This window comes from Centruroides vittatus, unplaced genomic scaffold (genome assembly GCF_030686945.1).
Source record: "Centruroides vittatus isolate TY-2023 unplaced genomic scaffold, ASM3068694v2 contig_766, whole genome shotgun sequence".
NCBI classification, from domain to species: Eukaryota; Metazoa; Arthropoda; class Arachnida; order Scorpiones; family Buthidae; genus Centruroides; species Centruroides vittatus.
The window spans coordinates 38,144-326,501 of NW_027122495.1; the positions used below are offsets into that span (position 1 = coordinate 38,144).

A 288,358-nucleotide genomic window follows, 5' to 3' on the forward strand; every position below is an offset into this window, starting at 1 on the left:
ACAGATACCCCTTACAGTGATTACAAAAGACAAGTGAACAAAAAGAGAAATTCTTGATTAAAAATGATATACAGGCAGTCCTCTACTTACGAACATTCGACTTACGAACTTTCGAAGTTACGAACAAAGCCGACAGATGGCGGGTTAACATGAGCGTGAGTAGAGTACCTAGATATCATAGTAGCGACACGCGAGTCATCGCCGCCGTGTTCTGTCAATCGACAGTCATCACGTGGTCTATGGGTTTACGTTAAGAAATAACGATTTTTTTAGTTTAATAAAACATTTTTACGAATAAAATGCTTTATTAAACTAAAAAAAATCGTCATTTCTTAATGTAAACCTATAGACCACGTGATGACAGTCGACAGAACATGGCGGCGATGACTCGTGTGTTGTTACTCTGATATCTAGGTACTCTAAGCATGAGAGATAGGTGAGAGGTTATTAATTGAGTTTGGACTGTAGTCGTGTGTCAATCGTGTGTGGTGTCATTTGTTTTCTGTTAAAGTGAAGTTGGTTATTTTTTTATGTACGGTCAAGTTTATTTTTGAAGTTTTACGTTAAAAACATTTACAGTACATACATATGTACTGTACATTTGTAGTTGTTTTAAATGGGTGATTTTAATAAATAATGTACAGTACATGTGATTGACTTGAATTTATACTTTCCTTTCACAATCTTAATTCAACATTATTCAAGTAGCCTAAACAGTACATAATTGTAAAAACAACGTTGTATTTGAGTTTTTGCGCCAAACATCGTCTTTTCGACTTGCGAACGACCGCTACGAACGGATTAAGTTCGTAAGTAGAGGACTGCCTGTAATATTTTGGTATTATTTCTTAATTCTCAATTTCATGAAAAAGTTACAAAAACTAAATAAATTAATGTTTTCTTTTAAAAATAAATATAGTTGAAGTTCTTTGACATTTTACTTAAATTTATAATATTTCATATTTGTGATATTTTGAAACCAAGAGCAAATTTTAAAATTTTATTTGTATATTCGTATTCAGTGACCCCATATTATTATAAAAACATAGCATTTATTTAAAAGGCACACAAAAAGTTCAATTTTGTAGACCAGTGTTATTATTATTATTATTATTTGGGTAAGTGAGTATACTCGGTTAACACCGGTGGCTGTGTACTATGCCGGACCAAAGTCAAGGCATAGTAACCAAAACAGAAATTAAAGAAGTGTATCAGTGTGTGTGTCTGTATTCAGGAATTTTCTCACAATATGACATGTATTCAATATAGTGGCCTTCTGTAGAGTGATGTATGTGTTTCTATTCAATTCTAATGTGCCCAGGCTTTTGTGTAGTGTGTGTGGTATGACACCTGTAGAGGAGAGAACGACAGGTACAATAAGCACCCTATCCATCCTCCACAGATGCCTTATTTCCTGGGCGAGTTCTGTGTACTTGCTAATTTTTTCAGTGCATGCGTTTTGTATATTGTGAGTGTTTGGAATGGATATGTCTATAATGTATGTGATTTTATTGTGTTTGTCAATGAGTGTGATGTCTGGTCTGTTGTGGTAAATTGTTTTATCTGTGATTATGGCTCTGTCGTAGTACATTTTGTGCGTGTTGTTTTCCAATACTGTCTGTGGAATGTATTTGTAGTATGGTTCGTGGATGTCTGCTAATTTGTGTTTCTTTGCAAGCTCTTGGTGTATTATATTTGCTACTTGGTTATGTCTGTGTAAATAATCTGTCTGTGCCAAGAGCTTGCAACCAGAGGTGATGTGTTGTATAGTTTCTGGCATGATGTGACATTTTCTGCATGTGTCATTTGTGAGTGTTGCATCTTTGAGTATGTGTTTTCTGTAGTTTTTAGTATTTATGACCTGATCCTGTATGGCAATCATGAATCCTTCCGTCTCCCCAAAGAGGCATCCCCGAGCTAACCAGCTGTTTGACGCAGTTTTGTCAACAAAATCCTGGGCCAGATCGTAAGGATGCCTGCCATGGAGTGCCTTTCGAGCCCACGATTGCTTAATGGTGTCTATGCTTTTTATATGTTGTGTTGTGTCCATATGATGTGAGTGTAAGTTTAATGGTGTGTTATTCGAGTCTGCTAGAGTTACTGCTTTATGTAATTGTGATGTTTCTTGTTTTTTGTAGAAAAACTCTCGCAGTGACTGTATTTGTTTGTAGTGAAGGTTAACTATGTCAATCAGGCCACGTCCGCCATCTTTACGTGGAAGGGTTAATCTTTCTGTGGCGGATTTAGGATGATGTTGTTTATGCTTAGTAAGTGTTGTTCTTGTTTTCCTTTGGAGTTGCTCAAGATCTGTGTGAGTCCAATGTATAACTCCAAAAGAATATGTGAGTACTGGGATGACATATGTGTTTATTGCTTTAACTGTGTGTTTTGCATTTAATTGTGTTCTGAGAATAGCATTTAACCTACTTTGGTATTCTTTAATTAATCTTTGCTTTATTTGTGTATGTTCTGTTAGTTTGGCCTGTTGGAATCCTAAATACTTGTAGAACTCGCCCTCTTCCATGGATTCAATAATGTCTCCATTTCCAAGTGCAAAATCTTCTTTCTTCAGGATTCCTTTTTCTATGTGAAGTGTTTTGCATTTATCTAGGCCAAATTCCATTTGTATGTCCTTGGTGTATGAATGTGTGATTTGTAGGAGTTGATGAAGTTGTTTTTGTGTGGATGCATAAAGTTTTATGTCATCCATGTACATGAGATGTGACAGTGTAAACTGTGTTGTTTTTTCGTGTCTGATATTGTAACCATATTGCGTGTTGTTTAACATGTTGGATAATGGGTTCAGGGCTAAGCAGAACCAGAGAGGACTCAAGGAATCTCCTTGAAAATATTCCTCGCCTAATAAAAATTTGGTTTGTTTGTATGGAAGTGTTACTAACCCTGAGATGTAGTGTTGTTCTCCAGTGCTGCATAGTGTTTTGAAAGAATGCAATGAGTGATGGATGTATTTTGTACATGTGTAGAATATGTAGCAGCCAACTGTGTGGAACACTGTCGAATGCTTTTCTGTAGTCTATATATGCCATGTGTATGTTTCTGTGTTGTCTGTGTGCTTGCCGTAGAATGACTGAATCTATGAGTAACTGTTCTTTGCATCCCCTGTGGTTTCTACGACAACCTTTTTGCTGTTCTGTTAGAATGTTGTGTTCTTCAACGTGTTTGTATATTTTGTTTGCGATACAGGATGTCAATAATTTGTAGAGTGTTGGAAGACATGTAATTGGTCTGTATTGTGTGGGGTCTGTGGTATTGTTGTTTTTAGGTTTCATGTAGGTGATGCCCTGGGTAAGAAAATTTGGCATGTCTTGTGGATTGATGATGATGTGTGTTAGATGTTTAGCTAGTTCCTGGTGCAGTGATGTAAACTTTTTGTACCAGAAATTGTGAATGTTGTCTACACCAGGTGTCTTCCAGTTGTGTGTTCTGTTAACAGTGTATTGGAAATCATGTATGTTTATTTCAGCACAGGGCATAGTTGGTATGTTGTGCAAGTTTCTGTTCTCCTCCTCAATCCAGCCTGCATCAGCATTATGCGTGACAGCACTGGACCAAAGAGAAGACCAATATGTTGTGAGTTCTTCTTCTGTTGGTGTGCCACTGTGCTGTGTAACAGTGTTTGCTTTGTTATTGATTTGTCTGTAAAAGAGTTTTTCATTGTTTGTAAATAATTTATTTTGTTGTTTTCGTAGTGTACATGTTTTGTATCGTTTGAGTCTACGTGCTTTGGCAGCAAGTTTTTGTTTTAGTGTATCAATGTATTCTGTAATGTGTGTGTTGTGATGTTCATGTTTTGTGTGTGTTTTTATTTTCTTGAAAATGTTTTTGAGCTGTTTCCTTAATTTGGGTGTTATGTTGTTTTTAGCGTATTGTGTCAGCTTGCCTAATTGCTGTCTAATGTCATTTATTTGTATTTCTATTCTTCTCTGCCAGGCAGGCTTGTGATAGAATTTTGTTTTCTGTGTGTTTGTCTGTGATTGTACTTTCAGCCCATGGTGTGTCACTACTGTGACTGCTCCAGCATAAACTAATGTATGAATGTCTGCGAGTGTAGAAATTGAATGAATGTAGTGTGGTAGTAAGTGAGTGTTTACGTAATTTAGTGTTTTTCCTACTTCCTTTGACGTGTTGATTTTTGGTATTCGTGGTCGTTGTGTGGGATCTGTGCCTGTATATTTAGTGAGTGTTTCCTGAAATATATGTGAGAGTGTATTAACTAAATCCATGTCTATGTTATCAGTGATGGATGAGGAAATGTCTGTAGTATCATTAGTGGTAATTGTTGTGTGTGTGTTATTATCAATGCTTGTTGCTGGATTATCCTGACAGGTTACATGATCTTCATTAATGTTAGATGTTTCTGTCTGTTGATGTATTTGATCAGCAACCTGTTGTTTGATAAGTTCAAGTGTTGTTTGTGGAATAAGGTTGTTGTGTATAATTGTTCTTTTTTGATCAACAACCCTTTGTTCGGTGACAGTGAGGTGAGGATACTGTTGTGTGAATCTATGGTGTAGTTGTTGTCTGTATGCTGTCATGTTTGTTTCGAGTTTTGTGATGGTGTAATAAGTACGGATGATAAACTCGTTCATTTCTACTGTCCATTTCATCCGTTGGCGTGGTTTTCCAGCCTTTGTGGTCTGTGGATGCATTGCCACAGAAACACCAAGGCTGGGTTGGTTCCTCACATCTGTTGAGGGCATTGCAGTAGCCATGCTTGGGCCGGTGCTGCTTTCGCCACCGGTAACCAAGGGAGACTGTGACCTATTTTTCGAACGTGAGCCTCTGCCTAACCCACGAACGCGGACCTTGTTAACCCGGGCGACGTCCGAGCCGGTATCACACTTTGATCTAGTTATTACCATGATGAATATCTCCACAGAATGTGGGCGTGGTCACTCTTAGCTTCATTTCTCCCCATAGACCTTACTGGCATGGGTGTCCCTACCAGGAGCTTATGCTCCAGCCTGCATTGCCCTATGGATCAGTAAAATTACTGGGCTCTCCCACCACGACCAGGTGGTGACCACGGGAGAGTTATTATTATTATTATTATTATTATTATTATTATCAACCCATCTCCATTATATATTATATTATAAAGGTAAATCTCTGTAAGAAGGGCCTCTAGGATTTCTACTTAGGTGAAACTTCCAGTATGTTTCCAGGATTTTGAGGTCTAAGGGAGCTAAGTTTGCCAGTACCTGGAGTGCGTTGGTAGGTGCTGTTCTGTTAGTGCTATAAGAGAAATTTACAAAATACATCTTTCGAATGAGGGGAATTGTCTTTGTGGCTGTAGGTGCTTTCGAGTCAAGATGATGTTACTGGCATATTAGAAACATTATGGTATGAATAAGTTTGTTAACGTAAAACATAATTAAGTTCAGATTCATAAAACAAAAGAAAATTAGCCTGTCTAAAAAACGTGTTGTGTTACCAAGAAAATCACTGGCAAACATTTGATATGTTGTTTCAATAAAAATGCCGTTAAAATATAAAGAAATGCATGAATATTTTAAGAAAGGCTAAAATCTAGCTTTTCATAAATTATTCCTGTTTTATCTCGGCTAGAAAATGGAAAAATTGCACTTATCAAGACGTTTAATTAATGCTAATTGAGAATGTTCGCAAAGAGAGTTAATCATATAGCAAATGGCGTTTGTGCCATCAATGAATCTTTTTCATGGCAACTACACTTAGGCGTAACAAACACCGAATAAGCAGATTAAATTAGAAGTCTGAGAAAATTTCATATATCTTGTTGGATGGAAAGTTCGATGAGAGAAACGAATGTTAGAAAGCTACCTTCATTTTAATTAAAGTAATGCATATGTTTTTTTTATAAATTTGATGCTACTAGTACATTTGAGAAAAGTCTAAACAAAAATGAAATATTATTGATAATAGGTAAAGCATCGGAAGTCGTTGAGATTCGTTTTTTGGATTAGTGATATTAAGTACTTTTGAATATGACTATTTTCGGTTATTTTAAATTACAATTTTATGTTAGGTGCAACAATTAATTTGATACATTGCTTGAAACGTATCATGAAGAAAAAATATATTGAATGGGTGATTTTAACTGAAGAATAGAAACTTTGAATGAGTTAAACTGAAAAGATGGTGTTTTTAAAATTTCTTAATTTGTTAAGAATTTAAATTAATTTGTGTCACATTGTACTTCTCTTCTTTCCCTTGGATATAGATTTAGTATAATGTCAAAAAAATTCAAAATTGAATTTATGCTTTCGTTAAAAAATTGTGTATATTTTTTGGCTGCAATTTGAAAAAGTTGCCAATAAATTTCTACTAACCGTACGCCTATCTGTCTTTCTCTCTTGTTTTAATCTCGAGAAAGCGGTTACATAGAAGAAAGTCGTCATCAGATATAAACTTAAGATCACGATTAATTATACAGTAACGTACGATGCATAGCGAAAATTACGTTATTTCATTGAAAACATTCTCCCGTGAAACGAGTTAGATAGATGATTGACATAACACTATTGCTAACAGAGAAAGCATGATGTACTGTACAGGGGCAACACACTACTAATTTGAGGTGAAGATCATATATTTTAAAATAAATAAATTTAAAAAGTATAGTTACAAATTACAGCGCGGCATTGTCACGATGTCACAATAAATAACTGCTCGTTACGCTTTGGTTTTATTACTATTCAAAATTTATGTGGTATTGTAGAATTAACGGCCTATCTCTCAAGGGAAAGTATCTCCCAGGAGTACTTTCTGTGCGAAACTTGCTCCTATTTATTTGTTACATATATGAACAAACACCAGAAAATAAATGTGACAAGTTGGTTGATGATGCCCAAAACCTCAATCAATTTCTCGGGTTTTAAGTGGTTATGAAATTAGTAGTTATTAAAAATATATTTCGAAACATACCGTAGTTAAATAACTGATAAAGTTTGGAATAATTTAATACATATTTTACATTAACGATTGTGGTTAATCTTTATAAATGGTGGAATTAATAGAGATTATTTTTCCGTTTATTGATAAAATATAACTGCTCATCACTGCTAGTTTGTTGTCAACTCGTATTTGAGTAACAGGTTGGCACGGGTAAATTGTTCAAGTTGTCTTCACGTGTTTAACACCAGACCAATTTGAAATAGGAAGTAGTTTTCGCAGAAGGCATCTCTGTTTGGAAAAATATCTTTGTGCTGCTGCGTTACCGAAGTTCCATCAATACTTTATATTTTAAGGAATTTTTCTAATGCAAATTAAGAAAAGTTTTTTGAAAACTAACATTCAATTTAGAAACAACAATGTTCATTCTTAAAATAAGTTATTTATATTATTAACGAAAATTTAATTTTATACTATCAGAATCGCAGTCAGCATCTTTATCCCGTGGGTTATTATTGGAACAATTCTTGAAACTCTGTGTAAATTTAATATTATTAATGCTTCTTGCAATAAAGGTATGATCGCAGTTAATGTAGAATTTCTTTATTATGGAAAATATTATTGTAATCCTTACTTTCATAATATTTCACAGAATTTTTAATGGTACAAATGACAAAACTTAAGTAGATAATTACGAAATTTCGATGAATTTCTTTAAAAACAGCATTAACTATTACGAAACATGTACAAAGACAATATGATTATTGTTAGATAGGCTAAACATTCACACCACATAGAGCTATTACACGACTTTTTAAGATTGTTTAATAGTGTAAATTATATACTGATTATTATTCTATACTGACAAGCCGTTAAATTCCTTGACAACAATCTCAACATTATTAACTTCAACTTATCAAGGCTGAAGACTTCTTCATGCAGAAATGTCTTCAAACTCGCAGTAATATTTTATAATATTTCACTATGTAATAATTAGGAGTTCTTCGTTTCAAATATACAATAGCTAAAATATCGTATAAAAATATCTATAACTCCTTATTAAGTTATATTAATATCTTAATTCACTTTACTTAATCGCTGATGTGTGTAATTGTTTAAGAGTAGAAAATTCGGAATTTTTCCTAAAAGACATAAATTTAATATTTTATTACTGACAAGTCCTTTGCATAATATGATTAAACATATATTTACTATAAGAAACGCGTAATACTCTAATTCAGAAAAGTAATATTATGAACATAAAATCATTTGAAATTATATTTATTTTCAGTTTCAGAAAATGTTTGTTTTTATTGCTATTTAGGGGACTATTTACACAGATTTGTTGCAGTTTCTTTACGTACTTCGACCCAAAAACTTTTTAGTACCGACTTCAATCAGAAGACAAGGTTCTTCTGTGGAATGAAATGTTTAGTTAACTGTTTGTCTGTATTAGTTCATATTGTGTTTTATTCTGGATTCATATATTCAATATTAGGTAAGTGAGAATAAGTTATTAAATTTGTGGATTCTTTCTAATATTAACATTAATGGCCCGAACCACTTTAATTTTTACATTTAGTTAATGGTGAATTTGATATCGTTAATATTGATAATATTGGCAGGGTTTCCTTTTTTTGTCTGTAGAAAAGTAGATAAGAATGGTGTGGCTGCTCCAGGTCCTTGACTGTTAATTTATTATTCAAAGAACGAGTAATAACTTTAGTGGTACTACTCGGTTTGGCGGAGTATTTGACTATATCAGAAAATAGGGGTAGGAAAGGGCTAGCTTGAGGTTTCTCCTTAGTGGCCCTTAGCTCGCGAATAACACCAATTACTTGGCTAAGCGAAGAAGAAAGCCGGTACGCGTTCTTCCTGATTTAGACTCTATCTTCCTTCTTAATTGTGTTGTAGGAATATTCAGAACTTATGTCCAGAATCATCCCGGGTTGGTCACAAGCCTTCTTTAAGAGCGATTCTTCCAAAGGCTCCACAAGGACTGAGGACCCAAAATCAGAAGCCATCAGCAACAAAACAGAGAAGGAACACAAACCAAAAAGTCGGTGCTGACATAATCAAAATAAACTGGAACTACATAGTGAAGGGCTTAATTAACAAACCACCCTATGGCAGAAGGAAAGAAGTATAGAAAAAGACTCAGGAAAATAAATAACAGAAAAAACGTAATATTCAGGACCGAGTGGAATTCCGCGGAAAATGGTCCGATCCTGAGAAACAGAATTGCTTGGAAAGGCCATGGTATGCCTTGTATATCCATACAATTCGTTGACGAACGAGAAAATTAACCAGTCTTTTTATCATATAACTAGGCAGACTCTGAAACATATTACTTGTTATGTAAAAATGTAAAACTACCTAAAGATTTTTAAAGAAAACCTCTTAAATTTGTGATCTCAAGGTACGTTTCGAACAATTGTAAATAAGGTTTTATATATGTACAGAAAGGTTTTTATGTTTTATATATTGTATATTTAATTTGTATGTATTATGTATTTTAGTAGGCTGAGGAGAGGCCTTAAGAATCCCGAAACTTGCACAAAACACAGGTGCATGTATCAACTGAAATAAACTTAAGATGAAGATTGCCAAGTGTCCGAGTGTCTGCACTTTATAATGTTTAGGAGACAACAATAAACAAAGGCCATTATATACGGAAAAAAATACGGTCGTGAAGACGCGAAAAATGGTCGTAAATAAGTGCAATTCTTAGATCGAAAGGGAAAAGCGGACCACTAAGAAAGGCTGAAAAGACAGATTGCTGTGAAGCGTAAGAGATCCATAAGATGGCCTGCAAGATCAAATTTAACGTTAGTGAAGAAAAAGTAATAAGAACAAAGAAAACAGAAATTACAGCGGCGTAGAAGATAAAAAGTCGAATAAAACGTTACAAAGCAATTATGTAACAAAACAACTTAACTTTGGCCAAACTTCAAAAAAAGCAGCCAAAATTCCGAAACAGCTAGCTCCGGAAAAATAGATCCGATCGGGAAAAGAGAAACGCCGTTTGAGAAAGGTCGACAAGACGAATCAGAAATATATATATATGTACAAGAATATAGATTTATCGTGAGAAAAAGCTTAGCGAAACGAAGAGCTGGAATTTTGGAAGACTCCTCATTCGAAAGTCTCAACCCCCTCTGCACTTGCCAACTTATCATTTATATGCAGTATTAGCAACCTGATTGCTTCATGTAGTTGCTAGTTATATAAAGTATAAAACGATTAAATACTTTCTTAGTCGTTAGAAAAATTTCCTTTATTCTTTAGAGAAAGTTGCATAAATATATTTAAATGTAAAGTTATTATTTTGAAAAATTTTTAAACTTATTTGTACATAAAAATTTATTTGTAGACATAGGCCTAATTGACTATTTTTGTGTTATGCAATGTACTGTACGTTTGTTGTACAGTACATGTACGTTAATGTATTCTAACAAATATCTATTATTATTTGGTTTCATACGTTACATGCATTTTAATTTTCCAGTTTATTATAAAATACCACAATGCCATATTGGAGTTAATTGATGTTTTAAATTTTAAAATAATATGAATTGTAAAAGACGTGTAAAATATTTTAACAAATTATTTATTCTTTATACACATACTTTAGAAAAATCGTTTAATATTGGAGATGTATCTGAAGATGTTTTTATAGAAGCTTCATATGAAGTATTTCCTTTAATTGAAACATTCTTTATTCTGAGGTGAGTACAATAATTTTTTGTTTATAATTTACTTTATACAATAGCAGTATTTCATAATAATTATTTTCTGGAATATTAATATAATAATATGTAAAAATAATAAATTCTGAATTCTGTTCACAACGGAGATTTTCTAATCTGGCAATCCAAATAAAAATGTTATTGTGTTAGAGTCTGCCTGATTTACTTCTGAAAAATTTCTGTTATGCAAAAACACAATATTTTTACATAACGTTCGTTTATTTACTTATACAATATAGAAATACTAGGAAATGAGCTCGACGTTGCCCGAGCAAAAAATAACAACAGCAAAGATTAAGATTATTAGATTATTTCGTACTTTCAACACTTCTACTGCATTATATTATTGCATTTGATTTATATTTACAAAGGTAATCTTACGTAAGAGTTTATCACACGGAGTGCCCAATCTAACACATTTTAAAAATTCTGTAAATTGTGTACAGTAGAGGAATGAAGAATTTTAAAAATGTGTTGGATTAGGCACTCGGTGTGATAATCCCTTATCCAAGATAACTTTTATAGTTATATAGCAGATGTCTTCACCAAGTGAAAAATTAGATACCCCTCTTCCTAGGCAATTGGAGAATTTTTAAATAGGTCTAAAAGTATATTCGATTTTCTGCAAAAACACAAAAAACCGCATCTAAAATAGTACAGTAGAAGCCGAGGTTTTTAGAATAATTCTTAATCCTCTCTCTCTTTCCTGCAGAAACAAATTTCGAAAAATCCCTTCTTAGTGTACATTCTGATGATGTAACACAACTGTGTAACAAATCTCGCTGTCAGATTCGTTCTGGAACACTAAGAAAATAAAAAATGGTGATCGTCTGATTTTTAGAGCGACTGTATCTTTTAATTGTATAAAAAAAATTATTATTATTATTAACCCATCTGGATTATATTATACGAAGATAGTGTGACGCAATACAGTAAACAACAAAAGAAATAGACGGATACAAAACGAATATAACCTAAATTAGAATTTGTACAAAAATTGTTATACCTTTTTATGCAGTTTGGGATGCAAGTGACATTGTCACTAATTTAATAATGAATTTGAGAGTTTTACGTATGTCACTATTTTGAATTATTTGTCGCGACTGAAGATGGCAGTTTACTACAAAAATACATCTTGTATTCACAAATAATTTGACAAATGAAATTTATTTTGGAAAAAATACATCGTTATTTATAAGTTGTCTGCTCGATCTGCACCAGTACTTTTTAGAAAACGGAAATAAATTTTAATCTAATCTGAGATCCGAACGCCTGGCTTTCTCCTTGTAGTGTTCCTCTATAACTGGTGTAATTCAACTTTAGAACACTTCTTCCAAAACCGCTAAAATGAACATCAGACCCGTTACCACATTGTGTTCTCGTACGTTAACTTTTTGTTTGTATAGCACTTGTCACAGTTTAATCTTATCATCTACTAGATAACATTATTCATATGAAAACGAGGATATTATTATTATTATTTTTTTTGTGGCATCTATTCTCTGCTACAACCAGATTTTTGCTTTATTTTCCGTTTGCTTCACGAGAAAAATATTCTGCTTTGCTCAGAGTTTTGCATTGCAATTAATCACTTTTTGCTTAACAATGTTTTTTTATATTTTCGTTTAACCAGTATGATCCCTCTAAAGTGTCATACTAAAGTCTACTACTATATATGCAATTCAGATTAGCCACCATGGCTAAATTAATCTGGACTATGAAATTCTGAGAAAAGAATGAAGAGAATGTCAGAAACCAGCTTATGTAACATGTACAGTACATTTAGCTAATCTAAAATTCCGCATCAAAAATAAGTGAGACGCTGCTTAGTAAAAACTGGCAAAATCAAGTTTTACTCAGCTGTGAGGAGCTCAGATGGAGGAATAAATATTTTCATGCTGAGCAGCAATGTTACAGATGCTTCAAAAATGGACATTTTTCGAAAGAAGAAACAGTAAAAAATATTAAGCAAGAAAAAAATGTTCTTCTTGCATTAAGGAATATTTTCCCTGAGTGCCCTATTTTCAGGGATGGACCAGTAATACAAAACTATGAAATAGAATGTTCTACTTGATCAAAGATATAACACATGTGACAGAACAAGTCAATTTATTAGCTATGCGAAAATATATTAATATCAAGAACTTGCTATGGACAGACTAAGAAAAACCTCATTAAGGTTCTGCAACTCAATTTTCAAAGGTTCATTCACGCTATCATTTATCTCTCAAGGATGATAATATGATTTTGGAACTAAAACTTTATCGCTTCCGTAATTTACCATCCTGCTGAATTACCAGCTTCCTTATTTCCTATCGTATTGAGAAATAACCTTGGAAAATTACTATATATTATCTCAAACAAGCCCCCTTAGTCGCCTATTACAAAAAGACTTTCTGAATGTGTGTGCCCACTAGTTAGCTCTACATCATAAGCAAGATTAACTTCTCGCCTACTTCACCTGTATCAGACGTAGGCTGATGGCGGGATACTTTTGCATTCATGGCTGCCCCAAATTAACACAAATTTTAGGATTGTCAACAAGTCAAATCACAGACTAATTTGGTCTGAAATGTTAACGTAGCACAAGTGAATATTTCAACGCTGAGCCAGACAATAGTTGTTGGTGCCTATCAGTGGCCAAACGGTTCCGTTCCCTGAACACTGGGAATTCGTCGTGGGTTCGCTCCTCGCTCGGATGGGCTGGCCACGTGGAGTTTTTCGGGTTTTTTCCACGTCCGAACTGCCTAAATAAAGGCCTGTTTTCCTTAAAACACCTACCCCTAGGCAGATCACCCCGAGTGTTGTGTTGTCTAAACAAACAATAGCTGCTGATTGTCATGTTTGCAGTTATGTGAGCTCAAACGGATAGATAGTAAAACGTTACGGTGTTGAAATACTTTGCACCAGTTCTGTCAAACACTAAGAACTTTTTCAGAATCGAATATATTTGCAATTTCTGCATATAAATTTCATCTTTAGCTGAAGTTACTTTTAAATAATTTGACAAACTGGAAACGCTAAGAATAGCATTTTTTTTTTTTTTTCATTTTCGAAAAATGCCATTGTTAGCGTTTTCACTTTTACAAGTATTATACAGTTTGTACTTTCGGAAGCTGTCAGCTCAAAACGACTGGGAGACATTATAAATAAGCTGGTAACTTACAAAAATATCGAGGAAGTTTACAAAAGAGCTTCTAATATTTACAACATACTGAGAAATAATAAAGACAAACTAAAGAAAGAAGAACAAGCTGAAGTATACAAAATACTTTATGAGTCCATATGTATATTTTTTAACTTTACTTTTATTTAATCCTGTGTGAACCGTCTTTGTAAGCCAAGTAATGATATTGGTAGACGCTCCATTAGCATCGGTTAGGGAAACATAGTTTATTTATTCATCTGCATTTCGGGTTGGTTTATTTCCCAACCCCTCTTCAGTGCTGTTAAGGAAATTACAAAAAACGTTGAGGTTTCCGACAGTATTTAGGAAAACGTAAATAATTTTTACGTGTTCCTAAATACTGTCGGAAACCTCAACGTTTTTTGTAATTTCCTTAACAGCACTGAAGAGGGGTTGGGAAATAAACCAACCCGAAATGCAGATGAATAAATAAACTATGTTTCCCTAACCGATGCTGTTGGAGCGTCTACCAATATCATTACTTGGCTTACAAAGACGGTTCACACAGGATTAATATTCACAGCATCCACACCTACTACGTTAAGAAGCTTACTTTTATTTATTGTTAACCTTATATTTTTTTATAAGTTATTCATTTAATTTGTTTCAATTTAAATTTGTGTTTATAATATTCCATAGGTTAAAATTTAAATGAAATGTTCTATTCTTGAAACAGTTTCTAAGAACGGTTTAACAAACCTGATGATGGCCTGTAAAACTAGGCTTAAAATCTTAGTTACTAAAAATTATTCTCTCCGCAAATGCATCGGTTTAATCCTAAATTTGCAGGTTTTAATGCATTCGTTATGACGTCTACCTGTAATAAGTAAAGCAAAAAATACATAAAGAAACAAATTTACTTTTTAAAATTAAAAATTTTATAAGCCTTGTACTTGATAAAAGTAGAAGTAATGAATTTCTTAAATTCATTTTAACAGCGGTTTTCTCACATATTATCTACGAAGAAACGATGAAAAACAGTCAATAATGTACTACTTCAACTTGCTCCTGAAGAGATACTTAAGGTTAAATATTTTTTCTTTATTTTCATTTCGTAAATTAAATGTTTATTAAATTGCTTTGTTAAATATTACTAAAATTTTACGTATTTTGTATTAAAGATTGACCTTTCCATTGCTCTGCTTGTTGGCTTTTTTCATCATTTTGCCACTTTGCGGAGAAGGACCACATTGGGATCTCGTAAATGAAGAAGCAAGAAAGGTTGAACAATACTGGTGGAGATATATTCTTCATATTAAGAATTTATACAACATGCCAGTAGATGTAATTTGCTGTATACTATTATCTTAAATTTTAAATTTTATGAAACTATAGTGAAAAAATTGTTTCTTGCAGTTTTTCATACATATATGGTTCGTTAATGCGTTAATGCAGTTAACTATAATTACAGTTCCTTTGTTATACATTCGTGACAGGTAAGAATAAAAGTATCCTTGTAATTGCTTTTTTTGTTCGTTCATCTTATATTTATTCTATCACTTAAGTAATTCTATAATAGGTAAGATATTTTAGGGTAAGATTCTCTAAGTGGACGATATCGACAATTTCGTACTGCATTTGTCAAGGTCCAATTAGTGTAGGCGGTAGAAAATCATTCATTTAAAATTACTAGCAAGTTGTTATTTATATGACTAATCAGGATGATTTAAGTAAGTAGACGTTTTTCTACGAAGAGCTCTAATGATTAACAAGGACTCACTACATTTATTATTACTATCTTTATTTACAAACAGTATTAATAAGAGGTCAGGGTCAATAAATGGTCTACAAATTTTTGACAAACAAAAATGCTTGTGGAAATTCGCTTTACAATGAAAAAGCGAAAATTAATTTCATGAAACATGACAGATTTTGGTACAATTTTTAATTTAGACTGTTATATATCCTATAGATGATGTCTTGCTTTTCATCTATATCCATAGTGATTGAAGTAGTTGTTGGTTGAGTATGTCGAAATTGGTGTCATTTACAAAATTTGGAGAGACATCACATGTTATGTAAAAATGCTCTTGTGATTCTTTACATTTTACCTAAAAGCATTTAGTCATATGTATTTTTAAGGATAATTTGAACTTATACAACTAAAATTCGTTTCGAAGACGTTTTCATTATTACCTAATTCTGGCGTTGAAATAGAGAAGAAAGGAAACTTTTCATCAGAAGCAAGGAACTATTTGCGATCACTTTGTTACTGACTTTATTACAACAAATACTTACACACTATATACTCAGCGTTACAAATTCAATTTTAAAAAATTAACAGCAGTTTTGTCTGCAAACAACTTCATTTTACGAGATCAGACTTATGTGAAGGTATGCCTATACCAGCAACGTTTTCATCTTGCTTCTATTAACTTTGTGAGTTCTATGACACCCTTTTTTACTGTTAGTCTTATTACACCATAATTAAAGCGCCAGAAAAATCACATTTTTATTCCGGTCATCGAGTCCCTTATCAACTCTCTGTGATGTAACTGTTCAGGAAATAATGTATACAAGTTAACATAAAATTCTGCTTTCTGTGCTTCTTATCACCATGTAAGTTAAAAATTTTTATAAACACAATTCTTAACTTACATGGTATAAAAAGCACAGAAATGGCTCATAAATTGAATACAAGACTAGACAAGAAACGTATAACAAAACTCGTTGTTTTTATTACTTTTGAAGTGACTGTGCTACTAGCAATTCCATTTTTTTATTTTTCCATGACAAAAGTAAAAATTCAAATTTGTGGCACTTGCCATATTTCTTGTGTCAGCATCTGAATGATATTACTAAATAACGAAAGTAAAACAGCACTTACGTATTTACGTGTTTTTAGGTTTCATGTAGGTGATGCCATGAGTAAGAAATTTTGGCATGTCTTGCGGATTGATGATGATGTGTGTTAGGTGTTTAGCTAGTTTCTGGTGCAGTGATGTAAATTTTTTGTACCAGAAATTGTGAATGTTGTCTACACCAGGAGTCTTGCAGCTGTGTGTTCTGTTAACAGAGTAGTGGATGTCGAGTACATTTATTTCAGCATTATTATTATTATGGGTTTTGTGAGTTATACTCTGTTGACACCCGTTACTATGCCGGACCGAAGTCAAGGCATAGTAACCAAAACAAGACAAAAATTAAAGAAGTGTACCAGTGTTTGTGTCCGTATTCAGGAATTTCCTCACAATATGACATGTATTCAATATAGTGGCCTTTTGTAGTGTGAATATGTGTTTCTATTCAATTGTAATGTGCCCAGGCTTTTGTGTAGTGTGTGTGGTATGACACATGCAGAGGAGAGAAAGACAGGTACAATAAGCACCCTAACCATCTTTCACAGATGCTTTATTTCCTGGGCAAGTTCAGTGTACTTGTTGATTTTTTTCAGTGAATGCGTTTTGTATATTCTGAGTGTTTGGAATGACTATGTCTACAATGTATGCGATTGTATTGTGTTTGTCAATGAGTGTGATGTCTGGTCTGTTGTGATAAATTGTTTTATCTGTGTTTATGGCTCTTATAGTACATTTTGTGCGTTGTTTTCCAATACTGTCTGTGGGACGTATTTGTAGTATGGTTCGTGGATGTCTAATAATATGTGTTTCTTTGCAAGCTCTTGGTGTATTATATTTGCTACTTGATTGTTTTTTGTTTTATCATCTCGATTATACATATAAATAATAATGTATACAAGTGAACCTGGATATATGAGGTTCTACTATAATAAGTTTTATTTATAAGCAATGTAGACAATATAAATATAAACACAAAACAGAAAAATATTAAGGTAGAAAGAGTTAATTGTTTATATAGACACGACCAACGATCGCCTGAATAATCGGGCTAGAATTTGGCAAATTAAATGATTAATATAAAGAAACTAGCAGGTAGGCCCGGCGTTGTTCAAGCAAAAGTAACCATAGCGAAGATTAAGATTATTACGTTATAGTTAACCTTACCCGTTTTCACAGAATGCAAGAATTGGATCCCTCTGTTTTCAGACTGATTAAAGAATTTTTAGATGGGTCGAAAAAAATGTTCGATATCCCGCAAAAATGAAAAAAAACTGCATCTGCGTCTTGCACGTCGCTTTCTCTTAACACTTCCATCAACAATGGAAGTGTTAAGAGAAAGCCTTAATCCTGTCCCTCTCCCCCGTGGGGAGGAATTTCAAAAAATCTCTTCTTAGTGTGCGTTCTCGTGACGTACTCTGTGTACCAAATTTCAACTCCTAACCGTTTGGGCTCTGCGCTGATTATTATTATTATCAACTCGTCTCGATTATCTATATAGATTTGTCACTTGATGGAGGTTTTAGGCGTCATCTCTTGATTAAATTAATAATAATAATTTATTAAATAATTTAGAACCTTCTGGAAGAAAAGAACTGACTCGACGCAGCGTTTTAACTTTCGTTTACCGTGCGGTGCTCTCGCCAGTTGCGCCATCCGGACCACGAACAAGACTTCACTTTCAGAGGTATTTAAATTTGGATATTACTCTGTTAATCACGGCACTGACTAGAGATGACTCTCACGCCCACATCTCAGCCAGCTAACGTTTTACCGAGTAAGGTTTTATCCAAATTTAAATACCTTTGAAAGCGTAAGCTTGCTCCGGGTCTGGGTGGCGCAACTGGCAAGCGTACTGCACAGCTAAGCAACCGAAAGTTGCGGGTTCAAGTTCCACTCCAAGTCAGTTCTTTTCTTCCAGAAGGTACTAAATTATAATTATTAATTTAATCAAGAGATGACGCCTAAGGCCTCCATCTAGTGACAAATTGCTTTATATTAATCATTTAATTAAGCAAGTTTTAGCCTGATTGTTCAGGCCATCGTTGGTTGTATCTACATATACTCATCGGGCATTAAGATGTCTATTATATGAAATTTTCTACTTTATGTTTGTAACTTTTTGGGGAGGCAAATTTAGTGGTTATGATAAACTCGTCCTTATAAATATTTAAAGCTATTTTCCATTTGTGTCGTGTTTTGTATTTAACTACACTATAATTTTTCTAAAATGTTCGATTACTTACTAATTTTTCCATAAAAGTTTCCTGACATTTTGTTTTTCATTTACAATGTGTTTACACCACTCAAGCGAATATAAATGTAAAAATGACGATTTCAGACAAATCCTTTATCATTATTATTCTAGAAAATGTTAATTCATAATGTTTTTATTACAGATGGCCAACATTTGGAACAGTAGTATTGTGTGTTTTCACAGTGGCAGGAATTATATCGCACATTTGTCAATTTCTAAGTACGAAGTTTATCGCCATCGTTGGATTGTCAATGAATATTGAGTATGTTTTATATTAAAAATATCTTTACTAAATATAATCCGATCTATGTTACTGCATGAAATACCGAAAATGACTTTTTCTCTGCTCTCCAGCGAATGATTTTTATGGATTTTTTAAAATTTAATGGTAACGACCGGTTTAAGAGAAACGAATAATGATACATAAAAAAATTTATCGTTCGAACTTGAAAGAAACTTTCTGAGCACAGTGTATAAATCGGACTGTGAAAATGACTGGGTGACTTGTTTATTGCCACGTTACAGAGAGTACATTAACATAAATGAAATGTAATTTTTTTATGCAAAGTTGAAAATTTTATGCCATAAAACCTCATTAGAATCGAATCCAGACTTTATTAATTATCCTGGGATTTGTGTGTTGGCAGGTCAATCCTCGTCGTTTAACTAAGCTAAACGAATCAGATCGAATCTATCCTATGTAAAATAGTCCGTATGTTCATATTTAATATAAAGAAATGATGATAGACATGTTATTTTTTATTTCAGTAAATTACATTAACTAAACCAATTAATGAATTAATGTAAAATTCGGCAACTACATTTGATGTACTGTACATTACATAACTGGTGTATTTTGTCTATACATTTATTTATATTTTTGTATATATGTCTGTTTTTTGTTTTCATCTTCATACACTCTTTACATAAAAGCAGCTTTATGTTTTGAATATCTTATAGAAACGTCGTGAATATGCTTCTGTACATCTATCAGAAACCCTACTTTACACATCTGAGTTCTTACTGCCTGGGCTTAATATTAGGATACGCATTTCTGAAAAAGAAACAATTCAAATTCCGAAAGGTATGTTATGAATATACTTTGCGTATTTCTGAACGTTAATTTTAAATATCCATTATTGTATAAAACATTAGTTCCGTAAATAAATTATTATAAGTAAGGAAAATGAAAACGTGATTGATTTTGAACAAAATTATAAAATCTCTGTTATTTGAAACACTAGATTTAATTAGTTATTTAAAAGTAAAGAAAATTCATTTTAACGTCCAAAATTATTTTAATTTTATCACTCCTTTCATATTTCATTTTATATTAATATATTAAATTTAATATTCACTGACTTTTTGTAAGAAGTTTGTTTTTCTCAATGTCCTGAACTAACACTTTGTTAATTTTATAAGATTATCAGCTGCTGTATATAATAATTTTAAGGTAATTAAATTTCACATTTACAAATTAAATAATCAGTATTTGTATTAGTAAAGACTAATACAAATAAAAAATTGACTTTTTTGTCATCCTTTTTATCATGTATTAGTTTTTACTATTTGTATTTTTTGCAATATGTATAAAAGTATATTGCGTTTAAAATCTCTTTTTTTAATAAATTTATTTACAACATAAAAATTTGTTTTTAATAATACTGTATATTATAACAGACGGCTCTTCGAAATCTTCTCGAAAAAGTTACGTATCTCAATGCTGGATTGTTTTAAAATTTATATTTATCATATTTTTCAGACGATTGTTATTTCATGTTGGATAACGGCAATTTTCCTGGCGGGATTGATACTCTTCGGTTTACACCAGTACAGAAATGATCCCTCTCCGAATGAATCAATAATTTTGGCACATCAGATTCTTTCTCCAATTGCAAGCATAGCGGTAACAGCTTGGATATGCGTAGCATGTTTATCGGGATATGGCGGTATGTTAATAGAGTTGGTAAGATAGTTTCTACATATAACTATAATTTAATTAATGTTGTAGGTGTAGCGAACAAATTCTTATCTCTCGACGTTTTCGTGGTAATGGATCGACTAACAACTTGGATTTACCTTCTGCACCCTATTTTTATTCTTTATCTATTTGGAGAATTCAGAAGACCCCTTCCATATACACAAATAAATCTGGTAAAAGAATTATCTTCAAATTCATAATGTCTGATATTCTTGAATCACATAGTTTTTTATTATTTCTTTAATATACTGCTATACTTTCAGAATGAAAGCGTAAATATTAAAAGTCGTAGATAAATAAACTTAAATAAGAGTTTCGTTAAATACAGGCTGTCATTTGTAGAATTTGTCAATATTAACTAAATCTCTTTTTAATGACGTAATTTATATTATTTTATTAATGTTTAGCATTAAATATCGTATAAATTTACGTTTACAGTATTTGTATATAGAGATATAATTTTTTAATCTCTATTTGTTGAAATATGTTTAATACAAATTCGTATATTTTTCTAGTATATGATGTATCTATTGGTGATGACACTGTCCATTATTACGTCTGTTTTCTATTACGCCTTCCTAGAAATTCCATTTTCGTATTTGCTTTCGAAAATATTATTGTCAGAAACTTCTAAGAAAAATTTTCCTGACGACAATGAAAATTACAAAATGCAAACATTAAAAAAGTGGAACTTACCAATTTTCTAGAGAAAAACGTTGCAAATTTCAGAAAGTAAAGGAGAAAGGATGGAAGAGTAATAAATATGGGGTCACAGTTCACTCCAACAAATATGCAAATAATATCAAGTAATTGATGAAACTTCAATTTTTATTAAACAAGAAAAACTTCATAAATATTTTTTGCATTGTGTTTACACTTTCGGTGTTCTGGGTTAATTTCCGGAAAAGGGAATTTATATATTTTTCTGCAACTTTGTCTGTCAATGTAATGCAGTGGCGTGTCGTGACATTTGATGATAGGGAAGCTGTGTTTCTGTAAGAAGCTGACTTCCAGGGGCAATCAATTAATTGCGCGTCAGTAATGGTTTAGGGTCCATTGGTATTCGTTTGTTGGATAAGCCGGTAAAAACCGTAGACTTCTCTAAATGTATTTTTAATAGATTATCTGACGTACTTAATAAATAAACAGGTTCAATATAATTACCTCTGTTATTAGATTCAATAGATTCCCTATGCCCTCTAAATGCCGATTCTTGCTTTGATAAAAAACATATAACATCTATTAATTGAGATTTAATAATATATCTATTAGCCGTAACTATCTTGTTGTAATTTTCAATATTTATTTTATATTTTTTACTAATGTTAAATTCTATTCTGTTTTGATTTCCAAATTGCTTCAATTTTACGAAAGAATCGATGTGACATTTACGATTTACGTGACTTTTGCCAGCTTTATCCAAATTCTTTAAATCGTCCAAGCCCTTCTTATTCCACACACTAATTTCATTTGAAAATGATAGGCCTGGCCGACAAAACAATTTTTGTATCCACAAAGCCATATTATGTCTTTAATCGTGAAAATGTCGAACAAATTTTTGATGCAGTATTTTTATTTAATTTAGGCATTGGTCTTTCTCTTTTACTAATGCTTTCTTTTTCGTTACATGGTCTTGAGTTCAAACTTTTTAAAATAAATTTTCAATATCACAATTACATTCTGAATCGCTAGCCATGATATAATGGCTAAAATAAAAAATAAAATTATAAAAACTTACTTGGTGAAATAAAATGTGCGACGGATATACCTAGTACAAAATATTCTTCAATGTATGAATATACTTTTAAGGAAAATTATAATTAAATATAGCTTTGTAAAGAAACGTACGTAAAAATAACATTGAACATTCTTTACTTTTTTAATCTTAAGTCTTAAATCTTAAAACTTAACTCCACTTAGTTCCACTTAGGATCCACTTAGTCAAGTAGCTCCATACGAGTGACTAATGATGGAATCAGAGATGGTCCTGTGGATGTGCAGTGCGTGCATGCAAGCAGGCGAGGGTGCCGATACTGGTCAATGTCAAATGCCTCTTTTGTCGCATCACTAGTATATCTCAAAGGACGCGACAGTGTTGTTGTAAATTTTAAACGTTTCTCACCATAGCTGTAAAAATCGAAATATGTTAATCTTAATAGATTGTCCGTTACTTGTTTCTAACTAATTCGTTTTAGGACCAGGTGTCCACGGAAATTTCCAAAATTTACTACTTTTCACTCACTCTCATTGAACTGGAAAAATTTCTGTCTTTATTACATCTAATATTACGAAGAAATCAGTACTCGGCTAGAAATTGGTTCAGTTAAGCTTTTAAGTAAAATTCCAACTCTTTCAGTAGGGTTTTATTTATGTCCCTAATTCCCTAATCTCTTGATTATTTTACTACTTAAGTAGAAATAAGTTTAAACCGGTTACTTTGTACTTGAATATCTGTAGTCTTGGGAAAAAAGTGGAAAGACTAATTTTTATGACAACGGATACATAAATCGTAAATTTAAGGAATATAAATTCTAGAGCTTTATTTGTACAGTACCTTGTGCATCTCCTTTATTAAATTTGGTTGTAAATGATGCTGCCAAAGTAACAGTTAATTTTTTAACATTGTACAAGAATTGTACACGTTTTTTTTTGCATCTCCTTATAGATGGGACACACTAAATAGTAATATCACTGGTTTAACATTGAAATCCGTAAGTAACATAAGATGGGAGAGCAGAATAAATATATCAATTATTTTAATGTATTTTTTAAAACTCCTGTCAACTATACAGAACTATCATAAAAACATACCTGTAAAGCGCATGCGCAAATGCCTATACTCTGGCTGCTTTACACCATTCAGTTATTTTCGCCGTGGAAGCTGACCCGGTTTCGACAATATAGTGCTTCCATTCCGCCACTGATATTCGAATATACAAGAACAATCTTATCGTTTTTTTCACATGTAGTATAGAAATTTGTAATAAGATACTTAATGCGGTTATAATAAAACATTAATTTTAATTAACTCAAAGTACGTTAAAATATGAATATAATCGCGCAATATGTATTTATTTTTTAGAAAATACAAGGGAAGCTTCCACCGCTTCCAAGGACAGCATGCCACTGGTGTAATGTAATTTTTTAAACTGTTGGAATGTAGTAATTTTATACATTATCAATAATTTTTAAAAATTTACTTGTCTTTAATGTATATTATACTTTCATCTTTATTAATAATTGTAATATTTTTAAAATTAAATATAATGTAATTTTATTAAATTTCTGTGAATGACTTATATATATATTTTCGTTTAAACTCTTTCTCGCCCGTGGGCACTAAGAGGGCCTCTTTTAAGTAAGCCCATTATGGGGCCGGCCAGGCTTACAAAGGGACCGCTGTTTGGTGAGGGACAGAGCCTGACATATTTGGAGCCATCCCCCTAAAATCTCCTGGGGATTTTTCGACCTGTCCAGTTTGATCCTGGGTCCTCCAGAGCGGTAGGATGCCACCATCCGGCCGTCAGTGATAGAAGGTATTGGTGGCAAGAGAACAATCACCAATATCTCTTGCTAGTAATCGCAAGGCAGTAGTGACAAGTACACTATGCAACCGTCACTGCTAAACTGGTCCCTAAGAAATGATATGATGGGCCACAAGCGACTGCCAGATCAAAAAAGGTAGAGACCACAGAGCACACGCCATTAGTGTACCTAAAGGACGATGAAGTGAGTAGCGACAGAACCCAGGAACTACTAAAGATGAACATTAGCCTGGTGAAGTAAGGCATTGGGATTAAAAATGTTTGCAGAGACTGAAACAACGACATCTTGATAGAGGAGTCAAAAAGCCAAGATGTCATGAGACTAAAACAGGAATTGATGGAAGGTCCACTAGCTCTAAAAGAGGTAGTTAATTCTCGAAATTTCTAAATCTCTCAGCCCCAAAAACACTGGTCACGGATTATTTTATTTGATGTCAGCCCTGACATTACTCACGAAAGTTTTGTGGAGACCATCAGAATTCAGAATAGCATCAAGCTGCAGTCTGACAAATTACAGCTTTGATATCCTTTAAAAGAAAAGGGAGGCCTTGTGAATTCGGTTCTTGAGGCCTTCCCCAATGGTCTATTGCACTCTTCTGAAGAAGGAGCGACTCCATGTGGAGTGGACTCGCAATCGGGTAAGGGAACATCTAGCTATTACCTGGTGCTACAAATACTACAGGTTCAATCACACAGCTTCACGTCAGCAGCTCAAGCATGTAGCAAATGCGATGCTCGATCACTCCTATAAGGATTGCAAGGCGATCGTGTCGAGATGTATTAACTGCACTAAGGCAAATAATAAGTTTGGCCTTCAGCTCGAAGCTGGCCACTTGATCCTGAATGTGAGTTGTCTGTGCTACCTTCGGGAACTGGAGAGATTAAAGGCCAGGTCAGTAGATAATGGGACCATACCTAACATGTTTAATCCTCTTATTACAAACTATCAGAAAGACGAAAAGACGTGACTGCAAGATCCTGCAGTTTAACGCTGAAAAGTTCTGACCTAGTACTGCCCAGCTTCAGGTAGAAATAGCCGAGCAGATCAATATCTTCCTGCTCCAAGAGTCATTCTTCGTACAGGTATATTTCGAGTTACGTCGTTTCGAGTTACGTCGTTCTCGATTATACGTCGTTTGTCAAAAATGTATATGAAAAAATAAAAATCAAGTTTAAGTCATTTTATTCAACTTGACATCTGTCCGCCACAAATATTGAAGTCGTAATATCACTAGAAAAGCGTTAAAAGCACGTAAAATCATATTAAAATATGTACATTTACAGTAAATGTTAATATAATCATCATAAATCCTAGAGAACGAAACATGAAAACATCTATGTTTCTGTGTTGTCGTCTTATTTAGCGGTCTTTAAGTGCTCATTATTGGCGTTTTCCACGGTAGTTCCAATGTCTACCATTTCGCATCGTTGTCAGCGCCACTCGATATTGGTAAATTTAACATAAATTAGTTTATTTTCTACTATCACAATATAATTTTAATAACTGTATTTGTTATTTAACCTTAAAAAATCATCTTATTTTATAATGTCTTAGAGAAACCACATTCACAAATAAAGAGTCTGCGATGTACTGTAAACATCACTAAATTGTAAACACGTACATTTACAAGTATGTACTATACGTACACATGTATTCGTAATTTTAGATTACTTTTTTCTGTACTATATTAAAAACTAAAATTTATTTGTTTGTAAGCTTAAAATAGATTCTTGTTATATTACTAAATAGATTATATTACTAAAAATGCATTTATAAATAAAATACAGAACTGGGAATGGTAATTTATGGTTTAGCCTAGTGACAAGTAAATTCGGAGACAAGTAAATTCGACTTACGCCGCCTCTCCTGGAACCAATTACCGACGTAAGGCGAGGTATATCTGTACAAGGAACAGTTAATCGGTTATCATTACAATGGAGCGTGTTTGCTGAAGAAGGTATCGAATGTCGTGTTGCTATTGTCTTGACACAGAGGAACATCGATTCAGATGCCATCACCAGGTCTCGCGACTCGTGGTGACCGCAAAAATACAGTCGCCCTCCCTTACATGGATTGCAGCCTCCGCTTATCACTCACTGTCATTTAACATCAGCAGTCTTTTGAGTGAAATCGAAAGGGTTGTCTTGCCTAACAATCGAGTGGTTTTGGCAGGCGACTTTAACGCAAAACACTCGTTGTGAAGATCTACAATAGACGATCCGGCCGGGTAAACGATGAAGAAAGTGGTGGAGGGATGGGGAATGCGCATTCTGAACGATTCGTTCGGGATTGCTACCTTTTCTTCATCTATGGGAGAGAACTGGATCGTTCTAACTACTGTGAATGGGGCTATACTGAGATTTACGTGTGCTTTTTGCTTGTTCTTCGGCATTATATGAAACTGTGTGAGTCAATGATTTCTGTGAATTACAAACAGTAACATCTACGAAACCATTGATCATATCTTCATTTCTGGAACCTCGATCATATCTTCATTTCTGGAATGTCATATTAAAAGAATAATTTTAGTAACGAAGTAGTTGTATTCTGTAAATACTTTACACAAAAATCGGGTGTTTCTGCATACAAGTATATCCTTATCAGTTTTTATATAACTTCGATTGATATACCAATAAACGTTTTCGCAATATATACTTTTTTCTCAGTTCTATTTCTACAAATAGTAGCAGGAAAATTTGATGAAGGAGTGGTTAGAGATGATTCTGTTATGCATTGAATTTCTTCATTCGTCAATACTTCTTTGGCAAGTTGCAATACAGCACATTTAAAGCGTTCCGGTAGTATCGCTAGAAATCTGATTTTTGGAGAAATACGATTCCATAATTGATCTCAGTTCTTTTCTCTATTGTTCTCAGCACAGTAATACACAGTTCTGAACAAGTCCGCTTCTACCATCCAAGGCCGCATAAAAACAGGTTTGACTGTATTTTCAGTGCAATTAATGCGATTTTATTTCTCAAACAGTTCTAGGCATTCCTTGTCAAAGCATTTCCAACATTCGTATTTTATTTTATTATCGGTTACCTTGAATGCAAAATCGTAAACACTAAATATGTTTTCATTATTTATTACTTATACGATGTATTCACTAAAGAAAATTTTAAACGTGTCATTCTAATTATTTTAATAAAACAGTATACGTGTTTCGCATTTTCTAGAGATGAAAATTCTGTTCTTCCTTCTTCTATAAATCTACGTAATGTAATATAAATAAAGCCTAATTACGATATGTATAAGGGTAAACTATTTACAATAATTGAAATACTCTTCATAACACATAAAATTAAAGACAGCCGTTTAACGAGACACGACTAACGTGTTAGCCTTTCACTCTGAGTGATCTTAAACGAAATTTCGGTAGTCAAAATCATGAGAAGACTTTTTCGGTTTTGTCAATTCACATATAATAAAGCCTTGTCTTTCAGCACGTAACCAATCAAACCATGAGCATAAACGCACACTCCGAGTGTAAAAGTGGTCCTCTTCGAGCCCCACAAAACAGAACAACAATATTCAGAAAAATATTTCAAATATTTAAAGTTTAAATGCACAAACTTATACCGCCACTTCACGAATTATTTCAACCGAAACAGAAAAATAAACTGTAAGACTTACAGCCTGTGGGTAATTTTAATAATTTCGATATCTCGTATTTATAATCAACTATCTCAATCCGTTCTCGAAATTTAAAAAGGGCCGACGACAGAGAAAATCTGTAAGCCTGAAATTTAGAAATTGCAGTCCAATAAAAAAAAAGAACTTTATTTTGAAATGTTAGTAAATTATTTATCAAAAATCACGTCACTGACTGACTATACAAGAATCAGAGTTGTCGGTTTTCGGAGGTCGATTTCTCCGCTCCCCAAACACCTGAAGTAATTCAGAATATCTCTTTCGAAAGAAAATTGTTTTGTTAAGCGGTGTGCAAAACTTCAAGATTTTCTATGAAACGATTGGCGAAATATCATTAATTGAAAAATGCAAAATTCGCCATTAAAGATGTATTTTCTTCTTTTTTTCATCCGGCACTACAAACGCTCGTAGAGTAAAAAAAAACTAAAATTAATTAGTTTTTCAATTTAGACTGTGTCTTCAATTGATTTACAAAAAATTACCATCCGACGAAATTATACAATTAAAATTAATTAATGTATACAAACGAAAATCACATGCCGATCAGTTGAAGGCGTCAGCCTCCTGCTCAGGATCGATTTTGAGCCAGAAACCCAAATATTTAAAGATCGGTCTATTTCGGATAATTAGGGCACGATCCGTTATTATTATTTTACCCTATTGCGATATTTTATTATATCAGCTTCATCGTGCTCATATTTAGAAATCATTGTTGGAATAAAAATATAAATAGGCTCAATCGGTAATCCAATTAATTCGAAAAACGACAATATTAATTATAATATTGTAAAATAATTTTACATTTGATAATCTTCAATGTTCTAATCTTGCTAAACTGTACGAACACAGGTATGATATTGAGGGTAAATTTTCAATTTATATATAAATCTTACAATGAGAAAACAAAAAACTAAAATTCTCCACAGTTCAGTTGAAATCAACGAAACCTAAAAACAAAGCAAATGGTAGCAGGAAGATTTGATGTAGACGTAGTTATTAATGATTCTGTTATGCCTTGAATTTCTTCATCTGTCAAAACTTCTCCTTTCACAAGTGGCAAAACAGCACGTTTAAAGCGTTTCGGTGGTATCGCTAGAAATCTGATTTTCGATAAGTACGGTTTCATAATTGTTCGCAGATTTGTTTCTTTAATTTCACTTTGAATCTTTACTTTGTGCTCAGCCCAGTAATAAACGGCATGGAACACGTCCACTTCATCCATCATTGTATATATAGGAGAGTTATGAGAGTCTTGATTGTCTATTCAGCACACTTATCTCAATTTGATCTTTCAAACACTTCCATACATTTGTCGTCGAACCATTTCCAACATTTGTATCTAATTTTGTAATCGAATCCCATGAAAAGTCGTAAATCTTAAATATGTTTCGCTTATTCATTATTGATAAAATATATTCACGGGTGAAATTTCTCAAATATTTCATTCTGTGCATTCTGCCGAAATAATACCGTGCATTTTCTACAGGCAAATTTTGTTGTTCCTTCTTCCATAAACCTAATCGAAGTGACAGAAAGAAAGTCTAATTACAACACCACAAACGATAACAGTTTGAAAAATAACTGTAAATAACTTCATAAAACATTAATTGCAAATAAAGACGATAGAGTGACCGAAACGTCGTCACAGTGTCAGCCTACCGGTCTGGGTGATTTTGGATCAAATCCCCGCAGTGAAGAACACTACAGTAAATTTTCGAGGGTAGTAAATCCAGATGGAGATATACAGAAGTGTGGGTGCGCCCGGGAGGTGGACGGAGTCGCACCTCCTTGTTCTCCTGGATAACAGGTCGGGAAGACCTGCCCAATGTCAAGATGGCGGGTCGGATTCGTTACGCGTCACGCGTTACGCGAGTGGAGGAAGTTGATGGGTCCGACGATAGAGCGGCGGCGGCGATACTCGAATAAAAGACATTAACAACGTATAAAAACAACAACAATTTATTAAGACTAAAGCTACAGTTACAATAGGGGCGAGCTACCGTCGCCTACGGTTTAGCCACGCGGAGGGAGAGTTTACACAAATTTGGGGAGTCATACCTCGTGGTCCGAATTGGTCTTGTTACAGGGTTGAGATATCCTCGGGTATCCTTTCGTTAGACGTCGGGACGCGCACACACTATCCAAGGGACACCACGTAACCGACCCCCTTTTATCGACTCTCGTCGCCCTTTTATCGTCTCGGTCACGTTTCTCGGTTTCACCAACCAGCATTATTCGAATGTTGTTCCTCATGATTCATGTTTTCTCCGTGGGAACCAAACAATAAAATATTTTATTATTAGCGTTTTGGTTCCGGCGGGTTCGAATTTTCACAGAAGGTTCTTCTATTTCCCATTCCGTTTTCGTTTTAAGCTTGTCGAAACACACGCGACATTGAAAACAATAGTCCTTTTTATTGCTGCACAGAACGGAAATACCCAAAAATACAAAATAATGTATATAGTTTGGAAAGCAAAAATTTACTTCACCACTTGACGCATTATTTCAACTGGAACAGAGAAATCAATTGCAGCAGTTTCAGTTTGTTGGTAATTCATCATCACAGATGCAAACAATTCACTGAAAGTAGTAAAATATGAATACAAAACTTTTACCCACCAGTTCCAACCCACCAGTTTAATTTGATTCATTGTTCAATTTTGTAGGATGTTATAACAAATGAAGGCGAACAATTGTTATGTTTCGCGCTATTGTTTTGCGATTGCTGAAATTATTTTGAAGTAAATTTAAAATATTGTACAGTAATTTTCTTTCCTGACGTAGCTCAAAGATGATGATTGCACAGTCTTATCACACCTTGTAGGTTAGGTTAAGTGATGAAACGGAGTCAGAAATCAACTTCAAAAGTACTTGCTTTATTAGTATCGGAAATGCATTTCGGACTCGTAGCCCCTTACTATGCAAATAGCAAGCGTAGATAACTATAAGCGGAATTTTTAGTATATATACATAATAACATGGTGAGCTTGCTCTCAACCGAATCGTTAACCGAAGACTGGATATTTACAAGAAATAATTATACAGTAGAACCTCGGTTATCCGGACTAATTGGGGATGAAGGTAGTCCGGATAAGGAAAAATCCGGATAATCGAAAAATAATACTGCACTGTATTTAAATCGTGATCAAATTTTCCAGAAACAAACGTTCGTTTTGAATTCGGACTACTACTGACCAGCACTAACACTGCCTATTGTTTAAAGGCCCTCTGGTGGCGCAAGAAGACGGATTTTATAAAATAAAAAGCAGTTGAAACTGTCAAATTTTTATTCATAAAAATGCAAACAATTTATCGTTTTATGACGAATAAAATTTTTTCGTCGCGTTCACGGCTTTTAAGTAATGCATGAACCTTCGAGGCGCGAGGCCCCTCGGACCGCGAGGCCGTAGGCGGTGGCCCACGTCGCCCATGCCTTACACCGCCCTTGGCCATAGAAATGATGTAATTTGAATATAAATTATTTATAAATATGTATGTTAAGTTATATTTTTATTACGACGCAAAATGTATTAAAAAGTTTAGGACCACTGTGCCGGGTGAGACGTTGTAGGGACAAAAAAGTTATGCATTCCATCACATACATAAACAGTGTCACAATCGCAAAGTGCAAATCAGCAAATTTGTAAAATTTTTGTTTATTTTGAACAATCCGAATAATCAAAAATCCGGATAATCGAGGTCCGGATAATCGAGGTTCTACTGTATTAAGGATGTCTAAATCCCTGGAAAAAACAAAGGAACTGAAAGAAGAGAAGGCAAATTCACAGTCTGACAATCTGAAGGCAAATTTACAATCAGAAGACAAATTCTGACAATCAAATTATTGGCAATCTGAAGGCAAATTCAGTCTTTGGTTAACTTTTTAACAGTGAGCGACGTATATATACGTCAAGGGCGATCGTGTAGCAGTAGTGAGCGACGTATATATTCGCAAAAAAATTCATATAAAATTCCTGGACCATTTCGTGAAGTCATAGAATTTTCACAAGTACAGTGGTGCCTCGTATAACGTACGCCTCGAATAACGGACGCTGCGAACAACGGACTTTCTGTTTGGCCGTTACGTGACTCGAGCAACGGACTGGCTGCGAACAACGGACTTTCCGGCATAATTGGTGACTGCTCCATGAGCAGTGCCGTAGCGTAGTGGGGCGGCCCGCCCCGGGCGGCACTTATAGGGGGCGGCAAAATTTCACAATAAATAATAATATCTTGTAAAAATACCTAAATAAGGGGGCGGCAAAATTTTCCTCCGCCCCGGGCGGCTGACACCCACGCTACGCCACTGTCCATGAGTACGTTCTTTAATAGCGGTCGCTCTGCGTCTCCGCTACTACGGGTGTGCGCTGTTTGTAGGCATTTAGGAACGACGGTGAAAGAAAGAAAGATTGCAGCGCCTGCACTATCGATAGTATCGTGATGAAGGAATCTATAATTCTAAAATATAAGCTTTTAAAGGCAAAAAAAGGGTCCCAATTGTAAAATTTAACCATAAAATGGATTATTTGTTGAAAGAGCATTCAAAATAGCCACGAAAAAAATTAGAATGCCGGCTACCATTCGAAAAAAATTCGAAAAGACACTTACATCACCACGTGCGCTAACTCGCGCTTTCACAATTTCTAAATTTTCATTCATAAAACCACATAATGGACCCGGAAACAAAACTATCTGAGCCATAGAGGACGCCATGTTGCTTTCCACCGTAAAGTACTGCTACAAGCGGCCGTTTTTGCCGTTCGACGGCGCGCACTTCCACCGGAATTTAGGAATGCGTTCCGCAGGAATTTTTAAACGGATGTCGCTCGCGCAGAGTTACGCCGAGGAATAAAAGAACGTACCCCATGTTCATTTTTTTTTTAATGATACAGTACGGTTATTTTATGCTGCGGGACGAATTAGATGTTTTAACATGTATTTCTATGGGAAAATGCGTTTCGTATAACGGACGTTTCACTTAACGGACGTGCATCTGGAACGGATTAAGTACGTTATATGAGGCACCACTGTAGTTGGATTCTCAAACTTTGTTTTGGAATATCCTTTAGTTCTCGAGAAATTACAATAAAAGAGAAAATTAAAATAAATATGAAATTTTAGACGGCCATCTATGGACATAAATCGAATTTAAACCTCCCGCCATCATCTGATTGGTTAAAAAAATTAATATTCCTAATTGGCTCGCGTCAGAAAAAAGTAGGTGTGACTTCTGTAAATCACGCTATTGCGAGAGCTCCAATGCAACCTCGAAAAGCGACAGCCTAGTCATCAGTCTAACGGTCCTTGTCTGACCTACTTTTTGTGAAATCAACATTTAGAGTAAAACTAGTAAGACGTAGTAATTTATAGTAAAACGGTCTTCTATAATATTCGTAGTAGTTTGTAAAACTTGAATTTCAATTTAAAAAGTATTATTTAGTTCGCAAACATTATAAATACATCATTAAGTAAGAGAATTACATAAAACTTTATTTTTTAGTATAATACAATTTACAAAATCAAAAGTTCGTATATCGTAATATTACGAAAAAACTAGATACAAAGTCAACTAATTTACTTAAATTCAGTTCATTATACAACTATCGATACACTTGCATTCCTCAGTTTTAGTCAAACAAAATTCAAAAACTTCAATTAATCCTGTAAATATTTAAGCGCCATTACTATTCGAATGATGTATTTTTATATCAAGACTGAATTTTACATAATTTGTAACTATGATTACAAATATAACTGAAAAATATTTTCGATATAAACACTAGACCATAATTTTCAAATCAAAATTCTTAAAGTATAAATTTTTCTAACATTTTCTGATCGAGTAATACGTAATAATAGTTTTATATGTTAGTCTTGCCATATTCTACTTTCTATATTCACATCCATTTAGTTTAATCTAATTACACTTAAAATGTAAAAAAATCTACCAACAAATTAATTTGTTAATAAATGGACTACTTGCTAATTGAACTTTGTATTCATCTTTGACGTAGTTCTACGTTTTAGCACTAAATTGGTAGACATGTCTAAATAACACGCTTATAAACACTAAAAAAATAAATGTTTCGAAACTAGAACCAGATAATTATATGCACAAATAAATTAGTAAACCTATAATGCATGCCTTCATTTATATCCAAACAAAGATCAGTTCTCGTTAATTGTCAAAAATAAATTATTTTTCGACCTTTCCGTAAAATAGCATATTCTGAAACAAGTTCTCCACCTTTTATCCATTAAAAACAACGCAAAATGCATGGATCCACGTAATATTCATATCCAAAGTATATTTGAGGTGATTTTTTATAAAGTAATGTAGCCTACCCCCTTGTAACAGGCGACTGCCTATTATGTTAATAAACTGATTATGATTATGATTATGATCCACGTAATAAAAATTTATCGCAGTGAACTTCGAAAAAACAAGACCGAAACACCAAACCACACTACAAAAATCTGCCGCCAACTGATTCATATAGGATGCTCCTATGAAAAATTTCATTACATGACGAAAAGTTTTTGAATAAACGCTAAAAGTTTTAAAAAATTCTTTCGTAAAACCCGATGAATTTAATTAATAAACAGTAACTAAATCTGTTTAATAAAGATGAATAATTTACCATTATAATTATGCAAATTAGATATAAAAAAGATCATTGCGCAAATTCTCCCGCGAACCATGGATGACTCTTACGTCACCTGGATTGAAGTTTTCCTGCAAAATACTAAAAATTTTATATAATTATTTTACTAATCCAGTCAAATTTAAATAATATAAAATCTCTACGTCTGTTTAACAAAGATTAGTAATGTATTATTGAAAATATGCAAATTAGATATGAGTAAGATCACCTCCAAGTTGATAAATATAGATCACCTGACACTTTTTGGATGAATTATTAGAAATTTGAAAAGAATTATAGAATGTTCTCGATAGTCATATTGCGTGATCGTCTGTTTCTTCTCGCTTATTTTGTTTTTCTAAGTGAAAATAAGATATCTTTTATAACTATTGTAATATAAACATTCTGTTTCTTTATATATTACCTTCAATTACAGTTGCTAACTTTAACACGTGGAGCATGTGACAAAGTGTTATATCGATTATTACATTTTTATGAATACACCTGAGACCCATGACAATATATATTAACCTACTTTAAGTATTATTATTTTATTCAGAAGTCATTTTAAACGTTATTATTACATCAAATTATGAAATGGAATGTTCCAAGTATAAGAGTAAGAGGGAGGGGAAAGAAGCCATGCGTGGGGGGAAAATGTGTTTTTATCTAAATTATAATAAAATTTACTTATATTTATGTGAAATGTCGACAAATTTTCTTCTGAAGAAATGTTTCTTGATAAAATTAATTATCTACATGAATAATGTATTATTATACATTAGTTACAAAGACTGACTATCCTTTATTATCCTTTCAGTAGTATGTCTTATTTATTAAACATAGTTTCCTAGATTATAGCATAATAATGTGTTTAAAAACTAAAAGTTCTGTTAATTTGTAAACGCAGACACTCCCACATAAAAAGCATACTGTATACAGTACCCTCTGTATATTTAACGTCAGTTATTCGCGATTGAATTTTTCTAAGTAAACCTGTTTAATCCATAATTTATTTGACAGAAAGAAATTGTTTATGGCCTGTATTTCATATATCTAATGTTTTTCTCGTGATATTATTTCAAATATCGAAAAAAATATACATTTCTAATATGGACATACATGAATACATTTGTGTGTGAATATTATATTTCGATACTTTTATGTTTTCTTCACTAAGAACATCTTAAAACATTAACTTTTTACCAACAAAAAACAGTCGAAGTAGAAACAGGCTGAAAATAACAACGAATTATAAGCTCTGTTCTGGGGATGTAAGCTTGTTTGTCCCATCTTTGATATAATTCGTTTTTTTCTGTATTTACACTCAATTTACGCAAAAGTTATTGTATTGTGCTGTTTATATTTAATAGCTTATCTTTGTTTCTGTTTACTAAATTGAATTTTACAGTAAAATACTCGGAAACTCTAAATAATGAAAGCCAAACACAGATTACATAGTTTAATTTTTACAATATCATCTTAAAATGGATAAAAGCATTATTAAATATTTATTGTTTAATAATTATTATTAATTTGTACAGAAAGATTAAATTTTAAACATATTTCTTCGTATTTCCTGGTGTTAGCTTTCGGTCAGGTTATCTATATTTATCAACTTGGCGGTGATCTTTCTCATATCTAATTTGCATATTTTCAATAATACATTACTAATCTTTATTAAACAGACGTAGACATTTTATATTATTTAAATTTGACTGGATTAATTAAATAATTATATAAAATTTTTTGTATTTAGCGAGAAAGCTTCAATGGCAGGTGACGTTGTAAGTTTTCCCATGACGTATAGTTGGCGGGAGAACTTGCGCAGTGATCATTTTTATATCTAATTTACATAATTATAATGGTAAATTATTAATCTTTATTAAACAGATTTAGTTACTGTTTATTAATTAAATTCATCGGGTTTCATGAAAGAATTTTTTAAAACTTTTAGCGTTTATTCAAAAACTTTTTGTCATGTGATGAAATTTTTCACAGGAGCATCCTATATGAATCAGTTGGCGGCAGATTTTTGTAGTGTGGTTTGGTGTTTCTGTCTTGTTTTTTCGAAGTTCACTGCGATAAATTTTTATTACGTGGATCCATACATTTTGCGTTGTTTTTAATGGATAAAAGGTAGAGAACTTGTTTCGGAATATGCTATTTTACGGAAAGAAAGGTCGACAATTAGCGAGAACTGATCTTTGTTTGGATATAAATGAAGGCATGTATTATAGGTTTACTAATTTATTTGTGCATATAATTATCTGGTTCTAGTTTCGAAACATTTATTTTTTTAGTGTTTATAAGCGTATTATTTAGACATGTCTACCAATTTAGTGCTAAAACGTAGAACTACGTCAACGACTGATTGGAGGATTTTAGAACTTTAACAATTTGTTTTAATTATTATAGGTAGTGTTTATGTGTATCGTTGTACTGTAACTTACTTTGTTTTACTATGTTAGAGAAAGTAAGTCACGCATTGGATTGCTGACGTAAAACTGTCGGCTTTTTCAGAGTGCAGTGGACCGTCTCAGTGAAGTGTGTTTTAGGGAAGTTATGCTTATTTTTCTGATGCATGCCAATGATGAATATTGTTTTTAAAATTAATTATCGGTCAATGACGATGACATACAGTATGTAATAAATGTGAAGATGAATATAAAAATATTTCTATATTTTCTTACTGTTTTGTTGTTACTTAAAATTTAATTTATGTATAATAAATGTAAATAAATAAAGTTTATTTACCAAATGCTAATATTTTAAACCGCTTTTATATTTGGGTTTAAATTTGAACAAGGAATTTTAAAATTAAATAAAAGATATACTGAAATTTTCTTTTATTTACAATGATTACGTCACTTCAACAGAAAGTAAAACACGAGACGACCTTCACCCACATTTCAGTCTGGGGGAAAGGCCGCCAGGCGTCGTAGTTGTAAACATAACAACCTTTACGTCATCTACCGTTGTGGATGAAATTCGTTAACTGTCGATTACATTTTCTTGAATTTGATTCACAGGTTGGAAAAATTCGTCATGACTTAAATGCCTAAAACTTTTAAATTTATTTTCAATTTTATATAATTTTTTAAACTTTTGAAAAAATCGTAATGGATGGAAAATCATAAAATTTACAAAATAAAAGAATTTAATATAAATTTGAAAAAACAGATTTTAGCCAGAAATTACCGCGAAAAAAATTCACATATAAAAAAATTATGTGACAATAAAAAAAGATTTTTTCTTCACTAGACGTAGCTGTTTTAAAAATTTTTTTCCAAAACGGAAACGAGAAAAACGCGTGGGAAAATTTTTAAGAATTTTCTCACGTTTCTTCTCCACAACTAAGTGGTAGCGCCACGTCTGACTATTCCACTGTAAAGAGGTTAACTATTCGGTTGAGAGAAAGATTATCATGTTATTTATATCAGTCGGTTATTATTATCAAAAGCAACTAGTCCCAAAACGCAATGTAAACATTGCAGCTATCAGTCGTAAGTGGATAAAAACCACAAAGTAGTAGTATATGGTCACTAGTTAGCACATCACGGACGACTGACCGCACGAAATTTTTCGGGTTTCCTTTCTTACTCTAACAGATAAATTGGCGTCAGTTTCCTATGTAGAGTTTTTTATTGGTTCGTCCTGAACCACAATGCGATTCTCGTTAATAACAAGATGAGAACACTTATTTGGTACATATCACTTTGCATAATATCCCTGGGTTTCACCACAAACATAATTATAAAAATCGAAATTACTTTTTATGACACGGCACAATACTGCAATCTTTAATCATGTTTTAATTTATAAAGTCATGTTACTTTCGGTATAGACATGGAGTTCATTACAGTAAATCTGGGCCTCTGACTCAGTGACTCCTAACTTTTCCATATATCGTTTCGGTTTTCTTGTCTAACGCAGTCATCGAGATTAAGGGAAGACAGAGAGCGGGAATCTTTAAGTCTGCAATTTAAAGGAATCCAGCAACGCGTTGCGTAACTTTCCTTGCTGTTTGAGATTTTATTTTATAAATAACATATAATTAATCGTAATAAATAAATTTATATGTGGCGCCATCTGTTATGAGATTTTGTTTTAAAAAACTTTTAATACTATTAATTATTGTATAATAGTGAAATGTTTAATTTTGAGAGTAATGACGAATTTCATAAAAAAATTCTAAATTCTTATAACAAGTGAAATGTTTATTAAGTACGACCCTCTCGAGATATGGCACCCAATCTCGAAAGCGGGTAGGGAGATAAAGTACCCAATATCTCCCTATACCCTCGACCTTTAAGTACAAAAATTTAATAGTATGAATGCTTCTTATACTCAATGTAACGTGCTAAATTTCGTTATTTAGGATGGAACTTTAAACTGGACAATCTCCCATTGATTGTCATAGTTTGACAGCCCGAATTATCGATTAAAAGCTCTTTAAATTAATTGATGTGATGACAAAATCTTCGATGCACGTTGAAACACTGTTGGGATGATTCAATTGAATGGCAAAAATGAAGGCCACCACACTCACACAAGATGGATGAAAACGTTTACTCAATTCAAATTGACCCCAGATTTACGGCAGAGTTTCCAAATGTTGAAGAAGATCTCGTTTTGTTGATGCTGGAAAAAGAACATGATTTATGGACCATGTAGGCTAATTAATCTAAGTTCACAGTGCATGAAACATGAAAAGTGTATCAAGAAATATCTTCGCGAATTTAAAGCCGAAACACAAATTGGAGATGATGGCTACCCCTTGTAGAGAAGATGAAAATCAGAAGATATAGGATTATCCACAACAATGGGAGCATAAACTAACAGTGAATATACTGGAAGAGAAGTGAACAACAAATGCATAATTCTTTACTCGTCTGTTTTCAAAACATACGCTATATCATTACTGCGACAGCAAAATCTCATAACAGATGGCGCCATATACAAAATCTCTGATCATACGTCAACTTGTCCAACGATATCAGGTGTTTATACTTTAATTGCTTTAACAAGGCTCAAAATTTAAATATTGATCAATTTCAGTAACAAAATGAATACATTTTTGTCAACCAATGTAAAATTTGACATCAGTAATATTTGTGTAACTGAATATATATGAGACATAAAATTATTTACAATTCTCCAAAAAAGCAGTCATCAAAAATATAAAATATTTTTAAATTTGTTATTAAATAATTTTAATAATTTATATAACAATATCGCATAATATAACAAAATTTTTCCCTTTCATTTGTTTCGTTCTTCAACAATAAGTCATATTAAACTTTAACTTAATTGTTATGATTACGCTCTTTTTGTCACTTGTATTAGGATCATGGAAGAAGAAAGAACAGAATTTTCGTTTTTAGAAGATGCAAAACAAGCGTATAATTTTAGTAAAATGCATAAAATTATACCTTTGAAAAATCTTTCGGCTAAATATATTCTATCGCTGACAAATAAGGAGAACGTATTTAGCGTTTACGATTTTGCATGCAAAGTAGTCGAGAACAATATTAAATATCAATGTTGGAAATGGTTCGACGAAGAATGTATGGATGTGTTCGAAAAATCAAATTGTTTGAACTGTACAGAAAATACAATCAGCACTCTCGTATCTCGTCCCATATATAAATGGATGGATGAAGCGGACGTGTTCCATATTGTTTATCACTGGGCTGAGGCGAACGTAACCAAATCAACAAATTTGAGATCAGTTATGAAACCGTACTTAACGAAAATCAGATTTCTCACAATACGACCGGAACGCTTTAAACGTGCTGTTTTGCCACTTGTGAAAGGAGAAGTTTTGACAGATGAAGAAATTCAAGGCATTACAGAATCATTCTCAACTATATCTGTATCAAATCTTCCTGTTACCGTTTGTACAAATAGAGAAGAGAGAAAAAGTATATATTATGAAACTTTGTTTTCGTATCAGAATCGTAGTTACATGAAAACTGAAAACGATATTCCTGTAACAAGTAACACCCGATTTTCGTGTGAAATAATTGCAAAACACAATTGCTTTGTTACTAACATTATTCTTCCAATAAGACATGACAGACACGAAAGTATTTCAGTTTTTCTGGATGTTGTTAATATTTTTACAAGACACTCATTTGGTCAAAAAGTTCTTTGTGATAGTGTAGGACGTTCAATAGACTCATTTTGTATATATTTAGATAAATATAAAACATACCAAATCACCGCTCGGATTAAAGAGAATCATATTCTTGAAGATAACAACATACGAGTGATAAAAAACAGCCGTTATTATCTTGTTTTCGAAAAAAATAAAACTACAAATGACAAGGACAAAGGGAATAGAAACAATAATCAAAATTTTTATTTTGAAGTAATACTTTACTTTTAGAACAGGAAATAGAAAATAAAATATACTATTTATAATCTGTTATCTTATTTGTTATTTGACATTTTACTCTTTCTATCCTGTGGCCTTTTGGAGCCATTCTGATCATACGTCAACTTGTCCAAACGAGGCGCAAACCCACAACCGAACTTCCAGTGTTCAGGGTACGAAGATCGCTTGGCTACTGGTGGGCCCAGTTGTCTCACTTTACCAGAAATATCGTTCAACTTTTAGAGGCTCTGAACAAATTCTACTTAAACTATCCGAATTAAACCCGCTTTAAATGCTTCTTTAATGATTTTAACTCTGGATGTGGAAAACTCCCAGAAAATTTTTATGGGCGGACAGTATCGTCATTTGTAATTGCTCGGTCGCAGCTTTGTTGTCCAGTCCGAATTCACAGTTGGCATGAAAAAAGGATCTTTTGTTTACTATAGGATAAAAATTGTAAATAATTTTAAATCTATTAGTTTATAAAGTTTTAAAGAAAATTAAACTTGTACTAATGCGAGATTCCATTTTTCCCATAAAAATTTTCAACTTAAAAATGAACTTTAAAATATTAACGAAGAATACAATTATGAGGATAATGAACCACATCAATTATCTGTATTATATTTTAAACTTTTTTAGATCATCAACCTCGTAGTTTTACTGATTGATAATCAATACAAAAATGTCATTAATCGTTCATTGTTCATTTTTATCAATTCGAATTTATTTTTCATTCATTTTAAGTGGAACGCCATATTTTTTAAATCTTTCTTCACTAAGGGCCTATTTTTAGTAAATCTCTTATAGATACGACCAGTGGTGATATTCAGCGGGTTCGCACAAATTCGGCCGAACCCGTTGTTAAAATTTTCAGTTTCCCGAACCTTGTTAAACACACGGAACATTTCTCAGTGGGTTTGTTTTTTTTTAAAAATATATCAAAATATACGTATTATACTCTGTAATACTACTTAACTAGGGCCTTATACCCCGTTCGCACCGAGCATTTCAATCTAGATTGTGAGCAAGGTCGGGGACTATGTCTTGGTGCGATCTCTCTCGACCGTTTCAATCTCGACCGAAACGAGGTTTAATCGCGATCGATTCAAGAGAGTTCTTGAAACTAGATCCAGTCATAAGAGAGATCCCACAATCTCACGCGCGCGAGATAATACAAGATGGCTGTGGAACACGTGTCGGGCTATGGACAGCGAAAGAAAAAGGATAATGTATCTGGAGAGATGATGACATCTGTCTATTACGAAGAGTTCCATTTTGGGGTGAAAAATTTCTCTGCCTAAAAAAAAAGAAAAGAAAAGAACGTCGACAGCACTAATATACTTTTGTTACCTGGTCTTCGTCCAGGGCTCGTTACGTTTCAAATACGCCGCTGATTATTAGATATATCGCAAGAAAAGGTATTGTATTTATTTCTAGCTAAAACTTCCATTTCGTTTGTCGGTGATTGTCAGGGAAAAATTTTCTGTTAGAGAACCTCTTGTTAAATATTTCGAATATCACCACTGGATACGACTAGGCCGGTGATAAGAAACGGGAACCGACTTATCTGAATCACACCGCTTTAAAAAATTCCTGGGATATTTCAGGCGGCTGCCATTATAACTACTCGGCCATCCGCGCTTATTAAATTAAAATTACGAAGTGAACAAATACTTAAAATTTCAATTTTATAATAATACTAATAAAAGAGAAGTTATTTATAAATTAAAAGTAGTTGAATTAAAAATAATTTTAATTCGATTTTTTTTTCCAAATCGAATAAAGAAAACTCAGGTAGCGCTTTATGCAACTTGAAGGATGAAGTTAAAAGGTACATCAGCTGTGATAAAGTGTGGAGTTTAACCCGGCAAAACGGTGAATTAATCCGAACAAAAGTGAGCCTATTATTTATATTAGTTCAGTAACTTATAGGGAATCGAGCCGTATGGCGACGTGACTTATAAATGAAGGAATTAAAAGGAGAAGGAAAAAATAATAATAATTAAAAGAAAAATGCAATCTTCGTAGGAAAATAATTATGGCTCTTGGTAAAAGTTTTCGCATTTATCATAAAATAAATCCACAGAATCCTCTGGCTTACAGCGTGATATTGGAACAGAGAAACAGAAATGAAACATTGCTGTTTGAATCTGAAGCTGTTGCTGTACTTTGTAAGTTAATTTATCTATTGATTAATATATATTTAATATAAATACACTTCAATGTCTTTGTATCTACATAAGACATAAATACAGACAATTATTTTTGATAATTCTTTCATTTAAAAGCACACATAAACCACAGCTTATGTTACACATGTAATTTCACACATGAATTCTAATTGTGTTTTACTTAATCAGAATCAATGTTCTTGAGCTTTTAATGTGTAATTCTGTATTCGAGAATTGTGCAGTTTCAGATGAAGAAAATGCCAATATTTCTTTGATTTTCAGGTATAAAAGAAGAAATGATTATAAATTAGATAAGGTTATATTATTAACTTTGTATACGGGCTATCAATCATGAAGATAATTGTTATTTGTTCAATTTTTGTAGATTTCGTACTATAAAAATTAAATTGTACATATATTATTTATGTATTTCTGTGTTATTTGGTTCTTGTAGTACTTTGTATTAGAAAAACAATTTTTTCTTCAGCTTTTTAAAATTTTACATGGAAAAACTTTGGAATAAACAAAAATCTGATGTTTGTTTACATAATATCCTCATTTACTTATGGTAAATCATTATTTTCTAATGAGAAATTTGGTATTAAGAACAAATGATTCATATATATTCTATTGAATTTTTTCTGTTCACCTTATTAAACGATAATTAAGTTTATTGCTATAAGTTTAACTTTCTAACAAATGAAATCATAATATTTATGCAGCTGTATTTAATTTATCTTATTGGCATGTTTTTGCTAGAAATTATTATGAAGAATATTTAAAAATTTATATTGCATGTGCCTATATCATTTGAAGATATTGCATAACAGTAAAAACAATATATTATTTTTGATTGTGTGTGTTGTGGCTGTTAATCATAAAATATTTGATTGCAATTATTTAATAATTAGCAAATGAGTGTTATAAAATAATTAAATTGTTAAAATATTTTATGAATTTCCTTCTGAAGTTTATTTCTGTTGATAATTGGTAAGATATGCGAATGAATGTTTATTTTTAAAGAGAATTAAGGTAATTGTTTTGACTAGAAGAATAAGACATTTGTAAGTTTTATGCAAGTCTGCATTGTTTTTAAACTTATAGTTTTTTAAATAAATTATTAAATTATCTGGAATAATTTTTACTATTTTTATAATAATTATCAGCATAGAAATTTTCTAATATTGATATAATAGCAGTTTTGGCTATTTTCCAAATGTAAAATATAAAAAAAAAACACCCACTTTCTCATTAAAACTTAATAAAGTAAATGAATTAATTTTAGAATGAATATAATGTGTAGTCTGATAGAAGCATAAAGGACTATTTTTTATTTTTAGGAAAAAAATAATAATTAAAATAAGTATTTTAATTAAGAAAATTCTGTAATTTAAATTCTTCTTATTGTTTATACAGTAGTCAAAATTGTATTCTGCACAGTTTAAAGTTTATTTTGAATGTTTTAGAATAAAATGTAGAAGACGAGGCACTGAAAGAAAATTGCCTTTATTTTATTCTAAAAATAATCATTACTTATTTGTTGTTGGAAATTTTTGATGTGTGACTTGAGAATGAATTAAGCAACTGAACTGTAAACTTGAATCGGACAACTTCATGGATGACGAGCAGTTGTTTTCTCCACCCTTACACAATTCTTACTGCCTTGAACTTTGATTATAACAGCACAAACTTGCAGATTCTAAATATTCATGTAAGTTAAATATTAATAAATGTATTAAAAATGCTCTAAAAGAATTTTTCCACAGTAAAGTTTTCTGAAGAAAATTGAACTTTTTAATTTTATTATGTAAATTTACATGCAGCAGTGGTTAGCTATTAGGCTTAATTGTATAATCAATCATTTATTCTTGTAATATAAATTTTATAAACTTTTTAACATGTTGAATTTATAAAAAAATTTAATTTCAATAAAATTTTTAAACTTTTTTTTTTTAATTTAAATTTTGTAACTTATTAATCTAACACTTTACAAGTCATAATTCTTTAAATTAATTATAATTTGTTAATTCATCTTGTGTAAGATGCATTGTCATAGTTCTCACAATAGGAATTACATTATCATGCAAATAATTTCTTGTAAAAGGGTCTTCTATACATTTAATCTTAAAATAAATATTTTAAAGAACTATAAAAACATTCCTAATTAAATAGTTGTGCAAATGACAAAGTGCACACCTCACAACAGACCTTTATTTGTAGGCTACTGCTGGAGTTAGTTCTAGCCTCCCTGTAGTTTATTTTGAATGTTTTAGAATAAAATGTAGAAGACGAGGCACTGAAAGAAAATTGCCTTTATTTTATTCTAAAAATAATCATTACTTATTTGTTGTTGGAAATTTTTGATGTGTGACTTCTCAAAACTGCCCATTAATTTACATAATAAATTTACAAAAACATCCTTACAATTTAACTTGTCTTCCGAAATTGGAAATAATTATTATAAATTATTTTTTATAATTAATTTTATTATTATAGCATTACAATTACTGCATTAGTTTTGTTAGATAAAATTCAAAGTTATATAGAGTGCTTTTTTTTTCTAAAAATAATTACTGCCAGTGCCTTCATATGGTGACTGAACATATAGAATTGCTTTTACTGAGTAACTGCTGATACCAAATACTGGCTACCAATATTTCATATACTATCTGCCAATACAGTGTATTGGTGTATTCTGACTGAATAAAGCCCTAAAAATGTACCTTTTATTCATACCCATTGAGAGTTTTTGGTTAGGCCCAAAATTAGTGCTAATCAGGTGGTAAGGGATGAGTCCCAACATATTTGGGACAGACTCCCAGAAAAATTCTTGGGCTTGATTTGATGAATTTACATGTATGCTAAACAAGGTATAGCTCAGCACCTCACATCATGGCAGGCATTGTTCCATTCTCAGACACTTTATATGCACTGCCCATTCTAATTTGGTGGAGAACAAAGGGCCTCTTATATGTTGTAGTGCAGGGCTACCACAAATCTAAATCGGTCTGTGGCCCTTTCCAACTTCAAAATCTTATTCCTTTTAAAAAGAACAAACCTATGCTTTATTATATTATTAACAAAATACAAATGTTTTTAAAGTAATTCTAAATACATTTTCTGGACTTTTTTTGTGTCTTGAATATTTATCAAATTTATGGAAATATTTTTTTTATATTCAGATATTGTTTTCTATTGAACATTAGTCAGTTATTATGACTTGCATATGAAAAAAAATTGTTGGTTTCTCTTAGGATGTGTATATTTCAACACACAATAGATGAATTTCTTTCATTTGTAAATTGCAAAGAAATATTAGAATTTTATTCAAATTTTGAATGATTCATTCAACAATTGAAATTTATATCAGGAAATTTGAGATGATATTCTAAACTTCCTGGATATGTAGATAAGAATATTTATTTATTCTCAACAGATTTATTTACATTAAGGCGTTAAGTGAGCTACCGAAATATATTTTACACTTCCAACAATTTGATGTTTCACTATATAAAAAAGTAAATCACTTGCAGATGAAATAATTATAAATGATTTTATTATAGTTGTAGATTGAGCTTGTAAAATAAATGAAGTAAATTGGGTGGTCTTTATGTAGTACTGTCTCAAATCTAGTATGAAATACTTAATATAACTTTAATCTGTTAAAAAGAGTAAAATGATTACTTATTTCATTGTGTTTAGATTAGTATTTTTTTTCAATACAAGCTTTCATTGTGAATTTTAGTTTAATAAGAATATTTTACTTGTAAATGAAGTTTGTTAGAAAGTCATTGTGTGATACATTGTAAGGTTATGTATCCAGCTACATAGTTCATTAAACATGATATATCAACATTAACATGTAGAAAAAGTGTCTTAATAACATCAAAAATCAGGAATCAAGATTAATTCCTGAAGGAGAGAAGAGAAGGAATGAAAGTTAGATCTGATCATGAGAATTTTGCTTTAATATATTAAATATATTATTAGCTCATTGAAGTTTTTGTTAAAACTGTGTACTACTGAATGTTCCAAACATGTTCTAGTATTGCTGCTTAACAAGGATGTGTCGTGAGAAATAAGTTCAGTTTAACAAGAGTCGCTTACTGTAGTATACCTAGACAAACCTTTGTGGTATAGTCTACTATTCATAGATTATATGTAACAATTGTAGCACAATGAGTAGGAATATTTATATGTCTAAGCATAACTAAACATTTCAGGTATATAAGAATTTTTCAGCTTCTTCATAATCTTACAGGATCTGTCATTACTAGGGATAAAAGTATTAATACCTGCCAATATTGAAACTGGAAATTGTGCCAGCTGTTGCTGTTCAGCCTGTCATGTTGCCTTCTCAGCAGTAAAAACAATTGGAAGATACATCTATCTATCTTTTTGTGTGTGGATACGTTTCAAAGAACACAGTGTGAGAAAATTGCATGAAGTACAGTATATACACTTCGTAGAAAAACACTCAATAGGATCCACAACTTTGATGGAATGAAAAACTAAGTAATTTACAAAAGAAACATGAGCTTTATTATTTTAACATCATTCATCATTAGCATTATTTGTATGTAAATATAGTAAACAAAAGATAGCTTAGAAAACATAAAATCAACATACAGCATTCTCTAATATACTGTGCATATAGTACTGTACTGTGTTTAAAGATGAAAAATTAATTTACCGAAATGGTCACATCTGTCATCAGGACAAACATGCCGTGTAGCTGAGACATTCCACAGGAAGGCCCCAACGCTGGTCCAAACTTGACTGAACATCCCGAAGGGAGACAGTCTAAAATTAACTATTAATTTCAACAATTTTAACAAAAAGTTAAATTTGAAAATTTTCAAATAAACTTTTTTCACTGTAAAAAATTGAACATGTAAGAAGAGGGATAGGTTTCCTGTTCTCATTACAATGAAGGTTGAATGGGACTCAGAGCAGCAATGCATATTTTATTACTTACTACAGGGAATTGAATCCTGGTTGTCTAGTTCTGAAGTCAGTGTGTCAGTCAGTATGTCAGTTTACACTTGTATGATTTCTTATGTGCACAAAAGAAGCCCCAGATCTACAGTCATGTTAATGGTCTCTGTGGGTACTACTATACATTGGATGGGTGGATAAGAAATAATTAGTGATGAGGTAGACAGTGTCTTTACATTGAAAGTTCTTTCTTGTGTTCAAATTTTACAAATGTCAGTACAAACAAGTATCCATATTGTTTCTCATTTTAAACACCACTAATGGTACAATTTGATTAATAAACAAAAGTACTGTGTAATGTTTAACTAAATATTTATAAATGGTCAGCAGAACTCTAAGCATATATAGATTTTGGAAATGAAATTTGACTTAATATATATGAGTTCTGGTCATTAATATTCTTAATATAAGTTTAACTTAACCAAAACGAGTGTAAAATTCTATTTCAGTTTCTAATTCAGCTGCAAAATCCGGTTTCAGTCAGACTGTACTTGTCTGTGAAAAATGTAACAATACCAGATCAGATATCTGAGAAAAAGTATAAATACCATATCAGTATCTGACCAAATCTATCAAGAACAAAAAGTATTTGGTAGAGATACTGACAATACTGATACAGTATCAGGATGTCCTAGTCATTAAGCTGTGTGCATGTACATCAGGGATGGCCGAACCTTATAAGAGTCATGTACTCTGTATCAGAAATACAAGAGAGCTATCTTTTCTATTGGAACAGTATTATATATATTATATACATAGTGTATAGATTACATAAGTTTACAGAGGTATTAAGGTCAGATCTCTATCAGTAAGTAATAAGAACTGCAATAAGGATCTAGAAGAGCCAAACATGAGGCTCACAAACTGCAGTTTGTCACCTTTGGTGTATATATAAACTAAAGACATACTAAGGAATAAGGGAAAAGCTTTTAATACCATACCATATTAATGTTTGTTCATTATTGTGTGTGTGCAATTGCTGAATAAAATCTTTGTATTTTAAATTAAGTATAAAAAAACAAAAATATGCATAATTTATAGTAAAATGTTTCTTGAAAGGATTACTTCTATATAAAAAAAATTATTCATTATTAATTTCTGTAAGTTAGAAGTGTCAAAATAACTCAAATTATACAAAGTAAGGCTAGCCTGTTTGTTTTTTGTAAATTAGAAATAATTTTTGCTATCATAAGTCTATTTATGTCTATAAATATACATTACTACTGCTGACAAAATATAAAACATTGCTTCAAATTCTACTGCATAAAATTTAATAGAATATAAATTAAAGAATTTTCAATTTTTTGAATGTAATGTGTGTGCTAAGGGCAATTAAAGTTGAAAGGACATTCAGAGTACTAATAGAAAAAACAATAAATTGGGAAATATTTTTAAGAATCTTTGCTATTTTCTTGCAATATACGTAAATAAAAAAAATTAGTAAAATGATTACCAATGAGTTTAGAATTAATTTAAAATTGACATTTGTTTTAGCAAAATCTTGTTTACCTTTTCACATTATTTGTGCATACAATTGTCATATATTTTCTTTTTCAGGAAGTATTGTAACCTGATTAATTTAAATGTCAGTTTAGAAGAAATAAACATTGTGCAATATTTGAAAATTATACATTATAATTTTAAAAAGTATTTTAAAGTTAGAATAGAAGAAACCCGTACTCGGACTCTTGCACATTAAAATTCACAATTAATACCATGGATCCATATTTGGTGTTTGTGAATTTTAATTTGTTTCTAAATGTCGTAAGTTAATGAAATCATTAACTTTTCCAGTGTTTAGTTTTGTGCATATTTAAGAATTAATATTGATTATTGTAAATCTTCATATAATTTTAAAATTTTCAATATTCAATTGAATATTACATCAGCAAGATACAAAATAAATAACTTTACAAGAATCATATATATATATATAAAATTGATTTGTAATATTTTATATTTGTGAGCATTATACAGAGTGATTGGAAAATCAAGCATGTGTGTGTATGCTATGAATCAACTTTATTTTGTGAGGTTAATAAGATGGTCACCAAAGAATTCTTTCAAGAATTAGAGAATCCATATATTTCTGATGAAACTTTTCTGCAACACATGGATTAGAGCAATTGGCAAAATAACAATGCAAAACAATAAAAAATCTGTAGTTCCTGAGAAAAACCATTTCCTCAATTAACAAAGTTATACCGCAGCTAATTTTATGACTTATACAAAAGTAAGAATTTCTGTAAATTGTCAAAAGTTAATATTTTGATATGCATGACTTTTTGATTACAAGGGTATTCTAGATGGGAGACAAATTTCCAACACAACTGTTTGTCTTGAAATTGGCTACTTCACCTTGCAACATTTGGATATGAGCATTTTCATTATAAGTAGTGTATGAATTGGTGTGAATTTTGGTTGTCCTTCTTGAGTCACATGTGCATAGATCTTAACTTTTTGAGAGTTAGGTATTTTTAAATTTAAATACAAACTTTATGTGGTAAAACTAATTGCTCTAAGACAACTGTTTTTAGTGAGTAGTGATAAGGGTATGCCTTATTGTGGTGAAAAATCCAATATGCATCAGATTTGTCTTCATATTTATGAAGAAAATTGATTAAAATGCAGCACACACATTCAATAAACGACTAAACACATACATAATATGCGTGACATTAGGTTTGAATCTTGTTTCTACTGAAACAAGAATTTCTGAAGTTATTTATTCCTGAAATTTTATTTAAAAAATAAAAAAGGTCTATACTTGTTTTGACCATGTAAAACATCCATTAAGAAACTAAAACACACAATCCATATAATGTGAAATAGTAGAGAATAGTAAAAGTTGCCTTATTACTAGAAAATGCCCTTATAATGGTATGTCTGTAGTGCTCCGCTACTATATTTATTATATTCTGTAAATGTTTCGTTTATTTGTATCGGGGTTTGTCATTTTCTTTGTAATATTGTGGCGCCATCATCATGTACAGCCTTTTAGGCTGGTACGCATTGATTGGCCAATAGGAATCACGTGTTGACTATGTGCTCGGATGGAGGGAAATTATAAAAGGACACGTCTTTGTGTGAAAAAGGACTTTTTCCTCGTGGGTTCTTGGAGTGTTCGTCGTTCGGACTAGAGAAGGAAGTGGTCTCCCAGGTGAGGACAAAGGGGAGGCGAGAGAGACAGAGGGACGACGTGGGAATAAGAAAGACAGGAAGGATAGAAGTAAAAAAAAAAAGGCGAGTCAATTATAACACGTGTTTCTTGTTCTTTGTGAAAAGTGATAACCCCTATTGTAAAGTTTATCATATATTGTCGTATAAAAGGGGTTCTTCTGTAAATAATTGTATTTTATAACCTTACCTTAGTTAAGTTAGCAGTTAAGTTTAAGTTTTTTGTATCCTCTTATGTTAAGCCTTAGATTTATTAAAATAAGTTTGTGTTAAATTGTGAAGTCCTCAATCATTTTCTTATCCCAACTCTATTCGGGATTTCGTTTCGGCAATTCTCGACACTACATGTCAGTCCTCTTGTGAAGAACTTCGGATCATCACAGTTCCATTATTGAATTATGTTGATATAAAGGTATAATGCTCATTGATGAGTTACCACAATGAAGATAGTAGAGAACAATTAGTAATATTACAAATATTACTAATTGTTTCCATAATACATGCAGAATATCTCACTTTGTACCTAAATAAGTTTAAAATAAATATAAGGCTGCCACCTGGCACCAAGTGCATGCGGCTGAAGGGAGACTGTATTGAGAAGGTGGACCTATTACTGAGTTGTATAAAGTGATAAATTAATATGATATGCCCTCGTAAATATAATTTCTGTTAATGTTTTTCAGTTATATTAATGTGTCTATATAACTTACAGCTAATCCTTAAACAAATATGAAAATATAACATAATAATGTGCCTTTTTAAATCTTCTTTTAGCCTCTCAAGAAACTGAAAGTGTCAAAAGACAATACTCAACATTATTGGATGCCAATGGATGTTTGGGTGTCCTACAGGTTACAGCTGGTAAGTTGAAGACCCTATTTTACATTTCACTGAAACTGTGATTATTGTATACAGTTTTATAGTAAATAAATTTAATATACACTGTTTGTACAATTTGACTAAAACAATTTAAAATATTCTCTAGTTTAGCTCTTTTTGCAAAACAAACTTGAGACCAAATTTCAATACATAGTCCATGTGAGAGGGAGTAGATCTGGGGCCGTATTCTTGTCTCTCATCTCTCATAAGCCGGTTGGCTAATCCAAATGATTAGCCTATCAGTGACCGGCTTGTGAGAGACCAGAGATGGTGACCAGAATACAGCCCCTGATCACTGGAGGTAACAATCAAACCTAGAAAACAGTAGTTAGAAAAATACTATGTGCTTGGAGATTAATAAACTAAAGTCAATGGATTATTTAATAAATACAGATTTTTACTAAATGAATGCAATACAATAATTAAGCAATATACTAATTTAGTAAATCAACAACACAACTGGTAAAGCGATGTGAGTTGTCACCTCATTTACACATTTATACATTATTCAATTTGCATGCATTTATCTTCCCTGCTGGGAGTAATCTCTAATGGTCAGGCTATTTTGTTACTTGTTATTAAGCCAAGTAATTATCGCTTAACTTTGTTTTTTTGCCAGCTTCTGGTTATCCTGGAATGGTTTTGTCAATAGTGGAAGCCAGTAATCTCCAGAAGCCAGTAATTGTAAGATGGTTTTCTAGACCTTTGTTTTCAGTTGGGAGTGTCAAGCAATTTCCCTTAAATAAATAAATTATCAAGAAGAAACTAAAGTCCGATTTGTCACACATTTGTGAAATTGAAAGTTCAATTTATTTCGCACTTCATTAATCTTGTAGTTTATGGCTATATTGGTCAAAGCAAGAAATGCTGCATATCTTGCTTTGACAAACATTTATGACAAACAATTCTGAATGTCAGAAGTTATTGTTACATAAGATACAGTAAAATATACAACAAAATGTGGAAAAAATATATATTTCAGCAAAGTTTGTCATAATTTTTTGTTTATTACACTGGCTTGTATGTTTTGTTAAAATCGCACGTTTCTTAATTGTTTTGACCAGTGTACCTGTACATCTTGATGTAGATGTTAGTCAAAACCCATTTTTAGTTAGAACTAGTTTTAACTAGTTGAAACTAGTTTATTCTGGATGTCTTTGTTAAAACCTGTTTTGTCTAGTTAAAACTAGTTTTAACTCAAATTCATTTTTGACTAGCAGTAAATTCTAGTTTTTACTAGACAAAACCTATTTTGTCTAGTTAATTTACTGCTGTACATGTTTTGTGTTTAGATAAAACTAGTTTTAACTTTTAATATTAGTTAAAACTAACTTTAGGTACATAAATATGTTTGGGGGAAATAAAGTTGTGTGTAGTGTTTTGGGGAAGATGCCTAACATTTGGCTTATGAAGGAAATTATTGCAATAATTTGGGTTTTGGAGGCCTCTAACGAAAATATCATATTCTTGAGCATGGTTTTCAAATAAAACTTTGGAGTATATGAAAAATAATTGTATATTGTGTTCGCAATGACAACTTTTTTTACTGTCTGGCATTTTAGGCATCTCACCCCAAGTATCCGGGTGAGATGCCAAATGTCATTAGGGTATGATGATAAATATAATTGCATAAAATTAATTTTTGAATATCTTAACCAAATTTAATTTATTGCATATGTAGACAAAGTACTTCATAGTAAGTATTACAGCGCAGTATAAGTATTGTTAAGTTTCCACCATTTCTTACATGCTCTATAGCTAGCTGAAAGCTTTCAGTCCAAAAACCTGTTTGAGAAGTCCTTATATAATTTCTATGCATATCCTGCAATAAAACAAGAAAACAAAAATTTATTAAAAATAGGCGCTATTGGAATTCAATTAACAAAAAAATAGGCATGTTACCCCAAGAAAAATGTGGCATCTTTCCCATTTGTCGGGGTAAGATGCCTAGTGGAGTCACATGTTCCATCATGTCCGATCGGGATTGGCGGTAGCTCACAATGGAAACTTTAGAACCTTAACTACATCACACATTAATTGTTTTTCACAATTTTTTATAAATTTTATTTTAACTTTTAGTTTTAAAATGATTCTAGAAACATTTTACAACAAAAACTTTGTTCTTATCTTGCTTTTATTCTTCTCAGTTATAGAAAATGAGGTAACTGTAGCCAACTACAGCTTTCCGCACTCAATATTGGCCCAACGATTCATCATACAAACACGACAATATCTGATGTCACTGTTTGAAAATATTAAAAAGTAGGCATCTTCCCCGAATCACTCTATATGTTGCAGTCTAAACCAGCTTTTAGTTAGGATGAGTTTTAACTAGTTGAAACTAGTTTATACTGGTTGTCTTTGTTAAAACCCGTTTTGTCTAGTTAAAACTAGAATTTACTGCTAGTCAAAAATGAATTTGAGTTAAAAACGGGTTTTAACAAAGACATCCAGTATAAACTAGTTACAACTAGTTAAAATGCATTCTAACTAAAAACGAGTTTTGACAGTAACATAGACATCATAATCACAATTATAATCAGTAGTTACAGCAGTTCCTTAGAACTTCTATCTTATTTTGAATGAATTATTATTATTAGTTTCTCAATCATTAGTAGTATATTCTATAAATTCAGTATGATTTACATTAAGCTGAATCAGTTTTATGTTTCAATAAAATTTTCTGTTAGAAAGAATAATTTTTGCCTTTTATAGGTGAAACACCAGTACTCTATCTTGTTCTAATTACCGGATGTTTATCGATTGGAAAATTAGGAACTTCAGAAATATTTCGAATTACGGACACGACTTTTATTTCGCTCCGTAACAATCCTCAAGATCTTGAACGCATTCAAGAAGTGAAAAAAGTACTCAATTCCGGCACTTTCTACTTTTCCTGGACATCTACTTCTCAAGAACCTCTCGATCTTACTCTCTGCGCACAGAGAGCTGTGCATACAAAGGAAACAGATAATCGTTTCTTTTGGCAAGTGTTTTATGTAACAATTAAAGCTATTATAAGTATTAATATAATATATCTGTAATCAAACAAATTTTACATTTAAAATATGAATTTCAGGAATCGAATGCTGCATATTCATCTTCTTAGATTTGGAATCGATTGCTCTCAATGGTTAGTGAAAGCGATGTGTGGTGGAGTTGAAATGAGAACGATTTACATAGGACAATATCAAGCTAGAGCTTGCGTAATATCACGTTTAAGTTGTGAAAGAGCAGGAACTCGTTTTAACGTTCGTGGGACTAATGACGATGGCCACGTTGCAAATTTTGTAGAAACGGAACAGGTCTCTTCATGTTTTTAAATATTTTCATTCTTACATTTTTGAGAATAGAAAAATAAAATTTGTATTCAACAGGTGATATTTCTTGGGGATAAAATAGCTTCTCATGTACAGACAAGAGGATCCGTACCATTATTTTGGGAACAACCAGGAGTACAAGTAAATTATTATTCATTTTTTTCAGTTTTTCGATTATGTTGTCTCGAAAATAACAGTGATCTTTAATAGGTGGGATCACATAAAGTCAAAATGTCTCGAGGCAGCGAAGCTTCTGCTCCGGCTTTTGAGAGGTTAATATTTTACGTATAAGAATACTGACTAATTTAGCTGTTTAATAATTAGTTTATCTAATTAATGAAACATTTTATAGGCATTTGACATCGATAAAACAAAGATACGGGGATCAAGTGATAATAAATTTATTAGGTTGTAAAGAAGGTGAAATGATGCTTAGTAAAATGTTCCAGGTGTGTATATTTACATAAAGTTTTTTTATTAATTTATGAAAATGTAATAACAACTACTTTAAACAGAATCATCATAAAGTATCCAGACATAATGACATTCCGTATATTACATTTGATTACCATTTGATGTGCAAAGGCGGAAAGCAAGATAATCTTGTTGTACTTAAGAAGAAAATTTCTTCGCAGCTTCAAGATTTTGGATTATTTTATTCCGAGGGATCTGATGTTATTGTGTGAGAAATTATTTATATTAACTTTAAATATTATTATATACAAATTATTTTTAGTCTTTACTTTTTACAAGGCTGCAAGTTCAGCTAGGACCACAATGAGATGGCAAAATGTTGAGGAACAGTGCTAGACATGTGCCAACAAAAACAAAATTCCCAGCATCTTTGCCTACACAGATTTATTTCCAGGTTATCTGAGCAGTAGCATAATGCCTTAACTATCTTGGTGTTTAGGCTAACAATATTTGACCTAGAAAAGTAATTAAGAGTTTATTCTGGTGGCCAAAAGATTTAGCTGGTGGCTACATAGTTTCTTTTATATTAAGTTACCAATAATGATTATAGTTTAATGGAATTTATATGGATATAAAATAGGAGGAAAAACTGAAAATAGAGTTATATAATTTTAAGATTTAAAGTCTGTTGGCTAAGAAGTGCATATTTTTGAGTGTTTACATGATTTGTTTCTACAAAATGTTACAATTATCATTACTGTGGTTACTTTGCTATTACATTGCAAGTATAAAAACAGTTCAAGATATTGGATGTGTAATAAAATACCATTTATTTGGTATTGTTTCTAAATTTTTTGTGCAAAAAAGATTTATACAGAAAAATTTACAAAATTATTGATTACATTGGTTATAAAGTAATAGATCTTGATTTCTAAGCTTCGGATAAACTATAATTATGAGAATTTACTCAAACTACTAAATGCAACAAAACTAGACAAAATAATAAATGATTTGCACTGTTTTTCAATAAAAGAAATCTGCTTTCAATGATCATATTCTTAAGAGGAAAGTCTTTATTTCCTTTAAGAAGCCATATTATTTTTTCAAAATTTTTGATAAGTTTGCAGTTTAGTGTGGACTTGGCCATATTTCCCCCCCTCAACATGATAAGTTGCCAGCCTATCTCTCTATAGGACCTAGGATCAAATTGGGGCAGTCAAATCTGGAAATTTTTTATATTCTGGACATGTTGGGAATCTCCATTCTTTATAGCCTGGTTCCTTCATTGTGAATCTTGTCAAACTCACAATGGGCATGAGAAAAAAGGTGTCCTTAGTGCTCACTGGACGTAATGAATTAAAATGGGAAAAAGTGGTTATATATTGATTTTTAAAGCTTATATGAATTATTAAAAAATTGAGTTATTATTTATGAATTTTTCATATCCATCAAATGAAACTTTTTGATAGAAGAATTTTAATTGAAATCCAATATTTATTTCATAAACTCAAAAATATCAAATGGTAGAAGTATGACGAAGGGATGAATTTGGGGGAAAAATAAAATGCTATCCTTTGCAAAATTTACTAAAGATCATACTGTTTTGTCACTCTTTTGAATGTTGTACAATTAATACATTATTACTAATAAGTTTGTAATTCAATAATTTTTGTTGAGTTGGTTAGAAAAAATAAACAAAATACTTTCATAATCATGTACACTTCCACTTTTAAACTATTGACTTAACTAAAACAAGTAAACATCCTTCATTATATAAAAATATTTATTTTTCAAAGGTTATTGCAATGTATTAAATGCATATTATTGACAATCTTGTGTTTTTAGAAGTTTTCTGAAGAGGTATTTTCCAATAATCATGTAATTTAAATTATTAAACATATGTTATATTATAAATAATTAATATATATGTATACAAGTATAATCAGAGTTTGAAGACTAAGCAGATTGTGAACAAATTCATTTATTGAGCAAATTATTACATTCCTTTTCAAATTAATGTTCCTTGGCCATGATGCACCACTGCCAGCATTAATAAAACTTTAGTAAACACTCTCAATGCATTTTCTGGAATTGCACATAAGGCCTTTTGTGATGCTGTGATGACCTCCACTGATGATGGAACCACTGTCCATGAAGTTATTGTTTTGTACGGCCAAAAGAGAAATAATTGCATGCTGCCAGATCAAGTGAATATGCGGGATGTGACAAAACTGCCATTTATGTTTTTGCTACTCAGTTTGCATCAGAAGTGAGCAATGTGCAGATACATTGTTTTGTACGGCCAAAAGAGAAATAATTGCATGCTGCCAGATCAAGTGAATATGCGGGATGTGACAAAACTGCCATTTATGTTTTTGCTACTCAGTTTGCATCAGAAGTGAGCAATGTGCAGATACATTGTCATGCAAGAGAAACCAATTGTTGTTAACATTCCATCACAACTCGGGCCACACACATTCTGCATTGTCCATGTGAATCAATTGGTTTCTCCTGCACATAATTCTTTTCTGGTGAAAACTGAGCTGGTGAAAACATACATGTGTGAGAACTGAAGGGGGGTTAGCTGTGGGCTAAACCTCATTTATCGGCGGCTCAGGTCAGAGAATGGCTGTAGGAGGGCAAATTGTGGAGTGGGGAGGCCATGAGCAAGTTGGCAAGGTGTCCATACTCAAGGAAGAGACAGGTTTAACTTAAACATAACTATTTAATATCTCTAAACTAGGGTACAGGAGGTTACAAAGTTAAGGCCTAATATAGATATGCGTGATAAACAATACAAGATATAAATCGCACAACAATCTAATAGATCTGAGTCTATTTGGCGCGGTCTTTGGATGAACATTACTACTTATAAACTATTTGGCAGAGAGAGAGAGAGTTTATAATAATCATTTCATTCTAAATGAATATCTCTTGACCTTCATAGCTCCTAGATTATGCAGTGAATCAGAGAATTTTTAGGACTGTTAGGAGGGACTGTTTACCCATAACCACTGATTGAGGAGTCAGAAGGTTAAGTTCTGTAAAGTCGGATTAACTAGAAACAATTGTTACACAAGTTTGTAAAACTTGTGTAACAATTGTTTCTAGTTAATCCGACTTTTAATTGACTCATCGATATAGTCATCAAGTAAGACATGTGTCATTCCTGACCTATCTGACCTTTTTAAAATAAGTGAAAAGTAATTAACTCCCCAAATTATGGGATTTTCACACATGACAGTCCAGTCTTATCTCATCCTGCATATACACCTAATCTGACAACATGCAATTGTTTCATATGGCCAGAAAGGAAATAACTTCATAAACAGTGGTTCCAATCATTGCAGAGGTCATCACAGTAAGCTTTACACATGATTCTAGAAAATGCTTTACAGGAGTGCTTCCTGCAGTTGTATTTATGTTGACAGTGGTACATTGTGGCCAAGATACATTACTTCAAAACTGGATGTGTGCAAAAATAAATTGCTTAATAAATGTATTTGTTTACAATCTGCTCAACCTTCAAACTTTTTGACTGTATTGCTTGTGTATGTAATTAAAGAATGTTACCATCTTAAATTATTGTAGCTAAGTTAATTATTACCAGAAATATACAACATATATCAGTCACATAGAATAAATGTCAGTTTAATCTGCCATGGCATACATGGACTTTATTTAAACCAATAATTTCCACAAACCACAACCAGTCCTGAACAATAAAAATAAACTTTAATTCTATTAACAACCAAAATAATAATGGGGTAATTGACCCGAACAAAAGTTATCTAATTGTAAAGTAATAACCAAATCAATAAGCAGAATCTTGTACGTCTTTCTAATAATACAGAAAACGTTTTATCTCTTACTCAAACTATAAATAGTGTATAGCCAAACGATACAATCTCCTCGAGCTTATCACCCACAACGTTTACCACCCTGGTCACCTGAAGCTCTCTCTCCTCTTGGTCCTGGCTGTTCCGCTTTTAATTGTTCATCCAGTGTAGCTCCGCACTGTCTAATTTACATAGGATGATGTTCCAGGATCGGGCACCGATGTAAACTAAGTTAAAAATTTTCGTTTTTTTGTTCTTTTGGTCATTGGTGCTTGGGAGTTTGTCCGTAACAACAAAAAAAAAGGAACCAAGAAAAATAAATGTATTTGTTTACAATCTGCTCAACCTTCAAACTTTTTGACTGTATTGCTTGTGTATGTAATTAAAGAATGTTACCATCTTAAATTATTGTAGCTAAGTTAATTATTACCAGAAATATACAACATATATCAGTCAATAGAATAAATGTCAGTTTAATCTGCCATCTGCATACAAATGTCTTTTTGTCTACTGTCATAAACAAAAATGGTGACTCCACAACAGAGAAAGTATTTTGTTCTGTAGTTTGCAAAATTTGGAATTGGTCATGGGATCACTTCAAAATTCTCATTCGCAGACAATTTCAAAAGGAATGTCTGTATATGCTGCCTCTGAATTTGTACAAGGTATACGTGATACACAATGATCAGCAATTTCGACTTCGAAGACTACAGAACACAAAATGCTTTCTATTGTGGTGATGCCATTTTTGTTTATTGCACTTTCTAGAGGCAATAGACAAAGGCATTTGGATATATATGGCAGATATACTAGAGTAAATGTTCTAGTTTTTATGTTGCATACTTTTCAGGTAACAATTTAACATACAGTAATTTAAAATGGTAGTATTTTTTTTTTTTTTTTTTGAAGACCCTGTAAAAATTTTTTTACTATTTAACCAATGTCTTTTTGAAGTTTGACTTCATTCATCTTTAATGAAACAATTATTATATTGACATTGCATTAAAATTTATTTGCTAATAGAGTATTTTCTACTGTTTTTACAGGCAGCAAACTGGCACATTCAGAGCAAATTGTTTGGATTGTCTTGATAGAACAAACTGCGTTCAGTCTTTTATTGGACTACATGTAAGTGATGTAGCAAAATTTGATTTAAACAAGATTGAAGTTTTGATACTCATATAAACAAAAAAATTAAATTTATTTAAAGATACTCTACAAACAACTAGAATATTTGGGATTATCCGACAAAGCTCAAATTGTATCAAGGTTCGAAGAACTTTACCGTCAGATGTGGGTACTGAATGGCGATCAGGTCAGCAAAATATATGCCGGAACTGGTGCTCTCGAAGGAAAATCAAAGGTTAGTTCATTTAATTCAAATATAAAATTTTGTGTTTTTAAATACTGCTGCCTTGAAGAAAATAAATTCTAAAATTTTTCCAGTTAAAAGATGGTTCCCGATCAGTTGTAAGAACAATCCAGAACAACTTACTGGATAGTAGCAAACAGGAAGCAATAGACGTTTTGTTACTGGGAAGTGCTCTGAGTACTGAATTGGCAGACAGAGCTCGAGCTCTTCTTCCTACTTATATGCTTCACGGTAGGCACGTTAAAAATATTATTTTATCAAACATTACAGTCAATTCTAAAAAGTGTCCTCCTTAGTTCCAGCAAGTATTTTGAGGGCAATGTGCAATCGTCATAAAGAATATACTATGCCAATGATGCTCCGAATCGGTGTTGCTACATGGAATGTAAATGGGGGCAAACATTTTAATAGCGTGGTCTTCAAGCATCAGTCGATGGCAGAGTGGTTGTTAGATAATCGAAAAATTTGTAAAGCTCAAGGTAATTAAATGTGACTGTCAAATTTTTACTTGCAAATGCTTTCCCCTAACTTCTATTTTTATTTAGCTCTTGTTGACTTTTCCTTTGAGGAAGATAGCACTCCTGTTGACATATATGCTATTGGATTTGAAGAAATAGTTGATTTAAATGCAAGCAATATTGTAGCTGCTAGGTACAGTACTCTTATTCAAAAAATAAAATTTGATGTAAATATTTCTCTCTAAATAAAAAGAAAATATGAATAACACTTGCAGCACAGTCAATCAGAAAGAATGGATGGGAGAATTACAGAAAACAATTTCTCGAGATAATAAATATATATTAATAACATCGACACAGCTAGTTGGTGTCTGTCTCTTCTTGTTCGTTAGACCTCATCTTGCTCCTTTCATAAAGTAAGTTTAAATTTCAATTTTTGAATTGTAAATACTTGGGTATGCACGTGTCTCAAAAGTATTAAAAATGTTGATTTTTAGAAAAGTAGTTTCTCATTATTTTATTTAACATAAAATTCTAAATATACTCAGCTTTTTTAAAATATATTTTTATTTCTTAGGGATGTTGCTGTTGATATGGTTAAAACTGGTTTAGGAGGAGCAACCGGCAATAAAGGTGGTGTGGCAATTCGTCTTCTCATTCACAGCACATCAATGTGTTTTGTTTGTGCACATTTTGCTGCAGGACAGTCTCAGTTTAATGAAAGAAATGCCGATTATAACGAAATTACAAGGAAGATATTATTTCCCATGGTAAGCTAGTTCAAAATACTAAATATATGTAATATCACATAATTAATTTTGAATTTGGGTAACAAATTTAAGGGGAGAACTTTAAACTCTCACGATTACGTATTCTGGTGTGGCGATTTCAATTATCGTATTGATATGACTAATGAGGAGGTTAAAGAATTGATTCGTCATAGAGACTGGCCAGCTTTACTTCAGAAAGATCAATTAACAGTTCAACAAAAAGAAGGAAAGGTAACCTACTTTTTAATTCAAAAGCAATATTTGTATGTGTAATAATGTATATAATATATCAGTGGCGTGCCGTGACATTTGATGATAGGGAAGCTGTGTTTCAGTTCTAAAACTCAGGAGTGACTAAAACAACACTAATTATACATCTTGTGTATAATTTGTAACAGGTACATTATACAATAATTCTTTATTTACAAATGAAGTGACCATATTTGAATGTTTTTTCTTGAAAAACTGCCATTTTTTTTTACTGATTAAGATATTTCATCCAAGTATTTCTTTTTTTAAAATTTGAATTCAAAGTAGCCATTATTTAAGTTAAAATGTCAATCATTAATAATTTAGACTCCAACTAAATGCCGAATTCTATTGGGCTAAATATGACTAAATACTAAATAAATTAAGCAACCAATTTGGCACTAGAGGGAAGTGTTAGGCACCATCTCTTTATAATATTTAATCAATTAAATTTAATAAATTGGTTGGAGTCTAGCTTATAGTATATTGGGTCTAGCAATGTTATTTATATACATCAGATTATTTTTTAGCTATAAAATTATTAATTATTATAAATTTAATTCTTGTTATTTTTGTTAAAGGTATTTAAGAACTTCATTGAAAAAGAAATTAATTTTCCACCTACTTACAAATACGATCTATTTTCGGATGACTACGACACAAGTGAAAGGAACAGAATACCTGCCTGGACGGACAGAGTTTTGTTTCGGAGAAGACGTCTACTGAGCGAAACGGGTAATTTTCTGATTTTGAAGTATACTCAAAACAACTTATGCTTATGGATTAAATGTCTTACATTATTATATGTAGGAAAACTGTTATAAATTCTTGTTTCTGTATTTTCAGAAGATCCATTGTGGTCTCCAGGAAAGATTGTGCACTATGGCAGAGCTGAATTGAAAACATCTGATCATAGGTATTTATAAATAATCACTGTAGATCTTATAATTTTCTTTAAGTTAAATGGTGTCTGCTGTAATCTTATTATTTATGGAAGTTTATTATAGTTGAATTATTATGATAGTTTTTTGGAAAATACTGTGACTACATAGGCAAAGTAATTTAAATTGTCATTTTCTCAATTGGTGACACTTTCTTTCATTCAGTTTCGGCTTGTAAGGACAATAATTAATATTCAATTAATTATATTGGGAGCACTTCAGGCGTTCAATCATGTTGGCACGAATTTTAAGTGAGCTTATCTTGAGAAAGAAAGATTATTTAATGATGATTTTGTGGCAGTTTCAGGCATATTTATTAATTACATGGGTTTTACTTATGGCTGAAATTGAGCAAAATCCAGGTCCTTCATTGCATTATTCATCGAAGAGAGGACGGCCTCCATCAACCAGAAGTAGTAATGCAGTTAAGATTTCTAAATCAGCCAATGTGGAAACTATGTTCTGTAAACAACCTGCGACTTCTAAGGATATGGAGAGGAGTGAAAAAGTATAAGAAGAAGAGAGGGAAAATAATTTTGAATCTACACTAATGGATTGTTTCGAGTTGATGGAGAAGGATGATAGCCTGACCGCAGCCAGCTTACAACAGTTGTCAAAACTAATTCAAGCCCCACATAGTTAACAAATTTTGGAAGTGAAAACAGAAATTAGTTTGATACATTGGGACATTAAGGATTTTAAGACCAAGCTTGGTTCATTGGAACAGAAGGTCAACAAATTAGAAACAGTATTACCTGACTCAGACAGGAAATTGGAAGTTCAACAGTATATGGCAAAAATTTAAAAATAACCAATCAACTTAATCTGATGTTATTTGGCTATCTGATGAATGATAATATGAATATTAGAGAAAGCCTAATAAATTTCTTTAGGGAGATACTGAAATTGACAGAATTTAAAATGGAAGAAATTATAGGTTCTTATATTATAAGAAAAGAAGGACCCATGATCCAAAAAATTACATTAAGTACTTTCAAAGAAAAAAATCAAATATTATCAGTCTTTTCTGACTACAAAGCATAACATATAACAGCAAAGCATACAAAGCAATTTCTAACTACAAATACATATTATCCTGTGATGAGATGTATAGTAATTTGACTATTTCCTGGTCTCAGTCACTGTGTGGTAAGCATAAATTAGTTACTATATAAAGTTCCAGCTTCTATGGTGTTTTCATTTTTAATTATTATCCATTTGAATCCAGCAGAATAAATTATTGGAGATATTAAAAATGTAAAGAATTTGTCTGTAAATATTGCTTTTGTAACTTTGTTAAAATTAAATTTTGTGTTTGTATTTTTAGGCCTGTTATTGCAGAAATTGATGTTGAAGTATTACAAGTAGATGAAAGAAAACGAGAAGCAATTTTCCAGGAGGTGATAGATTCTCAGGGACCACCAGATGGAACTGTAATAATAACCATTCCAGAATGTGATGAGAATACCGACATATACAGCTTGTTTGATGAAGAATTTATCAAAGAACTATGCCAATTGTTTTCCACAACAGGAGAAGTTATTTTAATAAGGTAAGCATTAAATCATAAGTATATTTTTTAATATAGAACAGGCCATGAGATTCTATGTTTTGACAGATTTGGGGAAGAGGCTTTGCTAGTTACTTTCAGAGAAGGTCAGAGTGCACTAGCAGCATTGAAATATTCTGGAACAAAGGTACAAACTTTACAATTGTATTCAAAACAAAAATTAAAGTTGGAATTGCTGACTAATACAACTCTAAATCTGTCTTAGGTTCGAGGATATGATATAATCATTAACTTAAAAACACCAGAATGGAAAGATGCTGTCGAACGAGAATTACAGCTGTGTAGAAATAACACTATACCTTTGTGTGATGTAGTGCAGGTATCTGTGCCTGAACCCAAAGATTTTCCTACACCCGAAATAGAATATGATCTTTCTGGTATTTACAGCTTTATTTTCTAAGAGTTTTAACTAATATGTATACATTAGGTTTCTGTATATGTTAAAGTGTAGATAACTGCCCTACAGTGATTAAATGATTTAATTCAAAGATAAATGTCTTTGTCACAGCTTACTGTATTGATAATGAAGATGCACCATCCCAGTCATCTTCGGCACGCACGTCTCCAACTAGTATGGTGGAGGCGGGTTTTGAAGATGTCGAATGTAATCCTTCTGTTCCTGGTCGATCAACACTGGTCAGGCCACCACCGCCACGTCCTCCTCCACCCACTCGACCTCCACCACCACCTCGACCCAAATTACCTCAGAGGAATGCAGAGAGTAATTCTGAGGTAATAGTTCTTGCAGTTTAAAAACAGTGTTATTTTGATAGTGTGGATAAATAAACAATTAATGTTTGTAGGTTACAACAGAGAAATCGCTTCCACCTGTGCACCGTCCTCCAAGACCTACGACAGTATCTGTATCCAGTTGTAAAAGGAATGATACTAATACAGAAGTGAAAATTGACAATGAATGTAAAATATCAAAAGAAAGTGAAATCAGAGACATGCCTATTCTAGATGTAATAAAACCTTCAGAGGAATCATTAGAATGGAATCATCCACCCGATATGCCGCCTCCTCCACCACCGCCACGTGTCGACTCTTTTTGTAACAGCCACCCTCAGACCAGCAATCCACCGCCACTGTCTCCTTGGGAAACCTTACCTCCGGCACCTCCACCTCCCATAGAAGAGGAGGAAAATGTTCCTCCACCGTCAAGCCAACCCCCTCCACCTCCCATTCCTTCGCGGCCGAAGGCTCTGGCCGAAACTGCACCTAATCCCCCGCCCATTCCAGCCAGAACCAATGTCGGAAATGCATCCGCACCACCAATTGCACCACGCCAGTCTCTAAATCGAAACTAATCGTGAGACATTCCAGAAAGATTATTTTAAGTAAATAATTTATAAGGTGATGACAAAAATATTTGTGTCGTGTGATCATTTGGCAATTATTTAAACAGCTTTCACATCTGTGGTAATGTAAATATATGTACGAACACAAGCTAAATCCAAAGAATCAAACGGTAAATTATTTTCTAGTCAAGAACATAAAAATGCTCATATGTAAATGGCAATGTTGAAATCTTAATTTTTGAAAAACAAAAATTTAAATCTTCAAGAACGAGCATCAAAATCATGTGATTTTAATTGTATGAAAATCAAAAAATAAGTAATTGGCGTTACATCCGTGAGCTTAGATCATGTCTAGAGACTTAATACTAGAGAAATTAACAGGAAAAATGAATGTCTAGCTTCTACATAGTTTCTTTTCGATGTTCAAAATTGCTAAATGTGCCTACTCGTCAACCACATACAGTAGTTGCCAAACTGTAAAGTGTAACCGTACATGTAAAATCCATAAATTTCTGTAATTAGTGATAAGAAAAATTAATTTATATAAAATTAATATGTTGCTGTACACATTCCATGTTGCCACTTGACATGGGGGAAATGATTTTGAGAGATGTAAATTTGTTTTGTTTGTAGAAATATATATATACACACAATTACATATACTATATATATATATATATTATGATTAAAGTTCAGATTTTTTTGTTGACTTTTTTCATTGTCATTTTTTTCAATGCAAGAAATAAGAAATCCTTTGAGAAATGGCAGGAAAAAGAAATTTGTCCCCTTCATTTATTTTCAAGTACTATACACATATTCTTCAATATATTAAAGTGATAAATTGTCATTCCTTATAATGCTGATACACCTTTTTATATGATTGAATTACAAGGACTTTGCTCCATCTAGAGCCAAGTCCTTGTGATTTAGTCATATGAAAGGAAAGAATGAATTGCATGGAGAGGTTGACAATAACAGGCTATCTACCCCCAATAACCTACTTATCTTCACCTTCTCCCTGCTCCTTTACATTGTCTTCATGCTATCTTTTCATCATAATGATCTTTGGCCACTTGGTACTTAATTTGCTATATGTCTATCCTCTGCCCTTGTTACATTCCTACTGCACCTTAATCTTTGAATTTTGATGATTTATAAGATGTTTTTTCCTTATTTGAGTTAGCAGCTGTTGATCATTGATCAATCTCACTATCTTAGAAAAATATATGGACTGAGGACAGAAATTAAGTTTTGCATTTATAGTTGAATAGGAGCATAAGTCTTTTCCAAAATTAGTTTTGAGCATATGATTATGAGGAAATTAAAATCTGAATTTCCACTTTGGACTCTTGTCATTTTAGCCATTAGTATATATGCAAAAGATTGAATTATAGGAATTTTTAACATGTACAACACTAACAAGACCACCTGCACCTCTCATAGATCCAGCTTGGCCAACAATGGTGGTGGCCAGATGGTTAACAGTCAGGGTTCAACATATTTGGGAGGGGGAGAGTATATAATAATGATGCCTTTACAGCCTCTCTAACATCCAACCATCCATTTTTAAGAATTAATTTCAGTTTTTTATTAGACAATGTTAATGTGTTTTTAATGTCATACTTTGTTCTGACGTGAATTCAGAATGAATGAGAATGTTCTTTGGACATAACTGCACATCATATAAAGCATTAAGACAGATGTGTTTCATCACTTCTATCTTTTAGAAGGGGAAGTGATTTATCAGAATATGTGAAAAATGAACACTATAAACAGCCAACGTTTCGTTCCTGTTTGAATATCGAAAACAATGGAAAATTAACACATCTAAAAGCCTTAATTATTAATTAATATCGATGGTCCTGAATGTTCTGTTTCAGCTTTATAAATGGAATTGTTTAAAGCCTAAAACAAGTATTAAGCTTAACTTATAAGATGATCAGACACTAGTTTTAGGATTATATTCTAACAAAATTCTCATCATATCCTCTGACTGAAATCCTCACTTATTAACAATTTGAAATTACATGAAAGATTAAACTAGATACGAGCAAATGATGGAGACCAGTTTTAAAAGATCGAATTGCAAAATTTGACAGAAAAATCAACCCAAAATCGAAATTATAGAACAGGAAGTAATTGATAAAACGTTTATATACGTCATTGATTTTATTTTCAAGCGTATCGAGAACTGTAAACAATCTTTGAAGCATCTCCTGAAACATTCACTCATCCCCGAAATTGTACCGTCTGACCTAGTTTCGAGCGCGTCTTGTTCTCTAGATAAGTGAAAATAATGCTGTTTTCTGCGTCTAAACCCCCTCTAAAACATTAAAAAAAATTAATATTTGCCATTATTTTTCAATTTATACGATTATTATTAAATATTTTTCATTATTTGCAAGCGAGCGCACGCACTTCTCTAATTAGAAATCCTGTTTACAATAAGAGGTACAGTACTTCAGGATTTTTTTATTATAATTTTATTTTTCAATTGTTCAACTACTCGAACTAGTTACTTTGAATTATTATCCATTAGTTCCACGCGAATAAATACGTAGAAATCTTCCTCTGCTCAGAATTCCATAAATCATCACCACATCAACATGTACCAGAGTTTATTTCTTTCTCTTTGCTGCATTCTTACGATCAGCCGAGCCGAAGGTAATTGGCAAAATTTTGAAATTAGGACCCGCTACAATAACTTAATTCAATTGTTTATCCTTCAGATGCGTGCGATCTCCGTCTCGATCCGGGATTCTGCAGGGCATCCATGGAAAGATACTACTACGAGAAGAGCAATGGAAGTTGCTTGATGTTCATGTATGGAGGATGCGGCGGAAACAAGAACAATTTTAAAACTAAAGAAGAGTGTTTACAGATGTGCAAAGGTAAAAACAATTTAGAAAATGGTTTAAAATTATGACGTAGTTAATACTTTTTTAAAAAAAATTGCTTCCTTGTTTTAGATGGAAAGAATTTCGTGAAGGAAAAATCGTCGTATAAAGTTGTGTAGTTGTAACTTAAATTATTCTTTTCCTTTAATAAATTATTTTCCTATAATTTTATACGTGTAAGCAAGCATTGTCTACTAATCCTACAGAGTTTTTGAGTTATCAGGAGCAACGAGTAATCGGAGGTACCATAGTTATCAGAATTTCATCCAGACCTACCAATTAATGATTTAATGGAGTAAGATCTATATAATTGCTCATGAACATTATTCGGAAGGTTCAATGGACTAAATTTGACCCTAATTTTTTTTAAATTTAAGCTCAGTTGAGCACGAAGCATCGGTTAGGATCGTAGGTATCGGAATGGATACCTACGATCGTAAAAAGTAAGAAATTTCTTCGTGTCGAATGGGGAATTCGAACTTCTTAAAACGTTAATTCGAATTAAATCGCGTTAAAACGAGTTAATCATGCGCGCAATGACCTTCGGCATGCGAAATACACATTAAAACTAGGTTTTGTTTCGTGTGTCGATAAATTCGAGTTTTCAATAAGGATAGTCCCAAATTTAGTTGATTTTTTTTTTCATTCCGATAATCGGTTTTCATTCGAAACAAAAATCCGGTAACGTGTTGCTTAACTTTCTCGGCAACATTTGATGGCGCCATCTGTTACTATATTTTATTAAAAAGAACTTTTTAAATATTTTTAATATTATAAAATCGTAAAATGCTTAATTTTGAGGGTAAGAATGGGTCTTATAAAAAATTGTAAATGCTAATAACGAGTAAAATCGTCAAGTCAGGCCCTAATCGAGATACTACTCGCCTTTTTGCATTTCTCGATATTTCAAGGTCCGAAGTCCACAAAAGTAAAACTCTTGGAGTAAAAGTAAAATTTTTTGACCGATCGCCATACTTTCCCTCTGTTATATATAACAGCTGGGAAAATGATTGATTAACTTCTGTTTAGAGCACAACGTCAAATCGAAGGTTTTAATGATAAATATGGAATTAAATCGCTATTTACTTCATCAATAATCTATATGTGATCATCAGATAACCGGATGCCAAGTTGATAAAAGCATCAATACTCTTGGAAATCTGAGTCTGGATCAATCCAAATTTTCACAAGAAAATTGCTCCAGGTATTTCTCTTTTGCCACCTGGCTATGTTCCTATTACGGGCCATATCCAAACCCAAACAGGCATAAAGATATCCTAGTATCCATGGTATAGCGGTTTAAAGGGTCAAATAAATGTAGAGTTACATTACTTGAAAAATAAGATACATCAAAAATGAATTACAGTTAAAGGTAACTACCAAAACACAAATTTCATATGTACTGTTTGATAGTTGAGGCAGTTAAGACACTGGCCTGGTGCTCAGGAAAAGCACTCCAGAAATTTTTCATGGGTGTTCAGTCCAAAATGCCCCATGCCTCATAAAAGGCCTTAATACAACAGAGTGGAGAGTTTAACAATAAAATGATATTTTATTGTTAACGTTTCAGCTGGAAGAGTTTAACAATTATTTCCATTTCATGCAGTACTCTGACTTAATAATAGCATACACATTAAATACAAAGATAATGTGAAAAAGAAAAAACAACTACAATTAAAATACATGATTCCTCTTGTATTCAATAAATAAATAAAATTCTAAAAATTCTTAGAATATTTTAAAAATAACATTGGATGAATTTTATAAAATTCTTAATTTTTCTGACAAATGTTTATCCATGAGTGCAAAGAACACACACACATTTCAAATTCTTCTTTTAGATTATTAAAAAAAACACATTTTCAGTTAGAACTGGTAGAAAAAGTGTATATAGTCAACAGCCCAAAAATATAAATTAATTTATTGAACTACACGAACGTGCGTTCAAGAGACAAGGCGTCCAAAGTATTTAGATCTCGGATATTTTTCGAACAGTTGAGGCCACTGCACCAGAAAGTGGTCAGCAAAGTAGTAGAGTATCCTTCCCGACAAGGACAGGGTCCTCACCCTGCAGATACTCTCCACGTACACTATTGTAATCTTCTTAATGGCAGAAACCTGTAAAAAAATTGTTTGTTAAAATGAAGCATTTAATAAACTGCAATCTCTACACCAGCATTAATATAAGTATTAATAATACTTACACTATTTAAAAAAGCAACTGCACAGATTGGTATGCAAGTACCTGGCCCATTACAAATTATCTAAAATGTAAATGGATCAATAATCATGAATAAATAATTATAATAAATTTTTATAATTCAAAATTTACTCACCAAGTCGGGCTGATGTTTTAACACCAGAGGTATACTGTATATAATAGCATATAATGTGGTGGCCACACTAGAGAGCCATGACTGATGGAGCTCTCTGCTTCTCGGAATCTTCTCTATCAGGTACGAGCTCTCACCTTGTTTTACCTTTAAAAATTAAACAAAAAATTACTTAATATGTGTGCCAAATAATTATTTACTGGCATGATTTGAAATTGCAAAAACCTTTCACTTTAATACAAGCATTCATCTACGTCCAATAAAAAATTAAAGCTAATTAAATGGATCATCAGATAATTACATTTTAATAATGAAATGTTAATTAAGAATTTTTTTGTCACTTACAAAATGCAATTAAAATGTTACAAATTTTGTTGTGACTGCTGCCATCCAAATAATGATTAGACATTATATTAAGCGTATTAACTTTAATTGTATATTTTTGTCAGTAGCATCCTTGAAAATTTTAGAATTTGTGGATGCAATAGAAATAGTCAACAGAAAGAAATACTTTACAGTACTTCATTCTACAGCAAATTATTGTATTTCAAAGAGATAAACTATAATTTATTAAATATTCCAGGTAAAACACTGCAATTTACAACTTCAATCTAGTTAGATTGATCGTATTCTGTAAACATGACAATAAGTTAGTGCCTAGTCACTAACACTTGGCTTGTTGGAATGAGAAAACGCATGATGAAAGCACATCTGGAAAATTCAGATTCAAATCTGGATCAGCTCAGAATTTACCTGAGTGTGTTGTTCTGGTTTTATCACATTCTATTCACCATCACATACCACAAATGTTGTGTGTCTGATCGAATGCTGTTGGCTGTATACAACAGAGTTAGCCATACAGAAATCATACTTAAAATACAATGAAAGTATTTTAAATGTGAACAAATAACAATGTCAAAGAACTGCTAATTATCATTCCTAAATACATATTTAGGATTCAAAATTTAAAAACATTGCAAAAAATTTCTAGAAGAGAGCATTACCTACATAATAAATAGCCGACATGCATTATCAATAAAACCATACAAATAATAAGAATAAATAAGAAATTTAATATTTACAATCATTTTACAAGTCTCCAATTCGTGGACCTTCTTTTCGCTGTTTACATCGGTCTCGGCAATTATATATACAACAGGAGTGTATTTTTCATTTAACCTTGAGATTAATTGTACCATTTCGTACGTGTGTCCGCCTGTAAATTAGATTATTATAAAAAACAAAACATCAACATTGTGGAAAAAAATCTTCGATTTAAATTACTAACCCGATCCCATAACCACCATCAATTTGCAATCGGTTCTTCTTATGTTCTTTGGACCTTTTTTACTTGGATTATGTATCCTCATCATTACGATCACAAACCTAACGATAAATAATGCTAGAAGAGAGAAGAAAGCATGGATAAAAATATCACTCGTGAAGGCTGCCATCTTGAAATTCAAATAGCACTCGGCGCTCTCTGGTGTTGAAAATTGGAATGTAAATAAATTTTTATGAAAATTTTTTAAAAAATATTTGATTACTTTTACGTTTATAATTTTAATATTATTATATTTTAGTAGTAAAGAAATAAAATAGTTTAAAATTGACAAAAAGTCATATAATACAGCTCTATATTCTATATTATCTGCACAATTCATTTTTTTTAAACTCTTTCCGCCCTGTGGGCACTAAGAGGGCCTTTTTTAGTAGGCCCATTATGGGTTCGGCCAGGCCCACAATGGGGCGACCGGGTGGTGAGGGACGGGGCCCGACATATCCGAACGGACCACCCCCGAAAAATTCCTGGGGATTATTCGACCCGTTCGGATTCGATCCCGGGTCCCCCAGAGCGGTAAGCTGCCACCTTGACCGCGCGGCCATCCGGCCGCCTCTGCACAATTCATTGATCCGGGTTCGAATTCGGACGAGTCGATAAATTTCCAGGAATTTGTCGGGAGGTGGTCCGTCCGGATACGTCGGGCCCCGTCCCTCACCATCCGATTGCCCAATTGTGGACCTGGCCCAACCCATAGTAGGCTTGTTAAAAGAGGCCCTTTTAGTGCTCACAAGGCAGAAAGAATTAAAAAAAAAAAATGGTTGATAGGATGAAAACTGCTTGTATTGACCCCGCTGTCACCAATTTTATTTCGTCGGTTTAATTTCTTGTTTCCCCGTATATACAGTATTTTCTCGCATTGTTATTTACACGTATATAAATATTGTGATGATCCTTTCAACTTTCTACTTTGTTTTTGAATGAAATTAAAAAATTTCGAGAAATTAATTAAATACTGTATTTAATAAGTACAACTAAGACGATACCAAACGAACAGCCTAATTCCTTTATCGGGCTACAATAATTACTATGCAATTTGACTAGAAACTTCTTTAAAACATCTTAAATAGATGGCCAAAAATTGCATAAATTCCAGAAAACCACAAAAAATTTCGCATTCTGGCTGTCTTGGCTCAATCTAGCATTTTTTAAAAATGCCATAATGCAAAATTCGTGTCGTGATTAAGAAAATGATCGCGACGTATTCCAGCATTAACAATATACCACGCCGTGCAGTTGCAGAAACAATACGGAGGTAATTTTGTCACATGCATACAATCTTCCATCTTAACTTAATCGTTCAGGAAGAAGAGTGATGCCCAATCTAGAATCAACTCAATGTATCATTTCAGATCTGACGTCACTTCAGCAAACACAAGCATCAGCTCGGCCGAGTAAGCTTGCATCACCATTGCCAAAATAGTAGCAAAACAAACTGAAGAATGGAAATGCTTCTTCTAGTGGGGAATGATAGGAGGAATGTGAGAAAGTGACACTCACGGGTTTGTAGTGTGTGACTAATTTGTTTATGCTATTTGTGGAGAATTCAGGAAAGGTGGCAAGAGTTTTGGACAGAAAGTCACTGTTGCAACCCGTGCGTAAGGAAGAATCGAATTAATACTGTGAGAGGAGGTGCAAAATTTGATCAGGAACAACCATCTTAAAAATAATCACTCTCTCTTTCTCCTACTCAAGCTAATACAGTTAATATTTGAGACAAAGGTCGTGGTCTTCATCATTCCGGCACCAAGGAAGGCCTACTTGAGCAACCCCATACTTGCAACAAACTTATAATTGCTGTTAGCAATTATAAACATACACGACATACTTCAAGTTTGCCATTTCTTTGGCCAGTCTCAAGTATAACATATGGAAGTAAATAGGGCTTTTGTAAGCTACAATTATAAGAGAGAAAAAAGCAAATGTCATTCAGTATTAATGTATTGTAAGTGTCATTCTAACAATTCCTGAAAAAATAAATGAATTTTACCATTGTTCTTAATTGTTTATTTAGTTATGTATTTACTACAACAGAATAAATAGGAAACAACCATGATGTGGCATGGTAGAATGGTGGAATGGTGGAAAGCACTGGTGTCTTTCTTTTTAGTCATGACACGACGCATTGTGGTTCCTTATAAGAAGCCAAGATGCAAATTTCTTGTCGTGGTTGCTTCTGTAACGTCACGTCATGTTCTGGTAGTTGATATTAGTTCATTAATAATCATTCACGAATAATGTTAAATTGTTGTAAATCTTTAATGTAAATATGGTTGTCTCCTGAACACTGCAAATTAATTGTTTATGCTAGTTATAACATTGTTTATCAGCTCTATCGAGAGCAAAATCAATTCTTGATCAAGAATATATCGAATATACTCCCAGTATATTCTTGATGATGATGAGATGTAGTGGCGTGCCGTGACGTTTGATGATAGGGAAGCTGTGTTTCTGTAAGAAGTCGACTTCCAGGGGCAATCAGTTAATTGCGCGTCAGTGATGGTGTGTAGCATCCACCGGCTAACCCACCAAAGGTTGGTGCTCTGTAAAGCGCGTGGCCAATGCCTGTAAATAGTCTGCTTTACATTATTCAAATATTTTCGTCCTGGAAGCTGACAATACAGCACTTCCATTGGGAATATGCATACACGAATTTAGATTCGAATATACAATAGCGATCTTATCGTTGTTTTTCACATATTTTATTACAGATATTTTATTATTATTATTATTATTATTATACCGCATTATGTATTTTATTACAGATTTTATGTAGAAGTCTGTAATAAAATACATAATACGGTTATAATAAAATATTAATTTTAAGCAATTCAAAGAACGTTCAGATATGAAAATAATCGCGCAATATGTATTTATATTTTAGAAAATACAAGGGAAGCAGCGCTTCCATCGCTTCCAATAACGGCACGTCATTGATGAGATGCAATGAACATCCCACACAGATTCTATGAGATTTAAGTCTATCTTGCTGGTCATTCCATGCAAAGGGCAACTCTACAGGAATGAGCATTATGGTCCACATAAATTAAATATTCACCCACAGAAGTATCTTAGGGTTCCAAAACATATGCACTCCATTTTCGCAGTAATGACACCCTTTACAAAGATACGGAGCTTAGTGCAGCCATTAACTGTAGTGCTACTTCAGAACATACCATTACATCCAAGCTAGGTCTCTTTCCATGAGGTTCACAAAACTGTTAGTGATTCTGATCGGTATCTTGCACACTGCCACTAGATACACCCAAATGCCACAATACTGCATTATTATTCATTGACTGTTCAACAACACCTATGGTATCATCTTGAACGGCCTGTGAAATTTTTGCTTTGTCCCAGTTTGTGTCCTCAAATGGATTGAACTCCTAGATGTGCAGTTTCCTTTAACGCATTAAGCACCATGTGATGCAAATATGCAACATACCCAGGTCATGTTGCAGAAATGTAACACATGTCATACATTGAAATCTGCATTGTGTTACTTCAGAGAAATACATTAGCCATATAAACATAATGGAAACAATTAGAGCATGGCCTATGGAAATGGAAATTGCACTTGGCTGTTTTATGATAGAAAACTAATAAAAATTAAATTTCTTTTCCCAATAAAACATGAAAAATTTGCCTTCCCTAATGTTTTTCTTACACAATAAACATGAATAAGTGTAATATCACGAAAATACAAAGCACAGATTCGAGAAATAATCTTTATTTTCTTTTAGTGAACAAAAACAGTAGGTATATAATTTTAGTGACTATTCTATTTTTCGTGTATTTGTATTGCTCCATTTATGCATTTATGTGGTAGAAATTCCATTGAATTTAAAATTTGATGAGCATACAAGATGGTATAATGTGATCAGAAAAAGTGCCATGTTAAGTGTCAAGCCATGTTGCAATTACGCAACATGCTTAAAAATTGAGAAAGAAGTTTTTCAACAACAAAGAAAAAAATTACATTAAATGGCCATAATTTCGGTGCTATTTTGTCCATAAAAGAGAGCATGGCCTGGTGTGATATTTTATGCCTTTCTATTGTGGTTTAATCAAATTTGCAGAGTAAATGGTTCTCACCATAAATTCTTTGTAAATGCAAAATTCCTGAAGTGCTTTGTATTTTTCTCTAGGACTCCTCCTCCAACCTTGCATTGTTGAAAAAGGATGACTCAGCTATCTTTAGCAATTCTGATGGTCCACCACAATTGCTCTGTATAGCAATGTGTCAACATTTAGTGGTTTCTTAAACTACCCTTATTGTGATTCCCATACATTTTAAATTAATCATAATTAAATACTGTATGGAAAAGCATATCTATTGTATGAAATAGTTTTGGTAGAGAATGCAGCACTTGTTTTCCCAATAGGCAAAATAGGTTTGGCCAGCTAACATACAGGGTGCCCAAATTAAACTTGACATTTTGCAGCAGGCTACAGCAGAAACTCCATCAGAAATTCATGAAAGTTTGGGGATGCCTTAATGAGATGGGAATTTTTTCTAGAGAAATAAAACTATTAGTTCCAAAAACTACAACTAGAGAGCACTTTCAAGCTGAAATGGTGGCGTATTGGCACACAATATCCCAACTTGAATCCATGTGATTTTTGGCTCTGGGACTATTTCAGAGACTTGTTCTACCGTGATCCCACAGCATCACTGTCAGACCTTAAGGATAGCATAGCATGCAATGTGCATAACATTCTAAGGCATACACTGCATGCAACCATCGAACATGCTGTTTTATGCTTTCGACAGTAGCGATCACGTTTTTTTCACATTAGACAGAACTTGTGTAGCTCACTGTTATGTTCTGTATAAAGCTATAATACACCCTCTACTGGTAGTTATTTTTGCTTTAGAAAATTCCCATCAACTCATTAAGGCATTACCAAACTTTCAAAACTTACATAGTTTTTTCCATAGCCAGCTGGAAAATGATGTTTAATTTGGGATATCTTGTATTTAAAACTTACAAAAATATTGAAAATGCACTCTGGGATCATCATCTTTAATTTCTTTTATCAGGCTATAATAATCTCTGCCTTCTCTTTTTTGAATTAACTAACTATATATATATATATATACTCATTTTTTTTAAGAATTTCACAACTCACGTTTTCAAAGCATGCTTTCATTGTAGCTGAGGAACCCTATTTTAAATTGCTGGTATCAAAAATAACAAGTGCATCTCTTGTTTTGACATAATGCTTATGGGAGAGGAACACCAGAAAAGAAGCAGCACATTTTTACTTATCTTCACTCTCAAAGTATGAACTGACCTTAAGTGTTTAATTTTCTAATTAAACACTTAAGGGTAAATACATTAAAAAGGGGTAGCCTGAAAAGGGTGGCAAACCTGTGGCATGTAAGAGAAAATCATCTGGCACAACATATTGTATGATTTTGATTTGTCATCTGTCTTTTCCAATCATCCTTTCGATTTATTATCTGATCGTCCTTTTTTTTCAATCAGCTTTTTACATTTATTCTAAAGCGTATTTGTTTAATTTCTTTAAATATCATTATCCAAAATCTAAACCTTTGGCATGAATAAACATCTTTAGAGGTAAGTATGCTTACCTCATAGCATGCAGGCTAAAACATGTTTGCCATCCTTGGCCTATGATATGCAGATAAAAATATAAATTTTTTAAAAATAAATCTATATTGGTTATTTTTTGTTGTTAAGGTTGTTTGGAAAGTGGGTACTACTTTCCAAATAACCTTATGTCTTTCATTATTCCTTTATGAGAAGCTTTAATAAATAAATGTTTGCAAATCTACAGAATGAGATGTGTAAAATTTTGTAATTGGTATGCAGAAGATTGAATATCGTGCAATGATGTAAATGAATAAAACAACACCGTTATAAAAAAAGTGACCTATTTAATGTTGATAGTAATACAGTGAAAAACAAATTTTACAACTTAAATATTTACAGAAACAACTTTATGGACGTTTATGTTAAGTATTGAATTATCAAAATATTTACACGAGATGCGGCTGCTTAATCCAGACAACTTGGATCTGCAGGTTTTGCAACCAAAATAAAATCTGTCACCTCAGTGACTTTTTTACATCTTCTTTTATCTTCCACAGCATCAATTCCATGCATGCTAGGGCATCTTCTTGACTGTCATGTCCATCAACTAAAATGAATAATTTATTTAGATGATTGTATTGTGCAATGATCTAAACATTAAAAAAAACAACCATTTACCACTATTTTGAATTATCTTATTCAAATATTCTGCCATTAGGGTGCGCAGTGCTCTCTTGTAGGGAGGACCCATTTTGTGAGGAAATACAACTGACGTATCTACTACAGTGCTATGAATTAGCTAAAACATTATTTCTGCATTAGTATAAAATTTCAATAATCATGAATTTACAAAACTACAAAACAACTTACTTTTAATGCTTTGAAGTCACTTTCTAAAGAGTGACCAATAAGAATGGTGTTACTATTAAATAAACTAAGTAGAACAGCTTGAACATCTTCTATAGTTGTTGACACCTTATCTAGATCACCTTCGTTAATGCCACTAAATCTGTAAGAGATGCATTTGTTTAAGTATTATACAAAATACTATAACAAATAAAATTTCAGTGTCAAATTCCCAAATTTTTGTTAGTAAAGTTATGTTTCAATGATACAGGATTCAGCATACTGCTCCACAGATTAGGGTTCCAGCCTAGAATGGAGTCTTAAGTTTTTGTACATGGTTTGATCCAGATGTGTTGGGCTGTCACAAAATCTAGCTGTATCAACAAACTAAAGATCTAGTCAATTCATGACAGATATGAAAAAAATAAATTTTTTAATGCTTTTGCATTACATAAGTGACAAAAACATGCTTTAAATTATAAAATTCAAAGCTAAGGCAGTATCCTGTTGTAAACTTTTAGGAAAGAAAAATAATTTTTCTACTTTATGAAGTGACTAAAGCAAACTGGAAACAGGACAACTCGAGTAGTATCATATCTGATTTCAAGGTTAATATATCTGAAATGTTTAGAATCCTGAATTCCTTTGAAGTATTCCTTGTATCTTGTTCTTGATACTTTGGCTATTAAACTCTGTGAATATTCCAATTTTTGAAAAACTTGTTAAATTAGACCTGAGGAAATATAAAGCAATTAGCCTTGCTTTTCAACATCAATTATTGTATCAACAAGACAATGAAAGACGAATCTAATATATGCAAGATCATTTTTCATCAAGCCTCCGCTGAGAAACTCTTGAGAAAGCCTAATTGCAGAAGCATCATTAGATTCAAAGGTGTCCACAACATGCTTTATTTCATCAAAATTCTCTTCACGTGAAACACTGCCGCAACCCTGACTCCAATATGAGAAAAATTCAAGGAAGTAGAAGCAATCTGGGATAAGTCATTTGAACTGTTAAACTCAATTAGACATCTTCAAAAATACTTTAATGTTTGCTACAACTAATCTACACTTGAATACTAGTCCCATACAGTTTCTTGCATAGTGTAAATCAGTATTACGGCTCAAATTAATGCCCCTGGCCAAATCTGCCCAAGACATATTAGACACATCATTTAAAATGATAATAGGTGTACTTTTTGTATGTACTGTGTATGAAATATGCAAACTATTCTGTAGCCTGTCTACTTATAACTTGTGAACAATGTGGCATGTCAAACAAACCACTGGTTAGACCAGAAGATGGACAAGGTACAGTACAAAAGCTTTGAGATTATGAGATTTTCAAACAGCTTTGAGGTTATGAGATTTTCAAACCTTCTGCAACCTTCGGCAGCATCACTGACAAACTTCTAAAACGTCCATAGTCAAAAGGAATGTACAAAAACATTGTCAGGTGACAAACACAGTTACTATGTACTCTTCCACCAATCAATTATTCAACAATGATTAATCTGATGTTTCATTAAGTGATATTGAATACAATTATACTAATTATTGAATATACAGTGGAACCTTGGTATAAGACTGCTTTAGAATAAGTCCAATTCAGAATCGCCCTGTTTGGACAAAACAAATTTTGCTCGGTATACAACTTAATTCAATTATATGCACCATCTATGAACAAGTAGTACTATCGGTGTACTAGACCAGACTAGACGTTCATGGTCCCACAGTTTATAACTTTGTTACATTTCTTCTGATTTTAATTTGTAAGTAAAATTTTATTATTTTTATTAATCATGAATTGCAAAAAGGCAAATGAAAAGCAACAGAAAACTAAAAAAAATGACTAGAATCACAATGGAGCTGAAAAAAGAGATTGTTGAGAAATATGAAGATGGCATGTGTGTTCGAGATTTAAATGTTGCATACCATATTCCAAGAATGACGATATTGACAATCGTGAAAAATAGACATTATTAAATCTGCTAACGTTGCGAAAGGGGTTTAATCAATTTCTAAACAGATTATTAGTATTAAGGTGAGTTTGATTTGATTCTGATTTAACGATTTAAATAATATAATACAATATATGGTAATAACTTTAAAAATCTATAATAAAATTTATTTTTTTATTAATGTGCTCAAACAGTGTTTAAATTATTTTACTACCCCATTAATATATCATATCAAGAGGAGTTTTTTTATATGAGAACGGATTAATCATTTTTACATTACTTCTTATGGGAAAGGTTGGTTTGGTATATGTCCTATTCGGTATAAGTCCAACCATCAGGAATGGATTACGGTCGTATACCGAGGTTCCACTATATATATAATTGTTCTGCATCTTGTTCCATATTTTTTTGAGAGTTTTGTTGTAACAAAAAAAAAATGTAGTTCTTTTACAATTTAGATTCATCAAAAATGATTTTTCCATAGTATTTCTCCAGAAAATTTTTGACCATTGGGTTCTTCAATTTTCAAAGAATAATTAATATCTCCTGATATTATTGGAAAACATAAATGGAATTAAATTCTGTCAAGGTTTGCCTTCTTTTTTAATTCTATAATTTCAGCTGTAGCTATCTGTGTCTAAATACTAGATAATTTGAAATCTTTTATCAGGAGAAACAGTTCTTGCACACAAACTACACAGTATAAGACTCTTCCACCAGTTTTAAAAATACCAACGGCAATAGAAGTTTTTTCTTAATGCATGTTTATTCAGATTAAAATGTAAAAACATAAGCTACCGTCAATGAATTATTATATGTGAGATTATTCATGCACAGTCCTGCAAAAGGATAAAAGATTTATTGCATCCTCCATTCAATATTTTAATGACCAAAAATTTTAGTAAATATAAATGAAACCTCTGTCAAGTGTAATAGTTACTCTATTTTTTCTGACAACTGTTTTTGTGTAACACTCCAGACATTACTTATTATTATAAAGAAATTAATTAACTGTACCCAACACTTTCTTATAACTGGATAATAATACCAATAAAGAACATTGAAAATTTGCAAATGTTAATGACTGAATTAACACAAAAATATTCAAAGCAAACATCGAACATTTGAGTAAGTTTTAAATATAAATAATCATCAATCAAAAAGAGAAATGGGATTTATAAATTTAAATAAATCATTTCTAAAAACTTTTCTGCCTATTCATACTGAACACATTGAAACATCAAACAAAAAATTTACTTGTGAGGAATAGAGTTGGTGATATAATAACTTGGTCATGCTTGTTACTATCCTGCTTCAGAAGAAACATTTAAATCTCAAATACTTAGAAGCTCTGCAAGCAGTGATCAGGTCTATTTCTTAACTTATCTAAACATTTTGTACTTGATAAGTTAATTCATCACTTAGTTACAGAATGTGATATTGGTTTTTCAACTACACATATTTTTTAGATTTTCACTTATACAAGTCTAAGTAATTTTCTCATTAAAGAGAATTTAATATAAAAACTAAAATTTAAAATTTCTGTTATATCTGTCCTGCAACCAATTTCAAACAATAAATGGCATACCAAAACCCACTTTATGAAAAATATTGAGTTCATAATATAAAAACAAAAACTGGAACTGGTTTCTGGAACAAAAATATTCTTGATGTGGCTGATGTATTAAAATGAAATTAATTTATCAATAGTAAAAAAAATATGTTATTAAAAATTTATAACAGAGGTGACCAAACCTTATCACAATAAGAGATATACATTGCTTATAATAAAAATACACAAGAGCACATTATTATAACAGTATTGTATATTATATACAATTCTGGTATAATACAAGAGCCATCAGTAATGTTCTAGAAGAGTCACTTGTAGCTTGCAAGTGGCAGTTTGGCCACTTTATGAATAAAAATTGTATATCCATCGAATGTGTAAAACAAACTCATTGATATGATATTTGTTTTTGACCAATCTAATTAAAAAAAATTTAGCAACAAATTGTGTAACTTTCCTTGAAAACATTTAAAATTGCTTGTGGCACCATCTGTTTTAATATTTTATAAAAAATCTTTATATATATGTAGTTAATTATTATAAAATTGCAAAAAGCTTAATTTTGAGGCTAGAGAAGCATTTTATAAAAAAAAATTGTAAACTCCAATAACAAGTGTAAAAATCTTCATTAGGTTTAACCCCATCTGAGGTATGACAAGGGCAGATAGAGGGAGGTCACAAGCCCTCCTTTAACCACCGAAATTTAATAGCATCAATGTCCCTAATACACAAATCTCCCTGCATAATTTCAAAACTTTCAACAAACGATGCAGGAGTTAAGCTTCAAAGTGGATGACAAAACCTTGCTCCCTCACACACATACTAACATCCCATACATTAAAATAACCCAAAATACTTTGCATTTCTCAACATTTCAAGATTTTGAGTCCAAAAATGTAAAAATATTGGGAGTCATTTTTGACCAATTGTCATAATTTCCCTCTGTTGTATATAATAGCCAGGAATCCTATAAAATTTTAATTATTATTAGTGATGTAACGAATATTCGGTTACTACTCGGTATTTGGCCTAGTCGACCTATTTTTTGCTATTTGGCCAAATACAGAATATTTAAATCACTATTCGGCTGAATACCGAATACCTAAAAACAGGAGTAAGAAATAACAAAAACACAGTAAATTAATCATTTTGGTAACTTTTATTAATGCTGAACATTAAATTATAATTATTAAAGTTAATAAGAAATAGCATCTAACTCTAGTATTAAATTATTTCGTAATTAAATATTATTATAGCCTTTAACTAGCCCGATATCCTATGGATTGATGGCATGTAGGTTAGAATTTATCGGGCATTAATGCTATTGTTTATTAATCATGTTATATTCGTATTCGAGTATATTTTAATATTTTTTATGATATTTTAAAATGATTTATGAAACGTTTTATTGAAACTTATCGTATTTAATGAAAGAATTATTTATCTATTTCTAGAAGATGAGTGACTAATATATAATTTATTTTATATATAAAGAAAAGAATGAGCATTTCTCATTAATATTTAAAATCATGTTAATTTTAAAAATATTGACAAAAAACAATAGCAACAAAATATCACAAAACTTCACAAATAGAAACCCCCAATAATATATTTGAACTGTTCCACAACTGGGGTGAAACTAGACCTTATGTCCCCACTAAAGTATATCCTTAGGGTACTATTCAGTCTACAAATACGTAGTAAAAACAAAATTTTAGCGTTTAAAGAGTTAAAAAGATTGATTGCAAATAAAATAACATAACTTACATCTAAATACCAACAACTGCTGAATCATATCGGGCTATTTACAGCTATTACATAAATTATAAACCAATTTGACACTAGAGGTAGACGTTAAGTGCCATCTCATATTAACTTTAATAATTATAATTTAATTACCATATATCTCGACAGATAAGACGATAGTTGAATCAAAAAAAGGCCCCAAAAATCCGGGGTCGTCTTATAGGACAGATACAAAAAATTTGATTTAAATTTATATAAATTAAAACCATTATAAAAAAAAACGGACAAATCGTAATTATTTACTAATAGAGAGTAGGGTATGTGCACAAAATAGAATAGCCCATATGACGTTTTTGTGAATAGTCAAGATCATTACCCAAATGCCGAATCAGTGTGAATGCTTGCAACAATCTAAGGCAGTGCTGCCAGATGCAAGAAAATAAATTTGTTCATTTAAAAAATTATAAATAGGACATAACTCTGTATACGCTATACAGTATTATTATTCACTGATGATCACTGATCTAAACTAAATTCATAGGCCGTTGATAGTTTGGGGTCGTCTTATAGGACAGATATAAGCTAAAACTATAAAACTTCAATGAAAATTTATACCTCGTCTTATCCACCGAGATTTATGGTAATTAATTTAAATAATTTAGACCTACTGGAAGAAAAAATCGTAGTGACAGCAGGCCAATAGAGAGCAGGGTGTGCAATCCTTGTCATTATGTGGTTTGTGCGCCAATTTTTGTACGTGCGTTAATCAAGCCGAATAGTTTGGCAGAATATTCAGTATTCGGCCTCAGGCCGAATATACTATTCGTTACATCACTAATTATTATACAAATTAATTATATAGCTAAAAATATGTTTCATATTTTATCTATATAAATAAGTACAGGGTGTCACAAAAATTTGTAAACAAAAAAAAAAAAAAAAAAAAAAAAAAAATCACATAAAATCAACAAATTGGCACATTATGGTGAGGTTTGCATGGAGGCATATTTTTTTTATCATAAGAAAAAAATTTTTAGTTCAAATTTTCATTGATAGAAGGAACTGTACAGCTTGCATCACAAAAAATATACAAACAAATCCTTCAAAAAAATGAATAACTGTATATAATCAGTAGCTGGCGCAAATCAAGTTATTGCATACATTAAATGCAATGCTAAAATTGGTGGACAAGACACTTCTGATGAAACTGTTTAAAGCAGTGAATCAGTCATAGAAGCCATACAAAAGTTTCTAATGAAAAAAAAAAAAAAAAAAAAAAATGTAAAATGAAATAAAAGCCCAAATGCAAATGAGTAAATGTTAAATCATCTTGACTTCTTTTTTCCACACTGTTTACCATGTTCCATGATAATATGATGCTGCCCTCTAACAGTAAAAATTTGAAGTAAAATTTTTTCTTACAGCAAAAAATACACCTCCACAACAACTTTTTTGGTGTAAACCCCACTGTAATACACCAATTTGTTGATTTTATATAATTTTTTAAAAGTCATGAACTTTTGGCACAAACTATTTTAAAATTATATTCTGCTTAACTACAGCATTTTGAATTTACAATGATAATAATTGAAAAACGTCCATTTTCTTTGATTTCAGAAAACTAAGCAATTGTTATTATAAAGAATTTGAATTTTTGAAAAAAAAAAATTTTTTTACTTTTATAGAAAACCATCAAATGAAAACATTTACTTGCAAAAACTTTAATACAGATTTGTGTTTTTATTTTTCTATCAAACTAATATGTTTCTTCTGAGTTTAATGCAAACATATCATCATCAAGAATAAATTTTCCAATTTTAAAAATCTATACAACAATATCCTTCCATCTTAATATGATATTTTCATATTTATATTCTATGAAAATTTAATATTAATTATAAAAGGATTAAAATTATTTTACTTATATTTATGCAGTTTGAATAGATTTATCTGGAACTAAAAAAAGCAACAATTAATCTTGAATAATTGAAAATATAATGATACATGACATAACTTTTCAGAAAATATAAAATATTATTTACCGAGTATTTAAGTCCAAAATCTCATGTTCTGGTTTAACTAATGTTTCATATACAGGTTTCAGATCTGGACCAATTACTGTAATCCTTGTCAACTCTACACCAGCTGTACTATAACACTAAAAAAATTGAAATTTGTAAATTATTTAAATGGTGTAACACCATTTAAATAATTTCTTAACAATGAACTAATCATATTCTATATTTTATAGGAATTACTTAATTTTACAATAAAATGATAATAACAACTTAATTCTTACCATTTCACAATCCAATGCATAGCTTCCATAATTGTCATCAGGTGGAGGAGACTTAATCAATGTTTTCACATAACCAGACAAATTTTCTGTTTCATTGTTTTCAAACACATGGCCCTTTTAAGTAATTATAATAATGAATGTTCTATACAAGTCATAATATACAATTAGTAAAAACTATTTTCATCAAAGTACAGTGGAACCTCACTTAACAAGCATAATTCGTTCTAGAGTCTTACTCATAATGCAAAACAATTTTTCCCATAGAAATTAATGTAAAATATGATAATGTATTCCATGCCAAAAAAATGCTCAAATATTTTATGTATAACGTTTATTCAAAAAAAAATTTGTACAATATACACTGTTAAGGAGCATGAATCATCATCATCATCATTTCTTCTAGCACAAAATGAACCAGCCTGGAATGAGAATTCGATTTGCAGAAACAAAACGAAAAAAAAAAAAAATCACAGCTAATATGTTTGATAAACACTTCAAACAATATGCCAAATTATTGAGTTATGTAAAGGTTATAATTAAATATTAGAAATTAATTAATTTGACTAGAGATAGGCAGTTATGTTTCCATCTGGTATTAAATTTAATCCTTTTGCGACCGGGGTCCTGATCTATCGTAAGCCTAAATGTTAAGCAAAAAGGCCAGGGTACCAATTGATCGTTACCCTGCTAAAAATCGATTTTTATAAAATTTAACAACAACAGATGATAGCACTTGACAGCAGTGTCTTGTTTATTGTCTGTCTCACATATTTTTGTCCAGGTGGTGTTTTATTGACTTAAAAAATTTTAATTATCGCTTGTTTTTTCTCAATTTTTACTTTCTGATAATTTTTTATTTCATGTTTAGCATATTCATGCAATAATATTACTATAATAAGTTCATTCATGCTATAATAAGTTTATTCAGTTATAATATGTCAACTAGTTATAAATATTCAAGTTATGACCTTCAGTTCTGATACATATTTTTTTAATTTTTAATTTTTATTTTAATCGAAAACATCAGCAAAAGTTACATGTTGCTTCTGGTAATCATATGTTTATTACAAAAATATATAATCTCGTTCGATATGAAGTGAATAAACTAAAATAGTTCATTATATTAGTTGATAGCAGAATAAAGTTTTGATTTCAAACGAATGTTTGATATAATGTGCGATAATTTCACAACGAATAAACGTACATGCATAAGTGTTATATCGAATCGTACAGAACAATACTCTACATTGTTCTGGCTCAGAGCCAATAAGAATGAAGTAACCAGACAATGTTAATTTTGACAAAAAGTAAGAAATTTTCAAGTTTGAATGTCAATTATGATATATTTTTTTTCCTCATAAATTTCTCTAATAAAATTTATTAAAAAATATTGTATTTAAAACTAAAGATATTAGTAAATGTATGTGATTTTTTTTTCATATGAATATAATAATAATTTGATTTTTTATGAATTTTTAGATTTTTATTGCCTGACTGACCTTAACTGACTATATTGCCCTCAGTACGTTTACAAAGTAAACGTAAACAGGGGGGTGGACAAACAGGGGCAAAAGGATTAATAATTATAAATAGTTAATTTTTAATTCAAACGTTTCTAAAATTTAATTTGAAATCGGTCATTAAATTTAATGACCCAAGAATTTGGCATATCGTTTGGTGTGTTTATTATATAACGGGTTTTGGTTGTTGTTGTTTATAAGTAATATGTGTGAACACAAGTTTGGAAAAATATGTGATCGCAAGTAACACTAAGATGCTAGTGGAAGGAGTGCTAAACACAGACTGATGGAGCATGTTGCATGTGCACAATTTGGGACTTCCCCTCTCCTCACCACTCATTATGCAAAATATCGCTCGTTAAGCAAGGCAAATTTTTACAATTTGTTTTGCTTGTTATGCGAAATACTTGTTGTATGAGGTGCTCGTTAAGCAAGGTTCCACTGTAATTAATTAAAGATTTATATCAACATCCCAAAGTCTGATGTATTAATTGTGACAATTGTTTGGCTTAATTAAAGATAATTTAATTGTTAGATTAAGATATAATGAACATCATAAATAAAATAATAAAACTACTATAAAATTAATTTACACTTACAGAATTCAAATTGTTTTGAGGGGAAAAAAATATTCTTTATATAATAGAATCTAATAGTATGAAGAATGTAACAATGTTGAGATAAGATATTTACTCTTGAAATAGCATTTATAAACAGCTAAAATGATTCTCATGAAAACTTCACATGTTGGGAAGGCCTTTGATAGGGCTCATAGCTTAATATTTTCCTGTTCTTCGTTAATTTAAACTAGTTAAGTAACGCTGTATCAGCGTGTAGTCAGAACAAAGCTGCTCGCACCTTTATTTTCTAGATCAGTGGTTCTTAACCTTCTTATACTTGTGGCCCATCAAATATTTCATAATTTTTTTTGTTACTCCCATTTTTTTAATATTAATTTATATTTGTTAAATTATCTATAATAAATTGATTTTTTTATTATTACTTTATTTTTTATATAATAAATGTAAATCGTAACTTTATTATTTCATTATCTATTTAAATAACATTCAAACTTCACAGTAAAACACAAAAACTCATTAATTTTTAACAAAAAATAAGAAACATGTCGATAAATCGATCCAAAGTCGATGCTAAAACTAAAACTAAAACACCCACAACTTGTAAAGATTTTGCATATCTTTTGCAAAAATATTTAAATTTTTAAAGCCTACTATTAAGCCTACTATTTTTCCTAATTATTTTTAAAATTCCAAGCATTAATAGTTTCTTAAACTGCTTTGGAATAATAGAAGTAAATACTGCGGTGTAAGTAGAATATTTGCATTTATTTCTTCTGTACTAACAAAGTTGTATGTAGGAAGAAATAAGAAATAAATAAAAATAACTAAATAGGAAAACTTTATCTTATTTCATTTTTAAATACGATATTCGGTTATACATCAATTTTCTTTTTATTATAGTCTGAAGGAAATTTTGCATAATTTGGCGGCCCCCTGGCAAACTTCTTATGGACTCCCAGGGGGCCGCGGCTCCCCTGTTAAGAATGACTGTCTAGATTATGAAGAAAAAAAGAAACAAAGAATCATTCGTTCTCAACAATATATTTGATTTCTATTGGATCACTTAAAGGTACATAGATAAGGTCAGAATAAGCCATTAATTAATTGCTATGCCAACGTCTCATGAAACTATCACTATGGGCCTTGGGCTTACAGATTGACTCGTAGCGATCTTTATTGTAACTCTTTAAAAATATGTCAGTTATTTTTTTCACTCAACTCAATGTAACACAGGTAAGCTGTTTTTTTCCCCCTATATCTATTTTGATATTTGGAAGAGTTAATCCCTGTGATTTATGTATAGTCATCGAGTATGCTAAGGTAAGGGGAAACTGTCTACCAGATGGCAATATGCTGTCATCGTTCGAAGAGCGTGTTATGGGGATTATTGGAAACAGATTACCATAGATGAAAGGTCCCTGATAGCTATCGAATTCCACTAAAATAAACAGAGGAAGAGCTGGAGGGCAAGCATTAGGAGCATGTATAATGTAGCGTATAGTTCCTAGTGAACCATTGACAAGACCTCCTTGCACCCATAAGTTGACTCTCGGCATAATTCTGGCATTAACTGAGAGATTCAAATACTTGGAGAGACCAAGAGTTGAGTCATCTTTGGACGAAAGCAGGGCAATATGTGGAGTGTTTTCAGATGCTATATAAGCAAGAGGGCATCCAGTTGACTGCAAGCAGTCTTCGTTGCTTTGTTTAACTTGCTCGTTTGTTGGATATAGCTCTACTGCTATTTGGAACTGATCAACTTTATCTCTGGATAAATAGCTTGATTTCTTGTCGTCAGAATGTTCAGATCTGTATCAGAGAAATCACCCGAAGCTAGATGTTGTAAGACATCTGTGAAGGAACTGTCAGTAATTCTGATAGACAAAATAGCACAAAGTTCAATGAACTTCTCAAAAGAATCAAATGCGAATGTAATGTAATGTCCCACCTTGTTGGAACATTACATTGTAAAAAACACTCAAGGAGAGAGGAGTATCTTTAACAGGAGGAAGTTGACAAAAATCACCAAAAAAATAAAGAATCCACGAAACGGCTCATCTTTCTCAAGGTTCATCTCCCTCAATCTTCTCTCGATCACGTAAAGCATTCTTGCACCAATCATTGACATTTCATCGACGATGATGAATTTGAGCAACTTCATCTCAATCTGGAATCTCTGTGCAGCTTCTCCATTTAGAGAACGAAATTTTGTACTAACGATAGGAAGACGAAGGAAAGAATGGATCGTAAAGCCATCAATATTGATTTCTTTTTAAAACGTGGAGCAGCAGCAAACTTTTTCAAACTTACTATTCTATAAAGATTCTTTATATTTGTTATGTATCTAGTTAGTGATAACATTTACCTTTCAAAATTATCGTTTTAATGCTTGTCATATTTTCCGACCACTAGATGACGTTTCTACATGTGCGTGCAGGAAGCGACTAACACTTGACTTCATGCATTCCTTGTCAACATTATAACTCTAAAATGAATTGTCCGATCTTGATGAAATTTTCTGGGACGACTCATCATCACTCAAGGATGAACTGATTAAAATTTCAACTCTCAAAAATGATCCATTTTTGTAGAACTGGAGATAGGGGTCGAAATGAAGATCGCATTTTTCTTCAGTATGGATCATTTTTGAGAGTTGAAATTTTAATCAGTTCATCCTTGAATGATGATGAGTCGTCCCAGAAAATTTCATCAAGATCGGACAACTCATTCTAGAGTTATAATGTTGACAAGGAATGCATAAAGCCAAGTATTAGTCGTCACTTCGTTCCGACAATAATAATATGATTACTATATTTACTCACATATAAGTTAATCTTGCATATAGGACGAGGTGCGACTTTAAAGATCAAAATAAAAAAGATTAGATTTATTAATACAATTCTAATTTTATTTCGTTTAATCACAAGTTAAATATCAAATGAATGTAAATGCACACATTGTCCTGCCGAAATTACCAGCATTTTAAACTTTAAGGAAAAATCTCATAAAATCGACATAATTTGTTCACGTAAAACTGGACAATTGGAAAACTTTTTTTTGCCAATTCTTAACAGTTGAATACACTTATGAGTTTCTCTAAATCCTGATTTCCGAATAATCATCTGTTTTCATGTGGGAATGGATTAAAACTTATATCGAGCTCCCATGTGATTTTGGAATTTCAATCTGGAATTCAATTCAAAAACTTTGCTTTTCTTATTGCTATTCATCTTTACTCCTGACAATACACAAGAACAATTCAAATGACCCAGATAAAATACTTTTGTTTTTAAACACTATCTAGTGAAAAATAAAATACAGTTCACAAAAATTATTGCAAAAATGCAAAGAATCCTTGGCTCACACATTTAGAACGACCTAGGTTTTTGAAGCAGTGAAAAATGAATAAAAACCTTGTCTTATATACGAGTAAATATAGTATATTAAATCAAAATTGTTCGTATTGTCTTTGTCAATTATTTACAACTCTGATATTGTTTCTTTTTAAATAATAATAATAATAATAATAATTATTTAAAAAGAAATAAGTATAAGAAATAATAATAATAATAATAATAACTCTCCCATGGTCACCACCTGGTCGTGGTGGGAGAGCCCAGTAATATTACTGATCCATAGGGCAATGCAGGCTGGAGCACAAGCTCCTGGTAGGGACACCCATGCCAGTAATGTCTATGGGAAGAAATGAAGCTAAGAGTGACCACACACCCACATTCTGTAGAGATATGTATCATGGTAGTAACCAGATCTAATGTGATACCGGCTCGGACGTCGCCCGGGTTAACAAGGTCCGCGTTCGTGAGTTAGGCAGAGGCTCACGTTCGAAAAATAGGCTACAGTCTCCCTTGGTTACCGGTGGCGAAAGCAGCACCGGCCCAAGCATGGCTACTGCAATGCCCTCAACAGATGTGAGGAACAAACCCAGCCTTGGTGTTTCTGTGGCAATGCATCCACAGACCACAAAGACTGGAAAACCACGCCAACGGATGAAATGGACGGTAGAAATGAACGAGTTTATCATCCGTACTTACTACACCATCACAAAACTCGAAACAAACATGACAGCATACAGACAACAACTACACCATAGATTCACACAACAGTATCATCACCTCACTGTCACCGAACAAAGGGTTGTTGATCAAAAAAGAACAATTATACACAACAACCTTATTCCACAAACAACACTTGAACTTATCAAACAACAGGTTGCTGATCAAATACATCAACAGACAGAAACATCTAACATTAATGAAGATCATGTAACCTGTCAGGATAATCCAGTAACAAGCATTGATAATAACACACATACAACAATTAGCACTAATGATACTACAGACACTTCCTTATCCATCACTGATAACATAGACATAGATTTAGTTAATACGCTCTCACTTATATTTCAGGAAACACTCACTAAATATACAGGTACAGATCCCACACAAAGACGACGAATACCAAAAATCAACACGTCGAAGGAAGTAGGAAAAACACTAAATTATGTAAACACTCACTTACTACCACACTACATTCATTCAATTTCTACACTCGCAGACATTCATACATTAGTTTATGCTGGGGCAGTCACAGTAGTGACACACCATGGACTGAAAGTACAATCACAGACAAATACACAGAAAACACAATTCTATCACAAGCCTGCCTGGCAGAGAAGAATAGAAACACAAATAAATGACATTAGACAGCAATTAGGCAGGCTGACACAATACACTAAAAACAACATAACACCCAAATTAAGGAAACAGCTCAAAAACATTTTCAAGAAAATAAAAACACACACAAAACATGAACATCACAACACACGCATTACAGAATACATTGATACACTAAAACAAAAACTTGCTGCCAAAGCACGTAGACTCAAACGATACAAAACATGTACACTACGAAAACAACAAAATAAATTATTTACAAACAATGAAAAACTCTTTTACAGACAAATTAATAACAAAGCAAACACTGATACACAGCACAGTGGCACACCAACAGAAGAAGAACTCACAACATATTGGTCTTCTCTTTGGTCCAGTGCTGTCACGCACAATGCTGAAGCAGGCTGGATCGAGGAGGAGAACAAAAACTTACACAACATACCAACTATGCCCTGTGTTGAAATAAGCATACGTGATTTCCAATACACTGTTAACAGAACACACAACTGGAAGACACCTGGTGTAGACAACATTCACAATTTCTGGTACAAAAAGTTTACATCACTGCACCAGGAACTAGCTAAACACCTAACACACATCATCATCAATCCACAAAACATGCCAAATTTTCTTACTCAGGGCATCACCTACATGAAACCTAAAAACAACAATACCACAGACCCCACACAATACAGACCAATTACATGTCTTCCAACACTCTACAAATTATTGACATCCTGTATTGCAAACAAAATATACAAACATGTTGAAGAACACGACATTCTAACAGAACAACAAAAAGGTTGCCGTAGAAATCACAAGGGATGCAAAGAACAGTTACTCATAGATTCAGTCATTCTACGGCAAGCACACAAACAACACAGAAACATACACATGGCATATATAGACTACAGAAAAGCATTCGACAGTGTTCCACACAGTTGGCTGCTACATATTCTACACATGTACAAAATACATCCATCACTCATTGCATTCTTTCAAAACACTATGCAGCACTGGAGAACAACACTACATCTCAGGGTTAGTAACACTTCCATACAAACAAACCAAATTTTTATTAGGCGAGGAATTTTTCAAGGAGATTCCTTGAGTCCTCTCTGGTTCTGCTTAGCCCTGAACCCATTATCCAACATGTTAAACAACACGCAATATGGTTACAATATCAGGCATGAAAAAACAACACAGTATACACTGTCACATCTCATGTACATGGATGACATAAAACTTTATGCATCCACACAAAAACAACTTCATCAACTCCTACAAATCACACATTCATACACCAAGGACATACAAATGGAATTTGGCCTAGATAAATGCAAAACACTTCACATAGAAAAAGGAATCCTGAAGAAAGAAGATTTTGCACTTGGAAATGGAGACGTTATTGAATCCATGGAAGAGGGCGAGTTCTACAAGTATTTAGGATTCCAACAGGCCAAACTAACAGAACATGCACAAATAAAGCAAAGATTAATTAAAGAATACCAAAGTAGGTTAAATGCTATTCTCAGAACACAGTTAAATGCAAAACACACAGTTAAAGCAATAAACACATATGTCATCCCAGTACTCACATATTCTTTTGGAGTTATACATTGGACTCACACAGATCTTGAGCAACTCCAAAGGAAAACAAGAACAACACTTACTAAGCATAAACAACATCATCCTAAATCCGCCACAGAAAGATTAATCCTTCCACGTAAAGATGGCGGGCGTGGCCTGATTGACATAGTTAACCTTCACTACAAACAAATACAGTTACTGCGAGAGTTTTTTTTATGAAAAACAAGAAATATCACAATTACATAAAGCAGTAACTCTAGCAGACTCGAATAACACACCATTAAACTTACACTCACATAATATGGACACAACACAACATATAAAAAGCATAGACACCATTAAGCAATCGTGGGCTCGAAAGGCACTCCATGGCAGGCATCCTTATGATCTGGCCCATGATTTTGTTGACAAAACTGCGTCAAACAGCTGGTTAGCTCGGGGATGCCTCTTTGGGGAGACGAAAGGATTCATGATTGCCATACAGGATCAGGTCATAAATACTAAAAACTACAGAAAACACATACTCAAAGATGCAACACTCACAAATGACACATGCAGAAAATGTCACATCATGTCAGAAACTATACAACACATCACCTCTGGTTGCAAGGTCTTGGCACAGACAGATTATTTACACAGACATAATCAAGTAGCAAATATAATACACCAAGAGCTTGCAAGGAAACACAAATTAGTAGACATCCACGAACCATATTACAAATACATTCCACAGACAGTATTGGAAAACAACACGCACAAAATGTACTACGACAGAGCCATAATCACAGATAAAACAATTTACCACAACAGACCAGACATCACACTCATTGACAAACACAATAAAATCACATACATTATAGACATATCCATTCCAAACACTCACAATATACAAAACGCATGCACTGAAAAAATTAGCAAGTACACAGAACTTGCCCAGGAAATAAGGCATCTGTGGAGGATGGATAGGGTGCTTATTGTACCTGTTGTTCTCTCCTCTACAGGTATCATACCACACACACTACACAAAAGCCTGGGCACATTACAATTGAATAGAAACACATACATCACACTACAAAAGGCCACTATATTGAATACATGTCATATTGGGAGAAAATTCCTGAATACAGACACACACACTGATACACTTCTTTAATTTCTGTTTTGGTTACTATGCCTTGACTTTGGTCCGGCATATTACACAGCCACCGGTGTTAACCGAGTATATCTCACTTAACCCAACATAATAATAATAATTATTATTATGAAAAATTTACCCTACTTACCTACCTTAGCAACACAGCATCCATCTGATAGAGAATCACCTTGACAACAGGAATATCTACTTTCAATAGCTCCTGCAACTAAATTTGACAATAATAAATTCCTCACATTAGCAATATAAATTAGGAAAAGCCTAACATTACATCTACAAAGTTAAAAATTTACATTCTATGGTTCACAAAATAAAGATAATCCAGATTAACCTTTTGCATTCCAAAAATTTATTATGAGCAACCCACAACCCTAAAAAAATTTTCTGGATCCAAGTACCCAAACTTACACTATGACACTTTCAGTATTTTTTGGATAAAAAAAATTACACAATGATTAGCACTCGTGATTTTACACACAATATTGTCATATTAACACATGTAGCTATGATGTAAATATTTGTCATTGCAGTATGTATGCTTGTATTCACAATTTAAATGTATAGCCACTGTAGAGCCCAAGGAATTGTGATACATACTGTGCAAGTTGTTGCAGAAGCAAATGTGTACTTTTGGTGTATACTATGGATGCTGCTACAAATTTTTAGCTATGGTGTGATACAAGCTCCATTCTTATTCTGGGAAATACTAATAGTGCATATGTTACTGTGAAAGACCGAAATTAGAGAATGTTGATATTATCTGGTGAATGTCTACATATACAAAATATGTTGGTGAAAGACCAAATATTTGGTTATATTATACATTCAAACAATCGCTGGTGTATGTCGACAAGCACGGATAAGCTTTGGTGGAGGTCGAAATGACACCTAAGGAGCCAATGTTGACAGAGAGGTGACAGTCCGTCGCCAAATCCTTTGTGGGTAGCCGGAGGTAGGACAAAATTGTACCTCTTTTCCCAGCAACAGTTTGGTGGAAACCGCCCACTTTGTCACTGGATGACATTTTTGTTCTTTTGATCCTGTAAGGTGGGGATTGGTTTGTCAGCTTTATACCTGTAATCAGTTTGTAATTTGTAAAGAAAAGTTACTTTCCATAGATGAAATTTCTTCTCAAGAAATATTGCTGAGAGCAGTAGCTGCAGCTAATTCAAAAAGTGGAGGGCAAGGCTATACAAGCTGTCATTGCAAAAAAAAGTGTTCCACAAATAAATGTAGTTGTAAAAGCAAGGGACTCTTATACAATTCAAAGTGCTATAACAGTTGAAGTTGTTGCAATAAATAAAATTGTATAACATTAATCACATAATTTATGTATAAGTTTATTATTATATTATTTTCTTTAATGATTTAGAATGTACAGTTTGTTTTAGGTTCAATAGTTTATTTACATGTGCTATTACTTAAGCTTTCTCCTATTTTGACATTAAAAAGTTGCATTTTTGTCTTAATGTAATAAAAATATTTTTATTCAACATTCACCATCGGGTGCATGCTGAATGTCGACATTTGCCGGTGTAAGTAAGAAATAATGATACTTAGCAAATATTTCATACATACACGAAATGACTGTGTGAATGTTGACTCTCACCGGAGAATGTCGACATTTGCCAGATATCGGTCATTCACAGTAACATATATAAATAATGTCATGTCATGATCAACAAAATCTTTTTCATTTGTGCAATTTCAGATGTATAAATTAATCCATGATTACATGTACTTATTTTTGAACATACTTATAGGCAAAAGCAAGTGATTCCCTGCTGATTTTCATGCATTATTATGCTGTATGTAATTGCAATTCCTCAAATTTGACAAGTCTGAAATATCCTATAATGTATCTTTGTCTTCTCCATACATACCAAATTTCATCATCATATGTTGTTTAGTTTACAAGATATTGTTTTGTTCAGAGAACAATGTTCTTCAAACTTTCTGATAGCATTCACTAATGTGTATGGAGAATAAATAATAAAGTCTAATGTTAAACAAGTTCAGCTGAGGTTTCTCAGCTGAACTTCTTTAACATTAAAGAGAATAATTTAAGAATTGTTAATTTTGTAATTTTAATTCTCTAATTATTACAAAGTTAAAAAAAATAATTTAAGAGAACTACTCAAAATGATCTTCACAAACATGGACATACAATTGTATACAAAAAAAAAAAAAAAAAAACCAGTGACTTGTGCACATGGTCTAACATGTATTCAAAAGAACAGTTTTCAATATTTAAAATAAAGAGCTTTAGTTTGTATGTACTGATAATAAAGGAGCAGTGTTATCTTAAAATTGGTTCATGATATGATTTTTGACCTTGGCCGTTTTACAAAATAAGGGGGCGTGGCAAACGGCAGGCTAAGGGTTAAACTTATTTTTGACATTAGAATCTATCCCTAAAATATTGGCATTTAATTCAGTTACACCCTGTATATTTTTTGAAATAAATACAAAATTTCTTCACAATGTGTACAATAGTATACAATTTTCTATTGAGCATATCTGAGGCAAGTTTAACAGAATGATTTAACATCCTAAAAAGTCCATAATACAATTTATTTCATTACATTCTGTAGAAAACTGCTTAAAATCTAAAGTGTAAATTGCATATAACAACAATTACAGATATACCTCGAATTACGTTGTTCTCGATTATAAGTCGTTTGTCAAAAAAGCATATGGAAAAATAAAAATCAAGTTTAAGTCATTTTATTCGACTTGACATCTGTCCGCCACAAATATTGAAGTCGTAATATCACTAGAAAAGTGTTAAAAGCATGCAAAATCATATTAAAATATGTACATTTACAGTAAATGTTAATATAATCATCATAAATCCTAGAAAACGAAACATGAAAACATCTGTGTTTCTGTGTCATCTTACTTAGCAGTCTGTAAGTGCTCATTATTGGCGTTTTCCACTGTAGTTTAACTTACGTCGTAACTATACAAGTAAATTCGACTTACGCCGTTTTTCAACTTATGTCACCTCTCCTAGAACCAATTACCGACGTAAGGCGAGGTATACCTGTACAATAGTGTGCATAAAGTGTATGTAGACTGACCTGATATTTTATGTAATGAGAATTTAAAATTTTTTAATCTAATTTTATAAATTACTCAATAAAAAAAAAATTATCTTTTAAGATTTCCAATATCTGTACTTTTAATTTCTATTTAATTTTAATTAATGCATTGTTATCAAAAGTTTTATATTTTACGTTTTTTATAAAATAAAATTTCATTAACTTACTTCTCCGTTTCCATAGACGACCCCAATGATAAATACATTCTTCTTCTTTAACATATTTTCCTTTCACTGTTACTCTGTATTTTGTTTGACAACGACAGCAGGTTCTTTCTAAAGCTAAAAGAAAAATTCAAAGAAAATACAGATACAAAAATTATTTCACAAAGTATAAAATTTTTAAAAAATAATTAAAACTATCAGTCTCACAGCAATAGATAAATATGGAACAAAAACTATATAACTCATATAATTCTCAACTACTTAATAACAAAATGTATAGTGAATACCATATGTAATTTACAACATTAAGACACAATTAATATAATTTCTGGAAAAATTTCTTTTTTGATATTTGTTATATATTGTAGAAATAAAATCATTTAAATCTTGTACTGAGGAGATTGATGATAAAACTTATTTTGCTGTTCTAAGGCCGCGACTCCACTAGCCGTAAAAGGGCCGTAAAACCCCTCACCGTAAAAGCTTTTAATCATGTGACCATGATATTTTACGCCTGAGCAGGTCGTAAAAGCGAGTTGAACACTGCTCAACTCGCTTTTACGTTGGTTTTACGACCTGCTCGGGCGTAAAAGCTTTTACGGTGAGGGGTTTTACGGCCCTTTTACGGCTAGTGGAGTCGCAGCCTAAGTCTTTGCATGAAGTAACTTTGTAAAAATAACCCTATTTGCAGTCCCACAAAATTTAATTAAATGAGAAAGGCAATAAACTACATTTTTAAAACTCTTGCTGTAACAATAATATTTCTTTTTGTTTCACTAAATATTATTACTGTAGAGGAGTTTGACTGTTTAGTAATACACAGAAGAGAAACTTCATATTTGCAGAGTTACTTTCTGAAAAATTGCTATGAATATAGAAATCAAAAATATGGAAAGGAATACATTGAAAAAACACAGATTGATTAAAATTAAAAGTGCATTTTCACATCAAGAAATTTCATTCATTTTATTTCAAATTAAAAGTTAATAAATAGTTATCACTGGAATATACTTATTCTTAAAAAACTTGTGATTTTTTTTTTTTTTTTTTTTTTTTTTTTGAAAATTAAACAACCATTTTGAGTAACATAATATACATTCTTCAATTCTTTTCTTAAATTTAAGATGTCTTCCCATAGGAAGTATTCACTAAACATTTCATTAAATCTCCTGAGGGCTTAACATTCTGTTAAAACTTTTTCAGAATTAGTAAGTTTTCTGAAAAATTTTAACCTTGATAAAATCAAAGGATTAACAGAATGTTCATTTCACAAATCTATATTTTATGGTAAATCATTTATGATGAAAACAGGAACAACCACAGCTACTGATTTTCCTTCCAGACAAAATAAAAATGCTAGATTGCAAACAAACAGTCTACCATTTTAACTTTGTCTTTAAGCGACATCATTTCCTTTGATCTTTTTGGTATTTTGCCTATAGAAGTTTTTAGTTTAAACAACACTGCTGATTTGTAAAAATAGAAGAAAAAATTAACTAAAATTACAATGCAGATTACATTAATATAAAAAAACAACATTTACTATTTGTGAATGAGTGCACACTAAAATAAAGTGAGAAATTATGAAACATCATCCAATAGCATTATCTAATGTTTCACAATACAAATTGCATTAGAATATATTTAAAATAATAGTATTAAAAATCTTTTAATCTGCTACAATTGTTAATCATTTAGCAAATAACAAATCTAAATTTTGCTTATTTAGTAAATAAGTAAAATTTAGATTTGTGAATATGAATTTGAGTATAGGTTGAAACAATTTCATATCATATATCAGAAAATACAGATTTAACAAAAATGATGTAAAATTTCAAATAAAATAAATTTAAACTTACGATTATTGCAAACTGGCTTTTTCTGGTAAGAATTTGTAATGATTGCTTTTCCTGGATTAGCTGGATCCAAGCGTGGAAAACCATTTTCCTCTAACTGCTTCTCAGTCATAATATAAGGTTTCAATAAATTATATAGTTTTTTGCCTAGATTTTATTAAAAAATAATTTATATTGATTTTGTAAATATATTATTGATATTTGTAGTACAGTAGAGCGTTGTTAATAGGAACATTGGTAATAGGAATGGCCGGTAATCGGAACAATTTTCAGTCGGAGTGTGTCGTACTGAATCAAACATTTTTGATACTAGATTTACTTCTAAATTATAATTTTCATGTTTTTTATATTCTTCAATATATTTATTTTGTTTGTACAAAATGAAGAAATAATTTTTAACGATACGATAGCCTTGATTATTATTATAAAAATTTTCGTTAGGCTTAAAATCGACGAAAATTCAACACGAAGCGACACGCAACGGAGAAAAATTCAACACGAAGCGACACGCAACGGAGAAAAGTTTGAACATTGGACAGGTTAATATATTTTTTCGTACAAAGTCGGTAATCAGAACAAATGACTAATCGGAACAACCCCAGTCCCCAATTGATTCCGATTTTCGACGCTCTACTGTATATAAAGTAACAATTACCCTTTATGTCCTCATCAATTTTTACTACTTTTCTTCTTTCAATACTAAAACTGGTTTTTGCAGCTTTTGGTCCACCCAAAACATATTCATGTGAAATAGTCTTATTTAAATTGCTATCAATTAATTTTGATTTCTTACTTTTCATATTATCTTCAGAATTAATATCTATTATTGGTCTTTTATTTCTAAGTCTTTTAAGTGTATTCACTGCAACATTTAAGTAAACAGTTTTATTTGAACTTCTGTTATACGCATTCTTTTCTTCTTCAAGAGCCTGAAAATAAATACAAATATACAATATTTCTTGAATTATTTTCATTCAAATAAAATAATAACTTTGTAAAATCTAACTGATTAAGCTAGTGATTTTATAATATATTATGAAATTAAAGATGATATTAATTTTTCTGGCATAATTAGTAATTGAATTTTATAATGTATGATGATGATTTGTTGTGTAAAATTCTTTTTATTATTTTACAACAATAACAACTAGTTGTAATAGAGATTGAACTCGTGATTTGCTTATATATTAACAACAGTGCAATTCTTATTTACTCATTATGTATAAAAAGTTAATTATATTAAATTTTTATATATAATGAGTATTTGTAAATAAGGAAATAACTTGCAGTTGTTTCCTTTTATGTATCTTTCCATTTATGAGACGAATTACGATTTACGAATACAATAAATGTTGCAAAATATTTGATAAAAAATATTCCAATCACAAGTGTGATGAGATTGAAATTTCTACATGCTCTGATTAGATGGATCTTAGACCCCATTCTCCATTTTCTTTGTTTCATTCACTACAGTGATATTTTTCAAACTCTTTCCAACTTATGGGCACTAAGAGGCCTTTTAGCAAGCCCATTAAAACCCATATCTTTTGGCAAGACCCACAATGGGGGGTGACAAGGCAGTGAGAGATGAGCCAAAATATCTGGACAGACCACTTCTGAAAAAAATTCCTGGAGTTTTTCCATCCAGATTCAATACCAAGTCTCCAAGATAGGAAGCTGCCATCTTCCATATATTCATTTGAGTTAGTAAGCATTCTAATGCAGTTGGGCAAATTGTTAAACTCTCTTTATATTGCAAAAATCGGTGGTTACAACTTCATTAATTAAAAACAAATTTTATTTTACAATAGTCTTGTTTTCTACTTGCTTACTGTCATAATTATTGTTTTCCTACCATTAAATAAAAAACAGTCTAATAACTTATATCTACTTTTATTTTGTATTAGTTCCTTTTTACATCAGTGAGTAACCCAAACAACATTTTAATGTTTTTTGAGAAACATGTATAAGGTTGTGCCAGAACTTAAAAATTTTGATTAAATAATAATGGAAAGGCTTAATATATTTTATTTATTTTATTACAATATATTATATTTTAAAACATTTATTTTTTAATTCTTTCATTTTTTTTTCTAATAACTTTTTCATTTTAACATATAAATTTCTAAAATTATCAAGTAATTTTAATTCTGTACTTACAACTTGAAATGCTTGCTCTTCATTTTCACAAAATTTCAAACATTCATCAATAAAGTTTTCCAGATACCGCTGCCGAATATTACAAGGCACTTTACTTCCATATTCAGCAGGGATGACAGGTCTTTTACTTTTAAGCTAAGATTAAAAAATAATAATTTTAAATATAAATGTTTGCAAATTTTAGAAATTTGCTTATGGTTAATTTTGTGTAGTAATTTTAGATATATAAAATATTTGTGTAATGAAACTAGATACATGTTTGAATGTAAATGGGATCATATTTGAATAAAAAAAAAAAAACATTTGTAATTTCTTGAAAGGTGATTTCCTGTACTAATTTGTTAACTGTTGCTTTTACTCTACATGGTGCCCTTTTTTAAAAAAATGTAATTTAAGGAAAAGCTTCCTGCACTAAAAGTTACTGACTTTGTAGCATAGAGTCTAAATATGTTAACATTTTTGTTAGGTTCTATTTGAAATTTTGCAGTTGACCCTGTGTTCATCTCCACAAGGACATGGAAGTTCTTTAGCTGATTTAATAGCACCTTTTCCTAACTTAATTTTTTTTGGTTAGTCTTTATTTTTAATCATCAATTGAATAACACGATACTGAAGTATAACACTTTTATTTGAGCCACTCTGAATAAACAGCGTGTTCCATGAGGAAGTGGCAATATTTTTACGGTGCATTCTAGAGGCCTAGGAGATTCAAAAATGCCTTATAAACATAGCTCTTTAAATTCATTATTCGAATGCTAGAAGGAATTAAGTCCACATTAGTTACGTTTATAGGACATTTTTAACCTACAGACCTACAGAATCCAAAAATTCCTCTAGATTTCTAGAACACACTGTAAAAGTATCATCACTTCCTCATAGAATCATTGTAAAAAAATCAAAATTGATTCGCCAAACAATCTAATTTAAAAATTTTGGCCAATTAATTTAGGTTAAAAATTATTCATTTTTTATATTAATAATTAAAAGATTAAAATAAAATTTTTTTTTATTTAGATAAATAATAAAATTCTTACCATTACGGGAACATGAGCTATCCTTCTTTCTCCCTTAGCTACAGTCGTTGCTGTAGTTGCACTAGCAGAAGCAGTAACAGTGAGAGTTTTATTCAATAACTTTTGTCTCTCAGCAGCTGCTACCAAAAGAGATGCATTTGGAACATGAGCAATTCTTTTCTTACCAACTTCAAACTGTGTTAGTCGGCTTAAAAATGCACTATTTGCCTAGAATATTAATATTTATTAATTATTATTATAAGTAATTAGCAAAATATAATTGAGCAAGGTTTATACCTTCTTTTCTTCGGTCTTTTCTGCATTACGATACATCTCTTGTAATTTAGAATACCTATTATGTAGAACTTGGCCTGGTGACAAACGTGTAGTAGTTACATTTGAAACAGTCTGAAACAATTAACATAATTAAGATGTAAGATTTTACTGTTATTACACAAAGTAATTTTTAACTGTCCATAAAAACAACAAAATCATATGGATAATTATCAATGGATTTCCAAAGTTATTATTCAAAATATTATTTTTCTTGCTATAAAATTGTTCTACAAAATCATTTAGTATTTTTTACATTAAGCATAAAATACTACTGTAATTTTGGAATTTTATTTACTTATGTTTTTATTTATCATTATGACTTACTGTTACGTAAATCAGTTGCTTCACATCTCTACTATTAAAACAATTGTAAGTAATGATGTTTGTCACCACCTGGATATGTTCATAATGTAGACATTCTAAAAGTGGAGATCATTTTTGCACCAATGATCATTGTCTATTTTAAATTATATCATACTAGTGGGTGGGCCTGGCATTTCTCGAGCAAAATTAATGATAGTGAAGATTAAGATTATTACATTATAGTCAACCTTACCTGTTTTAACAGAATGCAAGAATTGGGACCCCTGTTTCCAGACTAATTAGAGAATTTTTAGATAGGTCTAAAAATATATTCGATTACCCGCAAAAACAAAAAAAACTGCATCTGCGTCTTGCACGTCGCTTTCTCTTAACAATTCCATTGTTACGTAACACTTTTATTGTTATTTAATATTTCCATTGTTGATGGAAGTGTTAAGCCTCAATCCTGCCCCCCTCCCCCATGGGGAGGAATTTCGAAAAATCCCTTCTTAGTGTGCATTCTCGTAACGTACCCTAACTGTGTACCAAATTTCAACTTTCAACTCCTAACCGTTTGGGTTCTGCACTGATTATTATAATTATTATCATCATCAACTCGTCTCAATTATATATATAGATATACTTTTACAATTTGTTTAATTTTATAAAATATACTATCTTTATTGATGTAAAACATTTTGTTATTTGATTATTGTTTTGACTTGGCATAGCATGCATAACTTTCTAAAAACTGCTTCATTTGCTCTGTAACCATTTCCCAAAGATAGCATTTTTTTACATTGAAAAAACTTGTCTATAAAAATTGTTATTGATTTGTTTTATGAAACCGTGTCTTGTTCTATAATTTAGACTTGATAAACACTAATGTTGTGTGTTTATTCTTCAAAGACACTTGGCAAGTTTTCTATCAGATATCTTTATTCATTCTCGTTGATATGGTACTCTGTCTGTACACGTTTCGGGCCCTGCCCCTCCTCAGTGATCGGCCCAAAACTTGCCGAACTGATTATGATAAATATTGATAACATAATATATAATATACCAGGCGTAAAATTTTACAAAAGATACGTTGATGACATTTTAATAATATACAACGAAACAGAAATTAATATAGAAGAAATTAACAAGCAAGTAAATGATATACACAACGCAATAAAATTTAAAATAGAAAACGAAGATATAACAAGACAAACAATAAATTACCTAGATATCACAATAACAAACTAAAACAACATCTAGAATATAGAATATTCAAAAAACCGAGTTCTAACCAAGAAACAATTAGATACCACTCAAAAATGCCATTATACGTCAAGTACAATATATATAAAACGGAATATGACAAAATAAAAAACCGGACAAGCCAAGAAGTACACATATATGAAGACCTCATGGAATTAAGAACGAAATTTCTCCTAGCAGGATTCCCGCAAAGACTGTTAAACCGATGGGAAACCAGACTTAATAACCCACAAACGCTAAACCAAAATAAACAAGTAACTAAAACAAAATATATTAAATTTCCTTATATCAAAGGCCTATATGAACAAATCAATACAGAAATAAAAAGAATAAACTACAAATTAGCACCAACATATCAAAAAATGGAAAGCAAGCTGTTAACCTCGAACCCGTTAAAAAACCAACAAATACCGACCGAAGCTCAAAGTGCAGTATATAAAATTCCATGTACCTGCAAAAATAAAAAATATTACATAGGAGAAACAAAAAGAAAAGTAAAAATTAGACTGAAAGAACATATAGCAGATCTAGAATACAATAGAATAAATTCTGCATTATACAAACACTGTACTCTAAATAACTGCAACATAGACAAAGATAACGTCAAAATACTGCATAAAGAAAAATTAACGTACAACCGGAAGTTTAAAGAAACCATAGAAATTATAAAAAGTAAAGACAATATAAATAAAAACCTAAGCCTTAAAATAAACGACAACTGGCTTAATATATTATAAATTAAAATATTTTGGGAAAAAACAATTTCTTTTGGAAAAAATGAGCCTGCAAAAAAGTTTTGGTAAATGACCACAAGGCGGCAAACGCCATACGTGGCAACACTAGCCGTACCAACATAAACGTCAAAAAAGAGGTGGAAAGGAAAAAGGGGGCGAAAACAGTTTAAAAATCTTTTATATTTGCATTATATTTTTATGTCTTTTAAAGTTATAATGCACTTTTTATAGTCGATGAACTTCTTACAACCGTAATGTATACAGTTAACAAGATTTTACATTTTTTTTAAAAAAGATAATCAACAGTTGACTGAGGAGGGGCAGGGCCCGAAACGTGTACAGACAGAGTACCGTATCAACGAGAATGAATAAAGATATCTGATAGAAAACTTGTCAAGTATCTTTGAAGAAAAAACACACATTAGTGTTTATCAAGTCTAAAAAATTTTTATGTTTTAATTTAACAGCAGTAAACTGAGTTTGTTGACTTAACATATTATAGTGGGGCACACTTTAGTAATATTGTGATAACAGGAAAATTCAACACTTTTAAAATCAATTTTTTGGACGTCATGCAATTAAAAGTTTTCTATTTTGTGTTTCCACATTATTTTTATGCAGTACTTTTCTGAAATTAAGACCATAGCTTAAAATTTTTTTAGGTTATGGGGAATTATCATGTATTGTGTTAAATGTATAATAAAAATTTGAATAATAAAGAAATGAGGATAAAGTTTCTAATAGATCAATATCTTCTAATATCAATTTTAATACAATTTATAAAATCAAAGAATTAGTCACAAAAAATTAAGAAATTAAACACAAAAAAATATATATAAAAATTATTTAATTTAAATTTACTCTTGCAAGAGTTGGTTGATGTGCAACACGTTTTTTTCCTAATATGACTATTTCTTCATCTTTCACCTTAGATTCTTCTATTTGACGAATCTATTAAAAAAAATAACAACAAGTTACAATTAACATATTTCAAATAATATAAAACTACAGTAGAACATTTTCAATCACAAACAAAACCTTTTTAATCAGTAATTGAACTTTAACATAACTTCCTTACATTAAAGTTCAATTACTAATTGAAAAGGTTTTGTTTGTGATTGTTTATTTACTCACTCCAGTAGTTTTGAGAAGAAGACTGTTATAGAATATTTTTCCCATTATTTTAATCATATAAAGTAAAAAATGTAATATACACTATATCATCATCATCCCTCACTTAAACGTCTCTTCATTGTTTTATATCAAAATTTTTATTCTGTTACAAGATAAGCAATGAAATACAGGTATACTTCGCCTTACGTCGATAATTGGTTCCAGAAGAGGCGACGTAAGTCGAAACTACAGTGGAAAACGCCAATAATGAGCACTTAAAGACCGCTAAATAAGACAACAACACAAACACAGATGTTTTCATGTTTTGTTCTCTAGGATTTATGATGATTATATTAACATTTACTGTAAATGTACATATTTTAATATGATTTTATGTGCTTTTAATGCTTTTCTAGTGATATTACGACTTCAATATTTGTGGCGGATGGATGTAAAGTCGAATAAAATGACTTAAACTTGATTTTTATTTTTCCATATACTTTTTTGACAAACGACGTATAATCGAAATGACGTAACTCGAGGTATACCTGTAGATTATTTACATTACTTTGAGTTTTAACTATAAATTCATTCTGAAACTTTTCTTATTTAATGTGCAGTGGAACCTCATACTTCAAACAGTTCTAACTTTGAATGTCCCAGAGTTCAAATGCTAAATTTGAGAGAAATTCAATCCAGAGTTCAAATGATGCTTCTACATTTGAACCACATGTACAGTACAGTAAAAAAATGCATTCACTGCATAAATGCAATCTGTCATGCACCTTAGTCTTCTCTCTTTCCCAACCTGAAAGCATCTCTTGCATCATACTTGTATGTTTTCAGTACCTTTTCAATTTATTTTTGTTGCTTATATATACAAACCTCTACTTATTAACAATCCAACTTATATATACAAACCCCTACTTATTAACAATCCAAGTAGTGTGTGGAAGCAATAAAGCCTACAAGGAAGGTTACAGTATTACTGAGATAAAAAAAAATTTATTGCAAAGCATAAAAGTAGCATGCATGGTGGATCTGACAACCATGTTTAAATAACTGAAACTGACAGCAGGCAACCAGTAAATGCAATGTTCATCTTATTGTACGGTATTTATGTATTTTATTTATTGTTTTCATGTTTTAATTTATTAATACAAGGCTAAAATTAAGTTAGCAATATTTGCAAGATATAATCAGTCACTTTTATAATCACTTAAAAGGAATGTTTGGATAAATGAACCAAAATTTGTGAATGTTGGATTCGAAGGACATAACATTTTGGTTTATTCATCTGAAAAGCCCCTTTTAAGTGGTTATAAAAGTTTTAATTTATTATTTAGGGCATTTTATTGTATTACTAAGATCCAAAGGCCCCTTTCATAAGTGTCAAGTTTCATAAGAACCATGGTTTTGGTTTTGTCTGCTCTGACAAGTGACATTGTTTAGTTGCATCCATCACACAGTCAGATCCACAACATCTGAAGACTCCTTGGAATTCTTGATTCTCAATGTGGCCATCCAGCAAGTACTATTGCTGGATGGCCACATTGAGAATCAAGAATTCCAAGGAGTCTTCAGATGTTGTGGATCTGACTGTGTGATGGATGCAACTAAATATTGTATTACTTTTACTTTAAATTATGCATAGTTGCTGTTTAAGTTTAATTGAAGTGAGTATCATTTAGGGACTCAAAATGGATTAATTCCCTTTCTATTATTTCTAATGATAAAAGCTGATTTGGACTTCGAACAATTCAGAGTTCAAATGGCTCTGGAATAAATTAAACTCAAAGTATGAGGCCACTGTAACTTAAAATTCATATTTTGTTTCCTAAAAATATATTTCTTTTTATAATATTTGTTTTAATAGTGTAACTTTAATAATTTATTATCAAATAATTTAAATTTATCTTTAATATTAATTATTTAAATAATATAAAATAAATTAATATATATTTTACTTTATTTAAATTAGCTTCTTCCGATAGAGGATCTTTCTTTTCATTCTCTTCATTAAATATCTTCCAGCATTCTTCATATGTATCATGTTCATCTAAATCACTATCAAGATCTATTGCAACATCAGAGATATCAAAATTAGTATTAGAAAAATTGCAGCTGTCAACTTCATTTTCATTTTCCTTTTTATCAATCTTAGACATATCTTTTGACTTAGATTTTTTATGTGATGCTTCAATTTTTTCACTAGTTTTAGACTTTCCTGCATGTTTCGAGAATTTACTTTCTTCTAATTTTTTCTTTGAATTTTTCTCAACTTTTATTTCTTTTCCTTTGTTTTCAGATTTGGAAGCTTTGCTATTTTCTTTTGCTTCCTTTCCTTTACTTTCAGTTTCAGATTTAGAAATTTTAGTGCTTCCTTCTGTTATTTTCTTTGAATTTTTCTCAGTTTTTGTTTCTTTTATTTTTGTATCATCTGATACGTCGTTACTTGATATACTTACAGACCTATCTCTCCTTGGACTTTTATGATTTAAAGCATCTTTTCTAGTTTTTGAGTCTTCAGCATGTTTTTTATTGCTAGATTTTGCAACTGAATTTACTTCAGAGTCCTTCAAAGATGAATGAGATTTAGTTTTTTCTTTATGCTTTGCTTCTGTGACAGGAAGTTTTTGTACTTTATCAGTTTTTAATTTAACTGTTTTCTCGACATGTTTATCAGATTTCTTTTCTTTATTCAATTTACTATCAGAATGATTTTTTTTCTGCAGAGACTCATCAGTTTCTGATTTTTTCTTTATTAATGTTTTAGATTTAATATCAGTTTCATCATGTCTTTCTGTTTTATGTTTTACTTTATTGAGATTATGACTTTTTTCATTATGTATTTTACTGTTGTTTATAATTTTGTCACTCTTGTCAATACTTAATTTACTAGACAAAATTATATCTGTTTTATTTTTTGAATTATTAATAATTTCTTCACATTTTTTACTTTCTAACAATATTTTATCTACTAAACTGAACTCATTTATTGCTTCATTTACAGGAGATTTTTCTTCTGTTTGACTATTTAACTTATTATTAGTTTGTATATCTGATACCAATAATCTATTTTGCACATCAACTGATTTATTGCTCTCACTTATATTTGGTATATCGTCTTTCTCACCATCGCTATCATTAGCACTAAACTCTGCCGTTATATCTTGATCATCATCACTTTCAGAAAATTTGCAAATTTCTTTTTGTATATCTACTTCTTTATTTTCACTTAAATTAATTTTTTTTGGTATGTAACCATCATCTTCCTCAGATGATTCTTTACCACTTATTATATATTTAGCTTCAGAAATTTTATATTCACCATGTTTCTTTCTTTTTACAGGTTGCACTGGTGTTGAAAAATTATTTACTGGATCATACTGTTTTTGCAATTTCTTCAATTTTGAAATAGGTGTAGGATGGTATTGAGGAATCGAAGAGCTCTTTGAAATCTTTGGTTCGACATGGGATACAGATCTAGACGTAGGAACAGATGACTTTGGAGTTGGAATATAGATAACCGGGGCAGCACTTTCATATTGCTTGCTACTTAATGCACTGGTAGCCTCAAGTACAGCTTTATTTCGTTCTACGTCACGCTCTGCTTGTTTAATAGCATTATCCACCATTTCAAGTATATCTGGCTCTCTTCCATCTTCTCTAGCATTTCGAATAAGAGATTCATCGATTAATGTATTAAATGTTGCTTTTCCAAATGTCTCTAAAAATATATTAAAGACTTAATTACAATTTATGATATTAAGAAATTGACTTATTATTATATTTTATATTATTAAAAACACTACATTAATTTAAGGTTTCTCAAAACAACAATATATATTTTTAATTTATCTTTCAATAAATATATACTACATCTTCATTATCATCATGTATACACTGTATAAACAAAATTTATAATCAAAATAGCCACTTCAGGATTTTTGGATTAAAATGAAAATTCAACTTCATCTTTCTCCTTAAACTGGAATAAACAACATCAAACTATAAACAAAGGACTAAATATACTTGGACTTCACCCATCTTTCTTTGGAATCATTTACATTTTGAAAACGTTTTAAACATGAGAGAACATTCAAATGGCAATTCAAACAGTAAGACACAGATCATTGACGGCAAACTAACCTGTGCAATGATTACAAAATACTTACATTGTATGTTCAGAAAGTGTCCTTTTATAAATAATAAAAACAAATATTTAATAAATTTCAAAACTGCATGTGTAGTCCTAAAACTGTCATAGAAAGTCTTAAAACTAATTATAAATCTTATCAAATAAATAACAACTTTCCCATTTAATAAAATATTTGTTTCCATTATAACCACATTACAAATTTTCATTAGCGTCTGTCTGTCAGTTCTTGAGATTAAGGAAGGAGAGACAAAGATATGTGTCAAGACCAGATATGGAAAGCTTAGAGCAGGAGGCACTATATGAACCACTAGTCTGAAGCATGATTTACATGATTTCAATTCAAAAATTCTCCAGATAGATGATGGTATGACTATTGTTATCAGGAAAAGTATGATGTACAGGGGCAACATACTATTAAAATCCAGAGCATGTATTTTAAATTAAATAAATTAAAAATATGATTAAAAATTGCAGCTTGACATTATGACAATATCACAATAATTTTGTCCATTTTTTTCTTTTCACTCATGTAGAGTTTTTTGTTATTTTTTTTAATTATTCATATTAAATAGTTGACCAATGATTTGGAATTACTAAATTTTGAATTCAATGATATAGACTCTGAAAATAGATGAGTTCTTACTCCTTTTTTCAGTTTGGTATTATTGACTTCAGTTTAAATAGAAAGGTAAGTGTGAGTTTTGATATTATAAAATTAGTTAATATGATGAAAATACATTACGTGTTGCAATTTAAAATCTGAATAATAAACAGAATTAATCACAAGATTCTTCCCAACATAACAAATTTCTTTTTGTTGATAATAGTAGTAACTTAGCATTACAGCTAAATTTAACAACAGAAATACCATGATTTAATTTACAGTATTTCTCATAGAAAAATAAGTCATTATTAGCATTGTAACAGTAAACTAAGAATAAAAAAATATGTTGGGTGTTGTTATTTAATATTAGACATGTTGCAAATCAGTGATGAATAACCTATGGCCTGCACAAGACCCTAATACACTAAGACTTTGAAATGAATTTAATTTTCTTGTTTTCTTTCTCAAGTCATTATACAACTATATTTGACTCTACTGGAGATACATATGACCCCTTTATCTCCCCACTCCTTGACCTATAACCACCAAAATTTAATAGCATCAATGCAAGCCATCATGCCAAATTTCGTTACTTAATGTTTACTGCATCCTGAGATACTAAGCGAAATAGATGCCAATACAAGCAAAATTTTTTTCACTTTTTTATATTCAGGCAGTTTCAAAAATGTAAAGATGTGCAAAAATTTCAGAGAATCAAATTTGACACAATTCCAATACTTTCCCTTGTTATATATACATAACAGCCAAGAAAGTAAAATGAACATATCAGTTGTTTTAAAACAATCATCATCTAGTTTTTACAAAAAATTCAAAATTTATCATACACAAATGAATGCTAAGTTTAAATTCTTTAAAATGCCATTTGACTGTATGCTGCATAGTTGATGTATCCAAAGTTAATGCAACATTATCGGATTTTGTACAAGGCTCTTCAGGTCATAGGGTATCGTTATCCCTAAAGCTAGAGATTTTCAAATTTAAATAAAATTTAGGGATAATCTTGTCTACAGCCTGGAAAGCTGATAACATTACATAAACTTTGTATAGGTCAACTATACAATGCCCAATCAGACAGCATTTTAAATTTAAACTTGGCATTCAGTTACATGTGTCATATTCAAAGTTTTTGTAAAAACTCAAAGATGATTTTTAAAACAACAAAATACATTTGTTTTATTTAGATAGTAAAAGTTAGTGTTATAAACTATTGGATTTTTGTTATATATTTTGTCTATGAGGTCTTAGCCTATTAACAGGATGTATTGCACTAGTGTTTTGGCTTCAGCAATGATTGTATGCTGCTGCAAGGCATAGCTCTGTATTGTGATATTTAGATAAGAATTTTTTCTGTGTATTCATTTACATATCGATGGAAAAACTGTTTTATAACATAGTGATAGGAATTCTTTTGTGTATTTACTTATGTATCAAAGTAATTAACAATAAGGAAATTCACTATGTTTTTGCTGAGGAGGGACCTGAAGATCTGAAATACAAAGAAAGTGTGTAAAGTGTGTACAGGTATAATACATGGTAATCGATACAGATTGTTTGTTTTCTCTGAATAAGTTTTTCCTCGATTGCTAAAGCCAAAACACCAGTGCAATACATCCTATTAATAGGCTAAACCCTTGTAGACAAAATATATAACAAATAGAAAATAAGGACATAGAGAGACACAAATTTATTGGATCTTTGGTTTTTTGAGTATATTTATTAAAAACAATTTTTAAAGAATAAATCAATTTCTAAAAATACACAAGGAAAGAAAAAACATTTTTCAAAATTTAGAAATTTATTAAATGTTTCTCTGAAAAGATGTAAAACAGCATTATCACATTAGAAGTTTGCAAAGGAAAGTAGGCCTAACAGTAATTTAAAAAAAGTACTATAAATATTATATTTAATCTAAAATCAATTAATCATGAATCATATTAATTACTGTCAATTACTTCTTTTGAAAATAAAACAGTGAAGTAAAATGATTCACTTTGATGTTTAAAGCAATTATGTTAACTTTGATTCAGTTTCAATTTCATTAGCTACTAAAATTTTTTCAGTTTTGATATATTTTATTAATTACAATGGAACTCTTATACAGTAAACAGGCAAGGGACTACTAGTTTTTGTTCATTGTATCCAAAGTTCATTATAACCATGTATTAAAAGAACAATTAAAATGCATTGAAAGATGCAATAATACACTCAATATTTAGTAGAACTGCACTTATGAATCACTTTTATTGACCTTTATGACTAATTTTGTATAACTTTGAAAAGATTTATAATTGATTTTTGTTTGTAATTATTTATAAGATTTTCATTTAGTACTTTCTCCAATTGACAAACATTGTTTAAGAATATATCTGCATCTGATTCTTCTTGTTGGCAAGTCTCCACATTCATATTATTTCCAGTGCCTTCTAGGCCTCTTCAGTAATCAGAATAAGAACGATTGCTTCACACTCACTTTCTTCTTATTCCTCCTCTTCATCTTCTTCCATTTTTTCTTCATTTGTAATGACTCCTTCCGTAGCAAGATCATTATCAAAGCTGTGAATGCGATTCATTGGTTATGTTAATGTCTGTAACTAATATTATACTGTACTTTTTAATAAACAAATGTTTACTGGGTAAAGGAACAGCACATGGTTTACCAGGTGTTTTGGAGTTCACTGGAGGCAGTTCATGGCAAACGAGGCCTCTCAAATAGAAGTTCAGAATAATTTAACTGAGTTTTCGTTATAACCATGTTCACTATAGCCCAGGGGTTGCCAAAGTGGTCAATATAACATTATTGGGAGGAAGGGGGTTGATGCAGCTAGGAGGTCGACTGAAAAATTGAAACTAAAATTCACAAATATAACTATTCACATTATTATGTTTTTGATTATTATTTCAATGAATTTAATAGTACAGCAACCCGTCAATGTATAAAATGGCTACCGATCAAGTTGCACAGGACAGACGGAAATTGCCAAGTCAGTGTTCTGGTTCTTATTTACATAGTACATGTAAAGCATTCGCAAGCTTGTACCTGATTCACAGTATGCTGACGTTATTAGCACTGCCATAGCCATTTTTATGCCAATGATTGTTTAATTTTAGTATTTCACATACATACAATAAATGTAGAAAATGTAAAATTAAAAGAAATGTATTAAAATAGTAAGAGCTTTTTTGCTTGTAACAAATTTTTTGGCAGGGGTTTCGAAAAGTTGTAGGGGGCCAACGATCAAAAAAGTTTGGTGACCCTTGCTACAACCAATGAAAAATGCTAGTAGATTTGCTAGGACTAGACTGTTTGTTTCAATAAAACCAAGGTTACATTATATCAGAGTTCCAATGCATATTTAAATATAAAATATTATTGATAGTCACTTTCAAATAATCTATTTTAAGTTGAAATTCTTTCCATTCATTTTTGTTATTTAACAGTAAAAGAAAATTATAGAATTTAGAATAAAATATTAAAAATTATATTGAAAATTATTTGACTTCCTTAATTTACGTAAATTTTATTATAAAAATTTAAAACTATTAATTTTCATTTCCTCAATATCAAAGGAAAATTATAAAATGACCTGTGACCTGTAACAACACACACATTTTTTTATATATATTATACTTCAGAAAAAAAGCATGCCTACTCTGTTTTCATTAAACCATTACATTTTCTACCTCATACATCTACTTTAAAAATAAATTATTAATTTGTATGTTTCTAATTACACTTGCATAACAGTAATTAATAAAAAAACTTTTTTTTAAATTTGTGTTATTTGACTATCTATAAATATCAATGTACTATATTAGATATTTTATATTAAAATATTAATTTTAAGCAACATCATTTAGAATTAACATAAAATATTCATCATAATTTCATTTGTTCTTAGCCATATTATTTATAAACAAGTTTGTAAACAAGTTTTTATGTGAGAAATTGTTCCATAATACTATTATTTAAAATTCTTATAAAGTAATATTTTACACACATTCAACTTAAAAAATGTTCTATTAATTAGAACAACTTGTAATGGAGGACTTAACGCCTGGATGTCAATTTTTCTTGTCTCTTGCTTAATTAGAACAACATTTAAAAATTATATTTTGTGCCATTACTGGTTTTAGAAAATTCTTTCAATGGTATTTTATATTGTAAAGCCATTTCTTTCAATACAGAATTTCGTATAATATAATATTAATCATTAGATTTAAAATCAAAATTAATGCATGAATATTATGCATTTATTCCATGTCACAATAACTGGGTACTCAGTGTTAACTAAACAGAATAAATCAACTGTTTAGGAATATCACAAAAAATAATATTAAAACAATCAGAAATTTTTGGACAAGTTACTCATTGTTTACAATGATAAAAATAGAATAATAATAATAATAATAATAATAATAATAATAACTCTCCCGTGGTCACCACCTGGTCGTGGTGGGAGAGCCCAGTAATTTTACTGATCCATAGGGCAATGCAGGCTGGAGCATAAGCTCCTGGTAGGGACACCCATGCCAGTAAGGTCTATGGGGAGAAATGAAGCTAAGAGTGACCACGCCCACATTCTGTGGAGATATTCATCATGGTAATAACTAGATCAAAGTGTGATACCGGCTCGGACGTCGCCCGGGTTAACAAGGTCCGCGTTCGTGGGTTAGGCAGAGGCTCACGTTCGAAAAATAGGTCACAGTCTCCCTTGGTTACCGGTGGCGAAAGCAGCACCGGCCCAAGCATGGCTACTGCAATGCCCTCAACAGATGTGAGGAACCAACCCAGCCTTGGTGTTTCTGTGGCAATGCATCCACAGACCACAAAGGCTGGAAAACCACGCCAACGGATGAAATGGACAGTAGAAATGAACGAGTTTATCATCCGTACTTATTACACCATCACAAAACTTGAAACAAACATGACAGCATACAGACAACAACTACACCATAGATTCACACAACAGTATCCTCATCTCACTGTCACCGAACAAAGGGTTGTTGATCAAAAAAGAACAATTATACACAACAACCTTATTCCACAAACAACACTTGAACTTATCAAACAACAGGTTGCTGATCAAATACATCAACAGACAGAAACATCTAACATTAATGAAGATCATGTAACCTGTCAGGATAATCCAGCAACAAGCATTGATAATAACACACATACAACAATTACCACTAATGATACTACAGACACTTCCTCATCCATCACTGATAACATAGACTTGGATTTAGTTAATACGCTCTCACTTATATTTCAGGAAACACTCACTAAATATACAGGTACAGATCCCACACAACGACCACGAATACCAAAAATCAACACGTCAAAGAAAGTAGGAAAAACACTAAATTATGTAAACACTCACTTACTACCACACTACATTCATTCAATTTCTACACTCGCAGACATTCATACATTAGTTTATGCTGGGGCAGTCACAGTAGTGACACACCATGGACTGAAAGTACAATCACAGACAAATACACAGAAAACACAATTCTATCACAAGCCTGCCTGGCAGAGAAGAATAGAAACACAAATAAATGACATTAGACAGCAATTAGGCAGGCTAACACAATACACTAAAAACAACATAACATCCAAATTAAGGAAACAGCTCAAAAACATTTTCAAGAAAATAAAAACACACACAAAACATGAACATCACAACACACACATTACAGAATACATTGATACACTAAAACAAAAACTTGCTGCCAAAGCACGTAGACTCAAACGATACAAAACATGTACACTACGAAAACAACAAAATAAATTATTTACAAACAATGAAAAACTCTTTTACAGACAAATTAATAACAAAGCAAACACTGATACACAGCACAGTGGCACACCAACAGAAGAAGAACTCACAACATATTGGTCTTCTCTTTGGTCCAGTGCTGTCACGCACAATGCTGAAGCAGGCTGGATTGAGGAGGAGAACAAAAACTTACACAACATACGAACTATGCCCTGTGTTGAAATAAGCATACATGATTTCCAATACACTGTTAACAGAACACACAACTGGAAGACACCTGGTGTAGACAACATTCACAATTTCTGGTACAAAAAGTTTACATCACTGCACCAGGAGCTAGCTAAACACCTAACACACATCATCATCAATCCACAAGACATGCCAAATTTTCTTACTCAGGGCATCACCTACATGAAACCTAAAAACAACAATACCACAGACCCCACACAATACAGACCAATTACATGTCTCCCAACACTCTACAAAGTATTGACATCCTGTATCGCAAACAAAATATACAAACATGTTGAAGAACACGACATTCTAACAGAACAACAAAAAGGTTGCCGTAGAAATCACAAGGGATGCAAAGAACAGTTACTCATAGATTCAGTCATTCTACGGCAAGCACACAAACAACACAGAAACATACACATGGCATATATAGACTACAGAAAAGCATTTGACAGTGTTCCACACAGTTGGCTGCTACATATTCTACACATGTACAAAATACATCCATCACTCATTACATTCTTCCAAAACACTATGCAGCACTGGAGAACAACACTACATCTCAGGGTTCATAACACTTCCATACAAACAAACCAAATCTTTATTAGGCGAGGAATTTTTCAAGGAGATTCCTTGAGTCCTCTCTGGTTCTGCCTAGCCTTGAATCCATTATCCAACATGTTAAACAACACACAATATGGCTACAATATCAGGCATGAAAAAACAACACAGTTTACACTGTCACATCTCATGTACATGGATGACATAAAACTTTATGCATCCACACAAAAACAACTTCATCAACTCCTACAAATCACACATTCATACACCAAGGACATACAAATGGAATTTGGCCTAGATAAATGCAAAACAGTTCACATAGAAAAAGGAATCCTGAAGAAAGAAGATTTTGCACTTGGAAATGGAGACATTATTGAATCCATGGAAGAGGGCGAGTTCTACAAGTATTTAGGATTCCAACAGGCCAAACTAACAGAACATACACAAATAAAGCAAAGATTAATTAAAGAATACCAAAGTAGGTTAAATGCTATTCTCAGAACACAATTAAATGCAAAACACACAGTTAAAGCAATAAACACATATGTCATCCCAGTACTCACATATTCTTTTGGAGTTATACATTGGACTCACACTGATCTTGAGCAACTCCAAAGGAAAACAAGAACAGCACTTACTAAGCATAAACAACATCATCCTAAATCTGCCACAGAAAGATTAACTCTTCCACGTAAAGATGGCGGGCGTGGCCTGATTGACATAGTTAACCTTCACTACAAACAAATACAGTCACTGCGAGAGTTTTTCTACAAAAAACAAGAAACATCACAATTACATAAAGCAGTAACTCTAGCAGACTCGAATAACACACCATTAAACTTACACTCACATCATATGGACACAACACAACATATAAAAAGCATAGACACCATTAAGCAATCGTGGGCTCGAAAGGCACTCCATGGCAGGCATCCTTACGATCTGGCCCAGGATTTTGTTGACAAAACTGCGTCAAACAGCTGGTTAGCACGGGGATGCCTCTTTGGGGAGACGGAAGGATTCATGATTGCCATACAGGATCAGGTCATAAATACTAAAAACTACAGAAAACACATACTCAAAGATGCAACACTCACGAATGACACGTGCAGAAAATGTCACATCATGCCAGAAACTATACAACACATCACTTCTGGTTGCAAGCTCTTGGCACAGACAGATTATTTACATAGACATAATCAAGTAGCAAATATAATACACCAAGAGCTTGCAAAGAAACACAAATTAGTAGACATCCACGAACCATACTACAAATACATTCCACAGACAGTATTGGAAAACAACACGCACAAAATGTACTACGACAGAGCCATAATCACAGATAAAACAATTTACCACAACAGACCAGACATCACACTCATTGACAAACACAATAAAATCACATACATTATAGACATATCCATTCCAAACACTCACAATATACAAAACGCATGCACTGAAAAAATTAGCAAGTACACAGAACTCGCCCAGGAAATAAGGCATCTGTGGAGGATGGATAGGGTGCTTATTGTACCTGTTGTTCTCTCCTCTACAGGTGTCATACCACACACACTACACAAAAGCCTGGGCACATTAGAATTGAATAGAAACACATACATCACACTACAGAAGGCCACTATATTGAATACATGTCATATTGTGAGAAAATTCCTGAATACAGACACACACACTGATACACTTCTTTAATTTCTGTTTTGGTTACTATGCCTTGACTTTGGTCCGGCATAGTACACAGCCACCGGTGTTAACCGAGTATATCTCACTTAACCCAACATAATAATAATAATAAGACGGAAGGATTCATGATTGCCATACAGGATCAGGTCATAAATACTAAAAACTACAGAAAACACATACTCAAAGATGCAACACTCACAAATGACACATGCAGAAAATGTCACATCATGCCAGAAACTATACAACACATCACCTCTGGTTGCAAGCTCTTGGCACAGACAGATTATCTACACAGACATAATCAAGTAGCAAATATAATACACCAAGAGCTTGCAAGGAAACACAAATTAGTAGACATCCACGAACCATACTACAAATACATTCTGCAGACAGTATTGGAAAACAACACACACAAAATGTACTACGACAGAGCCATAATCACAGATAAAACAATTTACCACAACAGACCAGACATCACATTCATTGACAAACACAATAAAATCACATACATTATAGACATATCCATTCCAAACACTCACAATATACAAAACGCACGCACTGAAAAAATTAGCAAGTACACAGAACTTGCCCAGGAAATAAGGCATCTGTGGAGGATGGATAGGGTGCTTATTGTACCTGTTGTTCTCTCTTCTACAGGTGTCATACCACACACACTACACAAAAGCCTGGGCACATTACAATTGAGTAGAAACACATACATCACACTACAGAAGGCCACTATATTGAATACATGTCATATTGTGAGAAAATTCCTGAATACAGACACACACACTGATACACTTCTTTAATTTCTGTTTTGGTTACTATGCCTTGACTTTGGTCCGGCATAGTACACAGCCACCGGTGTTAACCGAGTATCTCTCACTTAACCCAACATAATAATAATAATAATACCAAGGTAATGAGTATTATATATTACAAAAAAAATTAATTAATTATTTTGTATATATAAAGAAATTATAGTGATAAAATGATGTAACGTACTGTAATGAGAGTACAGTATCTACTGTGTTATGGCATTAAAAACAACTTTTTATTCAAAATTAAATAAAAACTTCTTTTAAACACTAAGACCATAAGTATATTACATCATAACTATTTTGGCATAAAGTAAAATTAATTTTGTTGTAGTGATGATATTATATTTACAACTTCAGAAATGATTAACAATAACTTTGTTATTGTTAGTCATTTCTGAATATATCAAGCATAATTTAATGTAAAAGTTTCACAGAAAATAAATTCTCTTTTTGCTTTAACATATAAAAGTTCTCAAAAATTCTATAATAAAGCAGATGTATTGTTTCATATTTAATAATAAATTTAGATTCAGATAGAAAATAAAATACATAAAATTTTTTAGAATGAAACTAACAGTCAAATTTCTAAAAATCATATAAAAATTTAAATTAAATTCATAAAATAAAGTAAATAAAAAATGACAAATTTAATAATCTATTGAAATTAATTACAAACACTTAATTGCTATAGCATAAATAGCAGTAATAAATATTATTGTAAACAGTATAAATTTACAAATAAACATCTCTCAAAACTGGATTCATTAGTATAAAGTCAACTGCTATAGAGAGTTTTCTTCCAGAATATTCTAAAAATTATTTAATTATAATTATTAAATTTAATACAAGATCATACCTAATGCCTCCCTGGAGGCAAAATTAATTAGTAATTAAAATTATAATTGCCGAAAAATAGTCCAATCTTATACAGCAGTTGGTTTGGTTTTACAGTATAAATTTGAAAATAAGTCAACCAGATCTTGACATTTATGTTGGTTTAATAAAAATTATACATATAATATCATAGAAGTTTTATAACTCTTGGCACCATCTCTGTAAATAAGTAAATTACTGCTAATTTCAGGAAGCCTTTAACTTTTAATTAATAAAAGTTAGCTTCCTAAAATTAGTAGAGATTCATCTGCTTTTTTATGTATTTTTGAAATGCTATTTTCTAAATTAGGAATCTCAAACTCAAATGCAGCAAAAGAATGTATATCAGATGTGGGACATATTCAATATTATTCAGTAAATGAAAACATATTGTAATTAAAAAAAAAGCTCTAACAAAGGCTGTTTTGTTGCCATGCCTTTACAATTTATGTAAACAGTTAGAAGTGTAAACGTTTTCTGTTTTAATCCCTACAAGATATTAGAAACATTGATTTTTAAAAAATAAATTACCAATGAGCAGGCCGGAAATATGAAGCCTTACTGAGCCATATTGGACCGCAGGCCACCAGTTTGTGACCCCTGTTCTGAACTGTACATCAGTAAGCATCACAATTTCAGTAGCTGCCATAGGATGCAGAATATAAAGTGGAATGATATGCATAGGTCTATTTCTGTTTTAACAATTTTCTGTGGGGAACACACCACTGGGGGTTATCTGTGCGAAATTACAATACAGTCAAACCTTGGTTTTCAAATGGCTCGATTTCAAACAAATCAGTTCATGAACAGAATTTTTAACTCATAATTGCACCAGTTGCCATATGATAACTTGGTTGCCAAACAAGCTTCTTGGCAAGAGCCAGCCACAGATTAGAGACAAAGATGGTCAACTCCTTATACTTTCTATGTTAAATAAACAAGATGACAGGGCTACCAATTCAGAAGTTAGTGGCACCAAGATCACCTCATATCATTAGATGTCTTGACATGAATCTTCAATATTGCTATTTAAATTATATTTCAATGCACATTTAGGAAAGATGCTAATTCCATTTTTGGTACTTGCTACAGTTGAATTTAAATCAAATTAATTAATAAAAACTGCATTAACTGACATTCCCATAATATAAATGGCATACAAGAACTCGTGTTTAATGGTGCTTAAGTCAAATTAAATAACAAAAAATATATTTAATAATTTTATTATTTTTCTTTAGTACACAATTGGCATTCAGCATTATATTTAACAGTATTTATTACATTTTATGCAAGAACTTTTAATAAACATCTTTTAGAAAGGTAATAAATACAGCTGAAAAAAAAGGCTTTATTTTGCAGATCAGGAATGGATTAATCCATTTTATATTGTTTCTTATGAAAAAATTTGTTTCAGTGTTAGAACAACCTTTAGAAACAAATTATATCCAAAAACTGAGGTTTGACTTTATTCCCATTATCTATACACATTGGATTGAATGTGTAAAAAAGGATATGCTGAACTGTAGGGTGGATAAAGAAGTAATTAGGGATAGATCAACGTCGCGTGAATTGATATTCCGGGCCAACCCCAAATAATTTGGGATATGGCCAAGACGAAGATCTATACACATTAATATTCTGATTTAAAAATTAAAACAAAAAAAATTAAGAATTAAATAATATTAAATTTATAATTTCTTTAACTCTAGAAATTATACTGTTTATTATTTGACATGTAAAACTAGAAGAAATAAAAATTAAACCTTTTTTAATTATATTTTTTAAGACAAAAACCAAAACAATAGAATTACAAAATTAAACTTAAAAATTCTGTTCAGATCTGCTTAAAACAAATGAAACTAATCAATGAAAAATTTTACAGGCAATCTGTTTCATTAAAACATTTACATCACAGTTTTATTAATTTTAATTTAAATAAATTAATGTCTTCAAAATGCTTTTCTTTGTATGAAATATTCAATGAACTAAATAGACATTTTGAAGAATAAATATTTATTATAAGAAATATTAAGATAGAGTTTTAAATAATTATCAAAATAAGAAGTTTAATAAATACAGTCATACAGAGCATAGTTTTTTAATTAAATACTGAATATAAACATTTCATTATATCTGATACACTTTCTAGTTATTTATTTTTAGATCTCAACAAAATACAATTATATAATGTTAATTAAACATACAAAAAAATTTTATAAACTAATTTTTTTTAAATTAAAATTTGTATAATTAAGAGGATAGCAAATAAGGAAATTTTTTGTAAAATCTCAAAAAGGAACTAATCAGTACCTCCTAGCACAAAAAGTAAGTTGCAGTTTAATTCCTACATAAATATTTTTAGTACCATACAAAAAAGTAATTTTTAATTCTTACTTTTTTAATATTATCACTTCTCAATTATAATAAACATTTTAACAATTTTACTCAATTTTCAATTAGATCAAGAAAAAAAAATCAAATTACTGTACATATTATTTAGGAACAATTTAAACTTTATGCAAATGCTCCATAGAATAACAGGAAACTAACTTAAAAAAGATGATAATAAATTTACTGTTTTAAATACTGAATTTAAATGAGTCAATTAAAATTACAATGAATTATTTGGGCTACAATAATTAAGAAAAAACTTAACTTCATGCTTTTTGTTCCTTGAATAATTAATATAAGTAAATAATAATCCTTTATACAATGATGATAGGTTTAATAATATTTATTAACATAAATGAAGGAATTTGGAATGTTTTGAAGTCAATAAAACATTTACCATTCAAATGTTTCTTTTTTCTTTTATAGTCTAAAACATGAACCATTAAACATTGCATATACAAATAAATATAAAAGAGAAATGCATTTTCACTTAAACAGTTTTCTATGTTCACTTTAAGATTTCATATGATCATATCTTAGGAAGTACTCAAATATCTCAAGTTATATTTAGCTTGTTTGTTCTTATCCTATCAATTCTTTTCAACGGATATTTTTTGAAGTTTAACAAAATTAATTAAACTATAATAAGAACAAAATATAACTATATAAATAAATTATTATATTATATAAAATTAATAACAAAATTAAAAAGTTAAATTTTCCACATTGATATATAATTTCTGCAAACATCTTCCATGAACCATATTCAAAATCAAAATATATTTTAGCTAATCAAGATTTATTCATTCATCATCTATTGCCGATCTATTAACACCTACAAATCAATGATCAATTATTTTTGATTGTTGACCAAATCTAAATGACAATTATACATTTGATCTATATAAAAAACTATCAAGGAACATATCATAGTACAGAAAAAATAGTGTTTGCTTAAATAAATGAAAAAATATTCCAAGTTTTAGATTTTTCCGTTAATAAACATATAAATGTAGAGCAAAATAATTGACTTACCTTTAACCGTAATACGAATTCTCACTTAGAAATCAAATGTTTTCTAAGTGAGAATTTGTATTATGCAGCGATTAAAGGTTCACGTAAGTCAATTATTTGGTTATACACCCTGCTGTGTGGATTGACTTTATAAATGTTGAGAACAAACATTTTCAGATATAACTATTTTAGCATAATGAAAAACTTTTAATTAAAACTTAACACACACAGTTTGTCAATTGCGGTTAATTATATTTAAGCAAACACTATTATACATAATACCATTTGCTTAAATATAATTAACTATTAATATAAATATCATAGTCAAAAAATAAATATCGAAATCAATAAATTATACCTTACTAGTTCGAGCAACACACTCTAGCACATTTTGGAGGATTCTCATTAGAAAAGTATCAAACGAAGAACATAGTGCTGTACAATTACAAACAATGGCTATGTTCAGCAGACAACAGTTCCAGAACCATCAAGTATTTTTATGCCAAACGCCCTGTATAGTAGCGCTCTTTTGAAACACATTTAGTAGCGTCTTTCATTTGCACAACCTATTGCTACCCGAAACCAATCAACGAGGCTTTTTGTTCAAACGCATACACCACTCATCATTCAGCAGATCCAGGTTGCTACGTAACAGCTACCAGTTTGCTCAGTTATGACTGTTGAGTCTGCCAAACACAGTCAACGTATTCTATACTTTCATTGGAATACATTTTTTTACATTATCATACATTTCTAACTTTCATCATTGGCCATGTGACTGAATCAAGCAAAGAATTGTCATATATAGAAACAGAGAAATATAAAATCATTTAAGATCAACTTATTACATAAAAAGGAAGGTATATATATATATATGTTAATTTCATTCAGTAAATATGGTACATATAAATGAAAATAAAAGCACTTTTGTTCTTATAAAGTGCATGCATGAGTAAATTTTACACACAATATATATATATGTATATATAATGTAATTTATAATGTCAATAAATATTTAATTAAGCTTCCATAATTATTATAACTTTTTAAAATTCAATGTTACTTTTATTAGTAATGTGATTCAATCATTTGATAAACATTTAAAAATGTCTATTTACATCCTTTGAAAATAATATACAATTACGCATGCGCAACATGTGTCGGAAGGAGAATAAAGAGCAGTTAGGAAAATTCAAAAATAAAATACATTTTGTCGGTTTTACGAATTGAAAAATAAAATGCCAATCGACAGCTTACCTTTTTTGACGTGTCTGAAGTGACAATGAGGCCTTTCGCACAATCCACTGTTAAAAAACGGACAAATAACGCTTTGAAAGTAACCGGACGACGGTAGCATGTCGTCTGGCAAAGTTAAAAAAAAAAAAAAAAACCGGGGCTTATATAAACGACTTTATCTCGATTACTTAAGAGTCAACCCATTTCTAAACGGTCCCATCCTATTTATATATAAATAAACTACGTTTTTCTCGAAATATTAACGATTATTTCACACTAAATAAGCCATTAACGCGGCAGACATGTTTGAAATCTCGAACTCAATGAATTCTACTCCCATCGTAACGAAAAGACTACGCTACGTAATCTATCATTGGATGATTATACGTTTCAATTTTACCATTCGACCAATAAAAATTTCCGAGAAGATAAAAAATTAGTTATCGATCTCTATTAATAAAATTTATTAATTTTATGTAAAACTCTTTATTTTTACGGTATAATTATTAATAACATTTTAAAAGAAAATAATACACCAACATTTTGTTTTATAAAGTTTATTTTTTGTGTTGTTGTTTTTTTAATGTCGTTTGGAGTTGTTGTCAAAATGGCGGCCTGAGTTTCGTTTTGAGTAGAATAGGAACTAATGAGTGATGTTTATATAATTTATATTTTAATATATACATTCTACGCAATACATGTTTGTCATCACTTAGTAAGTAGAATCGTTATTAAATTATAATTAAATTTAACATCAATCTTGTTAAAAATGGCTGACAGAAGATAAGATAATTTTAGATTCTAGTTATGTTTTTCAAGTATTTGACATGCTCTTATGTAATTAAGCAGTTACAGCAACTGATTTAAGGTTAAACTGTAATATTCTAAGGATTTTATGGCATTTAAAATCATTTTATCCATCGAAAATTCTGTTTACTCATGTAATTTTTTACTCTTTGAATGTGTATTTATACTAAATCTGAAATATCTGCATTATATTTGTATATGTATTTTACTCAATGCTTGCTTATAAAGGTAAGATGTGAACCCTGAATGAGTGATTTCTCACCCCGTACAAGCAAAAAAGTCAAAGGAACCATACCTGTATGTGCGATCCTTCACTAGATATTTGCTTCCAGAGGTCAGTTGTTATTGTGAACCGGTATACTCCGTGTTCTGCATCAGTCGACTATGCTATCAGTCAACTGATGCTATGTAAGTAGTCATGCACTTCGGTGCGACAGTGAGCACCGAAGTGCCCGTGTGGGGACTCCGCTATCCCCCTAAAATTGTATAATGTTGAGTACTTGGCAAACGGTTGAGTGGCTACTTAAAGCTGGCATAGTTGCGTGGGCTAAATAGTTAAACGTGATTGTCATAGTGGAATGATGCAACTCCCAATCATGGCCCACCAGTGAGTGGCCAATCAGTTTCGTTCCCTGAACACTGGGAGTTTGGTCTTGGGTTTGCGCCTCATCAGGATGGGCTGGCTACATGGAGTTTGCTGGGTTTTCTCCATCTCTGTAATGTCTGAATAGAGGCCAGTTACTCTTAAAAAGACCTCCTGAAAGGCATTCCCCTAGGCAGATTGCCCAAGTGTTGTGTTGCCATAACTTAATAAAACAAACAAACAAACTCCCAATCATGTGCAGCCTGGAAGTAGACTATCTTTCCAAGTTTCATATGTATTGTTCCTTTGAATATTTTGCTCTTGTGGGTATGATCTGATAAGGTCCCAACAGTCTCATTCAGAGGTGTAATTATACTGAATATTGGAATATGACTTTTCTTTTTAGAACTTATGTTTGCTTTTCAGCCTGCAACTTAAACTAGAACGAGATTTTGAAAGGTTGTCTGACATAGATTGGTAAGATAGGGGCCTTTTTATACTCTTTTTGAGTGGTAAAGGGCCTTAAACCACAAATAAAAAAAAAAAAAGATTGGTAAGATCAGAACTTGTATTTGCAACATCCTTATAATATAAGACACTAAAAATCAATTACTTATAATCTAGCACTTGGTTTCTAAAGTGAATGTATTGCTAGTTGCATTAGTAATTACTTTATTGGGCATTGTTTAATAAATGGCTATTTCACTAATATTTTGAGAATATGTTTGTTAACATAAATGCACGTCATTACTTTTCTTAATTTTTCATATTTGTATAGTTGAGAGAATGTTTGTTTTAAATTTCAGCTGGTTAAATAACGTAAAGTAATATCATTTTAAATCGGAATAATGTTCTATGAGGATTTTTTTTTGATAGAGAATTTGTTACATTTTTGGCAAACTTTAAAAAACTAAGGAGTAATTAAGTATAATATTTGTTTAAATAAGATTTTTCATTTTTATACGCATTATTAGTTATGGAAAAATTAAAATAACAGCTATGTTAGTATTTTCAGCATTGTATTAATGTCTTTTTCAGGTAATGTAGAATGTATGGTATGTATAGAACATACCATTTAAATCATAATTGTATAAAGAAGAAACAGGAAACCTTTATTCAGATCCAGCAATAAAACTTTTACTAATGTTTTCAAGTTATTTTATAACCCTTTTTCAGGAATAACCCTACTTTACTGCTAAATCTGAATAAAGGATGGTTTTTTTCCTTTTTTTTTTTTTAGTAGACAGTAAATCAGATGAATAAAGCTGAAACTGTTATTTTAACAAACTCAACACATCCATGCATTTCCAGCAATCACATTTATTACTCATATATATGAATAGCGTACTTGCCAAACTTTAGAATGGGGAATAGCTGGGACTTTGGTAGAAAAATGCTCCTTTTTGAATAAAAGTGCTAACAGCATAAAATGCAAGAAAATTCTTTATTAACATTGATATTGTACAATGCTTATATTAAATACCTTTAATAAACAAAATTAATTTTATGTCTGCATATGATACCATGTAAAGCTATTTCCATAAACACTATCAAGAGTACAGCATTAGTTTTATACCAGCATACATATATAAAAATATCAATCTTTGTTCTTTCCCAATTGAACAAATCTGAGAATGTCTTTTGTGGTTTGTTTCAGTTGTTCGTAATAAAATACTATACATACATTGTCTTTGGCATATATCAGGCATCCCATGCATTTTGCAGAATTGCGGCTCCCATGCATTTTGCAAAACCTACATTTCGGCTCCCACTGAACTCTTGCTTGCCCACCCCTGGCATATATATTACTATTAGACTTGTTAAATAAAGTGTTTATATGACAAAAGGGAATATTTTGAAAATGCTGACAAAAGAAAAGTGGCCTCTCCACTGACGGATCATACAAAATGCAGATAATTGGTAACTATCGAATATAGATGTTTCTATGTGAAAATATGAACATATTGGGCATTCTGTATTTTTAAATTTTATAAAAAAATATCATTTTATGAGTAATATTCAATTTCAAATAAAGCTATATGTAAACCTGATGTAGGCTTATGAAATAAACCAAAAACATTTGTTTGTAATAAATATGGTTGCTGGAAGTGCATGGATACTATAAACACATCCAGCAATGAGTTTAATATATTAAAAACATTTTTGACCTGTTCATAGGTTTTTTTAAAATTAGGAAACATACAGAATTCAAATAAATTAATGGATCATACACATAACCAACTTAAAAAATTTTAAAGTTTTAACTTAAACCAATAAAAAAAAATAATATGTAAAACAATGTATCAGAGGTGTTGAGTTCATTATAATATGAAGATAAAATATACAGGTATCCCTGATATAATATGATAGTTACATTCCAAAAAAGGTCTGTGTTATTCAAATCTATGCTGTATGAAACAAAGGACTTGTGCAAAACAGGATTAGGTTCCAAAAGTTAACAAAAGTATACTATTGTTTATCATTACACTAAGAGAAATATGTTTATTAAAGCAATCAATAATTAACTAATAATCACAGTTAAGTTCTGTATTACACATTAATATTAAGTTTAGTTAAACCAGGGAGTTTTCTTTTTACTAATACAAATACAATTTTTGAACTTAATTGAACGATTTAAATTTTGAATGTCCAATTTCCTCAGCATATCCATTCACATGCTATGTTTACAAATGTTCTAAATAATGATTCACGTGCAAAAATGGATTTTAGATCACAATTCAGAATTTTTAAAAATGCACAATGTTTGAGATCTTATAATCATAACTTGTTTGTGTTCTCGCAACATCTGTAAATAATTCTATAACATTCACTTTCATTGTATAGTATAGATTTCAAGGCCAATGAAAGACATATTTCATCCCTTGAATTAATGCAGGAGGATGTCTTGTATGCTTTAAAAATTTCAATTGCTTCCAACCATTTCAAATGGTTGGAAGCAATTGTGGGGTGGTGACTATTAGTTTTGCTCCTGTGAAGTCTGGTACAATATCAGGATCCATGGCATATGTGGAGAGCGATGTGGTACATCTGTTGTGTTGTGTATCCGATTTATGTTCTTTTATCCTGACTTCCATTGACTGTTTGGTTGATCCTATATACACCATATCTCTATTAAACCTGTTGTCCCTCATAGGGACTCTATAGATGCCTGGCATTTTGTTTGGGTTAGAGGGGTCTTTTCCATTGCGTATTAAATCGAAAATAGTGGGGCATCTATATGCAATGTTGGCACTATGTTTCTTTGCAATGCCAGTGTATACAGATTTCAAGAAGGGATTGTAAGTTATAGGTATCCTCTCCTTCTCCACCCTCTGCTTATCGCTCTGATTTACCATCGGAATATTGGAGGTCTCTATTGCCTGTTTGTGGCATTTAGAGATTCTTTGTATTAGATTGTAGAACCCATGTGTTTTGGCTATCCCATCTATGCGGTTTAACTCTTCATTGAGTGCTATTACGTTTGATTTCTAATTGTGAATCATATTATGCAGCAGTTAAAGGTTCCAGTGTGTTGATTATTGTATTTCTTTTTACTAAGTATTGTTATCTTCTGAGCTGTTTTGTTGATCTTGATCAGAAATATCGACAACATTTTTGTTTTTATTTATTTTTATCATAAAAAATTTTATGGATGACAAAATAAAAATATATTATTAATCAAAAATTTGTTCTAGTGGATCATGTTTGTTCAGTTGAGTATTGAAGGATTTTTTTTTTCCAGAATTTGTGTTTGAATACTGAATTGTTCAAGTTAGAGACAGTTTGAGTACCAAGATATTGCTGTATTTTGCTTGTCAGTTTTACAAATGATTACATACTTATGGTTAAAAAAAATTTAATAACACTTACTTAAAATTGTTTAAATAAAGTTTACTAAATATGAAAATTAATCTATAAAAACAAAATACACGACAGTCTTAAAGGCTAGTCTGAAAGCAATGGCAACAACATCTGGTTGATAGGAAAACTAGGACAAGGAAGAAAAAATTGCACTATCAGTTTTCATTAAAGTAAACCTGACAAAAGGCACAAACAAATTGAAAATTTTAATATTTTAAAATCCTTTGGCAAATTTGAAACAACACACATACTTGAATAAAAAAAAAATATATCGAATAATGAGTTTTGCACTTAAAAATTATGAAGTTTTATACAGAGGATTTCCCAAACTTTCAAACCAATACTGAGGGATTTCCCTCTGTTAGAGTGAAATCGTGTTGTATGAGGGATACCTGTATTTTAAAAAACTACTTTATTTTCAACATAATTTTTGAATCATTCATCTCTAGGTACTTAGAGACTGAATAAATCAGATTTTTTTGATACTGTGTTATAAAAATTATTGGAAAAGAACAAGGAAATTTTTGCTGTAATATTTAAACTCTAATACAATAAAAACTGGTCTGAATTTGAAGAATACATGTCAAATTCTGCTATTATAATACCTTTAAAGTGTTAAATTAATTTGCTAATAATAATCTAATGATAACATTAACTGATGTAACAAAACTTCAGTGATTATAGTAATACTGGTATGAGAAACAGATGTAACAAAATAAAACATAAAAGGTTTTTTTAAAGCTGATTATTTGTAATTTACCGTAACATTATCTAATTAAATACATGGATATTTTGCTATTTCTAATTTTATTGACAGTAAATAAAAGATGAAATTATGAAACTTTCCTTTAATTAACAATTTACTCAATTGAAAGAGGGCAGTAAAGGTTCCAACATTTACTATTTGCATTTATTTCAATTTAAAAGTAGTTAATGTTTACTGAAAAGCACTTTGATTATCATAAATTGTAGTAACAACTTTAATTTCCAATGTTTTGACTGTATTTTTTATCAACTTTCCTCAGGAATATTACAAATCAAATTCCAGTTTCAGTTCAATAGAAATAATGTTTATGTAGAAAAATTTAATATACAGTGGGTGATCGGTTAATGAACAAATCGGATAACAAATACTTTCATGAAAGATTTTTATGTTCAGATAACGAACATCTCACAGAACAAACACAAGAAGAAGCGATGTAAAATAATGAATACCAATTGGTCTTCCCTTGTCTTCAGACAACAATTCAGAACTTTTTGGAGTGCGAGAGACGTCGACATTGACACTCAACCCAGTATATACTGATTGGATAGTATTCCTCTGAACTTTGAAACTCTCCCTTATAATTCCAGCCTTTTATTTTTCTGACAGAAATGATTCTTTTATAGTATTCGCAAGACCATCAGGCGGCACTCGTTATGTTTTGCGTCGGGTTTTATTTTCAAACAGTAGGAGTATAATAGCAAAGGTAGAGAGGGGGCAGAAAATGTCTGTTGTTGCTGGGCAGTATGGCTTGAACAGACCTACAGTAAGCCACAGTTCAATCTTATCTAAGAAAGATACAGTATAATCAAGAAGACTCAAGAGTAACAAAAATTACATCTGAGAAATAAGAACATTGAAGAGCTTATAATGGAACCTGAAACTGATCTGACAACAAAAGAATGCCAAGAACTCTTGAATAAAGAACACCAAGAAACTCAGCGAGATATGTTTTCTTCTGTTTCTAGTTGATATCTGTTTAACAGATATCGGCATTAATCCTCTTAATTATTAAACATCTTTTGAATAAGTGGGACAATGTCAGAACAACAGTCTTAGAATGGCATCCAAACCAGGTTGAGGTTAATAGGCTTAGGGATCTCTACAATTACAACTCTATTAATTACTTCTGAAAAATCCTGAAGAAGAGAGAAAAGCAATCGACATTAGACAGATTCTTTAACCCCCAAAAACGGAAAAAACATGACTAATAAAAATGCAGGACTGTGTATATATACTTTTATTATTACATATAAATAAATGTAGTAAGAAAGTATATATTTTTTATTTTGGTGTCTCCAGAACAAATTAATTAGGGCCTAAATTTTCATAAAACCTATAGTAAATTGATAATCGGTTAACAAACAATTTGGATAGCGAACAAAGTCTTGGAACGGATTGTGTTTGTTAACCAATCGTCCACTGTATTGTCTAAGCTATATTTTAATTATAATGCCTTACTTTGTGACATTTAACAGATACTGAATTTATCATTTGATTAGTAAGTGATTAATAATCGGACTATAAAAAAACAATGTTGTTATCTTGTATTTTTCAAATTTGAATTTAATCAGTTTGATGATATCATGAAAAAAAAATGATAGCTATTATATGAATACATAAAATTTTATTATGAAAAAATTATCACCATACAGGCATTAGATTATAAACAAATGTCGCTAAATTCACAAGCGCTTTTGACGAGATTATTTTCGTCTTTGTCAGGTTGATACAGATGGTTAATATCTTTTTTCAAATACAAATATCGAATAATTGTAACGGTATGAACTTTACCTCTTGGTACTGCAGGTTGAGGCTGTTATGCTTGCTAATACTTTACTCGTCAAGAAGGCCTTTATAGCACAACAGGTTTTAGAGTTACACGAGGCTCTGCTTTTTATTGCTGAAAATAATTATTTTCGGTTCAATATATCTACAGAAGCAAGGGATTCCAGTGGGCTCACCACTATCAGCGGTTTTAGGGGAGTTGCTCATGAGGCATATTGAGCTCAGGGTTTTTAGCTTTCCCCTCACGATAGCGTACCCATTGTTATATCTCAGGTACGTGGATGATATTCTTATAGTTTGGCAAGACACGGAGAAGAATTTCCTCATACTCAAAAGTTCTCTTACAAACGTTTATTCTACAATCAACCTTACCTGAGAAAAAGAAAACGAAGGAGAAATCGCATTTTTAGATCTAAAAATCTCTAAATCCCAGGATGCTATAGTGTACTCTGTGTTCCATAAATTCAGCAGTGTACCTCCCTTAATCCCTGCCACAGCATACCAACCGCAACATTACATCAATGCAGCAATTGCTCCTTTAATTAGAAGGGCCTGTCTGTTGTCTTCCAATCAAACTGCTATCAACACCAAGCTTGATGCCATTCGTTCAACGATAAATGCAGTGGGCTATACTAGTGCCAAGTATATGTACTGTACATCTTAAATACGGTAAAAAGATCACTTTTTCCTGCCACTACTTTACATGTCTCAAAAGAATGCATGATAGTCCATCCTGCAGTACCGTTTTGTGGCCATATCACTGTTCGCGTTTGCCATATTTTTAGGCAGCATGTGCTTTTTCTACCAGTCTCTCCGCGGCGGAGCATCGTCTATCGTGAAATTTTCGATCGTTTTTCTCTGGATTTTCGACGAACACAAAAAGATGTTATATACCATTTTAAAGATCTTGACGAAAGGAACACGTAAGGGTAATTTTTGTTAAAATCGGCTGCTTTTTAGCCGAGTTACGGGCTTCAGAAATTTTTGTCTTTGTCCGGTTGCATCGGCCCCCCTTTGGTGTTATCGGAATTTTTATAAACGTGTTTGGAGAGCCATTTATATGTATTTTATGCGATATAAATTTGGTGATTTAAAACTGGATAGTTTATAAGCTATCGGCGCTTGTATTCGTACCGTTAACAAAGGACTCTCTCAGCCACGTGCTCTCGGTGGGTCTAGCCGATCGGCGTGCTCTCCAGCCGAACGGCGTAGTGGTTATCGCGGCTAGAAATATTATTGCTCCGACTTGTTTTCTTAGGAGGCGACCTTCCGTCAGCCTCTTCTCTATCGTGGAATTTATTTATCCGGTTTTTAAGCAAACGGTTACTCTTCCCGGCGGGCCGCTGAACGGCTTAGCCGAATGGCGTTTTACTGTTTTATCGTCATTTACTGTACAAACCTTGTAGGTTTTCTCTCATTTGGATTTGGTTGGAGAGATAATCTCCGCACCTAGTTGTATTTTTAAACTTAATTGACTATCTTGACGGTTTCTGCTGTACCGCCGATCGGCACCGAAGGGCGTTTCTCAACAAGTGGAAGTGTAATCTGTATAGTGCAGCGATTTCTCTTCAACATGGCTCAAGCGGAAAAGGTTATGCTTCAAACAATATCAGCAAGTCTGGACATAATACTACAGGCTCTTCCGGCTAATTCACATAGCTCGGTTCCTGTTAAAAGTAGAAAATTGGTGAGACAGGCAGCGCTGGATATGCATGTGGCTGCCAACTCAATTTATGGTATGGTGTTGGCACTCAGAGAAGGTGAGAAAAAGGATGAAACTAGTTACGCGGTCGTAGTGAAATGTGGAGGGATAGGTGGAAGTCAGACTACACGCATGATCACGGAGATGCTGGCTAATAGTCCGGAAAAGAATGATTCACAGGAAATTATCCTGGAACCAGTAACCAACGAGGAAGGAGAGACAGCCTGCCCGGAGGAAGTCATGGAGACGATCCGGGAAAAAATAGACCCATCCAGTCTACACATAGGAATGAAAAATATATCGACATTACCAAAGGGTGGAATAAAATTCAGAATAAAAACAGGAAAAGAGGCAGAAAGCTTTAAAAAAGCAATAAAGGAATTACCAGAAATAAACGAAAAAGTGAGGATCTCGGAACCGAAGAGGCAAAAACCGAGAATAATAATCCTAAATGTACCCAACGAAGAGAGAAGGGGGAGCTCATAAGAAAAATTCATTAACAAAACAGCGAGTTAAATGAGAAGCTGTCATTGGAGGCGTTCAAGCATGAGACCAAAATTACACATGCTATTCCATCAAAAAGAAAAGAAGAATGTAGACATGTTGTGATGTCAGTTACCCCTGCCGTACGTAACTTACTGATAGCGGCTAAAAGAGTCTGCTACGAGTGGGGCAGCTTAATAGTGGATGATTATATCCCTGTTATTCGCTGTTTCCGCTGCACCGGATACGGGCACATGGCGGCAAATTGCGATCATAAGGAGAGGTGCAGTCACTGCACCAAAAAACATAAGTACAGGGATTGCCCCAATCAGGAGGACAGTCCAAGATGCATTAATTGTGTCAAAGCTAATAAAGATCAACCAAACTCTAGACAGTGCAAAATAGACCACAATGCTTTCTCCCCATCCTGCCCGATACTCAGAAACTATAAAAGATTATTAGTTAGACAAACAACATATGAGTAATAATGGCCTTACTACCTCTCAAGTATTACCATCCTCAACCTCATAATGGCTAAGTATGAATTCAAAATACTGCAAATAAACGCACAAAAAAGCCAAGCTGCCTCCTCCCTTATAATGAAGATGGCGAATGACCTGGATGTTGACATTATTCTCATCCAGGAACCATATACCGTAAAGAATCGCATAGTCAGATTTGGAACCTGGCAAGTGTCTTATCACTATGATGACAATGAGAGGCCCAAGTGTTATTGTATTATTATTGTAAGAAACAAAAATATTGGTTTAGCCCTCGTCCCCAAATTAAGTTCTAATAGAATAACTACTGCAGCAATACACAACGGCCCAGTGAACTTTATTATCTGTGTTTACTTCTCACCCTTCGATAGGGATGATGAATGCATCAAAGAGATCAGCAGACTGCTCAGAGAACTTAGAGGGAATACCTACATAGTTGCGGGAGACTGCAATGCCAAATCCCCCCTCTGGTTTCATGAGGAGGAGGATTACAGAGGCAGATTAATACAGGACCTACTGAGTGAGAAGATGGGATTTCCCTCAATACTTCAGATCTTCCCACCTTTTTTACCCCTAGAGCTAAGGGCTGGACCGATGTTTGTTTGGCCCCCACAAGTGTGGGCAACCTTATAAAAGACTGTAAAACATTACTTCTAGATTCAGCTAGCGATCACCGCTATATTTTAACAACTTTCAAGAATAATCAGATCACCCACAGCAAAAAAACATACATTATGGACAACGCACTAACTGGGACCAGTTCAAAGCTTATTTTGCTGAGAACTGGAGGAGGTATAACTTTGACAACCTCAATAGTAAAGAAAATGTTAAAAATTATGTAAATCATATCACTACAGCTCTAAAAATGGCATCAGACTCTCTCCACGTATATAAAAGAAAATAGAAACGTCACTCACTGGTGGGACGACAAACTAGAGGAGGAAAAACGTAGGATTAGAAAAATGAGGAGAAAATGGTTAAGAGAACAGAATGAGGAGAGAAGAACACAAAAAGGCAGAGACTACGCGGTCGCCTTGAAGAGTTATAAGAAAAATATCAACCGCGCAAGAACCATGGCCTGGAGGAAGTTCTGCAGATGACCGGACCTTGATCCATGGGGAAAACCCTACAAGATTGCATTTCAGAAAAGTAGAACAGCGACTCTGCCAAACATACTCAGTACCTCAACAGGCAATAATGTAAATAAAATAGAAGAGAATGTCGATAAACTTTTGAATTACCACTTCCCGAATGACGATATAGGTAGTGACCAACCGTATCACCGGAAAATAAGAACCGATCTTAAGGACATTTACTCCACACCGGACGATAGTTGGTTCTCCTTTGGCGAAATAAAGAATGCAATCAACTCGCTTGCCAGCAAGAAGGCTCCGGGCCACGACGGAATAACGGCCGAAATGGTGAAAAATGCCTTCGCTGAAATTCCGATCGCTTTTGTGGTTCTGTTTAACGGATGTCTACAAAATGCTTACTTCCCCAAGGAATGGAAGATAGGAAACATAAAATTTATACAAAAAACAGAAAAACCAAATGAGGAAAAGGACTATAGGCCCATTAGTTTACTTCCTGTCCTGGGGAAGATTCTGGACGGGCTCCTCATAGGACGGATTAATTGGCACTTGGCTAAGAATAACCTACAAAACAACAACCAACATGGTTTTAAGAAGGGGCATTCTACAGTGACGGCAATACAGAAAGTGACCAATTTCATAAATGAGGCCTGGGAACAGGATAAACATGCTCTGATTGTCAGCATTGATTTTAAAAAAGCATTTGACCACCTCTGGTGGCCAGCGATAAAGCATAAATTAAGAGAAGTCAAGTGCCCCAAAAACATAACCCTTTTAATGGATGATTATCTCACGGACCGGAAGGCGGGCTACCTCTCCAATGGGTTGTCCATTATCAAAGACATCAACCGGGGCTGCTCCCAAGGCTCCCAATGCGGGCTGGGACTTTGGACACTAACGTACAACGACCTTCTCAACTCGATACCAGACGAAGAAGACATTAAAATCCAGGGATACGCAGATGATACGGTGCTGATGCTAAGGCATCAAAACAGCGGCATCTTGCAAAGAAATGGGAACCATATTTTAGACAAGATAAGAGAGTGGAGCGACAACAACAAGCTCCCCATCAATTATACAAAGTGCGAAGCTCTTATTTGCACAAAGAAATCACGTAGGAAACAACTACAACGGCCGCTCTGCCTTTACATTGGAGGCCAAAAAATCAGGATAACCTCGCACCTAAAATATTTGGGGGTCCTAATTGACCCAACTCTAAACTGGAAGACGCATATTGAGGAGGTCTGCAAAAAGGTTAGTCAAAAAGCCAATATGCTGCATTACGTGGCAAGGAACACCTGGGGTTTTGGCCCAAAACAGTGCAAACTGATCTACAAAGGGGCAATCGAACCCTCTCTCCTCTACGCGGCCCAGATTTGGGGTCATAGAGCAGATCTAGCTCATAATAAAAGAAAGTTATTATCTGTCCAAAGGAGTTTTGCCATTCGGATCTGTAGGGCGTACCGTACTGCGCCCACGGACGCTCTGCTTGTCCTGGCGAAGCTTACCCCCATCGACATAAAAATTAAAACTTTAATATGGAAAGAGAATCTGAAAAACATCGAGCAGCGGACAGATACGGGCACGGAAGTAACAACTAGATTATCAACTAACTCAGTACCTCCAGAAAGCCAAGAACTTATAAATGAAATAAGAAAGTATGGTATTGACAAATATTGCAAAGGACTTGAAATAGACCGTCACCCTGCTGAAGAAGGCAGCAGCTTAATCAACATCAACAGCATGCACCTACCGACTTCAGTGAATTGGAACTTTTACACAGACGGTGCCAGTAATGAGGAGGGCACAGGAGCGGCTTTTGTGGTCTATAATGCGATCACAAATGACACGGTACATGAAGAGTATTACAAGTTGGGAGAACTCTGTACCAACAATCAAGCCGAACTGTGGGCGATGGTTAAAGCCCTCAGCTACGCCGCGGCAAACATTAAACGACTCAAGGGTACCATCAATTTCCTCACGGACAGCCGCTATGTACTAAATATTATAAATAACACTAAAACTACAACTGTAACTGGAACAAAGATCAAACATCTTGCTTGTAACCTGAATAAAAGGAGAACCATTGGATTCTACTGGGTTCCTGGGCATAGTGGCATAAAAGGAAACGAAAGAGCCGATTCTCTGGCAAGAAAGGCAGCCTGCTCCCAGAACCCACCATCTTTTCAGAAGATACCACTCAGCTATATTAGTGCTTTTGTCAATCAAAAATCACTAGACCTTTGGCAAGCGGACTGGGACGCCTCCTCCACGGGTAGAACCACCTATTCTTTCCTGCCTTTCATCAAGGACCGCATGAAAATGCATTATCTCCAGCCTGCCTATAGTCTAACCCAGTTCTTTACTGGGCACGGGAATCTCCTGAGTTACCTCCACAGATTTAAAAAACGTGACCATGGACATTGTGAGTGCGATGGGCGCTCACACGGAGATGTCATTCACTTTCTAACCGACTGTACCAAATTTGACTTCGAACAGCGTGAACTCATTATACGCTGCCTCGCCAACGGCCAGATCTGGCCACCAACGACTCTGGACTTCCTTTGTGCATCGAAGGACACTTTTCAAAAACTAAAAAACTTCATAGACAACTGTAATATTTTCAATTAAGCCGCCATCAGTGGTTCAGTGTATTAAACTCAACAAGGAATCATCCAGCCAAACTGGCATTGCTTCGATGTAAATATTGTAAATATTTAATTTTTAAATTTTCTTTATTATATGGGTGGTACTACTAAGCCGCCAACAGCGGTCATGTGTGTATGCTCAATAAAGATTCGTCCAGCCAACTAGCATTGCTTCAATGTATATATTGTAAATATTTATTTGTCTCTTCATAATACGAGTGGTACTACCGAGCCGACAAGCAGTGGTCATGTGTGTTAAACTCAATAAGGAATCGCCAGCCAACTGGCATCGCTTCAATGTATATATTGTAAATATTTAATTGTTTCTTTTATTATACAAGTGGTATTAATAAGCCGCCAACAGCGGCCAAAGCTCAACAAGGAATCGTCCAGCCAAACTGGCATTGCTTCAATGTTTAAATTGTAAATATTTAATTGTTTCTTATTTATAGGAGTGGTATTACTAAGCCGCCAACGGCGGTCATGTGTGTTAAGCTCAACAAGGAATCGTCCAGCCAAACAGGCATAGCCTTACTGTATATATTGTAAATATTTAAATTGTTCTTTAAATTATGAGATGTATTAACTAAGCCGCGAACTGCGGCCTGCTGTATAATATTCTACAAGGAATCAACCAGCCAAATTGGCATCTGCTTCAATGTATATATTATGTAAATTCTTTGCTTATCTTAATTAATGCGATGTAAGATGCGAAAGAGATCCCATTCCCTCCCTCTTCCTTCACACTGTTACTATCAAACTTCAACCTCTCTCCCCCCCTCCTCTTCTCTCCCTTTTAACTTCCTAAAGGCTAAGTCACTGACAGCCTTCTAACTTTAATCCCAGTAATCCCAGTCTCTCCGTGGCTAAATCTTAGGAGGTTGCTATGCAATGACAGAGATGCTATTTCCACACTAGAAAGCTCTGGGGTTTATTCTATCCCATTGGAAAATGCAGCGTCTGGTGTTCGCACCCACTATGTTGGTGCGACAACCAGAATGTTGTCTTATTGCATTTCCGAACATCAACATTCTATCAGGGCAGGCAAGGGTGATACTGTGCTAACTAGATTGGTGTTGCAACACCCATTGTGGGGCCAGGTGGTGATGCTCAGGCATTGCGATAACAAAAGTCTTGTGTATGTTTGGGAGGCTCTCCTTACCGGCCTGCTAAATCCGTGCAACACCCCCACACTCGATTTGCTGCATATGTGGGTTAACTTATATAACAGTTTAAGACATCGTATTTAGCTCCACATTTCAGCAACTTATAGCACATGTGCATTACAACCACACATGTTTTATTTACATTTTCGTATGTTCCGTTCCATCTTTGAGTCTATTCCAAAGCGTTAATACTATTGGAATTATTCGATATTTGAAGCGTGCAATGCCATAATGTTGTAAATGCCAAAAAACAAACTTTTCAGGAGAGAGAAAAAACACTTTTTCTAATGAACAAACTTTAATCAAATGCTATAAAAATTATTTTAACAATTTACACTTTGAAATAAAACATTGGATTTAATTTCAAACACCTAAGCATAATAGTAGGGAAACAAAAAATTATTTAAAAACAGGGTTAGAGCCATAACGTTGTAAATGCCAAAATTGTGCAAGTGCATAAAGTTGTAAATGCCAAAAACAATTGCAATCATAAAATTAATGTTTCTACAGCTGAAAAACAGTTTTAAATACCAGAAACTTACATTTAAATTATTAAACACAATTTACAAATTCAATATCAATTTTAACATTAAAAACTGGCAATAATCTATTAGTGACTGCTTCCTGGCTTCAACAATGTTGGGCCCACAGTTTTGGTACTTGAACTGGGCTGTAATCTTTATCAATTGTAATATGATTATGATAAATAAAGGAAAATATAAACAATAAGGTATTAATTTAGTATAATAAAAGTTAAAATGTATTTAAAAACTTCAAATCTGAAAGATTAATGGAAGTCCGAATATCATTTTGAAATATCAAATAATAAGGTGATACAGGTTAACTATTAATAAACTGGCATTCAGTTATCCGGTTCTGCATAAAAAACTTACTGCATTACAAATTGGAATAACAAAATGATGTAAATGTAAATTGTAACATTTTACATGCCAAAAGTCACGTGGCTTGCACTTTGGCACTTAAAACGTTATGGCTTGCACATAAATTCATCTTCAAAATATAGCCACTTAGAGCGTCACTATCGCCACAATATTTTTTTGTAGGAAAAAACATTGCATTTAAAATTCATTTCTTCAATAAAATGTATTTTGAGAAAAATGGCATTTACAACCTTATGGCATTGCACGCTTCATTTGTATTTGAAAAAGGATATTAACCATCTGTATCAAGCTAATGAAGATGAAAATAATCTCGTCAAAAGCGCTTGTGAATATAGCAACATTTGTTTGTAATCTAACGCTTGTATGATGATAATTTTTTCGTATTAAATGATCGGCATGCTGTCCAATCCTGGTTTAAAATTTTATTAAATTGCGTATGAAGTTAATTAAGATAACTAAATTTGTTTAGTTACAAAAGAAGTAAAATAATTTTTTTAATACAAAATTGCATTTTAATTTTTTGTTGTAACATTTACACAAAAACTGTATTCCATTTTGTTAAATATGATTAACTGTATGAAAATTATTAGACTTATTCATAGCAAATATGACGAGACAATAATAATGTCTTATTATAACAGTAAAAGTGCTCAGCAAGTAAACCACTATAATACAACACCTTAATTTTGCTGAGAATTAGATATTTTAATCACAAACGCTTTCAACCAGATTAACAGGCCATCTTCAGGTCTACAAAAAACGATAATGGAACAGAAATCTGTTGAAAAGATTGTTTCTGTTCCATTATCGTTTTTTGTAGACCTGAAGATGGCCTGTTAATCTGGTTGAAAGCGTTTGTGATTAAAATATCTAATTCTCAGCAAAATTAAGGTGTTGTATTATAGTAGTAATGTCTTATTATTCCAACTTTAACTTCTATGAAGTGTATTACCAATACGAAATTTTTGATATGTTAGTTTTAACTGCGCAGAGCTGCATGCTGATCCAAGTAATGCATTTATTGCATAGGTTAAGAATGTCTGGTACACTAGAGCAAAACTGTCTACTGAGTATCAGTTTAATCCATGAGGCATGATCTATATTTTGGAAATCATAAATTTAACATCAGACTCTAGCAAACCAGAAGTGTTGCCATTATTTCTTTCTTGCTTCCAAGATTTAATTGACAATTTCAAGTATTTAAAGCATATTTTTATTTAAAAGTTTGTTGTTACCTCTATTTATTTTGATTGTAGTTATATATTTATTAAATACTTTCCCAATTAATTTCATGTTTATGCTTATTTGAGACAAAAATGATTCTTATTCTGCTGGACAACAATAATTGCAATGCATCCAGTTTCATTATGGTGCAATTGTATTTTATCTTTTGAAATTTACTTTCTTAGTTTTTTAAGGTAATTTTTTTTAATTAACATTTTTATAATGTAAAAATTCCTAAATTCTTCCTAAATATTCATCTCGCACCTGAGACCAGATATGGAAACTTGGGGAGGAGGCCTCAATTAACTATGTAGGAACTTCTGATGCAAACCAGAAGTCACATTATTTCAATTTCAAAACTTTTCCCCTCAAAGCAGTTAACAGATGACCAGCACAATGCTATGTTAAAGGAAAAATATGATATACAGGGGCAGCCACTACTAATTTAAGGTGGAGAGCATATATTTTAAATTAAATAAATGAAAAATATGATTAAAAATTGCAGCCCGGCATTGTGACAATGTCACAATAAATAATTGCTTGTTTAAAATAATTTGTTTTAAAATAAAATGTTTTATTTATATATACTGGTTCCTAAATTAATTCACTATATATAAAATATTAATACAGGTAGACCTCCTACAATGCGGTAGATACATTCCTTGAAAATACCGCATTGTGGGAAATCGCATTATAGGAGACACCAACTTAATACAAAACTTGGGATTCAGTTCTAAAAAGAGAAAAACTGCCTTTTATGGTGTAACATTTTCATCATTTTTTAAATTTATATACATAAAAAGCTTAAATAAAATTCAACATCATATAAAAACTAAAAAGATTATGATTTCAAGTCAAAATCAAAAGGAAACATAATGTTATGTTTGCAAATTCAGTCCTCATTGTCACTTATTGTAGTTGTTTAAGAATGTTTGACTGGTCTTATTTCAAGATCTGAGCTTGTTTCATCAAGTTCCACTGCACTTATGTGATCCATTGCGATTTTTCTGTTATGTGAAAGATAATTTGTTTTTAAATACCCTAAACCGTGTTGTAAAAGTAGGCCTACCACATTGTAAGAAAATTTCCATGTTTTTCCAACCACATTGGAGCGAAAATGCGTTGTAGGAGGCCTACCTGCAGTTGCTTAATTAAAATTGTCAGGTGAGAAATATAGAAACAATAGTAGTGGGAATTGATAAATCATTACAAAATTTTTATTATAAATAGTCTTTATTGGGAATAAAAAGACAAAACCAGTAAAGTTGGAATCAATGGGAATAGAGTGGGAATCAATGAATCACAAAATTTTTTTTTAACAAATGGGTGGCAAAGTTACATGTTATCCTTACAAATACATATGTAACTGTAACAAAAACAAATACAGACTATATATTATGTATATATTTGTGGCATGATTGTGCCACATGCCATCTAGTTTATAATACAGAGATTATGATGTTCTAGGACAGGCCTGGCTACCCTGTGGCTCGCGGGCTGCATGAAGCCCGTCATGTTAAATTGTGTGCTCCTTTATATATCTATTAAAACTTTTGTTTCCCGTTATGTGTATACCAAAACAATTAAATAAATGAAAATTTGCATGTGGCATTGTTATAATGCACAAGTACGAGTACGAACTCTTGGTATAACAATAAAATCTTATTCATTTTGTATTTTTTTTACTTTTTTAAAAGCATGTTTGCCTAAATTGTGGCTCACCATAATGTTACGCATGATCAAAGTGGCCCGCGAAACAATTTGGGTTGACCAGGCCTATTCTAGGAGAACATATAATCTTCAGAGAAATCTTTAAATAAAACTAATTTTTGAGTGTCTAGCTAAACAAGAAAAGATGTAAGAAAAACTTTGGAGCAGGTTATTGTGAAAAGGCTCGTCCTGGATGTCGTGATTTATTTTAAATTTTTTGTTAAGATAGGAATGAGCTATAACTCCAGCAAGAGCCATTTGTATCTAGCAGATAAAATCTTACCTTATAAATTTAACTTGGCATTTCTTTTCTCTTCAGTTTTTTTTATATATTCAAATACAGTAAAATTTATCTAACTCAAATATTTCTTTAACTTAAAGAAATTGAAGCAATTGGTCAGTCTCAATGGAATAACAGAGATTTAACATTTCCAAATTGAATTTTCTTCAGTCAAAGGTTTTCATGGTCCCCTGACACTGATTTATGTTACCTTCAACTTCCCTTATTCAAATTTTAATATTTATTCTATCCAAATTGATCCTAATTATCATATTTTTATGAAATTTTCAGACAGTTGTATCTACTGTCTAACACCCATTTGCAGAGAATGTTCCAGTTCAATGTGAAAGATTTCCTGCTTTATCTCAACAAGATGTATCTGCAGAACTGTTTGATTCCATTAGTTACATTGAATATTTTGCTGAAAGGCTGAAAGTATTTGAACTTTTGCTTTTCAGCTAAATGTTAAATGTAACTAATGTAATTCAATCTTTGATACTTTTTGTTTGAAACAGGCTGTTTAAAACAAAAAACTATCAAAGATTCTTCACATAATGCAAGAGGGGTAAAAATACAAATTATTTAGAATTGGCATTTTTCATTTATTTTTCTCTAACTTGAAGTTTTTTCCTACCCCTTGGAGCTTCAAGTTAGTGAAGTTTTACTATATTCTTCTTATTTTCTTACATAATTGCTATTTATATTATTCTAATTGATAAAAATAATTTATCTGATTATAATTTTCAAAGATTAAATTGCAGAATAAAGCTTAATTTTTATTAACTGTAAGCAGAAAATAATATAACAATACTGTTTAAGATATTGTTTACTTAATTTATTTTCCATAAATATTAGTAAAAATATTACAGGAAAAATTAAAAATGATTAACTAAATAAATACCATATATTTCTGCAGATAAGATGATTTTCAGATAAGACAAGGTATAAATTTTCGTCAACATTTTATAGTTTTAGCATATATCTGTCCTATAAGACGACCCCCAAACTATCAATGGCCTATGAATTTAGTTTAGATCTGCGATCATCATCTGGATAATAATACTGTATAGCGTATATGGAATTATGTCCTATTTGTAATTTTTCAAATGAACAAATTTTATTTTCTGCCTTGCTATTGTTGTAAACGTTTGCACTGATTCGGACATTCGGGTAATGACCTTGACTATTCATAAAAACGTTGTATGGGCTATTCTATTTTGTGGACATGCCTTACTCTCTACTAGTAAATAATTATGGTTTGTCTGTTTTTTTTATAATGGTTTTAATTTATATAAATTTCAATTTAATTTTTTTGTATCTGTCCTCTAAATTGACCTCGGATTTTTGGGGCCTTTTTTTATGATTCAACTATCATCTTATCTGCAGAAATATACGGTAAATTCATTTTTAATGCACTGCATCAAAAATGAATTTATTTATTTTTCTAGTTCATGCTTAGATTTTCTAGATTTATACTATGATTTATTTCAAAGATTCATATTAGCAAAAATTTATTTTGTATACTAGTACTTTCTATATATTAACAGGACTTATTATACTGGAAATTATGGATGCAGATATTTAGTCTTACAGATCAAAAATAATGTTCTTTATTTAGTTCACCTAGGTGAACTAATATAAAGAACATTATTTTTGATCTGTAAGACTAAATATCTGCATCCATAATTTCCAGTATAATAAGTCCTGTTAATATATAGAAAGTACTAGTATACAAAATAAATTTTAAATAGAGTTAAAAAGGACACAAAGGCATAATAATTAATTCATATTAGCAAAATGCCAGTTTGATTAAAATATGAAAAATATGTTAATTTAATTTTGTTAAAATATAGTGGTGACAACAAGTGAAATAAATTTACATCTTTCACAGGTCCAGCAGAACATTTAATTCTATAATAAAAATGTTTTTGATCCCTTTGAGAGATCATTTTCAAAGAACTGGCCTTGTACCCATCATTAAATTACTGCCTTGTTTCTGTGAACTGAAGGATTTTTTTTTTTCAAAAACATCAAGAATCCATCAAAGTATCATAAGCACATATTAGAGTTGGCTCACTTGATTTGCCATACGTCGTTCTTTGGCTTTGAAGGAACGACATACTTGCAGGAACGTGGGGTTCCAATGGGTAGCTCTACATCAGCTTTAATATGTGAGCTTGTGTTGCGTAAATTGGAAAACGATATCCTACCCCTCTTCTGGGAAGATATTTTGGTTTACACAAGGTATGTCGATGACATCTTCATTTTGTGGAGGAATAAGCAGAGTACAAACTGCTTTATGAACTTGGTCAACAGGAACCCTTATGGCCTTACATTGGAGCTAGAACAGGAAAGTGAAAATCAAGTTAATTTCCTTGACTTAAAGATTATATGTAAGGATGGTCAAATCATAACTAGTATTTACTGTAAGCCGGTGTATCAGCCTTACATCATTCCTAGAATTTCATCAGATCCAGAACACATAAAGTTAGCGGCTTTTAGGTCATGGATAAAAAGGGCTTACACGCACTGCACCAGCATATATGATACATATAGAGAGTTAGATTATATACAGGACATTGCACTACAGCAAGGTTACAGAAGGCGCACAGTGGATACCCTTATTAAAGCCTTCCAAAAGCATAGCCGACGAATGGAAGAATCCGAGCATTATGAGAGTATTATCTGCATTATGTCATATCTTGAATGGAGTCAGACATAATGCAGATAATACTCATTATTAGCGTTTACAATTTTTTTTAATATATATATAACTCATCTCTACTGTAAAAATTAAGCTTCTTGCCATTTTTTGATGATAATATAATAAGTTGTTTTAATAAAATCTGATAATAGATGGTATTATATAGCCTACAATTTTAAACATTTTTGCTGGGAAAGTTACACAACTTGCTGCTAGATTTTTATGGTTTTATGAATTTTTATGAATGTATTTTTTTCTGGTGTATTGAAAATTGAAGGTTTTTTACTATTTTATAATATTGAATTTATATATTTATGAAATATTTCATTATTTAATAGAAAAATATAAATAATAAAAAAATACAAATAAATTTCTCTAATGAAATAATTTAAGAAATTAATTTTATTTGTAAATTTATTAATAATATAAATATATTGATTTTAAACAGTGATGTTTTCGGATGAAAATCAATGTCAAAAAATTGAAAATCACCTTAAATCTCTGTTATTGATGGGCTCAAAAACTACCGATTCAAGTTTAGCGAGAGAGACAACTGTATATGAAAACAGTTATTATCCACATGAAAATGAAAGATCGGGTTTCAGAGCAGAAAGAAGGAATAACACTGTATTTAGAAATGATCATATACAAAATATACAAAGAACTGAAAATAAGAAACAAAGAAGAAAATTTCAAAGTGACTTTGTAGATCTTCAAGATAGAAGATCTAATGCAGAAACTAGAAGATTGTTCTCTGGAGGACAGAATGCATTTACTGGGGAACAAAAGCATGAACATTTTAATTCGAATCACAACAATAAACGGCATCATCAAAGAAACCATCGAAAACGAAGTAATGTGAAAAGTGAACACAACCAATGTAATTCGTTCTATTCAACTGAATTTCTGTCCAGGGTTTCGGACAAAGATGTTCACACCTTAGCAGAGAATGATGTTGATTTTGAACCGGAACTATTTTATCCAAAATATAGCCCAAAAAGCAAAGAAAGTAATAAGAAATCTAGGAATTATTTTAAAAGTGATAATGTTCCTAGAACATTTGTTCCACAGAAATCTCAACCCGCTAGTTTTAAAGATAATAGTGATCAAGGTGTTCGAACTGATTCTGTAAATCTTGTTAAGGAAAGGCGAACTCAAGCTAATATATTTAGAAATGCTTTAGTGAAAACCCGTTGTAACGAAACAAGTAAGTATTTTAAAACGAATAGTTTTATAATTATGCAGTTTGTAAATTAATACATTATTATTTGAAATTTACTTTTTATGTTGATTAATCATAAGTAGAGACCAACTTTTTATATTGAATAGTATAGAATCTTCAAAAATAATGTAACTATTTTAAATTACTATACCTAAGTTAATTATTATCCGAGAAGTACGTGATGTAGATAGAGTAATTGATAGAGTAAGCTTCTGAGTTTCATTTCCCATCTGCATTCAAACATCTTGTCGTCTACTACCTCTGGGAAGCACCATAAAGGAAAATAATGACTCTGCAACAGAGAAAGCCTTTTATCTTCTCCATCTTGCAAAGTCTGAATCTTTCATAATTATGCAACATGAGTAATCTGACTGCCATGGAGAGGTGATGATGGATATACTGTAGTGTGCATAGGAGGAATTTGGGTATTGGTTATGTATGTGTGTGTCATGTGATTCAAGGTGCACATGTTGAGAAATTATAATGGGAAAATGTGAAATTTAGACAGTTTTCTGATCTTTCAATGTATATTATGATATTCTCAGATAATATTCTCAGATAATAATTAAAATAAGTACAATATTTTAAAATGGTAGCATTTTTTTGGAAGATTCTGTATAATAAATGCCAATATGAGCACAGCTTGATTTCAAATAACAGGATTTAAACACATGCATATTTTAGAAGGAAGTATATAGATTCAACTGTTGCAGTTTTATAATATTGGAAAAACCAAGAAATTCTTATGGTATTTCCATAGCCTGTTGTATAAATTCTATACAACACAGGTGTCAGGGAAAAGGGTTTAAGATGCAGAAAATACAAGATACCTTATTGAAAATTTTACTAATTAATAAACATTGAATAAGCCATACTTCTGACATTTGTATTGTTTGCTGTTGTTTACCTTTGATATGTAGCATGTTAATTAATCAAACTATAATATTTATTTCCATATAAACAATAGCAAACTGTTACATTTCAAACTTTATTCCATGCATTTATCAAACATTATTTTTTTAATCTATTTTTAATTTTGCAAATTCAATCAAAATATATTCCAATTCTAATCTATTTTCTGTCAATTTAAACAGCTTGTGATGATTTCTGTTGATTACCTAATGCAAACATTTTTCATTTTTTGTTTTCCTTACTCTGTTCTGATTCGAAACTTTTCTTGATAGTAATATAGTTTTCATTTTATTGCTGTTATTACTTTGTGCTTGGGCAGTGTATTGCTTATCTGCTATTATATTATAAATAGTTTCATCAACAAGAAATGTTAATATATAAATTAGTGTGGTGCTTAAAATAGAGAAAAAATGAATTGCTTACTTTTTTGTGGTCCTACCCTCTAGAACTATTCCAACTGGTCTCAAATTACTACAGAAGAAATTTAAACTTGATATATTAATATTTAGAGGCAATTCAATGACCACAAAGTTTATAAAAAGAGTGATTTATGACAAATGAAAACATACAAGACCTGTTTTGATAAACCGGACTTGTTTCACTTTTTTGGACAATTGCAGACTAATTAAATAGTCATGTAGACTACAATATTCAAAAACTTGATGAATTACAAACCAAAAATGCAACAAAAAAGTTTTTAAATGTCACAATTCACAAAAAATAATTGTTTTAGTAACTATCATTTGTTAAATATTTTTAGAATGTTTTGGTATTTAAATCTATCACTATCAAAATATTGCCTAAACTCTTTGGTTAATATTCAAGTTTTTGATATTTTTCTCATATCATTAAATATGAATTGAGTCATTATTTAACTTAGCAAATTTTATATGTTTAAAACCCAAATGGCACAATTCTGGGTTTTGAGAGGGGTGGGTCTACAATTTGGGGGTTTCTGCCCCCTCAGACCACCCTAGAATTGTACCACCCAAATAATCGTATAAATTACCTAAATTATTTATTTATATAAGAAATAATATACAAACGCACGTGCTTTAAATTTGACTGTTCGTTTTGTACCAAATAGTTTATGGTAGGCTTAACTACAAGTACAAACAAACTTTACTCACCTGTCAAATTAAGATGCTCCGCAATCAACTTCCACCGATTTTCTTTCAATCGACATCTTTGTATCTCTGATCTATTTTTATGTATAAAAATGGAGCAGCCTCCATTTATTCTAAAAGTTGTTCTATATTTACTTTACACCAAGAAGAAGCTTGTGTCGCCATCTTGAAAACAACAAGAACCATGTGACAACTAGAGAGAATCTGATTGGTGGCGAAATTTATTCTCTAGCGAAAAAGTTTGACAGTTCCAAACTTTGAAGCGATTTGTGAAATAGTAAAATTCGCCAGAAACGACGTCATGTCTGACATGTTATTCGCTGTTTTTTGCTTTTGCCAGTGAATTGCGCTCAGTGTGAACTAAGCTTTAGTGTCAGGAGTGTTCATCAAATCAATTGTGAACTTGGGTATGCCAAACTATGTTCATGATGGGTCCCAAAGCAGCTCACAATTGAACAAAAAGCATCAAGGAAAACCATTGCATCAGAACTCTAGCAACGCTATGAGTCCAATGGTGACAAGTTCTTGGTTTGCATTGTTCACTGGATATGAAATATGGGTGCACTATTTTGAACTTAGAACAAAGTGACAATCTCTGGAATGGCACCATCCACATTAACCATAGAAGGAAAAAAACAAAAGTGTTCTGTCAGCAGAAAAGATTATAATCACTGTGTTTTGGGACATTCATGGTGTCATTTTGGTGGATGTCATGCCTAAAGGATCCACCATTAACTCAGAGGCTTATGTCACCATGCTGAAAAGGCTGAAGAAGCCTTATCAATGAGAAGAACCCATGTGACTTGCTTCTTCAGTATGACAATGTGAGGTCTCACACAAGTTTGGAGACTTATGAGGAGTTCACAAAACTAGATTTTACAGTATTGCCACATCCATTGTACAGTCCTGATTTAGCATCGTCAGATATTTACCTCTGCTCTGCACACATGTTCAACAATCTCACGTTGTTTCAGAAGTTTGGGATCAGTTTGCCTGGTGATGCTTGTTCAACACAAGCAAAAACATTTGCATTTTTTATAAAAACAGCTGAAATATAGATTTTGGTGTTATTAATTCAAATATAACCAGTTTTTAAGTGGCAGTATTTTGAAAAATGCTTTTCGTGGGATAAAGATTCAGTCAGATGAAGATAATGTCAGTGCTGTGAGGAAGTGGTTGCGTGTATAGGATCAGGACTGGTATCAAGCAGGCATACATGCCCTCCCTCAATGCTGGCCATATGCGAATGCTGAGGGAGGGCATTATGCAGGCTCAGAGACGTGGATGGGGACTTTGTAGAAAAATAACATAAATAGCTGAAGATAACAGCTAGGAGATGCTCAAGTTTCACAGTTGTATGTTTCATACTAGCAGCAAAATAAATTCTGGTGCATTCTTTTCTGAACAAATCTTGTAAATAAAAAGGTAGGTCAGAATTGTTTCTTTGAAATTCTTTTCTTAAACAACTCAGCAATAAATATTTGATTAGTTTTTTAAATAATTTAATAACATTTATTAGTAGTTGATAAATTCACACATTTTAAAATTTAATTTAAACTTAAATTTACACATTTAATTATCAACATTTTTAATGTAATATTTTTGTTACTTCATTGCTTTTTAATCAGTTTACTGATTACTTACATAATTCAAAGAGTATATTTAGATTTTCATATTGAAAATTTAAATGTAATATAATGAATGAATTTATTAAGCCAAATGATTTTGCCAAAATTATCGAAGCCAATAATTTTGGCAAGGTCATTTAGCTTAATCATTAAAATCAGGTTTTGAGTTGTTTACAAATCAAAATTTTTAAATAAGAAATTTCTAAGACTTTAATTGCATCTGAACCATACACTAATATAACTAATAACTGTTATTTTGTATATTCTATATGCATAACATTTCAGTTATGTTGATATATGTGCAGCATTCATCTTTGTAACTTTATCTATTTAATTTAGTTATTTTCAAGTTCAGAACTGTTTGTATATTGTTTATAAATATTATTTCAATATTTTATTTAAAATTTATTCTTTTTTAATAATAAGTAGAATCTAATATTTATCCATTTCAATTACAGAAAAAGAAGATGAATTACAAATATTGCCAGTTAATTCAAAAGACAGTTTAACAGAAAATGCTATTCCCTGTAAAGTATGTATCTTTTTTATTATTTTAAACTAAGAAATAATTGAGGATAATATCCAAAATATTTTTTAATAGGAATCATTAAAACTTTATAAATATTATTAATGTATGGTACATTGTATAAAACAAATCATATTACTAAACAGTTCCTGATTTAATATGTTTTTGTAATTTTTAAAATATTTTTTTATCTGCTAATTATTATATACAATTAAAATTTTAAAATATAATATAAAAAATGAACCTTTTAATTCTGTGATATATTATAGAACTGATCAGGGCTGGCTCAACAGATGAGATGATGAAGCAACTGCCTCAAGTGGCAAAATGCCTTAAAACAAAATAAATAATAAGCCAAAGACTCCATAAAGTGAAGTTTCATAAATTGACTTTAAAGTTGTTTAAAAATACTTTATATGAAAGTGCTAGCACTATAAATGATCTTTATTAGCAATCATTCTGGAAACAAGGGTGGCAAAAATCAGTTTTATCTTTGGTGAAAGTTAGCATTGAATTAGTAAGAAACGAGAAAATTAACATCCAGGTGTTAAGTGTTTACGAATATCGCTATAATCACTAGCGCTTTCGACGAAATTATTTTCGTCTTCCTCAGGTGGATAAAAACGGTTAAAGTGGTGAGCCAGCAGTGGTACTAACAGACAATTTTTTTTTTAATTATGTAACTTTGAATAAAAAAACTATTCTCTCACATGGAAAGTAAGAATAGTTATGTTAATAAGAAATAGTTGTCATTTGTAAATCTGTATGCTTATTGCCTTTTATCTTTCAAGTGTAAATGCTTTAGTCATGAAACTTACTTTTATGAGCCAAATTCATCATTTTAATTTATCAAATAATTACTTATATAACAAAATTAAATCAAAATTTATTTATAATAATTGTGTGATTAATAATTAATATAATTGACAAACTCCTAAATGAATAAATATGTTATCTAGCAGTGAAGACTGTAACATTTTAATTTTCTGTAATAACAGTTATATTAGTTTTAATATCGCTGATGATGTTGAAAAGTTTAATTTGTGTAATATCAGTTGTCTTTATAATTTTTCTGAAAAATTAATGTTTTTTATATTCAAATATTAAAACTATGAGGAATTATGACATGCATTTATAAATTGTCAAATAGATTAATTTAACATTGAAATTAATTTAAAATGGAATAAGCTAACTATTATAATGCAAAATTAATGGCTTTTAAAACATATCAAAATAGACAATGACCAAAACTTTTAATATTTCAGAATGATTTACCTTCTGAGATTAATACAGTTACTGCTGATGATCAAGCATCCTGTTCACCAACAAAAACCAGTTCACCCAAAGTTATATCAGATGCACAATGTAAAAATGAGACAACCAATCAGTCTGCTAAAATGCCAGATTTATCAGGTAAAATCACATTTAAAAATTTTTATGACCTTTAATTTTTTTATACAAGTTAAATATTTTAATCAAATCTTTTCAATAGTAAAGGGGAAATTAGATTTACCTTCACCAAATTTCTTAAAGGTAAAAGCAAAATATGAAGCACTCAAAGCAAATCCCCAAGACAATTTTATTACTTCATGCACTAAGGTAAAATATTATGAAATATTTGCAGAGTTAAAAAATAATATATAATTTAACACTATTTTTATAATAATTTTGTAGCCAAACTGCAATTGTTCAGCTAATGTTATTTATTGCACATTGTGTGATTTCCATATAGAAAATGAGAAAGAATTGATAAAGCATAAAAAGAATGTCAGTCACCAGTTACGAAGAGAGGTAAATTAATTGATTATAATTAAAGCATATATAAGTTTAAAAAAAAAACTTTTTCAGTTTATGAAATGTGATTTTTAGGATTTCTATCGAGTACAATATTTAAAAGAATTACCACCACCCACAGAAACTCAGTTCCAGAAAATGGAAGAACTGTTTGATAAAATATATAAACACTATTCTCAAGAATATGAAGATGTGAATATACGTTTTTCTGTTGTAGATAAATTAAAATTTGTATTAAAAGATGTGACTAAAGGTAATGTAAAAAGTATTTTCAAAATTATATATTTTAAAGTTTAAACTGTTTCCCAATATTTTATTTTTGTCGTTTATAATTTTTATAGACTCTTAAAATAAATGGCAAAGTGCAATTGCTTATCATGCAATTCTGTAAAAAAATAATAAATAAATTTTTAAAACTAAGATAAATCCAATAAACAACTTTGATATTGAGGCAACATACAAGAAGTACTTCATCCATACTATATAACATGTTTAATTTATTTAAAACAACATCTAAGTGCATACCTTACTCATTTTTTTATTTTGTATAAAATACACTAGGTATACCAAATGAACAGCCAGATACAAGGTATAAGGTAAAATAATTTATAAGCAGTTTATAGCAGAAGGCAGGCCACCTGACTGCCTTATGCCAATATAATAAATTTATTTATTTTAAATTCAATTTATTATATTTAATAAGAGATGACAGCAAGCCTCCTGCCAAATTGCTTAGTAATTATCTAGTCTTATAGTCTGGTAAAAAATCTGATTGTTTGTTTGGTATTTGAGATAACTGTTTGGTTAGCTGTATTTATTGTATATACTAATAATTTATTTTACATACTAATAAAAGAATTTATAATGGTAAAATTATGACAAAAATGTTTACAAGTATTTTTAATAAACTTACAATTTTATGTTTTGCATTGACTGAAGTTGATAAAAAGTACTTATGAAATAAATATTTTTATGCTGCGTATCTAAGTTTGTTTTCAGTAACTGCAATAGAATGACTTCATTACTTTTAAGTGAGCAAATCAGATAAAATAACACAAAAACATTTTTTTAAATATTAGAACAAATAACAATTTTAAAAATTTTATAATTCTGCAGTTCGGAAATGGTTAAAACACATTGAAACACACAGTAAAGTAAAGCAGATATTTAGTTGAACCATGTAATAGGGAACTGTTATGTCATTTTTATATAATTTTTATGAGCTGCCTTTATAGTTCTAGTATTGAAAGTTCTTTTGGTTTTGAAACAATTTATATCTCAAAATATATATTATTTTAGATTATTTAATGTTTATAATTTAAAACTTTACATTTTTTGTCATGAGTCATTCATTTTGAGTTGTTTATTCTTAGATTAATTGGTACTATTTGAATATTGGATCTCTCTCTCTCATTTAATTTCCATCATATTTCTAATCAAATATAACAAAAAGTACAATGTTTAGTATTTTGAATGTTACTGAGACATGTCTAATTGATTATGAGATGAGCAGAAAATAACCAAGTAAGACAATCTGTTTTGTTTGTAGAAAAGAAAGATATCAGAAGATGAAATCTTGTATATGATATAAGAATCTAGTTAGTTAGTGCAGAATAGCTAATTTTCTGATGGACAACAAAAATAAAAAGAATTTCCATATAGAAAGGCGATATGCTAACATAAATTTAAATTATTTTTGTTATAAATATATTTTGAAATTAAAAGAACGGTTAATGTGAGCCTAGGTATACAAAATGGCGGCGCTTCCGGTAACCTCGATGGCAAGTGTTTTTAGAAAAGATGTCGCTGATAGTAACGATGCCTTCGTATGCAAATATCCATCAAAAAATTCCGTTCAGGAAACATGAGGAATAATGTGAATTTCGAATTTTGGTTACGATGTAGACGGATTATGCACGTTGTTAATTTTTTTTAAAGTGTCTGTGTTTTTTTAGTTAGTACAATTTACTCAAAGTCTAAAGTTTTCGAGGAGGAAAGTTTGTCAATGGTAATTAACATGTTAAACGTGTCCTTAATGTGTTTAATGTGTGTTAAATGTCATAAAAGCATATTAAAGGTGTGTTAACATTGTATAAGTGAGGTAAAAATTTTGTAAAGGGTTTATATGTGGTTCAAATGTGTGTTTAAAGTGTTTAAATGTGTGTTAAACGTGTTAAATTTGTCATAACCAAGGATATGTAATAGTGATTTCCGACCCGAAAGACTACGTGAATGACACATGGAAGGCTAGGTGGCCGTGGATCGCAGGTGCCGCCCTCTATTGAGATGCTGCCTATCGTAGATAAAAAGGCGAGAGATGTGAATCATAAGACTGCAGTTCTTAAGAGGAGTAAAATCTATGTACAATACAGGCAAATTTTGTTCGAACCACTGATGTATAGAATCTCATAATTCACTTCGTCCATGCATCGATTGAATTTATAGGTAGTATGATGACTTTTTTATTTTTCGTTTCTGGTCCAAGAGTAGGAAAAGTAACCAAAAGCAGGAGAAAAAGTAAGTAGCAAATTTACGTTTTAAAAATGTTTTAGTTTTAAAAAAGTTTAAATATAGGCGCGTTTAGGTTATTGTCGACGGTCGCCATTTTGTATACCTAGGCTCACATTAACCAAAAGAACTAAGACACCTATTATTTTATTCTTTAGTCTTTATGATAAAATCTATATGAACTAAAGATCATCACTCCAACTAAACAAATTCTCACTTAAAGTACAAACAAACAATAGAAATAACAAAACAATAAAACCTTGAAAATACAGAATAAAAAATGAGTAAAGAAAATAAATAAAAATTAAATGTATAAAATTTAAAAATTTTAATAAATTACTATAATTGCAGTAGCCAAACTGCAGCTCTTCTAGACACTTATTGTAGCTTCCATGTAGTTATATAATATTGCATGTGTAAGTAGCCTGTCAAATTTATAAAAGATATTGTATAACTACAGGAGCCATAATAAGAGTCTAGAAGAACTGCATGTGATGTGCAAGTTTCCATGGTACTATATCAATAAATAGCAAAAAAAAAAAAAGCAATATAAGACTTATAATACACAAAATAAGAATTATGATTAATTAAGAAGCATCAGACAGATGTTTGCATTTTTCTACCAGTAAAATGTTAAGCAGATGATGTCCACATGATAGATTTTATTTTTATACTGTATTTTATTTTGGAATCTCTTGAAAAAGATTACTGAATTTGTCTTTAAAAAGTTTAGTAATATATAAATTTATATAATAATTGAATTACATTAACTTAAGTAAAATATTAATTTATGTTATATATTTGGTCAAAGAAGAATCGTTAAATTTATTCAGTATTGATAATAGTACTAAATAGTTAATATTTTCTGAAATAATATTTCAATTATTTATTTAAAATTAAGTTTTTCTGCAGAATGTGAAATTCATTTGTTTGGTTCCTCTGTTAATGGGTTCGGTCTCAAAGACAGTAACTTAAACATTGATCTTGCCGTCCCTCAAGGAATTTCTCCATCCAGTGTTCTCCTTAATACATATGACATAATTAAGGAACGAGGTAATAATTTTTATTTTGTAAACATAAAGAATATTAACAATGTACAGTACCTTGAACCTGTTAGCGGTGTGAGTTATACGATGGATAAAATACATCACAAACGTTTTTGAATAGCTTAAAATTCTTCTTCAGATGATACACAGATTAACTGATGGAACATGGAGTAAATAGAACATGAAGATTTGACAATTCATGTCTCGTGAAATCATTATGTTGGACATTTGTGTGGGTAGCCAGTACATCATATGCATTAATCATAAGGAAGAGCTGAATTTGTCAGTTGCTTGACAGGTCCTGATGGACACCAATCTTTAATTTGCCAGTACTGGCTACCCACACGAATGAGACATGGATTCAATCTAATTTTCAAATCTTCATGTTTTATTTACTCTGTGTTCCATCAGTTAATCTGTGTATCGTCTGAAGAAGAACTATATCCATCGTATAACTCACCTCGGTGTCGTTTAGATGTAGATGTTTACCATAAAGAATATTAGCTTGATATGTTTGCCAAAATATAAAGTATTGAAATTTCTTATTACAGAAGATAAATATATAAATGTATGGAAAGATTTTACTGCAGTTGTTCCGAAGATAACATTTTTAGATAGACAAACAAACTTGACATGCGAAATAACGCTAAATAATGAATTTTCTGGGAAAACCAGTCGTTTATTTGCTCATTATGCCTATTGTGATGAGAGAGTTCGTAAATTAGGAATAATATTTAGGTTTTGGGCAAAGGTAAGCTTTTTTTGCAAGTAAAATTATTGATTAAATGCTAATTTATTATTAATTCATATATAATTTTAATTAGGTCTGTGAAATAGATCAGCAGCAAATATGTTCACTGCCATCTTACTGTTATCCATTAATGGTGATATTTTTTCTACAACAACATGATCCACCTGTTATTCCTGTTTTACATGAAGTATGGGTTTCCTGTTTATATATGTATAATTTATCTTTATCTTTTCGGAGTAATTGAATATTTTGTTAATATTTAAAACAATTATAAGTTATTTTAAAATTTAGAAAATAAAAATCAGTACTTTCAGTTTTTTAGTACATCTCTCAAAATTTTCTGATGATAAAGAAATTATTAATTAAATTAAACATTTAAACAGTGTTCAAGTGCTAAGAATTTATTAATTTTTTTAATTTAAAGTTTTAGCATGAGAATAATTGTTTTTAGTTGAACAGTTATTATGTTTCTATTTTGATGATAAATACAATCTAAGCTCATAAATATCATGTTTTTCTGGTTTTTCAATTTTCCATGCACACTATTGTAGTTCAATTTAATTCATTTTTAAATCAAACTATAACTTTAGTTAACTTAGATTTTCCTTGACTCATTTTTTTCCTGTTCTACTGGGGTTCTACTGTATCTGTATTTTGATACAGATACAGTAGAACACCAATTATCCAAGTAATTCAAATTGATTCTACCTCGAGCAAAATGGATGGCCACAGCCATCTCAGAATAAAAATTACAGATATAAAAAGTAATACAGTATATCACTTTAAGCCTCTTTTTATACCTTAGTGAATTTAATTATATATATTGTACATTTATTTTAATGTAATTTATTATACAGCTTATAAGTAAAATAGTCTTAATAATAAAAAAGTGTGTTGTTGCAGTTACACTTTAATATGAATGATTTATCTCATATTAAAATTAATTGATAAAAGGTAACAAGTAGTGATGGGACGATACCAAAATTTCTTCCAATTCTAATTCTGCCAAAAACTCCCAATTCTGATTCTTTTAAATACTTTCTAAAGTTTATGCTAGTTTGGAAAAATTAACAATTTACATTCATTAATTAATAAACATCAAGCTTAAGAATGATTCTGGATTTCCCGATTATTTTCCAATCTTTTGAAAGAAACTTGAAAATTTTCCATTTATATGTGGATATTCATGCTTTTATTGTATACTGTGAAATGAATTTATAATCTTATTTTAGATAAAGTTAATATTGTAACACTACCCCAAAGAAATTGCAGCTAATTTCCTTTTACTCAATGAACTATCCCATTATGTCATATAAGGTCACCATCTTTGGAAACTGCTTCGTTGGTTGACGCGATGATGGGGAAAGGAAAGTAAATGAAAAATTGCACTTTTTTCACACTTTCTGTAATGAGCATGTCACGTAAATGATTTAACTTTATCATATTTAATACTAAATGTAGTTTGGCAAATGATGTAACAAGTGAAACAAATATCATTACAAGTTAACTGATTTTCGAATTCATTTACAGAGAAAACAAAACTTTTATTTTTCACCTGGTTTTTCAGGTGAAAAACCAGGTGAAAAATAAAGATTTTGTGTTCTCTGAATAAGACTTCCTCTATTTGCAAAAACTGATACAACACCTGTATAATAAGTCCTATTAATATACTAAGTCCGATGTAGACAAAGATATAATTAAAATTGAATACTGTAAGGAGAAGATAAATAATTTAATTGCAAGTTAGGATGCAAGATAAATTATCCTAACTGGTGTCAGGACCTTGAAAAAGATTTTTTAGATCTTTCTTTTATATTACTTTTCCATTCTGTATGTGGAATGAGGTTGACCCAGAGTCCCTGCTTTTCACATTAGTAACAGCTAAATAAGGGCTAGTTTCCCGTAAGTCTTTTTAAGAGCATTTCTCTTAGCAGTTCATTCATGTGTTGTTGTAAACAAATAAAACAAGAAGCTTAGCAATCTTTTCTGATTCCATGGATGACCAGTTATCAAGGTTCTATTGTATTTACTTTGGAAATTTGTTATTGTTTTTATAACTGAAAGTACATTTTTGTATTTAAAAAGTTGTTAATTGTAACAGTTTATTTAATAAAGTTTATTTTCAATGTGATTTTACAGTTGACAGATTTTGATGGTGCTGATTCTGGAAATGTGGTAAGTGTTATATTTTAAATGATTAATAAAATTGAATTAGATTTAATTAATTTTTTTACATAAATCTTGTTCTTATCAAACATTTGTGAATATCAGAATAAATTTATGAAACATTAACTGATGTATGTGAAAGTTAAATATTGTTCTAATAAAGAACTAAAAAAATAATGTAAAGTAAATTTTATCAATATTGTAATTTATATTATATGTTTTTATACATCTTTTAGTACTATTTGGATTAAAGTTAAAAAAATATTAATATTTTATATAAATTTAGCTAAATTTTCAAATACAGCAAGGGTAGATTTATTCAAGTTAATGATTCAGAAATAATATATGACACCAAGTTAACTTTCAGCCTTAACATAAATAAAGTGATTAAAGGCTAGTTAATGCAATGTGTGTCTCATGCAGTATCTACCAATGACATTCTGTCATTTGGAAACACAATGCACATGGATTTGCCTCTTGAAGAAACTCATTTCAGAAAATCTAATCTCTCAGATATTTTGCTTATTGCTGCATTGTCAAGCCAATCAGTGAAGATTGAAATCACTTGTTAGATTGCATTCTCACCATTCTCAAGAGAAATGAATGCTCCTTTATATATTCAGAACAACTTGCAAGTCATATCCCAGCAGTTTCAAAATTCAAAGTTTCAAAAAACCTTAGAGTATCACATTTTTAATGGACTTATCATACAGGAAATGTTAGAGATTATAAAGTTTATTACCATGTATGTTTAAGAAAAATTCTGGTTGTTTTAGGAATAATACAACTAAAAGTCTTTAAAAAATACAGGTACTGAAGAGATAAGAACTGATAAGGGGGTATGACACCTAAAAATCTTGTAACTAATATCAATAAAGTCTAAATTCATTCCTGTAGTTGCCAATGTTTTCTATATGATAAGCCCCTACAAAAAAGCATTACTCTAAGCTTTGAATTTTAAAACAGAAATTATAACAGAACAAGCTAGAATAACATATCCCAGCAAATTGTTTAAACATCTGAATTGCTGACAAATCATATTTGCGTGGAAACTTTTGGATACAACAAAATATCTACAATATTGTATAAACCAATTTAAAGATCTGTGTTTTTACAGAGGCCTTTTATGGTGACATTTTGCTGAAACATTTCTAACAAAAATGCCTTCATACACAATACAAAATTCTTATCTGATGCATCACAAAGTATATCATCAAATGAACACCACAACAAAAAGGCTATTGTAGAAACCACAGGGAGTGTGCAAAGAACAATTACTCATGGATTCAGTCATTCTATAAGCAGACAACACAAACTTGCCTAGCAAACATAGATTACAGGAAAATAGCAGTATCCCATATTCATGGTTATTACCATGAATATATCTATACAAAATATATCCAACACATAATATTTCTAGAAAACACTATCCAACATTTAACACTATTCCCGATGAAGTCTGAAGCTCATGAGACACATATATTAAGCGAAATGAAACACATCAAGCAAAGTATTTTTTTAAGGTGTTTCATCAAATCCACTCTGGTTTTCTTTCCTTAAACCTACTGTTTAATAGGTTAAACAACATAAATTATGGATATAACGTCAAAGATAACAAAATAGTATAATCCATTTTATGTCATATTGAAAAAGGAATTCTGAAGAAGGAAGACTTTACACATGAAAATGGAGACATCATCCTCACTCATGGATTTATTATTTACAGATATTTAGGATTTCAACAGGCAAAACTCACAGAGTATGCCTAAATCAGAGACAAATAAAAGAATACAACAACAGATTAAACTTGGTACTAACAACACAGCTGCATGTATTTAAAACATTCAACAATTCTGTTGTCCCAGTACTCACATATTTGTTTGGAGTTATACACAGAACTAGAAACATTAACAAAACATAACAAACAACATTCTAAGTCATCCAAAGAAGGACCGTGTCTTTCTAATAAAGAAGGAGGATGAGACCACACAGATGTATTAAATCCACACTACAAATGAATATAGTCTCTGCAAAAACTATTCTATAAAAAACAAGAAACATAGCAATTTCACAAATCTATAACTCAGACAAAAACAGTTTACTGTTAAACTTGTGCAACACTGACTTGGATCTTAATAAAGTATACATGAGACACACATCATGAAGCATTCTTGAATCTAGAAAGAGCTCAACAGTAGGTATCTTAATCTCAATTAGCATTGACAGAACTCTGTTAAACTGTTGGGTGATTTGTGGATGCTTTTACGAAGACCCAACACTCACTGATGACACTTGTAGGAAATGCCATACCATGCATGAAACTATAGAACAGATCACATTGATTTGCAAACTTTTATCAGGCTCACAACTTACATCAACATAATCAAATAACAATCATAATACAAGGTGCATCTGAAAAGTTTGGTGAATGGTCCCATAGTTGAATAACCGTGCTGGTTAGGATGCTGCGCTCACACAGACATAGTGAGAGACTTGCCAACTAGTGCCCCCTAGCATCGAAATTACAACAGTTAAACAGAAGTGCACACAGCAAACAATGCAACGCAGTCAGTGTGAGAAGGAGTGTCACTGCAAAATGGAGCAACGCGTGAACATTACGGCACTTCCTCACTACACACCAGGTGACAGTTCTTCAACACTCCATATTCTCTAGATCTGGCGCCTGTAGATTTCTTCTTGTTCCCCGCCTGAAAGGCCTACGCTTTTCTGACATTGCGCAGATCCAACAACGTGTGACAACGGTGCTTCATACAATACCGAAAGAAGTGCTTGCTCACAGCTTCCAGCAGCTGTACAACTAATGTCAAATGTGTGTTGTCGCTAATGGCAATTACTTTGAATGCCAGTAAAAGTATTTTGTTTGTATCTCTTGTTTCCTTTATTTTATGAGACCATTCACTGAACTTTTCAGACACACCTTGTATATCAAAACCTTGCACACTCAGGAACTATACTACAAATACAAAAACAGTTGTCGAAAACAGTGCACAAATTATATTATGACTGAACCATAATCACGTACAAAACAATCTATTACAGGGGACCAGACATTGCATTTATTGATAAATAAAACAAGATCACACACATCAAAGACATAGCTATACCAAACATTTATAACATTCAAAATACACATACTGAAAAAAATTAGTAAATATTCAGAACTTGGCACAAAATAAAATGCTTGTGGAGAATGTGTAATTGTACCTGTAGTATTTTCTTGTATAGGTGTCATACCACAAACACCACACAAAAGTCTAGAAATATTAGGGCTTCACAACAGCACATAAAGTTATTCATAGCAAATTATTAATTTTAATTTTTTATTATATAACATATTTTACAAAAAATTTGATAAAATATTAATTATTTGAAATATAAAGTTTCAGAAGACACCTTGGAAATCTGTAAATAATCAAAGTGTGGCTCAATTATGGATGGAATTGCTTAAATTTTATGGTACAAAATTTCTGTTTAAGCATCATGTAATTTCAATCTGTCAGTCAAAACCTTTATTATGTACTGAGAAAAAGTGGACAACACGTATGATGTGTATAGAAGGTTTGTAAATATATTTTTAAGTCCTTTTCTTTTTCATGCTTAATTTCCTAATAACAGTATAATATTGTTGAAGAATGGAGAAAATAAAATAATAAACTTGGGTAGTGTTTTTAATATTACATACATGTATACAATTTTTAGAGTAAACTATATTCTTTGATGATATCACATTATCTCTGCTTTCTTTTCCACTTTTCTAATCACTTCAACCTTCATTCAGACATCATAAAAATGTAACTAAACAACCCTGCAATGCAGATTTAATTATTAAAACTGTGAAACATAATTTATAATTTTGCTCCAAGTTAGGAGTTCATAATATAAATAAATTGACTAAATGCTGTTTGCTCTTTCTCACTTTTACACTTGAAACATGAGAAATAGTTTTGAATTATCCAAATTTATACTAAAAAAATTTGAAATAACTTTCTTTTGACACCAACTTTAATACAAATTTCAAAGGAAATAATAACAGGTTTAAATAATCCAATTAATTTGTTGTTTAATATTTGTACTAGTTGTAAAATGTTTTATTTTAGAAAATTTTAAAACATATAAATGCTAAAAAAAATTTTAAATAGTGATTCATTTAAGTAAACAAATAATTTTCTGTTTAGATCCTTATCATAAAAAAAGAAATGTTGCACGATCCATTGCAAATCATCAGTGGTTTCATTATATTGTTGAATGTATAAGAAGCACTTATGAATATTTCATTACTTGTCGATCACCTTCTGGTAAGTGTTATATTATCAGTCTATGTGATAGTTTATGCTTAATTTTTTCAGATATATCAATTTCCAATATATTATTTAAGTGTAGAAATTAAATAATTGCACACTTAATTATCTATAATTATATATTATTGTTAATACATAAAAATACTAATTACAACTATATCTATTTTAAAATAAGCATTATAACTTATAAAAATGAATAGGTTCAATCATACACATCTACATACATTTATTTATTTTATTTTCATTTTCAACAGTTTAATTTAAATTTTTGAATAAAAGATAAATATTTTGGATTATTTCATTGAATGTTTTTATATTAGAAATTAATAAATACAATTGAATACGTTAATCTGGTACTTTAAAAGTAGCCAATAATCCAGACCTGTCTGGTAATAATCATTAAGCTAGTGTTCCACAAATTGGAATTTATTTGGATATTGGTGCACTAAAGACTCTGGGCCATAACATGTTTATTAACATTTTTGTAGGTTTTTCTATCAAACTTAACACAGTCTAGTCATGCACTAGTACAAAATGTACAGTAATGCCTACAGGTTGCTCATAACCTATCAAATTTTGTAAAAATACAAAAAATGTCTCATGATAGCTTATTTTCAGTAATCTGGCACTGTTGTGATTTTGTGTATGCTGGACTAACAAACTTCTACCTCAGATGTAAAACAAGTTAAATAATCAATAGATTGCCACACAATGTTTGTATATGTAGAATTATGAAAATCCAAAAAATGCAAGAAGTAACAGTTTAAACAGTGTTAACATCTTCAATAATTACCATAAAACATTTATGGAATAACTACAAAAATTGCTTTGAAGTAACTAGGTACCATGTCTTAAAAATTCAATAATTTGAAAGTGGATATAAGTACAGTAGAGCGTCGATAAGTGGAACGTCGGTAAGTGGAATGGTCGGAAAGTGGAACGATTTTCAGTCGGACTGTGTCGTGCTGAATGGAATGTTTTTGATACTAAATTTACTTCTAAAGTATAATTTTCATGTTTTTTATATTCTTTAATATATTTATTTTGTTTGTACAAAATGCAGAAATAATTTTTAACGATACGATAGCCTCGATGATTATTATAAAAATTTTCGTTAGGCTTAAAATCGACGAAAATTCAACACGAAGCGACACGCAACGGAGAAAAATTCAACAGGAAGCGATACGCGACGGAGAAAAATTTGAACATCGGACAGGTTAATGTATTTTTTCGTACAAAGTCGCAAACTGGAACAAATCATTAACTGGAAGGACCCCAGTCCCCAATTGGTTCCACTTATCGACGCTCTACTGTAATTAGTTTTATTGTTACTAAGGAAAAATATTTTACAGATTATAATGCATTTGTATTATGTAATGCAATATTTTTTATGCTTATTAAACATTTATTATGAAAATAATTGGTGGTAAACAATTAGTTTCAGTACTGATCATTATTACTGTTGTAAGTACAATGCTTGAAAATACAAACTACCAGTAATTCAATATTAATTTTAAAAAATAATAAAAGAATGCTACCATTGTAATTATGTTACTGTTTGAGAACATTGTAATGTACTGTACATTTAAACATTGGAAAGCAATCCAAGTTTTACATTTGCTCATTACAATTTCTCAACATGTACATCTCACATTGCACACATCTAATCAATACCCAAATTATTCCTATGCTCACTATGGCATATCTATTGTCACTCCTCCATTAGTGGCTTCAATTTTACAGCTCCTGCAACTGGTATGTATGTTGATATTGTGATCTGTTCTCTTATAAAATAGCGGCATTCAGAGCATTAGCAGAAAGAGCGTATACTCATTCTTCCACCACCCAAACCTTACACCAAGGATTTTCTTACATTACAAACATTGCTAAGGAACATGGTTACGGCAACATTATAAATAAATTATATAATCAGCACCTTCGTCTGCAAAGTACTACGGAGGATGAGAAGGAAGTGCAAAAAGTTAGTAATGAAGAAAGCATAGAGAAAATCCCAGTAATGTACAACCCGTAGCTAAAAGCAGTATATAACATACTAGCAAAGAAAAGAGAGATTAAGATCATATATGGAAGGGAGGCCCTTCCATATACAGTTTATTAAAGAATGGAAAGACAACCCTAACCTGAACAGACTTCTGGGAGTATACAGCATTCCATTAAAGGATGACAGATGGGATAGACAATAAATTTACATCGGTTCCACCAAGTGTTCATTAGCCACTAGTATAAAGAGCATAAGTCTGACGTCACCCATAACAAATGTACGACAGCCTTGTCTATATATGTGACAAACCCGGACATAACACCAATTTTTAAAGAAACGGATGTTATCTGCACCACCCAGCATCAAGAGTAACTAAGAACTTTGGAAGCAATTGAAATTTTTAAGACCAATGGCAAATCCACGTGCATTAATTTTAAGGATGAAATGAATCTCTCTACGGCATGGCAATTCTTATTAGATAATAAATCTTAAATTAATTAATAATATATTCATAATTAAGTGATAAATTTAATTATTATAATGTGCACATATCGTATTCCCATTGGTCGAAAAATTATTCGAAACAGCTCGTGGATTCCTTCCATATTTGGAATTTCGGAAGCAGGACATGTTCCAAATTTTAAAAACCTTTGAATAAAGAATCCAGTTCCAACGGAAGAAACAAATTAAGCCTGATGAAGAGCCCAGGAGGGGCATTCAAAATGTTTGCCATTTTTGGATATTTCACACCAGTTTTTGGTTATTGGTTATTGGTTGTGAGTATTATATTTACACAGCTCGATGTGGTGAGAAAGTACATTATGAGTTTTATTTTTCAGTTTAAAATATAATAATAGTTGTTGATAATAAATCTGAAAATTATTAATGTATTTTCTGATTTTATTTTTTACATGAAAATTGTTATGTGAAGATCAAAGTTTGATTGAAAATGAAGTTTTTGAAGATGACGAAGATGAGGATGATGAGGATGACGACGAAGATATAGATTTTGTATCTTCAGATGATATTTGTGAAAAGTTTGAAGAAGAACAAGATAATGCTTTAAATACTGATACTGTAAAAACTATACTAAGCAGACTAAATTTAGGAAATAATGCTGAGGATGCTCTCAAGTATCGCAATCATGGAAGTTCAGATTTGCATGATAATTCTAATTTACATACTTTAAATACAAGTGAAAATAATCAATCAACATTTTTATATAAATTTGATGTATCTAATTTTATAACACTTAAGGTAAGCAATGTTTTTTATTGTTTTATTCTTTTTTTGTATTTAATTATTAGAATAATCTTTTTCTTTCAAACTAACTTCACTTTCAAATACATTTACATAATTTATAGAAATTTGATTTTTTTATTGAAATAATTTAACTAAAGTTAGAAATTAATGAGTTTAGGAATCTGAAAATGACAGAAATTTATAATTTATATGAACTTGTAATTATTCTGCTTTACAGTTTGTACAAGGTCTTCCAGAAAGAATGCTGAGAATTTTAAATTACTGTAATTATGTTAATTATTACCTGAGAAGCATGGAATGTTGCAATGTACAGTACATCACTCGATAAAGTAAATGTTTGAGTTTCATCTGTCATCTGCATATAAACATCTTTTTGTATGCTGCTTCTGGGAAGTGCCATGAACAAAAATGTCAACTATGCAACAGAGAAAGCACTTTGTGTTTTGCAGTTCACAAAGTTGGAATCAGTTGTATTGGATCACTTTGAAATTATCATTTGCAGACAATTTCAAAGTAATCCATCTTGTAAGGCAAACATTCTTGTTGCACAATGATGACTGAATCTAAATATGTGGATGCAGAACACAAAAAACCTTTTCTGTTGCAGTCACCATTTTCATTCACAGTGCTTCCTAGAGGCAGTAGGTGACAAAATGTTTGTATGCAGATGGTAGATGAAATTTAGACATTTATTCTATTGACAAATGTATGTCACATACTTCTCAGGTAATAATTAGCATTGCTACCATTTTATATAACTGTAATTTTATTTTTGGAAGGTCCTTTATTCTAGTTTTAACAGTTATGGTAATGTAAGCTGTCTGCTAAATCAGTGGTTCTTAAAATATGATCTGCAGACTGACCTAGTTATTTTTCTAAGATTCAATTAATTCTATGCCATTTAGTCAGTTGAAAGAACATTTTTATACATCAGATATCTCTTATATTAGGTTATTGGATAACAAAATATTTTGGCACACAGTTAAGACCTTATTTACAAGATAGGAAGTGAACGGGGGCAGAGGTTGTTTATGGATCATTTGTGATTTGGTTTTATCAGTCTGTTGATCAAATAACTTTGAAAATCATTGCATTAAGCACTAAGATAAGCTAGCCACTTTGCTGAATTTATAAATTATTTTGATATACTTTTTCTTATGTTGTTGTTAAGCTAGATTTTGAAAAAACTTATTGGTTTAATATTAATATTTTTTCAAGAATATTGTTTGTTTTTGTAAAATAACAAAATTTTATACTTTAACTATAGACTCTATCATCTACTTAATTTAAAAGATCTATACAACTCATTGATTCTTTGAGTTATATGGCAATCTTTGAATTAAAAAATATCTTTTCCTAGAAAAACTGAATTTTATTTGAAGAAATAATATAATTATATTTGTTATATTTAATGTTTTTATATTAATTTTACATGTTAATGCTGTATATTATGTAATAATGTACAGCATATATTAATGGAAATTTATGTAGGACTGAATTGATTATTATTAGTGTATTAGCTTTTTCCTTGTTTTTTTTTTTTTTTATTATTATTATTATTTTCACTCTGAAGACACTAAAGAGGATCTTTTAATAATATGGGGTCAGATGGTGAGAACCAAAGCCTGACATATCCAAGACAGATTATCTCAGAGAAACTTCTGGGTTTGCTTGCTCCAATTTGATTTTGGGTTCTCAGAGCAATGGACTGATGCCTTAATCGTACAGTGGCAGATATTTTATTTATTGATTTGCCATTTGAGTATAAACCATCAATTTGATCTTTTTCAAAGCCTATAATGCTTTTCATTGAGGCATAGTTAAAAATGTACTTAAAGTTTAAGCTGCAACTTACACTTTGCTTTTTAAGTAAAGAAAAATGAAGTATCCTTCAGCATTATGCATTAAAAATTTGTATATTCTTACCGTAGTAATCTATTTGTACAAATCTGGCATATAATTTTAGACCACTGTGAAATGACTAATTTTGCATAACTTATGTTTGGATTAATCTATCAGGATGATATTTGTTGTGTATCATTAGAAGATGGTGATAAAAAGATATGTAAAATTTTGTCCATTCACTCTAAATAATTCAAAAGATTTTAAAAAAAATTACACTGGTGTATAATTCTGCTCTGCACTGTATATTTGACAAGTGGCTTTCTTGAAGGATTGGTTGACACTTCTAGTAGGCCTTCAAAACAAATGCTTATAACTCTGCTGGGGCATACTAGAGAGTTTCTTTTTTGGTCATGATTGCCTCTTACATCTTTCTAATACAGCAAAATTAAAAAGAAATGAGAAAGGTTATGCTGCATACATTTTTAAAATGGCAGATTGTCATAGGTGCATGTGTATGTATTATTGTCATGTTTTTTGATAGAAATACAAATCACCACCAGTCAAAAGAGACTTTCATAAACAGTGGGTGTTTGCAAGTAGTTTATGAACTACAAAATATTGAATTTAAGTACCTCAATAATTATTGAATATTCTTTACAGATGATATGCTTTTTGATTGATCAACATAAAATTATAATTAACACATTTAGTTCTATGTTAATAAAGTATCATGTCTATTCAAAAAGTCATCAAGCAGCATTCAAAGTGGGCAGAATGCAGAACTAGCCTGCATTACTGTTTCCAAGTTACAGGGTCTACAGGGTCAGGGACCGACAGGACCTTTGTTCATCCAAATTATCATTAACTGCCTCAGACATCAAACTAATATTTTTAAAATTGTTTTATTAATATAGATAATTTGTATTAACTTAATGTTAATTTTTTTCTGTAAACAAAATTTCCATGTATTATGGCATATAAGATGTAACTTTTGTCCAAAAAAAAAAAAACTTAAAAATTTACCCTACTTCTTATTTTAATTGTGAATGACTTCTTTTAAATCTTTTCACTCAATGAATAATAGTAAGAATTCTAATTTTATTTTTTTAACTAGAAAATGGTAAAGAGAAATTGCTGTTGAGTGCCAAAAGGTGCAGAATGGCTTTAAATACACTAAATATTTTTTCCCTGAATATTTTGTGTCGAAACAGAGGTGCACCTTGTATGTCATAAAATATGGTATAAAACAAAATTTCCACAAAATTCATTTATAACTTTTTGAAATTCATACTGCAAAACCTACAACTATATATAATTTACACAACTATTTTCAAAAATTTATTGTATTGATATAATAATAAAAATTTGGTAACAAAAATCAGATGGTAGTCCAACATCCAAAAGAATGTTGCAAAAATCAAGAAAGTGTTTTCTCATATCCATCACTTGTTCCACAAAAAGAACATTCAGAGTTACCTAAGACATCAATTATTTTACCATTTAGGTTTATCGAGAACCTATTTAATCTAAATTGTGCATCAAATGACTTTATAACTCAAATTAGACAATAAATAAGGCACTAGACTCTACATCCATTAAGAAAAATTTCACTGTTCCAACCTCTTTTACTCAAATAATGAACATCTTTTAACCAATATATGTCTCTTAGTTGTTAATCACAGTTCAGAAAGAACAAACTTTCACTTAAATACATATAACTGAAGGACAGTCCAATATTATTTAGTAATTCTTCAGCAATAGCAGGCCATGGATTAAAAAAAGAATTAACATTTATTTTTGAAAGTCTTGTGTATATTAATTTCCAGTAGTCATCTTCTGGTAGGTCAATAAATTTTCTCCAAAATCTAAGCAATTTTTTTGACAATCCAATAGCAAGGGGAGGTCTTCCCAATTCCATTCTCACTGAAGATCCTGAAACAGTTCTATTAATATGGAACACCTGCTTAAAGTAGAATAACTAAATTTGTCTACTAAAAGACTGCCCAAAACCGGAAAAGCATAAAACATACTTGGTCCAATCAAAGAATCAAATAATTTAAAATAATTATTTAATGAAGATGCTTTAATTTTAATAAGTAACTTGATGAGATTGGAGATTTTGGATTTTGCAGCAAGTAATCCTTTACTTAAATGATAGGAGAATGTGCCACATGAAGAAAAATAAATACTTGTTGAGTTTCATCTTTAGGCAATTTTTATTTAATCAAAGAAGACACAGTCTGTCTAAAATATTTTTGAAACCCTCTTTATTTCATATCATGTGTTTCAGAACACCCTTTGACGACCAGACCTTTCCTTTGAGGTTACTAGACTGTCAGGTAAAAATCATTCCTTTAAAAAGCACATAAAAAACATCCAATTAAAATAATAAAATTAAAAATCAGACTGGCAGGTCTTACAGACATCTTCAGGTTCTATCCTATCCAGTAGGGGACTTTCACACCCTTATATCCATGTGAGGAGCACTGTTTAATGTAGATTTCAGTGATAACCCTCTGGTGACGAATTAACGTATAAATTTTTTAATTGTTGAGTTTTGTCTTTAGGCAATTTTTATTTAATCAAAGAAGACACAGTCTGTCCAAAGTATTTTTGAAACCCGCTTTATTTCATATCACGTGAAAACATACAAAAACATCCAATCCTTTAAAAAACACACAAAAAAATCTAATTAAAATAATAAAATTAAAAATCGGACTGGCATGTCTTACAGATAAAAATAAATACCTAGATATTTAAGATTTGAAACAATTTCCAGTTTATGATTTTCTAAACTGAAAATTGTCCATTTTTTTAAGTTTTCCACCTCTACGAAAAATCATAAGCTTTGTCATTTCCAAATTAATTGTCAATCAATTATCTTTACACTATCTCCAAGTAAGATTAAGTCTTTCCCTAAGCAAAGAAACTGAATTATCCATGAGAAGAATATCATCAGCATAAAGAAGACAGTCAATTTTAACATGAGAAGACAATGCTATCATAGATCTTTGACTTCTCAGAAGGCTAGGAAGATTGTTCAAAAACAGAATAAAAAGGATAGGACTCAGTGATTTTCCTTGAGGTAGCCCTCTATTGGACTCGACATAATCATTATAAAATGAAAAAGTTTCTATAAGATATCTAGTATTAGAAAACAGACTTAAGTAAGTTTACAAAAAATGCAGAAAGACCAATGCTCCTAAGCTTATACCATAACAAATCATGATCGACTGTATTGAAAGCCTTCTTGAGATCAATAAAAGCAAGTATATAGTTTCCCTCATTTCCTCGAAAGTGATATTTGAATAAGACCAGTCAAAATAAACAAACTGTATTCTACACCTCTATTTTTAACAAATGCTCCTTGGATAGTCATAACAATATTAAACTCATTCATCCAATTCCAGAGACAATTTGCCAAAATAGTTGAAAAAACCTTTCTAAATACACTAATTAAAGCAATTGGTCTATAATTAGTTGGCATCTGCCTACTTCCCCTCTTATAAATCATTCTTACAGCAATTTGTTTCCAAGATAAAAGAAAAGAGCAACTAGACCAAAAGGAGTTAAACATATTCAATATATCTAGTAGTATTTCTGTAGAGAGGTATTTTATCATTTTGTTCCTTATATTATCAAGACCTGGGGCCTCAGATGATTTTAATTTTCTGATTACAGTTTCCAATTCACTCAAAGTGATAAAGTCATCCAAAAAAGGAACATTATTACCAAGACTTAAATCAGTATAAATTACTGTATTTGGTCCAGTGAAATACTCTTGCAAATAATTCAACCAATCCGAGGGAGATATAGCATTTTCACATGGTTTCTTAATTCAAAATTTATTAACTAGTGACCAAAAATCTCTAGTATTTTTTGTCTTCAATAATAATGAGTTTATTTTTCCAAAAATAACTTTTTATTCACCTTACATAGCGACTTGTAACTTTTATTTAATTTACAGTATTTATCCAATAGATTTCTAGTTTTGTTTCTTTGAAACATTCGTAGTATTCGGTTTTTTGTTTTCTTTAAATGTAGACACTGAGGATCAAACCATTGCTTCTTAAATGATGATAAAGAAATATTTTCCTTAACCATTCCACATCATAAAGCCGAAGTGAACAAAGTCTAATAATTCATCATAGTAACTCTGCACATCCAGCAGAAAGGTCTCTTTAACCGAGGTATATAGCAAGCTGATCAAAGACAGATAGTGATTCGATCTTTCTTGTTTCCATATGTAGTGAATTTTTGGGAGTTTCAGAGTCAATAGATTATCTGTCGTAAATTAAATGATATTGAAATTGGAAAATGATCAGAATTGAAAATATCAAAAACTCTAAAATCCGGTAATCTGTCTAGTAAATTTACATTTACTGTTATTAGATCTATAACAGATAGACTGACTGTCAAAAGAAAAGTAAATTTAGCTGGATTGTCTGAGTCACATTGACCATTTAAAATATACAATTTGTGCAACTTAATCAATTGTAAAAGGCTTTTTCTTCTTTGGTTCAATATTAAATCATTAGATCTTTGGGAATTTAAAACATTAATATTACTCCCAGTATAAAAATTATCTAGTTCCTCGTCTATTTTAGCATTCATGTCTCCCAAAATAACTATATCATCCTCAGAGAAATTCTTCCATTTTTTACAACAAGTCTTCCGTATAAACCACACTCGTACCCAGCAGAATTCAATATACAAAAAACTTAAACAAACACCTTAATGTTCGCTGAGAAATTTATTAATTTAACTAACGTTTTCGGCTTATTCAATAAGCCATCTTCAGGTTTTTAACTTTCGAACAAAAAACAATATCGTTCTATTAAAAGAATACCATAGTTTGAAAAAATTCAAATCATTAGTAACGGTCAAAAAATAAAACAAAGAGGATGAACATGGTAATAAAAATAAATAAATATACATAAATAAATAAAAATGGTAATATAAATAAATAAGTATACAAAAATATATAAAAACAAAAAAAGAAAAAAAGAAAAAAAAAAAAGGAAGAACGTGGTAATATAAATAAATATACAATAAAATACAACAAATGTAAGGTAAAAACGTTTTACTCGTGCCCATATATACTACTATCTATCCTAACCAGAAATACTTCCCCATAGAACTCACGTGTCTCTTATAAATTTTTAACTGCATATTTCCAAGCTGAAGGAAGACCTTCTGCGTCCCTTGCGTTAATACATTTATCTCTTAGTTTGCTTCTGTAAATTTCTATCTTTTCAGCCGCTCTTGCCAAAGTTGGGGAGTGTACCTGCTTTATGATTTTCGCCTCATTCCAATGTACTAAGGATCCCTCCGTCTGCCCCATCTGGGCTAATACCGTCGTGTTGGAACCTTTTCTAATATCATATTTATGTTCCTTGATCCTTATTCCTAGGTTTCTAGTAGTAACCCCTACATAATCTTTATTAATACCTAATAGCTGGTTCTCGTAGGGAATCTTATACACACCCGCCTTATCTTCTTTTTTAACTAACCCTTTATCGTTTCTAAGTATTTTATACAAATTCGGAGCTCTTTTCAAGATCACCCTTGTATCCTTAGTTCTTGCTATTTCTTTCATAATCCCTCCCAGATACTTATTGTATGTAAATTTCGTGTATCTGTAAGGCCCGTGCCTGGTGTTCTTATCATTACTGGCCTCAAATTTTCTAATAATTCCCTCAATGACTTTCCTCCTATAACCTAATGTTCCTGCTATCTGTATAATTCTTTCTATCTCTGTATCCCGGTCTATCACATTTTCACAGTATATAAAGGCCCTTCTAACCAATGCTCTAAATGCTGCTAACTTATATTTATAAGGGTCATTAGAGCTTGCAGGGATATATAGTGGGCTATGTGTAGGTTTAATGAAAACGCCGGTGGATATATGCCCTTTGTTAAATATAACATTAATGTCTAAGAAATGTACTATCCTGGAGCTTTTCTGCTCTAGCTTCAGGTTAAGGCCCTCTTCGTTCTCGTTAATTCTATCTACAAAGTTAGCAATTACTCGATTGTTCCTCCATATTATAAAAACGTCGTCTACATATCTCTTGTAGAATACTATATCCCTTTCGAAGCCCCGCAATACCTTTTCTTCTACTTTACTAACCACAAGCTCGCAGAGGAGCCCCGAAATTGGGCTTCCCATCGGTACTCCCCTTTTTTGCTTATATACTTGTTCTTCGTACCCGAAGAAGGATTCGCAACATACTAGGTTAGCCATTTCTATAACCTCATCTCTGTGTTGTGTTAACGTTGGGTTATCTCTGAACAAGAACTCCATAAGTGCTTCTACACAGGACTCAATCTTAATAGACGGGTACAAACTTTCGTAATCTAACACAGTTCCCACTTCTTCATCCTTCAAAGCGATGCTTTGTAGCTCTTTAACTACCATAACAGGATCCTTTACCACTAATTTATTATTTTCCATCCGTGAGGAGAGGTACTCTTGTAATCTTTTTTCCAGGAAAAATGTAGGTGCTCTTCGTTTTTCCACAATAGGCCTTATTTCTTTTCCCTCTTATGTTTTCTGGCAACAAAGAGTCAAGAGTACCTCTCCTCACGGATGGAAAATAATAAATTAGTGGTAAAGGATCCTGTTATGGTAGTTAAAGAGCTACAAAGCATCGCTTTGAAGGATGAAGAAGTGGGAACTGTGTTAGATTACGAAAGTTTGTACCCGTCTATTAAGATTGAGTCCTGTGTAGAAGCACTTATGGAGTTCTTGTTCAGAGATAACCCAACGTTAACACAACACAGAGATGAGGTTAAGAAGTGGGAACTGTGTTAGATTACGAAAGTTTGTACCGTCTATTAAGATTGAGTCCTGTGTAGAAGCACTTATGGAGTTCTTGTTCAGAGATAACCCAACGTTAACACAACACAGAGATGAGGTTATAGAAATGGCTAACCTAGTATGTTGCGAATCCTTCTTCGGGTACGAAGAACAAGTATATAAGCAAAAAAGGGGAGTACCGATGGGAAGCCCAATTTCGGGGCTCCTCTGCGAGCTTGTGGTTAGTAAAGTAGAAGAAAAGGTATTGCGGGGCTTCGAAAGGGATATAGTATTCTACAAGAGATATGTAGACGACGTTTTTATAATATGGAGGAACAATCGAGTAATTGCTAACTTTGTAGATAGAATTAACGAGAACGAAGAGGGCCTTAACCTGAAGCTAGAGCAGAAAAGCTCCAGGATAGTACATTTCTTAGACATTAATGTTATATTTAACAAAGGGCATATATCCACCGGCGTTTTCATTAAACCTACACATAGCCCACTATATATCCCTGCAAGCTCTAATGACCCTTATAAATATAAGTTAGCAGCATTTAGAGCATTGGTTAGAAGGGCCTTTATATACTGTGAAAATGTGATAGACCGGGATACAGAGATAGAAAGAATTATACAGATAGCAGGAACATTAGGTTATAGGAGGAAAGTCATTGAGGGAATTATTAGAAAATTTGAGGCCAGTAATGATAAGAACACCAGGCACGGGCCTTACAGATACACGAAATTTACATACAATAAGTATCTGGGAGGGATTATGAAAGAAATAGCAAGAACTAAGGATACAAGGGTGATCTTGAAAAGAGCTCCGAATTTGTATAAAATACTTAGAAACGATAAAGGGTTAGTTAAAAAAGAAGATAAGGCGGGTGTGTATAAGATTCCCTACGAGAACCAGCTATTAGGTATTAATAAAGATTATGTAGGGGTTACTACTAGAAACCTAGGAATAAGGATCAAGGAACATAAATATGATATTAGAAAAGGTTCCAACACGACGGTATTAGCCCAGATGGGGCAGACGGAGGGATCCTTAGTACATTGGAATGAGGCGAAAATCATAAAGCAGGTACACTCCCCAACTTTGGCAAGAGCGGCTGAAAAGATAGAAATTTACAGAAGCAAACTAAGAGATAAATGTATTAACGCAAGGGACGCAGAAGGTCTTCCTTCAGCTTGGAAATATGCAGTTAAAAATTTATAAGAGACACGTGAGTTCTATGGGGAAGTATTTCTGGTTAGGATAGATGGTAGTATATATGGGCACGAGTAAAACGTTTTTACCTTACATTTGTTGTATTTTATTGTATATTTATTTATATTACCACGTTCTTCCTTTTTTTTTTTTTTCTTTTTTTCTTTTTTTGTTTTTATATATTTTTGTATACTTATTTATTTATATTACCATTTTTATTTATTTATGTATATTTATTTATTTTTATTACCATGTTCATCCTCTTTGTTTTATTTTTTGACCGTTACTAATGATTTGAATTTTTTCAAACTATGGTATTCTTTTAATAGAACGATATTGTTTTTTGTTCGAAAGTTAAAAACCTGAAGATGGCTTATTGAATAAGCCGAAAACGTTAGTTAAATTAATAAATTTCTCAGCGAACATTAAGGTGTTTGTTTAAGTTTTTTGTATAACAAGTCTTCCATTTTTTTTAACAGTACATCATAAAGATCTATTCTCAAATAAATAAGAGCAATTATTAAACTTTGACTAAGTGAACGGAAATTTCTCCTATAATTAAATCTAATTACTATTAGATTGTCTGAGTTAAATAACATTTCTGAAGAACTTAATTTTTGGGAAACTGCGAGAATGAGACTGCCATATGGATGACTGGGACCAATTGGTTTCCTAGCGAGTTGTTCATATAAAAACAAATCTGGATTCGACAAAGAAAGAACCAGTTTAGTTAACCAAGTCTAAGTAAAAGCAACTAAATCATAATTTTGCAATAAGTGTATAAACCCTTGGTCATTCACTGTCAAGTCCAGCTTTCCTTGACAATTCCAAGACAATATTTTCATTTCCAAAGTTTTGTTTCTCTCTTTAGCAATTGTTTCACTTAACTCTTTTGGATGGATTGTCTAAAAAAGTATTAATCTTCTATAATTCATTCATTTCCAAATTGAAGGCGAATTTGTCACCATCAATTGTCAGGCAATCGGCTTTCAGAAATACTTTTTTATTCAAAGTTTTAGCTTCCACAAAAAAAGGCAACAATTTTCTATGCCTTAATCTTGATCTGTATGGCAAATCGTCAAAGACTCTAATGTGCAAGTATGACAGCAACGCCTGAATTTTCTTTAAATTTCTAAAAATAACTTTTATCATCTTGAGTATAGAGCTTAAACAATATAAGTCGAGTTTCCGATATTTGATAACTATTAATAAAAGGAATAGACTCTCCACTTTGATTTTACATAATTCAATAAAACAATTGGCATTATTAACTATTTCTTCGTCATCACCACTCAAACTGGAAATGATAATATTATCTTTCTTCGAATCATTGTATACAGAATTTATATAATAATTCTGAAGAGAAAATTTATCCATACATACAGTTTTAAAAAACAAAAGTTTGGTAATTTCTCCTTTCAGGCAAGATAGATGTTTATCGTATTCCTTATTTAAATTAGACTGCCAGTCAAATTTCGATGACATTCATCCAGTTTCAATAGAATAGTATCAAAATGTTCCTCAAGAAAACACAGAATTTTCTGAGGTAGTTGAGAAGGAATATCCTGTGATACAAAATAGTTGTCCAGTTGAGATGATTTCAATGTTGGTTTGCTTGGAGATCTACAACATTTACCAGCAGAAGTCAAAGCTGTATTGCAAAGTGAAGAAAGTGGTGTATGAGACATTGGACCTGGGTTAAGTTCAACTCCTCCAATAACAAGCAAAAATAACAAAATTAAAAAAGAAAGTCTCACAGTGGAAAAAGACATCTTCAATAAAGTCAATTAATGGCAAACAATTAAATTGTAGTTTGTAACAGTAAGTCGTAGAAAAACTGCACCAACAGCTAGCACTGTCAAAAGCCTTCCTGCCCATTAATGTTTAATAACTAGTTCAAAATGGCAGCATTTATTGGAATGTGGTCAAATATCAAGATTCAAAGCACAATGAGATATTTGCAAAGCAGCTATCATGAACATTGTCAATAGTTTCAAGGATTTATCTAAATTAAAATTATTATTGATATTGTTGGACAGTATTAAATAAACTTAAGAATAAATTTACAAATTTATTTGATGGTCACAAATTGGAACATCATTTGCCATTAAACTATAAGGGTGGACTGATTAATAAATAACCAGCTGGGTCAACTAATTATGCTGTTACTTTTGGTTGGTTATTTATCGATCCACCTTCATGCAAAATAATAAAATTACATACACATACTTATATTTTACAGTTTAATGTGTTGATATAGGTTTCATTTACTGTTTGTAATGGAAGCTTTAAAATATGATTTAATTAATACATGCAGAAAGAAAATGATTTGTTTTAGTTTTCTAATTTATTACTTTATTTATCATAGTAAAATATAGAAATATGTTTCATAATCATTTCAAAAATCAACAGATTATATCAAAACCATTTTTATAATCAAAAAGAATATTAAACTTTGTTAAATTATCGCAATAGTTTAGAAAAGTTTTATTGCAATCTTGCTGTAAACTGGGAGAAAATGTTTTTATTTAGATGGGTAATAAATTATAAGTTTTGGTTAAATTAACTTATTAAAGATAAAAATTTACTGATAATCTTTTGAAATTATCTTGTTTCAGAAACCGACGTTATATTGTCGACAATGTCAGAAAACCGGACATTACAAACAAGTAGGATTTTTATTTTGTTTAGTAATTTAAAATTTTTAAGTAATTAATAATAATATAGTTTTAAAATAAGTAAAAAATTTGATGATAATTTATACAAAATTACATAAATTCTTATTTTATAATTTGTGAACAAAGTTAAAAAAATTTTATTATTATTATTATTTTTTCATTCTTCATTCTGTGAGCACTAAAAGGGCCTCTAGCCAGCCCATCACAGATTAAGCAGGCCCACAGTGGAGCAGGTGGCAGCAAGAGACTGGGCCCAATTTATTCAGAAAAATTACCCCTAAAAATTTCAATCTATTCAGATTCAATCCTAGATTCCCAGAGGGTAGGGTGTGACTTTAACTGCATGGCCATCTATTTGTTGTGTCAGAGTTATTAAGAAGCTTCTCAAATATTCAAAAATTGGAAATGAAATTTTGGAAAACAGTACAGGTAGCCCTCAGTTTATGCTGATTCACAATAACACTGCTGCGCAATTTGCCATTTTGCTGCATAATTCTACAATTTTTCTTATGCTAAATTTGACTAGATTTTGTCCAGATTTGACCAATCCTAGTGAGACACGAGTCCACTATGACACCTGTGTGCATACCTCATGTGCCATCTTTAATTGTTTACATTTTTGTTTTCTTTCATTAAGAATTTCAGAATATGGTTGAATGGATGCGATGATGATCCTTTTTACATTTGCACTTCACTCCCAATCATTTTTAACTCACAAAGTTCATCCGTCAAACTTTCCATAGTTGAAAGGATACGCTTTAGATCGGCCGTTTTCATAACTCTTGGAGTTTCTTTTTTGTTTTCTTCCTTCTCTGACTGTTCACAATCTAATTCTCTGTATAATTCTTCTAAGTCTTTAACTGTTTTGTCTGAAGTGTCGTGGCAAAATCGTGGCTCATTGGGATTGATCAGATCTAGACCAATATAGAACATTCCATGAACCGTTAGATTTGAATGAGCTGCAGATTCAACATAGAGCTACAGTAGAGTGGAGATGCGGATTGGTCAAGCGTCGGCCTGTCGTAGCACATATGTAGATCAGTTTCAGCAGGAAAGTTTCAGTTTACTTTGGTCTCACTAAGAAGAAGTCATTTCATCTTGCCAAAGGAAAGTGGATATTATCTGGCTTAAGAAGGCATCATTTGGCCAAGGAGGAGTGGATTCATCTCGACATCGACAAGTCGTGATTTCTAGAAGTGCCATCTCATCGTAAGGTGTTTTACTGAATGGACTTTTACGGGATAAGAACATTAGTAAGCATAGGCATTCTGGGTTTGGATGCCATTTATTGGACATCAATTAATTTTCAACTTGACTCCATATATACAAGAATAAAGGAGGGTTATTAAGTCAGATAAAAGAAGTGCACCAGAGTTAACTAAACATGTTAAGAAGACACGGCAATCAATCTCCTTAGAAACAAAAATGGAAGTTATTAGACGAATGGAAAATGGACAAACATGCCCTAATGTCTGTAGATCTTTGAACTTACCTCCATCGACTGTTACTACCATTATGAAAAATACAGATAAAATTAAACAAACACTCTGCTCAACAGTCTACAGCAGTAAATGTAAAACATGTAAGTTACAATAGAGGTAAAATTTTTGAAAAAATGGAAAAATTGTTATCATTATGGGTGGATGATGCAAATCAAAAATACATTCCCTTGACTCCAAGCTGCTACAACTGAAAAAGCAAAATCAATTTTTGATAATATTAAGGAGACAGATGGAGGTGAAGAAACTTTTTTTTGGGAAGCAAGGGTTGGTTTATGAGATTTAAATCTCGAAGTAACTCATAGTGTAAAATTATGTGGTGAAGCAGCAAGTGCAGATGTTGCGGCGGCGGCTGCTTTTCCTAAGGAATTTCTGGTTTATGTAGAACAAGGCAACTATTCTCCAGACCTGATCATCAACGTTGATGAGAGTGGGCTTTATTGGAAAAAGTTACCAGCACAAACTTTTATTTCTCATGAAGAACGTTCCGTTCCAGGTTTTAAAGTTGCAAAAGATAGATTAACTCTTTTGTTGGAAACCAATGTTTCAGGAACTTTGAAACTTAAACCGATGTTAGTGTATCATTCACAGACACCATGTGCTTTAAAGGGTTTAAATAAAGATATGCTTCCAGTTTATTGGAAATGGAACAAGAAAGTTTGGGTCACATAAGATGTTTTCACAGATTGGTACACAAATTATTTTTGCCCTACTGTGCTTCGCTTGTAAAGTACTTAATTTTTTTAGTAGCTTAGGAAACCGACTATAATTACGGTCGGTGAAACTTTCGTTAACCTAACGGGTACTTTACGTGGATTCGAGATTAGTTTGCCAGGCCTGGGCTTTTAAGCGTGCACCGAAAGATTAGTAATAATAACGATAAATACCAAGTCAAATCAAAAGTTCAAATATATTTAATTAATAACTAGAACGTACTATGTACAAATGTCAATAATTCCAAACAAAATTTATTAACGAAAATCAACAAGTCAACCCGACAATAAACTTAGCTACTTAGCTTAACTTAATAGTAATTCCCCTTGAAATTCGACAATCAATACTTAGAAACTATGAACAATATCTCTTACTAATTAAACGTCTATCCGTCACCTCACTATACGAAGAAAACTATTTCCTCAATCCTTTCGATATCGTCAAATCGTCAATCGAACTCCTCTTTAACATCTTGGATCGTCCAATTATCAATCTGGACTTCTATCAGAAAATACTTCACTTTCGAATTAACCTCGCTCTCACAGTCGCCTCGATTAGGAATTCACCTCGATTTGGAAATCACCTCTGTTTGGAAATCACCTCTCTTTCTTCGGTTAACGTATGGGTTTTATACTGTGAGGTGACGTCACACTTGAGCTGGGTTACTCCTCTTATTTACATACTTAGTTGCTAACATTAACTTTCTGTTCTGGCAGCTTTAAGTTTCCGACAAAGCTTATAAACCGTTTACAAAATATTTATCATAATTTTCTGGGATGTTTAAGACGGTTTATCAAGTATTTCTCTACTAGTGATTGTGGGGACTCCCCCCTCCATTTTTTTTCTGCGGACTGTTACTTCCGCTGGGCAGCGCAAGTGCGCAAGATGTTTCCTATGGCGCTTATTTCTCCGTGAGTTGTTTTATCTTCATTTTTCATTACTAACAAGAGAGTGGTGGGGAACCTTCGTCCTAAATAAACATAAACTCCAAACAAAAGATAATAAAACGGAAATAATAATAAAATAAAAATAACGTTCGGACTCAGTTCCTTACACGCTTTTGTGAAGAAAATAAATTACCACCCAAGGCACTTCTTCTCTTGGACAGTGCTCTAGGACATCCTCAAAACCTTGATGAAATAAGAACACCAAGTTGTTTACATGCTTCCCAATACAACATCTCTTTTGCAACCAATGGATTGGGGGTTATTGCAACCTTCAAAGCTTATTATCTCCGTAATACATTCATGGAAATGATGAGAGTTTTAGACACTTCAGACAAAACAGTTAAAGACTTAGAAGAATTATACAGAGAATTAGATTGTGAACAGTCAGAGAAGGAAGAAAACAAAAAAGAAACTCCAAGAGTTATGAAAACGGCCGATCTAAAGCGTATCCTTTCAACTATGGAAAGTTTGACGGATGAACTTTGTGAGTTAAAAATGATTGGGAGTGAAGTGCAAATGTAAAAAGGATCATCATCGCATCCATTCAACCATATTCTGAAATTCTTAATGAAAGAAAACAAAAATGTAAACAATTAAAGATGGCACATGAGGTATGCACACAGGTGTCATAGTGGACTCGTGTCTCACTAGGATTGGTCAAATCTGGACAAAATCTAGTCAAATTTAGCACCTAATGCCTACCTCATGTACCAAATTTATTTATAATCTTTAATCGTATATATCCAATAATTAAAGATGGATACTTTTTCTGAAAAATGTAAGAGATCTGAAACTAAAATTTTTTCATAAAAGCATTTCACTTTATTTTATGATAAAATACATTTTAAAAATTAAATTTATAATATATGTATTTCGTATTATATTGTATTAATAAACAAAATTATTTGCTTATTTTTCACTTACGTAGAACCTAACCCTATACCTCACTGTAAATATGGGTTCATTTTACGCCAATTCGATTTGCGCCGGCTTTTGTAGGAATGGAACTGTGGCGTAAACTGAGGGCTATCTGTATTTAAAAATAATTTATGAAAGAAAACTTCACAAAGATTATGAATTTTACTTCTTAAAATATGACGTGAGATAATTATATTGAAGCTCATTTCATATGCTACATTGTAACCTTATTTAAAACTTGTTATAATTAATTTATTTAATTAGGTAATTGTTTTGTTTATTAAATTTTGTTTATGTTTTGCATCTGATTTTGAAAGCCAGATGCAAAACAAATGTTTGATTGCAGATTTTCAATCATAATTTTTTATTGTCATAAATTTTCTCTTTTTCAAATAAATTTTAAATTATAGGATATATTTCTAAAAATAGTATTTTTTGAAATAACAGCTTGATTATTAAGACCTAAGTAAATCAAATTGTTGGAAAAAGTGGACACATGGACATATCTTAGTGTTTTTTAAACTTAATTACCGTATTTTACGGACTATAAGACGCACTTTTTTCTTCGAAAAATTGCCTCCAAAATTCAGGAGTGTCTTATAGTCCGTAGCCTCCTACAGGTATTTTTTTAAAAAATTGCTTAAAAATTAAGGTGCGTCTTATAGTCCATAAAATACGGTAATCTTTTATCACTAAATTTAATGGTATGCTATAATTGACAATTATCAAACTTCCTCTCCAATACACTTAACACTCTTGTTCGAGTGCTGGGAGAGTCATGTAAGACCACTCACTAGTTTTTATGTGTATCTTTTACCATAGAATTATTTATTTGAATTTTTAAATGTAATTTTATTCAATGAAAACAACTTTATTTGAAAAATTTCAAACATGCCCAGTAAGAATTTGTACCCTAAGTTGGCATCTACTTTAAACAAACATCTTTTAGGTTGCTAGAAATATTCAGCTGGTTTCATTAGTACTATTGTCCAACCAGCAGTCTAGAGTTGATTGCCCTCCAGACAACTAGCAAATATTTTTAATTTTCAACCTTGTTTAAAATGTTTTTAAAGTAATCACTTGTCAGTTGAAAATAATCCAAGATCGAGAAGATTGTCGACATTCACTTCTAATGACAAAAAGGAAGAAATTGGAACCTCAGTGAGGTCTTTTTATTTTATTTATTTATTTTTTTTTTTAAATGTTATACTGGCTACACACCTACTGGTATACTTGAATAGATGGAAAAAAAAGCTGACAGTTCTGTCATCCGCACATTCAAGCTGATAGTTTATTCAACCACATTAGTACATGTGTACCTAGCTTAAAGATGTATTTTCCTATTTTAACTTATGAATATAGTTTCCTTATTTTTTGATCAAACATATTATTGATGATAAACTTAATTAAATTAGTAAGAATAAATTATTTTGTTTTCTTATTAATAATTTAATATTTTTCAGAACTGTACGATCGATCGAGAATCTTCCCGAATTAAGGCCATTGCCAAAAATGGATGAACAACATAAATTGTTGCTTACAGAAGTCTGTGAAGTTATATTTAGTAAGTATTTGCAACATTATGAATGTGGTAAATTTTAAATTAAATCTTTTTCTTTCCTTAGATTTTACAACTTAACAACATAATTTAAAATGCTTTAACAGTATTTTCTGATTTTGAAAAATAATTATTAATGTTTTATATTGGAATCTTTACATTTGAAATATAACATATTTTAATAATAATAATTGTGCTTTATATATGACTTGCATGGATCATGCATATAATATAAATAACACAAGTATCTATAACAACTTCTTACAAGAAGTAGCACAAGGTGATTGCTTGATGATATTGCTAGCCAAAACTTTATAATGATGTGAGCTGGCTATACTTTAGCACAGTTGTTTTACAGATTTACAAAGTCTGACTCACAACATTGCCAAACTACTTTGCATACTACCACTTACCAGGGCTGCAGAATATTTTCAGGATCCAAAATTTTTCCATAAAATATAAAAAATTTCCTCATAAATTATTACATGCTAGCATGCAAAATAAGACAAAGATTTATGTGAAAGTTATACCAGAAATGTTCCCAATAATTATTATTTCATGTAGGACCCACTTAATAATTATTATTTCATGGGTTGGAAAATTTAAATTAACTCCTACAAATAATTAAATAGGTTAACGTATAATTTGCTACACAAGACAAAACTGATAAATTAAAAGAATGTTTTAATTTAAGCACTTGTCATAGAACAGTATATACAAAGCAGATTGAATAAATAATGTTAGTAGTAAGTTAATCAAACTTGAAGGTTGGAGGTCATGCCGATCTTTTTACTAAAATAATAAACAAACTTTCACAAAAATGGCATTAAATACATTTAAAATAACATTTTTACGTAAAAATGTATAAAGAGGGCTGGCCATTAAGGCCACTAGTTAACAGAAGGTCCCATCCTATGTACTATCTTGAAAAGGCACTTGCCAAGCTTCTAAGTGGGCTTCTTTCCCCTTCCCCCTTGTGACACCTTCCTCCATCACAGCCAAAGCAACTCTATCAGCTATGCTAGAAGAATTATCTTCTAATAGGTACAGTCTCTCTAAAATGGATGTTGTTGCTCTCTGTACCTCAATTTGAGGCTGTTATGCTTGCCAACACTCTACTTATCAAGGAGTGCTTTTCTGCATAACAAGTTTTAGAGATACGAGAAGCTTTAATCTTTGTTACAAACCTAAACCTTTACTCTCTACCAAACATTACTTTCGTTTCAATGGAAAAGTATATCTACAAAAACAAGGGGTTTCAATGGGCTCACCATTGTCTGCTATACTAGCGGATTAGTCATGAGGCATGTTGAGCGAAAGATTTTTAATTTTCCCCTCACATTAGCATATCCACTAATATAGTGAGAGAAATTGCATTTTTAGACTTAAGCATCTCGAAGTCCCAGGGAGATTTAATGTTCTCTGTGTTCCACAAATTTGATAACATATCCCCTTTAATCCCAGCCACGATTTACCAACCACAGCAGTACATAAATACAGCTATAGCTCCTTTAATTAGAAGGTCTTTTTTATTGCCATCCACTCATACTGCTACCAGCATCAAGCTAGCTGCCATTTGCTCAGCAGTGACTGTGGCGGGATATAGCAGTTCCAAATATAAACGTGTCTTGAGCAAGGATAAAGATCTCTTTTTCCTGTCACCACCTTACTCAAACCAAAAGACTACACAATAGTCTGTCCATCACTACTGTTCTGTGGCTGCATCACTGCCCGGATTTGCCGTGTTTTCAGACAACACACATTACTTTTACCAGTTACCCCATGTCCAAGTCTCAGACTTCTATGCAATGACAGAGATGCTATTTCCATCCTAGAGAAGTCAGGCATATACTCTATCCATTAGAAAATACAATAACAGGTATATCCACCCACTACCTAGGAGCAACAACTAAAATGTTATCTTGCTGCATTTCTGAACACCGACATTCCATCATGGTAGGAAGGTGTGACACTGAGCTATTGAGGATGGTGTTACATCAACACACCCCACTGTGGGACCGGGTGTTGATGCTCAGGTATTGTGATCAGATGAGCATGGTGTATGTTTGGGAGGTCCTTCTCACCATATTACTAAAACCATGCAACTCCCCCACACTTGAGTTGCCTGCAATGTGGGTCAGTTAAATAAAAGACTGAAACATCACTTTTAGATCCACTCTCAGCACCTAAGCATGCGTGTAGTCACCATACACACTTTAATTTAAATTCTTTGTTTGCTTATTTAAATGTAATTTGTTCTAAACAGTTATTGCCATTAACTTTTCATTTAAAAAGCTTCTTTGAAAGATTTATTCAAATTTATATCTGCCTGAGGACAATGCCTTAGAATACATTGAAAGTGCTAACAGCAATAAAATGTTATTTTAAACGTATTTAATGCCTTTTTGTAACAGTTTGTTTATTATTTTAATGTTAGTAGTGCTGTAAAAAGTAATAATATTGCAAACAAGGTTGAGACTAATAATATTGAAAGAGTATACAGTAGCAATAGTCAGCCCTATCAGGTAGCATTTGTGTCTACTATGCTGTTTACTAAATGGTGTTGCCCATATTAAACAGCAACAGAATCAAGCAGCAATCTTATTCAATTTTTGACAGCCAAACACATTAGAGCTAGTTAGGTCCATCACATGATGTATGAATGCACAATATTGAGAGTCATAAGTGTTGCTACAGAAGACTTGGGTTCAAAAGTCTATGCAGCTCATCGTCTGTTTGTTTGGCCTTTCTTGTCACTGCAAAAAGCTTGTGGGTTCAAAAACCCATTTGCAAGCTTTAGTAATTGTTTATATATGCATGTTTCTTCTTATTGTACTGTGCATACATCCTGCTGTTGGATCTCACTAAATCTCACTAACTTGTAAGTACATTTGGCAGTTAAAAATTGAATAACAGCTCATTGTTCAATTCTGGTGCAATTTGATATGGGCGACACCATTTTGTAAATTACATGGTGGGTGCAAATTCCATCTGGCAGGAATGATTATTGATTATAGGACTGCATTACTGTATTTTTTTTTTCAATATTTTTAATGTAAACCTTGTACTCTACATTATTTTTTTAGCAGTACTACTAACCTTATTTATTGAATCTGCCTTGTACAATTATAAATTTGATGTAATATGTTGATTAAAAGAAATAAAATTGAAGTCATTGCTGACACTACAAATTATCTACTTTTAGCAAAGGGCATTAGTTAGCACAGTTTTTGATGTCTAAAAATACAAAATTTATTTGCAACAACAATGACATTAAAAATAATTTTTTAGAAAAAACTGTACAATCTGCACTGAGTTTTTTTGCAAAAAGATACTTTTTTAGAATTTTTGACTGACTTTTTCATTATTTTTATTTTATTTTGAAAACACAACTATATTTTTATGTTGTTTTAAAATATATTTTGACATTAATATTTTTATTTTATAATAAATATATGAAAAATAAAGAAAAATAATGTGTATATAATGACAATGAAACTTCTATTTAACTATTTAATCGACGCAGTTCAGGAAATGTTTATAAATACAGTTTATTCGTTTGCAAATCTTCCTTGCTGAGAACAAGTGAACATTTCATTTTAATTCAAGCTAATATGAAATTTTGCCCATTAAATAGTGTCAAAAAGAGTTTTGAAAGAAAAACAGATTTTCTTCTTTGGTTCTTTTAAATCCCTGTTTTGGTTTTGGTTTTTGTAAAAATCAACCAAAACCAAAACCACAGTTTGATAACTGAAGCTGACTTGTCCTTACTGCAAGTACATAACTGTATAAGTAGGCCATCACATAAGAAATGACTGAATTGATTAGAAATAAAGTAAATAAATATTTCGATTTCACTTTAATTCTTTAAACATGAAGTCGGCCTAAATCAGCTTAATTCGTTTAAGACGAAGTTGGCCGAACGAAAAGTTGTTTTACTGGTTTTGCTTTACAAATCCTTTACATTTCCTCTACTCCCTTCTGACTTGGTTGAGTTCATTTTGATTTAAGAGTGATATCGAATGTCAGTTATGTTTACAAAATCTTTGTTGTTTTGTATATGCTGTATATTTTTTATGTAAATTAAATATTATTGTATTGTTGAATGAAATGTTATTTACACTTTTTTCTGACTTCTTTTCGTTTATTATATTTATATTAATCTTGTTTTATAATATTATTTATTGTTATAATTCAGATTACTTTATATTGTTAATCATGTTACATGCTATCAAAGTCGTAAGATATTGGGCTATATATAATATTATTTATTTAAGAAATAATTATTTAAAATTATTCTAAATTATTTAAAATTAATTAATTAAATTATAAATATTAAAGTTAATAAGAAATAGCATCTAACTCTAGTACCAAATTATTTCGTAAATAAATAATAATATAGCCTTTATCTAGCCTGATATCTTATGGCATTGATGATGTGTAGGTTAGAATGTATTTGGTATTAATGTTATATTCGTTTTCACGTATATTTTAATATTTTTTACGATATTTTAAAATGATTTACGAAACATTATATTAAAACTTATTGGTATTTAATGAAAGGATTATTTATTTATTTCTAGAAGATGAGTAACTAATATATCATTTATTTTATATACAAAGCAAAAAAAGGGGCATTTCTCATTATATACAAAAGATAACATTTAAAATCATGTTACATAAAAATATTGACAAAAACAATAACAACAAAATATCACAAAACTTCACAAATAGAAACCCCCCAATAATATAGTTGAACTGTTCCACAACTGGGGAGAAACTATACCATATGTCTCCACTAAAGTATATCCTTGGGTAAAAACTATTCAGTCTACAGATGCATAGTAAAAACAAAAATTTCAGTGCTTAAAGAGTTAAAACACAGGTCCTTGCATTTTGGTGAATTTTCTGAATAAATGTCATATATACTTAGCCGAGACATTACTCTATGTTACTTAATGTAAATTTTTGCAGCTATTGCTGTAATATTTTTTATACTGTAAGTTTCTCGGGACTGCTATAATTTTCCACAAATCTTGTTTATGTGATTGAACATATTCTACACTCCTGCTACTCACAAGTTATACCTTCATTTGATCACTATATATATATTACATACAGAAATATATATTAATGTTTTTTTTTTTTTTATTTTTTTACTGTAGTTAACATTATACAATGAATTATTCTATTTTAGATTTATGGAAATTGTCTCCGAAAGTTCAGGAAGAAAATAAAACTCTGTTATATAATCTGCAAAAACACATCCAATGTAGATTTTTAGGTATTTTAATAATTTTGATATTTATATATAGGTTATAATAATAATATCGTTAATTCACTATTTTATTCAGTTATTATAAAAATATAATATTTAACATGAAAATATTTAAACTTTTTAATTAGTAATTGTATATATGTTACGGCCAAAGCCCGAAGTTCAGCCAGTTTCTGAACTGGCTGGCCATTTCGCACTCTGGCCGAGAGGAGTGGCCAATGTCCAATGTATTTGAAATGACCACTGTATATGCTACTTTGGCCAACCATTTCACAAAGAGAGAGGAAATTTCTGGCCAAAATTCAATGTGCTGATGCAAGACTGTCCGGTAGGCAGTACATCTTTCACTTCCAATGTGATTGTGCCATGCACGTGCTACCAAGGAAGCTGTTATGTTGTGACAATAATATTCCGTATGTCTGCTGCTTTTCAGAGAAGGTCCTGCCTCTGTGACTTGTTCTTAGTATGCTGACATAATATTGTGAGTACTGTATTCCTTGTATTTCTATAGTATTCTATATGAATACTTTGCGTTCAAAATTTAAGTCGTAGGTCACGTATAATGTGTGTTGTGGAGTACGTGTGATGATACACATTGCTGGAAGGAGCATATAGTAATTATGCTGAGGTTAATAAAGGATTGCTTGCTACAACTTGTCTTCCTTTAATGGAACATATTAAATTAGCAACAGAAAACAGTTTACTGGGGCTGTATCCCATGTAATGATATTACAATTTCAAATATTTATAATTATTATTCCATAGGTAGTCCCATGGCTACTTCTGATGGAACAAATATGCTGAGTGAAATTGGACTACATGTAAATGCAGAAACAACATTTGATAAAAAAAAAAAAATCAGGTTGTCAGATACTTTTGAATATGTTGCTGCAAGTTAAAACAAATAATAGTGGGATCTTCATCAGAGACAAATACAGCACTTTTATAGAGGACATTAAACAGGCAAAAGCAAAGCAAAAAAATGACTGTTGACTATCAACAACTAAGAAAATATGATGTTATTGAAGTTGACAGCAAAGAAACACTTATTGTGCCAATAACAGGACACAATAGCAATATTTTGTACTATGTGCATACAGAAGAATTTTTCTACATATTGCATGATACCCACTTGAAAATTGGACATGGCGGTTGCATACAGATGGAAAAAGAGCTACAAACTAAGTAGAAAAATGTCACTAAAGAAGTCATTACATTATACCTCCGCTTATGCAACCATGTCAGACCAAATTGTCAAATTCTAAGAAAGGTCTAATTTTTAAATCTTTGATGTTTATGAAATTTAACTCAAGATGCCAAGTAGATCTTACATACATACATGCAAAGTAAACCTGACGGCAAGTACAAGTTTATAGTCAATTATCGGGATCATTTAATAAGTTTATATTATTGTGACCTCTGAAAAGCAAAAGAGCAGAAGGTGCATACCAACTTCTTGATATCTTCACCACTATAGGTGTTTCAAATGGGCATCAATTAAATAATGGGAGAAAATTTGCAAACCAAGTTATAAATGAACTAAAGAACATATAACCTCCACTGAAACTAGTACGTGGAAAACCGAGGCATAACCAAAGATAAGATTCCATTGATCGTGCCAACCAGGATGTTCAGAACATGATGATGTCATGGATGCAAACAAATAAATCAACACATTGGGCTAAGGATCTCTGATTTATTTAATTCATGAAAAACCGTTTTTTTTACCAAGGCATTTAGCAGTCACTCTATGAGGCCATGTTTGACTGCAAAGCAAAAGTGGGGCTGAGAACTTCAAATCTGTTCAGAAAGGTTGTATATAACTTACTTATAAATGACTATGCCTTTTTTCTTCTGACTTTGGCTGATTGCTCCAGACCATTTTGCAAACTAGCCAGCCAAATCCCAAAAATCAAGAAAAAATCAGACATTGGCCAGTCACTTTACAGTGACATTGGCCATTTTCCGATTTGGCTGGACACTTCCTGCTTTGCCAATTTCAGGCTTTGGCTGTAACATATATATACTGAACATTTTCCAGATGGTTCTAAATTATTTAATAAATTATTAAAAATTATAACTATTAATTCAGTTAAAAGATGGCACCTAATGTCTATCTCTAATACCAAATTACTTGGTATCTAAACATTAATAATAATGGATTTATAGCCCAATTGATTATGGTTGTTTGTAATTGTAATATTTGAATTTTTAATGTAATATTTAAAGATAAAATTATCATTATAGATGCAAAGCTAGAACTTTTTGGTTCCTCATGTAATGGTTTTGGATTCATAGACAGTGATCTTGACATCTGTTTAACTTTTGAAAACAATTCTGGAGAGGTAATTATTTAATTGTAATAATTTTGGAATATTCTTATCACTTAGATCTTAGATTTTATTAAAATAACTCTTAAATTGTTATTCACATTTTTATATGGTAAGGTGTTAGTCTATTACTGTTGGGGATTAAAGTTTGAATCTGGTCCAGACCCAATAATCTATTATGATAGTACAACTATACTTCTTCCTGTAGACTGGATGAAACTTAATTCTTTCTTACACGAAAAACCTTGACGATCCAGTGTTTTTATATACAACTGCTAACGTTTTCAACCCCTTCGGGGTCTTCATCAGGCACAGCACAAAGGTAGTTTCAAATGCCCGTGAATGGAACCAAGAAACCAAAGCGAGTTCTATTCCAATTTTTGAAATCAAAGAAATTGGAAGATAAAAATGGAACATTATGCACGAGCTATTATCTATTATCTACGCCTGCGTACTATTTACGTTCACCGCTCTTTAAATTTAAAACAATTAATGCAATATTAAGTTATTTGTGGGTGTGGGATTCCCTCATAGCAAAATTTCCATGCTTGCGAGATGTTGATTGCATCCTTGTAGTTGATGCACGTGTTGTGCAAACCCGCTTTATATATCTCTAGGGTCTCCAGCGTTCTGAGTTGGTCCGTGTGTTGTGACATTCTGATTATACGGGCGTTTTTGAGGTCGGCAGTGATTCCCTGCTGTGTGGCATACGTTGCCAGTGTGGTAGATAGTTTATTATTGGCAATGTCGTACCTGTGCTCTCGGAGTCGCTGATGGAGGGAGCGTTTGGTCGAACCCACGTAGACCAGACTTCTATTAAATCTGTCATCCCACAGGGGAACCTCATATACGCCCGGTGCGTGTTTCATGTCCAAATTGTCCTTCCCATTTCGAAGTAAGCTGTAAACTGATCGCGGTCTCCTGTAAGTTATTTTATTTCGGGTGCTGGATGCGATTTCTCTGTATATCGCATCTAAATGGTGGTTGTACTCAACTATTTTTCTTGCACTAATATCTGCGGATCTTACCCCGGCTTGTAGGTTGTTACGAGTATTTCCCCGTGCGTACTTGCGTGCCATGTTGTACACTATTTTTCTATCATAACCGTGTTGAGATGCCACTTCCTGGATACGGCCTAGCTCGGCCACTGTGTCTTCATACTTCGAGTTGTGCGTGAATGCGCGCTTAATTAGTGCCCTAAAAGCCGCTATCTTATACGAATATGGATCCTCCGAGGAAGCTGGGATGAACAGAGGTACATGGCATTGTTTGTAAAATACTTTATGAGTGATTTTATTATCTCTTATTTGAATGTCCAAGTCGAGGAAATGTGCGGAGGTGTTGCTTTTTTGTTCCAATTTAACGCTTAGCCCATACCCGTTGGTGTTCATTGCATTGATAAACTCATTTATGTCTGGTTCTGCCTTCCATATGATAAGGATGTCATCTACATACCTCCTGTAGAGGAGGATGTTGGTAAGGAATGACGGGATTATTTGTTGTTCAAGTCTCCTGATCACTAGCTCGCATAAGTCACCCGATAGTGGGCTACCCATGGGGACACCTCGTTTTTGTACGTATGTTTTGTTATTAAACCGGAAAAAGGATGAGTAACAGAGGATATGCGCCAATTCTAGTATCTGTTTGCGGTGTGTATAGGCGTGTGGTCGGGCGAGTAATATATCCCTGAGCTCGCAAAAGCACGGCTGTATTTTAATGGATGGGAACAGTGATACAAAATCAAGAACGGTGATACACGTTGATTCTGTAGTGGTAAGAACCCTCAATGACTCCACCAGTTCGATCGGATTCCTGATAGCCCAAGGGTACGCCCTCATTTGGTCACACACAAGTTTGTGTATGGCCGATTCTAAAGCCCTGGTGGGGGATCTGGCCTTGTCTAGGACTGGTCTGAGAGAGGGTAGGTCCTTATGAGTTTTGGCAAAGGCGAACAGCCTTGGCACGTCAGGGGACGCCACAACCGCCCTACGCAAGCCCCACTCTCCAGCTAACTTGGTTTGTGTGAAACGTTTCACCCTTGCCTGTAACCTTTGGAGGTATCCATCTTCCGCGTTTTCACAGTCAGTGTCATTGATGTATCTTTGCATCATAGCCTCGTATGTGCATCTCTTCATTAGTACCAGGGACTTGCTTTTGTCAGCTCTGAGGATAACATTGTTTTGTTGCCTTAACCATTTCCTGGATGCATGTATAAGGCTCCAGAACCCGTCATCTTGCCTCCTCTTGTTGTTTTCGCTTATCTTGCTCACCACTTTCCACCTGTAATATTCCTTTTGGACCTCCGGAAGCCCGGTAATCAGGTGTTCCACGTCAGGCATAACTTTTTCTGGTTGTATGATATGATCCCCAGGTGCATACAGCGGTCCGTGTTTTAGTGCACGAGTAAGGTACGTAGGGGGGGAAATATTGTCCCAGCAGACCAGCGAGAGATTCTGTGACGTCTTCTTAGGCTTCTGTTTACCAATAATCCACCTCAATTTCTTTCGATATCGTTCATAAAGGCTTCTTTGTAGAATTTCTTGATACAGCGCTACCTTCCTGTTTAGCTCGATTAACATTGCAGGATTTTGTCTATGCATAATATTCTCTAGGTTAATCAGAGTTTTGAGTTTGGAGAAAACATTTTTTCTTACTGATCTTATGGCTTTTCTCAAGCATAATTCACGTAGCTTCGGTAACAGCGATTCACATCCCATCGGGAGTCTGATTCGGAACATCGACATAGGGTATACGTTTCTGTTCCTGCACTCTATAAGAAACTCCAATTTGCCCTTAGCTCTAGTTAGGGCTAACACCAATTTTTTGTATGATTTAGCCAGCATAGCTTGATATAACAACTATACTTCTTCCTGTAGACTGGATGAAACTTAATTCTTTCTTACACGAAAAACCTTGACGATCCAGTGTTTTTATATACAACTGCTAACGTTTTCAACCCCTTCGGGGTCTTCATCAGGCACAGCACAAAGGTAGTTTCAAATGCCCGTGAATGGAACCAAGAAACCAAAGCGAGTTCTATTCCAATTTTTGAAATCAAAGAAATTGGAAGATAAAAACGGAACATTATGCACGAGCTATTATCTATTATCTACGCCTGCGTACTATTTACGTTCACCGCTCTTTAAATTTAAAACAATTAATGCAATATTAAGTTATTTGTGGGTGTGGGATTCCCTCATAGCAAAATTTCCATGCTTGCGAGATGTTGATTGCATCCTTGTAGTTGATGCACGTGTTGTGCAAACCCGCTTTATATATCTCTAGGGTCTCCAGCGTTCTGAGTTGGTCCGTGTGTTGTGACATTCTGATTATACGGGCGTTTTTGAGGTCGGCAGTGATTCCCTGCTGTGTGGCATACGTTGCCAGTGTGGTAGATAGTTTATTATTGGCAATGTCGTACCTGTGCTCTCGGAGTCGCTGATGGAGGGAGCGTTTGGTCGAACCCACGTAGACCAGACTTCTATTAGAAGGTACGACATTGCCAATAATAAACTATCTACCACACTGGCAACGTATGCCACACAGCAGGGAATCACTGCCGACCTCAAAAACGCCCGTATAATCAGAATGTCACAACACACGGACCAACTCAGAACGCTGGAGACCCTAGAGATATATAAAGCGGGTTTGCACAACACGTGCATCAACTACAAGGATGCGATCAACATCTCGCAAGCATGGAAATTTTGCTTGAGGGAATCCCACACCCACAAATAACTTAATATTGCATTAATTGTTTGAAATTTAAAGAGCGGTGAACGTAAATAGTACGCAGGCGTAGATAATAGATAATAGCTCGTGCATAATGTTCCGTTTTTATCTTCCAATTTCTTTGATTTCAAAAATTGGAATAGAACTCGCTTTGGTTTCTTGGTTCCATTCACGGGCATTTGAAACTACCTTTGTGCTGTGCCTGATGAAGACCCCGAAGGGGTTGAAAACGTTAGCAGTTGTATATAAAAACACTGGATCGTCAAGGTTTTTCGTGTAAGAAAGAATTATGATAGTACACTTTGGAACTTTTGGAACAGATTGGAACTTTATTCCACACCCCTCATATATGCCAGTTAACCCATTAACCCACAATGGGCATAATTATGAGCAGCCATATGACCTACAACGTTTTAGTGTCTTGGACTAATCAATCAGTCAACACTTAAATTGAAAAACAGTAGTGTCTTGATTATTCAAGGCAATGTGGACTTAGGTTACTTTGGATAATCAAAAATTGGGAAAGTGACTGACAAAATACAAGAATATAGTTATAAAAATCAAAACTTTATGATAATTACAATTAAAATTTGTATTGCGAGAAGTTATCTTAGTAAATTCTTTTTGAAACTTCTAGAGCTTCTTTCAAGTACCTTGCATCATGCAATGAACTTTGTTAACAAAGTACTTGTCCAGAATTCATCTTGGATGATGCACTCAGTTAAACATGTCTCAATTAATTAGAGCTCTACTGTACAGTGTCAATTAATTGAGACCTGTTGTTTATTAGTAATTATCTATTTTAGACTTTTAAACAATTATCAAATTAATTATAATAATAAAATTCTTCTACTATAAAAACTGAAACATTTACATTTTATAAAGTATAAGTTTTAATAAATATATTCATATTAAAATAAATAAAACAATGGGATCGGTTATTAGAATCAATAAAAATTAAAATGTTTAAAATACTTAAACACAGCGAGTCAAAATACTCAATTTTCCTCAACTTAGAAGTAGTTGACACAAGACAATCAGAAATACTCAAAGACGACAATACCTTTTATTAAACAATTATCACCATATGCATTACGCTACAAATAGCTTCCTCAGTGGTTACTCTGTTTAACAATATTCGTGCTTTTATATTCAACAAATACATCCCAACATGCATCAGTGCTTACTCCTGTATTCAAATTAATTGTATTTGCATAGCTACCAATACAATAATGTTCTACAAACTGTCTTATAAATAAAGATACTTTATAAAATAGATAATGTATGTTATTACGATCAATAGTACACATATTATTATTACAATGCTGGTACCATGGAGATTCTATTCTTTTGAGACGTACCACCACCTCATGCTCCTTCAATTGTACACCAAGTTTTCTACCCGTTTCACCAACATAAATGTTTCTGTCTGAACATGTGCATTGTATTGGGTTGTTCAGAAAGTAATTTCGTTTTTTCCATAAAAAAATAAATGCAATATTCTTATAATAAATAAATATTTTATTGAATTATATATTGACTATTTTAGTCAAATACCTGTTGTCATTGTTTCTGGTAGTAGCATGATTTCACATTCATAAAAGTTTTGATTGTTGTTTACAAAAAACTGATCCAAGTGATTTTTGACATTGTCATTTCAACTAAATGTCTTACAGTTAAAAAAAATTGTATAGATGGGAACAAATAATAATCTGAGTGTGCCCGATCTGGCGAATATGGTTGGTGTGATAACACATCCCATCTAAGCTATAACAGTTTCTGACGAGTTACCAAACTTGTGTGAAATTTGGAATTATCATGATAGAACACTACACTTTGTTTGTTGATCAATTCTGGCCTTTTCTGTTTGATGATGTTACTCAATTTGTTTACTCGATGGCAGTACACTTTTGAATCAATTGTTAAATTGTCTGGTAAAAGCTTAAAAAAAAATTTCTTTAAAATCCAACCATCGAGAGCATCTCTCGTTAATAACATGTGGAACCCATATATCGAGCTTTGAAATGAAACCAATTCATTTTAAGTAATAATAAACGATTCAGTTTAACAGATTTAATCTCTTAGTGATTTCACATGTTGTTATATGGCAGATTGCTTCAATCAGTACCTTTATTTTGTTTTCATTGACTTCAAATGGCCATCCAGAATGGGGTGTATCTTCGATATTAAAATTGCCAGAATGCAATTTTGTAAACCAGTTTTGGCACTGTTTTTCTCTCAACACATCTTCTCTAAACATGTACCACAATTTTTTTCTAGTTTGAACAGCATTTTGATTTTTTAGTTATAAAAAAGCAAAATATGCTGAAAATGATGCTTTTGATTTTCCATATTTGATGGGTCACTGAAAAAAAAACAATTGTACAGAATCAAACAAAATTTTTTACAAATAAGCCTTAAAATGTCAGCTGTCGAAGTATATAATGAAAATGTGGTTTAAAATAAAATTGGCTGGTAAAAATACATCTAATTCCTCTAGTAATAAAAAAATGAAATTACTTTCCAAACAACCCAATAGTTTGTAGACGACACCAGCACTCTCCAAGGGATTCTTTGTTGTTGTAATGCTTCCTTTATTAATTAAATAAATAAATTTTATCAAATTGATTACATTGTTTTCCTATTAATTCTATTGGATAATTATATAATAAACATTTATATTTTTCATACAGATTTCTAATATATGGTATATCGATGAACACTTCATCTATTTTTTTATCTTCAACATTATATCTAGTATTCATATAAACAAAATGCCATTTTTGTATAAGTTGTCGTGGGTAGTCATTTAACAAATATTTTTTGTAAACATTTTCAAGTTCCATATCTATATATTTTTGTAAGGTAGTTCTACTATATATTTTTTGTAATTCCATAACAAATACATTACGTTTTATTTTTTTTTGGACAATACAATTTATAATTTATTACTTTATTAATATTACATGTTTTCTCATACTTACGAAATAACAGTTTTTCTTCCTCTCTCGTTATTATCACATCCAAATATGTTATCTCATTATGTATCTCTTCCTCACAGGTAAACTTAATATTATCATTCAATGTATTCACATAACTTTCAATTTTTCCTGCTGTAGTAATGTCAGAATCATATAGTATTAGTATATCATCGACATACCTTGCATAAAAGACTATACCTTTTAATTGAAAAATTGTTTCATCAATCAGGATCATACAAATTTCTGCCAACTTCAGGCCGACAACTGAACCCATTGCTATGCCATCCTTCTGGCGATAATATTTCATTGAGACTGCAAGATAGTTGTTTTTAAAAATAAAGGTTATAAATTCCAAAATACAATGCGGTAAATTAAGTCTATTCAAATTTTCAATTATAAACTCCAAATGTATAGAGGGATAGGTAGACTTAACATTTAAACTTACTAACCTGTAAGAGTCTTTAACATGACCACGTGCTAATCTTGAAATTAATTGATCAGTGTTTTTAACACTAAATTTAGAGTATGATATACATTGCAAATACTTTTTAATATATTGTTCTAAATTATATAGTACTGTATGTCTAAAATCAACCAGTGGTCTGTAATGCTTTCCTGTTTTATGAGTTTTTAATCTAATATTGAGTTGAGGTGTTCGAACATTATTAAAATTACCTATGTTTTTAAATTCTTGATTTGAAATATCATGTTTATATAACTTTATCAACTCACTTAATTTCTTTTTTATTTCTTCCAAAGGATCACCAGGTAATAACTCGTATTCATTCGTAGAAACTATTCTTTTCTCCTCTGATTGCGACTCAGAATTATCAATAATTATAAGTGTATGAGACTTATCCGCTTTAATTATAGATATATTTTTACCTTTAAAATATTTAATTAATTGATTCATTTTGTTATTAAGGGTACTTGTAATATATTCATAATTTTTTTTCATATAAATGATTATTGATAATGTGAATTATTAATAGCAAAATTATTAGCAAAGATTTTATAGTTTATAAAAATTTACTATCACATTTTTATAGGCATTAAACCAGCAACACATTATAGAAAATCTGACTGCTGAATTGAAAAAGTATAAGAAAATACAAGACATTCTTCCAATACCAACTGCTAAAGTTCCCATAATTAAATTCTCTTTCAAACATACAAATAAAGAAGGCGATATAAGTGTCTATAACACATTGGTTAGTAAATATTTTTTAATTCAATAAATTTTGTGTTGTTTTTCCTGTTTTAACATCTTTTTTGTTGTTGCCTTATAGGGTCAGCATAACACTCGCCTCTTGTTAACTTATAGTAAAATTGATCCCCGAGTTCAGAAACTAGGTTATGTACTAAAATTTTTTGCTAAGGTAAGAATAAATTTTTTCTTGAATTATATTTTATTTAATTGATACTAAAATAGATTAAATATTTATATTTCAGATCTGTGATATATGTGATGCGTCTCGTGGAAGTTTGTCTTCGTATGCATACATATTAATGGTCTTGTATTTTTTACAACAAAGAGATCCTCCGGTTATTCCTGTTTTGCAAGAAGTATGTTAATAATTTTATTAATTTTAATATTTACTAACTGGTTTGCATGTAAATTGATACAAAAATTAAACTTCATTCTTGTTATTCAAGCTTACTTTTACACATTTCTATTTATTGGAATATTCATCTTATTGTTCTCTATAAATTCAAACATACATCAAATGAAACTCAATATCATAAGCACCAACAACTGCCATAATGATCAGGCTAAATTTTGGATAAATGATTATAGATTAGAAATAAATTTGGCACTAGGGTTAGGCATTAGGCACCATCTCTTATTAAAATTAATAATTATAATATTTAATTAATTTAGATTAAACTGGAAGAAAAGAATCGGCCCAAAGTGGGACTCGAACCCGCAACTCTCACTTACCAGTCAGATGCATTGCCAGTGATGCTACCCGGATAAGAGATGGTGCCTAACTCTAGTGCCAAATTTATTTCTAATCTATAATCATTTATCCAAAATTTAGCCCGATCATTTATGGCAGTTGTTGGTGTATTTTCTCTATAAATTCTAATAGTATCTTCTTATCAAAACTTGTAAAAAATTTTATGCCCTCAATTGCTAAGATAGCTAACTTACTAACAAAACAAACTTCTTGTATTCTGATCTCTTTGTAAATCATTTCATTTCTTACAAAATTCTCTGACTCAACAAGCGAATGGGCTAAGTTAGCATTAAAATCTGTAGAATATGAGAATTGGTTTACAGTCTAATAACAGCAGAGTTCACAGAGTTTCCTCTGCATTTGCTGTCTTCCACTTTTTTAGACATTAAACTGTAGGTGCACACTTCTGATCTAGTGACACACATTTAATGCCAACACCTTGCTGTGCTGAGTTACAGTTTGATTATTAACCAGATGATGATCTCATCAACTCCAGCAACAGCTAGCAACCTTGAAATTTCACACTGCCATTGGACTGTAAACCAGTTTTGACACAAAATATAAGTCAAAGACATGACTAAAATCAGTTGAATCTCAGATCACGAGACTTTTTTGAAGAATATGGCAACCTCTATTTCCTCTGATGTTTTAAATCAATAATTAAATTGCCAATAAATACAGTTAAATCTAGAATTGATGGACAGTGAATATTGAGTTCAACTGACTTTGCAATTTAAATCTTACTTTAGGTTTAATTTGAGATGACAAAATCATACATTAATTTTGTGAATTCACATTAAACTTATAAGCAAATTCTTTGTCCTAGAAATTAAGTTTAGTAACAAGAGAAAGCTATGTTATTTTTTCAATTTAAACCTTAAAATATTATTAAATTAATTAATATAAATTGGATAATATTAATTTTTTCTTTTAGCTGTATGATACCTCCAAGCCAAAGCCAGTTAGAAATGTAGATGGATGTAATACGTGGTTTTTTGAAGATATTCATAATTTAGTAAGTTTCTTTATAAAATAATTGATATTAATCAATTAAACTTTATTATATATCAAAGTTAATTGTACACAATTAATTTTAGGAAGATGTATGGCCTCAAAGTAAGAAAAATACAGAGACTCTTGGTGAATTATGGTTGGGTCTTTTGAGATTTTACACTGAAAAATTTAGAGTGAATGAATTGGTCATATGTATCCGTCAGAAGGCTCCATTAACTAGATTTGAGAAACTTTGGAATACAAAGAGTATAGCGATTGAGGGTAAGGTCTTTATAGAATTTTTGATATTGCTAATTTACTAAGGATTAGTATTATTTGACTCTTAAAAATATTAATTAACATTCATTTGCACAAAAATATATTCGATAAAGTTATGAGTACAATGATCCATATTGTTGATAATTATTTTGGGATAAATATTAGACAGCTGGTGCAATTTGATAAATAATATTAGAGTTTTTGATTAAATTATTAGTAAAATTTATTATTAATTGATACTTGATAGTTAAATTTGTAATTTTATTGATATTATTGTAGTAGAATTCACTTACTATAATCATGGATACTGTTATCAGAATTAACATGTTCCAAAATTAGAGACAGGAGAATACTATCTGCAAATATTTGATTACTAGAAAGTATTGAGATCTCAAATATAATGGCAATAAAAAATAAATTTGAACACTACGTAGGTCATACTGAAAGTCATGGACAATAACTTTTTATAAATCACAATCTATTAATTACAAAAAACTAAAAACATTGTCATAATCCATGACTATAGACAGTGCCATGAGCAGGTTGTAATGTAATTAGCTTTCATCACATGACCAGAGATGGCTGATACAAAATGGCAGCAACTGATGTTTTGTTTTGCCAGCATGCTGTGATTGAATTTCTGATTAAAGAGGGAATCTTCACTGCAGAAATTCACCAGAGACTTCAGCATGCATATGACATTGTATGCATGGGTGCTAGCAGTGTTAGAAGATGGGTAAAACATTTTAAAGATGGAAACACAAGCATCGAAGATCAGCCATCTGTGGACTACCACTAACAAATGGAACAAGGAAAGAGTGGATAAGATCATTAAGAAAGACCAAAATGTAACTGTGGAAGATATTGCAGCAAATCTTGGAAGAGGGCACAGCATAGTTCAGGAGATGATCAAGAGTTTAGGATATCGGAAAGTATGTGCCCTTATTCCTCATTTATTGACTTGCAACAACAAAATTAAGAGAAAAACCATCACTCAAGAACTTCTTAAGAGATATGGAAATGAAGGAGATGATTTTTTGCTGAGTATTGTGATAGGTGATGAAAGCTGGTTTCACCATTACGTACCTGAAACAAAACAGCAGGGTACAGAATGGCTCCACCTCCATTCCCCAACAAAAAAAAAAAATGCCAAAGACAGTACTATCAGTTATAAGCTTTGTTCTCTGTAATGCAGATGGAGTGATTCTGGTGGAATTTCTTAAACCTGGGCAAACCATTAAACATGAGGAAAAAACCAGTAAACTCCTTCTGACTGGCCCATTTGTCAGATGCAATCCCACAACCAATTGTCAGTTTTTGTGGTCTCATTCTCTCAGTGATACATTTAACACAATGGCATTAAGATTACATAATAATTAAAAGGGATTTAACATTGTGTTAAGACACTAGTTTTGTTAGTATTGTTACACAAATCATCAATTAAAATTAAGAAATTATCACCAATATTTTGTCTTAATAGCCAAATATACTTTGACAGTATCTTGTTTTTTCCATAAAACTATATTTAATAAAATTATTAATTTGCTATTAATCTAAAATATTTATATTATCTCTTTAATTTTAGATCCTTTTGATCACAATCATAATCTAGGAGCAGGTGTTTCGAGAAAGAGTGAGTTGCAAAATTGATAGATTTTTACAGAATGAAATCATAAATTTTAACAAATGTTCATTTAATTATTTTTTTTCTAGTGAATGCATTCATATTTGCTGCTTTCAGAAGAGGTCGCGAACATTTTGGTAGGACTCCGCCCAACAGGAGGGATTTACCGAATATTCTTGTAAGTCTGTAATATTATTTTAAAACCACTGATACTTAAATTATAGGGTGTTAACTTTCAAATGTCTCTAGTTTTAAACTGGTCTGTAAAATCTATTTGTTCAGACACAAATAAAGTGAGTTAGAGAATATTGGTCAATACTTCAAGTTTCATGCGTGTATGCTTGAAAGCACTGCTGCACAATGGCAATCTGGACTCTGTTGCCACAAGGTGTAGATTGCTGGGGCTTGATTTCGTGGTTTGCCCCATAACTCAAATTTGAACATTTTTCTTTGTGGGCATGTCAAGAATTCTGTGTATGATACAAAAGTGCTAGACATGGGAGCTTCATGTATAAGAATCACAGATGACATTAATAGCATGGTCCCTAATGTGCCGACTCAGATTTGAGCCAAAATCAAGTACAGACAAGATATCATATTTGCCAAATTAGGAATATGTGGAAATATACTGATTTAATGTTGTAACTTAGATGCAATTTCTTTTACCATTGTCTTCAGTATTACACTCACATCTCTTTTCCCAAAACTAATCTACAAAACTATGGATGTTCAAGAACACTGTATTATCTAAACACACTGAATGAAATATTTTAAATTCAGAAAGTGCTATTCTTTAATCAGATTTAATATAATTAATATATGTCATAAGAATACTCAAGAGTCTAACACTTAAATATTTCAAAAATCTTTATGTTCTTTTTGAACAAATTATATTTTAGAACATATTAAACAAAAGAAGCAAAAATTACATGTTCAAAAACTTACCCTTTGTATAAAAATATCCAATTAATTAATTAATTAATTTTTATTTGTATTTAATTAATTAGTCAATTTATATAATTACTCTGTGATATTTTTATCCAATAGGATTATTTTTTCAATGGGAAACTGTTCACGGACGGTAAAAATCCTCCAAATGAAAGGGGATGCCGAATATGTAACAAAATTGGCCATAAAATGAAAGATTGCCCTCTTAAAAGAACGGACAGATTTAGGCACAAGCAATTTTTTGGCAGCAAAAGAAAAACAAATAGCGAAAATCAAGGGCAAAAATTGCAAGAGAAGAACTTTTCATATAACGGTACAAAATATATTTAATTAGTTAATGTTTATTAAATGAATTTAAGAATTAATTACATATTGTAAACATTTACAGAGAGAAATATGAACAAATCCATCCATAAAGATGCTCATTGGAATAATACGAACTTCCAGCAATCGAAAGGATTCAGCCAAAATTCTGCCATGGGGAGTAATCTCCCGCAGAATTTTCAACAGTTCAAACCCACAAATGTAAGACAGGATACAAGAATAGTATCAAGATTTCAACAGAGAGACTTTAACAAATGATAGTAGTGAAAGTGGAAAAGAATGCATACAGTATATACAAATATATATAAAAACAAAAAAGGAAAATGAAAACCATTAAAAAAATAATTACAAAATGAAAAGGACAATTCTTAAAAGATATGTCTCAAGACACTTTTTACAAATTATGTAAAAAATTATTTTCTGTATTATAATTTTTAGCGTCGTTTTGATCTTATAGATTTTTCATTATCGTAGTGGTCAGAAGACATGTATATATATACATATATATATATATGTGTGTGTGTGTATAGATTTATTTCTTTTTTTTGGAGAAAATCATTAATTTTGGGAAGTCAAGAATTTTAACAAATTCTTTTAATATGTTCATTGTTACTGTTTGGTTTTCATCTTTCATTTTTTAAAAAAACGACAACAAAAATTTGTTATTTTTAGTAATAAATTCTTATCGTGAATATTTTCACCACAGTGCATTTGCTCTGTAATATAAAACAAAAATGCTTGAAAATCAGCAGGGATACTGTAACAATTTATGTACTGCATCAAAAACTATTAAAAAATGAAAATATTTGAAATTGTTTTTATTTGTAATTTTAGAATTTAAAATATTTTGTGAACTGTTTGTATATTTTACAGTATAATTCTTATTTATTTATTTTTTTCTTAAATTCCTTTCTTAATGAGAAACATTTAAAAGTGATGTTTTTATATTAAATCATCATAAAAAAATTTTTAATTAAATCTACTTCAAATGCTTTACAGATTATAAATTCGTCCACACTATATTCGGTTTGCCAAAATTTTTCTTTAATTTTTTATCTCTTGACCTCATTTCCATATTTTATTTTATTAGAACAGGTCTTATTTGTCATTAAAACTATGGTACAAATCAAATGTGGATAATGAAAATCTTGAAACTGTATTTTTAAATGTTTAATAAGCCTGAACACAAGGAAATTCTTGTTGCAAATAACAATATAATAATTAAATTGAGAGCATTGTTGTTTACTTGTCAAAAGCTGTTTGTAACTTGTTACAGTAGCTGTGGCAGTTTTTTAAAAGACATTCTGTTCAAATTTGCATCCAAAGATGAAGATGATGCAAATTCAAATGGAATGTAATTATATGGATATTTGAAATTTCTCATTATTGCAAGGTAAATAAGACTTTTATTAGTTTATTTATCTTTCTTGCTCTATTATATTTGTGTATATCATCAAGGAGTTGGAATATGTCTCGGTTTTTAATGTGCCACAAAACTTGAAAATGTTTGATGTTCATAAGTATCATTAATTGGACTCAGTTTGTTGTGATATAAAATAGAGGTGCCTAACTTTGATTTATATGTTTTTAAAATATACATGAATAAAAAAACTTTTTAAATATTCAAATTTTAATGATTAGCATGTGATATGAGTGTGGTGTAATCCAGAAACAAAAGGTTTTCATACTATAATAGCTAAATTCTGTAAATATTCTCCACTTTATTATATAATTTTGTAATTGTCTTCTTTTAACATGACGACTGATTCTGAATTAGCAAACTTTAGAACACAAAAACACCTCTCTTGCTAAATTATCATTTTTGTTTACGGTACTTAATAGAGGCATCAAACAAATAGACATTTGGTGTATGAAACTTGGACACTTCACTATCGATCGGTGTACGTCACATGCTTCTCAGATAATAATCAACATAATTACAGTAATTTAAAATGTTGGCATTCTTTTCGAAGACCCCATATGACATTAAAAAATACTTGCTACTATTGCATACTATATTGCTACTATTAAGAATGCATACGAAATGTTAGATTGCGAGGACAAGGTTTCTGTTTTCAAACATATTCGATGTAGCCGAGTTATATCGAAACACTTAAAATTAATGTTGAAGAAAAATGAGGGTAAATTTTGAAATTGTTTCAATCTTTAGACGTGTATAAAAGAAAATTTACTGCTTTTTCAATAATTAAGATGTGGCATGAATATAACAGACAGTGACAATTATAATTAACAGAATTACAATGGCACAGTAACTTAAACTGAAAAAATAATACCTAGTATATATTTATTGAAATAAGAATATGAATTAGATTTTGGAGACAGTTTGTTAGATGGGATATCTGAAAAGTTACTGTGCAGAGAGAGATTTTACAGTTACACGTATGGTACTGTAACTTTAATGTCTATAAGTTGTATATGGACAACTTATAGGTCTTGTATGCAATACCATACGTATAATTATATTGTCATTGCAAATTTCTCACTGCACAGTAACTTTTGGACACCCTGTATTAGTTAAAAATAAATTGTCATATTTCTAATTGTGATAAAGAAAAATAATTAAAGTATACAAAATTATAATCTGCATTAACAAAGAAATTGAGGAAGGGGATTTCTTAGATTAAGATTCTGTAGAACAAGGTATATTACAGAAAACAATGAGCAAAACAATCTGCTTTTGAAACAAAGGAAAGATATAAAACCAAATTCTATAAGCACAGAAATGTGGAACCAGAGAGACAATTCTTTTTTAAATATACTAGGAAATGTCCTGTAGACAAAAGATTTCCTTCCCCCAATAACAAACCCTAAACATAAAACAAAGTCAAGAATAATATGAAGCATTACACATTACGATCTCTGACTTGTTACGGACGATTTGGTATTCCGTTTGTGTCGAAAATCACTGATACTAATGTTTAATTTTTTTTAATTTAATGATATAAATTTTAAAAACATTATATTATATACTTAAAATTTTTGTTTTTTACAAATATTATAAACTTTGAATCTCATATCACATAAAAATTAAATAATGATGATGATGATTTTCATATATATTATACAGTATTATGATCTTTTAGAAGGAAACTTTATAAAATTATGTTATTGTTATTATATTTTATGCTCAAATATTTAAATGATTATAAAATATTTTGTATTATAATTTAGAATTTAATAAGATTAAGTCTATATGAACATAATATGAGATGATAATTTAAAAAAAAATTACTCTAAAGAATAAAAATGATATTTTAAACATTTTATAAATAGATTTATCATCTTTCTATAAGTTTATAAAATTTGTAAAACTAAATAAAATATTTTTTAAAGTTAAAAGTTTATAAAAATATATTATGTAGTGTATTTGCGTCATTATTTTGTGCTAAATTATTTATATTTTCCATATTTTATGATAAGTAATGTACTGTATTTGGCATGTAAAACACACCCCATTTTCCAAAATCATTTTTTAAAGGAAAAAAACATTTATATATTTTTAGGTGTATAAAACTCCTCTTATTTTCCAGAAAAAAAGTATATTTTACATTCTAACAAATACAGTAATTTTAAATATGTAAAAACAAAAAAAAGAACAAATATCTTAATTCTGGAAGGAATATATGTTTAGCTGCAGCAGTCGAAGATGTCATGAACTAAATACTGTTTACTAGTCATAACGTCTTAAAGTTTCTATTTCGCTTGTTCTTTGCTTTATTTTATTCAAGCGAAATAGGAACACAAAAACAAGAAGAAGAAGAAATAATTAAAATGTTTATTTTAAATGATTACCCAAAATGTATAATAAAAAAATGGCTTGAAAAACTAGATAATGACAAACAACCAAATTCAATAGATAGAGAAAAAATTTATTAAATTAAGATATGTTCCAAAATTATTTGAAAGAATTAAAAACGTAATAAAAAGTAGAATCAACTTAATACCGGAAAAAATAAATTCAACTAAAAAACAATTATGTTACAGAAAAGAAGAAAAATATGATATAACAGATGAGAAAGGAATAGTATATTCATTTGATTGTAATTGTAATCCAAAGAAAACATATATAGGAGAAACTAAAAGAAAATTAAAAATAAGATTAAGTGAACATATCAGAGCAATCAGAGGAAACTATGCAAATTCAGCAGTAGCTGACCACTGTAATACAGAAGGTTGTGCAATTGATCTAAATACGGTAAAAATCGGGAAAAAGGAAAAAAACAATTATAAAAGACAACTGTATGAGCATTTAAATATAATTAGGCAAACTAATAAAATGAATAACAACAATGGTACAGAGATCCACCAATCATGGTTAAGCATTATAAAAGGGGGGAGGAAGAGGTATAAAAGAAGTGATAGGAACAAATTAGAACAAAAATTAAGTAGAAAAGAATAAACAAAAAGGAAGTAAGTCAATTGAAATGATGATATTTTAGATAATAATTAAATTTATCGTTTTAAACTGATTTTAATGTATAAAAATTAGGAATGTGTCAAATTGTATGGTTGCTGTGGATTGTGCGTTTAATTGGAAATGTAAAGGAGTTCGGAAGTACAGAATTTGTAAGAATTTTTAATTTATTGTCGGGAAATGTTTGTGTTTTTAACTAATTTTAGTTATAATTGTACCAAAGAAATGTTTTTTTTATTGTTAATTGTAGAAAGTGTCGTTTGAAGGCCTGCTGAGGAGAGATGAACAAGTCCGAAACACAAGTTTAAAGTGTGTGTGTTCAGGTGAACTAAATAAAAAACATTATTTTTGATCTGTAAGACTAAATATCTGCATCCATATTTTCCAGTATAATAAGTCCTGTTAATATAAAAAATGTACTAGTATACAAATTAAATTTAAGTTTTTTGTTATTGATACACAGTTACATTATTGTATAACATAATTAAAATTTAGAATTCAATACAGGTATATCTATGTAATGCAGGGCCGGCCATCGGGGGGGTGCGGCGGATGCTACGCACCGGGGCCCCGCGATTGAGGGGGCCCCAACATTATCAAGAATGCAGTATTTTTAGTAATTTTTCTGAAGTAATTAATGTATTAGCAAGAACAAAATCACGCTTTAAATAAACATGCATTAATATATGTTCGTGTTTGTAAATTTTTTTATTTTAGAAAAACATTTGGGCCCAAATAGTTTCTTGCACCCGGGCCCCTTTATCGAGAAGGCCGGCCCTGATGTAATGTTTCAATGATGGATCACATTTACAAGCTGCCTATACTTTTTCTTTGTTTAGATACATTCTGTTACGGAAAGTTTATGTAAGTGGTAGACTATGCCATATAGATTTGTCTACGTTAGCTCCGATGATTGCCGAATCCCCGAATACTTCTCGGATCATAACCCCGTCGTTAAGTGGTGCATGCTCCGTATTTTAGATATTATGTTTATATATTGTGTTTTATCATATGTATATTTTTATGTGAAGAATGTTGACTAAAAACATTCTTTGACTAAATAATGTTTGATCTGAAATATCATATTAGTAAAGTTCATATTCCAGGTTACATTAGCATTCCATTTTGGAACTTGGTTGTTTCCAAGAAAAGCTCCCTTGGAAGCCAAAAACATTTGAACTGATTGGGTTTAAGCTTATTGAAATGTTTATAAAATGCTCAATATATAATATATTTTAAAAGAATAATAAGTGTATTGTTTAAACTATAGATTTGAATATAGTTTTTGAAGTAGTAAATAAAAAATTATTCTAATATAATAATCAGATTTTTGCTTTCTTTTAAAACATTTTGTGTGCTAAAAATTAGTGATGTAACGAATATTCGGTTACTACCCGCTATTCGGCCGAATACCGAATACCTGAAAACAGGAGTAAGAAATAACAAAAACACAGTAAATTAATCATTTTGGTAACTTTTATTAATGCTGAACATTAAATTATAATTATTAAAGTTAATAAGAAATGGCATCTAACTCTAGTATTAAATTATTTCGTAGTTAAATAATAATATAGCCTTTATCTAGCCCGATATCTTATGGCATTGATGGCGTGTAGGTTAGAATGTATCGGGCATTAATGATGTTGTTTAGTTAATTATGTCATATTCGTATTCGCGTATATTTTAATATTTCTACGATATTTTAAAATGAGTTACGAAACATTTTATTGAAACTTATCGTATTTAATGAAAGAATTATTTATCTATTTCTAGAAGATGAGTAACTAATATATAATTTATTTTATATATAAAGCAAAGAATGAGCATTTTTCATTATATACAAAAGATAACATTTGAAATCATGTTAATTTTTAAAATATTGACAAAAACAATAGCAACAAAATATCACAAAACTTCACAAATAGAAACTCCCCAATAATATATTTGAACTGTTCCACAACTAGGGAGAAACTATTATAGACCATATTATGTCACCACTAAAGTATATCCTTAGGGTACTATTCAGTCTACAAATACGTAGTAAAAACAAAATTTTAGTGTTTAATTAAAGAGTTAAAATGACCGATTGCAAATAAAATAACTTATAAGTTATAACTTACATCTAAATACGTGATGCCGAATCATAGCGGGCTCTTTACGGCTATTACATAAATTATAAACCAATTTGGCACTAGAGGTAGACGTTAGGCTCCATCTCATATTAACGTTAATTAATTTAAATAATTTAGACCTAATGGAAGAAAAAATCGTAGTGACAACGGGCCAATAGAGAGCACGGTGCGCGATCTTTGCCATAATGCGGTTTGCGCGCCAATTTTCGTTCGTGCGTTAATCAAGCCGAATAGTTTGGCCGAATATTCGGCCATTCGGCAACGCTCTTGGCCGAATATTCGGCCATTCGGCAACGCTCCTGGCCGAATATTCGGTATTCGGCCACGCTCCTAGCCGAATATTCGGTATTCGGTTGAGGCCGAATATACTATTCGTTACATCACTAGCCGAATATATTATTCGTTACATCACTACTAAAAATAAGAGTGGAGCATTCTAAAATATTTTAGATAAACAAAAATTGTGTAACCAGAGTAAATTATATCTTAAACTTCTAGTGATTTTTTTTTTTTTTTAATATCACAAAATGTGTGAAATAACTGTGCGGAAAAACATTATTTTATCTTTGTTGACAAAGTGCTCTTTCTCTATTTATCTTGGATAAGCAGAATTGTGGTTAATTGAGCCTCTGCTGTATATTCATTCTGCATTCAGTGCATGTATTTTAATTTTTCTTATCATTAACCTGTTTTCTTTATTTTCATGTCAAATAATTTTTTATAATATAAAGGGTCTTCCAAAAAGAATGCTACCATTTTAGACTACTATAATTATGTTAATTATTACCCAAGAACATATACTAATAAATTGAGTAACTGCCCAAGTTTCATCTCTTGTATGAATTCAAATGTCTTGTATTTACTGCCTCTATGAAGTGACTGTGCAATAGTGAAGACTTTTTGCATTCTCAGTTCACAAAGAATCACTTGTCATTGTGAAACACAAGAAATCTGTAGTGAGTGCATTGTGTTCAACTAGTTTTTTTGTGTTGTCTCTCTTGTTTCTTTGTAGTTATTGGGTTCTGTTTTGTCTATCTTCCATTGCTCTTCATGTTATCTTTAGTCTTATATGTATATTTTAAAAAAATTGGCATATTGCTCATAGGTCTTTTGTCATTGCATGCTCTATCTTGGTTGTTGTCCTTATCAGTATTTTTTTGTAATAAGTTAACTTTAAATTAGTAATAAGTTAGATTTAAGATAGCTGTAAGTTAAATTTAAGTTAGTTACTAGTATATTTGCTGTTTCTCCTAGTTTGTTTCAGTTATGTTATTCTGCTTCTTATATAGCTTGATAGCTTAGTTTCTGTATTATTTTAGTATTAGTTTTAAGCATTAAACTTTACTCTGTCTAGCTAATTTGTAGCTGCACTTCTTATTGGTGTGCACTACAACTCAGGTTTTCTTTAGACACATGGCCTCAGTCTAAAAATTGCATGCCAACATTAATAGTTAGAGGGAGTATTACCTTATGTACACTGCATGGAGGGATCCTTCCTTTGTCTATCTCCTCACCCTCCTTCCCTCCCCTTCTTTCACTGGCTAAAAACTTTGTGAACAGTCATTATCTTTTGTTAAATAAAAAAATACAATCTGCAGTGAGCCACAGAATTATGGGTGCCATGGAAGGAGTGATAACAGATGGGTGAAAGCTAGCGTAAGAAGAATTTGAGTATCAGTCAGATATATATGCTTTGTAATGCAAGGTGCACACATTGAAAAACTGTAATGGACAAATGTGAAACTTGAACATTTTTCCAATGTTTTAATGTACCTTGCAATATTCTTAGATAATAGTTAATACAACTGATATTTTTTGAGCAGCAATTTGAAAAATTTATAGACGAATTCCCACTGACATCCCTCTGCTGTTTGTTATTCCTTAATCTTGAAAACAGAGTTAGGTAGATGAAAGTTGAGACCAGATATGGAAAGTTTAAAGGCAGGAGGCCCTGATTAACTGTTGATATATACGAATTTCAGTTTTATTTGAATTTAAAAATTTCCCCTAAAAGGAGTTAGATAAGTGACTGGCATGACTTCATTGTTACCAGGAAAAGTGTGATGTACAGGGGCAAGACACTACTAATTTGGGTTTAAGTTCAAGTCCAATATTATTATATTTTGTGTAAATTTACATAAAATTTAATGTTGGACTTTATTCCAACTGACAAATGTGTGCCATAGTGAGTAACTACTTTGATATAGTTTTAAAGCAATTAATTATAATTTACTTATTAGTTTCATGCGTCTTATCATGCTAGTTTCATGCATTGAATGAATTATAAAATTTTATCATTTAAAATACATAATTTTTATATGAAGATAAATTATTGATTTCTTTTTATTAATGACAAAAGATTAATAACAGCTTATACGAATTTATTTGCTATTTTAAAAAGAAACTTTTATTATGACAAAGGAAAATAATGTTACATTTTTGCATGAAACTTTTGTAATGGCAAAATCAATAAATGAATTCTTAGAAAACAAAATTGTCTAGAGTGCTCGCAAAGTCCATTATTCATGAGATTATATCACTTATGTCCTGGCTTTCCCAGTTAGCAAATATCTCAGCAATAAATTTAATGAATCACAATCTGGACAGGTTTTGTTGTAGTTCAGCATCTTTAAAAATCCAGATTTGATCATAAAAGTTTTCTTTGGGTATTGTGAAAAAGAAAATTTCTCAAGTCTAGAGGTTAACTTGCTTATTTGGCTCACCAGTGGCCAAGCAGTTCTATTCCCTGAACATGGAGTTCGATCGTGGGTTTGCGCCTTGCCAGGACGGTCTGGCCACATGAAGTTTTCCGGTTTTATCCATGTCTGGAACACCTGAATAGGGGTCAAGAAGGCGTTTTCCCTAGACAGATCACCCAAGTGTTGCATTGGAGTACCTTAACAAAACAAATAAACAAACTTGATTGTTTAAATGTATTCGTTTTTACATTCATTTTACTGTTCCCATAAAAGTGAAGGAAATAGGCATATTTCTTTGTAAAAAGCTGAATGCTACCATTCCTTGATATAGCCTTATGATGCCAGTGGATAAACATTTCTCAACAAATTCATGTTTCTCATACTGATTTATCTTATCTCCTCAGTACCCTGTTGACACTTCTCATTCCTTTCTTCAGCCTAGTTCTTTTAGTAAGCTCTATCTATATACAGTCAAAGAGAAGAAAAGATCCAAAACATGGGGAAAAGGCACAAGTGCAGCTCTGAATGAGGCGATTGTCAGATCTATGGATCATGTCCACAGGAGTAAAAACATCAAATGGTCTTCTCTGAGACCCTTCACTAAATAGTGTAGTATACAGATAAACTACAGAAATAGTTGGTGCAATAGTGTGTTTGCCATTGTATACGGGCAAAAGTCAAAGTGGCCCTTAGGAAGATATATTAACTTCGGTTTCGTTAGAAGGTCGTGTGGGAGAGTCGGAATCCCATCATTCACCTGCTTCAGCCATCTGTGGAAAGTTATAAAGTAATTGTTTAATTATCGAAGAAGAGGCAACAGATAAGCTTGAATGAGCAGCTGTTTTCATGGGCTTCTCGATCCACTTCTTGAAGAAGCTCGGGACATTCATAAAGTTGATGGGCGCAAGGAACTCTTAGCATTAAGGCTAATTGCTCTACCACTAAACCACGGATGTGTGACGTGAAAATTCGGGCTCGACATTGAGCACAAGCGATATGGCCATTGGTGCACTGGTATACCGAAGGTCGGATTAAATCATAACATTGGGCAACTCAAAAGGGTTGCCAATGCTGAATCAGCTGAAGCGTATGACATCGTTACTGGAGTCAGGGCATTTGGAAAAGAGAGAGATGTTCGACGATGAAAAAAATTGTTTTATTATTGAGCAAATTAAGTTTATCTAATGTGAGAACTCACGGTGAGGAGATGGAAAATATCCATACTCCTGACACCAGAATGTGAGATCAAGGTCGTGAAGCCCGCTCATGTGGTCTAGGATTTGACAGTATTTGAACATGACATATAAATGTATTTATCTACGTCCCTATACGAATAACGAAGAAGAGAGAGTTTACAACATGATTTTCATATAATACCGCTAATCGCTCAATCCGTTCCTTTTTATTGTCGAACATCGGCTCTGATTCTTCACGGTATTAGCAGACTAAAATTTTTCTGACACAAAATAAATGAGCCGGAGGAGTACTTTTACTAGAAAACTGAAGAGCGAACCTTGGCGAGAGAGATAGACCCGAGAAACGGGGTGTTCTCTTTTTTTGTCTCCGAATCTCCTCCAATCAGAGGTCAATATGACATACCATGTGACGAGATCCAAGGGGTGAGTCGCGCCATACAATGTGAGATTAGATTATTTCCCGTGATGATGTTAGTTATCTTGGCAAAACAGAAGAAAGTTATATTTCTCTCTTTTACCAAATTTGAAAATAAAATTTAATGGCTTTTTCTAATCATATAATTTTTCAAATAATATCTTTTAATAATTAAAGCGACTACTAAATAATCTGCCAAGTTGTGAAGGTTCTCATATTACGTCTCTAGGTTTTCACACTAGTTGTCGGAACGTAGTGACGACTAATACTTGACTTCGTGCATCCCTTGTCAACAAAATAACTCTGGAATGAGTTGACCGATCTTGATGAAATTTTCTTGGACGACTCATCATCACTCAAGGACGAACTGATTAACATTTCAACTTTCAAAAATAATCCGTTTTTGTAGAACTGGAGATAAGGGTTTTTCTTCAGTATAGATCATTTTTGAGAGTTGAAATTTTAATCAGTTCGTCCTTGAGTGATGATGAGTCGTCCTAGAAAATGTCATCAAGATCGGACAACTCATTCTAGAGTTATAATGTTGATAAGGAATGCATGAAGTCAAGTGTTAGTCGCTTCCTGCACGCACGTGTAGAAGCGTCATCTAGTGGTCGGAAAATATGACAAGCATTAAAACAGTAAGTTTGAAAGGTAAATGTTATCGCTAACTAGATACACAACAGATATTATTCTATAAAGATTCTTTATAAGTTAAAAAAAGTATTCTTTTTTTAACTTATTATTCTATAACATGGAGTAGCAGTGATCAATATTGATGGCTTTACGAGTCATTCTCTCCTTCGTCTTCCTATCGTTAGTATAAAATTTCGATCTCTAAATGAAGAAGCTGCACAGAAATTCCAGATTGAGATGAAGTCGCTCAAGTTCATCATCATCATGAAATGTCAATGATTGGTGCAAGAATGCTTTACATGATCGAGAAAAGATTGAGGGAGATAAACCTCAAGGAAGATGAGCCGTTTGGTGGATTCTTTATCTATTTGTTTGGTGATTTTCGTCAGCTTCCTCCTGTTAAAGATACTCCTCTCTACTCGAGTGTTTTTTACAATGTAATGTCCCAACAAGGTAGGGACCCTGTTGGGACATTACATTACATTTGATTCCTATGAGAAGTTCATTGAACTTAGTAATTCTCATAGACAAAACAGCACAGATAGTTCCTTCACAGATGTCTTACAACATCTAGCTTCGGGTGATTTCTCTGATACAGATCTGAACTCTCTGACGACAAAAAATCGAGCCTATTTATCCAGAGATGAACTCGATCAGTTTCAAACGGCAGTAGAGCTATATCCAACAAACGAGCAAGTTAAACAAAGCAACGAAGACTACTTGCAATCAACTAGATGCCCTCTTGCTTATATAGCATCTGAAAACACTCCAGATATTGCCCCTCCTTCGTCCAAAGATGACTCGGCTCTTGGTCTCTCCAAGTATTTGTATCTCTCCGTTAATGCCAGAATCATACTGAGAGTCAACTTATGGGTACAAGGAGGTCTCGTCAATGGTTCACTAGGAACTATACGCTACATTATATTTGCTCCTAATGCTCGCCCTCCAGCTCTTCCTCTGTTTATTTTAGTGGAATTCGATAGCTATCAGGGACCTTTCATCTATGGTAATCTGTTTCCAATAATCCCCATAATACGCTCTTCGAACGATGGCAGTATATTGCCATCTCGTAGACAGTTTCCCCTTACCTTAGCATACTCGATGACTATAGATAAATCACAGGGATTAACTCTTCCAAATATCAAAATAGATATAGGGGAAAAAGAAACAGCTATCGGTCTTACCTATGTTACATTGAGTCAAGTGAAAAAAATAACTGACATATTTTTTAAAGAGTTACAATAAAGATCGCTATGAGTCAATCTGTTAGCCCAAGGCCCATAGTGATAAACAGAATTTCGTGAAACGTTGGCATAGCAATTAATTAATGGCTTATTCCGACCTTATATCTGTACCTTTAAATGATCCAATAGAAATCAAATATATTGTTGAGAACGAATGATTCTTTTATTTTTTCCTCATAATCTAGAAAATAAAGGTGCGAGCAGCTTCGTTCCGACTACACGCTGATGCAGCGTTACTTAACTAGTATACTACTACACTTAGTTAATAGCGAGGCTGTGGCCGAAGTTTTAAACGCGAAAACGTGTACGTCGGACGTTCAGCGCCGCTTTCCTGTAAGCCTAGAAGTTTGACAATGTCGAGCATGATTCCACTGACTTTTCAAACACCATTGTCAAACTTCTAGGCTTACAGGAAAGCGGCGCTGAACGTCCGACGTACACGTTTTCGCGTTTAAAACTTCGGCCTCAACTTCGCTAATAAGTTGTAAATTAGGTTTACTTATTTCTTTCAATCATAGTTAATTAATAGACATCTGGTTAGATCCTGGTTAGATCATCAAAATGTAATGACATGCAGGATTGACGATTTCTAGATAACGCAATAATAGGATAAGAATTATTATAATACAAATGCCTTTATAGTCGGATAATATACAGGTAATCTTATGATTTCATAGATATCGAAATACCCTGTAGGTGGGATGAGGGGTATTTTATCAAAAATGCGAAGTAGTGGTGGTAATGTCACTGCGGTAATAGAGGTCTATTGATAATATTTAAACATAAATTTTATCCGTGGCGTTTCCAAGAAGGAATATCCCTCCGGTAGGTGAAGCTGTATCTTCTTGAGAGTATTCAGTAATACATCTTTTGGAAGGAAGTAGATGCTGAGTCGACTTTGTTCTAAGGTTTCGATAACGTTGCGAATTTCATTTATTAGGGTTCGAAACTTTCTAATAGGAAATTCGGTAGATCTGACCGCCGATTCAAAAGCCAAATTGTACTGATACACTAGAGATTCTTCTATAAGAGTTTTTTTTTTTTTTAAGGAGTGAATTTGTTGTTGGTTGGTTTTTACAACTCGTAGGGTATCGTTTAGTAAGGTAGCTTGTGATTGGAGGAGATGAACAAATTCTTCATTAGTTTCGGATAGTTCAGATATTTTATCGTTGAGAATTTCGATGTCTTCAGTAGTAGTTGTTCCAAATAGGTATTTTAAAATCTTTCCTCCGGCGTTTTCTTCGGGTATTTTTGAGAATGACCAAAGTAGCATTCGTTATATTCTGATTCGTATTCATCTAGCGTGGCCTTTAAAAAGCTAAGTTCGTTGGTGGATAAAGTCCACCGAGATGTTGAAGGTTTAGTTTGATTCTTTTTTTCGTATTTGTCGTTGTACTAAGGTGGTTAGAAGTTGAATATGTCGTTTTAGAAGATGTAACTGTTCATCATGGGGATTAAAGGATACATTCAGAATAAGAACCCAATAATTCGTGGTCGTGAAAAAATTTCTTTGATGAACGAAGACAACGCCTTTGTGTAAATTACTAACTTCTTTCTTCAGTTCCAAATAAAGAACGTTGAGATGAGAAGAGAATTATTAGAGGATTTGAATTGCATAATTGTTAAGTCTTGACTGATGAAGAACACTGGATAAAGGAAGGAGAATTTGTTAGATGCGGAAGCTGATAAAACATATAGTCTGATAAAAAGGTGATTCTCGGAGAAGAAAAAGTTTATACCTTTAATTAAGGTTAGGTTAGGGCATTAATATAATCTTCCTAGACTTAGTTATTAAATGTTCTTTTTCCTCCTTCCTTATCAATTCAAGGCCTCTTACAAATCAAAAGAGGAAAAGATTTCATTCTCTACATTTGAAGGTCAACTAGTTTAACTAGAGACAAATTTCAAGTTGCAAATTTGTTATCGGTTCGCCAGGTATATTTCTTGTTCCGTATCGGGGAGTATACATGGATTCACGGGGTCTCTGGTCCCGAGCCTCGCTCTACCGAAAGATGGTTCGTTATGACCTCCGGAGTCGCCGCCTAATCTTCCTCGGGGCAAATATTGTCTTCTCCGATCCGGGTATTCCGGAGAACTCCAAAATGGCAAGGTTCTACGTCTAGATTCGTTTCGCCTATCTTCGCTGGTTTTTTAATTGTTCCTGAACCTTCGCCCAGGTTATTTCTAGCTGATTATTAGTGTTGTTTTCCGGTGGGTCGTCGCTGGGATTATTTACCATTCTTATAATTGTTCGGGATTTTCCCGTTAGCTGATCTATCGTTTCGCTGATCGCCGTTCGCACCGCCCTATCAAAGGTATCAGGTTCTCTCGACATCGCCTGTCACTTTATTTTGTCGTTTAGGCCACTTAAAAATTGTACTCGCAGTCGTTCGTCCCTTTCTTTTTTCTGGCATCTCTTAACAATTTCTGCTTTACGGGGGCATCGTCATTAGTTTGTTCGATAATAGTTTCGAACAAACATAGTTCGAACTCATCATACGTTTCTACCGTATCACTCTACCTCTTTCATCCGCGTATCTTTCTACGCCAAAATCCTTGGCTATACCTGTCAGTTTTAATTTGGCAACTTCCAAACACTGCACCTTTGCCCACCTAGTTAGTTTAGCTATCTTATCTATCAACTCAAAATAATCGGTGACTTTAAGCCCTGTTGGGTCTCCCAAAAATGAAAGTATCAAGGAAATAATGTCCCATATTCCGCCTACTGCGAGTGCACCTCCAGCTGTCTCCTCGTGAGCATCCCGGAGGATTCGTTTCTCTTCTCGCCTCTATCCTATAATGGGTTTCTTAAGTTTAAATTTAGTTCATAAACTCAACTCTGCTCTAATACCAGTGACCGAATGGTCGGCACCACGTCGTGGATGCCTACGTCAGGACTGACACCACTACGTCCTTAGGGACACAGAAACCACTACGGCCATTAGATTTTTTTGACGCGAGTGGTCGGTGATTCGGGATGGAGGAGCTCCGAGAGACAGCGCAATAGAAAGAAATGCACCCAACTTTAGTTTTAACTAAAGTTACTAAACTAAACACTCGTTTAATTATTATGCCTTTGTGTCCTTTCTATCTTAATTTAAATTTAATTTGTATACTAGTACTTTTTATATATTAACAGGACTTATTATACTGGAAAATATGGATGCAGAATTTAGTCTTACACATCAAAAATAATGTTTTTTATTTAGTTCACCTGGTGAACTAAATAAAAAACATTATTTTTGATGTGTAAGACTAAATTCTGCATCCATATTTTCCAGTATAATAAGTCCTGTTAATATATAAAAAGTACTAGTATACAAATTAAATTTAAATTAAACACTCGTTTGTTTACATATATATAGGAGGTTAATAAGAATTTACAATATTGAGACATTAGGACTATCATATCAGATCCCTAACCGCGAGAGAGAGATTCGGTCGCGGTTAGATAAATATTTGGAGTCGTCGAGTTCTCGATTGCTTGTCGGGAGAAAACGGATGACGTCGTTGATACCTGGCGAATAGGTAGATTTGGAGGACGTCCGGTTCATTGGATGTCAGGTAGCTTGGACGTCAGGTAGGTTGAGGTGGATCTCTCAGGTAATAGATTGGCTGATCGGTCTAGGTAGTCGGACGGCTGGTTCAAGTTGTAGTCGGTCTAGGAGGTGATCGCTTGAATAGGCAGTGTGTGTGAATTCTCTGAAACCTAAAGATGAGTAACCAACCAACTCTAGAGGACAGCGAACTGCTCTGTCGTCATCGATTTTTCCTTTTCTTTGGGGGTCTTCCCCTTAAATTCTTATGCCCGTCTTTGGTAATGTTAAGTTCTATGTCCAATAGACGATTTTTTGTTGTTAGGTTCCTGATGAACTCATTCCGAAGATGTGTCACGTTTTGAAAGGAAGTGAATCCGGGGAAAGATAAACTCTCATCCGTTAATCTTTATTAAGTGTTGGGGAGAAAAATAAAATCTTTTAAACATTATATATAAATTTTAGATGTTATTTAAAAAGTTTTCGAAAAAAAAATTTTTTTTCTAGTCTGGGCTTTCACAATAGCGTTTTTCGTGTTTTACGAGCTTTTAGTCATCCCTAGGAAAATGGAAAACAGTTTATTTTTTGCATCGTTTTGAGAAACAGTCAGATTTTTTCACTTTTATATTTTATCCCATCTTTGAGGGTCTTCAAAATTACAGATGGGCCAATTTCGGAAGGATATATTCTTAAAGAATCACATTTAGACTATAGGTTCCTTTGACTTTTTTTTTTTTTTTATTTTCACTAGTATTGCGTACAGCTCTGATAAGACCCCAACCATCTCGTTCAAAGCTGCATTTGTACCAAAAAAGATAAAAATCAGTGTAAATAATGAAGAGAAGTATGCAGATAACTTCTAACAAGCATGAATATGGAGTTTATGAACATATTATATAATTTGCATGTGACGTATTTACAGATTCCCTTTTAAACAAATGTACTATAAAAAAATAATATATTATATATATATATTATAAAAAAAATATATTATAATATATATATAATCGAGACGAGTTGATAATAATAATAATAATAATAATCAGCGCAGAGCCCAAACGGTTAGGAGTTGAAAGTTGAAATTTGGTGCACAGTTTGGGTACCAAATTTAAGTACCAAAGTGTTAAGTAACAATGGAAGTGTTAAGTAACAATTGAGAACAAGAGAAAGCGACGTGCAAGATTTACGGGCGCTGGAAAAAAAAAGAAAAAGAGTAACATGTTGGAACCAGTGGTGATATTCGAAATATTTAACAAAGAGTTCGCTAGCAGAAAATTTTTCCCGACAATCACCGACAAACGAAATGGAAGTTTTGGCTAGAAATAAATACAATACCTTTTCTTGCGATATATCTAATAATCAGTGGCGTATTTGGAACGTAACGAGCCCTGGGCGAAGACCAGGTAACAATAGTATATTAGTGCTGTCGACCTTTTTTTTTTTTTTTTTTATTTTAGGCAGAGAAATTTTTTACCCCGAATGGCACTACTCATCAGTGGCGTAGCGTGGGTGTCAGCCGCCCGGAGCGGAGGAAAATTTCGCCGGTCCCTTAAAATTTAGCCCCCTTAAATAATATACGGGAAATCCCTACTAGTCAGTACAGACGGTGTTGTCAGTCGCTACAATGAGCAAGATGTCATTATTATACATTCATTTAAAGAAAGGGGATTCCCCAGTTTCGTCACAGAATAAGTAATGAAAAATTCCGTGCTCATTTCAATCGGTCCGAATCGTAGGTGTTACAAAAATATGAAATGAAATGGTTCAAATTTTTACAAGATATTATTATTAATTATTGTAAAAAATGCCGCCCCCTAAAAGTGCCGCCCGGGGCGAGCCGCCCCTGCCGCCCCCACTACGCTACGCCACTGCTACTCATGGTAGACAGATGTCATAATTTCTCGTAATACAATATTCTTTCTATTTCGCTGTCCATAGCCCGACACGTGTTCCACAGCCATCTTGTATTATCTCACGCGCGTGAGATTGTGGGATTTCTCTTATGACTGGATCTAGTTTCAAAAACTCTCTTGAATCGATCGCGATTAAACCTCGTTCCAGTCGAGATTGAAACGGTCGAGAGCGATCGCACCAAGACATAGTCCCCGACCATGCTCACAATCTAGATTGAAATGCTTGGAACGGGGTATAAGGCTCTAGTTTATTAGTATTACAGAGTATAATACGTATAGTTTAATATATTATGGCCGGATGGCCGAGCAGTCAAGGTGGCAGCCTACCGCTCTGGGGGACCCGGGATCGAATCCGAACGGGTCGAATAATCCCCAAAAATTTTTCGGGGGGTGGTCCGTTCGGATATGTCGGGCCCCGTCCCTCACCACCCGGTCGCCCCATTGTGGGCCTGGCCGAACCCATAATGGGCCTACTAAAAGAGGCCCTCTTAGTGCCCACAGGGCTGAAAGAGTTAGAAAAAAGTTTAATATATTAAAAAATAAAAAAACCACTGAGAAATGTTCCGTGTGTTTAACAAGGTTCGGAAAACTGAAAATTTTAACGGGTTCGGCCGAACCTGTGCGAACCCGCTGAATATCATCACTGGTTGGAACATATTCGATTTTCAAATTTAAACAGATTAGTTCGATTTTTCTCGACCTTTCTTCTTTAGAAAATTCGATGAAAATCGAAAGATATAATCAGAACACGTCGTGAAAATCGAACAATATTAGAACATTCGATTTTCAAATTCGACCTTTCTTTAGAGAAACTTAGTTCGTTGATGAAATTACTCTCTTTTTTGTGACTATAATGTAATAATCTTAAACTTCGCTATCGTTACTTTTGCCCGAGCAACGCCGGGCCTACCTGCTAGTATATATATAAACTAAATTATTCTGACAGGCTCATGCGCTGCGACTGTGAATGATCCGAATTCGAGTTTAGATCGGATAATTATTAGTGGAATTCAATGATGAATATTTAGATAACCCCCTATACATTTTCTCACTCTATTATGCCCCTGGCCGAATCGTGACAAATATGTTTAGCGGTTTTCTTAACGCGAAAATAATTTAAATCGTAATAATTAGGAAATTCTTTCAATTCGATTTTTAAACAAGAATTTTTTAGTGATAAATATTCAAATATTTTGAAATATATATGTAACATATATAAATTAACATGGATGTTCGCTTGTCATAGACCGTTCGACCAATTGCATATTAAATCAATCAAATTATAAAGATGCTTGATGACCTAGGTGATTAAGGCATCAGCCTATATTTCTGGGGTCCCGGGATTCGATTCCGGGTCCACTAGAAATTTTTCTTGGGCTATATGTCTCGGATATGTCGTGTCCATCTCAACACCCGGCCGAACCCACGTTGAGTATAACTAAAACGATTCTCTTAGAGCTCACAGGACAGAGCTTTTTGATTTTTTTTAATCATGCAGGTTAACATTCTTTAAAAATGCAAACAATATACATTTTCGGCTCCATATAATTTGTTATCTTATAAAGTTTTCTATAACGAAAGTGCCAGTAAGATCAATAAGAGCAACAGTAATCGTGGTGATGATAATTGATACATTATATATTTCTATGTTAATGAAAATCACTGGTGCGTTATCCTATGGGCAGAAAGACCCCAAAGAAATCTTTTATAAACTTATTAGTGTACTAAGAATATTGAAATTTAAATTTAAGCATTATCTGGGATCCTAGATTGCTAGTGTGGCTCAGGCACAGGATGCAATGGCACAGCACAGAGATCGCATTAAAAATCAAACGAGGATACCGAAAGAAATTCCCCATGAAGTCAACACTGACACTTATGGTGCTCCCTAATTCAAATTTTCCTGGGAACCATGAATCTATAACGTGCTACCGATGAAAATACAATTAAGTTGATGATGCTATGAAATATTAAACTGCACAATAATGAATTTTTAGTAAGGATTTCGACATAACGTTTTCTTAATTTTATCACATGATATCTACATCACTTTGTCAATAAGTTTAAAACTTTTTGAACGCTTACATAATACGAGTTTTCAGGCAATCATATGGATGACACGTCAATTTTGACGAAACTACATTATGAGTGTCATATATTTCATACGTATACAGTTAAAAATATATATATATTTTATAACATGTTATTAAATGTAACATTTAATAACATGTTAATAAAAATGTAACATTTTTATAACATGTTGTTAAATGTTATATATTTTTAATTTCCGACATTTGGAGGGAACATATATATATATATATATATACAGGGTGGGCCAACGAAAACGAAACGGCAGAGTGTTCGTGTTCGTCCAAGCAAATCGCTCGGACAGGTCGATTTTATTCTCGAGGGGACATCTTATGCAATAAAGTTTTTGCGAATCTGAATATTAAGTAAACAAACATTTTTTTTTTTAAATAAATGTTTGTTTAGTTAATACAAAATAAATGAGTTTTTAAAATTTTTGTTGTCTGTTGTATTCAGAATCGCAAAAACTTTATTGCAAAAGATGTCCCCTCAAGAATAAAATCGACCTGTCCGAGCGATTAGCTTGGACGAACACGAACACACTGCCGTTTCGTTTTCGTTGGCCCACCCTGCATATATATATATATGCCCTGTGGGCACTAACAGAGTGTTTTTATTTAGGAAAGTCATTATAGGTTCGGCCAGCCCACAATGGGGCGGACACCTGATAAAGGACGGGGCCCGACATATTCGGACGGACCATCCCCGATAAAATTCCTGGTTTTTTGACTCATCCAGATTGATCTTGGGTCCCCAGAGCGGTAAGCTGCCACGTTAACCATTCGGCCATCTGTTCATTAATGTATATACAATATTTATTATTTTTAACAATCTGATCAAATTATTATTAATTAATAATTATTAATGTAGAAAATTTAAAAGTTACTATTCAATATTTTTTTTATTTCTGCATCTTAATACACGTAAGACCAATATCATCCGATAGAGGGCGCGGAAATTTCCGACTTGCCTGGGACAAAATTATATCTTAAAAACAATCGCTCGAGTTTATGAAAAATATTTTTGTTTGTTGTATTTTTAACAAAATTATACTTTAATTAATAATAATTTTTTAAAGTTAATATCGATGAATTTAAAAAATAAATTAAATTAAATTTCGTCAGTCGTGACGTAACGATGTAGTTTTTGAATCGCGGGGAGTGTTCGAGTCGGGATGCAATAAATGGCAGCGATCGAAGCGTGTTGTGACAGCTGATACAAGAATACTATTATATAATCGACGATATTAAGAAAAATTACGTTTCAAAAACGAATATGCAACATTTTATCACGAAAATTCGCAAGGATGTAATTTCCGACATTTGGAGGGAACATTTTACTTCACGTTACGTGATACAATTCGTAACAATTACGAATCGAGATTTAAGTGTTGACGATTGTTCGAATTTATGTCTTTAAATGTTTGAATCCATAGACATCAACGATTGATTAAAAAATAAAAACAGAAAAAATGGATGAATTAAATCAGATATTTATTCACAAAGCCGAATATATTAAGGGTAAGTGGTTATTTTATTATTCGTTTGACATTATTTTTTGATTGATGTTTAAATGTCATATATTTGTGATTAATTGAGATGAAGATATTCGATAATGAAGTACTCCCATTGGATATAAATCGGTTATTAATCATATTTAAAACTGCATAAGAAAATATTGCGAATAGAACAAATTAATTTTTTGATCAAAATTGCTTTTTTTTTTTTTTAATGGAGTGAAAGTTGGTGTTTTTAAAGAATGCTGTGTTTTTCTGGCTTTGAATTGCATTTTTCTGCTAGTAAATATGTTTCTCTACCTTAAAATCATGATCTTATGCTGTATGATTGTATTTTCTGCTCTAATTTTTGTTTATTTCTCCACTTTAAAAAATAAATAAATTCATTTTTAACTGGTAAATATATAAAAGTTGATGTTTAAATTATAAATGGAGGAGATAATTTTGTAGAAATCTTCCAAATTATCTGCTAAATGTAGTGAGAAGCTAAGAAAATAACTAAATCTTGGGTAAAATTGCAGTTCTGAAAGAGGGGTTTGGACCCTCAAATTTTAGATTTCTTTTACTTGTATAGGTATGGTTTACAGCTGTTATAAGGTCCAACTGTTTCATTCTCAACTGCATTTGTACCAAATTATGCATTGTATCATTTCTTGTTAATTAAAAAGTAAGATAAATTACTTATCAGAACTTATATTTCAGTTGAATATTATTCAGATGAGAGTTGGCTCTGTAGAAGTCTAGTTGACGAAGCATCTTTCAAGAGCTGTTTCTCTCTTTATTAATTTGAATTTTTATCTGTGAAGCAGTTATCTTTCTAACATAACATAATTATTTACACCTCAAGAAAATAATACATAGTTATGTGCAGTAGCATAACTAGAACCAGTATTAAAGGGAGCCTGAAATAGAACATAGGAATGTGAATGAAGAATAAACCTTTAAATATTGTATATACATTAGTGCATTTGTCACATTCAAATCTTTTTCCAATATTTAATTTTTTCTTAATTTATATTATAAAGGTAAGGGGTCCTGGGCTCCTGCTCCCCTCTGGTTATGGTGTTGATTATGTGGCACCAAGTTTTATTCAATAATAATTGTTTATTTACTATAAAATAAAAATATTTATAGAAAAATGCTAATTTGAAGCAAAGCTATCCAATAAGATAGAAATTATTTAAGAATTTTTCTGGATATATAGTAAATTTTAAAAGTAGAAGGTAAACATTAATATTTTATTGGAGGCTTAAATAGTTTATAGCATGAAAACCTGTAGGTTAGGCATCTTGTTGAAGAGTTGTGGTAAAGTCTCGTGGTGAAATTTCTGTTATGGGGTCAAAATTTGTCAGAGAATTCCTAATTTTTAGAGATGGTCTTGTATAAGATTGCAATATATGCATATTAACAGAAGTAACTGTCATATCAATCTTAAGTGCTGTAAATATTTATATATGTATATATAAACATGCATAACTGTGTTGTTTACTACTGATATACTATACTTGAATACTTTAATTAATACATAGAAAATAAACATTCCTGTTTTTGCTAAACATCTCAGTTAAACATAAGTTTATGTTAGCCTCTTCCAAACATACATGTAATTTTTTCTCCTAAAATATTAATTAAATTGCTCTAAATTTTATACATAAAATATTATGCAATATTCTCTTAACTATAAAAATATCAGTTATCTAAAATTAAACTGTTAACCTTGATGGAAGCGTCTGCTTGCAAACAGTTATTATAGCAGCAAAGAAGGGCAAGAGTTTGATTAATCAATCAATATTCTTGATAAAAGTTCAGTTATTTAACTATACAGATCTTGTTATTTATTCACATGATGACGAGTCAATAAGGCTTATCGTCATAATAAATTCTAAAATTTGGTTTTAAGATGATCAAAAAATATGCAATGAAACTTGTCAAACATCTTTATTATATATTCTAAAGTGACCTTTATTAGAAGTTGGAAAAATAAAAATATATTTTTTTAGAAATGAATCTGAGTCTTATAAGATTATATGGATGAAAATTTTATTACCTATTTCCGGTAAAGAAAATAAAATTTGCACTTTAAACTTTAATTCTGTTATAAATATTTTGAGTTAACTTTCTTTCAGGATGATGATTTATAATGGCGACTGACATAGAAGAAAACTTCACATACTTAATCGAGTTTCATTATTATTTTATGTGAAATAACTTTCTATCTGATGATAAAATATTGTAGATGTATATTCAGAGATTACGAAGTATGATGATATTTTTATGGAAACTAATCATTTTAATTTAATTCTATTGATATGTTGAATTAAATACTATTTTCCATTTTCTAAATATAATCATTTGTTGGTCCTTCAATTGTCTGTTTAGAATATTCTTAAGAATTCTTTAATTAATAAAAATCCAAACTAAAAAGATGAAAATCGTTATAAATTTACTTCTAGAATTCATTTCCTGACTCACTGGGATTAGTTAAACAAAATATTTTCTTTTAAATGTGAATTTTAAATCATTTTGTTAGTTTTCCAAATGAGTTTTCTTCTTCCTCTACTCATCCTTTTCCTATCTCTTCTTATCTTTCTTCTACTCATCCTTGTTTTTAATCTGTTCTCTTCCTATCTCTTTTCTTCATCTTTCACTTCCTTCTCTTCTTATCCTTCTATTTCTCTTTCTCCAATAATTCTTCTTTACAAGAAAATGGGATTTTGCTAATTAAAATTCATAGAATGTTTAATTTTATATATAAATTATTAATTTATAAAATATTTGAGATTTTTTTAAATGTATTTATTCATTTTATGTAATAAAATATAATTTTTTATTTTCTCCGCCTCTTTTTCCTCTTCTTACGCATCCATTATAATTTATGTATATGCTTTTGACATTTCCTTTTCTTAATTCTTGTACAAAAGTTGTTTTTAAAAATATATTTACGTAAATTTTAAACTAAGAGTATTTATATCATCTGACCTGTTCTGACCTCATTTCTACCAGTATTACAATTCATTTTTCCTTTTTTTATTTTCTGTTAAATTGATATTCCAAAAATATAAAATATTGATTTATTCATAAAAATGTATAATTTAATATGGCTGCGTAATAATAAAATTTTACGTCAATCCTTCATTCAACTCTAGACAAACGTGGCTTTGATGCTAAATCTCATTTCTCGATTTGACGAATGACTGAGCCGTCTCCTTAGATTTTTGCAGAGTTTGTAGAATTGATACAAAATCAAATTCTTGCTATTAAGAAACACAAAATGAGAAATTGCACATAAATTTATACAATTAAGTTTTCAATCTTTTTACTTATTCAAAAATTAAAGATTTTATAAAGATTTGTTTGCTTGATGCATGTAAATTTTAAGTTAAATTGGCAAGAAAAGAATGTTGATTTATTATATTTAGTAAGAATGTATACAAATGAAATGTTTTTAAAGAAATAAATTGAAGCTTTTAGGTATGCAAATCATACTTTGTAATGTTTTCATAACATTACAAATTACGATTTATACCACTTTACGGACATTTCAATTTATAACATTGTTTGATAAAATCAGTAATAAAGAATGAAGAAAAAAAATACGAAATAAATAAATCTAAATATGCACCCATTACAAAATACTCCCATTAGCGATATTTGCAGGAAGATAAAACTAAACCAAGATATTTATAAGATAGATAAATGATTCTTGTAATAGAAATTTTTGGTCGTTTACATAATAGGCACGTATCTTTGAAAATTTGGGTAAATTGGAATGTCATTTTCTTTAAATGACATCTTTAACTTAAAATTGTTTTTTTTAAAACATGAAATATAAACAAATTTATTATTTATCCTAAAGAAAGAACTTAGTTTTAGTGTAGATACTTATTTTTAGAAGACAAATAATAAAATACGTAATTGAGTTTTGTAATTCTGAAATGCGTCGTTTGATTTTTATAGATGTTATTTATTGAATTTTGTTAATGTTTTGCTTTAAGACTTGTATTTTATGTACTTTGTTTCAAAGGAATTGCCAAATGTAGACATTAGTTGTTTAATCAGGATAGGGTCAGAAAACTTGAATATTTCTCTCGAACAACAGGTGTGAATCACAACATATTCTAAAGCTTCTTCGTTATTTACTTAATATAGAAATGATAGAAATGCAAGACTTTCAAGGTAGTTAAAACTAGCATCGATTACAAGTGGGTGTCAAAAGTGGGAGATGTTAGAATCAGAAAAACAAAGTTTTTTTATAATTATCTGGTCATGCGCATAATGACTTTAAAACCTTAACTAAATAATTTAGCCAGTTTACAAATGAATGAGCAAATTAAATTCCAAGAGATCTGTACAAAATATTTTTTAAAATACTTTTTAAATTTCGTCATAAAAATGAGAGTTTTTGTAGTGCGAAAATTAGGTTATTATAAAGCTGAATAATTATTTTGTTAAAAAATATAATTCTTTGTTTTTCTTACAATTCTAATACTCTAAAACAAAGCTTTAAATTCTTGTTTGCACGTAAGGTATTCATCAATGAGTTAAGTAATGAAAATATCGTGTCGGGTGTTATTACTTATCCCGAGTGGATTTGTATTATGCATGTTGCTTTCTTCCTCCTCTTTATCTTTGGATATTAAATTTTTATTGGCTAGAGACAATATTCTTAAGTAGTGTTTAGTTTTCTTTATAAGTTTATCTTTTCCCAAAGGGATACTTTTCCTTTTTTTATATTTCTGAATTTAATATTTAAACTATTACAATTTTATTTATTTTTACCTCAAATGAAATTTTGATGTGGTGATAAAAAAAATTAAATAAATTTTTGTTTTTAATTTATTTGCTTTAAATGTCATTCTACAGGATACTGGATTCTAGAATTTCAATATATATATTTTTTATGCATAATCTAGGATTCAAATAGACTAGAATATGGCTCACACATTTCAGTTCTAAGATGAAAATAGATTTATTTACAAGTAGTATCAGATTTAAAGTTGCATTATTTATAATAATGTAGGATATAAATTAATATTGGATTTATAAGAACAAACATATTTTAAATCATATATATATATATATATATATATAATATATATCAATATTACATATCACATATCAACTAAAGCTAGATGATCTAAGTAGTAAATATCATATATAAATGATGATTTTTCTAACTATTTATGAGTGTTAACTTACAATTTGTATGACTTTTTTGTGCCTAGATGTCCCATCTCTAATTATAACACGGAAATTAATCTTTTTAACACGAGCTGATTTAAATGTATAGTATTTGTACTCTCTTATATACAGTATAATGTAATACTTGAATGTATGGGACAACAATTATAAATCCTGTTTTATCTATTAAAAAAAAACAGACTCCTGCATTATGATAAATACTAAACATTCAACTCTGATGTTAATCATAATATAGGAATATAAAATAAAATTAAAATATATAGTATTTGTAGCAGCAAATTTGAATTTTTGAGATATGAGTCAGATGTTTTCAATATATAAAATTCTTAACTACACAGGTTCATATGACTTTTATATTATGAATCCTATATGTTTCATTTCTATATTATTTCTTGAGAATATGACTTCTACATTTGAGTCAAATGTATAAATGTGTGTGTATTATATACAAACCAGGATGTAAAATATATATGAAGGATTCAAATGCATTTCTTTCTTACTATAATTTTTAGAAATATTTCTGTAATTAGTTTTGAATATTTGCAGTAAATATAATAAATACAAAAATAACCCGATTAATTTCAAATACCAAACAAACAACCAGGTTGTTTATCAGTCTATAAGGCTAAATAATTTAATTTTAGAATATTTGGGAAGGAAAGATTGGCCTGGAATGGAACTCAAATTTATAAATCTGGCTGTTTGTTTGGTATTTATGGTAAATTAATTGATTTTATATTCAAAATTATTATAAATCTTAAATTTTTTCTTCTTGAATTTTAATTAGAATTAATTGAGGATTATCTTTGACCTTGGTACAAAAACAAATACAGTAGTTTCAAATTATTAAACAAACCTTTTTTTTTATATTTAAGATAAGAAATGATTTTTTTAATTAAAATTAAAAAGGTCTCTGTAGAATTTTTATTAATTAAAAACGAAAATATGGAATATTTTCATAACATAATTAATTTTGTTCTAAACCAAGTATTTTTTTTCTGTTTTAAAAAATTGTTACACGCACATTCTTAGTGCAGTAATTAATGCAAATTTTAAAAACTTAATTATCCATGAAGCTAAATTTATAAGTTTGATAATTAAATATTTAATTAATGTTTTTTTACCTGCTGCTAAAATTTAAAAATTAAAATGTCACACTTTTTTTAATGGTAATTAGAATTACTTTATAAATAAACAAATTAATTTTATACATTTTTAAGTAGAAAATGTTTAATGCGTTTCCTCATTACAGTAAAGAGAGATTTTGGATTATAATTTTGCTGAAAATTAAATCTTGGCTTGTAGGCAACTAGAAGAAAATCCATTCTTAATGCGATAAAGACGGTTTAATTGTATAAAAAAAGTACGTTTTAAATCATTGTATAATGGGAAATCGTATCTGCAATTATTTTTTCTTTTTTTGTTGTTGTTATATAATTACAGTAATTTAAAGAGAAAAAATTGCATTGTATGAACAAGATAATTTTATTTTGAGTAATGTCCATTGCCAGAAAATAATAGAAAGACATTGTAAAGGTGATTTGTATGTAGATGGGGATAAAGATTGCCGTGTGAGAAAACAATTATCTACCTAATAAAAAGCATGTCTGGTTGTTGACCCATTTAGCATTCTCGTCTTCAAACACATTAATTGATCGCCAAATAAAATAATAAATTGTACACTCAATTAATTTCTTGCTACTGTAATTGTATTCTGGTCTAAGAGTTAAATAATATGACACACAACTCTTATAAAGTAATAAAAATACTTATTTATGCTGTAATTTCATAATAGGCAGTACCTCAATTACATAATTGAACAGTGTGTGACTGCTTTAAATTTTAATGATGATGACTGTTATATGTATATGGCAGAAGATTTAAGAGTAATATTGCTTTTTTTTTTTTATTGTGGTGATGATAAAGATGAGTTATTAAACAAATCTATTTTTATAGATCGACTGTACCTTGCTACAATTTCAGAATCAACCAAGCCGAAGATAACGTCCACAGTTCATTTCTTTTCAATAGATGAAGAACTTGTTTATGAAAGGTAAACTAACTTTCCGGAATAAAAAAAATTATTAATATTATAGAATTCTATTTATACATATTTAAATAATACAGCATTCAAACGAGGCCGGCTTTTAGTGTTAAGCAGGCGGAAGCTGTCAAAAATAGCAAATTAAAATACTTATAAAAACTGTTTACAGCCAAACTGTAGTAGTAGTAATTAAATACAAATAACAATTTTATTTAAATATTTTGATATTTTCTGAATAATTTTTCACTTTTCAGCTTCTATGCAGATTTCGGTCCCTTAAATCTGGCCATGATATATCGTTACTGTTGTAAATTAAACAAGAAGTTAAAGGTAAATACAATTTGTTCATACTTTTCTACCCTTTAATTATATTTAACCTTAATAAAAATATTTCCTGAACTTGTAAATCAAGTTATTCTCAACTTATATAAAAATAGAGATAAGGGAAAGAAATGAGATCAAGAAAAGTACGGTGGAAATAGCTTGATTTCTTCTTTATTTTTTACGCACCAACCTTAAAGTAAACGTCATTAATATATATTTATGACAGCCACATCTTTGGATTAGAAATTTTCAATAATTCATTTCAGATAGACCTTGACGAATGGGTATCAAAAGGGAATTTATTATATAGATTTTTTTCTTTGAATATTTTTAGTTAAATAATGGAGGAACTTGGCTGAATATAAAACACCTTACATATTTACTTAAACATATTTACTCTTCCTCTCCTCCTCCTCTTAATCTGGTTTAAATTCAACTTTAAAATTTTTATTTATTTTAATTTTTATAACTACTCCAAGTCTCTGTGCATATTTGATGAGTTTTAGGATTTTTTCTAGACATAAAAAAATTATGGAAACTGAAAACAGGTAGCATTTATTGATGTTTATGGATGTGCATTTGGCAGTTATTTTTTCTTATAGGTTATGTAAACACCCATAACTCTTTCTACTTTTTTAGGAGTGTGAATGTCAATAGCTTTGGCCTTGAGTAAAAAGGAAGAGGGGAGAAGAACGGGAAAAAACAGGTTTAAATAACTTGCGTAATCTGTTACTTTTTCACTGTTCAGCCAATAGTTGGAGATATTCCAAATTTTTTAGTAAAAAAACAAGATGTAAACTCTAAAAGATTTCACCTTTTTCTTTTTGTATTAAGTTAATCTGAAATTTCTCTTTTGTTAAATCAATTTTTTTTTGTTTTTAAATTAACCAGTTGAAATTATGTATTTTGTTTTTCATAAATTCTGTATAAAGCTATCAAAATAACAGGTCAAACATAATTATTTTCAGATTTTTCTTTGTAAATCATTCATCTACTACTGATTAACATTGCCCGCTCCGCTCTGACAAAAATTGGGTCATTCGAGTCGTTAACTCGATATAAATGATTAAATTTACTTTTTTTTTTTTTAAGTTTTAATTCTTTTGAGGCCGGTGCACTTTGGGAAAAGTAAGTTTTCATACGTTCGATTTGTCATTTTATCCAAGTTCAAAAGCGTTTCGGGACGTATCTATAGGAATTTATGCCCTGAAACTAGGTTATTTTCTCTTAATGTTCCCCGTATACCGAGAATTAATTAGTGTAGTTCTATTACTGACGATAACGGGAATTCCTTCTGAAAATATTTCGGTTGGTGTTCGTTAAGTTTTCAAACTACTCCAGATTTATGCCCGATCGCTTAACGTATTGGTATGCCGCTTCGCACCGTCGATCGAAACGATGAACTATGTTCGTTGTTGTATTAATTTAGAAGTTTCCAGGCGAAAAATCGATTCTCGAAACGCTTTACGAACAATTTTCTATTTGATTTTTATTAATTTTTTTTTATATTTAATATTTTTTTAAAAAAAGTACAATTTAGTCATTCGTTTCATCACGAAATTTAAATTACTCTAATACGATGTCGATTGTTTATAACGGAAATTCATTAATTTTAAATTATTATTATTATTATTATAAAAATTTAAAATTAAATTTAATGGTAACTCAATTTAAAGCCGAAATTATTAATAAACTGGTAAGAAAAATTTTAAAAGTTTTTGAGGCTATATTATCGATTTTTAATAAATTCTTCGACTTTGTTCTATCCTCATCGGAAGTCTAAATGACTCTAATATGAAGTCATTGAAAATTGTAATTAAAATCCATAAATTTCAAATTATTATGTAAATTGAATGTGTATTTGTTGCATAAAAAGCATTTTTTCGACTAAATTTTGAATATAAACCGATAAAACGATATTTTCGTGATATTTTAAATTTCTGGAGAGGGGGGAATGAAGCCTAGTTGGAATTCAATAGGAATTACTCTAAATAAACCTAATTCGGTCGGGGGGGACGACGATCACAGAATTACAAAACGGGAGGAAATCAACATTATCGCTTAAAACGCGAAGGTATATCCGATTTGAAAGAGTAATTATAATAATATTGTAAAGGTAGTTTCATGAAAAGTTGTACAGATTTCCGCAATAATTCGAACAACCACACCCGAATTGACGTCAAGCTGAGAGCGGGAGAGAGAGATTCACTTCGATTAACTTCCCTCTTTTTCTTCTCTAATCGAATTGTGTAGGCTATATAAAAATGGAAGCGTCGCGTTAATTATCGTTAACGATTGTTTTTAAACAGAGAAGGGAAAGCGAGTTGTAAATCAATCCGTTCATGCGTAAAAATATAATTAACTTAATTTTTCTGAAATTAAAAGTTAAGTTCTACTTGTCGGCGGCCGACTAAAATAAAAAAAAAAAATTTCTTTGGCTTACTTCTGGAATAATAATTAAGCATTTAATTAATGATGAATGCATTATTGAGGGTTCTTGAGATTTTAAAGTTCGTTTCAGATAATTGTGAGAAATTGGTTGAGTAAAGCCGCTTTTAATACAACTGGATAAGCAAACCAATGATATAGTCCGTTTCAAATGAAAACTGGCTATGATTGGTTTGCTTATCCAACTACGTTAAAGCTGAATTACTAAGCAACTCGTCCATTGGTTTACATCATCAAATGATTTGGGTTTGAATCCAATTTGAATTTTCAAATTTAGATGCTTATGTGGATACTAAACAGGCTTTTTTTTTTTTTTTGCTATTATCTATTAATTTTTTTTTTCCTTTGTCAGCTTCTGTATTATTTTTTTTACTGTTACTTTAAAATTCAATGATAAAATTAAATATAAAATTAAAAAGGAATAAGTGATTAAAAGTTTATTTTGGATGATTAAACAGATTTTTTAATGGGTTTATTATTAAAAAAGGTATGTGAAAATGCTGATTTTTGTGTGTTTATTTGCATATTTTAAAGGTATATTAATCAACTGATGTAACTAAGCATGAATTTTGCTTGGGTACAAATTTTATACCATTTGTAATGCATAGATTGCTTCAGCAATTTATAAAAACAATCAAATTTAGTAGAAACCACTTATAAATTCTTTCACACTTGCTTACAGTGATCTTAATACTGACTGATAACATTAAGAGGCGTAAGTCTATGATTCAGGGAGTTTCTAGTTTTGATTGATTGACTCCAAAAGGACATTTTGGAACAATTAGTAAATGTGAACTTTAATTTATTAATTCATTTAGTGTTAGTTTTTTTTTTTTAAATACTACCTTTTGACAACAATTAAATATGATCAAAGTAAGTAATTCCAGCAATTTAAACTACTGTACTGCAAGAAACAAATGAATAAAATATTACATGTTGAAAACACTGGATCTTGGTAATTGATAATGATCGTGCACTATTGGCAATGTGTTGAAACTGATGTGAAAAGATAGTGTAAACATTGTAACTTTCAAGCAAATATGCTTATTTGCTTGAAGGTTACAATGATTATAGTAATAAATTCCAATTGCAATAAGCATAGTTTTGTAAGTGCATTTTAACTTGTATATTTTGGGACTTACTAATTCTCATAAAATTTACAAGATGCAGATTCTGTTGTATTCTATTTTGTAATCTAGTTTGTACAAAAGAAAAATAATATTACAAATTACTGTTGCTAGGAGAAGTTTGTTTGTTTATTATTATTTTTTTCATTTTAAATTTTATGCCCTGGGAACATCAAGAGGTTCTTTTTAGCAAGCCCATTATGGATTTGACCAGGTCCGCAATGATGTGTGGGATGAGGTCGGGCGTATCTGGATAGACTGCCCCGAAAAAGTCTTGGTTATTCAACCCAGGTCCCCAGAGCCGGTTAGGTTGCCAACTTAACTGCTCAGCCATCTGGCCATCCACACTATAAGTCAATGATCCTGTGTAAATTTAATGCTATATTGTAAAATCATTTAGGTTTGATTTGTCAGAATAACATTTTGAGAATAATTTAACATCTCTGGATAAATGTACCGCAATCCAATTTTTTCTTTTTTGCAATTTCATTCATGAAATTTTCGCTAATTACAAAGTGTAGATGCCAGTCATTTCCTTGCCAACAGGACAAGTACTTAATTGCACAGAGCTATGATGAACTTTACAGTTTTCACACTAAATTTATTTTAGAAATGGCTAGATCATATGTATGAGTTACTTATTAACACCCTAAACAGTCAAGGGCAAATACTCTAAATGTAACTACAAGGTTACTATTTTTGAAATAACCAAATACTTAAAAAATCTTCTGCTTTCAAAAGAGAGGAGCCAAATAGTTTTATATGCACTTTAATTGAACTGTAATAAACTTTAAATATTATTTAGAACATTAAATTTTTCTCTGTTTGTAATTTAGTCATTTTGACTAATGCAATGAAACATTGAAAATTCAAACTAATTGGGGCTGGATGACATCCAGATTTTCAACTATGAAAGTGTAAATTAGCATTTTAAGCACTGTGAGCACCAAATACACTGTAAATAAAGTTTAGGTGTTCTAAGTTGAATCCGATATGTCACAATAAATGTAGGAATCCTGCAAGGATTTAAAATATAATTTACAGAATTTCTATATTTAAACACAATGTCCACTACTAATAATTTCAAAATTAAAAAAATTATGTATTATGAATGAACGTTAGACTATAAACAATGCAAGAATGTCAACATGTCAACAATGAAGTTAGCATTGAAAGGGGGTTAATATCCACTTTTTGATGACCGAATTCAGATTTTTGATATCTGGATTTTTGGCACTTCACCATAGTTGCATAATTATTTACAATATATATGCATCGACATATATTTTGCACTTATAAAGATAATTGACAGATTCTATTAGCAACACATAAGAATTTTTTCTAAGTTCTACCAATTTTAGATTGAAATAATTGTTTTTGCTCCTTATATAAGCTTATTTTTCTGAAAGAGATGATGAAATTAAAATAAACGTCGTGTTTTCTCTTGCTCTATATATCTATAGAAGATTTCTTTAAAATCATATTTATCACAGTTTTGACCCAACCCACAATGGGAACAGCAGGTAATAAAGGACCTGTCCAAGTTAACTCACCTGTGAAAATTTCTGATTCACAGCCAAAGATCAAAAGTTAGAAGTTAACCAATTACTGTTTATGTACTAAAAGTAAAATAAATGTTTAATGGTTAACTTTAACTCTTGATACTTGGTTGCATGAACATGGATATTAGATTTAAACCAGGGTTTTTAGAATGACAAGCTGATGCCTTTTCTACTTTGATCATCTGGCTGTGAAATTTCAAGCATCTGACTAGTAGTTTTGTGTGCTTTATACAATATATGTATTTTCTTTATTTAAATATGTATATTTGATGTGCTTTTTTTCTTTTCAGTCTCACTGTTTAGCTAAAAAGGTTATTGTTCATTACACAACTAACGACAGTAAGAAAAGAGCAAATTCAGCTTTTCTCATTGGTTCTTATGCAGTAAGTGACAATTTTTTTAATATATGTCAAATAATAAATGTTTATATTGTTATATAGCATTTAATTTGCTTTATATTGCAGCTATAATGTAAAGAAAGGAAATTTAATTTTTATGCAATTTTTTAGGAATAAATAAGTTTAATTGATGAGATAAACTTCAAGTCCTTTAAATTAATAAAAACCAAACTGTTTTTTTTTTTATTGCATTCACCTTTATATACAAATTCTTTAGCATAATAAATAATATAAACTTTTTGTCTTCCTGATTTTAATAGCTGGAAAAATTTATGATTTAAATTTCAAGTTGGACTTTTTGTTAAATGTGTCATTTGAAGCGACACGAATCCAATCTCAAAGTTTATTAAGAAAATTCAATCAACAGTGGAAGACTATTAATAATGTTGTTGTACCCTACATTAGCGTAGTGAGTTGTTGACTCCACCCGAAACTTTTGGGTCACGCCCATTGCTATCGAAGACGTTACCGACTCCACCCAATTTTGCTTTTCTTCGGCATCTCTGTCTAATTTCTCTTCGTTATTATTTGGACTTTGACGAGATAATAGTTGTTTTTAAATTTTAATTACATTAAGGAATAGCCAAACACAATATCAGAAGTCAAACTGAAACAATATCATTAAATATATTATTATATCTTCTTATAATTGCCAAAGTTTGATTATTGCATCTAATGCACTTCTGCTTCATCTACAAAGATATATGTAACTTTTAGAAGTTTGCCGAAAGATTTAAATAGAAATAAATCCTTAAAGTAACATATGGCTCTGTTGTTTATTTAGTACTTTTGAGAAACAAATCTATTTATCTTCAGAATAATCTAAAATTTTTATATAAAAATTTTCTACTTATGATTAGTGTTTACTCAGATTATTAAGACATGAGATGATGTGCTTCTTGAAAGTGCTCTATAAATTAAATTTTAAGGCTGTGTTCAGACACTCTTCTGCATTATGTGTTGTGTTATGTCTGTCCAATCAATTAAGGCATTACAAATAACATTTTCTTTGATTGGCCAGACATAACACAACATAATGTAAGAAAAGTCTGTCTGAATGTAACCTCAAGACATCAGGAGAAGGGCATTTGTTATTTTTAAGCAATAATTGATTTTAAATTATAGTACAGTATCTTTCTTGGTTTGTGTGGGAATGCATGTTTGGAAACAGTACAGTGAATATTAGGCTGGCAACTCATCTTTAGCTGGGTCTTTCTTTCTTGGTCCATTATGTTAACATTTCTTTTCTGTGATTTATCACAAAAATTTGACTCTTAGCTTCAATTTTAAGTCAGTTGAGGTGCTTGCAGCAAAGCGGGGCTTTCTTTCCTTATGTTAAAGAAAAGGATTTCTATGATTAAGCAAAACTGGAAATTTTGCAACAATAATCAGCAAAGGAATTTAAATGTGGGAAGACCCAAATCCCAGTCATTTCTTGCCATTAAGTCAGCATTCACTTTATATCAGTGAATGGGAATCAGACTCATTTTATATGAAACTGAGCAAGTAATGACGTTAACTATGTAAGATGTGCAAGAATTTTCCCTCAGATGAAAGATAACATTAATGCCTAAAGACAGTTCAGTTTATTCTTAAAATTGTTTACTTGCAAAGTTTTTAATTAAAAGCAGGTACTATTGACATTTCAAATGTCATCTTTAGGTTAAGCATATACTATTCAAATTACAACCTAAAGATGATATTTTGAAATGTCAATAGTTTGCTTACAGTTTGGTTTATTCTTAATTTAAGTTCGGAGTTGAAAAACATATTTTTATTGAAAGGTAACGTGATTTTGTTCCTAGATAAATGACAAAATAAAGACTATTAGTTGTCATTCTGGCTAGTTAACATTTTTTTTGTTTTCCATCCCTCTTCTTTTATGCTTCCAATATGCAAACATTTTTGCAATTGCAACTAAAAGGAAAAGCAAAGTTATTGTTAAATTAGACGTTTCGATTCTATTTTGTATTCTCTTCAACGTATCCCGACAGTGGATGCAACAACGTTCAAAAACATTTGTACTGCTGATAAAGGCTTATTTGGAGAATTTTGTACAAATTAATGTAAATGAAAAATTTCGGATGAGTGAATTGATTCTTAAATTGACCAAATGAACTTAAAACTTAATTGTTAAATTAAGTAAAGAATTTTTAAATCTTAAATCTTGCAATAAACTTATAGAATATTATTTTGTGTATATAAGATGAAATTCATTAGACAAAATAACCAGCAAACTTTGATGTTTGTTATAAAAAACATTTGTTCTACTTTAATTCATATTAAAATTTTAAAATATAGAATATATATATATATTCTATATTTTAACAACATTGATTTGACTTTGATCCAAGGGCAATAGATCTGCCTTCCAAGATCAAAACTCTTGTTAATAAATCATTTTGACTAGCATCCTATAATTTGCATTAATCCAATGGATTTGTTAATGTAATCTTACGAATAAAATACTTAAAACATCATTAATTTTTTAATTGAAAACTGTCATAAATCACTTTTCCAATAGTTTAAAGATAGTAAATATTAGGGAATCTCCAAAACTTTAAAAGTTTTTTATTTTAAGTCTCTTCTTTGATAGTATAGATATTGACATTATTGATTTATTATCATTAATTAATGAATTAATCAAAAATTAGACATAATTTAGCCTGAGGTAGTCTGATAGTTTGGCTCATTCAGTAATTAAGTTGTGTATCAATATAAGTAATTACAGTGGCTATCTTAGAAAACTAATAGAGGAACACAATGAATATTAATTAATTATGCAATTAATAGAGAAATTTTTTTTGATTGATATGAGTTAGATTAGCAGGAATATTGATGTCATAAATAAACTTTAAGATATACAAGTCCTCACTTAACGTCATTGAGGAAGGATACGAGTGTATTTGTAACCTTTTACAATCATAATTGTCAACTTTTCTTCAAACGGTAAGATGGATTGCGAGGTAGGAAATAAATGCTAGAGGATGCAAACACAATTTAATTAGAATAATGTTAACCGAATTATATCTTCCTTGTATCATTGTCTGTGGTAAAATTGGTTTTGCTATGCATCAGCATCCAAGAACCTATCAACAATGTTACACGAGGACTTACTATATTTTTTCCAAATATTAACTAAGATATCTGAGTCTGAAGATATTTTAAGTCTTTCAGTTCAAAGACAAATAATTGATTTATTTGAGATGAAAAACAAGTCTTGATTATAAAATTATTTAATTTTATCCTTTGTTGAGTTAGTCAACTAATAAATTCAACAACAAACACCTATGGCTACTGAGACATTTATTTGCTATATGCTAATGTTTTCAGCCTAATACATATGTCATTCTCAAGTATCATAGAGTTCATCACCTTTTAAATTATACATTAAAAGCAACAGTTAAAAGTATGAGAAATTGTCTAGTTTAAATTTAACTCATTCGCAGTTACTCTCATTACTGTAAATTTACTATAAATAATTTATTTAATTCTTTCGGATTGGAGACATAATAATAAATTAGAACCCATTCTCAATATTTTAAATGTCAAGAAAATAGAAATTCATCAAATTAACTGCTTAATAAATCTTAACATAAATTAAAGAGTTTCTATTAGATGACCGTTTCTAGCCATTAATTTATTTATAATCGTTTATTTGTATATTTAATTAAATATTTAAAAATTCGTTAATATTTTTAATAAATTATAAGTATCAAATTAGTATCTTGTTTCCAAATTAATACTTTATTAATTGGAAGAATTAGGAATGATTAACGAATGAAAATGTTTTTGTCAAGAAAAAATAAAACCTGTTTTTATTTCCTAATTTAATGTGTTTTTTATATTATAATTAATTAAATATTCAATATAAAATCCAGTTTCAAAGGCAGTTTGGAAGAGTTCTTCCATTTAATGATTTTATTTTATTTTTTCGTAGATAACTTGTTTCCAGCATTATAAATTGATGTTAGGGAAATTTTAGGCAATCTTAGGCAGCATTTTTGGGAAATTTCATACACTCTTTACCTACTATTTATAATGCAATTAGAAAAGAACATCATTTTTTTTAATGCTGAACAATAGCATCAGAGTTTCAATACACTGTTCTATAGCATCATGCCGACCTTGGCTTTGAATGCCAGGAGAAATAACCTTGCTACATTGACCTTTCTTTTCATTTATTGAAATAAAATTCTTTTCAGTAGTTTATATGATTTTACAGAGATTTCATTTTTGGTACATATATGTTAAATGGTAGGAGTGACATTACATATTCAACTACTTGAATTTTATATCTAGAGCTTATGTTTTATACTAAATTAACATTACATTTTTCAAATTATCATCAAGGAATTCCTTTTTGATGATAATTTTGTAAGCACTAATAGAATAGTTGTTGACTTAATTGCATAGCCTAGTTATATTAACATTCCTTTCTTTTCAATTTTAAACAGATAATATACTTAAACAAATCTGCCGAGGAAGCCTATCGACCTCTCGTCTGTGGTAATAGTCCTGCCTTTGTTCCATTCAGGTAATTTGAATATTTTTAAATAATTTCATCGTTATGCCTTTTTTTACGATAATGTTTCCTTAATGATTAAAGAACAAAATCGGTAAGCCAAGAGTTCACTTTTTATCAAATTATCGAGAACCAGGTAATTTCTTTAAAGTGTGCACATTGGTTAAAACCTACTTTAAACTTCGATCCAGGTGTGTCTTGCTTTTAAAGCTAATATAATTTAGAATAAATTTGAAAAATTATATTAAAAATTTTTGAGGGAAATGTGTGCGTTTTTGTTTTTTCCAGCTGCCAAAATATGCAAAAAAACAGTTTGCAAGTATACTAGATTTGATGTGGAAATTACTCATTTAACTGCTATGCCATCAAATAGTAAATACATTGGTTTAACATTACCTAAATAATATAACCTTTGTCCTTTACATTGCTAACTCTATGCAAATTGCTTTTATTGTGTGTGTTTCTATAGCAATTGTCCTTATAATTCAAATATTTCTTAAAACAGTTCATTAAAATTTAACATTTTAAGTGATTAAATTTTTAATTTGCATAAATAATTCATTAAAAAAGCTTGGAAAAGGATATCAAGGATATTGAAAATTAAACATTACATAATTATTTACAATCACTTATTGTATCTAGCTGCTTTGTCTCAAATACATAGTTTATGTGAATGACATTAGGAGCAAACTGTAGTTGCCAGTTTAATATTAGATATTTTCAATGTTCAGAATTTACTGTAGCCATTTGGTTTATCATTTATAAATTAAATTGCACTGGAAACAATTTCATACTATATGTAACAAAACTTGTATTTTAATCTGAAATAATTGTTTTGCTAGGTTCTGAATTTAGTGATTTTACTTTCTGGCAGTTATAACATGACACAGGAAAGTGTAATTGTGTCAGATTTGATTCTATCCATTTATTCCTTGGCATTTTGATAAAAGAAAAGAAAAAAGAAAATAGATTCCTGTGTGTGTGTGTGTGTCATTTTATTTACTATCTTAGCATGGGGTAAAGATTAAGAAATAAAATTTGGCATGGTAACTTGCCTGTACGGGCCATTGATGTTATTAAATTTTAGAGTATAGAACATGAGAGGAGGAATAGAGGGGTCATTGTCTGTATTAAGTGGGGTTGGACTTCATGAAAATTTTACAATATTGGCCTTTAAAATAGTTTTTAAAACTCATCTCAATCTTCAAAATTAAGTCTTTTTTTTCCCTTTCTATAATAATAATAATAATAAACAGAACTCGCCCAGGAAATAAGGCATCTGTGGAGGATGGATAGGGTGCTTATTGTACCTGTTGTTCTCTTCTCTACAGGTGTCATACCACACACACTACACAAAAGCCTGGGCACATTACAATTGAATAGAAACATATACATCACACTACAGAAGGCCACTATATTGAATACATGTCATATTGTGAGAAAATTCCTGAATACAGACACACACACTGATACACTTCTTTAATTTTTGTTTTGGTTACTATGCCTTGACTTTGGTCCGGCATAGTACACAGCCACTGGTGTTAACCGAGTATCTCTCACTTAACCCAACATAATAATAATAATAATAATAATAAAGTTATTTTTAATAACATATTGTAACAGATGATGCCTTACATAATTTTAACTTTGTTAAAAAACACTGATATTAGCTGAATTTGTCAAGAAAATTCAATGTAAATCTGTACTAAATTTATGGATGATCATCATTTTAACAGCAATAATAGTAATAAATTTTGTATGAAATTTGCTGAATTATGATATAATAATTTTTTTTCTGCTGTATTATTATAATACCACTTCAAAAACTTTCATTTGTTTTTTCCTACTAAATTTTTCTGTCTTTTAAATAAAATTCTAAAGAGGTAACTGTCATTATAGAGATGCATCTGTTGGACCGTCCACTTACAACTTGACACTTCTAGACTGTTTACATGCTGTCCATAAAGTTAGTGTTTTTTCCTTTCCCTTTCTTCATTGCAATAATGACTTTATGACACATGTTAAATTGTCTTTGTTCCATTCTAGGCACTGACCTGCGGATTTCTAAACTTTGATCATTTTGATGTTAAAGAATATGAATATTATGAGGTAAGCTGTTGTTGTTATTGTATTCTTGAAATTAGTATATATATGTTATTTTTTTTCTTGATTTTTTTTTTTTTATTTATTTTTTGATCCCTGATATCTTTATTAATAGAAACCACTTTTTTTCCATATTAAAATTTAAGTTTACATAGTAAAAAAATAAACATATTTTATTATGATTTTTGATGATACAAAAATAAAATACAGGTATGCATTGCTTAATACAAGGATAAGCCTAAAAATAAGGTCTCCTATTTTTTTAAAAATACAAAGAAATGTTTATTTTCAATAATATTCATATCATTTTAAAGCTTGAATGTTCATCTATTTTTCTACCTAATTGCCATTTCGACTGATGCATTTTTGTATGCACTGTGGCAATTTTTGTATGCTCATGTCATACCAGCTCACTGCCATGTCATGTTAAACTGATTTGAAATTCATCACCAATTGATGGAAGTGTATTGCGAATCATGTATAGATGTCAAAAACATCCTCAAGTGGTGTAGGGAGTTTGCAGCTGATCGTACTGAAATTCACGACAAAGAAAGAAGCAGGAGACTGTCAATTTCCGACGAGACAATTGCAAAGGTTGAGCAAACCATGTGTGAAGATTGGCGAATCACTCTGGAGCCGTATTCTGGTCATCGTCTTTTGTCTGTCAACTCTCACAAGCCAGTTGCTGATTGGCTAATCATTTCTTTACATTTCGAGAGATCATCGTGCCTCTAAATGCAATTCTGGACAACTTTTTCTCTCTTCACTTCTCTCGTTTATCAGAGACAAGTGGATAGTTGTCTTTCAACTGGTCTATTGTCTTTCATCTTGATTTCATTATATCCAATATGGATGACTTGATGCTACTCATGCTGTACGATCGCATTACAAAACATTCCCTATCTTGAGAAACAATATTTCAAGAGAGAAAATGCTTCTGAAAATTTTTTTTACAGTGCCTACTTGGAAACGCCACTGATTCCATTTGTTTTTTTTTTTCTTTTTTATTATCCTGCATCAATTACTGAATTATTGAATATGATGTTAATCTGACTTAGATAGTTAAGGAGAAATTAATCGTAATATTTCGAAAAATATCTAAGTATGCACGCTTTTCTAACTTAGGCTATTAAAATTTTTATTTGTTAAATTGACATTACAATCTGTAAAACCATTATAAAACAAAAAACATAACTTTGTTGAAATTATGTGCTTTATTTGAACATGTGCTTTCCTTGCCACGTGATCTATGATTACGTACTCTGCATTTTCAAAAATTTTATAATTAAAATTCTATATCGTGTTGTGCATGCAGATAACCTGAACATATATAATCAACCTAGTAGCATCGTGATGTCATTGACAAAGATGAGATCATTACAAACGACCAGAATCACCACTGTCTCAGAGACAAATTTCATCTCTCACTTTGACGTCATTCGTTGGTGAAAGAAGAGACAAGTGACCAGAATACATCCCCACTCTGGATGATCTCTGCATTTTGGTTCTTGGGGTTTCCCAATGCACCAATCATAGGATTTTAACAGAAAAGTTGCAATATTGAAAGGTGTGTGCAAGATGGGTCCTGCAACATGGCAGTAAGCTGGTGTGACATGGACATACAAAAATTGCCACAGTGCCTACAAATGCATTGACCAAAATGGCTATTATGTAGAAAAATAGATAAATGTTTAAGCTTTAAAATGATATGAACATTATTGAAAATAAACATTTCTTTGTATTTTTGAAAAAATAGGAGACCTTACTTTTGGGATTACCCTTGTAATTAACTGCATATTTAACAGAAGTTCCATGTGATTATAATGGAGCTGGACATTTTGTAGCTGCCTGTATCTTTTCTATATTTAGATAAATATTTATCATTGATATAATAATCCAACAATCGCCTAAATATTCGGGCTATAATATGGTTATAATCAAATAATTAAAAAAGGATCGTCTTCAGCCAGTGCCATTAGTAACCATGGAAGGTTATATTGTAGTTTAAATACTTCTGGAAGCAAAGGCTGGCTTGGGGTCCAGGTGGCACAATTGGTACCGCACCGCAGGCAAGTGGAGGCTGCGAGTTCAAGCCCCACCCCAGGTCAGTTTTCTTCTTCCAGAAAGTTCTAAATTATTTATTAAATTATTAAAATTATAATTATTAATTTAGTTAAGAGATGGCACCTAACACTTACCTCTAGTACCAAATTTATTTGCATTAATTATTTGATTATAACCATATTATAGCCCAAATATTTAGGTGATTGTTGGTTTATTATATTAACTCATTAGGCTTTGAGATGTGTATTATATGTATTTATTATTGTGTTACATATAGCCTGTATGAGTAATAGCTAATACCACAGAGGTTTGCCTACGTATATTCTGATGATTGCGTAATGGAATATTTTTGTAGAAAGTCTTTGTCATTCAGTAGCATGTACCTGTAAAGACAGGCAGTACTGACATTGTTACTATTAATATGTTATTAGGTGCTATTGAATGAAAAGTTATTTCTGTCTGTAGAAAGTTTATTGCAAGAGCTATTTATACATGATCCCCATATGTGTTAAGGCATTTGTTCTTCTGAGAAACTAGATGATTGTCATACTAGAACTTCTCCTTGCTTTGGAATTGAAGCAATCTGTCACAGCAACCATCACTGCTACATCTGATGCATAACTACATCTTTGAGGTATTTCTTTGGGGAATTGAAAAGGTGAAAATTTCAAGGACTTGAGTCCAGATTGTAAGCAGGATGATCAAGCACTATCCATGTAAGTTTGGCAAGCAATTCCACTGTTATCCTTGTGATATGGGAGTGGCAGTGACAGTAGCACATGTTGACTATAAAAAAAAGAGCATTGTACATAGATACAGGTATCTTCTTTCATAATGTACCCCTTGATTAATGCAGTTAATTAATCCTTTGTTGCTTCTGCATATATCAAAATCACTTTAATGAAGTACAGTGGTACTTTGATACTCAACCAAACAATCACCACCTGCTAGAACAAATTTTTGGGTAATAACAAATATTTTTATTTTAATTTAGTCATCGGTAAAAAAGTTTTTTGTGATAAAAATGAGTGAGTAAATTAAAAATAAAATGAAACCTTAGTGCTTTCTTAGGAATTAAGAAAAGTGTCCCCTTTGTTGTTGGGTTGCCCATGCTCCAATGTACGGGTGCTCCTGAGGAGTGGGCATTATTGTAGAGCAAAATGCTTCTGCTGAGCATACCTCTCCACTTGTTCTCAGACATATCTCACCTTGCTGTTCTTCCATTATGACGTCCATCTATTTTCTCTCCTCCAGTAGCGTGTACTGTGTAGAAAAGACAAGTAAGCCTAGGTATATGCACATGTGCTGATGTCCTGCTGCAATGATATTATATATACTTGTGGTTATCTACCATAAAAAGAACAGATGTCTCATGTACTGTACCATGTAATTCTCAATAATATGAAAGGAACCTATATTTGATCTCATATTATTTTCATCCATTTTTTACATATTACTGTTCACTACAAAATATGTACATTTTTTATTTTATAAATTTCTTATTTCCTTGATACATAATCACTTGTTTTATGTTTGTTTGTGTATAAATTGATATTTTTTAAAATTCAAATGTGGAAAACTAACAGAAAATTTGGGTTTTTAAATTGACAGAAAGTGGAAAATGGGGACTTAAACTGGATTGTGCCAAATAAATTCATTGCATTTTGTGGTCCTCATCCAAAAAGCAAAATAGAAAACGGTAAGAATATTTCCTTTTATTATCAAATTATTTCACATATAATAAATTTCAGTCATTGAATTGATATCAGTGAATTATGTGGAACCAAAAATACTTGGAGTGAGGCTCCATGCTATTAAAAGGAAATAACTTATTTTAAAATTTGATGTTTCTTCTCTGCTCTGTAGGAACTAAGAGTGTCTTTTTTTTTATATATTAAGAAGAGCTTGACCAAACCTTTCTTAATATAAACAAGGTGGCCCAACATATCTAGGACTTGCTGCCCACAAAAAATTCTTGGGCTGGCTTTACTAGATTCCAATCTCAGGTTCTCTACAGTAATAAGGCTTATGCCTTAACCATCTCGGCCACAATGGCCAGATGGCCAAGCAGTTAAGGTGTCACCTACAGCTATGGGAACCCAGGAACGAATCTGGATGGGTCAGAAAATCCTGGAAGTTTTTTGGGGATGGTTTGTCTCAGAATGTTAGGCCCCAATCCTCACCACTTATCTGTCTAATTGTGAGCCTGCTCATAGGATAAAAATATCTTCCTTCTTTTATATGAAATAAAATATTTTTATGTATGTTATATATTTTTTGTATAACTTTTTTATATATTTAAATCTGAATTCTGGCAGTATTTACTTTATGCATTGTTTTTTATTCAGGATATCCGCTGCATGCACCGGAAGCCTATTTTAATTATTTTCGAAAACACAATGTGACGACGGTCATAAGATTAAATAAGAAAATATACGATTCCCATAGATTCTCAGACAATGGCTTTGAGCACAAAGATCTGTTTTTTGTCGATGGCAGTACGCCTAGTGATGCGATAATGAGGGAGTTTTTAGAAATTGCTGAAAATTCTAAGGGAGTTATTGCAATTCATTGTAAAGGTTAGTGAACGAAGTACATTGATTTTATTGTAAATAATTTGAAAAGATATATAATAGAAGTAATTTTTTTTAGCCGGTCTCGGAAGAACAGGCACTCTGATTGCATGCTACATTATTAAACATCATCGATTTACTGCTGCCGAGGCCATAGGATGGATCCGAATCTGTAGACCTGGTTCCATAATTGGTCACCAACAGCTCTGGCTTGAAGAGTGAGTTGGATTTGATTAAATATTTTCTTTAAAATTTCAAATAAGTATGGAAATGTAAGAGACTTGTGTTCCAATTTTACATTTTAATCTATTAATTTCTAAATGAATATTGCTATAATCAATTTTATGATAGTATGACAATAAAACTGTGAAAATATACGTCCCAAGACATGCAAAAATAGTTCAAGAGAAATTTAATTCTAAATGTAATTGTAAGAGGATGTGGAACTAAAATAATAAGGGAAATAGTGAGCATTCTCGATAATTTTTATGCAAAGCAAATCATAAACCTTTGAATGAAATGATGAGAGATTAAATGTTGAATGAGAGAATAAACTTTAAAATAATGTGATATGATTATTGATTTACTTAAGACTAGCTGTTGTAAGTGTTTCCAATTGGAAGGCTTGGAGATAAATGATATGGTGTACATGGACATCTTCTGCATACCTGCACTCAGTTCTAATGTTTTTAACTTGTATTTTTTAACAAATGAGTTGCTGTTTAATTTTAGTTTTTTTTAAATTGGTGTTCTCTTGAAAAGTGGTTCATTTATACATTGTAGACTTGCCCAAAATAAATGAGCAATTATTTATTGTGATATCATCATAATGCTGGGGTGCAAGTTTTAATTTATTTAATTGAAAATATGTGTCCTTTACCACAAATTAGTAGTGGCTTTTGCCCTGTACATCATACATCATACTTTTCCTTTAGCAGTAGAGTCATGCCGATCATCTATCCAACACCTTTTCAGGGAAAAAAATTTAAATTGAAATAACATGACTTCTGGTACAAACCAGAATTTAATATATAGTTAATCAGGGCCACCTGCCTATAAGCTTTCAATATCTGGTCTCGTCTTTCAACTATCTAATTCCATTCTCAAGATTAAGGAAAGATGGACAGATGACAGTGGAAATTTATAGATCTGCATTTTTTTCAAATTGCAGCCCAAAAACTAAAATTGCAACCACTTGGTAAATGTAAAAATTTAGTTAATATTGGAATGTGTTAGTATTGTCTAATAAAACTGCATTCATATAAAAGTGTTTTGCTGGAATTTTATTATTACTTTTTGTAAAATGCCAAATTTGCTCAGAAAAAATTGGGAGGAAAGTGAGGTAAGCTATGTCTAAATCTATCTAACAACAATGCAAACAATATGCTTTTACTACTTGATAAATCAGTTTGATAACTCAATGATCGAGTTAGGTTATCTTTATCATGTGGGAGAATTAGAAGATACAGTAGAGCGTCGTTAATCGGAATCGTAATCAAATGGCCGGAAATCGGAACGATTTTCAGTCGGACTGTGTCGTGCTGAATCAAACGTTTTTGATACTAGATTTACTTCTAAAGTATAATTTTCATGTTTTTATATTCTTCGATATATTTATTTTGTTTGTACAAAATGCAGAAATAATTTTTAACGATACGATAGCCTCGATTATTATTATAAAAATTTTCGTTAGGCTTAAAATCGACGAAAATTCAACACGAAGCGACACGCAACAGAGAAAAATTTGAACATCGGACAGGTTAATATATTTTTTCGTACAAAGTCGGAAATCGGAACAAATGACTAATTGGAACAACCCCAGTCCCCAATTGACTCCAATTTTCGACGCTCTACTGTAATTTCTTCTAATTTTTTTTTTCTTAATTTGTCAAGATGATCTTTCCCTCTGTGCTATTAATTAATACACATCTGATCTGGAGAGGAGCTTTTATTTTATGATTTTACGTGTTTTATAAAAAATGTAAAAAGATTCTTTTATAGTGAACATTAAATGCATTGTCTACCTATCTGTTTTGATTTACTTATCTGATTCTTATATGTTTTTTGAGTTTTACATATTTGTATTATATTATCTATGTGAGCTTTACTGAATAGTATTGTTGTTCTTATTATTGTTGGTATTGGGGTAGTCTTCTCTTGCCTTATTTGGCATTACCATGTGTTAATAAAAATAGTCACTCAAGTCAAATTTGGGGTCATATAAATTGGGAAATTGTTTTTCATTCCTTGCCATCATTGATTGATCTTAGAATTGGGTCCACTTTTAATTAATATGCATAATTTTGTCTTGTCATAAAGCCTACAAAATTGTGGTGCTTTGTATTAATAAATTATTACTTACTAATTTTAGCAAACAATTTTTTCATCTGTAAGATCAAAAAGATCCCTTCACTCACAATTATATAATGTTAAAATGTGTTATTGATTCTTACATTAGGCTAAGAATAGCATATTTCACACTTAGTCCTGGGATTAGTGAATATATGAAATTTGATAGATTCAAAACCGAAATGTGTTTACATATTTTTATAATAGATTGCATATATTATTTGCAAGATATTTTTGCTTGCTAATTTGTTCTTTAATGAATACAGTAAATTCTGTTTTATAACTGCTTGCTTGATAAATCTTCACTTTTATGGCTGATGTAAATTTGTTATTATTGCTAATGTTAGATTTTTTTCTGTTTGGCCTATCCGTTATGTAAGCAAAACTATATTTCCAGGTCCTATAAACTATTTGTCAGTAATAGTACAATAATAGTATTGCTATAAGCTTAATGTCAAACTAAGGTTTGACACAAAGTTTATAGTTAGTTTCTCAATACATCTTGAACATCACACCAAATATTGCATAAAAAGAAAGTAAAAAAAGACACTGTGTGGTGTTAAGTTTTTAATTTTCACTTGCGTTTTCAACAAACTTATATTCATTATCATCATGTTTTTACTTTTTTTTTCTTTTTAATGGAATAGTTTCTGAATTTTATATTGATAAGAGGGTTGATCATTTAATTTGTTGGAAACATGTTCAGAGTTTTTTCTTGTGTGAATTACTGGAAAAAAGTTGGTTTATATCATCTCTATGGCATGTGTTCTTCCTTTTTGTAAGTGTTGTCTTTTTCCTACTCCCAAGGGGCCCCAAATTCCCTTATCTACAAACAGAAAATGCATGACTTCTAGCCTATTCTGCAAATACGCATATAAAATAAACTAATGGATGACCAACAACTGCTGAATTATCGGGCTAGCAAATGGCTATAGTAATATTAATAATTTAAGTTAATTTGGTACTAGAGTTAGGCGTTAGGCACCATCTCTTGCTAAATTTAATAAATTTAGACCAACAACTGTCGAATTATCGAGCTAGCAAATTTGCTATTTGCTAGCCGATAATTCGACAGTTGTTGGTCTTTATATATAACGGGTTAGTTGTTGTTTATTTATATATATACGCCTTGCCGGGGTTGCAATGGCCGGTTGAGTGCCTTTGGGAGGACGTGGGCAATTAATGTGTCCCCAGCCGGCATTGTATTGACCGTTGATGGTCGTACGGTAATCTTATATCAACTGGAAGGGGAGATCGGACCGAAGATCCGGGTAGCGTAACTGGTAACGTGTCTGCACGGATAGCAGAAGTTGCGGGTTCGAGTCCCGCTTCGGGCCGATTCTTTTCTTCCAGTTAGGCCTAAATTTATTTAAATTATTTAATTAAAATTCTAATTATTAAATTTAGCAAGAGATGGCGCCTAACGCCTAACTCTAGTACCAAATTAACTTAAATTATTAATATTACTATAGCCATTTGCTAGCCCGATAATTCGGCAGTTGTTAGTCTTTATATATAACGGGTTAGTTGTTGTTTATTTATACTAATGGATGATTTTTTTTTTTCATTTTTCCATGCGTGGACGTCCACAGAAAATTTTATGGGAGCAAAACTTAGAGACAAATAATTACATCAATAAATTTTTATTTAATTATTAAATTTTTGGGGTTTCACAATTAGATTATAAAATACAGTATTGCATCAATACAAAGTATCCCATGGTTGAGATTGAGAAATGTAACATTACATTTCTCAATCAGTTTTATGATTATAATTTGTGGATGTCTGCAGAGGAGCAAAAGGTCCCTTTTGTCCCCACTGTGGACACCCAGGGTCCCATGCAACAATCTTTATGTAAGTATTTCATTGTGAACACCACACACTGCACAATATTAGCAGTGTGTTTACATTGTTATAATGGAAAGGCAAATGTTTCTAATCTGATGCAGATCCACAATTACAACTCTTTAACATCTGTTCAAAAATTACTTCAGAAAGCACATATGTGGGCATGGCAGAGGTGTGTACTGGTACTTCAAGCTAACAAATCCTAGAGTGTAAATGACGACAATAAAGAAAAATGTAGTAGTTAGTTTTATAGCCCTTGTAGCTTAATTATAAATAAGAAAATATTAACGTATTTTAAGTTCATGATGCAATTATATTAGCAAAATTTGATTTAATTTATAGATGGAAAGTTGCCAAATATTAACCATTAACCATATATTAATTAATATAATATTAATATGCAACTGTCTTTTCATTAATAAGTATTTATTATTCAAAAAGGAAATGGCTGCTGAATATTAAATATGGGCGTGGATGATTCTTCGCCCACTAGAAAAGCAATATTGTGCACCCACGGCGATTTCCTTTATCTGAGTTGATGAAATTATAGAGATTTTTTTTTTTTTTTACTTGAAGTATTTTGTAATTAAGTTTAAATTCTAATTTTTTATAGAAAACAAACGTATCTGTGGCTCCAAGGAGATATCTACAGAGTAAAAAAAGCTCATCAAATCAATAACAATAGAAAATGGGATAAAAATAAAATAGCCAATGCCAATGCTGCACTGGACAGTTACTTATGTAATAATGGCAGAGAGAGACGATTGCCAGGATCCTGCAGTCCACAAAAGGACAAGGTCGGAGTTCGACGAATTCTGACCCGCGTCGACCGTATACACCTGGGAGACAACCAAGAGTTGAATAACGGGAGGTTTCCAAATAAGGTAAAATTTTTATGAATTTAACATTGAAAGTAAAGAATAAACGGTGGAATTCAGTTAAATGAAAATGACAGTAATAAGTATACATAAAAAAATAATTAATTATTAACTCATTTTTCTTCATGATCTTCATAAAGTATGGTAAAAAGAGAGAAAATGACACGCTCTCATCTTAAAGAGTGAAGATTGAATTATTGTTAAATTACTACTACAGGATGTCTAAACAGTAATTGTGCAATGAGAAATTTGTAATAACACTAAAGTTATATGTATGGCATCACAAACAAGACTGTTAAGTTGTATATCCTGCATTTCCATTTTGTGGTAGATGGTGTTACTGCTTGCTTGCAGTCATTTGGTTTCTTAAGGTACAGTTTTTGAAAAACTTTTGTCTATCACATAATCTCCCATGAAATCTGGCTCACTAGGTCTCTGGACCCCTGTCCCAGATTTTGTAGCCTCTGGGAGACATTTTCAGCATTTTCTGTAGAATAAACTGCAATAACATAAAACTTAACTTTTTATCAACATTATTGGGTACCGGCATTATAACGATTGTTTGGGGTATCGACATTATAACGATTGTTACTTTTTTGTTACTATCTGATTTGATGTGTACCAGATGTTAAACAAAGTCATCATTATTCAATTCAATTCAATTCATCTTTATTTGTAATAGGCCTTGGCCTGTTACAAGGGGAGTTATGATCAACATTCATTAAATAAACAGTTATATAGTTACAAATTTTTTAACAAAATTATACAAGTTATAAATAGATTTTAACTTAGCCAAGTCATCATTATAAACAGTCTACATTCTTATCAAAAGTAACAGTAAGGACATGAAAAAAAATTTTGAAAATTAGTTGTGAACAAGTCTCAAAACAAACTCAATGGCAAAAGTTCAAAGATAAAAGAACAACACACAAGTTTATGCAGACAAAAGCCTGTGTGTGAAACCTCATTGGACAAAAGAATTTTTTATTGCAAAATCCTTTTCCACATCCTTTGAAAGGCAAGCATGTACACAACTTTTGATGTCAATCAGCTTATTGGAGTTAGCCCTTTGAATAGAATAACCTTGATTATGATCAATATACATATTCTGGTATTTTGAACTTAATTCTTCTGCTTGATAATAAATAATAATGTTTATAAATGTAAAAATTACATCTGACTGCTTCATTTTATGTTAGGATATGCAGCAGCAGAACAGTGTTAACAATAATCCTGACACTACAGAAGACGGAAGTACACAGGGAGACCGTCTAAATCGCATCAAGGCTCTGAGGAGGCATCCTCGATCCATAACTACCGGGGGAGTCCAGTATGTATATCATTTTGAAAATAACAAAAGTTTAAGAATTAAAGGATACTCAAACTTTTTCTTCAGTTTAGAGGAACCCAAAGTTCATCGCCGTACTACCTCCCAACCATTCAGGTTGCTTCCTTCCACTCTGTCTCCAACTTGTTCTTACATGTCACCAATGAAACCGTTGAGAGGAGGAGTGGTTAATCTCGGAAACATAAAGGCGACAAATGGAAATCACACAAGCAACGGTTCTTCACGGAGGCCAGTCAGGCAAAGAATCTGCAACAGTAATTCACCTGGAAAAAGGTATACATTTTTGTTGTTTAATTTTTAAATTAAAATGTTTTCAATTAAACAGACACTAAAGTGATTTCTACTCTCTCGACAGTCCGAAAAATTCCAAGTGCAGCCTACCAAGATGATAACCTCTTTGAACTTTCATCAAAGCAGACCTCCAAAATAATTTTTTATAGGAGTCTTCCCCTCATGCACAGAAATTTATTTAGCTTTTATAATAAGATAGTGGCTATGTATATAAATTTTGTTGTTACTCTTTATTTTTAATTAGAGAATAAGGAAATATTTATGTAGTATGCTCAGTTTAGCTGATTAGATTTTAAGCAAAATGCATTTAACTACAAAGTCATCATCCCCCAAAGTCAATTTTTAACTTCTTGACGGACTTTTAAAGCATTTTACGACCATTTTTTGATTGAAATTAGATAAATCATAATAGTTTTGTCTTTTGGAAAACAAGCTGCCATACATTTAGTGTTCTTTTTTACGGATTTTATTAGAAAATTAATAATTTGAGGTAAATAACTTGAAGGATTAACAAAGTAATTATAGAGTACTATCATTTTTTAAAAGACAATTTTTGCATGGTTTGGTTTTATATAAAAAAAAAGCAAAACTTGCACCATTTTTGACAATCAGATGTTAGTGTACAAATTTGTAAATCACACAACACAATACTTTTCACTCTTCTATGAGATTTCTAACTATTGGTCATCTTTCCCACTACCAAACTAAATTGAAGTTTTTAAAATACATAAAAATTTCTATAGCATGTGTACAGTTAGTTTTTAACAGAACATATCAAATATTAAAAGTGAAAGATGACCTCCCTTTTTCGTTGTACAACTTCAAATTTTGAAACTTTGCATTTAGTAGAAAGATGATTATTCCAGTGATAATTTGATTTTGTATGCATCAGTAGTGAGCTGTTTTAGAGATATCTTAAAATTCCATTCAATCCAATCGTATTTAAAATGAACTTAAAACATTTCTTTGCTAGGTATATGTCTTCGTTAATCATAAACCTGCTGAAGTTCTTACGGTGACACTATGGAACTTCAAATTAACGTTTGCAATAATTAGCATATGTAGCATTACTCTGTACAGAATTAAATTACTTCTCAAAATTTTGGCCATTCTTTATACAAATATAAGAAGTGACCCACTCTAGAACTTTATATAAAGTGAAGTTCTCTTATAACATAATAGAAGTATAAGTTACAACTTTTTTTAACACAAGTTATAACACAATAAAAGTATAAGTTATCTTTACAAAAATTTTTTAAATTACATATATACTGTAGAACTTAACACTTTCTGAAATAGTTGCCATTTAGAGTTAGAAAATTAATAGAAAATTATGTTAATTACTGCTACTGTCTTACACTAATCAAAAATTTTAACATGTAAAATAAAGTTCTTTATTTAAAGGTTGAATACAATGTAGCTATTTTCACAAATTCAGATGGAATAAAGAAAGGCCTAAATTTTGAGTGTAATTTCTATATTTTGTCGACTATCAAGCATACTCCCATTATACAAAGAAGGTTAACAAGCTGTACAAGGTATCAATACCATCCATTAATTATAATATAATAATGAAATAAATGATTTAGATGCTTTTATTTCCCAAAACTCTACATATATATAAGTTAAAACAGAAGAAATATAACACTGTAAATGGTACAAAATGATCTCAGAATGCATTTAAATGCCATTTTTAACAATTTCCATATGGAATCGAATTTTTAAGACCTGTTTTTGTTCTTACTTTGACAATGCTTAGCTGCTGTAAGTAATGGTTTTTAGTATCTCATACAATTTTATATTGGTAGGTGAATGTTTTTCATTTTTATCCATACAAATGTCACCCATTAATTCCATATAAGTCTCTAATGTCCACATTTCGCAACCAAGAAGCTAGAGTTAGAAATTAACCAATAAGTGATTGTGTACCAAAAACAAAATGGTAATTGGTCAATTTCTATTATTCTCGATCCTTGATTGCAAATATGGCCATTAATAACTTGTGCACTTATCATAAACTTGTCAGATGAATAAACAGTATCATATCGATCACATTTGCGCAGTTGGCATCCAGAATGATAATAGATTTGATGCGCGCTCTTCTCTATATCATGTGACGTCCAGATCTTCCTAAATTAGATGCATGGAAAGATTGGGAAGCTGATTTTTTGACGAATTGTTTAGGCAAAGCCGGATGCCTATTGTATTATATCATACATAAAAGTTTAGTATGTTATTAATTGATCATTGTTGTGTACATAAAAATAAAATGTTAGTTATCAGATGAGTCTGTCGTATGTTAGAAGTTGTTAGACAAGATGATAAAAAGCAAAATATTTATCTAAATTCTTCCATAATAAGGGAAAGTATTTGATAATCTTTCAGTTATCAGTTTAATGAGGGAAATTTTAAGATTTATTCCCAAATTTGAATAATAAAACTGCCATCTGCATTCTTTAAGGTTGTCAAAAAGAAACAGTTTTTATATTATTAGAAAGTTTTATAGGTTGAGCTTGGTTTTGCTCATCCTTCTCTTAGGAAATGCCAAAAGTGGAGGCACACACTGGCAACTTTTGACACCATCATTGTCACTGCAGTTGTATAAATCTGTTTATTTGCCTCCGAGTGTAACCAGCAAGTGTCAACAGGCTCATTTTACTCTCTTCACTAGTGTAGAGAGATCGTAAGCATCTAAGGAGGCAATGAAATAAATTTATGCCACTGTAACAACAGTTGGATGCTCATGCTCTACTCTCTACATTATTGAAAAGAATAAAATGAGTCTCTCTTGACAGGCTCGTTTTACTCTCCAAAAATGTAGAGAGAAGAGCACAAGCATCTAACTTGTGTTGCAGTGGCTTAAATCTATTCCATTGCCTCCAAAGTGATGAGAGCAATAAGTTTGATCTCCAGAACAAACTTGTCACTTTCCATCTTTAGTTGCAAGATAAGACCAGGCTTGACTTATCGCAACGGGTGTGGCAATGATTTATAATGTTGTGCTCCATTTCTATTGTTTACTTCGGCCCTAAATCAAATGGTATGCATGCAATTTGATCCTCTAAACACTTGTACCCGAGAGAGTGTACGAGTGAACGAGCAGAGTGTATTTCCTTCCTGAAACCAGGCTATCACAAATAGCTTTAACAGTACAAATATATACATACACACATTATTTTTTACTTTAATTTTCTTTAATGATTTATATAAAACTTGATTTAAGATATTAATTGTTTACTTATTAATTATTAAAATAAAAAAAAAGATTTATATTATTATTATTATAAAAATACTCACCAATTTTTTATTATTATTATTGTTTTAGTAACAATTTTTGTTGTTTATTTTGAATTTGTTGAACATATTTTTGTTCATCTTTTGTAAGAGTTTTATCTAATTAAAACTTTAAATGTTTGTAGTTTTAAATTATAACTTATAGAAAGGATTAATATATATAAAAATGTATATTATCTACAGTATATACACAAACGATGCGGTGTATAAATGTATTTGTAGTAATAAGTCTTCTACGAGAAGGGTCCTCCTGCAAAGAATCGAGGGCGGAAGGACTTCTCCGCAGTCAGATTACGTTAAATTATTATTATCCAAACGGGAAGAGATGATTTCGGAGGTTTTTATAAAAGACTAAGAGTTGTATCAAGGGGCTACAATTAATGTGATGACTTATATTGTGATTAATTAGTAAAACAAGAATTAATTATGATATCATGTAATAATTCCTTTAACATAAATTATGAGAATTTTATTTTTTGTTTAATCATTGTATAAAAAAGAGAATTCATTGTAAATTAATTTGAATTTGAAGGAGAATATGAAAAATTAAAATTCTTAAAAATCTACATTTATCTTTCTGTCTTTTTGGTATTGTTTGCAGTAAACGTGTGATTTTTGGAAGCAAGAAGTATGTCCTGGTTGTTGTAATTTTACATTATAACACCATTTTGAATTGTTAAAATGATAGAGAACATTTCCACATCTGTTCCCCCTATGGTAATTTGGTTTTGTAGGAAAAATTAAATGGACAGATAAGGTAACTTGTAGCAAAGTATTAAGTTTTTTGTTGAGATTATTTAAAGTTTGTGTTAAGGTTTACTTAAAGTTGCTAAGGATAATGAGAAGAGAATATTTGCCAGACACACTGTCAGGAAATTTTTGAAAAACTGAAGAAAATTGGAAATGTTGGGGGAAAATGGAAAGTAAAAGGCAGACTGTAGAATGGAATGGGAAGTTTGTAAAGAAATTAATGTAGACAAGTGCACTGAGCATGCAATATAATGGGAAGCTTAGACAAAAATTTGATCTCTGATTGCCTGAGAGTATGTACAAGAAACAAAAATCATACAGATTAGATTATAGATTATTTACAATTAACAATATTATGATATAGAATTATATCACAATAATATAATTATAGCCTTTTAGTTCTATTATTCTATAGCATTATTTCTTTATACTTGTATATCTATAACACTTAAACTATAACACTATGATGGCCGAGTTGGTAAAGCTATGGCCTGCTGCCCTGAGGACTCGTGTTTTTCTTCCTTCATCCTGTGGGAAATGTGTGTTGTCTTTTTCTATATCCGTGCTTGGAGAGTCAGACCTCAATACTTTCGTATGCATGAACTTAGTGGGTGCTCAGTTGTAGCTACTAAACGTAACGTGGAGTGGAATCTTCCCCATCCCAGTTTTCGTTGCAGGTATTATAATCTATATGTTGTTGAAGTTATGGAAGATTTCTTTTTGGATACTGTTGACTTCACTATCAGGTCAACAGGCTATCATGACTTTTTCAGGTTTTCTTTTGTGTAAATAGTGTCCAGTTTCTCATAAAAACTCCTGGAGAGATCGCCCATGTGTTGCGTTGCCTTAACAATCCAAATCAATCCGTTTTTCGGGCAATAAGAGGGGTTTTTTTTCATGTACTGTACAATGCGTTTGTCCAGGCCAAAAATGGAGATGGCTGAATGGTGAAGAACGGAAACCAGTCGTACCTGAAAAATTCCAAGGTGGGAATCAGTGGTTAAGGTGTCACGACAATAACATCTGTATTGCAGATTATGAAAATTGTTTGGTTTATTCAAAAAAGGCGGAGTTTAAAGGATTTGTCATGACCCATCGATGGCACTCCGAAGTTACTCCTGTGGGAGAACAGTGGATAAAACTAAATAAACAATGACTATTGTCGTATAAGCCGCCGTGTCACTTAAAATTAAGTGTAGGCCACATTACAACTTTAATTTGGATTACATGTGGTTGATAGAAGTTAACAAAGCCACTGACTAAGACTTACTAAGACTTCTAAATTATAGAAGGACTCAAACGAGTGCTTCTATAATTTGACAGTGAAAGGTGGAGGATGAAAATTGCAGTGACAGAACCTTGTTTTGAAAATTCACCTTTGCTCCATTGTTTTCGAAATCCATTACGGAAGTAAGGTATTTTTATATGTATTTCGGTCATTGCAATTTACATATTATTTACTGTAGTATAAAAATTTATTAGATTGCCAATCGAGGTTTGTATGCACGTTACAATGCATATTTCGACAAATTTGACGTCATCACTGCAGTATTACATTAATAAAATGCTTTGAAACAATTCAAACTTTTGGATTCTTGTAATTTATATTTCTTATAAAAATTGATTAAAGATATCACCAAATAATCATTTTTTTAAAATTATAAACATTTAAATAAAAAGACGTAGAATGGTCTACGTAACGCGTGATGTATTTGTTACGACCAACAATTTGTTGGTCGTAACAAATACACTTTTAAACTATTGTTGGCAACAACAGTTTAAAAGTGTTCGATTTTAATTGTCGGTCGCCATTTTGAAGTGGACGGTTTTACGGATATTCCGAGTTTCTCTCGCTCCATTTTCGTTATCTTGTCGAAAAAATTTGATTTACAAAACTTCAAGAATGTAAGTAATTTCGTTTAAATTAAATACAGAATTTAATACATTACGGTACATTAGCACGCATTTCTTCCAACTTCGAAGGAAAAAACGTTTTATTTAAGACGTATAATAAAATTAGAAGTGTGTGACGCAAATAACCAACTTCTTGTTTGTTTAATCCTTTGCATTCATGAAATGTATTCCTCTAGTCCTCATCCCTTCAGCTAATGGCTCCACGTGCAACTTTTACGCACATGTTTATCAGTTTTGGAGGGACAGTAGTGACATTGAACATCTGTCTAGGTTCCGTTTATGCAGAAAGTGGTTGGTAAAGAGAGAATTACGAGTTCTGTTGGTAAGAACGGAGGAGTGTCTGTCTAGATCAGTGATTCTCAAACTTTCTCGATCCACCGCCCCCTTTGTTCCATAAAGTTATACCCAACGCCCCTAACCCATTTTCTTTTGTGTGAGAAAGGATTGGAAATATTCTTAGGAAAACCTTTCTATGAATCTCACACTTTGTCCCCTTACCATACATTGTTCTCAACATCTGGAAACCATTAAACGCAATGTTTCCTCTTATCAGTTTAACAGAGGAAAGGGAACGGCTGTCAATGACCCCAACTTTTGCCTTTGGTCACCGTTCAGTACCCTGCCTCCAGAGCCCCCTAGATTTACTCACCGCCCACAAGGGGCGTTATCGCCCACTTTGAGAAACGCTGGTCTAGATCTTCGTAAATGGATATCGGAGGTTTCTTTTCTAGCCATGAATAGGCTTCCCTTTTATGGTAGGAAATCCATATTTGGTTCATTTTTTCTTTCCTATCCTGTTTACTGATGGGGAGGAAATCTGGGGAGAAGAAGAAATATGTTTTGTTGGTGAAGCTAGGTTTGCTCTTAGAAAGCTTGTCTGCTTTCACGTTGATAGTGATGCCTACATGCCCGGGGTTCATATGAAGATGATGCTGGGGGAAAGGTTTTGATTCGAGGGGATAGCTGCGAGGATATTGGTAATGATGGAATGAGAGGATTTATTCGGTATAATCATGCTTTCCAACGTGGCCTTAGAGTCCGTACAGATGATGGTCTGTTTAACTTTTACCATATGGGAGATTGCTTGAAGAATGACAGCCCTCGGCCATGAAGATGCTCGTTTTGGGGTGGAGGTGTAATATGCTGAGGTGTTGTTCGTTATTTTTGGAACCGTCTGTAGCAATTAAAACTTCATATTTCTGATGATGAATCCATTCGTTGAAAGTAGCTTGTAGAACCTCTGGGATAAGGTGGGTTGTTGGAAAGCAAGACTATTCATGAAGATGAGAGGTTTCTTATTATCTTCAGAGCGGCTGTTATACTGGATGCAGTTGTCTTGGATTATATTGTGTTGACGTGTCCAGGAGTGAGCCGTTTGGACTAGAGGGATTTTTATGAGTGAGATGCCTTCATCTGAGTGGATATGTAATATCTCACCAAGAAGCGGGTCAACATTATTTTTCTTAGAGTTTGTACTATATTGTTTGATAATGCGATGGTTGAACTTGGCGGGTGATGTTGGGTTTGTTTGTAGTACAGAGGGTGATGATATTGTTGTGGAATGGGGGAGGCCTAGGCAAAGTTTGAGATATTGGTTCTGTATGGTCTGTAAAGTTTTGTGTTGATGTTTTCTTAGATGAATGATGCCGGGTATTATGTAATCGGCTAGATTACCTATAGAATTTTCAGCGATGGTGATTAGTTCAGATGGGATCCACATCTTTTGGAACAGAAACTTTTAAAGATATTTAATAGATTTTTGCTTTTAGTAGCTATATAATTAATTCATATGCCCAAAATCTTCGTCTTGGTGACATAAGGGATATATTACACCTTTAGTTGGAAGTTCTGGGTGGTTAGGGATTGGCATAATGGTGTACTTTTGTGGCTAGATGGAAACATCATTTTGATGGGTGCAGCGAATAATATTCAGAAGGAAGGTATTCGTGGGTTGGTGTAGACGATCAAAGGAGTATTAATTATCAAATTAATAGAAATTACAAGACGCATTGCATCACCCAGTCCAAAGAAAACAATTGCGCATATTAAGAAACTTGTCGGATATATTGCACAACAATATAGAGCAGGGAGGTATAATTAAAAAACTGAGTTCATTCCCTGTATATAAGTCCTTAAATCCCAATAAGTTTCAATCAAACGTTCTATTTTATTTTTTAGAAAACTTCCCTTTTTTTCAATTCCGTCGACTGCATCAGATAAATTCTTGAATCTCTTTGACACCACGATAGCCAATGCACCTATGGCAAGTACACAACAATCTAATTGTCCAATTCCGTAAATGCATGATAATGTGATATTCAGGTTGCAGAATGCCAGCTCGAACTATGAATCAGTTTTCTTTTAAAGCAGGATACAGAAATAAGTAGAATTATTGAAAAAAATAATAAAACTAAGTACAGGTCTTCCTCCTACAACGCGGTAGATACGTTCCTTGAAAATACCGCGTTGTGGGAAATCGCGTTATAGGAGACACCAACTTAATACAAAAACTGGGATTCGGTTCTAAAACGAGAGAAACTGCCTTTTTATGGTGTAACATTTTCATCATTTTTTAAATTTATGTACAGTACATAAAAAGCTTAAATAAAATTCAACATCATATAAAAACTAAAAAGATTGTGTTTCTTTTTGATTTTGACTTGAAATCATAATGTTATGCTCACAAATTCAGTCCTCATCGTCACTTATTATAGTTGTTCGAGAATGTTTGACTAGCCTTATTTCAAGATCTGAGCTTGTTTCATGAAGTTCCACTGCACTTATGTGATCCGTTGCGATTTTTCTGTTATGTGAAAGATAATTCGTTTCTAAATACCCTAAACTGCGTTGTAAAAGTACCGCGTTGTAAGAAAATTTCCGCGTTTTTCCAACCGCGTTGGAGCGAAAATGCGTTGTAGGAGACCTACCTGTACTGTACATCTATTTGAATACCATAGGCCATTTTTTCCTCTCCTTCGTATCCACTTATTTTTAGGAATGTAAAGCCTCTTCTTTTTAAATAAACTGAATTGAAAAGCTTCAAAAATATAAAATGTAATTAAAATAAATTTTACGAGTATCTTATTCTTCGGGAACATTCGGATCCATCCGACACACACCAAATTGTCTCTTACTTCTTGACTAGAAAGTATTATGTTAGTCCACATAAATACCTCTATAGCTGTTTGGTACAAAGAATATAACTTTCACAGATATTTCCATTTTTTGGCAGGCTTCTTGCAATCGCAATACATTATTTTAATTCCCAATATTTCTAACGAGCAGTGGACTGGTCGAAGAAAGCAAGCAATGCACAAACTACGTTTTGTGTCACCTGAATACATATTTTACTCTTATCAAAAAATGTTACATCAGAATACAGTTTCGAGGTTCTATTGCAACATATTTCGCTAAATATAACGAATGCAGGTTTTATTTAAGGAGAAAATATTTTTGAATAAGATATTATGCAAACGATCGATTTTAGTTATGTATTACACTAACGTGATCGAAAATAGTAACCCCCACTAGTAAATGTATTATTTCAATTATTTTAAAGCAATTTATTTCATATTTTAGATTTAAATAATCTGATCTAAATATTCTAATTATTTTTTTATGTTGCAAGACAATTGAGGGGCTTCATTCCAAATCGTACTAATGTATATTCCTAATAAATGATTTTTCGAAAACTAAAACAGTAATATCAGAGTCGATAGATATAGTGGTCCTTGTGTCAATGATATGATACTGGCGTAATAAATATTTCTGCCACTTCGAGCGCTGCAATCGTTTTGTGGCGCAAGTTTGGCTTGAGCATAAAGAGAGTCAGCTGTAAACATTCGAATTTCTCGTTTTTAACTCAGATATTGCTTTTGTCTTTTTTAAAGGATCGCTTATAAATACTATTATAATTCGATTTTGAACATTATTTATTCGTAAATGTCGTTAATATTTTGGAAATTTAATAAAATTATGGAAGTGTATAGAAATGTTAAACCATGTGTTACGACAGGATAGATTTTAAAGTGTTACAAAAAAGGAGATTTAGGATTTAGGGTGGCTTTAGAGTTTATCAAGGTTAAGCCCATATTTTTTTATTTATTTATATTAGGTGAATTATTGTAGTTTGCAGTTTGAAAGGAGCTATGATATATGTTATTCACAATTTATATTGTTTAATAATAATAGAGAATTAAAGTTGAGCCAAAAAAGTTAGGTACAGGTTAGAGAGGGGAATTAAAATTCAGTAGATTTAGTTCTTGGATTTTAAATATAGATTGTTAGAAGAAAAAGAGAAAATTCTAACTATTTAGACAACATATTTAACATATTTATAGGCACTTAATAACTTAGAGATGTTTAAAGGATGATGAGTTAGAGATTGACATATAAAGTAGGTAAATGTAAGATAGCAAAAGTTCAGACAGTATTATTAGATATTGACAGTGATAGTAATTAGTGATAACATGAAGTCTAAAATAAAGACATTTTAGAGATGTTTTAAAGCTATATAAACAAATGACAGATGTAGGAGGCATCAATAAATCTTCATTCATATTCTACTTTCAATAGTGCAGAATATTATACAAATTACCAAACTATATAGAGCCAATGCGAGTGTCATAAGAAATGTAATTTCTCGTGTCAAAAATTCAAAACTATTTCATCCCAAATACTATTTCTCACTATACTAAATCAAGTAAAATTGTATAGGACACTATGCTGTGTTAAAGTTAAACTATTTTTTGAATAATTTATTGTCTTTATCTGGATTAAATTTCTATGGCTATTTAAATATATCAGAGGATAAGCTATGGTTTTCCTAATTATATTGTCATACATATGTAATGAAAAAAAAACAGTAAAATGCAAATTTATTCACTTATTTTACCATCACCTATTTATTAAATAGATATATTATACACAGAACATTATGTACAAAACTTTCATGCACAATATGTAGCAATATAACAGTTTTAAACATTAAAAGAGCTTCTTGTCTTGAAAATTGTTGAAACTAATATCTCCACTATAGAGCTAGTGGAACTTGAGTTGAGCGCCACCTATACACAGGCAGAGAAAACTGCTTCGGGAAAACACGTGCGTCTTTGGGTTGGATACGTAATGAAACGCGGTGCTTGTTTTCTACCTGTGATAATGAACCACAGCTTTCTGTCACACAAAACTTCAAAAAATAACTGTTGTGTGGTCGGTTGTAGTGTTACCTATATTTACCAGTGGCGTAGCGTAGTGGGGGCGGCAGGGGCGGCCCGCCCCGGGCGGCACTTTAAGGGGGCGGCAAAATTTAACAATAAATAATAATACCTAAATAAGGGGGCGGCTGAACCAACGCTATGCCTCTGATATTTATCTATATTACTGCGCCGCCAGGTACAAAGTTTTATTCGTTCCCGAATGAACAATGGGAGGAAAGAGAAATGGCTGGCAGCAATTTAATTCCTGAAGTTAATTATATAATGATGTGTTGCATTCTAACCAATCTTCTGTTATAAAACCTTAGTTGGCTCTATTTTAAATTTAGTTCTATAGTGTAAACTTTAGTAATTTTCTTTTTTCTTTTTTATTATCTTGTTAATCTGACAGATATTAATTGGCATATGATGTCATATTTGAATTTAAGAGATCTGTGGAAGAAAGGAGTAAGAAGCAAAATTAGTATTTTGAGGAAATGAAGGTAAAAGTTCTCCCTGTTAATACAATACTATCAGCTACTGCTATGGTCCTTATTGAAGCTCTTCTATATATATGGTTAGTTATAAATTTCATCATTTACCATGCAATGGATATATAGTTTGCTTCTTCCACACCACCCTTTAAATAGTACAAAATTAAGAGTATAATAAATAACAGAATATTAATACTGCTCAGTCCTAATGATCTACAGTCATTTCTCGAGTTATGACGAAAAACTTTTATTAAAAAATTTTAAAAATGTATTAACTTTTTATAGTTTTCGTCAAATACGAGTATATATCATATAAGTAGTAGTGGTTTGAGTAGCACTGATCACAAAATTAATTTCATGAGACATACTGATCACAAATTTAAATTAATTATTAAATGTTTTTATAAATTTGAATTAAATTAATTTTATTTTAACAATATTTGATCACAAAATTAATTTTCTGATTACAAATTTGAATTAAATTAATTTTATTTTAACAATATTTGATCACAAAATTAATTTTCTAATTACAAATTTGAATTAAATTCATTTTATTTTGACAATAAGGTAAAGTTTCTGTATTAATTATTAAATGGATAAAAATTTATTGAGTAAGTTAAAATGATTCAATTTTTGCAGGCTGGTAACTAAATTTCTTTTTAAAATATATCAACTAGATATATACTTGCAATTCATCGTGTTGAAACTTCTAATGAAAAATTACTTTTTATTTTTACTTAAATTTAAAAATATCGCGGTTGAGAATATTTCAGTAAATTTAAAACATGACAATTTGAAATAATATTTTATTATTAGAAAATAAGTTGCATTGGTAATTTTTAAAATAAAAATTTGTCGAGTAAATTAAAACACAACAATTTGAAATAATGTTATAACAAAAAGACAAAGTTTAATATATTCTTTCTAATTATTAATTTGCAATAATAAATTTTACAATTTGTTCTAATATAGAAAGTAAATTAAAACGGGACAACTTGAAATAATAATATAACAGTAAGGCAAAGTTTAATATATTCTTTCTAATTATTAAATTAATTTGCATTAATAATTTTTACAATTTGTTCTAATACAGAAATAGTTCAATATAATAATTATTTAAATTATATTTCTTACTTATTTATTAAATACCTATACAATGTATTCATTTTGAAAATAGCTATTTTTTGTTTAAGAATTGTTCGTAAGATAGAATATTGCAAAAAGAACATTTCTTTTTAAAATATTTGTGGTAATAACAATTTTTTAAAATATTATCCAATCTTAGACATCCAAAGAAGTTCGATGTCTAAATAATTGTATTTGCATTAAGAGAATAAAAATTTCTATCTGTCCATTTTTTGCCAATATTTGAGGATTTAGGTACTCCCAACTTTTCAATGTCAAATGATGGAACTTTTTATGTTATATATTGTTTCGGTTAAGTTTAAAAAATTAAATTTGCCCTCTCTTGTATTATATCGTACTTTTTATATAAATTAAATAAAATTTCATATACCTTACTATGAAAATTTCCAACATCCAAAATTATATTTTTTGTATGATAAATACAGCTCATGAAATTCACAAAATTAATTTTTCGAGTAAGATTACAAATTATTATTTAATTTAATTAATACATTTTTATAATTTAAGTACATTTCGAGTAAATTAAGATCACAAATAATTTTTCAGGATATAAATAATTTGTCGTGTAATAGTTTTATTGTCAATACTGAAATTAATTTTCTTGATTGATATTCAGGTACACAAAATAATATAACATTGAAATTATTTTGAAAAGGTTTTTAGGTTACAGTTTATTTAAGTGTTTCCACTGTTTTCTTCAGTTTATCTAAAGTAAGACATATTTCTGCATGTAAGTGCAGGAATAAAGTTTCGCGACGGCTGATGATAATTCTCGATTTAATTTTTGATATTTTGGAACTCGTCAATAAATTGTTGGTCAGGTTTTTGGTAACCAGAAACAAAATTCCAGTTTAAGTAATCTTGTAATTTGCTTAAAGTTGTGGTTTTTAATTTTTGGTATTTTAAAACCTAACTTGGTATTTTATATCTAACTTATGTATGAAGAGGATAATAAAATTATCTGAAAGAGGTTGGAATTTGGCAACTTTATTCCAATTAAATTTTAAGTAAATTAATTTTTCAAGAGAAATCTTGATCACAAAATTAACTTTAGATGTCCATTAAATTAAGATTACAAATAATTTGTGGTGTTTAATTTTTTTTTCAGATTATAAATTATTTTCAGTTCAGAAATTTCTCGGGTAAATTACAATTATAAATAATTCTATTCTCAAAAAACTACTCAACCTGTTTTTTTAGTTTTCATATTTAGAAAACTTTTCACTTCATTTCTTTAGTTTTCATGTAAAATCTTGTACCAGTGTAACAGTTAGGCAAAGTTTAATATATTCTTTCTAATTATTAAATTTATTATTATAAAATGAATTTGCATTAATAATTTTTACAATTTGTTCTAATATAAAGAATAAATTATAACGCGACAACTTAAAATAACATTTAGCAATAAGACAAAGTAAAATACAGAAATAGTTCAATATAATAATTATCTAAATTATATTTCTTACTTGTATAATTAAGAATTGTCCGTAAAATAGAATATCGCAAAAAGAACATTTCTTTTTAAAATATTTGTGGTAATAACAATTTTTTTAATATTGTCCAATCTTAGACACCAAAGAAGTTCGATGTCCAATTTTTGAGGATTTAGGTACTCCCAACTTTAATGTCAAATGATGGAATTTTTTATGTTATATATTGCTTCGGTTAAGTTTAAACAATTAAATTCAATTTGTTTTCCGTTGTAATAAATTATATCGTACTTTTTATATAAATTAAATAAAATTCTATATGACATTCCCAACTTCCAAAATTATGTTTTTTATATGATAAATGCAGTTCATGTAAAAAATTTTCCAAATTTAACAAAATTTTTTATCTCGTGGTGATAAATTATCAAAAGTGATGAATTCATTAGCAGTAGGAAAATTCCCTGTTCCTGAGGGGAAACTATCGGCATATCATTCTGTAATTTTATATAAATAAAAAATAGGATTAATATTATTTTATATTTAATAAGAAAATAACGAAAAGATTTCATACATAAACATTTCTTACCGACCATATAGAATGTTCATTGATGTACAGTACCAAATGTTGTCTCGTCTTCCTATTTTTGATATTATATCACTATTATATTCAATTATTTCATCCATTTTATCAAATTGTTAATGTGAAATCTATAAAAATATAATTTTAAAAAATTTATATTGTAATTGAATTGAAATGAAACTTGTTTTTAAAATTTACAAAATTTAGTTACTATAATGAAATGAAAGTAGAATTAAAAGATATATTACAAGAATTTTACTCAAATTGTACAGTAGCAATAATGATAATAATAATATTACAAAATGGTCTTTCTTCAAACCAAATTTATACTGTGTGATCCAACTTATTAAACTTTGAATTTCTTTGAAATAATATTTATTTAACTGATAAACTCTAATTAAAGTTATTAAATTTATAAAATGAAACTGTGATTATATACATTTTTTTATAAACTCATTTCATCTCAATGAAAATTATTACATATCAACGAACTTTAAGAATAAATTTTACAACAGTAAGGTGGTTTATTTTAAAAACAACTTATTTAATTAAGCTAACTAAAAACATAATAAAATTGTAACACTATCTGTATTAGTTATATATTATAGTATGTACAATTAGATTAGTTTTAAATATATGTAAAAAATTCATATATAATATGATTACATTTATTTATTTAATATTAACTTATTATCAATAACATTATCATTTTAATTAATTTCTATACATTTAAATTTATATTACTGAGTATTTATTTAAATATAATTAAGAAACAGTTTAAAGAATATTAAACTCCAAGAAAATGAACCTCTGATTGTAATTCCTAAAAATTTGTTTTTTACATGATAGATATAAACCCTACAAATAATTGCTGAATTCTTATGTCTAACTGTTAACTTTTTAAAAATAATGGATTCGTTATAAAAATGAATTTTGCTGAACTTTTCCCTTCAGTTTATCTACAACATGACATATTTCTGCAAGTAAGTGAAGTAATTAATTTACATAAAGTCGGCAAAAATTTTTCATATTTCAGAAATAAGTTATATAGTACTTTTAAACTCTATCACTTAGCGCCTACTCCCTAAAATTTTGTTTCTCATATGATACATATAAACCGTGCAAATAATCTACAGATGAAAAAAAAGAAATTATAAGTCATTTGAACAGTTTATAATAAATTTTATTTTAACAATAAGTTTAATATATTGTGTTTAGCTATCAAATTTATCCTAATGTCAGAGTAAATTAAAACACGACAATTTCAAATAATATAACACCGAAATTTCTTTAGCTATACTAATCATAAATCTTATTGTTAAAATAAAATTATTTTAATTAAGGCAAAGTTTAATATATTTAGTTTAATTATGAAATTAAATTGTGCTGATTTGCAATAATAATAATAATTTTTAAAACAGCAATTTAAAATAATATAACATTAAAGTTTTGTTGATTGTAACAAAAAATTACAGCTCTATTTATACTTAAATTCATTAGATATTGACAGGTTTTTTTACTACAATAGTTATAGAATGAAGCTAATAAAATTGTTTGTGGAATAACATGGTTCATCTGAGTTTCATATTTTATAAACTCATCAATATAGTTTAAAATTCTACCACCTTCATAAATTGATGTTAAACTTGTGAATTTTTGAAAGATTTACTTTTATCTAGAAAAATGTCTAAGCCAAACTTTTGGTCTAAGGCAAACTTTTGCTTTTTCAACTCGTGATTTTCTATATTTCTAGGTTTGGCCTCGTTTATTACCGAAAATTGTAAACGAAGATAATATCTATATCAAAAACTATATTATAATACACTGTATTAATTTTAATGCAGGCCATTTGGGAATTTTTGAGAGTTGAAATCTAATTTATATTAAAGTATCTCAATTAGATATAGTCATACGAAGAAAAACGATATTTATTATAAATTATTTTAATACTTACTACAGGAGAATTTTATAGTACCAGAATATATTTTGTCTAACTGTTAAAATTTAAAAAATGATAGATTCATTATAAAAATGAATTTTGGTGAACTTTTCAGTATATCTAAAACATGATATATTTCTGCAAGTAAGTGAAGTAATAAACTTTTGCTGACTTTAAGTAAATTATTCGTAATTCAGAAATAAATTATATAGCATCTCGAAAACTCTATAGCTCTCTAAAATTTTGTTTCTCATATGATAGATATAAACCACGTAAATAATTGTCAAATCTTACCAATTTTTTATGTCTAACTGTTAAATTTAAAAAAATTAATAATAGACTCATTATAAAATTCAGTTTTCCCGAACTCTAGAATATCTTGTTACAATCCTAAACTCCCAGAACTATGTGTTAACAAAGATTTTCATTGTGAAGCGCAAATGTCTCAAAATCAATAATCACACATATTAAATAATAATAATAGTAATAAATACTTACCTTCAAAATTTATTAAAACAGAACATTCTATATGGTCGGTAAGAAATGTTTATGTATGAAATCTTTTCGTTATTTTCTTATTAAATATAAAATAATATTAATCCTATTTTTTATTTATATAAAATTACAGAATGATATGCCGATAGTTTCCCCTCAGGAACAGGGAATTTTCCTACTGCTAATGAATTCATCACTTTTGATAATTTATCACCACGAGATAAAAAATTTTGTTAAATTTGGAAAATTTTTTACATGAACTGCATTTATCATATAAAAAACATAATTTTGGAAGTTGGGAATGTCATATAGAATTTTATTTAATTTATATAAAAAGTACGATATAATTTATTACAACGGAAAACAAATTGAATTTAATTGTTTAAACTTAACCGAAGCAATATATAACATAAAAAATTCCATCATTTGACATTAAAGTTGGGAGTACCTAAATCCTCAAAAATTGGACATCGAACTTCTTTGGTGTCTAAGATTGGACAATATTAAAAAAATTGTTATTACCACAAATATTTTAAAAAGAAATGTTCTTTTTGCGATATTCTATTTTACGGACAATTCTTAATTATACAAGTAAGAAATATAATTTAGATAATTATTATATTGAACTATTTCTGTATTTTACTTTGTCTTATTGCTAAATGTTATTTTAAGTTGTCGCGTTATAATTTATTCTTTATATTAGAACAAATTGTAAAAATTATTAATGCAAATTCATTTTATAATAATAAATTTAATAATTAGAAAGAATATATTAAACTTTGCCTAACTGTTACACTGGTACAAGATTTTACATGAAAACTAAAGAAATGAAGTGAAAAGTTTTCTAAATATGAAAACTAAAAAAACAGGTTGAGTAGTTTTTTGAGAATAGAATTATTTATAATTGTAATTTACCCGAGAAATTTCTGAACTGAAAATAATTTATAACCTGAAAAAAAAATTAAACACCACAAATTATTTGTAATCTTAATTTAATGGACATCTAAAGTTAATTTTGTGATCAAGATTTCTCTTGAAAAATTAATTTACTTAAAATTTAATTGGAATAAAGTTGCCAAATTCCAACCTCTTTCAGATAATTTTATTATCCTCTTCATACATAAGTTAGATATAAAATACCAAGTTAGGTTTTAAAATACCAAAAATTAAAAACCACAACTTTAAGCAAATTACAAGATTACTTAAACTGGAATTTTGTTTCTGGTTACCAAAAACCTGACCAACAATTTATTGACGAGTTCCAAAATATCAAAAATTAAATCGAGAATTATCATCAGCCGTCGCGAAACTTTATTCCTGCACTTACATGCAGAAATATGTCTTACTTTAGATAAACTGAAGAAAACAGTGGAAACACTTAAATAAACTGTAACCTAAAAACCTTTTCAAAATAATTTCAATGTTATATTATTTTGTGTACCTGAATATCAATCAAGAAAATTAATTTCAGTATTGACAATAAAACTATTACACGACAAATTATTTATATCCTGAAAAATTATTTGTGATCTTAATTTACTCGAAATGTACTTAAATTATAAAAATGTATTAATTAAATTAAATAATAATTTGTAATCTTACTCGAAAAATTAATTTTGTGAATTTCATGAGCTGTATTTATCATACAAAAAATATAATTTTGGATGTTGGAAATTTTCATAGTAAGGTATATGAAATTTTATTTAATTTATATAAAAAGTACGATATAATACAAGAGAGGGCAAATTTAATTTTTTAAACTTAACCGAAACAATATATAACATAAAAAGTTCCATCATTTGACATTGAAAAGTTGGGAGTACCTAAATCCTCAAATATTGGCAAAAAATGGACAGATAGAAATTTTTATTCTCTTAATGCAAATACAATTATTTAGACATCGAACTTCTTTGGATGTCTAAGATTGGATAATATTTTAAAAAATTGTTATTACCACAAATATTTTAAAAAGAAATGTTCTTTTTGCAATATTCTATCTTACGAACAATTCTTAAACAAAAAATAGCTATTTTCAAAATGAATACATTGTATAGGTATTTAATAAATAAGTAAGAAATATAATTTAAATAATTATTATATTGAACTATTTCTGTATTAGAACAAATTGTAAAAATTATTAATGCAAATTAATTTAATAATTAGAAAGAATATATTAAACTTTGCCTTACTGTTATATTATTATTTCAAGTTGTCCCGTTTTAATTTACTTTCTATATTAGAACAAATTGTAAAATTTATTATTGCAAATTAATAATTAGAAAGAATATATTAAACTTTGTCTTTTTGTTATAACATTATTTCAAATTGTTGTGTTTTAATTTACTCGACAAATTTTTATTTTAAAAATTACCAATGCAACTTATTTTCTAATAATAAAATATTATTTCAAATTGTCATGTTTTAAATTTACTGAAATATTCTCAACCGCGATATTTTTAAATTTAAGTAAAAATAAAAAGTAATTTTTCATTAGAAGTTTCAACACGATGAATTGCAAGTATATATCTAGTTGATATATTTTAAAAAGAAATTTAGTTACCAGCCTGCAAAAATTGAATCATTTTAACTTACTCAATAAATTTTTATCCATTTAATAATTAATACAGAAACTTTACCTTATTGTCAAAATAAAATGAATTTAATTCAAATTTGTAATTAGAAAATTAATTTTGTGATCAAATATTGTTAAAATAAAATTAATTTAATTCAAATTTATAAAAACATTTAATAATTAATTTAAATTTGTGATCAGTATGTCTCATGAAATTAATTTTGTGATCAGTGCTACTCAAACCACTACTACTCATATACATATATGCTTGCACGCTTCTGACGATTGATTGCGTCATCTTTAGTTTTGTTGTACCCTTCGCTTGTGCTTATGTAAGATGGCTAACTGTTTTCTTGTCAGTACAGTCACTTCTCTACTTACGTCCGAAGTTACAGAACCGAACCCCGTCGTAAGTCGAGAAGTGAATGTATTGACTAAAGCCGGATGCACACATGCGGCGCGGTAAGGAAAAGCGGCAGAATGACATCACTTTTTCTCGCCGCAGAAGTCGATTTTGTATCGCTTTTCTCTTGCCGCAAAAGTTGGTTGAATTTTATCTTTTGCGGCGACCGCCGCCAAGACGCGTTTCTATCAGCCAATAACAGTTCGTCTGGTAATCACGTGAGAAAATACAGCCACGTGGTGTTTTAATGGCAAAAAGTTCGAAGCGGTTTACCGAAATAGCAAACATCAGAATAAAGAGGAAAGGATAATAAATTTAATACAAATTCTACACAAATAATCATATATAATTTAATTCAAAGAACAAAACAACCGAATTTTACTCGAAATACTATTCTTTATCGAGAGATTTTAATCCAGGAATAAGCCTATTTCGTACACCAGTTCTTTCTCGATCCAAGAAAATATCTCGTATCCAAAATCTTCGTTCGAATCTTCGGCAAAATCATTCAGCTAAATAAAGCAAGCTGTATAAAACAAAATTTGTAAACACGTGGATAGTGGCAGTGTCGGTATCGTTCGCCATCTTGAATACTGAACGCATGCGCCAAAATGTAAGAGAATTATCGCTTGTGTGGTTGTGCTGCCGCGCGGTAAAGACGCGCTTGCGACACCGCTTTTCCTTGACGCGCCGCATGTGTGCATGGTTGTCACTTTGCAGATCATCAGACTTTAATCTAATCGAAGTAAGTTGTACAACCAGTGCAGAAGTGTCTGTCCGTCAATTGAAAACGAAGAAACCCAATCAGGGATGAAATGCCAAGTCCAGTAAATTAAGTCGTAGCCGGGTGAAACGTCATTTCCGGGTGACAAAATCGTATTCGGGTGGCAGAGTCATATCCGGTGAAAAGTGGAACGTGGGTGGAAGTGATCTCGGAAGAGAGAAGATTCACTTTATGCAGCAGAAGAAGAGCCTTTTCCACCAAGATTTCTTCTGCTCGACGGATGTTTCCACGACCACTTTGGACTCCCCTCGACACTCCACCGTCCATTCTGCAACTTCCGGGTATCGCAGTCCCAGGTAGTCGACCACAGTCGAGGCGCTATCGTCGGGAGTAATGACGACCACCCGTTTGACGCACTCTCCGCTCTCCTCGACATCTTTCGGGAGCACCCGAATCACCGGAAACGGAACGGAAGACGACGAAGAGCCTTCCTCCTTCTCCTCCTCCTCACCATCTGCCGAGGTGCGCCACTTCTTTAATTGCTTGAAATTTTCCATTCTGCAAAAGAAAGAAACGACTATTATGAAAATACAACTCGTATTCGTTTTGTTAATTTAATTTTATGTAAATTGTAAGATTTCTAATGAAAAAAATAATTTTAAAAATATCGTCTTAATTATAACGAAAAGTCACAAATGAATATTATAATAAAATCTCTGTTAAATATAGTAATTTTAACTTTCGAACGATTTTTAATGTTCGCTATAGAAATCAGTTTCGACAAATTGTACAGTTCTGTCCATTGCCTAACACAAAACATTTGTGAAAATTTAGACGAATAATCTCGAATTTTTCTGTTTAATTAAACAGAAAAATTATAGTGTTTAATTAAACACTATAACAGTGCAAATATCATATGAAATATGATGCGTATATAAACTATAGCGCGCTAATACCAATGTAATGTATTTATTAATTTAGATTCCATTGGATTTGGGCTTAACGAAGAGTGAAAATGAGTGGAAAGACCCCGTCCGTCGTCTCTGTCAAGACCGATCAATTGTTATGGAAATAGAGATTCGTCGGAAAATCATTGGCACTAATTGTGATATTCGGCTTAACAATGTTCAAAAAATACGTAAAATTAGAAACATCGTAGTCTGTACTTACCGATAAAATCGACGCAAACGAAACAAAACTGAGAAAAACACTCGAAACGAGAAAATTTTGACCGCACGAACTAAAAATCCAACCGTTCGCATTAACAATCGACGACCGCTCGCAACAATAAAACTCTGACAATTTTTAAGTACACAGAGTTTTATTGTTGCGTTGCCACGAAAGTTAATATTAAGAGTTTGGCCAAATTGCGTGATTTTTCCCTGCATATACTCGTACATTGATGTTAACGTCAATATGTACGCAAAAACCTAATATTCTCGTATAAAGATGAATAGAAATTTCGATCTTATCATGTCCCTTACAACCGGAAAAACAATAAACTTCAAGTATAGAAACTTCAATTTTACCTACCTTTTTAATTTAGTTATGACGCTTTAAACAATTTCCGGTTCGGTGCGAACACTGGTATGCCTTAGCTACTCACTATTGTTCGGCTCTTTGTATCCATTTTTACTTTTTCTGTACTAAGCTACAATAAAATAGGGAGACGTTTACGTAGAAAATAGAAATGAAAGGCTAAATGAACGCCTGACGTTAAAAATAGTTGTGTTCATTAAACGGTGTAGGCCAACTCACTGAGTCACTTAAGTGTTTTACCTGGTAAAAATCACGACTGTTGCTGAAAAATTTTTTTGAAATTTTTGAGGATTCAGTCGTCTGTAAACTTTTTCGACAGTCGACCCTTTTAAGACTTCTTAAGCTACTTAATTATAATAGGACAAGCAAGCGAACAAGACGCTTATTAGGCTGCAATAAGAAAATTTTGTCTGTCTTTTTTATTGGATTCAAAACACGGTTAGGCGTCTTAACATATTTGCGAGATCGCTGATTCGCGGCCGGATGAGTGAGTTTTTCTTCAAATTAATGCCAATTTTACGTAAAATAATTGCAAATTTCATGGCTTATATATTTTGCATTAAAAATGAGCATTTTGTCTTCCTTGAAAACACAATTGTTATCTGCTAAAAATAATTTTGAAGTTTGTTTTTAAAATTCGAATAAATTGATTATTTTAGAGTTTATGATTTTGTTATTCTTAAGTTGTAACTTATAACTTTTGCATTAAACTGCTTAAAATATCAAATTATTTATAATAATCTTGCATTTTTAAACGTATAGGTATTTATTTAAATTTATTTTAAAACAAGCAATTCTGAAAAAGGAATTTTCAAGGAAAAAAAAAAAAAAATGTATATTTTTGATAGAAAACAAACAGACAAAAGGTGTAAACCCGGATAATTTAAAATTATTCTGTGTTAAAGTTGCATTGATTTGAGAAAAGTGTTTTCTCTTTTGCGCAATAAAGATTTATTCCAAGGCTTGTTCACGCAAACAGTAGTATTGAAATCCGATTATATTTTTCTCTTTGTACGTTATAAATAATAAATTGGTTGCGTTAATTGTAAATATTTCTAATTATTCACAACAAAATGTTACTCATTTGTATCAATAACAGTAATGCGATTTATCGGTAATGACAGAATATTTTGCATATAGACGTTAATGCGTGACCATAATATCCATAATAACAGAGTAGCACTTTTTATTTTTATGGACACTTAAAATAATAATCAATACCCTGGTTTTGGACTGCAAATACATGAATTCATTAATTTATTTTAAAAACATTTAAAAATAATTATTAATTAGATTAAAAAAATTGAAATTTGAATTTTTCAAACATACATGGTCAAGGAAAAATAAGTGAAAAATGAAAATTTTATGTGGCACTCGATTTCCTATTATACAAAATTATTTAGTGATTCGTTTCATTTTACTGATATTATCTATTAACTTCTATCTTGATCTTCAATTATTTTTAATATTATAAGTTTATATAATATATTTTAATACAGTAGCCCCTCGTTTTATCGTGCTCGTCGGGAGACAGAGAAAAAGCGCGCTATAACCGAGTACAAAAATTTCTGGGCTTATACAAAACAGATTATACATGCTATGGAATCTCTATTCTCTACTCTTTTGTCGGCAAGTGTTTCTGATATAAAATAAGCTTAGTTTTGAATACTGAATTTTACTCGTGGTTATATCGTATTAAGTGAAGCTTACGTAAACATCGATACCACGAACGTCCATTTAGCATTATTGTTTCTTTAATAATGACATTTAAATACAATTACTGTTGATAAAAAAAACAACAAATAAATAACTTTTAACATCAAAAGATAACATATTTGATAATTGATCTGTCCACCTGTTTTGCTTATTTAGATTTCTTATTTAGAGTTTCAAGGGCAATGGTAGGAATAAAAAACGGTATATCGTCCCAAAAAGAAATTCAATGGCAATTGATATTTTAAAATTTAATATACGCAAGTGCTTTTAAAATTTGGTGAACCAAAAAAACAAAAAAAAAACGTGCGATATATCCGAATCCGCGATATAACAAGGAACTACTGTATATTTATTTGCTTCAATGTCGAAAGTTCGAAAATTCATGAGAAAAAATTAATTAGATTTATTTATATAATGTAATTAATATATTAAAATATTTCTTTGATATACATTAGCTACAACAGCTATTGTATTTTTCATATTCACTTTTTATTCAACGACCAAAAGTTCTTCCTATAAAAAGATTTCTTTTTGTTTAGATTCACTTTTTCTATATATCGATAGCATGAATAAATCCATTCTATCTGGCTTGTATTTTTGTATTTTAAATTATGATTATAAGTGTATTTAAATAGAAAATAATTACTATGTAAATTGTTTACTTTTTTTATTGTTTTAGTTTCAATTCGATATACCAAAAAGAGGTATTTTGCAAATCAATATTAATTAAAACCAAGTAACCATAGCGAAATTGACTTTGTTGTAATGTGTAATTAATGCTTAAATATAGTTGAATAATATTATTTATTAAAGATATTAATATCCCTTATTAAATACATGCCTGAGAAAATGCATTAAATAAATTCTACTTTTAAGAAAAATAAGCAGAAAAACTTTAATTTTTATTGTAATTGAATTTAAATTTTAAAAAATGTTCAAATTTTATTGATTTTAGAATTACATATATACTCATTATATGTTTCATTTTTGTGTTTCTGTTGTTAATTTATATATTTAAATTTAAAAATATCATCGTTTTCGTCGCAGGCAACCATCACTTATCTTCTACATTGCTTGTATATG

General features: G+C 31.2%; 7 protein-coding genes and 3 long non-coding RNA genes across 11 annotated transcripts; 8 read left to right on the forward strand and 2 right to left on the reverse strand.

Annotated features, from left to right (window-relative positions):
* Window positions 1-14,759: 14,759 nt before the first annotated feature.
* On the forward strand, window positions 14,760-19,125 carry LOC136981487 (uncharacterized). The gene is made up of 4 exons (XR_010881720.1): window positions 14,760-14,855; window positions 14,952-15,114; window positions 15,187-15,266; window positions 19,028-19,125. It is a non-coding gene; the product is annotated as an uncharacterized lncRNA (long non-coding RNA).
* A 747-nt stretch (window positions 19,126-19,872) lies between these two features.
* On the forward strand, window positions 19,873-21,130 carry LOC136981477 (uncharacterized). The gene is made up of 3 exons (XR_010881716.1): window positions 19,873-19,969; window positions 20,648-20,834; window positions 20,897-21,130. It is a non-coding gene; the product is annotated as an uncharacterized lncRNA (long non-coding RNA).
* A 21,791-nt stretch (window positions 21,131-42,921) lies between these two features.
* Window positions 42,922-67,263, forward strand: Synj (synaptojanin). The gene is made up of 23 exons (XM_067277795.1): window positions 42,922-43,266; window positions 52,216-52,302; window positions 55,036-55,306; window positions 55,400-55,625; window positions 55,698-55,781; window positions 55,851-55,912; window positions 55,993-56,089; window positions 56,156-56,322; window positions 60,940-61,021; window positions 61,104-61,256; window positions 61,340-61,496; window positions 61,562-61,744; window positions 61,811-61,916; window positions 61,999-62,139; window positions 62,301-62,493; window positions 62,566-62,724; window positions 63,324-63,477; window positions 63,589-63,658; window positions 65,011-65,235; window positions 65,302-65,380; window positions 65,459-65,630; window positions 65,762-65,985; window positions 66,057-67,263. The coding sequence occupies exons 1-23, from the start codon at window positions 43,134-43,136 to the stop codon at window positions 66,561-66,563; spliced, it is 3,732 nt and encodes a 1,243-aa protein (XP_067133896.1). The 5' UTR covers window positions 42,922-43,133; the 3' UTR covers window positions 66,564-67,263.
* A 1,882-nt stretch (window positions 67,264-69,145) lies between these two features.
* LOC136981478 (PI-actitoxin-Afv2a-like) lies at window positions 69,146-69,631 on the forward strand. The gene is made up of 3 exons (XM_067277789.1): window positions 69,146-69,218; window positions 69,284-69,445; window positions 69,524-69,631. Exons 1-3 carry the CDS (start codon window positions 69,161-69,163, stop codon window positions 69,568-69,570), a joined length of 267 nt encoding a protein of 88 aa, XP_067133890.1. The 5' UTR covers window positions 69,146-69,160; the 3' UTR covers window positions 69,571-69,631.
* A 1,722-nt stretch (window positions 69,632-71,353) lies between these two features.
* Window positions 71,354-73,239, reverse strand: Alg14 (ALG14, UDP-N-acetylglucosaminyltransferase subunit). The gene is made up of 5 exons (XM_067277790.1): window positions 73,073-73,239; window positions 72,867-73,000; window positions 71,788-71,931; window positions 71,656-71,715; window positions 71,354-71,569 (listed from the first exon to the last, which is right to left on the reverse strand). Exons 1-5 carry the CDS (start codon window positions 73,236-73,238, stop codon window positions 71,396-71,398), a joined length of 678 nt encoding a protein of 225 aa, XP_067133891.1. The 5' UTR covers window position 73,239; the 3' UTR covers window positions 71,354-71,395.
* Window positions 73,240-79,011: 5,772 nt separating this feature from the next.
* LOC136981492 (RNA exonuclease 1 homolog) lies at window positions 79,012-128,469 on the reverse strand. Of its 2 annotated transcripts, XM_067277797.1 has the most exons (15): window positions 128,112-128,469; window positions 110,663-112,425; window positions 108,444-108,533; window positions 105,244-105,354; window positions 104,968-105,174; window positions 103,934-104,068; window positions 102,429-102,702; window positions 101,777-101,920; window positions 99,921-100,034; window positions 96,784-96,857; window positions 87,112-87,225; window positions 86,855-86,970; window positions 79,558-79,696; window positions 79,366-79,486; window positions 79,012-79,294 (listed from the first exon to the last, which is right to left on the reverse strand). In XM_067277797.1, exons 1-15 carry the CDS (start codon window positions 128,209-128,211, stop codon window positions 79,203-79,205), a joined length of 3,594 nt encoding a protein of 1,197 aa, XP_067133898.1. In that variant the 5' UTR covers window positions 128,212-128,469; the 3' UTR covers window positions 79,012-79,202. The 2 variants fall into 2 exon arrangements, 1 of the variants encoding a protein (XP_067133898.1); XR_010881722.1 differs by lacking the exons at window positions 79,012-79,294; window positions 79,366-79,486; window positions 79,558-79,696 and having other exon boundaries at window positions 96,780-96,857.
* A 197-nt stretch (window positions 128,470-128,666) lies between these two features.
* On the forward strand, window positions 128,667-184,125 carry LOC136981505 (terminal uridylyltransferase 4-like). Its single transcript, XM_067277812.1, has 15 exons — window positions 128,667-128,805; window positions 150,751-151,509; window positions 155,650-155,723; window positions 156,983-157,130; window positions 157,210-157,316; window positions 157,392-157,508; window positions 157,587-157,764; window positions 160,932-161,072; window positions 161,617-161,816; window positions 161,890-162,003; window positions 163,956-163,991; window positions 167,384-167,561; window positions 168,179-168,298; window positions 171,235-171,560; window positions 184,045-184,125. Coding segments are annotated over exons 1-15 (2,580 nt in total). The 5' UTR covers window positions 128,667-128,804.
* A 409-nt stretch (window positions 184,126-184,534) lies between these two features.
* Window positions 184,535-187,861, forward strand: LOC136981481 (uncharacterized). Its single transcript, XR_010881717.1, has 3 exons — window positions 184,535-184,685; window positions 184,980-185,092; window positions 187,662-187,861. It is a non-coding gene; the product is annotated as an uncharacterized lncRNA (long non-coding RNA).
* Window positions 187,862-189,666: 1,805 nt separating this feature from the next.
* Window positions 189,667-211,002, forward strand: LOC136981490 (terminal uridylyltransferase 4-like). The gene is made up of 12 exons (XM_067277796.1): window positions 189,667-189,746; window positions 194,938-195,024; window positions 197,266-197,363; window positions 205,111-205,272; window positions 205,351-205,440; window positions 205,514-205,627; window positions 206,957-207,037; window positions 207,120-207,297; window positions 208,880-208,927; window positions 209,008-209,096; window positions 209,966-210,179; window positions 210,255-211,002. The coding sequence occupies exons 1-12, from the start codon at window positions 189,695-189,697 to the stop codon at window positions 210,446-210,448; spliced, it is 1,407 nt and encodes a 468-aa protein (XP_067133897.1). The 5' UTR covers window positions 189,667-189,694; the 3' UTR covers window positions 210,449-211,002.
* A 20,594-nt stretch (window positions 211,003-231,596) lies between these two features.
* On the forward strand, window positions 231,597-264,279 carry LOC136981493 (dual specificity protein phosphatase CDC14C-like). The gene is made up of 14 exons (XM_067277798.1): window positions 231,597-232,004; window positions 239,159-239,255; window positions 239,501-239,576; window positions 244,998-245,090; window positions 249,563-249,642; window positions 251,530-251,596; window positions 251,677-251,739; window positions 255,409-255,496; window positions 256,146-256,376; window positions 256,450-256,588; window positions 261,181-261,451; window positions 262,645-262,775; window positions 262,842-263,066; window positions 263,149-264,279. Exons 1-14 carry the CDS (start codon window positions 231,956-231,958, stop codon window positions 263,180-263,182), a joined length of 1,644 nt encoding a protein of 547 aa, XP_067133899.1. The 5' UTR covers window positions 231,597-231,955; the 3' UTR covers window positions 263,183-264,279.
* The last annotated feature ends 24,079 nt before the right edge of the window (window positions 264,280-288,358 follow it).

Excerpts from the sequence above, each read along its gene's own strand:
- Synj (XM_067277795.1), top strand. The coding sequence starts at position 43,134 with ATGGCTCTTGGTAAAAGTTTTCGCATTTATCATAAAATAAATCCACAG. Across the intron at positions 43,267-52,215 it reads TGAAGCTGTTGCTGTACTTT|CCTCTCAAGAAACTGAAAGT; the intron begins GTAAGTTAATTT and ends ATCTTCTTTTAG. Across the intron at positions 56,323-60,939 it reads GAGGGATCTGATGTTATTGT|GCAGCAAACTGGCACATTCA; the intron begins GTGAGAAATTAT and ends CTGTTTTTACAG.
- LOC136981478 (XM_067277789.1), top strand. The coding sequence starts at position 69,161 with ATGTACCAGAGTTTATTTCTTTCTCTTTGCTGCATTCTTACGATCAGC. Across the intron at positions 69,219-69,283 it reads TACGATCAGCCGAGCCGAAG|ATGCGTGCGATCTCCGTCTC; the intron begins GTAATTGGCAAA and ends TTTATCCTTCAG. Across the intron at positions 69,446-69,523 it reads GTGTTTACAGATGTGCAAAG|ATGGAAAGAATTTCGTGAAG; the intron begins GTAAAAACAATT and ends TCCTTGTTTTAG.
- Alg14 (XM_067277790.1), bottom strand. The coding sequence starts at position 73,238 with ATGGCAGCCTTCACGAGTGATATTTTTATCCATGCTTTCTTCTCTCTT. Across the intron at positions 71,932-72,866 it reads TGGAGACTTGTAAAATGATT|GTAAAACAAGGTGAGAGCTC; the intron begins GTAAATATTAAA and ends TAATTTTTAAAG. Across the intron at positions 71,570-71,655 it reads CAGTTGCTTTTTTAAATAGT|GTTTCTGCCATTAAGAAGAT; the intron begins GTAAGTATTATT and ends ATTTTTTTACAG.
- LOC136981492 (XM_067277797.1), bottom strand. The coding sequence starts at position 128,211 with ATGCTACCGTCGTCCGGTTACTTTCAAAGCGTTATTTGTCCGTTTTTT. Across the intron at positions 108,534-110,662 it reads AAGAAGCTAATTTAAATAAA|ATTCGTCAAATAGAAGAATC; the intron begins GTAAAATATATA and ends TTTTTTTAATAG. Across the intron at positions 79,487-79,557 it reads GTGACTTCAAAGCATTAAAA|CTAATTCATAGCACTGTAGT; the intron begins GTAAGTTGTTTT and ends ATAATGTTTTAG.
- LOC136981505 (XM_067277812.1), top strand. Across the intron at positions 161,817-161,889 it reads TATTTAGGTTTTGGGCAAAG|GTCTGTGAAATAGATCAGCA; the intron begins GTAAGCTTTTTT and ends AATTTTAATTAG. Across the intron at positions 167,562-168,178 it reads ACGTATGATGTGTATAGAAG|ATCCTTATCATAAAAAAAGA; the intron begins GTTTGTAAATAT and ends TTTTCTGTTTAG.
- LOC136981490 (XM_067277796.1), top strand. The coding sequence starts at position 189,695 with ATGGATGAACAACATAAATTGTTGCTTACAGAAGTCTGTGAAGTTATA. Across the intron at positions 205,441-205,513 it reads TACTAAAATTTTTTGCTAAG|ATCTGTGATATATGTGATGC; the intron begins GTAAGAATAAAT and ends TTTATATTTCAG. Across the intron at positions 207,038-207,119 it reads TTGAAGATATTCATAATTTA|GAAGATGTATGGCCTCAAAG; the intron begins GTAAGTTTCTTT and ends AATTAATTTTAG.
- LOC136981493 (XM_067277798.1), top strand. The coding sequence starts at position 231,956 with ATGGATGAATTAAATCAGATATTTATTCACAAAGCCGAATATATTAAG. Across the intron at positions 256,589-261,180 it reads CAACAGCTCTGGCTTGAAGA|AAAACAAACGTATCTGTGGC; the intron begins GTGAGTTGGATT and ends AATTTTTTATAG. Across the intron at positions 262,776-262,841 it reads ATAACTACCGGGGGAGTCCA|TTTAGAGGAACCCAAAGTTC; the intron begins GTATGTATATCA and ends CTTTTTCTTCAG.